The sequence below is a fragment of the Camelus dromedarius genome, chromosome 5 (assembly GCF_036321535.1).
Source record: "Camelus dromedarius isolate mCamDro1 chromosome 5, mCamDro1.pat, whole genome shotgun sequence".
NCBI lineage: Eukaryota > Metazoa > Chordata > Mammalia > Artiodactyla > Camelidae > Camelus > Camelus dromedarius.
In genome coordinates this window covers 37,011,456-37,299,813 of record NC_087440.1, presented here as the reverse complement: position 1 = coordinate 37,299,813, position 288,358 = coordinate 37,011,456, and the positions used below count along the sequence as shown (strand labels likewise).

The 288,358-nt window shown below is 35.6% G+C and overlaps 2 protein-coding genes across 4 annotated transcripts; both read right to left on the bottom strand.

Annotated features, from left to right (window-relative positions):
* Positions 1 to 52,735: 52,735 nt before the first annotated feature.
* Positions 52,736 to 140,786, bottom strand: SCFD1 (sec1 family domain containing 1). Its single transcript, XM_010986175.3, has 25 exons — positions 140,710 to 140,786; positions 136,028 to 136,098; positions 133,462 to 133,550; positions 130,950 to 131,040; positions 126,844 to 126,966; positions 125,346 to 125,433; positions 120,966 to 121,055; positions 119,840 to 119,895; positions 118,804 to 118,889; positions 116,354 to 116,453; positions 109,264 to 109,403; positions 106,502 to 106,592; positions 105,839 to 105,912; positions 105,062 to 105,143; positions 89,237 to 89,333; positions 84,500 to 84,570; positions 81,783 to 81,862; positions 79,344 to 79,406; positions 77,545 to 77,620; positions 70,156 to 70,209; positions 66,640 to 66,692; positions 64,461 to 64,494; positions 63,896 to 63,961; positions 57,088 to 57,156; positions 52,736 to 52,966 (listed from the first exon to the last, which is right to left on the bottom strand). The coding sequence occupies exons 1-25, from the start codon at positions 140,765 to 140,767 to the stop codon at positions 52,943 to 52,945; spliced, it is 1,926 nt and encodes a 641-aa protein (XP_010984477.1). The 5' UTR covers positions 140,768 to 140,786; the 3' UTR covers positions 52,736 to 52,942.
* Positions 140,787 to 142,910: 2,124 nt separating this feature from the next.
* Positions 142,911 to 193,294, bottom strand: G2E3 (G2/M-phase specific E3 ubiquitin protein ligase). 3 transcript variants are annotated; one of them, XM_010986176.3, is made up of 15 exons: positions 192,773 to 193,294; positions 179,695 to 179,735; positions 175,008 to 175,105; positions 172,571 to 172,672; positions 169,812 to 169,936; positions 168,598 to 168,763; positions 165,467 to 165,573; positions 164,657 to 164,773; positions 161,532 to 161,656; positions 161,297 to 161,426; positions 160,099 to 160,406; positions 158,145 to 158,326; positions 154,726 to 154,898; positions 147,386 to 147,576; positions 142,911 to 146,505 (listed from the first exon to the last, which is right to left on the bottom strand). In XM_010986176.3, exons 1-15 carry the CDS (start codon positions 192,841 to 192,843, stop codon positions 146,249 to 146,251), a joined length of 2,193 nt encoding a protein of 730 aa, XP_010984478.1. In that variant the 5' UTR covers positions 192,844 to 193,294; the 3' UTR covers positions 142,911 to 146,248. The 3 variants fall into 3 exon arrangements, with proteins under 3 accessions (XP_010984478.1, XP_064341943.1, XP_031309389.1); XM_064485873.1 differs by lacking the exon at positions 172,571 to 172,672; XM_031453529.2 differs by lacking the exon at positions 179,695 to 179,735 and having other exon boundaries at positions 192,773 to 193,293.
* Positions 193,295 to 288,358: the final 95,064 nt, after the last annotated feature.

Here is a 288,358-nt window from a genome sequence, read left to right as displayed (position 1 = left end):
TTCTATGATTCTGAGAGTTGACTGTCCTTAGCTGGGCTGTTCTGTCTTGGGGATCTCTCACTCAGTTGTAGTCAGATACTGGCTGGGTCTGAGTCATCTGTAGGCTTGACTGGGCAGGATAGTCACTTGCGTGTCTGGTAACCTCAGTGCTCCTCCACACGCCTCTATTTCAGAAGAGTAGCCTGGACGTTTTACATGGTGGTTGAGGGCTCTAAGAGGAACAGACTGAGAGCACATATTCTAAAGCAGAGGCTGAGGCTTTTTATCACTTATCCCTGGATGTCCTGGAACTTCGTTTTCATTGTATTCTGTTAAGGCAAGTCATTAAAGCCAGCCCCTATTCAAAGGGCAGGAAATTGGACTCCACCTTTTGACTTAAACAGCACGCATATGTGAGTAGGGAAGGAATTGATGGTGGCATCTTTGACTCTCTTCATTTTCTCCATTCTTGCCGCAATTCACATCCTACATGCAAAGTTACATTCATTCTCTTCCAAGATCCACAAAGCTTTTTATTTCAGCATTAGGTCAAAGTCCAGGATCTGCTCATCTAATCAGGTACAGATGTAATTCTTTGGGTACCACACCTTGAGTATAGTGTCTGTTAACATGAAGAACTTGAGGTAAAGAGAGAAGTGTGTCTGCCCTCTGCACACCCAAGATACTATGGTGATACAAGATTGTATAACTATACCATAAATTAACACTCCTGGCAAAAGGACATAGTAGTTACTGGTCTAATTCTGAAGTCCAGCTGAAGCACATGTCACCTGTTTCTTTAAGTGGGTCCATCCTGCTCCCTGGGGATAATTTAACATGGCTCTTGGCTCTGAACTCTGTCATCCTTCCTTTTTTATAAGAATGGCTCATGTTTGCAATGAAATAGTTTTCTCAGCCTGCACCCGTAGAGAAGTTTGGGGGTCCAAAGATGATCTTAAGTTACAAAGTGATATTTTATTGTGGTTTTAATTTGCATTTCTCTGACTACCATAAATACTAATGAATTTGAATATCTTTTTATGTTTCTGAGTAATTCATATTTTTTATTCTGTAAAATACCTATTTATGTTGTTTGCTTATTTTCCTTAATTGGATCGATTCCAGTGGATTTGTAGCCATGTATTCTGGATTATAATCCTTTTTAGGTAGTATGTGTTGAAAATACCTTTCCGTAGTTTGTGGCTTATCTTTTCATTTTCTTTATCATGTTGTTTGACCAGATGTTATTAATTTTAATATATTCAAATTTGTCGGTTCCTTTTGTGATTGTGCTTTTTTTGTTTCCTTTTAAAGAAATTCTTCTTTACTCTGAGATCATAAATATATTTATTTTCTCTGAAAGCTCTATAGTTTGATTTTCATATTGAAGCCATTAATCCATAAGCATGGTGTGAGTTAAGGATCAATTATCATTTCCTTAATATGGATAACCTATTTTACCAGCCTCATTCAACACTATGTACAATGTCAGCTCTGCCTTAAATCAGGTTTCCATATATTCATGAGCTCTCTATCCTGTAAGCTGTGACCAATTCTACATTGGTCTCTGTGATCAATACCATATCGCTTTAATTATACATCTTTAACATGAATCCTGTTATCTGCTTTGGCAAGTCCCCCAGCGTGGTTTTCAGGACTACACTAGATCTTCCTGACCCTTTGTGCTTTCATACAAACTTTAGAATCAGCCTGTCAGTTTCCATAAAAATGAAAGAAAACAAACGACTCTGATTTGTGTTTTGACTGCAGTTACAGTCTTTACTACATTTTCACTGTCAATCATTCTCATGTTCTCATTTCCTTCCTCACCCAACTTGGATTTCATGTGCAGTCATCACTCACTTGCAAACACCCTTAACTCCCTTGTCCCTCTCCCCTTCTTTAGGCTTCTACCACATAATTGCTTTCTCTATGCCTGTACCCAATCAGGTATAATTGCTGGAGAAAAACAAATAACTATACTGAGTGGTTTCACTTAAAGTTCATGACCACAAGTTTCAAATAAGCACTCAGTACCATCTAACATTTTTCTGCACTTAACCGTTCTCCAAAGTTACCTCTATCCTACCTCTCCCTGTCTTCTCAAACCTATTCCTTCCTATTGCTGTCTCTCCTTTTTTTGGTCCCAGCTGATAGTCTTGCCTCACTTCATTGAGAAGTCAGAGCAATCAACAGAAACTCTTTGATTATCCTCTCTCCAAATCTACCTACCACGACAGTGCCAGTTGCTACCCCCGCCCTCTGCCTGGCTGTCACAGGCCAACTCCTTCCTTGTGTTCTGGGCTTCATTCCCTCTCATCTTTTCAAGATGTCTCCTACTGCATTCTCTCTCAGCTACATCACTAACTTTTCACTTTCCACTGACTAATTTCCATCAGCATAAACACAGGCTCTATTACAAACTGACAAATAAGCAAAGCCTCTTAGGGTCTCTCCTTCCAGCTAATATCCCAGTAGAGGCAATAGGATGTAGTGGTTAGGAACATAAATTCTGATGCTGGATTCCCTGTGTTCAAATTTTATCTCTACCGCTTAGTAGTATTGTGACCCTCGGCAAGCGACCCTGTCCAGTTCGGTAGCCACTAGCTACATGTGGCTATTTACATTTAAGTGTACGTTAATTAAAATTCAGTATACTTAAAAATTTAGTTCTTCAGAGGAACTAGCCACATTTCAAGTGTGGCTAGTGGCTACCATGTTAGACAGTGCATCTGTAGAACTGTTCCATCATTGCAAAAGTTCTGTTGCACACCACTGGTCTAGAACATTTAGTCTTTAAAAAAATCTTTTTAAAGTTTATTTTTACAAATTGCAAAATTATTTTTTCCAGCTTTATTGGGATATAGTTGACATATAAGATTAAGTTTAAGGTATACAATGTATTGATTCAATACACTTACCTATTGCAAAATGATTACCACCCTAGCATTAGCTAACACCTCTGTCACATCACATAATCACCCTTTGTTTTTTGTGGTGAGAACATTTAAGATCTCCTTTCTAATTATATTCTCTCATATTACAATTTAAATTTTTGTCATAGCACTTGTCCCTGTTGATATAGTTTATGTTCACTTATTTGTTTATTTATTGCCTGTCTTATCCTTTTGGAATTCAAGCTCTGTGGGAGCAGATCCTGTTCCACCACTTGATTCTCAGTACCCAGAACGGTGGCTGACACTGCTGAGTTCAATCAATATTTATTCAATAATGGCTGATCAGACATTAAAAAGCTTTGGTCTGGGAAGAAAAATGTTTACTGAGATATAGTGTGCTCATTTTTACGTTGTTGGTGGATATTAGCTATAGTGTACTGATAATGAGGGATATAGTAATTACTAATATTTAGAGTTTGGTGAACGTCAAAAAAAAGGAATAAGCAGCTATACTGAGACTGGGAAACTGGGTCCTGGTCTTGATGCTATGTCAGCTGTGGAATATTATGAACCAGCCTAAGGGCCTGATTAGAATATTTGCAAGTGTAAGAGTTAGAGAACACGTGTGAACCATTGTTGAGAAATTACAGACTCTGTGTGTGGGCTTATTTGTTTTGGAAGTAGACTGCCTCACACTCTCAAGAATGTTCATTGCAATATTGCCTTTGACAGCAAACAATTGGAAACAACTTAAATGTTCATCAGTATGGGAATAGATAAACACATTATTGTATAGTCATATAGTGGAGCATTGTGGAGCAGTAAAATGACTAAATAGATTCAATTTATCAGTGTGAATAGATCTCAAAATCCAATAATTATCTTCAAAAAACTAAAAATAGACTTACCATATGATCCAGCAATCCCACTCCTGGGCATATATCCAGAGGGAACCTTAATTCAAAAAGACACATGCACCCCAATGTTCATAGTGGCATGATTTACAATAGCTGAGACATGGAAACAACCTAAATGTCCATCGACAGATGACTGGATAAAGAAGAGGTGGTATATTTACACAGTGGAATACTACTCAGCCACAAAAATAATAAAATAATGCCATTTGCAGCAATATGGATGTTCCTGGAGAATGTCATTCTAAGTGAAGCCAGAAAGAGAAAGAAAAATACCATATGATATCACTTATATGTGGAATCTAAAAAAAAAAAAAGACAAACTTATTTACAAAACAGAAACAGACTCACAGATGTAGAAGACAAACTTATGGTTACCAGGGGGGAAGGGAGTGGGAAGGGATAAATTGGGAGTTTGAGATTTCCAGATACTAACTAATATATAAAAAATAGATAAAAGAGTTTATACTGGGAACTATATTCAATATCTTATTGTAAATTATGGTGAAAGAGAATATGAAAAGGAATATATATAGGAATATATATATGTTCCTAGATAACTGAAGCATTGTGCTGTACACCAGAAATGGACACAACATTTTAAACTGACTATATCTCAATAAAAAAAAGTAAAAATAATAATAATAATAATAAAAATCTAATAATGAGTCAAAAAGAGCAATTTGCAGATGGGTAAATGCGGTATAAACATTTATACACATTTTAAGAACACAAGAAGAATCATCTCCAGATACTTGAGTCATTAAAGTATTAAAACATTAATGATAAAGACACATATCTAAATAAATACCTTTAGGAAAAGAGGATGGAAATGGGATTGGGGAGAGGTACAGAAGACTTCAGCAGCATCTGCAAAGTATTATTTCCTTAAAATTTTGGAAGCAAACGTAACAAGTTAATAATCAGGATGTTTGTTGTTATTCTCTAGAGTTTGCTATATGGTTGAAACATTTTGTAACTAAAAACAAAACACTGCAGGGCTTCAACATGAATTGGGGGGGGGGCAAACATTTAGTCCATAACAGTAAGTAGTTTGTCCAATGTTCTCATAGCTATTAACTGCCTTAGCCTGCGATCAAATCTAGATCTTTTTTACTCCAAAGCTTGTGTTGAAATTTTGAAAAATGGACTTGAGGAGTGGTTGGATTTAGAAGGTGAAAGAGAAGGAAGAATAAAAGAACAGTGAGTTTTTGTTTACCAGTAAAGTGCTTGATGGAAACTGGAAATTTGTGAGGTTAAGCTAGTTTGGTGGAGACTAAAATGAGTTCATTGTGGAAGATGGAAATTTGTACATTGTTGGAACTCTCAGATCTAAAGTGTTGAAGGTCATCAGCATAGAGGTAGTGATGAAAATCTGAAGACAGCAGCTCCCAGAAGGAATGAGTAGAAATACAGAGAGGAGCAGACATTGTGCACTTTAAAATGTGTTAAGAGGATAGATTTCGTGGTAAATATTCTGACCACAATTTAATGAGAAGGCGGGGAGGGATGGAGAGATGAGGGAAGGAGGGAGGGTGGGGAAGAGAGACAGAGACAGAGAGACAGAGAAGGATAGAGAGACAGAGAGAGAGAGACAGAGAAAAAGTATCCTTAGAAATGCTCCCACTTAACAATTTTTCATTTGGTGAAATATAACTGCCAACAAGGAAAGTAATAGAGGAGCAATTAGAGGAGAAAAACTGCCTTTTGGGTTCTTGGTTGTTTTGCTTTTTTTGTGCCAATGAAGCCTGTTTATTAAGGGGAGTTTTAGAAAAGAGAGGATGGTTGAATACAGTGAATATAATAGAGTCGGTTAAAGAGAATGACAGCTGGCCCTGGGTGGTTGTAATATTCTGTGATTCAATGAAAAAGCCATAGGATTAAGAAGAAGTCTTGTAGAAAGTGTGGTTCCCAGACTTTTAGATTTCACAAACCAATAATATTTCAAAAACTACTTAAGGGAACTAAGTAAGACCATGAAAAACATCACAATCCCTTATCAACCTCATTTTCATAAAAGGAAAAAGAAACTTCTTAACATAAATTTAGAAGATCATAATCATAGGACAGTGGACGGTTTTGATGTAACTGGCACTAAATCAGTCCCCAGCTGGGGCAGATCTGAGAATCTGCATTTGGGAAACATTGGAACAATATTTGTGGTGTCTCCTCTAACTCTCGCTACTAATAAGTCTGGTGTGTTATTGTTTTTAAGACCAACTTTTGTCTGTAAAACATCTTTCCTCAGAGCACCAAAGAGGACATTCCAGGAAGTTTAGTAGAGTTTAGTATTATACACATAATGAAGGCAGATTAAATTTAACCAAGTGGTGGGGATGCTTGGGGAATATTCTTCCCGGTGAAAGCAACTCTCCTTGTTGAGGAGAGAGTGGGATTGCAGGAGTAATAATAGTTTGCTCCCTCAAATTATAGTTGAATTTTCATACATAGCTAGGAGAAAAAAACACGGATTATTTATTTCTTGACATTTCAATGTATGTTCAGTTCACAGAAGAAATCTAGGTGTTTGATAATTCTCCAGGTCCAATTACTCTTGTGATATAAAGACAACCCTAATAATTCTGTTCAATGGCTCCTGAGGTATCATTTTCTACCTTCTATCTGCCTGCCCCAACCAAAACTGAGTATCAGAAGCTTGACTTCATCACCAAAGCCATAGGAACTGGGCAAACTCGGAACTGGGCAGACCTCAAGGATGGGGGGCTAGCTTGCAACCAGATCCAATTCAGAGATAAAATTCAAAGGCACTAACTAGGGAGGAGGGGATAGCTCAAGTGGTAGAGGGCATGCTTAGCATGAGTAAGGTCCTGGGTTCAATCCCCAGTACCCCCTCTGAAAAATAAATAAACCTAATTACCTCCCCCCACCAAAAAACAAAAAACAAAACCCAACAACAAAAGGCACTAACTATGCTGTGATCCACTGTAGCACCGGCTCAAATAGAATGTTTACATGTAGAACCTGAAGGTTTATTATACAAAAACAGTTTTCTGCTGGTTTGAGAAAGAAAAAATCAGAGACTAATTATGCAGGCTCAAATAACAACAAAAATGTATTATGCATTAAAAATCTGTTTTGATTTAAAAAAATAAATAGCTTTTAGGCAGGCACTGAAATTAACTGATTTCAGTGCCAAAAAAGATAAAAAATTGCCCATCCACTCACCACAAAATATTATCCTTTATCTACAGCATACATTTCTGTTGGTTCTGCAATTATATTTGGTAGTCATTTTTTTCACCAACTGTTGTCTTAATTTTGAAAATACTGTCTTTGGTCAAGTTTCTTCATTGGTGTTGTCTACCAAAAGTAGATATTTCTAAGTTATGGGAAAAAGCTTGTACAGGTCAAAATAACACTGTGATGACGCTAAGAAAGCCACCAACGTGACAAACATTTCCCCAGACAGTACTTTTTGTGATTAGTCTCTAAAGAAAAAAAAACAACTCTTATAAAACATAGTTACAAAAGCATTGCTTAATTTTTTCCCTTTATTGTGCAATATAAAATATATAGAGAAAAGCACACACAATATGTGTATACAGCTTGATGAATAATTATAAGGCAATGACTCAGGTAACCACCATTCTGCTGAAGAAATTGAACACTACCAACGCAAAGAAGTTCCTGTGTCTCTCTCTTCCTGATCACATCCCCTCATCCTCCTCTCTGGAGAGAGCAGATATCTTAAATTTTTAAATAATAATTCCTTGCTTTTTAAAAAGATACACTTCGTAGGTATTCATCCCTAAACAACATAGTTTAGTTTTGCTTCTTTTTGAATTTATATACCTGGCTGTTTTTTTTAAAGAGGATTTTCTGTTTGTCTTTGGTTCTTAGAAGTTTTACTAAGGTGTATTTTGGGGTTGGTCGCGGGTCCTGAATCCTCTGCTGGCTTGGAAAGTTCTCAGCCATTATCTCTTCAAATACTGCTTCTGCCCCATTCTCTCTTTCCCCTCATTCTGAAATATGACTATACTTTCTGTTACTTTCTGCTGGGCTAGTTCTTCTCTGGCCCTTGGATGAAATCACAGTCAATTCTCTGTCTTTGCTAGTTGTCTTCAGGTAATGAAGTCTTCTGGTCACTTTAGTCCCTAAAATAGTTCAGTAATTAAAATGTTCATATAGCAGTAAAAAATTCTAACTTCTTAAAAATTACTTAACAGCTGTATTGAGGTATAACTTATATACTATAAAGTTCAGCCACTGTGACTGTACAAATTGATATTTAGTAAACTTATGCCGTTGTGGAACCATCAACATAATCTAGTTTCAGAACATTTCCATCATCTCAAGAAGTGCCCTTTTGCCCATTGGTAGTCAGTCCCCACTCCTGCCTCCAGCTGCAGGCAACCACTCATCTGATTTCTGATTCTATTTTGGCCTTTTCTACAACTTTCCTATAAATGGATGATAGGAATGAGGTATGTGGTCTCTTGTGTCCAGCTTCTTTCACTCAGTATAATGTTTTTGAGGCTCATTCATGTCATTGCATATGTCTGTATCTGTGTCTATATCTGTGTATCTGTATCAGTAATTTGCTCCATTACGTTGCTGAATAGTATCCTGTTCTATCTCACATTGTGTTCATCCAGTCATCAGTGATGGACATTTGGATCATCTCCAGTTTGGGGCTTTTCTGAATAAGCTGCATTTATGTAAAAGTCTCTGTGTAGACATTTGAATTTGTTTCTCTGGGGGTAGATTTGTAGGAGTGGAATTGCTGGGTGATTATGCTTGAAGTTTATGCTTAACTTTGTAAGAAAATATCACACTGTTTTCCAAAGCAGCTGTACTGATTTACATTCCCACCAGCGATGAAGGAGCATTCTCCACATCCTTGCTGACAATTGTTATTGTCTTTTTAATAGCCATTCTAACACATGAGTAATGTTATTTTACTGTGGTTTTAATTTGCGTTTTACTAATGACAAATAATGTTGAGCATCTTTTTATATACTTATTAGCTATTCATGTGTCATCTCTGGTGAAGTGTCATTTCAAGTCATTTGCCCATTTATTAATTGTTTTTTTTCATCTTCTTATTGAATTACAATATATATATACACACACACATATACTGGTTATATATCCTTTATGAAATACAGGATTTGCAAGCATTTTCTCTACCTTTTCATTTTCTTAATGGTATCTTTTGGAGAACAAATGTCTATAATTTTGATAAAGTCCAATTTATTATTTTTTTCCTTTATGGATCATGCTTTTGGAGTCATATCTAAGAAATTGAAGAACTGTCAGAGGGTAAAAAAAAAACTAAGAAAGCATAATGTCATGAAACCCTAGGGGAAATAAAGTTTTAGGAAGAAGGAGGGTAATCACTAGTACCAAAACCAGAAAAAGGTTCAGAAAGGATGAATGAGGTAAAAAGATCACTAAATTTGGAGAATAATAATGATGATGATGATAACTGATGACTGATTTTTATTGAATGCTTATTTTATGCCAGACCCAGTACTAAGTGTGATCTCATTTCTAGTTTCAGTAAATAGATGGAGATTAGCTTCTTTTTTTTAAATTTTGATATCAGCACTCCCCCACCCCATACCTCTAAAATACCGATTCAGAGAGTGTAGCGTAGGATTTAGAGATGAGAAGTTGTATTAAACTTGGATTCTACAACTTATTAGTTATGGGCAAGCCACTTACCTTGTTTTACCTGTAATCTCACTTGTAAAGTAGGAGTAATCATTACCAATTTGGGGGGCAGGGTGTTGTAAAAAATCATGTGGCAAAGCACCCAGTATACTGTCTGGTCCATTGTATGTGCTCTAAAACAGAACTTGTAGTTATAGTGGTCACAATCAGACAAAGGTCTGAAAATATTTTGTAAACTGTTACGCTCTGTAGAATATATTATTTGTACTACTTAGTATTTTTTGGAACCATAATGTGTATGTAATATATTGTCCTATTTTAATTTTTTAAAATCTTGAAAATCTTGCTCATAAAGTATTGGAATTTTCCTCCTTTTTCATAACCAAAGAATCCAAGAATCCAATGCTTTAAAAAAAAAAACAGATTTATTAAGACATGATTCACATACTTTATAATTCACCCATTTTAAAGTGTACAGTTTAATGGTTTTTAATATATTCTCAGACTTATGCAACCATCATCATAATCAATTGTAGAACATTTTCATCACCCCTAAAAGGAACTCTGCCCATTAGTAGATTCTCCATTACTCCCCAAGTCCCCTATCCCTAGGCAATAACTAATTGACTTTCTGTCTCTATAGATTTGCCTATTTTGGATATTTCATATAAGTGGAATCATACAATATATGATATTTTGTGACTGGTTTCTCTTAAAGAAAACCAGAGACGGTAGTTAAAGCGGTAAAAATAGCTTTGATTCAGGAACTATTGCAATAGAGGGAAAAAGGCCTCAGTATAGATCTGGGCTGAATTCTGAATACAGCAGGGACAAGTGGGGATTTATGGCTGAGGAGAAGGTTGTGGTGGTGGTGGGGAGAATTTGGATGGAAAATTACTAAGAGTAGTCATCAAGGGTAGAGGAGTTTCTTACTAAACCGAACTAACAAGATTGCCTGAAGTCAGGCCGGGGTGACCAAAAACCACATGGAGGAAGGAGAGGAATGAGAAAGTTGATCAGATATTGACGGGGACCAGATATTGAGGGTGGGAATTCTTGCTAAAATGACTTAGCAGGATTCTGTCTAACACTGGGTTATAAGGACAAGGTCCTAAGATGAAGCCTAGTTGAGAAAAGGCTTAGAGGAGCCTGAATAAATTTGGTCAAGGAGAGTGTCTTTTGCTTAGCATGGTGTTTCAAATTTCATCCGTGGTGTAGCATGTATTAGTACTTTGTTCTTTTTTATTGCTGAATAATATCCCATTGCATAGATAAACCAGATTTTATTTTTCCACTGTTTGGGCAGTTGGATTGTTTCTGTTTTTTGACTTTTATAAATGATGCTACTATTAACATTCACGTACAAGTTTTTGTGTGGATGTATGTTTTCACTTCTCCTGGGTATATACCTAACAGTGGAATTGCTGGGTCGTACAGTAACTGTATGTTTAACCTTTTAAGAAACTGCCAAACAGTTTTCCAAAGTAGCTGAACCATTTTACAATTCCACCAGCAGCATACAAGGGTTCCAGGTTCTCCACAACAGTTCCAATATTTGTTATTGTCTGTCTTTTTTTTTTTTTTTATAAGCAGGCTTGTGGGTGTGAAGTGGTATCTCACTGTAGTTTTGATTGCATTTCTTGATGTGATAATGTTGAGCATTAACCAACACTTTTTAAAATCTCAACGAAGTACAGACAGGATCTGGGAGTTTTAAAGATAGAAAACCATCTGAAAATGGCCTATTAGCATGTTGCTGTTGGAGTGCATTTGCCTGAACCTTCAAGGTCTCCCTGAAATGGACACAAACAGTGAAGGCAAATGGACTTACTCATTCCCTTCAGCCTCTGTAATCTCGTCAATTTGTATCCTATGTCATTGTTTCCAATCTAATACACATATTGACCACATGTCACTACATATTACATCACTAACACACTGCCCAAAATTATGAAAATGAAAAAGACAAAAAGGGGGGTTGGTACCTCAGTAAGAGACTCCGTAGAAATTCATGACTTGGTTTGAAAAAATAAATACAATCTTGTATTATTGTAGAAACCTTGAATCATAGATCAAAAGCCTCTCTTCGTGGTCACTAGTAAATAAAGAAATTTCTTCTTCTATTTGTGTAGGCAGGGATCAGCAAGCTTCTTCTACAAAAGCCTGGATAGTAAATATTTATAGCTTTGTGAATCATAGAGTTTCTGTTTTCGTTACCGACCCCTGCAGCTGTAGTGCAAAGGGAGCCATAGACAACACATAAACAAATGGAGGTGGTTGTGGTCTGTCTAATAAAGCTTTATTTATAAAAAGAGACATTGAGCTGAATTTGGTCCATGGGTTCTAGTTTGCAGATCTCTGATGTAGAAGAAAGGAGGGATCCTTGGGAAGATCTGTTTCCATAGTAACTTTGAAAATGAGCGAGAGGATGCTTTTTTATTTTTCCTGCACATGTGTTTTACAGCTGCACTTGGCTTCTTACTAGTCTGGGTGGGCCAATTGATTGATTTTGCAGCAGTTGTTTGTCTCTTTCCCTTTTAAATTTTATTTTTTATTGCTAGAATAGTATCTTTGAGGCATTTAAAACTAGATCAGAGAGAACCTTTAGGAACAACTTATTTTCATTATTGACTACTTTTTTAAAAAAGTCTGAGATCATAGAAATATTTATTTACGCATTCCATTAATTTCATCAGTTATTTTTAGAAACAATTTATTTTCGTTATTGACTACTTTTTTTTTAAGTCAGAGATCACAGAAGCATTTACTTACTTACTCCATTAATTTCATCAGTTATTTTCGATCAGTTTAAACTCTTTCATGTGCTTCTCTTATTTCTCTTAGAGTATCATAAAATGATTCTATTTATTGATATACATAATAGGACATCCAACTAGGGGTGTCCTACACCTCATTCCTACATCTAGATTACTACAACTGTTGTCTATGAAATACTCTTTAAGCTGATTAACTGAATCAAATTTAGAGTAAAGCAGAAGCATGAGGTGAATAACCCTTTGGGTTGAGAGGCTGGGCTGGGGCATGGTTTTAAGAAATTGCTGAACCACATCTGTGATCTTCCCTGGTATCCTTTCTAGCAACATAACCCCAGTAAATTCCTCTTGGGCTTAAGACGCAGTTAAGATGCATTTATTTCAGCTTAAAGAGTCCTAGCTAACACAGAGGATTTCATACTGGCATTGAGATTTGAAGGATAGTAGGCGGGCAAGGGTCCAGGCAGAGGAAAGGGCAGGCACAAGGTACAGAACATGGAAGTAAATGAGAAAATTGTGTGTTATGGGAATGACAAAGACTTTATTATTGCTGAAGATTAAAGTAGAAAGAGACAGATGTAGGAGATGAGGCTGGATATGCAGACCAAGTCATGAAGGACCTTACATGCCCTTCTTTTCTGTGTGTGTATGTATATACACACACACATATATAGATATTTATTGAAGTATAGTCAGTTTTACAATGTTGTGTCAATTTCTGGTGTACAGCACAATGCTTCAGTCATACACAAATATACATATATTCATTTTCATGTTCTTTTTCACCATAAGTTACTACAAGATATTGAATATAGTTCCCTGTGCTATACAGAATGAACTTGTTGTTTATCTATTTTATATATATCAGTTAGTATCTGCAAATCCCTTCCCACCCCCTTCCCTCCTGGTAACCACAAGTTTGTTCTCTATGTCTGAGAGTCTGTTTCTGTTTTGAAAATAAGTTTGTCTTTTTTTTTTTTTTTAGATTCCACATGTAAGTGATATCATATGGTATTTTTCTTTCCCCTTCTGTCTTATTTCACTTAGAATGACAATCTCCCGGTCCATCCATGTTGCTGCAAATGGCATTATTTTATTAAGTTTTTTATGGCTGAGTAGTATTCCATTATATAAATATATGACAACTTCTTTATCCAGTCTTCTGTCGATGGACATTTAGGTTGTTTCCATGTCTTGGCTATTGTAAATAGTGCTGCTATGAACATTGGGGTGCGTGTATCTCTTTGAATTAAGGTTCCCTCTGGATATATGCCCAGCAGTGGGATTGCTGGATCATATTACATGCCCTTCTAAGGTGCTTAGATTTTATTCTGTAGGCAATGAGGAGTCATTAAAAGAACAATATGAACAGATCAGTGGGCTAGGATGCTTGTTCTAATGGTAGCAAAAAGGGACCAGAAATGGAGGTAAGAATGCCAGTTATAGATTAGTTGCTGTTGTCTAGGTGAGAGATGATGAAAGCCTGAGCTAGGACCCTGACAGTGGAAATGAAGAGAAGAGAATATATATGACAAATGTCAGGGAGGAAGAAGTAACAGTGATAAAGAGTGACTAGATGGGAGAATAAGAGAACAGGGAGGAATCTGGATGTCCCTCGGTGTTCTGGCTTGGGCAGCTGTATGGATGAAGGTGCTAATCATCTAGATAGGAAATAAGGTATGTGTGTGGAGGGATATATGTGGAGAGGAAGGACAACGGAAAAAAAGACAATGAGTTTAAGTTTGGATATGTTGAATTAGAGGTGCATGGGGGTTATTTGGTTAGCTTATGCAGGAGGCAGTTGGGTAATTAGATATAAATCATGGTTGTTAAAGAGAATACTCAGAGTTTGTGTGGTGAGAAAAGAAGAGGTCCTGGCCTATGGGGTCACATGGGGTCACAGCCATTTAAAATTGTGGAAAGAAGGAGTGGCCGGAAAGAGGGGAGAAATAACCAGGGGGAGGTAATAACCAAAATCAAGAGATGAAATAATTCTAAGAAGGATGGGGAGATTAAGGGTGTTTGATACTCTAGAGAGGGCAAGCTTTGTAAGCGCTGAAAAGAGTGCACTGAAACTGTTCACTACAACAACTGGTGGTCAGTGCAAAAACATGGTTTCAGGAGGCTACATGAAGGAAAGGCCCAGATTCAGAGCTCCAAAAAAGGACTGGGAGATGAGGCAGCCATTTTTGACCACTTTTTCTCTGATTCACTGTGAAAGACAAGTGAAAAGACAGCCTAGAAATCGGGAGCACACAGGCCTAGGAATGGTAGTTTTCACTTATGGAAGCGATTTAGCATATTCAAGTGCTAGGAAGAGAGTCAGTGGAGAAGAACAGGCTGAAGATGAAGGAAAGAGAAGGAGTATTAGTGGAGCAAGGACCAAAAGGACGGGTTGGAAGTGGGGATTCAGAGAACAGGCAAATGGATGAGTAGTGGATGAGGTTGTTGCCTGGTTTCTTTTTTCTTCCAGTTTAAAAAAAATGTGGTAAAATACACAGGACATAAAATACACCATCACAATCATTTTTAAGGGTACAGTTTACTGTGATTAAATACATTCATAATGTTGTACATCACCACTGTCAATATCCATAACTCTTCATCTTGTGAAACAGAAACACTATAACCGTTAAACAATAACTCCCTATTCCCCACTGCTCCCAGCCCCTGGCAACCAGCATTCTTTTTTCTGTCTATGATTTAGACTACTCTGAGTATCTCATATAAGTGGAATCATTAAATTACTTTTTCTGATTGGCTTATTTCACTTGGCGTAATGTCCTCAAGGTTCATCCATGTTGTAATATATGTTAGAATTTCCCTCCTTTTTAAGGCTGAATAATATTTTAATATATGTATACATCATATTTTGCTTTATGGACACTTGGGTTTCTTTCAAATTTTAGCTACTGTGAATAATGCTGCTGTGGACATGGGTATACAACCATCTCTTCAGGACCCTGATTTCAGTTCTTTTGGGTGCATATCCAGAAGTGGAATTGCTGGGCCATATGTTAATTCTATTTTTAATATTTTGAGGAACTGCCAACTTTTCCAGCAGTTGTACCATTTTACATTCCCATCAGCAGTGCACAAGGGCTCCAGTTTCTCCACATCCTGTCCAGTGCTTGTTATTTTCTGTTGTTCTGATAGTAGCCATCTTAATGGGTATGAGGTATATCTCATTGTAGTTTTGACTTATATTTCCCTAATAATTAGTGATATTTAGCATCTTTTCCTGTGCTTATGTCCATTTGTATATATTCTTTGGAGAAATGTCTATTCAAGTCTTTTGTCCATTTCTGAATCAAGTTTTGCTGTTACTGAGTTTTAGTTCACTCTATATTCAGAATATTAACTCCCTTATGAGATGTTTGCTAATATTTTCTCCCATTCTGAGGGTTGCCTTTTTATTCCGTTGATAGTGTCTTTTGATGCACAACATTTAAAATTTTTCATGAAGTCCAATTTGTCTATTTTTTGTTGTTGTTGCCTGTGCTTTTGGTGTCATATCCAAAAAATTATTGCCAAATCCAATGTTATGAAGTTTTCCCCTGTTTTCTTTTAAGAGTCTTACAATTTTAGTTCTTGCATATAGGTCTTTAACCTATTTTAAGTTAATTTTTGTGTATGGTGTTAGGTTAAGGGTCCAACTTCATTTTCTTGAATGTGGATATCCAGTTTTCCCAGCACAATTTGTTGAAAAGAATGTTCTTTCTCCATTGAATGGTCTTGGCACTCTTGTCTAAAATCATTTGACCATATATGGGAGGATTTGTTTCTGGGCTCTCTGTTCTATTCCATTGGTCTGTATGTTTGTCTTTATGTCAGTACCACACTGTTTTGATTAGTATAGCTTTGTAGTAAGTTTGAAACCAGCAGGTGTGAGTCCCCAGCTTTGTTCTTCTTTTGCAAAAATAATTTTGGTTATTCAGGGTCCCTTGAGATTCCATATGAATTTTAGGATGGTTTTCTCTATTTCTAAAAAAAAACTTCATGGGATTTTGACAGGGATTGCTTTGAGTCTGTAGTTCCCCTCACTTTTGAAGGACAGTTTTGCCAGTCATAGGATTCTTGAATGAGTTTTTTTTTTTCTTTGAGCACTTTAAATATACTGGCCCAGTGTCTTCTGGCCTCCAAAGTTTCTGATGAGAAATCTGCTAATAATCTTACTAATGAGCCGTTGAATGTGATGAGTGCTTCTCTCTTGCTGCTTTCAAGATTCTCTCTTTGTCTCTGTCTTTTAGAAGTTTGATTATAATGCATCTTGGTATAGGTCTTTTTGAGTTCATTTTACTTGGAGTTTGTTAAGATTCTTGGATGTTTATGTCTTGCATCATATTTGTTAAGTTTTCAGCCATTATTTTTTCAAATATTCTCTCAGCCTTTTTCTCTCTCTCTCTCTCAAGGTTTTCAGGTCTTTTCTGAGCCTTTCCCTGGGCATGTGTAGTCACTTTCTAATTTTCTTCATATATGCAGTTGTTCTTGAATATCTTAGTTTGGTAATGCTTGGTTTCCAAAAGAGTTAAAGACAAATGACAGCGGTAAGGGGATGGGCACCAGCATTTAAAATCCCCTGGGAATCACTTCAGCCATAGGGAGTGAGGCTTGCAACAATGAGGGGATGGGCGACAACAGGGGCTGCCCACCTCTCTGCACATCAGCAGTCAGTCAGAGCACCAGTCACTGACATTTGGAGGACAGGATCCTTTTTGCCCACTTAACTCCTGCAAGCCACTCCAGGAACACATGCACAGCTGCCTGACACATGGCTGGGGGTGGGGGATAGGTGGCTACTACTGTGGTGAGAATTGCAGTGGACTGAAATGAATCAAAATTTACCATCCAGGTTTTCCCCTGGAGGTTGTAAACCTTCAGCAGACTCCAGGATTCCAAAATAGTTACATCAGACAGATTCTGCCAGCGTAATTATTGTCTAGGTAGGGAGACAGATTCCTGGTGCCTCCTACTTTGCCCTCTTCCCAGAAGCCTTCTCCCTGGCTACTTCTTGTCACATTATTGTGTGTTCATATAGTTCCTAGTACTGTGCTATTTTGGGGGAAGGCTAAATAAGTAGAAGATACCGTGCTGATGACTTGTGAAGCTCTTTTTAGCTGATGAGACAAACATGAAACAAATATTGATCAGTGCTAAGCAGTGAAGAATGCATAACCCAGTACAAGAGTTTTGACAGGAACAGCCAGAATGTGACACTCTTACCCTTACTTGTCCCTTCTTGACCCTCAGCAAACAACAATAAATAACCACAGTGTCTTTTCTGGGGCCCAGTCTTTGGTACATAATTCATTCCAGGGCGTTCAGCAATCTCTAACGATTTATTAGAGTTGGTGCTTGAGTTGAAAGCTATTGACCATCCCTAGTTTATGGCAAAAATGGTGAGAACCATAAGAAAGTAAAGAAAGTTATCTGGTTTCCTAAATTGTGTGTTTTTCAAGGAAAAGAACATGTTCTATTTCTTTAGTACTTTCCACACCATTACAATCAGAGGCTCCATTAGGGCTTGTTGAATTAATTTAATAATTTTAAGAGATCTTATCATAAGGAAATACGTCAACTTAAAATATGTTAACATATTGTTTAAAGCACTTCTATAAGTGCTAAAGAAATGACACTTCTTTGAATGAGGTTATACTCCAGCATCCGACAGCTTTTTTGATCCTTGCCAATTAAACTCATTTCTCTCGTTTTCTTTGTTCTTCTGGAAGATGGAAAACAGCTGGTCAGTATTCTTAGCTAATACTTGTTAAATGCATTCTTTAAAATCATCCTTTAGCTTGAGGACATCATGCTACATGAAATAAGCCACTCACAGAGGACAAACATTATATGATTCTACTTCAGTGAGGTACCTAGAATAGTCAGACTCAGAAGGCAGAAGGTAGAATGGTGGTTGCCAGGGCCGAGGGGGAGTGGGTGATGGGGAGTCAGTGATGGATACAGAGTTTCAGTTTTGCAAGGTGAAAAGAGTTCTGTGGTTGAATGGTAGTGATTATAGCACAACAGTGTGAATGTACTTAGTGCTACTGGAGAATACATGTAAAACTATTTCAGAGGGTTAAAAACTTCCATGCGTAGAGAGGCATGTCTTTACCCTGTGGGGATATCAGAGAAGCCATTACCCATTACCCAGCAACCTCATCCCCTGCAGCACTCTGCTCTGCTTCCATTTGTTTCTCATCTTTGTTTGTGGCCCCTCTTTCCATTCCTCTGCTCGAAACTATATTCAAGGCTTCCACAAACCAGGTGTATGTAGTTCTGGAAAGATGGCAAAGCTAGTGTAGTGGGGAGGCTGTCCTCAGGTTGTGTGCAGGATTAGGGTTAGCCGTTTGCTTGATAACAGCCTGCATTGCCCGTGGTTTGCACTGATCCACAGATACACGAGGGTGGATGGAGTAGATGAACTCTAATGGAATTTACAGCTCACTCTTTCCTTGAGACTTTTTCACTGCGAACTTAGTAACATCGTTATCATTTTTTGATTTATGTAGTGAATTGTCATACTTCGGTTTTTCAAAATTATGAATTCAATACAAGCTAAAACCACCAAGCTTGTGAACTTGTTTTTCTGTTTTCCCCATCTCTTTTCTGTGCTGAGCTTCACTCTGTTGAACTGACTTTCTGAAAACACATCCCCCTCACTTTTTAATTAAGGACTGTGATTCCTACATAGAGCACCTGAACACAATCGGGCATTACGTCTAATTGGTGTGCTTTCTTTTACCCCCAGATACACTGAGCTGAGAGTCCTTAATTACCTGGTTTGTAAACTACGATTCAATGTTATAGGCTGCAGGCCTTCCTGGAACTCTCATCAGTAAAGCAGTTCAACCTGGCTTAGCTTTAAATCTGTTTCCTTTCCCAGAATCCCCAGAAGCGCCTTTAGGTGAAGACTTGAAAACTTGGAGAGGAGCTCCTGCTCTGTTATGGTAAGTGAGTGACTATTTTCTAGCTTCTTTGAGGAAAAGAGAGATGCTCTTATGCTCGTGTTCACATGATGTGACAGTACTGTTGTTGGTTTGGTCAGAATTTGCTTTCACTTATTTGCTGTTTCCGTGAGGTGTAGAGGAGGAGGACGAGGAGGCGTTTAGTAGAATTATGGTGTTGAGTAAGAGATTAAGATTCATCCACCACCCCTAAAAAAAAAATCTACCAGGAAACCCAACCCAAACTTTCTAGTTCTCTTTCTGAGAAACAACAATTAATGTGAAATTGTTGTTGTGCTGGTGAGAAATCGCATATGTGTGTGTTTGTGTGTGTCACTGCCGTATCCACCATCTGGAAGGCTTGCTCATGCCCTCTCCCAGCTAACAAGTCCCCCAAAGGTGATGCTGGAATGAGTCAATGTTGTAGCTGTCCAGTCTGTGGGCTCACACTGCAGTAAATGTGGCTTTAATTTTGGTAGACCGATCACAGCCCAGTCCTTACGTGACTTTGGATCTGTCCTGGTTCTCACATTCAGGGTGCTGAAAGGTAACACTGGTGGAACTGCTGAAGAAGGCAGATGTGGCATCTGTGGCAGGTCCAAGTTTTGCCCCGTACCAGAAGAGGTTAGATGCTACCACTGATGTGATAGAAGTTGATGTTGGTCTGGCGTGTGATGACGTGCTGGCGCCACGCTGTCTGCTGGCCTTTCAAAGTGAATTCTAGCCTTATTAATTTGGCTTCATATTTTTTAGATGACCCATGTATTTTGGACAGTATACTGCCTGTATGGCAGAGTTTAGTGGTGCTGTTGAGTTCTGTGTTACCAGAAAACACTGCTGACCAGGTCCTTACATGGGCTGGGTGCTGCATGACCACAGTTGGCCTTAGGCTTCAGTCCTTGTTACCAAACTGATGCTCCAAATGGACCTGGATCAATTGTTGGTATTGTCATCCGTATACAGTCAACAAAACAAGGCAGTTTCAGTGTCTTGACAATCTCAGGTTAAGGAGAAAGCTGTTTTCCTAGGGTCTCAATATGTGTGAACTTGTACTCCCAAGGGAGATGGCGTCGCGTTTGTTACATAAAATCTATTACACCGCAGTGTCATTGTGTATGCTGATGAAGCTAGAGAGTTTCACATGTGCAGACAATGCTGGGGAAGATTGTTATGCTGGTAAGTGAATCACAGAAGCTGTTTACCAGTTCCTAGCACAATGTATGACAATGAATGTGCACTCAAAATACGTGTGAATAGATGTATGAACAAATCAACAAACAAATTTAATTAGTAGCTCTCAAAGTCTTGTTCTGCAAATTACTGTATTTGTATTAAAAGCTTCCAGAAAGCCTTGATGTTGTTCCTTGCCATTTTCTTCTACCTGTTATTTAGCAAATATCATATTGCCCCAACTATTTTGTAGTCCGAAGCTACAGAATGTTTCTCAGCCACTGATGTTGAGAAACTAATCCAGGAGACCTTTTCCTGGGGTTTTTAGAGAGGGAAGGTGCATGACTTCCAGTGCCTTCTGAGGATTTACCTGAGGTTGGGAGAGGGCTACTCATATCAAAGCTGCAGAAGAGAACAAAATAGCTCTGAGAACTCAAGAGAGTAAGGTTCAGTAGTAACTCACACATGGGAATCATCAGCACAGAATTCAGTACCATATGCATGTCACTGCTAGACTTTATTGGCATATCAAGGAAAATATTGTTGTTTTCAGAAGATTGCTATAGATATTGAAGCTGTTGGAGAGAAAGGCTGCAGGAAGAGATTTCTCTCAGTGAGAAAGGGCACAGCCACTTAAAAGGTTTCAGAAAAATAACACGTTCAGAAGAGCAGTTTCTAGGGAAAAGCCAGTGCATCAGTAGCAGTGATGGAAGAAATGAGGACCAAAACAAATATGAGGCGACAGGGAAGAGTCTGAACGTGCCTTCTTCCCCAACAAGTTTACTACATATGAAAGGGACACAGGAAGAAATGTTGATCCCGCACACTTGGGAAGAAAGGGAGAGAAGGATGATTTCCGATCAGTGTAAGGGACTTTGAAACACCATGTAAAGATAAAATCCTCTTAGAAGGTGCATCTGCTTTAGACTGGAGGATGATTGTTCTTCTTCTGCTTCTGCTCTTCCCCCTCCTTTGGTTTTTTTTTTGTTTGTTTTTTTTTTTTTAGTTTTAATCAATGTGATCACAAAGGGTTAACACATTTAAAAGAGTGAGAAGTAGTGCAGTCTATTTGTTTTCAGTTATTTCCTCTACAGTGGTAAACAAAACCTTTCCTTATACGTGCTACTCGGGATCTTTTAAAAATCAAAGGGAACAGTGGGAAGTCCAGGTGACATGGAAATAATGGGGGATTGTATCTGAAAAGGCTCCTGCCCCAGCGGGCGCATCCTGGGTTCCATTACCGGCTGTCCCTGCCCCTCCCTGCTTCCCTGTTTGAAGTGGCTGGGCGGACTGCCTACACCTGGAAGCTGATAAGACATACTTACTGCACTCTCTCATAGTTTTCCAAGAAAAATAGCAAAGAATGCACTTGTGTTGAGGTGCAGGAGTTGCTGACTGGCAGAGTCTCTCAAGAATCAACATGCCCACATTGCTGCCTCCTCTCATGTTCCCAAGCTGATTCTCAGCTCGAAATGAGTAAAATCGATGTGTTTTTGTAAATCAACAAGTACAGACCCTCCACTCCTTCTTTAAATGGCAATGTGTCAATTTAAAAACATTCCCCACTGCTCAGAAAATTACTCTGCTGACTGTGTTTGCAGGAAGGGCGTTGTCCAGAAAGTGGAAGTAGATAGTTGTAACTTTGTGTACGTTTATTCATATTAGCGATAATTCAACTACTATTTCTTGAGCACCACTATGAGCCTGGATCTGCGGGTGGTACTGATTAGAGTGGTGAACGAGTCTTTAAGCCAAGAAGCTTCAGTGTTCGGGGAAAGGTTATTTTTGAGGTAGTATTGCATAGAAAAACTGAACATTGACAGTGTGGGTTTAAGAGTGTTGTGTGGCATTATACACTAAAAATTTTCAAAGGCTTTCTTCTCATTGTTTTGTCGGGGAAGAATATTTAATATCAAAATTACTATTCTGAGCAGCCATAATTAAAGAGTAGAAAACTTAAACTGCAGAGGCTTGTGATTGTAGCAAGAGAATCCCCTCCCTCCCCGATTTCTGCTCACAAAGCACATCCGTGGACACATTCTTATTGGAAGGAATTTTAACTTTGGTCCTCTGAGTTAGTCTGTGTTTTTGGATTGAGAAGCAGCCATTTGTAGGGAAAGTTTCTATACTTATATTTCAAGCAGATTTACATACACAAAACGTAAGCTTTATGCACTGTTCAAGTTTCCTTCCCACTAGATTGTACTGAATTATTTTGCAAAAGAGCAACTACATTTTAGAGCAGCATGGATTTTAGAACTGTTTGCTCGGGTTCATCTGAAACATCTCATTTGAGATTAAGTAGGAATTGAACCAGATTTCTGTGGAGTGTACCTTTCTAAAACCGCTGTTCTCTTGGAGCTTTCTTCGTTTCTTTTTTTGGTATGTCCTTTTACCGGAAATACTAGCCTCAAGGCAATTTGATGTGTTTTACCTGGCCGTTGACTATTTCATCTTTTCTTCCCTTTGCCTGATTGCTTTTAATGCTGTCAGGCTGTATGTTCCTTTTCTGAGTATCATTTACTTGGTCAGCTTGCCTGTAAAGTCACCCTCAACCCTGCACTCCCATCTGCCTTTGTGTCCTTAGTAAGAAAGAGCTTTGATTTGAAGAGATCCTAAGTGAATGGATGAGAGCAAGCTGGTGCTCCTTGAGAGCCAGGGCCAACACGTGCCCAGCTCCACGCAGGTGCAGCTCCGTCCAATCCCGAGCGCACGGGGGAGCTGATTTTGATGTCCCCAGTGAATGCGCATAATCTTAGGCAAACAAACAGTCCCGCCAGAAGGGGCATCCAACAGCTTCTCCAGGCAGAACAACAATTCTTGGCTCCCGGATCAGTAAAATTATCTATTTTCAAAACACTCTTAAAAAAAAAAAAAAAAGAAAAGAAACCAACAAAGGGGATAGTGTTGTTTACGTAACTTTTTTGTAAGGTTATAAAAAGTTTTTCTCTCTGGGTACAAAATGGGTACGGTATGTGTTCCCAAGCCTGCGGAGATTGGGAAAGCATGATATCTCTTGGGATTTTCCTTTGCTAATGATTTCAGCCTCTCTCCCCTGTGGGGAAAAAAAAATTTTTTTTAAGGTTCAGCTCTGAAAAGTTCTGAGGAATGGTTGCTGGGAGCTGGGTAGGCTGGATCTCCTCTTTTGCCCCTGTGAGCTGTTCTCGGGCCCCACGAGGTGGACAGGCAGGGGTGATCTTTGTCGAAGGTGGGAAGAGGTGTGGCAGGGAGGTTTCAGCTGTTCCTGGCCTGGTGCCTCCCGCCTCTCTGGAAGCCCAACATGACTCACGTAACCTGGGCTGAACACGTTTCTCTTTCAGGTTTCCCTTTTCTCACTGCTCCTTGGCCATCAGCTTCCACTAGTAGTTGTTGAAATTAGCCTGACCGAAGCTCACCTGGAAAGCGGGCAACACACAATGTGTTGGGGGAGGGAAGGTCTCCATAATAGCTTTCAAGAAGCCTTAAAAATGGAATTGGAAATGTAAAAATGCACAAATAAGAGATTCAAAAGCCTTATGTGCTCAGAAGGCTACTGCAGAGGGAAAAGCAAAGATGAAAGAGAGCAAAGGGCGCACTGCCATCTTAAACAAGGAAGGCAGAATAAATTGCAGTGAAGGGATCTTTGTAGAGGGAAGAAGTCCAAACAGAAAGAGGAATACAAGGCTGACGCGAGGTCCAGGTGAAATGGAGCTGATCGGCCCATGGCTTCCCACGTAGCCCAAGGCCCAGTGGCACAGGCTGGGGCTGTGAAGTCGGGGAGGCCATGGGATCCGGCCCCAAACCAGGCATTCATGGGCTGCCAGTGGGGTCTTCCGTCCCCAGAAGCTGTGCCCTGGGAGTCCCCCCACCCCAACCAGCCCCTTCATGCTAGTTTCCTGGGTCAGTCGGTGGGGGCAGAAATGGCTAAGGCAGCCATTTCCGTTTTAGGTCAGCTGTTACCTATTAGCTACATTTTGTTTGTTTCTTTTGCAAGGAGTAATTTAGGATCTCCAATCAAATTGTTGACTTTGCTAGTTATCAGTGAGAAGGATTTCACAACAATTTTCAACTATATACCATGTTCCCATCTGGGCTTCAGGCTTAGACTGGACCTGGTCTTGGCCCCTCAGGGATCTGAGGGTGTTTCGTTTCTCTGTGTTTCTTGGCTTAGTAAGAGTTTTCAGATATGCCTTAACTTTACTCATTCACTCAGGGAGATTCTTCAGGACAACAGTGAGGAATACGGATATTGGGTCAAAGGTCATCTGTTGGTTCAGAAATTTTGGAAAATATAAAAAAATTTATTACTTTTGACTACATGAGTTTTAAATGTTATTTAATTTTATTTTTAAAGTACATCTTTCTCTTTTTTTGATTTTGGAGGATGGTTCTCATTTGTCAAGCATTTATTAATTTCATACCTACTAAATGCTACTGTAGAGCAGAGTATAGAGAGGGCCTAGTTTGTGTTGACCATAGATTTGGGTAAGGCTTCCCTGAAGTGGGCTTTGAGAAACGAGTAGGAGCTCCTCAGACAGGGATGGGGGAGGAGGATCCTTCAAGCACAGCAGAGTCCATGGTAATGAATGACCTGCAAGGGGCAGTGACCATTCCTGAGCGATTAGAGCCTGTCAGGTGGTAAGGTGACAGGAAGACAGATCAGCGTCAGGCACTGGGCTTTCATCTAAAATCCTTAGAGTCACTATGTGGGAAGTGTGGTGGACATTGTTTTACTCCTCTTGGCTGCCAAGCAGAGAATTACGCTGGAGAGATGGTGGGGAGCCTGCTTCGTGTGTGAGAGGAATCCTCTCCCCGCCCTTAGGACGCAGAGTCAGCCTCACTGTAGAAGCTGAAAATGTTGGGTCCTCTCTTTCTCAGTCTCACTTGCAGTTGAGGAATAATGGACTTATGATCTGGGCTCTGCCAATCAGACACCTCCACTTCAGACCTTAAATAGGGACATGAAGAAGCAGGAACCGCAAGAAAAATCCACTCCTGGAGGTGGAGCCTTCAGTTTACAGAGGCAGCAGGGGGCAAGCACTTGAGGGTCAGGGCCAAGCGTCCCCTGGTTTGGGGCAGTGGTGGGAGCTGTGGTGTCTCTGCTTGGCAGCAGTGATGGTCTTTACCTCACTGTCACTGGCTACATTGCCTCCAGACCTGGTTCTCTGACATTCCAAGAGATACTGTGAACTGTCTAATCCAGTTTTCTTTCTTTCCTTTTCTATTTTCCTTTCCTCTTCTTTCTCTCTTCTTCCTTGGTTCCTTTCTTATTTCTTTCCTTTTTTCCTTCCTTGTCATGCGTTGAGGTATAACTTACTGGCAATAAGATATATACCCTTCTAAAGTGTATAATTCGATGAGTTTTGCCAAGTGTATTCAGGTGTGTAACCAGTCCCATAAGGCATAGACTGTTCCCATCCCCCCAGAAAGTTCCCTTGTGGCCCTTGGTAGTCAGCCCCCTCTCCCTGTTACCAGCCCCTCGTCTGATCTGACTTTTTGTCCTTGGAATTTTGCCTTCTCCAAATTCTCATTTAAATAGATTATGAAGCTTTTGTGTCTGACTTTTTTTCACATAGTATATAATGCTTTTGAGATTCATCTATGTTGTTGTGTGTAACAATCCATTTCTTTTTTACTGTTGAATAATATTTGAATATTTGGTTTTATCACAGTTTATCAGTTCACCAGTTGATAGACATTTGATTTCTTTCCAGTTTTTGCCTCTTACATATAAAGCTGTGAATGATCACGTACAAGTCCTTGTGCAGACATGTTTTTGTTTTTCTTAGTAAATACCTAGGAATAAGATAACTGGGTCATATAGTAAGTACATGTTAAACTTTATAAGAAACTGCCAAATTGCTTTCCAAATTGGTTTTACCATTTTGCATTCCCATCAGCAAAACATGAAATTTCCAGTTGCTCTGCATGTTCGATAGCACTTGATATTGTCAGTCTTATTAATTTTAACCATTTAGTAGGTATGTGATGGTATCTCATGATAGTGTTAATTTTTTATGTTTTATAATGTGCTTGTAAATGATACAGTTTTAAAATTTCAGTTTGCAGTGTCCATGACTCATATATACAATTGATTTTTGTATACTGACCTTTAAAATTTAAAAATTTTATTTATTATTTAATGTTTTCTTTAAAAATTTTTTTTTTTAATTGAAGTATAGTCAGTTACAATGTGTCAGTTTCTGGTGCACAGCACAATGTCCCAGTCACACACTGTATGTTGACTTTGTGTCTTACCTCCTTGCTGCAGTCACCTATCAATTCTTGCAGCTCTTTTCTGTAGTGTCTTTAAGATTATCTGTGCTGATAATCTTGTCAACTGTGAATAAAGATGGTTACACTTGCTCCTTTGTAATCTGTAAGGTTTTTATTTTTTTATTGATCTGGTGACCACCTCTTGAAGGTTGTTGAATGCAATCAGTGAGAGTAGACTTCATTTTTGTTGTTGTTTAATGTTTATTTAGTAGTAAAACTTGAAATTAGTCTTTTTAGTATTTAAACATAATTTACAAACTTAAAAAATCCTTAAAATTTTGAGCTGCAATTAAAGTTTTAGTATGACTGATTCTTACGAATACTTCAGATATCTTAAAGAGCAGATAAAACAGGCAAAAATGAAGGACTGTGAAGCTAATGAAGTTTAAGCTTCAGGACCCCTCACTTGCACAGCTTCATATAAGACCCCTTTTGTCTAGATACACATTTACTTTTATACCTTACTTTGTGTGACCCTGTTTCAGAAAAAGAAGACAAACTGTTGAAGCTTCAAGTCCCCCAAAATCTGGAGCCTCCTGCCCTCTGCTTCCTTGGATCATTGCTTTCTTTATTTTGTTATACTTTTAGGCTTTCTGTAGTGTTCTTTTTTATTCTTTTCTGGGCTTTCAAAAATCTGATCAGACTGAAAAAAAAAAAAAAAGAAATGTCATCTTAGTCCAGTTAAAGTTATTGAACCTGGATGTTCAAGCAATTGATTCTTAGTCAGGACTCAAAACTTGCTTGTGTGGTCCAAGGGGACTGTCACCAGGCCACAGCTCGCCAGCTGAGCTTCCCTTTTGTTCTGTCTATTAGACATTTTAAGTCATACCTTTCTCTGAGGTTTTAATTTTTTGCAACCTGATGTCCTCCCTCAAAATTATGGGCTTTCAGTCTCACTTGGGCAGCATTATATAACCTGTTGTCCTATTTGATACATTGATGGGGTCGTTTGCAATTTTGAGAATTCATGTATTCCTATTGCTATATTATTGTTATATTTATTGGGCCATCTGAAGGCTTTACTTCCTGGAAGAGGAGGAACTGTGCCTGTGGAGTTAGCAGGACTCCAGGACAGTTGGTTAATTTGTTCTCGGAATGTGCTGGTGTCCTCACCTGATACTTGGTTATTGCATGCGAGCAGCTCAGTCCTTGAGTCCTCCTTGTTCTGCTCACAGTTCCCGTTAGGGACTCTGACTTCCAGCAAGTGTGTGAGTTGCTTTCCTTACCCCGGTGAGAGCAACTAAGTACATATACTTTATAAACAGATGTCTACTTAACAAAAGAAGCCAAGTACTCATATGTGTTAACATTATTTGTCAAAATAAAAAAGGTTAAATCTGTCCTGCTGTAGTCATCATTCTTGTGTGTTTCAGCTACCTTTTTGCATTCTTTTTCTATTTGGAACTTTTCTTTTTGGATTGTCATCATTAACTCATGGTCTTTCACAGGTTCAACTTGTTCCAATAACTATGACAATAACGAAAAGAAAACAAGGATCATGTTATTACTGATGCTGTAGTGAGAGGTTGGTTGTTTTGTCCTGTTAGCAAAGCGGATGTTCTTTAAAGCCCTGTGGCTTTCTGACAACAAGAAGATGTTCCAGTGCCATCTAACCTGGTTTATTTTCCCCCAAGATACGGACTTAGTGCCCCTCCTTTGAGTGGAGAGTGGTACCCATGAGACGTATGAGAGCTGCTGACAGGGAGCTGACTTAATTTAAAGGGAAAGCATTTGGCTTCTCACCACTAAGTATGATGTTAATTGTAGGTTTTCATGTGTTCTCTACCAGTTTCAGACATGCCAGTGATACTACTTTGCTGATAGTTTTTATCATGAATGGATGTTGAATGTTGTCAAATGTTTTTCCTGCATTTTATTGAGATCATCCTGGGACTTTTTCTTTCTGTTAATATGGTGAATTACAATGATTGATTTTTTTCAAATGTTGAACCAACTGTGCATTGACCTTACTTGGTCATGATGTATTATCCTTTCTTTATTGGGCTGGATTCAATTTGTTAATATTTTGTGAGTGATACTAATATTTAGTTTTCTTTTCTTGTAGTGTTTTTGTCTGATTTTGGTATCAAGGCAATGCTGGCTTCATAGCATTAATTCATTCTATGGAAGAGACTGTAGAATTGGTATTATTTCTTCCTTTAATGTTTGGTACAATTCATCAATGAACTCATCTGGGCATGAAGTTTTCTTTGTGGGAAGTTTTAAAACTAGGGCTCCAATTTCTTTAATAATATAGAATTATTCATATTATCTTTTTTAAAGTGGACTGTCAAGTAAATTATGTAAATTATCCAATTTATCTGTTATCAAATTTATTTGCCTTAATTGTTCCTAATTTTTTCTTATTATCCTTATAATATTCATAAGATCTGTGGTGATGTTTCTTCTTTCATTCCTAATATTGATAATTTGTATTTTCCTTCTTTTTTCTTGATTAGTCTGGCTGAAGATTTATACATTTTATTGAACCTTTCACGGAAGTATCTTTTGGTTTTATGAATTTTCTGTATTAATTTTCTCTTTTTTATTTCTTCAGTTTCTGTTCTTTATCATTTGCTTCATTCTGCTTATTTTGATATAACATACTCTTCCTAGTTTTAAATATAGAATTTAAGCCTTTTCTTTTTTCCTAATATAAGCATTTAATGCTATAAATTTCTCTCCAAGTGCTGTTTTGCATTCAACAAATTTTGATACATTGTGTTTTCATTTTCATTCTATTAAAAATATTTACTAATTTCTCATATGATTTCTCCTTTGGATCAAGGGTTATCTAGGAGTCAACTGTTTAGTTTTTAAATCTTCAGGGATCATTCTATTATTGATTTCTCATTTAATTCCTATCTGTTCAGAGAACATACTTTCTGTAATTTGAATGCTTTTAAATTTGTTAAAATCTGTTTTATGTCCCCAAATATGGTCCATCCTGATGAATGTTCTATGTTCACTTGAAAAATATTTATTCTGTCTTTGGCCATACCACCCTGAACGAACCCAATCTCGTTTGATCTCGGAAGCTAAGCAGGGTCGGGCCTGGTTAGTACTTGGATGGGAAAAATGTTTATTCTGCTGCTTCTGGGTAGACCACTCTGTTAAGATCAATGAAGTCAAGTTAGTGATGCTGCTGTTCAAGTGTTTATCATTAGTTTTTTTTTTTTTTTGTACTTGCTATCAAATACTAAGAGAAAAGTTTGTTGAAGTCTTTGTATATAATTGAGGATTTGTTTGTCTTCCTTTTAGCTCTGTCAGTTGTCCCTCATGTTATTTTGAAGGCTTTGTTATTAGGTGCAAAATCATTTAGGATTGTTATGTCTTCTTGATTAATTAACTCCATTATCAATAGATAATGCTTCTCTTTACCTCTGGAAATATTGTTTTTTGTGAAGTCTACTTTGTAGGACAATAATATATTCTCTCTAGCTTCCTTTTGAGAAGTACTCACATTATAGTGTATCTTTTCCCATTCTTTTACTTTTAATGTATCTATGTCTTTATATTTAAAGTGGCATACTTTTTGATGGCTTTTTCTTTCAGTGTGACGATCTCTGCCTTTTAAGTATGGTAGACCATGTACATTTTATGTAATAATTGATATGGTTGGATTTACATCTATCATCTTGCTAGTTATTTTCCACTTGTCCAATTTATTCTTTGTTTTTATTCTCTTTTCCTGTGTTCTTCCAAATTTATCAGATATTTTAACACCTTTATTATGATATGATTCCTTACAGTAAACTACACATATTTGAGATGAACAATTTGATGAGTTTTGATAGATGTATATACACCGATGAAACCACCACTACAATCAAGATAGCTAATATTTCCATCATTCCTCAAGAGGTGCAAATTTCGAATTCAAATTTATTGGGTATTTTAAAAAATTCCATTTGTCTCTACTATTGGCTTATTAGTTACTTGTATTTTTAAAAAGATTTACTCTTGGGTTCACAAAATACATCTTTAACTTTTCACAGTTTACCTTCAAATAATGTAACAGTATACTTTCATTTCTTCTCTTCCATCCTTTGTGCTATTGTTTTGCTTTTTGCTTCTACATATGTTATTAACCCCAAAATATATAGTTTCTATTTATACTTTAGACAGCCAATAATCTTTTAAAAAGTTTAAAAGTAAGGAAAAACTTTAAAAAATTTGCCTCCATTTTTTACCATCTTCAGGACTTTTCAGTTCTTTGTATAAATCCAAATTTTCATCTGGTTTCAATCTTTCTGCCTAAAAAACATACTTTAACATTGTAGTACATTGGTGCTAGCAATGAAATCTGTTTCCGTTTGTCTGAAAAAAGTCTTTATTTAATCATGACCTTTGAAAGATTTTTGCCGGATATAAGATTCTCAGTAGACTTTTTTTTGCTTTTGTTTTTCAGTACAAAAAACACATTTTCACTTCTGTTGTCTTCTGGCTTTCATATTTTCTGACGAGAGTTTGCTGTATATTTTGTCTTTCTTTCTTACTATGTAATGTTTCTTATTTCTCTGGCTGCTATCTAGCTTTTCTCTTTGATTTCCAGCAGTTTGATGTGTCTAGATATCAAACTGTGTGTGTGCTTGCATTGTGTACATTTTAAATTTATTCTGTTTGGGGTTTTCTGAGCTCCTTGGTTCTGTGGGTCATTAATTTTGGAAGTCTATGACCATAACCTCTTCAGATATTTCTTCTGCCCCATTCTTTATGCCTTCTCTTTTTGTACATTCAGTTACTCCTATTTGATGTTCTACAATATCTTGAATGCTTTTTTTCCCCTCACCTTTTTTTCTCCTTGTGCTTCAGTTTGCATAATTCCTGTTTACCTATCTTCAAGTTCACAAATTCTTCTCTAGTTGTGTTTAGTAGGCTGATAAACCCATTAAAGGAATATATCATGGGGTTTTTTTTCCCCCAGAATTTCTGTCTTTTAAAAATTAATTTCTATCTCTTGGCTGAAATTCTACATCTGTTTATGCATGTTGTTCACTTTTTCCAGTAGGTGTTTTAACAAATGAATTATAGATGTTTTCAATTTTCTTTCTGATAGTTTCAATATCTGGTGAACTGGATCTGGCTTAAAAGTCTGGTTCTGTTTGTTGCTTTGTATCTTGAAAATGGCTTATGCTTTTTGTAATGCTTTGTAATTTTCACTGGATCCTGGACACTGTGTATAGAACAGTAGAGAGTGAGATAAACTAGAATCAAGTATAGTTTTTGTTCTTTCAGTCCACTGCTGTGGAGGATTGAGTCAGTCTAGTCAGTGGTTTAGATGAATTTGAGTTTTGTTGTTTCTGTGGTTACACTGAATGCGCCACAGTCTTCAAAGTCCTCTAGTGGTGGGCTACCGTTACTTATGCCTTGTTAAATGGCCTAGGATTCTGGAGGACTTTTCTTAGTGTGTGTCCTCTACCTGCAGCTTTTAGCAGGCCCTTTTGATTTGATAGTCTCAACAAAAGTTGGTTTTGTCCATGACACTATTCAGTTTTCTATATTGTTAGTGTCTTGTGATTTTCTACATCTTAAGTGGAAGCAAAACTAAACTTAATATTCTCTTAATAAACCATTTTTCTGTTTAAATCAGTTCTATGCAACTAATAATTTTGGCTAATAGAGGAGGCAATGTATGGTAGTAGTTAAGGTCAAACGAAGCAGTGGGTTCAGACACAGTTGGTTTTGAATCCCGTCTCTACCACTTACCTTATCACTAACTTTACTTGCTAGGTGATCTTAAGCAAATTATTTAACTCTGTCAGTCTCCTCATTTGTAAGGTAAGGATGGCGTGAAGTAGGTATATGAAATGCTTAACACAACTCCTGGCCCATATAAAGTGCTCAGTGAGTGGCCATTATTATCAGATTTGAATTTTTATGAAGAAGTCTGGAGACAGAGTAGAGAGTAGCCTGTAGGAAGGAGAGCCTAAGAGGTTAGAAGTTCAGTTAGCGAATAAATTAGAAGATCAGATGAGAGTCATGAGGGGTTGAAATAGGGCTATGAGAAAGGAAACGGAGGAGATGGACTCAGTAATCCACAGTCCTCTTGTGTGATGTCATGTGTCTTCCATCTTCTCTCTACCTCTCTAACTTCTCCATTAACTTCTGTCCAGTCTGGTATCACATAACGTTATAATTGTTTGGATGTCTTTCTCTGTCTGCTAGATGAGAAATCTTTGCGGGATGAGCCAAGTCTGATTTATTAGTGCTTCATACAGTGTCCAGCATATAATCGCATCAACAAGTTTGTTGTATTAAACTCGAGAAGAAATTTGTATTGTTTTCTTTCTTGCTACCACAACCACTGTTAAGATTGTAGTTGTCTGTACAATTCTTGGAATATTTCCATCCCAATAGCCGTGTCAAACTGAGTAACTCTTCCATTTTAATTCTAGTTAGATTCTAGGCTTTCTGGTGATCTCGTCCCATCTCTGGTGATCTTGTCCCATCTCTGGTGTTCTATAGGAAAAGCAAGGAGGGGATAGAGGCTAATTGTGAAATATGTTGGGGACGTAGGCTCAAACCAAACAGCTAGACTATCCCACTGTTTTGTTTGGGAACCTTATACTCAGGTATGCCAGATTCCCCAAAGAACCTTTTCTTAAGTCCCAATTTCATTGACTCATAGTGCGCAATTAACTAATGGGTGACCTGAGGGACAGAAATTAGTATGGTCTGTGAGTGTTTTTCCTCATCATAGGGAGCCCATGAAGGTTGTGTGATTTCTGGCTTCTTGAGTTTATCAGTCTATTGCCCCACGCCAGTTCTGCAAAGGTTCTTATGTAACAAAAAGAAGTAATTCTATTCAGCAGAATTCCTTTCAGCAAGAGGGATGTTTTGTTTAGAAGAATTTCCTTGACAAACTTTCTTGGTGTTAAAAAAAAAAAAAAAAAAGACCTCAAGGAACCTCATTGGGAAAAGAACAAATCTGAGTGGAAAGATGGGAGATTTGTCTGTGGTCCCTGCAGGAGACCAAGATTCTGGAGCCAGAGAGTTGGTAGGAAGCCGCTTGCTTTTCAGTGTGACTCTTCATGACTCCTCCTCCTGATCTCCCATGTCATCAGCAAAGTTACCAATTTCATATTGTGCTTGGAATGAGAGGCTTTAAACACAAAAACAAGTAGTAAAGGAAAGAACTGAAAACAGGTGTTCAAACAAAAAACTTGTGCATGAATGTTGGAAGTAACCCAGATGTCCATCAATGGATGAATGGACAAATAAATGTGGTATATCCATACAATGGAATATTATTAAGCCATTGAAAATAATGAAGTTCTATTACATGCTACAACATGGAGGAACCATGAAAACACTATGCTAAGTGAAAGAAGCCAGACACAAAAGGCCACATCTGTCATTCCATTTATATGAGATAACCAAAGTAGGCAAATTTGTAGAGATGGAAAGGAGGTTACTGTTGGTTACTAGTGTGTAATGTGGACTGACTGCTTAATGGTTATGGGATTTCTATTTAGAGTGGTGAAAAAATTCTGGAACTAAATAGTGATGATAGTTGCACAACATTGGGAATGTACTTAATACCATGAATTGTACACTTTAAAATGGTAAATTTTGTGTTGTGTATTTTAACACACACACATAAATAATGTAGTGGCTAGGCTCTGAAGGCACATGGGTTGGAGAGGGCAGCCAGGACAGACGAAGTAATGTAGAATCATCGAGAAGAAGTAGACTTCAAGAACACCTAGAAAGAGGTGGAGAACTTTTGACCATTTCAGCCTAAGGCAATGGGGTTTGAGCCAAGGTTAACCAGATCTGTGGCAGCTCTAATGGAGACCCAAAGAGAAAGGAGAACATTACAGAGGGTTTTTTAAATTTGAAAGTGCAAACAACATCTGAATGATATGTAGTATAATGAAATCCAAAGTGTATAGACATTTATAGATTTACTATTAATCTAAGTTTATGATGTTAAAAATAATTTTTGTAGTGTTATGAACTGAATGTGTCTCCTCAAAATTCGTATGTTGAAATCCTAATCCCCTTTGTGGTGTTAGTAAATGGGAGATAATTAGGGAATGAGGGTGGACCCCTCCTGGATGAGATTAGTGCCCTCATAAGAAGAGACTTGAGAGAGCTGGCTTCCTCTCTGCTCTTCACCATCTGAGAATACAATAAAAAGACAGTCATCTGCAAATTAGGAAGCGGACCCCTGTTAGACACCAGATTTGCCAGCACTTTGATCTGGGCTTCCCAACCTCCAGAACTGTGAGAAATCAGTGCTTGTTGTTTAAGCCACCCAGTCTGTGGTAATCTGTTCTAGCAGCCCAACAGACAAGACAGAGTTGAGTGATCACTCAGTCTACTAAGCATTATCAACTATGGGTGTGGTTTAAGTCTCTTCAATGGCAAAATTCTGAGGTCAAAATTCAGTTTTGTGAATCTGTAAATAGGACCTGATTATCCGTTTTCATCATTACTATATTTCAAGTATGGATATACAAGTTTGTTTAATAAGAATGGGCCTAGTATAAAGATCCTCTTACACTTGTCTATGGAGGATGATGCTAGAGACCCAAACGTACTACAGAGGCAGCTGGGAGCAGTGGGCAGAGAGGAGACTTTGTCACTGAACACCTGCTGGCAGCCCAGCTCACTAACAACTCTGACAGGCATGGTTGGAACAGGGCCAGCATCTTACCCTCATGAAGAGCAGAGGAATGCTAGAATTGTTCACCTGTCTTCTTGTCATCACCCCCAGAGTCTCCATTGGAATCCCAAGGGTCAGTTTATCCTGGGTGTCTAGGTCATGGTGGAGACTCATTTCACGAAGAGATCTCACAGCATTTCTTGAAAGCTTCATCTCCTTCAAGTCTTTGTTTGACTGACCATCCCTGACTACTTAATACTACTCTTCCCAATGTGTTTTCCATTCCCAACCCTGCAGCACCTTTTCTTTTTCCAATGGAACTGGTCATCTCTTAACATCATAGATACTTCATCCCATGGTTTATCTTCTACGTCCCCTCTCTGGGATACCGACTCCACGAGGGTGATCCTTCACTTACGAGGGATTGGTATCCTTCTCCGTGTACGTTGCATTGGCCTTCTGCCAACTTAGAGATGACTTTACCTCCTTGATGCCATCTTGCTACGTTAGCCCCAGGAATACCATTCTCACTATTCACCTCACCAAAGTCAGTCCTGCCGAAAACCCAGTTCACAGATATCTGACTTCTGTGGAAATCTCAATAAAAATTAGCTTTTCTTTTCCATGTTAATAATGTTGATTTTGAACTTCAGGGAAATAGTTGAAAGTGCAGTATGTACTAATTTTCAACCGCATTGGAAAAACTAGATTAAAATGTTGCCAATTCTTAAAATAGAGCTTGTTTGGCTAGTAAGAGTCTTTTTTGTTGTTGTTGAAGTTTTAGCTACATAATTTAACATTTAAATTTTAGCTTAAAAGTAATTCATGTGCTTATTATAGCGAGTGTAGCTCAGTTCTAGAGTAACTCTCAGTGGGGGGCATTTAAGAGGACACCCAGTAAGCCCAGTGACATCTCCAAACATTTCCTTCAAAACATGAAGAGAATAGCCCCGTTGTTATAGACACAAACAGCTCAGTTCTGGTCCTGCTTAGACTCTGAGGAGTTTTGATGATTTAGCTTGTTTTTTTATATCACAAAATTTACACATTCAAAGGATAATTTGACCTGAAAGAAGACTACGGGGTGAGGGGAAGGGTCAGGCCTAAGACAGGCATTTTGTACTTTATCAACTTTTCACCTGGTGATGGATGTGTTCAGGAGACTTTATAGTATGAAATTTGCAGTTTTGATGTGTGCTTCTAAAGTTCGTTCATTCATTTGCATTCATTCAGCCCTCTCTCCTCTTCCTTTTCTCTCTCCCTCCATCATTCCATCGCTTCTGAGCCTTTTTTATGTGACAGGCATCATGCTGGTGGGGAGACTGAGACGAATTAAACTTTGACTCTATACTAGAGGGGCTCACAGTGTAGTAACACTTTATGGTTTAAATGGGTAGGTATGTTTGGATATTGCAGACTTTTATTGCTTGCCACTGTAACAGGCATTGTCAAGATCTGGCATGCTGGAAAGAGACTTAGGAATAGTACATTAACAGTTTCACACCTGAAGATACATTATTTTCTTCAAAATAAAATTTTAAATACTTTCAGGCCTTCCTAATAACAGCAACAAATCAGAGTCCAGACTAAGGGGTCACTGAGATTTTCCTAGCTCTCCAAAGTCCCGGGCATGAGTAAAGCACCACATGTTTCTTGGTTGAGGCCAGCAGTGTGCCTTGGAGGTGGGACGGCTGTCATGTTTGTTAAGATTCAGAAGAAAATAAATACTTCAGTGGCAAAACTTGACTAGCATGACATGTTCTGCAGGGCCTGGAAAGGAGGCCAGACCACTGTTGCCTTTGTTTGGTCGTCGATTGGCCCAGGGATGTAGACAAAAGCCAACAAAGACAGGGATATGTTCTTAAGAAGGAGGTGGCTGTGAAAGACTCCAGCTAATGTAATAGTTGTTTTTTTGTTTTGTTTCCCAGTGCTTTTCACTGCCCAGCTCCCAGGAGCGTCAGAATCTCATAGTCAGATAGAAAGCAAGGTTATGAGTGTGGATAAGTTGATGGAGATATGGGGGCTAAAGAGAAGTGCTCATGAGATTTGGGATGCAGACCAGGAAGCTAACAAGGCAGTAACAGCATGGAAAAGCCGAGCCAGACGCGTTGCCCGTAAATCACACCGTCCACAGCTATTGATTGCTTCTGGCTTTGCCACTGCTGAGTCTTAAGGTTGCTTTGGAAGAAAGTGACCGTTCCCCACATATTTTTATTGAATTATAAACTGTCTCTGAAGAATGTTGATTTAACAGTATTGTTCTTTTGATGGTTGCTAGCTGCATGATTGGAGACTCACTCAGACTAACTTACAGAATGGATGGCTTCACCCTGAGGGTTCACACAGACTCAGCAGAGTGTAGTCACAACACCAGGCCCGTGGAGACCCAGGAACTGTCCTGTAGCCAGGCCTCCTGAGTCTGGAAAATAGTTCAGTCCCCGAAAAGTCCGTCAGGATGCCATGTGACTCCAGTGGCAGAGTCTTTCCTTCTCCCTTCACTATCAGGACTTCACTAGATCAACTCCCGTTCTCTGCCATCGCCCACCCGCACTCAGCCCCTCCAGCTCTTTGTTCTGACTGCCTCTGAACGTCACTCTGCTTTTGCACCTGCTACCAACTGCGCCTTCTTTCTACAAAACTCTTAAGAGGGAGGATCGTTTGGTTCACCCACCATCCAATATGGGATTCCCTTCTTGGACTGGGTTGCCCTCTGCCAGCTTATGTGTTGAGGCCACTCCAACCCAATCACTGATGGCCAAGGTGGTAGGTCATGTACTACAGAATGTGTGCAGGGTAGCAGGGCCTGTAAACATGGCAGTCTCCCTCTGAAAGAGCCAAGCAAGAAATCGGTGCTCAAGTTTCTTGATGGAGCCATTTCGTTGTGACTAGAAGGCAACTAGCCATAGTCTTGTGCCCAGGGTTGGAGGGAGGAGCTCACATACCAAGGACCTGGGATGGCCAGGAGTCAGACCCCACCCTGCTGGTCATGAACAAGCTGTGATAGGGTTGAATTCATGCTAACAGACCACTAGTCTCCCTAAACATGTCTGAGCCTTCATCCAGATAGTCCAGATGCTAAGAGGACAAGTGGCAAAGTGAGGTGAAGGGAAGCTTTGGAATCATAGTCTTGTCTCCTAACCCAGCCTTTGGGACTGTGGAAAGGCAACTGTGACTTGTCCTTCTATGCCTGTGATGCTAGAAAACCTCCCTATGCCTCAGTTTTTCTCACTTGTAAAGTGGGTATATGAGTACCTGCCTCATGGAGTTGTAGTGAGGCCAGAGGAGACAAAGAGTGTGTGTGTGTGTGTTTTTTTTAAATGGAGGTAGTGGGGATGGAACCCAGGACCTTGAGCATGCTAAACACATGCTCTACCACTGAGCTATATTCACCCCCAAAAGTATATATTTCGAATGTTCCAGGCTCACCAGCATAGTGCGAAACATAGTTTGCTGTTTAATGCCTCCAATGTCACCTGCTCATCCACCCTGTCTAGATTACTTCCTGTGAATCTGTAATTCTTTTTGATATGACAGTTATTTTAGTGTCTTTTTTGCCAGCCACCTGGCCATTTTCCCCCTGAACTCTCTCTCCAACCAGAAGGAAGATACCGTCCCTCTTTTATGTCCGGTTTTAGTTGGGAGATGCAGGACCTACAGTGGTAGCAGCTTTTCCCACCCACCTCACCTTGAAACGAGGCACTTCCAACAGCAGTGGTAAAGGTTGGCCTTTAGTGGCATAGTTTCCTCTGACCCCAGGATCCTTCCTTTCCAGCACCCCTGGAGAGTCCCCAGAGGGCTGCTTTGCCTGTATCTCTTCCTCATGTATTGGTGATTTCCTTCCTCAAGTAACTTCTCTTGGCTCTCTCCCTTGTTCATTAGCCATTTCAGAATTCAAGTGATGGACAAGGATACGCTTCTCTCTCATGTGGCTCAGAGAAAACCAAGGAGGTGCCCCACATAGGCAAGGAATCTTTGGCTGTGTTGTGCACCCAGGAGAACTCTTGAATAGTGGTGCTTTAACTTCACAGCCAGCGCCTTTAAATCCTCTCCTGCCCAGCTGCAACCTCTGGGTGCGTGTGCAAAATGCATGGCCAGGTCCCAGCCCAAGGGAGATGCTCAGTCAATAGTTGTTACAATCATTATTTTTATTGATGCCCCAGGCCTGCTTTGAAATTATTTCTCTCTGGTCATATCTTTCTGTCTCTCTGTTTGTCTATGTATCCATCCATCAACTATCTGTATTAGGGTTCTCCAGAGAAGCAGGAAACAGAATCGACAATATATATATGTATGTATATCACCTATATATATTTATCTTTATTCATATAAATGTGTGTATGTAAAGGCATACATTGTTTTATTGCACTTTTAAAAATTGTGCTTTGCAGACATTGCATTTTTCAACAGATTGAAGGCTTGTGGCAACCCTGTGTCTAGTAAGTCTCTTGGCACCATTTTTCTAACAGTGTTTGCTCCCTTTGTGTCTCTGGGTCACATTTTGGTAATTGCAATATTTCAAACTTTTAAATTATTATTATATTGTTATGGTGATCTGTGATTAGTGATTTTTGATGTTATTGTAATTTTTTGTTTTATATTTTTAAATTACAATGTGTACTTTTTTTCAGACATAATGCTATTACACACTTAGTAGATCACAGCATAGTGTAAACTTTTATATGCTCTGGGAAACCAAAAGATTCAATCTGACTTGCTCTATTGTGATATTTGCTCTGCTATGGTGTTCTGGAACTGGACAAGCAGTATCTCCAAGGTGTGTGTGTGTATATATATATAGTGTATATTTGTATGTGATATATTCTTCCATATATATTTCCATATACATGTGTATGTATGTGGGTGTATTACTGTTATGAGGAACAGGATCACATGATTACGGGGGCTGAGAAGCCCCGTGATCTGCTGTCCGTAAGCTGGAGACCCTGGCAAGCTGGTGGTGTCGTTCCAGTCTGAGTCTGAAGACAGGGGAGCTGGTGGTGTCAGTCTCAGTCCAAGGACAGGAGAGGACCAATGTCCCTGCTCAAGCAGACAGGGAGAAAAAGGGGCAAATTCTTCTTGCTCTGCCTTTTGTTCTATTCATGCCCTCAAGGGATTAGGTGATGCCCCACCCTCCACACTGGAGAGGGCAATCTGCTTTACTGAACCCACAGATTCAAATGGTCATCTCATCAGGAAACACATTCGGAGATACACCAGAAATAATGTTTAATCTGGACACCCCATGGCAGAGTCAGGCTGACACAAAATTAACCATCATGCTATCTGGTATGTGTGTGTATATCTATATCTGTATCTCCAGAACACACACACAAACACATTTTATATGTATATATAAAATAAATAATATATATATATATGCGGGGAGCTGCCTCAAAGACTGAGGGTCGAGCACTCAGGGGTTAGCAACCCTGTTTGCAAGACATAGCCCTGGGAAACTTGCTCTGCAAGGATTCCCTGTCCCGACACCCCACCTTAAAGATTGTAGATTAACAGGTGTTTGTCCTGGAAGAGGATCTGGACTTTGTTCCTTGCCCAAGGAAGACAAGATAAGGAAAGCTTGACATCTTAACTTTATGACTACAATAAATATGTCCAAAACAGCATTGTAAAAGATTTTGAGGCACACTATGTAATCCTCCTTGGTATGCAATATTTTTTCTTCTTAAGCATTATAAAAAGGATTGCTGAATAAACCACGGCGGCGGTGTCTGGTCTTTACCTCGGCAGGATGCAAGACCCGTCCCTCTCGATCCCATTCTTTGTGTGTGTGTGTCTGTTCTTTTTTCCTAGTTGTGGCGACTGCGTCTTCAGACCTGTTCGTTTTGCCGGCTGGCTCCGGCATATATATATAAAGTTACATGCATACACAGCTGTATGTAATCAGTTCTTCTTTGAAATAACTGCCACTCCTGCTGATTCCTCATACTTGGTATTTTCATGGCTTTCTAGGTGGTCTGTATGAAGCTTTTTTTTTTTTTTTGATTCCACATATGAGCGATCTCATATGGTATTTTTCTTTCTCTTTCTGGCTTACTTCACTTAGAATGACATTTTGCAGGAACATCCATGTTGCTACAAATGGCATTATGTTATCGGTTTTTATGGCTGAATAGTATTCCATTGTATAAATATACCACATCTTCTTTATCCAGTCATCTGTTGATGGACATTTAGGCTGTCTCCATGTCTTGGCTATTGTAAATAGTGCTGCTGTGAACATTGGGGTGCAGGTGTCTTACTGAAGTAGGATTCCTTCTGGATATATGCCCAGGAGCGGGATTCCTGGGTCATATGGTAAGTCTATTCCTAGTCTTTTGAGGAATCTCCATACTGTTTTCCATAGTGGCTGCACCGAACTGCATTCCCACCAGCAGTGTAGGAGGGTTCCCTTTTCTCCACAGCCTCTCTAGCATTTGTCATTTGTGGACGTTTGAATGATGCCATTCTGACTGGTGTGAGGTGATACCTCATTGTAGTTTTGATTTGCATTTCTCTGATAATTAGTGATATTGAGCATTTTTTCATGTGCCTATGGATCATTTGTATTTCTTCCTTGAAGAATTGCTTGTTTAGGTCTTCTGCCCATTTTTGGATTGGGTTGTTTGTTTTTTTCTTATTAAGTCGTATGAGCTGCTTATATATTCTGGAGATCAAGCGTTTGTTGGTTTCATTTGCAAAACTTTTCTCCCATTCCGTAGGTTGTCGCTTTGTTTTACTTCTGGTTTCCTTTGCCATGCAGAAGCTTGTAAGTTTAATTAGGTCCCATTTGTTCATTCTTGCTTTTATTTCTATTGCTTGGGTAGACTGTCCTAGGAGAACATTTTTTGAGATGTGTGTGAGATAATGTTTTGCCTATATTTTCTTCTAGGAGGTTTATTGTATCTTGTCTTATGTTTAAGTCTTTGATCCATTTTGAGTTTATTTTTGTGTATGGTGTAAGGGAGTGTTCTAGCTTCATTGATTTACATGCTGCTGTCCAGTTTTCCCAACACCATTTGCTGAAGAGACTGTCTTTATTCCTTTGTATTTTCTTGCCTCCTCGTATGAAGCTTTTGTTACTTCAGCAGCTCTTATATGAGGCAGAAGTTTTTTAAGGAGGAAATAAGTGAAAGATCTTCATCATTTATTTTGTATGTGTATGTAGTTGGTATAATTTCTACTGACAGAACCTTGTACCTTGGAGTAGAGATGAGGCAGAACTTTCCCAGGGCGTCTGGAATTTCCTCTTTCTGTTCTCCTTTGCACACGACTGAACATCTCCACCGAAACTCACATTGTGTGAAGTGCTGAGCCCATGTGGCCTTTGCCTGCTGATGACCACAAGGCCCATTTCTTTAGGTACTTGGGGCACCAGGGAAAACCCAAGTCAGATCAGAGGAAGGTTGGCTGCAATCTGATGCCTGAGTTTTCCCATGCTGACGAGGCATTCCTCGTGGGGAGTGCCTTTCACCTGGGAGGATGCCAGCAGACCTGTTGACCGTGTGAGTATGCTTGTGGGCGCTGCTCTTCACGCATCCCCATGTTACTCTGCTTTCAGTAAGTGGGGCTGGTAAACACTGCGTCAGGATCCAGGGTGGCTGTGAGCATGAAGACTGTCAGAGGACCAGGCAGGCTTCCCTCTTTAGGAAGACTTGTGCTTACAGTGCGGCAGCAGTTCTAGGATCACCTGCTCTCTGATGGCTGATGGACAAGCATTTCCTTCAAGCCCACTTGGTACCTTTATAGTTAGGTGAGGAAGAGAAGCATGGTGTCAGAAGTCTGACCTGCTCATGCACATGTGAAGGCGGCATTTCCTGAGCTTTCTTATAGTCTGGATCTGTTTGAGGATGTCTCTGGTTGCCTCAGGAAGAAGGTACTGAAGGACTGCTGGCCTGGGTAGGGGTGGGTTGGTGGAGGCTTAATAGCGGGGAGTTGAGCAGTTACACTGGGCCACTTGGGGGTCCCTTCCATCCTGAGCTTCTTCAGTCTTACAGTTTCAAAGTTTTTGTTTGAGAGAATGAACAAGGCCATGGCTCCCAAACCCCGATGCTCTTTATTCACTTATTACCATCCTCTCTTCTTCCCTCTGTCAAAATTAAGTAATTTCACTATAATTTTTGAAAACAGGACATGCAGTCCCACAGGCAGAGATGAGGACACAGCCTGTGGTCAGATGATATGATGCTCTAGCTCCTTGGTGAGTGTGCACGAGGTCCGTCCTAGGTTGGAAGGAAAAGTGAATTGGAGTATTTAAAAGCAGTTGGGAAAAGCTCCTTTAATTTTGCTTATCCTTGGGCATGTGTTTTCTGGATATATTTGGGGGTAAATCTATCAACCGTGGAGTTTCCCTGTTGCTTTGAAAGGTGGAGGATGTGAGGAGGTAGAGGAAGGAAAGAAAACGTCAGTGGAGAAGGGCGTTTGCCTAAAGAGGGCAAAGGACAAAGGTCTCCTTGATGTGGGAAGTTACTTCTATGTTTTGCAAACTATTTTCCTTATTTTTCACCAACTTCAAATTCAAAGTGGTCTCTTTCATTCTCGCCTTTGGATGGCTTTCCTTCTAAACACAAGCAGTTTATTAGAAACCTGAGCACCAAGCGCTTTGGAGCCAAAGGATTGCCTCTGGGGCTGGATCCTGATGTCAGCATCAGGGGCTTGGACCACCACACAGTTCTCTGAATTCAGGGCGCCTGAATGCCGGGGATCGTGAGGCTGAGTCCTGGTCTTTGTTGAGAACCAGGGTTGATGTCCTGTTAGGATTCAGAGTCCATGCCAAGGCAGGTCCATGGGGTGTAGACGCTGGCAGGTTTGGCCACACGAGCAGCCAGGAGAGAGGTGACCTCTGGCACTCATTCTGCACACGAAAACCACACTGGGGGGATCACGTCAAACCCTGTGCCAGGAGGGAGGCAGAGCAAATCAGAGATGACACCTGAGGAACAAGAAAATATGTTGACTTATTTCTTTCCCTTCATGTTACTACATCATGGAGACAACTTGGGGCATTTTGTGGTTCTCCAAGAGGAGATACTTGAACAGCTGCCTACAGAGAGACTAGTGAGGGTCTTACCTTCCTGACTGGAGGAATAGGATCGTGTACACAGAGGAGAGCTGTGCCTTTGACACCAAGTTTTAGTAGCTGGGAGAGGTGCAGAAGAGGGCAGAGAACTTTGCTTTGCTGTCTACAGAATCTTGCGCCTGTGCCTGAGGGCTTGTGTCTTGGCTATAGCAGCCTTCTGGAACAGCAGAGTGACACCAGAGTCTTTAGGAAGGTCTCAGGCAAGTCCAATGTAGCCATTGAAGCCTCAAAGTGTGCAGAGCTGAGGGCCTGGCTCCTGCGTCCTTGTCTGTGAGAACCACTCCCAAGGCACTCAGAGCGCCTTGTGGCGGGAAAGGTCTCTGCTTGGTCAGTTAGCAGCCCTCTGAGTGGACTGCAGTGTCCTGCCCTTGAGAAACTTACAGTGCAGGGCTTAGTCATAGCTGACAGGCGCTGCGGGCTTTGTAACTAGCACCTTCGTGGATTATGTCATTTAATCTGCACAACAATCTCATGAGGTTGTAAATTTATTTCTCCTTTGTAGAGATTAGGAGGTTGAAGCTTACAGAAATCAAGTACCCTGTTTGCAGTCACACCGTTGATAAGAAGAGACTGGGATTGAATTCAGCAGTCTGGCTCCAATGCTCAGTTGTAGATTAATACATTTTTTTCAATGGAGGTATAGGGGATTGAACCCAGGACCTCATGCATGCTAAGCACACACTCTACCAATGAGCTCTTCCCGCCCCCCACCAAATATTTTAAAATACAGACATTAGTATCAATCTGTGTAGTGTAGAATAGCTGTTGTTATTTTTTCACTACTGGCAAGATAGGGTAGAAACCAGCTGTTCCTACACAAAATATTCTGTGGCAAACCCAATGACATTTTCTTACCTTGATTCTTACCCAGAATGTCTGAATCTCAGGAATGACAGAAACAGACTGCAAATCAAATGACTCTTGGTATTTTAAGTCAAAGAGGCTAAAGAAGGAGGATTTCAAGAAGGGAGTAGACAACACTGTTAAATGCTACAGCGAGAGGATGTAAAATGGGAACTTAAAAGATTCCATCAGATTTGCAATTAGATTTTGTGAGTCGAAACAATCTATTGTCTCCTGGAATACCAAAAAAGGTCTTTTTTGAAATAAATAATATACACATGGTACTATATTCAAACATATAGAACATAGACAAGGAAAAGCTCTCCCATCCCTAGATGGGTCTCCCTCCCAAACACCAGGCACCCAGTCTCCTTTCCAGAAAGCAAACGCTGCTACCAGTTTATTGTGGCTCCTTCCTGAGCTACTCTATGCACATACAATAAATAAGTGTATATACTTTTTTTCTTTTTCACAATAGACTATTATACTATATGCAGTGTTCTGCACCTTTTTTTTTTTTAGCTTAACAATGTATCTGTAGTCTTGTAGACTGTCCCATAATAGTACAGCTGGAGTTTCTTTACTACTTTTTGCAGCTGCACAGGGTTCCATGGTATGGATGTATTCTAATGTATTTAATAAAGAAGAGTTTTTATTTGGCCCTAAAAAGAAAAGCACCAATATCTAGGAAAGATACTGGAAAGGGCTTTTTCTTTTGAGAACAGAAAGGTACTATCTGAAGGAAGTAGATAGAGCTGAGGACCGTTCACGTGTTAAGTGGTACCTGTCCTGGGTCCAGTTGAACCCAACAAGGACTAGCTTACTTCTGAGGAGTTTTCTTACAGCCTACCTCCCTGCACCATGATTTAGAAACTTCATTTCTGAAAATGGTGTAACTTCTCCTATGTTGGCTAGAAGAAGTCCAGATACCGTCTCCAATCTTTTGGGAAATGAGGGAAGTAATAATTCTGTCTCTTTGAGTTTGTAACTCTAGTGTCCCCAGAGTATCTTGGACATAAGCAGCTTTTAGCAAGTGTTTGTTTACTTGAATGAATGAATGAGGGCACATGGCCACGTTGGATTTCTGAAGTAGAGTCAGTGAATGAGGGTCTGTGCATTCATCTATAATCTGTCCTTCTATCCAGCAATTACTTTAAGTACCAGAGTCTGCTAATCAGTCCTGGCTATTGAGCAAACAGCTGGCCCTCCATATCCTCAGATTCCACATCTGTGAATTCAGCCAATTGTGGACAAAAAATACATTTTTAAAAAATTCTGGAAAATTTCAAAAAGCAGAACTTGAATTTGCTGCATAACAGCAGCTATTTATATAGCCTTTACATTGTATAATGTGTTGTAAGTAATTTAGAGATGATTTTAAAGTATACAGAAGGACTTGCATAGGGTATATGCAAATATTCACATAAGGGACCTAAGCGTCTGCTGATTTTTGGTGTCTGTGGGGGGTCTTGGAACCAATCCCCCTAGGCAAGTCATCAGGCTGAAATAGCTCTTAGCATCTCTAACCTCTACTTTCTCTAATTTCTAATATCCTAATCAGAATATCCTCTAATTCCTTATGTCAGTTGGGAAAGTTTCTTGTCTCAGATCTGATCAGTACAAGTTCCACCACTTAGTAATTGTGAATGACCTTGGATAGTGGCTGAACTCTGAACTTGCATTTCCTTATTTGCAAAGCAGGAATATCATTACCTATTTTATGAGGGGTTTTATTAGAATTAAATGAGCTAATATTTAAAACAGCTAACAAAGTCCTTGTCAGATAACATAAGTTTAAAGCTGTTAATTTCCTCTTCTTTGCTCTTCTGCCTCTCATAAGGTATGACCCATGCAGTCGACCAATGCTGATTTTTAGTATGTGTTACCTTATAAATAAACTGGACTACAGGTTTATAAATACCTTTTCTGTGAGTTTGGTTGTAATCTTTGAATATTAATGATGTGTAGAGCACTTGAAGATTGTCTAATCCAAGTTTTTGTTTAAGTAGAGAATACATGATCAGAAATTCATTTGTGTATAAACTGCATAATGTAAAAAAATCACTCAGAATTAACCACTAAAAACATTTTAGCAGCACAAAGAGAGAGTAGCCCATAAACGAGTCATTTTTATTCTCACAGAGGTTCATAGTTGTAGGCCTAGTGTAAGTAACTGGTCAAATGAAGAAATCAGTGAGTCTGATGTGTAACAGGTGAGGGGGTTCTTGAACTGTGGCTTGTGTTCTGCATGTCTCAGTTCTGAGTCTGCTCAGACTAGGTGTCAGCAGTGGTTTTAGCAGTTCTGTGAAAGAGAATGTGTTTTTCTCAGAATTGGTTAAACTATATACTTCCCAGCATCTATTTCACAAATATTTTTTGCAAATGACAGGTATCTTTTCATACTGTCTTAAGCCAAAAAGTTAATTTATTGACTCAGGTCATTGGCGGGGGGAAAAAGAGCTTCAAGTATTTCTTGATGCTGTCAGTTAAAGTTTTGGTCACAAAATATTTAGAAGTTATTTTTGTTTAAAAAGTTGATTTTTGGTTCATTAACCCTAAACTGAAGAAACCCAGGTCTTCTTAAGCTTTAAGTTCAACTTATAAATATTATTATTCTATAAATATTTCTAGTGAAGTTTTAATGTTGGACTTTGAATTTTTTTATTTCTAGAATTTAACTTGGGGCCTTTTTATATCTTCTACATCTCTACTTAAAAATGCTTAAACTTTCTTTTACCTTCTTGAGTATATGGAATATAGTTATAATAATTGTTTTAACATCTTAATTCCATCATCAATGGCATTTCTGGATCTGTTTCTATTGAGAATTTTTTGCTTCGTTGTGTTCTTTATTGTCCTATATCTTATCTGGTAAGGTTTTTTCTTTTGTTTGTTTGCTTGGTTTTTTTCAGGGGTGGGTGTGTAATTAGGTTTATTTATTTATTATTTAGTGCAGGTACTGGGGATTGAACCCAGGACCTCATGCATGTTAAGCAAGCACTCTACGACTGAGCTATACCCTCTCCACACCTTATCCAGTAAGTCTTGATTGGATTTTAGACACTGTAACTTTTATGTTCTGGGCTTAGATATTTTTGGATTTCTCTATTTTTTTTTCTATTGAAGTATAGTTGATTTACAATGTTGTGTTTAGTTTCTGGTGTACAGCTTAGTGATTCAGTTATATATATATATATATATATATATATATATATATATATATATATATATATTCTTTCATATTTTTTTCATCATAGATTATTACAAGATATTGAATATTGTCCCCTGTGCTATACAGTAGAACCTGATTTATCTATTTTATATGCAGTAGTTTGTGTCTGCAAATCCCAAACTCCTAATTTACCCTTCCCCGACCAACTTTTCCTTGGTAACCATAAGTTTGTTTTCTACATCTGTGAGTCTGTTTCTGTTTTGTAAATAAGTTCTTTTGTATCATTTTTTTTAGATTCCACACACGTGATATCATATGGTATTTTTCTCTGTCTGACTTCACTTAGTATGATAATCTCTTGGTCCATCCATATTGCTGCAAATGGCTATTTCATTCTTTTTTATGGCTGAGTATGTATTTCTATATTCTTGAGTTTTCTTGTATATGGTTAAGTTACTTAGAAACAATTTAATCCATTCGAGTCTTGCTTGCTTGTTAGGTGAGGCTAAAAAAAAAAAAATAGCATTTAGTCAGGCTAATTTTCCCCATTACTGAGTACTTTTGAGTACTCTGCCAATCTCCCTTGAATTATGAGGTAATTGGTTGATGGGAACAGGCACTCTTCTGGCCCCGCATGAGCAAAGAAAATTATTCTTGCTCCCTGTATAACCCTCTTAGGGAGTTCTTTCCCGGGCCTTGGGTAATTTCCTCACATACACACACTGATTAGCATTCATCTGACCCTCTGCAGATCTCTAGAACTTTCCCTGTGTAGCTCTCTCTTTCCGTTCTCTACCCTGTGACCTTGAGCTGCCTTGACCTTCCCAGATGCCCAGCTCTGTCCCCTCAACTCAGAGAGACCTTTGGACGAGCCCTGCCTGCGCTGCAGCCTGCACAGGCTCTCCTGGAAGTAAGCTGGGCCAGGGGCAGGGCTCACCTCGTTTGTTTCTCTGCTCTTAGGGATCGCTGTCCAGTGCTCTCGACACCCATTGTCTGAAAATCATTATTTCTTATGTTTTGTCTGGTTTACATTTTTTTGGCTCTCATAGAATGTTTAAATCATCCATTGGATTTTACTGTTTTCGCCTCTGGCTCCAATATTCAGATTACACCGAAGACCCGGGGGTTCAGATGATGTCATTAGGATGTTTCTGGGCTCTGCATTGGCTTCATTCTCATGCATCTTGTGGCAATGTCTACAACCTCATGTTGAAGGCCCCCCAGTTTAAGTCCGGCAGAAAAGAGAATGGCCCTGTTGTGACCTCAAGGAATGGCCTCAGCAGGAGTCTAAGTGCCACCTCTTGGCTGGGTTTGTCTACTTACCTATTGCTTAACCATTCACTGTTGTCAGGAATGGTGAAAGAACATAAGGTTGGGGTGACAAAAGTCAGGGGAAATTATGCTGGCAGAAAAACCAGTGTATGTTGTTAGAGTCACATTGACTTCAGGAGAGTCCTAGAGTTGATGGAGCTGTCTCTGGAGTCTTAGGATACCATGTCATCTTGGTACAGAGAGTTTGCTTTAAGCAGAGTCAGGTATTCCTCTTGAAATAGAGCCACGCTGATGGGGTTCATGCTTGATAATTTAGAATCATCCTGAGGTTTCCATTACAAAAGCAGCTACAAACATTTAAAGCCTAGTACACACTCATTAACATCCAGAAATTTCTTTGGATATAAACTTTTGAGATTCACAATTCTGTTGAAACCAGGGCAATTCAACAAAGTGAAGTTGAAAAAGCCCCTAGTTCTCTCTAAGTCTGTGTCTACCGGGATGTGGTCACTACGACAAACAGCAATTCAGTTTCCGGTTTTCTTTAGGAACATGTCACCTCAGTACAGTGTCATCAGCCCCTGGAGTCAGGTTGCTCCGTGCCTCGCAACTTTCAAAAACTGAAAAAATTTCTCCAAACGTCCAGTGTAATGATCTGAGTATATTTAAGTAAATTAAAATCACATAGCTTCAGCGTCCTTTGATTATACCCAAAAAACTCTACATTTTAAGGGCATGAGTTGAACATTCACGATGTTGATCACACTGGGACGGCAGGCTGTCTTGCAGTTTGTTGCTGTACAAAATTACCTGGCGGTGATCAAATGTAAGCTTCGGGTTCAGGGCAAACTTCCGTTTTGACTTGAATTTCCTCTCAGTCCTTTTTTATTTTGCCTTTCCATTGTAGAGCCCCATCTATGCCAAGTGAGCTGAACTTTCCTATGTTTATGCCAAACTACTCAAATTCTTTCAGACAGGTGGCCGAACCTTCCGGTTCCTGTGTGTGAGCTCCTTGGGAAGGTGTTTGTTTTATTGAACATCCTGAGCTGGCTGGTTCAGGTGCGCTGCATTGCCTGGAGGGCCCCACGTTCGATGCCCCTACTCTGTACCACTCGTTACACACACGAGGAAAAAGGTGGGGTCAAGTCACTGATGTAGGTGGACCAGTGAGGAGTGGCTTGGCTTAGACCCCAAGCTTCCGGCTTCCTCAGCCAGGTGATTCTGAGTAGTGGGACTTGGAGCAGACAGATGTGCATTCTGTCTTTGGCCCCACCGTGTACCAGCCATGACTTTGAGCAGGGTACTTAACCTTCTGAGCTTTGTTTGCATCTGTAAAATTGTAGCTGTACCACCCAGCCGACAGTGCTATTGTGAGGGTTAGTTGATGCAATTTTGGTAGATCACCTGGCAGAGCAGTTCCCTTTCCTATGGACCTTTATCTCTCACCTGACTTTTCTAAGGGTAGGAATTCATTCCTCTGAAGAGGATCACCCTTATGGAGACTTAGATAAAACTGGTTTCTGAATCAGCCAAGCTGTGGGCCTGCTGGTCCAGACTTGCTGAGCTGCCCAGCCCGAGGCAGCAGCACCTGTGCCCCTGGCAGTGCTGCGGGTGGCCGTGCCGGGTAACCCACACCAGGGTGGCTGGGCTGGAGCCACGGACGGTGGGAGAAAGGCCAAAGTTTCCCCAGAGACTTTTTTTTTAAGGCCCAAAACCTTCACAGTCTCACAGAAGGGTTTCTGTCTCAGAACCCTGGCAATGACTTTTTATGTGAACTTAAGGCAAGCCTGAAAGAAATTATTGTACATTCATCGATAAGACTTACTTTTCTAACTCATTTTTAAATGCAGAGATAACATGAGAGACCACCTCCTTTTGTCTTTCGTAGTTTTAATCTAGTGACAATTTTCTGAACATTAAGGTCTGCCTTCCCCATTACTGAGGAGACAGGGGTGTCACTTTTTCTTCTCTGGAGCTTATCACCTTGATTAGTCTTGTCTCCACAGACTGTTCTCTCCTGAAGCCGTGAGTGCCAGCCACTTTGATCACTTTGACAGACGTAGTGTAGGGACTGAACGTGTCTCCCACAAGTTCACACACTGAAGCCCTAACCCCCAATGTTATGGTATTTGCAGGTGAGGCTGCTGGGAGGTAACTGGGTTTGGATGAGGCCGTGGGGGTGGAGCCCCCATGATGAGATTAGTGCCCTTAATAGGGGATTAAGGGACCAGAGCTGCTCTCTATCCTGTGCCGTGTGAGGATACAAGAAGGTGGCTGTCTACAAACCAGGAAGATTCTCACCAGACGCTGGATCTGCCGGCACCTTGATCTTAGAATTCCCAGCATCCAGAATTGTGAGAAATACATGTTTAAGCCACCCAGTCTATGATTATTTGTTACAGGAGCCCAAACGTATTTTAAATTATATCCCAGGACTAAATCAGGTTAGCCAGCCACCACCCAAGCAGAGTTATTTTTCTTGACCTGTGACTTGGTGTGAGGGCACTGACCCGTGGCGGGTGGAGGTGCAGAAACAAACAGTGCTGCCAATCCTGCTGTTTTCTCTATCGTCAGTGTGTCTGTTGTCTGTAACGCTACAGATTGCTCTCGATGAGGCTCATTAGGAGGAAAAGTCCCTGGCCTTTACAGGAAAAATTATGTTCTCTCTGGAGCAATGGGTTTGCTTTTATCTTTCTGCTGCCTTGAGGGATATGATTGACTAGCATCTCTTCTTAATGCTGCACGCCAGGCTGATAGGAAGGTTAGAACCAAATTTAACACTTACTCTTTCATATTATTTAGAACTTTACAGGATAAATGTTTTGTATTTGTCTATTCTAGACACTGTTAATGCCTGACTTTTGCTACTATGTCAAGGAGGGATTTTATGTGGGAAAAATGTACATAGGTGTGTCACATGGAGAAGAGACATTCAAGCGGCTTTTTAAAATCTCCACTTAAAATCTAGAGGCAATGTGGGAAAGTATGGGAAGGTAATTTTACAATTAAAATGTATACAAGTAGGAGATTCATGAACCAATCAAATAACACATCTGCTCAAACTTTCACTAGCTTCAATCATAACATTAGTTATTATATTAATATTTTAACATAATATCCATATTCAGACAGAGCTTTCCTTCCTTCCAAAGTACTTTCTCATTCGTCAAACATAACAGGAGAGAGACTGCACAATGTTAAAATTTATTTCTGAAATGCTTTTATTCTTTTAATCAGTACACATTATATTAAGTATAGAATTTCCTTAAAAATTAACAAATAACTAAGTTTTACTGTTAGGACATTGATATGGAGAAGGAAACATCTGGCTCTTTTGACTTTTTACATTTACCCAACTTCTAAGTAGATTTTCATGTTAATGTTCTTCTGTGTTATTTTTGTCCAAGTTGTGACAGCTAAAACAAAACAAAAAATCAAATATTTTTTTTAAATCACAAAATAAACTTATGTATTCAATCATATTTGTAAACAGTTTAAATGCACACTTTTTTCATGGTAAAATTCAGGCTTTCAGTTTCATTCACTGTATTTTTAGAACAATATACTTTCACTCAATTTTCACCATCATCTCAAATGTTTATGATTTGTAAATATTTAAAAACTGTCATGGCACAAAGATGAATAAACATTCTAGTTGCAAATTAATGGAAAACAAAAACCTGAGACGAAAGAAAATTAGTATTAACTCAGTATTAAAATATAAAGAAAAATGTCACGTGTGGCTTCACTGCTGACAGTTCACTTTTATATATATTTTAATATATTTCTAATACAAATTCTAATAGAAATTAGAAATATAATAAGATTTTCAATTCTGGAAGGCTGGATAAACTCCTATTGGACCAAGTCTACCAGAGATAGAAATTATAAACTTTAAACAGAACACGAAAACCAACTACCTGAAGGCAAAGAAGAACAAGTGAGATCACGTGGAAGGAGGGAATAGCGCTGGCTGAGTTCTCTGATTCTACGGCTCTCAGCCTGAAGGCAGGCCACAGTGGGTGCTATACTAGAGCTAAAACTTACAGAGAACCTGCAGTCTTTCTGGCCTGAAGAACCAGAAGAGTGAGTCTGGGGGCAACTAAAGCTACTGAAAGGTGAGGCGGAGATTCTGGAGAGAGCCAGTGCGACAGACCCCAAATTCTGTGTATAGACTTTTCTCTGAATCTCTGGTGAAAGTGGGATTTCAGCTGCTGCCCAAGAGACAGTTTGAACTTTGGGCCTGACCAACAATCTCTGGGGAAAAAAGAACTCAGTTTCCAAAACACAGCATTCACAATGTAAAGGATACAACCTAAAATCAGTCAATATATGAAGAAACAGGAAAATGGGACCCATTCTCTAGGAGGACAGACAATGGAGACCATCAGTGAAATGATCCATGTGTGGTAGTTAATAGTACAAGGTTTTAAAAAGCAGCTAGAACAATGAAATAATGGAAAAGTGAAAAATAAGAAATCTTAACAGAAAAATACAAACTATTTTTTAAAAACCCAAATGAAAATTCTAGAACAACTGGTAAATACACTAATATTCAAATAGCAGCATGGAGATAGCATGAGAAAGACTTAGTGAATCTGAAGACAGTGCAACTTAAGTTATAGACTTTAAGGAACAGAATCCTTAGGGGCTTGGGGGACACTATAAAAAAGTTAAACATTATATATAAAAGGACAGGAGAGAGAAAAGTGGGCATAAAAATATTTGAAGAAGTAACAGCTGAAAATTCTCTGTATTTGGTGAAGGTATAAACTTATAGAGTGAGGAAGCTCAGTGATCCCCAAGCAAGATACACAGAAGTCTTGTATTGATACACTGTAATTAAACTGCTGAAAACCAAAGATAATGAGAAAATCTTGAAAGCCCCAGGGAGAGATTACACATTACATATAAAGTTACTATATCAATCTGAATGACTGCCGACTTCCTACCAAAAACAATGAAGGTCAGAAGACAGTGGACTAACATCTTTAAAGTGCTGAAAACCTGTCAATCCAGAATTCTGTATCCAGCAAAAATATCATTTAAAAATACAGGTGAGATAGACATTTTCATCTAAAAGAAAATTAAGGGAACTCCCCAATAGCATACCTGAGCTACAATGAATGCTGAAAAGAAGTTTTTCAGTCAATAGATGGAAATTAAAATCTGTAAGTAGGGATGAAGAGTACTGGAAATCATATCCATAAAAATGCAAAAGAATTATGTCTTTATTTCACACACAACTGTCTAAAACACAAATAACACTGTCCACTGTCTTGAGGTTAATAATGTATATAGATATAAAATATGACAATCACAGCATAAATGCTGAGGGTCTACATGTTTGCAAGTTTTCTACATTTAATACAAGTGGCATAATATTAATTAGTCTATGAACAGTTAAGATGTATATAATGTGATCTGCAACCCCAAAATAATGCAGAGATATACCTAAAACAAATCTGTGGATAAATCAAAGTGGAATTCTAAAAAGTGTTCAAATACAAAGAAAGGCAGGGAAGGAGGAACAGGAAACAGTAAAATGGTAGACCTCAATCCAATCATGTTAATAATTACATTAGATATTAATAGACCAATAGACTCCAATTAAAAGACAGAGATTGTCAGAATGGTTAAAAAAAAAAAAGATCCAACTATATTCTACCTACCAAATATACACTTTAAATATAAATTCATAGACAAGCTGAAAGTAAACAAATGGAAAAGTTTTAACTTGTAAACTGTAAGTAACTGAAGGCTAGGATGGCTATCTGAATATTAGATAAAATAGACTTCAAGACAAAGAGCATTACCAGAAAGTACAGGAATACTGCATAATGATAAAAAGGTCCATTCATCAGGAAGATACAACAGTCATAGATTTGTATATACCTAAATAATAGAGCTTAAAAATACAAAAAGTAGGAAATGACAGAACTAAAGTAAAAGACAATTCCATAATCACAGTTGGAGATTTTGATACCAGTCTTTCAGTACTTCATTGATTTTTCTTTTGGTCTAGTTCTGTTAAGACATACAGGAGCTAAGTAATGCTATCAACGACTTTGACCAAATTAGTATTTTAGAACCCTTCCCCACAACTTCTGCATAATATACATTCTTTTTTTAACTGCATATGGAGTCCTTAGCAAGACAGATCATATGTTGGGCCAGAAAAGGAATTTAAATAAATTTTGAAACAATAAACCTATGTATAGAATGTCCTATGACAAGAGAATTAAATTAGAAATCAGTTAAGAATAAGGTGTCTAGAAAATCCACAAATACTTGAAACAACAAAAGATCTCCACACATGTGCTAAAGAATAAACCACCAGGTAAATTAAAAATAGTTCAAACAATGATAAGAAATATATCAACATTTGTGGAATGTGGCTAAAGCAGTGAATGGCAAGAGTTTTAATTTTATGGCTTTAAATGCTTATTTTAGAAAAGAAAACTAAAGTTAAGGACTAGTAATTTTCCAATATTAGGAGCTAGGAAAAGAACAAAGTAACCCTAAAGTAATCAAAACAGAGGAATAATCAAGAGTAAAAACCAATGAATAAAAAACAAAAAAAGAGAAAATCAACACAAACACCATCTGGTTCATTAAAAAAGATTAACCTCTAATTAACCTAACCAAGAAAAATTCCATTTATGTGATGTTCTAGAGTAGGCAAGGCTAATCTATGGGGAAAAGCATCAAGACAGTGTCTGGGGGGCAGGCTTTGACTAGGAGCAAGGATTGACTGGCAAAGGCCATAAAGGAGCTTTGTGATGTGATGGTTCTCTGTCTTGATGGGGGTTTGGGTTAATACTCAGGTGAACAAGACATCTGACAAAATTCAGGAATGTACACTTAAGATATATGTATTTCACTGTAAATTTTACGTCCAAAGAGTAATACAACGATGACAAACTAAACCAGTAATGAAATCTAGTTAATAATAATGGCACTGAAGTATTAAGGGGGAAGTGTACTGATAACTACTACTTACTTTGAAATTAATAAAGCAAGCTGGAGCAAAGAATAGAATGAAGAATGGGAAGATGGACAGGCTATTGTATAAAGCAAGTACAATAAAATGTTAGTGGGGAGTGTACATGTGTTCACTGCAAATTCTCTTCAGTTTTCTGTATGTTGAAATTCTTATAATACCACTGGACCACTACACTGAGGTTGAAAGTACAAGAACCGTATTACGTGGGTAAGAAGGTTGTACTGGAAAAAGACACTAGGAAGAGCTGCTAAAAACAAGTACTGGGTACAGTTATGATTTTTATGGGAGCCATGGCAACTACCCCAATTTAAAATTTTCTGAATTTACCTTCTCATAAATTTGGGATAAGGGAAATAATGTTACTTATAAGAGTTTTCTTCATAGTTGTCCATGGGCAAAACCTTACATTCTCATAACTTTATGGCTTTTAGTTGAGCTGGTTCAGATGAATATGATTACCTTACTCCCTTTTGAAAAGTAGCAACAGCAACTTGGGGTATGCTAAGAAACAAACTAAAAGGTGCACTTTACCTGTTTTATGAACTGAGTAGCATTAAAAAGTTCACTGCAGCCATACAAAATGTGCTTGCCTTGTTTCCCCTGTAAAAAATCAGAGACAGAACTCAGATACAAGTAATATTTTCAGTGTTCCCAAGAAGAGGGATTAAACCTAGTAAGACTTTTTGTTAGTTTTTTTTTTTTAGGGGAATACTGGATTTTAGTGTACACATGTCTATCCTAAAATTGCATGGAATAAAGTAGTGAAATGGGCATAGTTTTTTTTTTTACTTCAAAATATGTTAGGTACACTTCTAATGCCATTTACACTGAAAATAGAAGGAATGTCATGACCGATACATTTCATGGGAGCAAAAATTATTTATAAAATCTTAGGTCAATGAGGATCTGTAACTACTTGAAGTATTCCTAGGGTTTGGTCATGCTGAAAGCAGGAGACGGCACAAGCAGCGCAGACTGTCACTTCAGGCTCATTTGTGACAGTACAGTATTTGTGTGTTAATATACCCCATTCCTGTGAATTTCATTCTTAATTTTGAGAATTTCATACTTAATTTTGAGAATGTTGGGACCCAATTACAGCGGTCAAAACTTTTTGACTGGAGAATTTGGTAACTCTTTAATGCTGAAATTTATATATGTATTGTGAACTGGAATACCTTTGTAAGATTTGTAAGATTTCTTTTGTAATGTCAAAAGTTTATTCCATAACAAAGCAAATACGATAATTCATCAAGGAACAAAAAGAATTATGGCTTTGTAATACAAGAGCAGAACATCTCTCTGTGATATATAAGCTGAATAAATATTGCTGGCTGGACGTCCTAGCTGGCCTTCTCTGAGAATAAATAAAACAAAAGTTACACCTCACTCATCTCTTTTTCAAAATGAGACGGTGAGTGTAGCAATTATATAGGGTCATATAACTGGGATTCTTGAGGCTATGATCACGTAATGGTAGAGGTCACAGTACATAGGGAAACAGTAGAGGGATTTGAAACTTCTAGCCACAGCTCCCAGGACCCTATCTTAGTAACACAAGACATTTCATTTTCAGTTGTGAACCACTAAGATACAGTGGAGATAACCTCGGTCTCAGGGGAGCCACAGTCCTGTCCAAGGAGGGGTCTTTTATATCTCACTGACCACACAGCCAGAATCAGGTTGTAGGACCCTGCTTAACAGCAGAAACAAGAAAACATGACATAAACCAGGTACAAGCCATCAATCAATCTGTACATTTTCTGTTAAAAAATGTCAACAAGCAAGTGCAAGTTGCCCCCTTGTCTATCTTGGACCCTAGTACAGGCCTGTATTAATGACTAGTTAGTACATTTCACTCAGGGTTGGCCAAACATCAGCACAGGATATTCACTAGCTGAGATTAATCCTGTACTTATATAATCCACATTTCCTCCACCCCCCACTCCACTCTTCATCAAGCTTTCTTAATTCTAATCATTTGTCATTATTTTTCATCTTTTATAGCATTTATAGAATACAAAAACAAGGATAAACACAAAAATTCTAATCTTTTGTATCATCCAGTGAAGTGTAGGTTTAATTTTTAATACTGCAGTTATGTAAACTTAATTATGCACAAACCTGGTATTTTCTCCTTCCATTAAAAATTGAACTTTATGAAATGTCCCAATATTTGGATTCAGCGTAACAATTATTAACTAAATCTAGTTCATTCTCTAGCCAGTCACCTTCCATCAAAAGAACAACTTGTGGTGGCTTTAAGTCAAATTCCCAAAACATCTGCTCATTGTTATCAGTATTATCAAATGTCTTATTAAAATCAACCAAAGTAATTTTATCAAATATATCAGTGTTATGCCAAATAGCAGTTACATTATGAGTTACATTAACATCATTACTAAATAAATCAGCTGGAATTATTTTAGTATTTTCTTTGCCTTCCCAACAAAGGTGGCACTTGCCCACTGTTTTATGAACTGGTGTCAGTCAAGTGTCGTGTTAGGTAATTCTCGATTACAAGTGTCTTGTAGGCATAGCCATATGTTTTGTTTCATACTACAAGGTTGTACTAACTTGGGTTTCTAACATCATGAGGGAAGCTGTCATAGACCTTCTAGCTCAGTTTCCCCTGAACAGGGCGGAATGATAGGAAAAAGGTGAGGATTATTCAGAAGAAAGGAAACAGTAAGACCAAAAGGGATTAACAAAAAACTTCTTAGGATAATTGAACTGGGTGTCTTACTAGCTACTAAACATTCATAGTTCTAAAGGGAATCTATTAAAAACCCAGAGTTAACATCAAACTTAATGGTGAAAGATTGGATGCTCTGCCCCTAAGATCAGGAAGAAAATTAGGGGGTATGTTCTTGACTCTTACATTAAACACTGTACTGGAGGCTCTAGCCAAAGTGGTTAGTCAAGAAAAAGTAGGAAAAACATTCCAGATACATTAGGAAGTTAAACTAACTCTATTCACAGATAACATACATGATCAGGTATACAGAAAATCCTGAAAATCCATTAAACAATTAGAACTAATAAATGGGTTCAACAGGTTTGCAGGACACAAGATCAAATTTCTATACACTTGGAATAAACAGTCTAAAAATGAAATTAAAACAGTTTCATTCATAATAGCATAAAAATACATAGGAGTAAACCTAATGAAAGAAATACAAGCTTATACTCTGAAAACAACAACAAACTGCAATGCAACAAAATTTAAAGAAATGAAAGATCTACCAAACAAATAGAGACATTCAATGCCATGAATTAGAAGACTTCAGTGTTCAGATGAAAATACTCCCCCAAACTTATCTATAGGTTCAATGCAATCCCCGTCAGAATCCAACTGACACTGACTGCTGATTCTAAAATTCATAAAGAATGGCAAGGGACCCAGAAAATCCAAAACAATCTTGAAAAAGAAGGATGAAGTAGGAGGACTCATAGATCCTGATTACCAAACTTAGTACAAAGCAATGATGATCAACATTGTGATGATCAAGGACAGACCTATGGATCAGTGGGACAGAACTGAGAGTCCAGAAGTAAACCCAAAAATGTATGGTCAACTGATTTCCAGCAAGGCTGCCAAGACCATTCAGTGGGGAAAAATAATCTTTTCAAAAAACAGTAGTGGGACAACCTGGGTAGCCATATGTAAAAGAATGAAGCTGGACCTTACTTCAAACTATTAAAAAAAAAAATTTGCTCAAAATGGATCAAAGACCCAAATGTACCATAGGGGTAAATCTTCATGACCCTGGCTTTGGTAAAGAATTGTTAGATATGACACCAAAAGCACAAGCAACAAAAGACAAAATAGATAAAGGTCTGTAATTTAAAGGACACCAAGTAGAAGGTGAAAAGAATGGGAGAAAATATTTGTAATCATGTATCAAGATAAGGGACTTGTATCTAGATTATATAAAGAATTCTTACAACTTTCTAGTAAAAAGGCAAAATAATTCAATTAATTAAAAAATTGGCAAAGGATCTGAATAGACATTTCTCCAAAGAAGATATACAAATAGCCAATAAGCACATGAAAAGATGGTTGACATCATGTTATCAGGGAAGTGTAATCAGAGCCACAATGACACGACTTCACACCCACTAGGATAGCCAGAATCAGTCAGATAACAAGTGTTGGCAATGATGTGGAGAAATCAGAACCCTCATACACTACTGGTGGGAATGCAAAAAGGTACATTCACTTTAGAAATAATCTGGCAGTTCCTTACATGGTTAAACGGTTAGGATGACCCAGCGATTTCACTCCTAGGTACATACCTAAGAGAAATGAAAATATATGTTCACACAGAATTACAATGGCCTATTATTACCTATGGTTCCAGGTGGACAGCACTAGGTTTTATCCAGAATAGACACTCACTTTGGGTTTGAATTTATACACCTGGTGACTAAAGCAAATACCTTTAACACTGTTAGGAGCCATAGGAGAAACGGTTTCAATTTGGACTCCCTTTATATATGTCACTTGATAAAGAAACCCATTTTGCTGCAGGTGCAGTTCAACAACATGCTAGGCAGCATCCTATACAATAGACTGGCATCGTACACCTTACCAAACACAAAGTAGTGGACTGGCTGAAGATGAAACTGACAGTGGAAACATCTACTTTTTTAATTAGGCACATCTCTTTCTAATAGGAGAGAAAGAGTGGCTTGCATGATATAATGTGTGTTAAAACGTAACATGCGTTTAATTAAAGGAGGAATCAACAGTGGAGAGATTGCTGAGATACTGTAGGAAAAACGGCAGGGAGGAAGTGGGGTAATAACATAGGAACCAATACAAATTTCCTCTGCATTTCTAAAAATTTCTCTTTTTCTCTGCCCGATCCCGTAGCACAGGGATATGAATTACATTTACAAGGTCTGAAGAAGGGATTAACTACAAACAGGACATCAAGACAATACCTTGAAATCTGTCTAAGGAAGGAATGGGCTGTTTCTTCTTTTCACCTGTGTAAACTATCATGAATAGTTTCTGCATCTTTACTAACCAGTGGACAACACAGTCCTATAAACTTGCACTTAACTAACCCTACTTCCTACGACTGGGAGGGGACAAAGGGCAGAGTACCAGCCAGTCTCACGCTGCTGCCAGCTCTATGGTTCAGTTGTCCTTCTGAATCTGATGATCTTCTAAACCAAATTCTGGGTAAAAATTGACACATGGAAAGATGGAGAAGTCTTGATTCTCAGAAAGGGAGCCATTAAGTGAATAATACAAAAATAAATGAAGCAAACATTATTTTGGTGCCTTGTAAGAGGCTGAGAGCAAGAATGATACTCTTAGCTGTATTTATAGATGCCCTTAAGACCTGCAGAAATCACCTCCTTTAGTTGAAGCTGAAGGTCCAAGATGGGTTCCAGGGGGGTTATCTAGGATTTAATCTGTACTTATCCATGTGTTATATCTTGGTGATGCTAATAACATCTAGGGGATAAACACTTAGGAATAATTTTAATGCTTCTTTTTGTTTTACAGATTCTCGTTTAAAGGTTTTACATATTCCAGAGGACTCCTTTTGGGAGGCAAAACCACAATATGGTTGCTGCTCAAATGCAGACAGAATAATTTGCTCAACAAAAGAGTCAAAGACATTATGTAACTATGAACCTAAGTGATGATGTTAAGAAAGCTGCCTGGATACAGGGACATAAAACATCTGCTCCATGCCTGATCAGTCATAGTGTCATGTGCCCTACTGCCTGTATACACCATGTTTTTGTTGGTGGAGGGTAATAATCAAGGTTAAAAAAAAACTTCGTAAATGGAAACCAAGTAAAGGGTAAGTTGGTGGGCTTACATATCTGTCACTGATAACCCTGATGCTCTTCTGATGGAGATGACTGATCAGAGAAAGAACTAGACTTAATAAATGTTAAGTGTTACACTGAATCAATTTATAAACACACTTCACAAAATTAAAATTTCTGTGGTGGAAAGAGGTATAAGTTGTGAGGCTTTTGCATGATTAGAAACAAGTTTTCACTGGAATATTTGGTAAACTGCTTCTTTAAAGTTATACCTGCATTATAGTCATTACAGTACACAAACGATTAGTATTTTGCTTTTTTTTTTTAAATCCTTCTTGTTTTTCTGTTCTATATGTAAAAAAAAAAAAAAAAAACAAACCAGAAAGAATGCTGACAAAGGTAATTAAGGAAGCTCAACCAAGGATGGAGTGTAAGTACAGTCTGCTACAACCCTGTGTTTAGCACTGGCAACACCTGGAACCAGTCATGCTATTAACCCTTGGCCAAATCTGAATGAAAATGATGAACACAGTCCTGCGCAAAGGCCAAAAACAGACTAAGGGACAGCTTGCCCTAGCTTGTCAGCACTGTTTATAGAAACTGTACAGATTGATGGTTTGCACCTGGTTTCTGCTCCTGAGCCTAGTCACGCAGCCCGATGCTGGCTATACGGCCAGAGAGGGGTGTAAAAGACCTCTCCTTGCACAATACAGATGCTCCCCTGAGACAGGGTATCTTACACAGGTCTTAGTAGTGGTTCCCATTCTGAAGATGAAGCATGTTCTGTGCAAGTGAGATAGGATCCCCGGAGCTGTGCCTGCTAATTTTGAAGCTCTGTGACATCTAACTATGTATTTTTTCCTCCTGCTGTATCAAAAACTCTGTCTTTATTGAAGCCTTATGTAATATAAAACATAAGGAATAATCATTATTTAATGTTAAGTGAATAACTAAAGATTACAAAATGTCATTCTAACAATCGCTAATTCTATTGCCCCACTGGTGTTTCTGCTCTTCACGTCACACCCTTCCCTTCATACTCTTGCTGAACTGTCTGTCTTCCCTGCCGCTGTGATCTTTGAATAGCACTCCACTTCTAACAGGCTACCTCTAAAGCTCCTGTTTGCTGAAACACCAGACATTCCAACTTTGTTAGAAGTATGTTGCTGACTTAGGTCAATAAGATGACAGAAAAGTGCTTAGTAAAGGGGGGTTCAGTAATTTCACCAAGGGAGATGTTTTTGGAAGAGGAGCTTATTTGAGGTCTCTAAACATTTAAAGTCAAATTAAGACACATGCAAAAGCACATTGTATCAATAAGATACATTGCTTTCCAGATCAAGTACAATTTTAGGCCAGAAATGTGATAGGAATAGGAAGACAATGAACATACAGGGGCATTTCCCCCTCTCTGCTGGATTTTTAACCTACCTGTAGAAAATGGGTTATGTAAGAATCCGGAGAGCCACCAGAGAATGCTAGTATTTAAAAGACATGGAACAACTGAAACCTCATGATAAAAGAATATAAAGGCCAAATGTACCTTTATGTAGTCAACAAGATTTTGATATTCAATGTAGTTGCCTCCTCCTACCACAAAAACAATTGCCTAAAAATGCAAAGAGAAAAAAATAGGTAAGTTGAAACAAACAGTTAAGCAGTATTTTAGCTTTCAAGCAACACGGTGTTTAGTGCGGAGCCCATACCACAACTTACGATGTGACCTTTTGCTGGCTAGTTTTTTTCTGCCTAAGTCCCTGGTGCTACTTCAATTATAAAGAAATTTATTTCTGAAAAAGTCTATACACTTATAAATTTCTAATGTCTATTGACTAGTAAAATGAATTTAGATTTTTCAGAAACAATTCAGGACAATAAACCTCATCCTTCAATTAAATAATACCAAATAAATCCAGAGGGCCTTCTCCAAAAGTCATTTTTGAATTTGATGTTATTTATAAAGTATTCTGGATACACAGAATTGGATTTATCAAGACTGCCACAGAATAATCACCATAAAACCACATTTAGGACAAAGATATTCTTCAAAACTGCATGGTCTTTTCACCTTTCCATTTTAGGGGCAGAGAATTTTTACATGAACTTACCTCTTGGAATGGATTTTTGTTCCTTGGAACTGAGCTGTAACAACAAAAGAACCATACTGAAAATTTCACCCAAAGCTTTTCTTATGGATAAAAATAGGCATGAGAAACACACACACACACAATTAGCTGTGTGTTTACAATTCTTCCTTCATGTTCTTTGAGCCAGGTAGTGAGTGAGGATGCAGAGCAACACGCTAGACAAGGTACACGTCTCAGTGTCTAAAAGGGAATGGGGCAACCTGCTGACATTAAAATAAAATTCCAGAAGACGGAGAGGGAAAAGGAAAGACTGAGCAGCGGCTCCCATGGGGAGTAGAAATCTGGGTAGAAGTTAAATTTATAAAATATATACTTTAGTGGTAAATTATGTAAAATTTTTACCAAACTGAACATATTATAGCTAGTGGACATTTACATTTGTGAAAAAACTACACAAACACATGCGTGGAGAGAATAACAATTTAGGAAGGAAAGGGGGATGGTAGGAGGGGCCTGTATTTTGCTGTAGTTTCTTTATATTTATATATTATATTAATACTACCTATATTGATTACATACTTATAATTTATAATATATTTCAAAAATACTTTCTTGGTATTGAAGAGATCTTTTAACAAAGAAAAATTTCAAAGCTTTTTTGAGTCAGATATGTATTTGTTTTGAGTGCTAAAATCATCCACACAAACATAACACAGGTTTTCCTCACAAGCCATTTTTGAAAATCTTGGCCAAGAGGAGAGAGAGCTCTTATAACCTCTCAATTATTCTGAGGCTGATTCCACAGTTGTATCTTTTCCTCATTTCTGTGGCCTGTCTGCATATTCCCCAGAAGGGGCCAGTAGCTGCCCTGATTAAAACACCTCATCAGTGTTTAACTTCCTTCTCAAGTGCTTTGGGTTCCGCTAAGAGTAGACATGAGATGAGGAGAGGTGAGACTTAAATAGTACAGCATTACCAGTTATTAAAAACCAAGATCTAATTGTGATGAGACAGCTCAGAAGGCTGAATCTATTACAGATGAAATTCTGTGTTTCTCTGTCTTATCAGTGCTAATATTCCTCCTCATTATCATGCATAAACTACAGGGGGGATTAAAAGAATTCCTCAGATGTTTCTAAGAAGTAAAATGTATCTACCTATGCAAATGCAAGGAAGGAAAAATTGTAAGCTGGAGAACATTAAGATAGGAAAAGAGTTGTAAATCCACAGTTTTAAGTACATTTGCAGAGCTGTACAGCCGTCACCACTAATTTCCGAGCATTTTACTCACCCCAAAAGAAGCCCCATACCCATTAGCTGTCACCCCTTGTTCTCTCCCTTCTATAATTTATTCTCTGTCAAATCCTCTTTCCAGCTGCAGTTGCCATCAGTAGCTCTTGCAAATTTGGCAGTATTTCTCGTAAGTTCAGAAAAGAGAATACCCTTTTAGGTTACCGAAACAATCTAATTATCAACTATCTAATGACAAGATTATCTGTTCTAACTACGAAGATGTGAAAGCTTGCCATAAAGCAAAGACAAAGGTCTAAAGATCCTAAACAAAAGGTATAGGCAGGAAACCAGCTTCACCCGAGTTTTGTTGCTAAAGACTATCCATCCAAAAGGTTTTTTCCCTAATTCTGCCTATTCTTTCTCTGTATCTTGTAGGCTATTTTTTCCATACCACCATGGACTAAATCTTGAAAAATATTATCTATTATAATAAAGGTAACAAATACCTTATCATACCATGTTTATCATAAAATATAGAATTATTTGCAGAATGTTTCTTTGGTATAAAGAACTATTAAAGCAATGACTCTCAAGGGGACGAGATTTTATGGACCAGTTAAAATGTAAAACATAAACAACAAAGCTCCCATCTTTTCATTTGGTCCAATAACAATATTCATTTAAAACACATAGTTTGTAACACCCTCATCATTTCATTAAAAACAACAAACATTTAAATGTATCTTTTTGTGGTATATGCTTGGAAGGAAAAGCATCAAAATGTTAAGCATAATTACTACTGATTATCTCTGGGTCATGAGTTTATACATACTGTTTACTTGCCAGTTTTCTATGTAGTTTGAATTTTTAATAATAAGTAGTTATTGATTTATAACAAAAAATAAAGTTATTTTCATTTTTGGTGGGAGTGGGAAAACCTATTAACAACTTCACAAGAGCTGCTTACCTGTCATTGCCCCGCAGCATTTTGGGATCAAAATATCTATAGTCATCAGTTTCCTATTAAAAAAAATAAAGAACTTTATTTACCATGACTATGGAATTTCTCTTTTGAAAGTTAAAGTTTGGCTTGGAGTATTTTGAGAATACTTGATGAATCCACTGATGAATCTATTAATTTGTCAGAGTGGGTAACCACCACCACCATTTACTGAGCATTTACTATGTGTTAAACATTATGCTACAAGCTTTAGATGAAATTACATAACCCCCTAATATCTATGAGGTAGTTATTATTGTTATCCCTGATTTTCAGATGGATAAGTTGGGGTACAGAGAGGTTATATAACTTTCCTAAAGTAGTATGACAAGTAAGTGTGAGAACTCCAGGATATGAACCTGGGTAGTCTAGTTTCAATACCCAAGCTCTTAACCACTATGCACACTGTTTTCTCAAAAAATACGTGTTTCAAGCCAAAGCTGGAAATGTTCTTAAAAACAATAAACAGTACATATATGTAAATTTTTAAAATATGTGCAGTATATTGTGTATATGTATTTACATGCAACGTACTATACATGTGCAGTCAAACTGTAACAATTCTACCTAATAAAACTGAAAAATGAAAAAAAAATCTGTTTTATAAGCTAATGTACTTAAGTATTTTTGTTTTTAGAATTTTATTATATTATTATTATATGGCCATGATTCTACTGAATGTGCAGAATACCTAGTACAGGTTCATAATCCCTCTTAACTGAAACCCTCTGGAGTTAGATGTATTTTAGAATTTTGAATTTGAAAAACTGTAGATAGATACTATCATGCATAAACTGTAGATAATACAATATTCCCACTGGGCAGCACCACATCATCTAACACATTAATATTTCTGGCGTCAAATATATGATTATCAACATAAAGCAGGGTAAATAAAAACTATAAAGAGCCTCAACTTGAGTGAAGGTTAGGTTTTGCCACCAAATGAGTTATACAAAATCTTCTAGTTTTCAGAACTTCTTGGATTTCCGAAGTTGTGGATAAAGGGTTGCTGACTTCTATATTAAATTGGAAACTAACTTCTTGATATTAAAGGAGTTGGAAAGTATGGCCTTACTGCTTGTAATATAATCACCTCCTACTCTCGGCCTCCCTCTCCTTTCATAGCACAGTCAGCCAAAGGAACTCAATTCTTGTGTGGAATGTTTTCTGGTTCTTTTCCGGTTGAACCTACCCAAACGTGATCAATGACAAACTATGCATTGTTGCCACTACCTAGTCCTGTACTCAGTGGTGGACAGTGCTAATCAATTAGAGAACTTTCACTGAACCCAAATGCAGTGTCATAATCTTTCACCACTTTGCTCCAGGAAACCACTACTAGCCAGATATACAAGGCAAGATGAAACCTGTCTAGTACCTTGCCTAATCCCTTTCTTTCAATTTATTCAATCAAGACAAATCAAAGGAGAACACTTTCAATAAAGTGGTAAGAATGCATCTAGAATTAGGTTATAGCACTTTGAAGTCTTTGAGATAATATATATTCAAGATTACTAGTCAGGTCTAATTTAGTACACTTTGCTAACCTCTTCAATGCCTTCAAATCAATCTGTCAATACGGGAACAAGACAGGGATAACAGGCTGCATGCATCTGCCTCATCTAGCAAGATGGATGAAAAAATGCTTTTAAAGCAGAAAATTTTTACTTTTTCTAATTAACTAAAAAAATTGGTCTGTAGCAATGTGCCTTCAGTTATAGAATGAAAGTCAAGAGAGCTGACAACTTGGAGAAACATCTGAATCAGACCCATAATTTAGTCATCCATGTCTATGACAGAAGTGAGGAGGGCATGTGTATTTTGGAATAAGCAGTAGGCACGAATACAGGAGTAGTGGGTTTTTTGGTTCTAATTCTGCTACTAAATAGTATGCTTTGGGACAAGTCACTCAACTTCTCTTGGTTTCCTCTCCTTCACTGTTAAAATTACTTCTAAAGTTTCCTTAAACCCTCAAGTTCTAAGATTCCATGAAGGGTATGGCTCTTGCCCTAATCAACAGAGTATGATGGTGAAAATGTGGCCTGCCCAGCTCTGCCATTTATTAGCTGTGTGTCCTTGGGCAATTTAACTGACCTCACTGTGCCACAGTTTCCTCATCCATTAAATGAGAATAATAAAAAAAAAAAATTTTTTTTTTAGAAGTTTCCAATGAGGATTAAATAACATGTGAAAAATGTTTTGAATGGTTCCTGGCACAAAGAAGTACACAATAAATGTTAGTTATTATCATTACTGTCACTTCTCATCATCTCAACTTCTAGATTAGGGACAGTAACAAAATACCCTGACCTTCCTTAACACTTGTGGATCTGGGATCCAAAACTTTGCATTTATTTATATTTTTAATCTTTTTTATTGTTTGGGTAGTGTCTTCCAGAATTTACTGCCTACTATGAAGTAGTTTTCTCTAAAATGATTAGTCATAAATGTGTATTTCTCTCAGGCTTTTCACGAAGAGCTCCTTCTTCATACATTCTAGGCTGTAGTAATAACAAAGTCTACTATTACTACATTGTATACCGCTTTTTCTGTACTGATTCACAGATAGAAGAATCCAGTTCTTTTTTAGCTTATCATTATAGACAATTCTCTCATTCCTTTCATAACTGCAATCGCCCCTTTGGGGGCTTTTTCATAAAACCGTATCTTTGTTTTCACACGGGCAGACTTTAAAATTTCTTTTTGCAAATTTCCTTTAGTGTTATCATAATCATGTTTTAACAATGACCAAAAAAAGACACATTAATCTGAAGATTCTGTTCTCATTTTTTCTTAGCGTGGAATTCTAAGTCTGGATGCCAAGTCTGTAGTAATCCAGATCAACCCAAACTAGGGTTCTGATGGAGAAGCATGTGGCCTTTCTCTATTCCAGATAACCACCCTCTCTCTAGTTGCCACAGTAACAGGATGGGCTGTTTCATGAAACAGATTGTGATGATTTTTACATTCTTTTCTTGAATTATAAACAGCTTGAAAGCCCATTCTTTAAGTAAATGCTAACAATATTTACCCATTTGTCTCTTCATCAAACAATTCATCTCTCACTTTTTTAGCCTAAAAGAATTTAGTGCCATCTGAACACATGCACTTAAGAGTTTTTACTGTGTATTCCTCTCCTAATTTAATTTTCACAAAATTAAACTGATCTGGTATTCTTCATAGTACATCAACTGAGGCGCACTAGTTTTTTGTATTTATAGAAACTTGCTCCTTAGGATATACATGGGATATAAGCTACATTTACTTTGGATGGGAGCTGGCCAGAATGGATGTAGCAGCCGAGAAACCAATTCCCATGATCTGTGATAATGGCTAAAAAAGGCTGCTTGAGAAGATGGACTCCTTCCTTTTCTCATGCCATCCGCTGTGATTAAGCCTATGACAAACTGACGTTATTACCTTTCCTATAGTCCTTTTGGCACGTACAAGAATTTACAAGTAAAACATTATATTACTCACAGGGTTTGACTTCATCTCCATCAGATTGTCTAAAATACGAGTAACAGGTAGATTCTGTGGAAGAGATTAGTGATTATTTTGTTAACTATTAGGAGAAATAACAAATAAAAATCCTTCTCTAGTAACAAAACCTAATCATTCTATAGTTAAGTATCCCTACTTTTCAATTAAATACACTCCAGATTAAGTATTCTGTGAAAGGTGTCAGAGATGTAAATACCCCTGGCCTGCTCAAGTTTCCATAGAAAAAAAATATAATTTTAAGAAATGTGCACGTGTATACAGGTTTTAGTACAAATTGGGCTTTTTACTTTGTTGGATGTTTGCTTTTTAATAATAGTAATTGTAAGTTTTTGTTTTGATTGAATAAGAATGCCATTTTTTTCCATTTCCATTCTGCTGATTTAAGAGTTTCTTTAAAAACATAGTACTTAAAAAGTTTGTAAAAATACATGAGATTAAATGATCTAACAGTTTTTTTCATTTCTAATGTATATATTCTTCCAGCCAAAAAGATACTTGTGCTCTTTGAAAAAATGGGGAAGTGGATGCATACACAACTCTTCAGTGACACAGTGACACAGTACATTGTCTTCTTACAGAACAAATTCCACTTTGAATATGAAACCAGTGTTGGCAGAAGATTGGCTCCCGACATGCTTACATGCCTTGGGATAAGAAATGTTATTGTTACATTTCAGTCTGACCATTTAAATCATTATTTTGAATATAATGATAAATGGGGTACAGAAAACTGACTGACTATTATGCCTATTCAAAGTACATTCCTACTGGAATGGTATTCTGTCTGCTCTGAATTCTTATTTCCTTAGTGAACTGTACAGAATATTCTGCAAAGAACAGTTTCGTATCTTAGAGATTTCATACAACAGAGGCAACATTAAATGTGATTATTCAAATAACTGTAGATAGCACATTACTATTTTACAATTTTACTTTCTTTAGGTCATAAAACATTTTATTGTTACTAAAATGAACTACCATTAAGGAAAACACTGCTTTGGCCAGACAGAAAATATGCACTTCTTTTTTTCTTTCTCTTTCTCTAAATTGGCAAGTAAAAATCTTTAAAGATAATCTTAGGTAAGTAAAATTAAAGCTATTTCATTATTCCTGGATATTTGTTGGCCTGGAATTTCTTAATGTAAACACAAGCACCACATGTTCAAGCTGACTGAATGTACTTCCTGAGCTCTACTTAGAATTTTTTAAAAGGTAGCTCAAAATTTTGCCCTTTAAGTTTTGTTTTAAATAAGCTTGAGTTAGTTCATGTAAGAATAAGTCTAAACCATAAGTTTATCTAAATAACTGGATGCAGATTTATATCTGTAAGAATGCTTTATCCAAAAGAAAAAACTAGTTATATATTTGTACCAAGTTACACTAACAAAAGATGAAATACTTTACAACACAATAGGAAGAAATAATAAAAAAAATTCTGGAACAAGGGAACATTATAAATTATAATATTTTACTAAAACTTACTTTATATTCATTTTTCTATTTATATTTAACTCTCTGGCTTGCTACCTAAATTGTACTAGTAGATATGTGCAATGGAGAAAAATTCAGAAAAGATTTTATGTAATGATAAAGCCATAGGAGTCATATTACTTTTATTGTACTTGTGAAAATAACTGGAAATTTGAGTATTTATATCAATATCTCATGATAATTCTTCATTTAGTATAAAAATAAGATTTTTCTGAAATGCACAATTAAATTTTACTTTGTATTATATAGCTCTGCTGTATCTGAAGATAAGCCTGCCAGTGAATAGGTCATTAAGCAACATAAGAAACATTTCTTTCTAGCAGAATAGTTCAAAAACTTAAGAGCCCAGAGACAATTCTTTATGTTTTTGTTTGGTCCTTAAGACCAGTTAACACCAGAAGAATTACCTACCACTGCCACACTACACCATATACACATACCGTCACACGTTAAGGAAAACTTGCACTGTAGAGAATGATAAAAGAAATAGATAATGTCTTTAAAGGCCTAAGAAAGAATACTTCATAAAGCAGCTTTTGAGATCTGTCACCAACTAATGCATCACCTAGCCTAAATGGGGACTTGAAATGAGTTAATCATTTAAAAAACAATTTTATATTAATAACAATTTATATACAAGATAATTAACTTCTACTGATTGAAAAGACAGAACTGTGGCAGCAGAGAAAACATATGAACAAAACCACACAATTTTCTTTGCTCAACAAATGGTCTGTTACTTTGCTCGTCTTTACAAACACACAAAAATTACGCATCTCAGTAAGAGGTATAAAGTTAATCAAATAAAGAAGCCCATTAATTGTTTTCAAAATTCCCAAGCATATTTTTCATTATTTTTGGAAACTTTTAGAAATAAAATAAAAAACATTACTGTATAGGTTAGTAACTAAATTTTTATTAGTAGAAAGTCTATATATAGATTTTAGAGACAGAGTCCCATACACATGAATATCCTAAATTAAGGATCACTATTTCTAAGATCTTCAACATTCAAATATAAGAACTAGAAATATTACTTGGAGGAAAAAATACAGGGAGAAATCCATTTGTAAAAGTCCTAAATGGTTTTATGACCATAGTCATGTTTTATTATTTTAGTCACTGGAAAAGTTTAAATAAGAACAATGTTAATTTTGTCTCTGATGGTATAATTGCTTAAAGACAAAACTGAAATAAAATATGCACAGAAATTAAAAAACAGACAATCTAAAGAAAAGTAATACAGCCCTATATTTAAAACAGTTAAAACCATTTTTCCTCTTTAGTTCTCCTAGAATAAGCCACTTGTTGCCCTATATTGTCATCTGGTCTACAGTGACTATTTCCAACTCCCCTCAACCCATGTGACTGTGGGCTTAAGATGATACTCTGATGCTGAACTAGACAGTGAAGTTAGGACAAGAGTTGCTGCTGTTTTGATTATCAAAGCCCTGAGGAAGGAAAAGCAGTATGTGGATCTCCTTGAAGAGAATACTTACACTGAAGACTGTATTAGCTAAGGGAAGAATAAGATGAAGTATGCAGATACTGGAAAGTTGTCAGTGAAGTAGTTAGGAGGAAGCGGATTAAGATGGATCATCTATTTCCAAAATTTTAAGATTATAAATCAGAAAGGGATCTACAGAGTGCATCCAACATCCACATCTTACAGATGAAGAAAGAATAAAATATATAAAGTAGTATTTTTTCCCCAAATCATACCATATTAATGGCAATAAGATCAAGAAACAGGATTACATGGACCCAATAAAATACATCCAATCTTCTATCATTCAGCTTGAACAATTACCAACTCATGGCAAATTCTTATTTTATCTATACTCTCACCTACTCCCTTCCCCCACTAGGCTGTTTAAAACAAGTTCCTAATAGCAAATCATTTTAGCAATAAATATTTCAGTATATATCCCCAAAATATAAGAATACCTTAAAAAAATTATACTACTATCACACTTAATAAAATCAACAATAATTTCTTAATACAGCTCAATATCCAGTCAGGATCAAAATTTCCTGCTCTCTAATTTTTTAGTTTCCTTGTTCAAATTATAATCCTAGTAAGGGCTATATCACTGTAATTAGGTGATATAGCTTCTAAGTCTTTTTTAATCTACTAAATTCCACTGCTTGCAATTTATTTTTTTAATTCATTTTTAAAAGAGGGATTATTTCAGTGGAGGGACTGGGATTGAACCCAGGACCTTGTGCATGCTAAGCACACACTCCACCACTGAGCTATATACCCTCCCCTAAAAGAGGGATTATTTTAGCAAACAAGTCAAAGAACGTGAAATAGATGACTTCTAAATTATGCAACTTTGCACTACATTATTCATCATCACATTCTTGTACAATTATCCTCACATAAATATATTCTAAATCTGTGAATATCATTCAAATGGTTTTATGTGATAGCTGATACTTGTGATGCAGAAAATTTATGCTTCCCAAAAAACAAAAAAGTATAAGCAGCTCTTATAAGTGACCTACAAAGCTGGACATGACAAGACATCCTATTCTGTCTAAATTATTTATAGCTTAAAATATTTATTCAGATAAGAAAGAGATTTAAGAGGCATAAACTAATCAGAATGTTACGAGCATCACACAGACAGAATTCCTCTCTACCAGTCTCTTTTCCGACATCTTTTTTTCAGTTCCCAACATGCCTCAGATCTCCCCATAGCAGTTTCTCTAAACTTAACAACATTAAGACAATATAACTTTTAAAATGGCCTTCTCTGAGTTTAAATATTTCTAGAAGAACAAGAAACTTTTTGAAAAGTATCAAATTAACAAAGATTACACACATACACATACACACAGGTCCATGTTTGGGAAGGACGTAGATAAACAGGCACTGTAAATCACTGCATATTGATACAACTTTCCTGGACAGCAACTTGGCAATATTTACTAAGAATAATTAGAAATGTTCACCTTTTTGATTCCATAATTCAATTCTAGTAATTTATCATATGGAAGTAATCAGAGATAAATACTCTCATTCAGAAAAAAACGAACACGTCAAACCTAGTTGTATATCCTCTATTTTTTCTTTTTTTTAAACAACAACAAAGAGATCATATTGAATTTACTACTTTATAAAGACTTTTACTTTTACTTCACAATATAAAATGAACCACTTTCCCCCAATCAATAAATATAATTCCTCTAATTTTGAACCTAGAAAGTCTTAATTAACATCCATTAAAAAACAGAAAACAAAACCCCAAAACAGCCTGGCTCTTCTCGTCTAGTAGTGGTGACAAAAGTGTGATACAGAGAGAGGTAACCACCAATCATTTCAAATTTGCCTTCTGTAAGTGAGAAACAGCCTATTGCAAAGCAGTATGTTATTTGCAATGATAATAAAATCAAAGGGATTTGAGGTCACAGAGGATAATCTGTTTTTATATTTTATAAACTTAACCCTAAACCAAACAAACCTTTGTGTTAGCACAATATAATATTTAAGTCAATCAGTTCAGATACTTCTTATAAACATCATTCAGGGACATACATCATGTGACTCTAAGGTAGTAAGTTCAAAAAGTAAGTATGACCATTTCAGATTAAAGCCTGTACTTTCTCAATGCAATCAGTTATTTGTGATAAGGAATCCTTTATTTAGGGAATCTTACTTCTGGGATTTCCTTCTAATAGTGATATATTAAGTAAAATATATAATTCTCCTTAAATATACATTTAATTACATGTAGTTATAAAATAGCCAGTCTGTCTAGCAAAAGGCAGACAAAATCTTAGGAACTGGTGGTCCCCTTTTGTCTCACATAAAACATCATCTTGTCCATAGCTGATAAATAGAGTGGTGTGACAAAGATTCTCTCCCAGACTCTACTCTGCTCAGGCTCTTCTGAGCTCTTTTTCAAGTGGGTCTCGACTTTTGGACTTCCATGTCTGTCTCTGCATTGCCCCATTTTAGAAAGAATCCTGCTAAGTCAGTTTAGCCAGAACCCCTGCCCCGCTCTCTTTGGTATCTCTGGTGTCAGGTTCCTCAGCTTCTACCATCTCATCTTCCAGGTGATGTCCAATCACACTAGCCTGCCTTCAGCAAGACTCCTGTTAGTTGGTTTAGCCAGAATCCTCCCCCTTCATCCCTTATGTTTCCTCTTAGTAATGTTCCATCCACTGATCCCTACACCCTGCTCCTTGGCTATAAACTCCCACTTTTCCCTGACATATTTGGAGTTAAGCCCGAGCTCTCTCCCAGACTGCTAAACCTCACTGTGGTGGTCCCAACACCTTTCACAATGGTCCTCCTGAATAAAGTCTGCCTTACTGTGAGTGTCATGAGTCATTTTTTCTATAACATGTGCTAGGTTAAACTGTAAAGTACAGTATGTGGGTCTCTGCTGTGTCCCCAACCTCCTATTTTTGTGCCTCTTTACCTTTAGCAGTCCAAGAGAGTAAAGATAAACTGCCTCAAGGAAATACTGCGAACCAGCAAAAATGTGGATTAAGTATTTAGTAGTAGCCCTTTACCAGCAGAGAGACAGAATGGGAAGGAGTGAAAATAATTTCTAAGAGGGATAATAAAGCTAAAATGTCTTCCCAAGTACTCAGGAAATGATGCAACCTACAACGTCTGAAGAAAAGCTAGGAAGCAATCAGCCTTTTTAGTTATAGACAGCAAATTAGGATTTTTCACTATCCTTTATACATTACATGATTTTTACAATGAAATTTTATCTACTTATTCAAATAAAAATAGAGTACCTACTTCAAGCAAAGTGCCATGAAAAATTCAAAGATGGGGAAAAAAATTCCTTGCCCTCAAGGAACTTATCATCAAGCAGTAAAACAATATATGTCAATTATATATCAATAAAACTGGAAAACAGAAGTAATACATAAATAAATAATGTCAATACAAAATACCACAGGTAAACATCGTAAGAAAGATAAAAGCTACGGAGGAAACTCAGAGAAAGAAAAGATTTAGTTTTATCCAAAAACAAGTAAGTAAACACTTAATATTCAGTCTAAATAACTAACAATTAACTCCACTTCTTTTCTTAATCTGGCCCTTAAAATCCTCATTACAAACTGAAGTATTTATGTGTGAAATAATATGTCTCAGATTTGCCTTAAAATATCCTAGTAAAACTAAATAAAATAATACAAGTGAGGAAGATGGAACAAAAATGGCAGGATGCTGAGTGCTGAAGCTTGGTGAAGGGTTCAGGGGAGTCTCACATACTAATGTGTATTTAAACTTTCTGTAACAAAAAGTAAAAAACAAGTCCTTTTTGAAAAGAAACCAAATCAAAATTAATGATGACTCTGAAGCAGAAATACCTACAAATTAGAATAACAGAAAACAGCAGAAATACAATAACATTAAAAAAGAAGTCCTATGTTTAAAACTAAGACTGTTATTCCAAAATGAAGTGTGAAATCAAGCTCGTAAATTCTACTTAAAATATTTAATTTACCCAGGCCTTTAGACTACTAAGACATTAGCTTGTTAATATTCTCTTAATATATGTTAAAACTTAAATGATATGCATCTATGTAGCAGTTCATTACTCTAGGGTTAAGGTCACTTTTCTCAATTGTTATACGTTCATAAACCTCATAGTAAAGGAAATCGGAATATAAAGTCCAATGAGCAAATTAAAAAAAACCATAAAATTACAGAGTTCTGAACTACACATGTCAAAATACCCTCATATTCTTAAACCAGTACAGACCCTTTGATTTTACTTTAATTCTTAATATTTACAACTTGAATACATCTAGAAGTTGCTCTAGCTGAGCAATCAACCAACCTGTTAACATTTATGTTCAAAGGACAAAAACAGTGTGTTTCCTAACAAGTGTACTTACTTGCTGTTTCAAAACCAGGTTCTTCACTCCTTCCATCACAAACTGTGATCCTGTATTCATGACTCGTGACAAGAGACTAGGGGCAAAAGAAGAGGATCACACTGTGTACAAATTCTCTCTCCAACTTATTATAGATCAAATACTTGTCTGACTACACCAGGCGTGCTGGTGCTCTCTGTGCCTACCACCTTTGTTTTCACTAAGCAGAAGTAACCTGAAAATTTCTGCTTCCATGGATATCACCACAATTTTATTTAACAATAAAATAGTGATGAGACATTCTGACTAGTCATTAGTCATAAAATGTAAAAATAGAGAGCTGCCCTCAAAATAAATATTTTAATTGCTAAGCCTTAGCTATAGTTTTAAGGGAAATTATTTTTTGAAGAGAATTCCTTGCTTTCCTGATTAATGCTAAAACAATAAAGACAGTAATTCAGATGACTTGCTTTAGGAGTTCAAAACACACTAACATATTGAAAATATATGTGCCTGTAAGTATTACGAGTAGGTCGACAGTCACTACGTTCTCTGTATCACAGCAGCTAGATCCAACCCTGCGCTGTGTGCTCTCTCCTCCCATACACAGTCTATCACGTACAAATGAGAAGCACAGCACACCTACTGAATTTTACCTCAACTCTGGAGAATGTTTATGGTCTGAATTTTTAACAAAAATAACACACACAAATGACTTGCCATATTGGGCTTACATTTGTGGCTCAAACAGTCTCTCACATGGGATCAAAGGATGCTTTGTGGTCTCGCATGTTGATATCAGAAGGCTAGGGAAAGCCTTCAAATCATCCAAGATTGTCTTATAACACATTTTATTAAAATCCTGAACTACAAAATCCATAAGAAATCTAATAGATCTTTAAGATTCAGTAAGATTTTAAGATATAAAACTGAAAAGTCCATTTTATTAAATCACTGAGAAAACTTTCCAAATATATTTTCATTTTTCCTACCTTGTCCTACTCCCCTCTGAAAAGAAGAGATGGACAGGATGAAAATCATTTCCTTAACAGAAAGAAGAGAAAGTAATCTCTGTTGCAGTGGACAGTTCTGAGGCGATCCCCCAGCACCAGGTAACTCCAGGCAGCGAGAGCGCAAACCTGCACAGCACTGTCTGAAGGCGAGCCCAGTGGGATTCATTTTGCCTTGTGCTTACAAGGTCCTGCCTTGGGTCCAGTGCTTTCGTTTTTGGAAACTGTTTCATTACAATCAGCAGCAGGGTAGGGCCAGGATAAACCTATTTTCCTCTGGGCTTCATGCTTTTGGTCTAAATTCTAAAAAAATAAGCTAGGAATTTGACACTAGAATGGTGGGAAAAGAGCAGGTAGAATCACTTTGTTCCGCGACTTTGAAGATCACACACACTCTAGAGGGTTCTCTGGAGTCAGAAGTCATACCCAGCCCCGAGGACCTCCTCTCTACCTATCATTCAGCAGCATGCTTAGTTCCATCCTGAAGCTAGGTCTTGTGTGTCTAGCTTCAAGTCTGTATTATCACCATTGATACAGAGTTTTAAATTTCATGTATATTCTGAGAATGAAAAACATAATGTTTTAAGAACAAGGAAGCACATGAAGCCATACCATGTAAAATACACTAACTGACATTTTTAAATGAGAAATTTAACTATCTCAGGAAGTCAAAGGCATGCTGGCTTGTTCTGTAATACAACGAACACATTCTGCATTCAAAGTGTCACACATTGTGTTTTGAAGGTGTGAAAGCCCAGTTATGGTCTGGAGTACCAGACTTATTCAATCAGAATTATTAAAAATACTCACCCCATTGGTTTAGTGGTAGTGCTGCCATAGCTGGTAGGAGCTGAAGCCATCTTGGCAAAAGCTCTATGAAATAAAAAAGTTATATTTAAAAGCTGACTATTTGAGCCAACATTTGTTATCACGGCATTAAAATATCTATTTGACTAACCATAACTTTTACTATGCAGACAGTTTATGAAAAGAAATACCTTTTCAATTAATATAATTCATTGATATAATCCATATTATGTAATTTGTAACCATGTAAAATAATGTCCAAAGTACAGAGCAATTAGTACTGAAAACACTGAGATTCTTTAAAAAACACAAATGCATTAGTTCCCCAAAGTTTACAATTTTTCTTTTTCCTTTTTTAAAATATCTAATCATTAACATGAAATAGACACTTTCTGTTTTAAAAGAACAATCATGTACTCATTAAGTTTAGTCTCTTCACTGTTTTCCACATTCCTTACTCCCTCATTCCCAGACGCATGCCTCTGCTCATGCTGGCCTCTGGGGGTATAAACTCACTGTCTTCTCCAATAAAAACTGTGCATTTCCTTTTAAGATTCAGCTCAAAATCACTTTCTTCATTAATGCTATCCTAATTCTATTGCTCAATAATTTTTCCTTTTAGTTATATACACACTTTTATACTGAATTGCTTATAGTTATTTACTTTCATATCTTTCTAAACATCCAAAAGGTCTTCAATTAAACCATAGAGATCTTGAAGCCTGAGCAAAAATATGGCACTTAGCTACATTTTAAAAAATATTTTCCTTCTGGGAATACATTCACTGTAAAGAACCCAGAAAACAGAATGCTCCCAGAAGAACTCTACCACTTACAGGTAACCACTGATAGGATTCTGGGGTATATTCTTCTAATCCTTGGATATGTGTATATACAACATGTATAATTTTAAAACAAAATGAGTAACATATTATACACACTGTAATATAACATTTTAATAGTATGCCATCAACATTTTTATGTGAATATTCTTTTATAATGATTCCTAGTTATTTCAAATGCTTTTGTCAATGGAAAAAGAAACTACCTAAATACAAGAAAATCCTACAAGCATAGAAAAAGAATGGGAATCACTAAGACGTGGAAGATGAAATGCTAAAAATATCCTATTTCATTCTGGACAAAATTTGCTGATAATACCATAGAGAAATCTCAAACACAAAAATCAGTTTTGTTCAGAAAGGAAGACGTCAATTGTTTTCAGCAGTAGACTGAAATTTCTGCCTTTAACAAGAATTTACTTTTCATCAGAAAAAAATGTTTAAATAACGTATATCTAAATAATAAAGAAGGGTTAAATAAAGAATATTTATATGGCTGAATATTACACAAACACTAAATACTACCATTGAGGCTACTGTTGATCCTTGAGCAACATGGGTTTGAACTGTGTGGGTTCATTTAAACTCATACTTTAACCAATAAATATGTACTACAGTACTACACGATCTGCAGTTGGTTGAATCCGCAGATACAGAATCAGGAATACAGAAGATCGGACAACTGTAATGTAATATTCAGATTTTTTGACTGGGTGGAGGGTTGGATGTTTAAAGGTCAGCTGTATTTAAGACAATCAAAAACTGGCATGATGAAAGTTTGCTTATTTGTTGATTTACTGTTCCCTCAACACAAATGTAAATTCAATGAGTTTAGGGGCCTTCCATGGCATGTTCACTACTGTATTCTTAATATCTACAAGAGTCCCTCATCACTAAGACAAAGAAAATACTTACCAAACAAATCACTGAAGTAAACTATATTTTCATTTTACAACCTAACATGGCCATTTCCCAATGGTCACTAAATAAGTCTTCCACAACATGATTTTTAACTACTCAGTTGCATTCTTTTATGGAAATGACATAATTTCGATCTTATTGCTGGACATTCAGGTTGATTCTCAAAATTTTATTACAATTGCTTCTAAGATTTTACAACTTCAGTTACTTCTTTGGGATTAATTTTTAACAGAAGTGCTAGGTCAAAGCTAATCTTTAAAAAAACCTTTTATACCATCCAGCAAAATTTTGGTAGAGTATGAATGCATCAGTTAATTTCCTGGATCCTTGACACAATATTGTCTAAATCTTTGCATTATATGAATCTGCATTTCTCTGATTACTAGTAAAATTTTAAAAAATTTTAAATGTTTTTGAAACATTTGACCCAAAACATTTCAATCTTTGGCTTTCTCATCACATCAGTGAAAACATATGAAAAAACATGTCTACGAAAGAAAGGCATCATTATTTTATATAAAGTTGTAGATAAGGTTGGGGAGATAAGGAAATACTTATACCACTGAATAAAAAAATACTAACTGTTCAATTTTCTTAGTAACATTCCCATTTTCTTGGGAAACTGACTTCCACTATATTCTCTTAAATGATAAGACCTGAAAAATAAAATAAAACTTACTTCCACTGTTTGATATATTGTAAGGGATTAAGGTTGCATCCTGCATCAGTTAAAGCTTTTTTGTATTGCTCCAAATCAGCCTGAAATAAGAAAAGAATGATATGACAGAAAATTTTACTTTCATGAAAGAGAAGACCATTTTGTTTGTTGTCATTTGATTAATTAAGAAGTTAGACCAAAGGCATGAGCACCTAAACAGAGTGGCGTGATTATCTTCAGTGAGTACCCAAATGAACACCTAAGATAAAAATCACATATATGAAAATTCCCTTCGATAGGCTCCCAAATCACCTATAAGTTACAGTACTTTGCCATCCCTCAGTAAGGCCAACAGAGGCAGTTTTTCCTCCACTGTTGGCAGAGATTGCCTGTCCTTGGGACAAGCATTAAATGAAAGATTTGGCTTGACCAAGAATATTTCAAAACTGGAAATACAAGGAGAATGACATCAGTTTAGGGGAAGTACACATTCAGGTTATCCCATTTCATATTCACTGTAGAGGTCCAAATTTATTAACTGAATAGCAGGTGTCCTATAATTTTTAGATCATTTTCTTGTTCTTTTTGTTTGTTTGTTTTCTTGTTCTTACTCTTTTTTATTTCTTGATGAGTAAAGTCTAGTTGAATTCATGTATGTTACAGGAGCCTATCATCATAGTGGCTCCATTATAAAAATTTTATAAGAAAGAAACTTTTAAGCTCACCATAATCAGAGATGTTCACTACTTTGCATTTTGGGGGCTATTAATCTGACATCAGTAGTCATAATTTGCTTCAAGCCTCTTAATGATCACTTAAACTTATGAAAAGACATCATTTTTACCAAGAAAAAATAATAAAAGAAAAGAAAAGAAAAGAAAAGAAAAGAAAGTGATTAAGTTAAGGGAAACTCAATTAAGTTTTAAAATCATATATTCCTAAGGAAATATAAATAGGCTTTAAGGATCCCTTAAGATGAAGGTACACCCTCATTAATGAAAGAGATAGTTCTAGAAAGAAGACTCTAGAAACAGCCTCTTCTCATCAGCAGTTTCACTTTTCATGGTTTACCTGTGGTTAACCAAGATCTGAAAATACTAAATGGAAATTCCTAGAAATAAACAATGCATAAGCCTTAAGTTGCATGCCATTTTGAGTAGCATGATGAAATCTTGCCCCTTCCCACTCAGTCCTGCCCCAATCACTGACATCATCTGCTCCTGATGTCTAACCATCGACATCATCATGGCTTAATGATACAGAATCACCTGAAGCAGGTGATCCTTCTTCAAGTCAGAAGATCAACAGTAGCCTAATGCTACATCACAATGCTATGTCACTCGCTTCACTTCATCACAGAGGAATATTATCAGCTCACATCCTCAATCGTCAGAAGAAGGATGAGAGAGCCCACATTCACATAACTTTTATTATAGCATATTGTTATAATTATTCTATTTTATTATTTGTTATTGTTGTTAATCTCTTACTGTGCCTAATCTAGAAATTAAACTTTATCATAGGTATGTATTTATGTACAGAAAACAAACAGGATATATAGGGTCTAGTACTATCCATGGTTTCAGGCATCCGTGGGGGTTTGGGACATATCCCCTTGGATAAGGGGTGACTGCTATACTTTCTTACCGAGTTAAAAGTGAAGAGATGTATTCCCAGGATAAAGCAAAACTGACCTAAGGCAAATACTGGATTTAGTTTGCTGTTTTAACACGCCAAACAAAAAGAAGACTTACAACTTACTGGACATGAGAAAAATAATTGCTACCAGCAAAGGAAAGGTGTTTGCTAACAGCTATATCATTCTAGATGTCATCCCTGAGGTCCTTATGCTTGTTGCTCATCCAGTAAAATTATACTAAGTTAACATTAGAAAGAGTTAAAAGGTCTCTAACCCACCAACAAGACTGATACCAAAATCACTGCTTTCCTTCAAAGTAAGTCAATTACCTATATACACTTAATTTTTTTCCCCCAAAGCAACTGATGGCTCAATACAAAAAAAGAAAACAACCAATATCTACTCTTCCAGTGAGAAAGAAATCTTATAGAAAGGAAAATTTGTCATTTTCCAATAATTCTTAGAAATTTATTCTGATATAAAAGTAGCTATTTTATCATAATACAAAGTATCTCAATTTTATTTTTATATGAATCATGACATTTGTGAATTTGAAGTTTAATTTTATCAAATTAAAATATTTATTTAACTTTTAGAACTTTAGGTATTTTCCTCCAAGTGACTTCTCTATATTCTATAGTGGACATTAGTCTTAAAATTTAACCACAAAATATTACCAAATTTCTATTTCAGGTTAAAGATAAATTCCTTGGAAGGAAAATATGTATTAATGGCTACAGCTTAAAGAAATGGAACTTCTAAGGTTATCAGATGATGAGAAATGATAAAAACCAACCTCTCAAAAAGCAAAGTAAACTTGGTTTACTTAGTTTAGAATAGTTATTTTCCAGAAGAATTTTGGCCACTGAATTCAGTTCATATTCCAAACACTTAAAAGTCATTTCATGAGGAGATAGTTCTCTTGGTGAGAAAAAATAATGTTATAAAAGTTAGCAGTAAATAGAACCAGCCTTAACAAATTGTTTTTCTTTTAAACAAAGGAATGAAGTAGTTATTTGGCCACAGTGAGTTTTACTTCTATTTTCAAAACAAATGAGTACTCCCTCTTCCTCCCAATAACTGAATTCAGAGGACATACCTCAGAAGGTGCTTGCTGTGCACTTATATAATAGATAAGAAACAGCCTCATTTTATCTTCCGGAGTTCCTGCTACAAAGGGGAAAATAAATTAAATTAAAAAAAAGACTTTCATAATTCTGGCTGTTATCTATTATAGTCAACACTGAACAGAAGGCATATATAAATGTGACAAGACAAAATAAGGTTCTTGATTCAACTGATTTAAGGTAATAGGCACTAAATTACAACAGGGAAAAAGAGCACATGCTATGGGACGACAGGGATGAGCTATGGAAGTATCTCCACTCTATCTTCCAAACCGTCTGTAATGTTGAGACTCACCTTTCAGATATAAACACACAAAGAAAAGAAAGGTACAGGTAGGATAATCATACAATTCTAAAATAGCATACTTCTGAGGTAAAAAGGGGATGCTAGTAATAATTACGTTAAAGACAACTGGTATAAAAATGGGACTATCCTGAGAAACCAGCTGTGTGGTCCCCGTAGGTACTGGGTTATGAAACCTTGCTGGCTAAAACCATCTAGCTGAGCCTGAGGTCATATTTCTCATATGGGAGCCACTGAATATACATTTTTCTTCTTTCTGAAGGGTCTATGAAGATTTGGAAAAAACCATGGGTTTACAGTAAAACAAACACTGTTATATTATGCAGACTGTATTTGTTTGAATTTAAGACAATATATAAGATTTCAGAGAGATTTCTTGCTTTCAATGGGTGCTTTGAGCTACTACTCCTATTACTCAAAGCCCAAGACTGTCTGGAGAAACTTATTCTCCCCTCAGTTACTAGGTACACGCTGGTGCAAAGTGATAAAGCACTGGTCAGGAGTAACTCAGTTTCACTATTCAACAAATATCAATATGTACTCTCATTTTAAAGTGCGTCCTAACATGTAAGAACTCAGAATTGTTATACTTTATCATAGAATAAAAACAAGGATAATTTTTAAAAAACATAATGAGTGATGAATCACTGATTTTTTATCTTCAAATTTTCCTTATCTGTTAAATATGACAGACTGGTAGTAAAGATCAGTGACAGGTTCTGCAAAGACCTCATGTTTACAAATAAATATTTTATTTTAGACACTCTGAAATAGGTTATGGGATTCAGGGTCTTGTTACATCCTAGGAGAAAGCTGATTATTTTTGTTTTACTAGGTAATTCACCTGGCTAGGTTCAGGCCAAAGTTCCTACCAGCCTCTGTGAGTTGTGGTTCCATCATGGATTCTATCTTCAAAACGTTTGCAGTGCTACTGGGATCTGTCCCATTGCTCAGTGGCCAATATGGGAAGTGGGAGGTCATCTGGGCCTTCACCTCTCAGTCTTTGGAATGCTGTTAGGATCAGATTCATGCATATACAACTCAGAGGTAAGCCCAGGAATTCATAAACAACTTTATGGAGTTGCTTTCCTAAGCTCCTTCCTTCTGCAATCTCCTGGTACTTTCTGGTTTCCTTGGCCTTCTCTTTTTGGTGCTCCAGCCAGAAAGCTTTGATTTTCGTTACCCCGCTCCGTTGTGCATTTCCTGCAACTATGACCAAGCAGCTAGAGGACAAAGAAAAAGAGGAACGGGGCTTGCTGTTGGCTCTTGGGACAATGGTTTCTAAGATATAAGGGAAAGGGTTCCCCCTCCCTTATTGTTTTAGGGGCCTGTGGGTCTTGCTGTTGTTTTTAATATCCTCAGTATCCAGCATAGCCTTTACTAAGACTAGGAGATTACTCTGCTTAAAGAAGGAACAGTTCCCACTCTCCTTCAAGGAGAAACGTATTTTATAATTGCTACAGTGTTAATAAGTGCCCTAAAACCTCTGCTAAGGTTTTTAAGAGTTATATGATGCTAAGAAGTGAAGGCATTAGATGTTTATAATGACATCAATCACAGGGGAACCTAACGGAAATTGTCAAAATGTATCCATTACAACTGTGAGTACTCTAGAGCCTGCAGCTACAGCCTGGATCCTCTTGTCACACATAACTGTCTACTGCAACTGCTATTTTAAAGTCAGAAGTTACTCACTGAATAATCTCAGAGAAAAGTTGCAAGAATAATTCAGTGAGTTTTTCTCCCCGGATAATTTGAAGGTTGTTGATCTGCTGTCCCATTATTTCCAAACGTCAAATAGTCTCCAATAAAATAATTTCAATATAATAACTATCAAAATCAGAAAATTAGCGTTGATACATTACTACCATCTAATGCTCAGATGCCATTTCAAGTTTCACCTATTATCTCTACAATATCCTCTATGGGAAAAGGATCAATTTCAGAATTGTGTTGCAAAGAGCCGTCGTCCCTTACATCCAGTTGTCTTCTTCTGTATGAAATAGTTCCTCAAGTCTTTCCTTGACTTCACGGCCTTGATAAAGATTACAGGGTTTTTGTTTTTTTTTTTTTGAATACTCCATAATTTAAGTTTTGTCTGATTTTCCTCATAATTAAATTCAGGTTGTACATCGTCGGCAGGAACATAACGAAAAGTGATACTGTATTTCTTTGTATTGCATCCTATTGGGTGGTATATTTCAGTATGTCCACTGTGACTGTCTAATAAGGGATCTATGAGGCTTCTTCACTGTCAAGTTAGTTTTTCTTCCTCTATAATGAATAAGTATTTTGTACGGAGGTATTTTGAAACTGTGTAAGTAACCTGTAAAATTTCTTCATTCATTTATTTTATCCACATGGACTCATGGCTTTCTATTTCATTCAGGATGTTATCATCTGTTATTGTCATTATTTATTTTGATACAGTCCTGATCTGGCCACTGGGGGCCTCTTCAAGCTGACTTCTGGGTCCTTTGACATGTTTCATCATGTTTTTAGTACTTTCCTTACTTTCTGACACAACAAAATGTTCCAGGCTTATTTTGTACTTTCTCTCCCTGGAATCAACTACTTCTCCAATGAGTCCTAGTAGAAAGTGGAATTTATAAGTTAAGATCTTTATCTTGGGGTATGCATGTTGCCCTTAGCTCTGCTCAGTTGGCAGAGCTAGGGAATACATATAGATGTGTATACATACACACACGTGTATCTATATTTGTTTCTCTATTTGACAAATACTTAACAAAAATACCAAGTCCACATCAGTACCTCCAATTCCAATCCAATAATACAGGGGTCATTCTAGTTTTCTCCTTTTTCATATTTGTAACTTCCTTCTCTGATCATAGGCTACCTGGCTCTCTTTATATTATCTGATTTATTTACTTATTTAACCAGTCTCATGTATGTAACCAATATCCTATCTCTACTATGTCCCCTTGCCTGCATGGATGTCATGTCATTCCACTTGGTCTCTGATCCCCCACAATGGACCCACCCACATGCCTGGCTATAATTTTCACCCAACCTGAGTCGATGCTTGATTTGTCCTGTGCAGGGTCACCCTTCTTAATCTGATAAGGCTCTTATACTTTGGGCTGAACTGCTCCCACACGTGGACACTCTGCTCACTCCACCTGGACTCTGATACCTCATGCTAGATTACCAACCCTCCCTCTAACCCAACATATGGATGTCCTTCTCATCCTGCTCAGGTTCTGACTCTTGTTCTGGGCTCAAGTGGTATGACAGTGCCATTCTGCATGAACGCCTACCTTGCTCTTCTCTACTTTACATCTTTAAAAATAAACGGTTTGAGAACGTAAAGGGAAGGAAATGGAAAAGTTCTGATTGCTTTTTTAATCAACATACTTATTTGCTTCAACTTTATTCAAAACTCATTATAAATAACAAGGAATAGCTCTGAAGTGATAGACTCAAATGTATTTTGCATTTTTCTCATTGTGAAGTGCATACGCCTTCAAAATGCTATGTTCTCCCCACAAATCTAGCTTTTAAAAAATGTGAGCAATACTATTGCTTCTCAGATGTTTTTATGAATACAATTCTTTAACTACAAACAATTTGGATTTTCTCTATTACTTTCCAAATTGGAATAAAACCTAAAAGTCATACCAAAAGTATAACTCAAAACCCACCATCATTCAACTGAAGATCTTGTACATAAAATATAAGTTGAATAGCTTATATGTTTTTTATTCATTTTGGAAAAGAGCTGAGATTTGAATTGAAAACTGTTCTGAAATTATCAACAACTCTCTAGGGTTTAGAGAATTTTAGAGCCTAAAACTCTATGTAAATCTTATAATCATAATTGAAAGCAATGATTAGATTATATTTCCAAAGTACAAATAGTTACATCTTGTCTTAAGAAAATCTAACATACATATATTTAGATAACTATAAATATAAAGGGATAACTACAGAGTTTCTTTAAAAGTGAATTCCCTAAATATTTAAAACAATTCAGCTTTAGTACATCTTTTTAGGAAACTATACAGAGGGTTAAACCAAAGTTATTAGAAAGTGTATCAATTAGAGATGCTTGCTTTGAATGTTACACCTTCAAATCTTGCTGGAACCAGCAGAAACTGAGCTTCAATTGTATCACTTTAAATAAATGAATATAAAAAGCACTTAAATACCACCCCCTAAAAAAAGCCCTTGGACCCCAAAGTACAATAAAATAAAATGCAAATAATTTTTCTACATTAGGAACTGCTATGTTACAAACTTCTCAACAGGAATAGCTCATTTAACTATCTCATTAATAGCAAAGATTGTGAGAAAAATAGTAATTCTATTCAGATTTTACTCAAATTGGAAATCCTGGATTCGTCAGATGTAAAACTTACATTAACCTCAAATTTATGGTACGTACCATCAGGGTCTGATATAATATCTAGAAGAGATTTATCCAGAGTAGTTTTGCTCATTATTTTTTCTTCATATTCAAAATATACATCCAATTTTCTTGCCTGTTTCAAAGTAAGTATCTGATTAGAATACATCAAGTAATAAAAACACACTAAAGGTCACTCAGCTTACAAGTTTCTATTTTCTATGATCAATTTTAAAAACAAATGTTCATTTCCTAATAGAATTAAAAGTTTCTTACTTTTGATCATACACTTAATATAAAAACAACAGATTGAGTATTTTACCATATTTGACTTATAAATTCAGAATGAACTCTTCATGTCCTATATATTAGCAAAGATAAAAATCATACAAATCTCAATTATTGTATTATTTAGCAAACAGCATACAAATCACACTGTATTTCATGCAAATTAATGTCAGGTAGTCATGTTATGTTTACTTTTTTAGTGGGTAAATCCACATATTTTCATCCTAACTGGACAGAAAGTTACCCTAATTCAATTATTTTCAATGGTTTTAAAATAAATTATTTTCCTCATTAATTTACCTATTAAATATTTTGAAACTTATATAATGGAAAAGTTGTCAAACTTTGCTTTTCTGTATGGCAGTTTTTCTAATTTAAAATTATCCAAGTGAAATTAATGGGTTAGGACATGCCAAGGTAAATAAAAATTACTATCAAGTATCTATTAAATAATGTTTCAGGATAAGATAAAAGAGAGAAAAGAACATGCTTTATTATTGAAGGTATTAACAACCTAAGCCAAAGTAGAAACAATTCATGAAATAAATAAGAATACTTAGAGATACCAACAAAGAACCAAAATATAAATACAGACTATAGATAAATATATTAAGCTAAGATGATACATTGAAATACATAGTTAACCAATGTGGAGAAGGAAGTGATGAGTTCTGAGTTGTTTTAAAAGTGATTTGGGGACATGGACAGACAAAGTTCATTTCAGTTAAACGGATCAGACCAAGGCATAATCAGAGTGGAGATACCAGAATGGTAGACTAAGGAGTGATTTCACATATGAGGCAACAGGCAACCAATCAGAGTCCCTCAATCCCACTCCCCTGCAGTGGCACACAAGGCCAGAGCTTTAAACAGATGAAACATAGGGTTTAAAAATCAAAACAACATAAAAAGGTATACAGATTGAGACCTGTCCTCACCCCTGTGCTTTCCCACCCCATTTCCACCTGCTTCTTTGGATATTCAGTACTTTATTTCTTCTATGGTTTTTCAGTTTCTTTATGCAAATGTAAGCAAATAGTATCTATATCCTAATATCCCTCTGTTTTCTGACACAAAGGTAATAATACACTATTTCTTCTGTGCACTCAACAATATATTCTATACCAGTACACGGAGAATTTCCTTAACAGTGGGTTCTAGATAAGAGTTAATCAACTCTAAAAAAGTTTTCCTTTTTATAAACTCTTTGGCCTTTCATATTCTTCAGATTCACTGATATAAGAACTATTTTAACTACCCTAGAAAGCTACTTTGAATAACAAAATAGGTAAGAAGTGAAGTCCTAGGAATGGAAAAACAAAAAAGGAACAAAAGAAATAGAAAGGAGATCCTAGGAAAGAGACCATGGCCATAACTGTGGGAATGGAAAGGAAGGGACTTAATAATTAACATGAGAATGTATATGGAAGCAAAATAGTGAAAAGAGTCTAAGATAACTCCTGGGGAACTAGGATGGCACTAGGGACTATGTTAACATAAATATTCATTTACTCTGTAAGCTAGGAATGGAAGGGGGAAGGTGATAAAATAAGGTGTCGCGCTGACTCCCAGGCCCTCACAATCTGTTCCAGCCTACTTTTCTGTTTCACCATTATTCACTAGATTTAGTTCCCTCCAGTCAGGTCAATTTATTTACTGGCTTTTCATTAAACATAGCATATGCCTTTAATCCTCAAGGCTTAGGCTCCCTTAGCTTTTTGAGAAGGTATGTCTCCTTCATCACCTGCCAAAACGAATTCTATTCATTTTTCAAGGTACAGCATCTCTGCAGCTTCTCTGAACTTTTCAATCTCTGTTCTTTCCCCTTCCTGCCCCTCTCTCAATCTTCTTCACTGGGAGAATTTATTACTCCCTTAAGTATGTACTGATAGGAGTTAATATATACACTTCTCCATGATAACAATGATCACACAACATTTCTCTTTGGTTTACATGTACCCTTCTAAAACTAACTCCTTGGAGTGTGTCTAATTAATCGTTTAACCCTAGGAGTCTAACATAGCACCTGGCTCATAACAGGTACTTCACAAAATACCTGTTAAATTTCTAAGCTAAAAGCAGGACATATACAGATGAAGTAGTCATCTTTAAAGATTGTGAATGTAGATAAGTGAACTTCTAGAAGCAAAAAAGGTAAAGAATTAAGTCTTCAGTGATTTAACATATAAAATTAAGTATGCTAAATACCATAATGGGATCTAATGCCTGTACCTACATAAATCAATGAAAAAACATGGTTCACTGATGAACGTAGGTACAGATATTAGATTCATTTTGCTCTTCTTGATGTATTAACTTACCCACAGTTTAACTTCTAATGAACAATGGGAATAGAATTCAAAAGCAAGTTAATCTGATTGCTAACGGAGTTTCTTTTGGAGGTGACGAAAATGTTCTAAAATTGCATTGTGACTGTGGTTGCATAACTCTCTGAATATATTAAAAGCCACTGAATTGTATACTTTAAATAGGTGAATAGTATGGTATGTGAATTGTATCTCAATAAAGGAGTTAAATAGAAGTAACGTAGCATTTCAAAATACTGACTGGGAGGCAGCTCCATGTAGGAGGGAAAGGAGTGAAGTAGAGATTTTCTAACCAGCATAGGAGAACTAGTATCTGTTCAGTGTCTATTATGTGCAAGGCACTTTACTTACAACTATGGCTTTCATATGTTTTTAAACAGAACCTCAGGACCCTCTTTCTCAAACCAAATCTTCTGCAGACCCCTAAACATAAAATAGATACAAGTGACCCATTAAATGTCTCTGTAGAGCTCTAAGGTACCAGAGAACAGTGTTTAACAAATACCAAGTTAGATTATCTCATTTAATTCTCCAGATAACACTCTGAGGTAGGAATTATTAGTCACATTTTAAAGATAAAGAAACAGACACAAAGAAACATAAATTTATTCAAGGTTACCAGAGTAGAAGTAGTAGAGAGTTGAGATTCAAATCCAGGTCAGACTCCAATGTACACCACAGATAAAGAGTAGGGAAAATTACATTTTCCTCAAGAACAATTTATTGCTTCCTTTGTATATGCTTTATGAAAGAAAGTATATTTGTCAATTAGCACATATTTGGTTTTTTTGGTATACACATAATTTATGTATATGTGGTAAATGGTTATTTTACTCAGAGATATAATATCTACAGGTTTTTCTTAATTTATTGAAATAAGGGAAAATACTAAGAGAAACAATTTCCATCCCAAAGACTGATTATTCTTAAAAAAAAAAAAAAAGACTGATTATTCTTGTATAATATGGGTTCAAGGGAGAATACAAATTGGATAACAAGAGTTACATGGAAAACAGACAAATTAAAAATATAAAACAAAATAACAAGGTCAAGATAATAAACAGATTTTTGGTAGCTTCAATAAATATCAAGAATAAATGACTAAGGGAATATTATAGAAACACAAAGGACTATGTATGGAATAAAAATTATATCTAGTGAATATAAACTGAGAGCCATGAATTTCTTAAAAATCCCTTTAGAAGAGCTAAGGGGAAAGAATCTGGTTTTTAAAAATTCTAGTGTTTTTCTCCAAATTTCAGAGCTATCAGTGGACAGTCATGCTGATGTTTTTCTGTTTTCAGTGCACTACCTCAACATTTACATCAAATTTACCATATATATATTTTACAATTACCAAGTAATTGTACTGAATTGTCATTTACCTGTAACTTTATCATTTTGTTAATTTTAAATAAAGTATAAAGTATTATATATGTGCTTGTGTATATATACATGTATGTGTCTATATGTGTATATATACACATTATATATATGGCTTTTTTTTTGACTGGCGACAGCTGACAGCCTACTGGGTTTATAAAGAACAAAAGAAGGGAGCACTTCTAAAAACTCTTAAGAGTCATCTGGGATGTGTAAGTAGTATGCCTATCTTGCCTTCCGAAAACCCATCACTTAGGAAGATTTACTGATGACCCAGACAAGACACAAAAGAAATTTCCTTTTCCTTCCTATACCTGTGGGGGTTTTTCCTTCTCTTTACCACTCCTCCATCTATTCTAGCTACAGACATCGCCATATTGGGGGCCTCCCTATTCACTGCTAGCTACAATTCTCATTTCTCACCTCAGTCTGTGACTGGATGATGACAAAGACTACAGCAGTATTTCTTGACCTTCCCTCTCCTCCAAGCCCCAATTCTATTCCCTTGGCAGCAGCGTAAGTAAAGACAAGAAGGGATTAGACACTTAAACTTCCTTTTACTATTAAGAATCCGAATATTCTTCTCTCTGCACTTCTTACAGGAGGGAAAGGGGATGATAAACCCTTCTCTGCTGCAACACAACATTAAGAATATCTGAGATTATGAATCAAATTAGGGTTTGTAGGACAGGGACCTATCTATCATGTTACTATCTATAGGAAAGTATATCCCTAGGCTAAAACAAACTTAGAACTATACTTTTAAGGATATAATCTGTACCTAAGTTGAAGTTCATTTATACTCTAGCCTTTCTTGCTCGTCTTTTCTTCATTACATGTTTAGTGCCTATCATCATTCAGGGCTGTATCTGGATACCTCTTCCTCCCGTTGGGTAGCATCTGTATGCTGTATTATAACAGTCTGAGGTCTGTATATGTCACTAGAGTATAAAGTTTAGTTTATACTAGGCTACCTGTTCATTACTGTACACCTTGTGTGCTACAAGATGACTGGAGTTCTCCAAAACTCAATTGCTTTTTATAATATAACAAAATAGCATGTTAATATATTTCCAGTTATTTAGGTGAATATTTTGCTGAATTTCATACCAGTGGGTTTGTATGGGCTTACTAACATGAAAAATTATGTTGCACAAAAAAACTGGATGATCCATGAAAATATACCCGGAGTGTTCTATAACACAGGTGGCTGAAAATATTCTGGAGCACTTGCTCATATGCCAGAATGACTTAGAAATCTTGACTAGAATTCATCATTATACCTCTACCTCAGTTCTGTGTAGAAATGGGACAGCATACGGAACCTGATGAGAATCTTCAACTTCTTCAACAGGCTATCAACCTTACTAGCTGGTTATCTCATTTGAAATATGTGCATTTTTCTCTCAACCAAGAACAATGACTTTCTAGCATACCAGGCCCAAATCAGAATGTGTAATCTCAGCTTCTATGCTACGTAACTCCTATCAAAAGCCTAATCTTAAAAAGCCATATTAATATATTATTTAAAGACTATGAAATCTTTCTACTCTAGATACTAAAAATTCTATTTGTAGTTTAAGATAAAACACTGGAACGCTATAAACTTAGAATCTTATTGCTTTGGTTACTCATAAAACTGCCTTCATTGAATTATATTTTAATATTACACCCTTGACCATGACTTGAAACCCATGATAGTAACTGATATTAAAATATTACATCACTCAATTTACTCTATATAATGCCCAATATGAGCAACGTCTGTTGTAATATGACACTAAGGAACATTTTGCTTAGAATAAAGAACAAATTCTCCTTTCTGGTAAGTTTTTTTTTTAAAAATTAAATATATCTTTTTTTTTAACCTTGGTTGCCAGAAAATTCGAAGCCAAATTTGAAAATTACCATTACGACTACACAGCAACTATTCTGAGTTTTTATTTCACGGTTTCTGTTGTATGTGCTATTTGTGGAAGCTGCCTTAAATCTCTTTTAGAATAAGAGAACAACTTCATTTAATCTATAAAGTTATCTGATATATTGACTCCTATTAAGAATATTTAAATTTTGACTAAAATTATCTATGTAGTAAACATTTTTAAATGTATATGAAGTGATCTTTATAGATGACAAATACTAAAAATACTAACATCAGCAACCTTATTATAATGAAATACCTAAAAATGCTTTACCTATAATATTTCTGGAGAAAAGAGAGGTTTATATGGCACTTGTAAACTATTATGTCTTATTTTATCATAACACTCAGACCTATTTAATTTATACCACCAATGTGCTGAACTCTTAAAAGACATACCCAGAAAAAAGAAGAGCAAATTAAATCCAAAGTAAACGGTAGAAAGGAAATGATAAAATAAAAGCAGAAATCAATGAAATTAAAAACAAGAAATCACTAGAGAAAATCACTAGAATCCAAAACTAGTTCTTTGAAACCATCAATAAAATCGATAAACTTCTAGCCAGGTTAACTAAGTAAAAAACAAGGGAAGATACAAATAATTAACTTCAGAAATGAAAAAGGGGCCATCACTCATGACCCCATGATATTAAAGGATGATAAATAAGTATTTTAAACAACTCTGGGCCCACAAACTTGATAACTAGATGAAATGAACCAATTCCCTGAAAGACACAATCTATAAAAACTCTCTTATGGAGAAATAATCTAAAGAGGCCTGTATCTATTAAGAAATTGATTAATAATAGCCTTCCAAAACAGAAAGCATGTCTAGGTGACTTTACTAGTGAATTCTACCAAACATTAAAGAAAGATATCATTTGATTCTCCACAATCTCTTTCAGAACACAAAATGCAAATGAACTAGATGCTTTCCTGCTAAGATCAGGAACAAAGTAAAGATGTTTCCTATCACACTCCTCTTCAAAACTGCCCTAGAAGTCCTAGCTTATGCAATAAACAAGACAAGGAAATAAAAAGCATACAGATTGGGCAGGAAGAATAAAACTGTCTTCATCTGCAAATGACACAATTATCTCTGTAGAGAATTGCAAAGAAACACAAAAAAAACCCCTCCTGGAACTAATAATAAGTGATTAGAGCAAGGCTGTAGGATACTAGGTTAATATACAAAAGTCAACTGCTTTCTAATATACTAGCAATACAACCAAACAACTGAAATTTGAAATTAAAGCACAGTGCCAGTTTTGTTAGTACTCAAAAAATAAATGAACGAAATAGTTATAAATCTAACAAAATATGTACACAATCTACACAAGGGAAACTACAAAACTCTGATGAAAGAAATAAAAAAAGTAAATAAAATGAAGCTATATTTCTTGTTTATGAATAAGTAGACTCAACATTGTCAAGATATTGGTTCTTCCCACTTGATCTACAGATTCAACACAATCCCAATCAAAATCTCAGCAAGTTATTTTGTAGATATTGACAAATTCTTCCTAAGGTTTATATGGAGACATGAAAGACCCAAAATAGCCAACACAATGTTGAAGAAAAAATATGGAGGGCTGACAACACCTGATTTTAATATTTAACTTAAAAGGTACAGTAATTAAGGCAGTGTTGTGTTTATGAAAAAAAAAAAAGACATATATATCAATGAGCCCCACACAAATACAATTGACTAATCTTTGACAGAAGAGCAAATGCAATTCAGTGGCGGGAGGACAGTCTTTTCAACAAATGGTGCTGGAACAACTGGACATTCACGTGCAAAAAAAGTGAATCTAGATGCATACCCTACACCTTTTATAAAAATTAACTCAAAACAGATCACAGACCTAAATGTAAAATGCAAAACTAAAACTCCTAGAAGATACTATGAAAAAATTTAGATGACCTTGAGTATAGTGATGACTTTTTAGAAACAACACCAAAGGCATGATCCATGGAAGAAATAATTAATAAGCTGGACTTGATTAAAATTAGAAGCCTCTTTTCTATGAAAGACACTACCAAGAGAATAAGACAAACCACAGACTGGGATAAGATACTTGCAAAAGACACATCCATTAAAGGATTTTTTTCCCTCAAAAATACAAAGAACTCTTAATAGTCAAAAGACAAAGTTCAATTTCAGGCTCTGGCAGTTGGTCTCAAGTCAAGTATTCAGTACCTCTGAGATCTGTTTTTCTCTACAGAATTAGTGAACATACTATTATGTTAAATTATCTAATATACAAATGCACATAAAAAGTTTTTTCTTTTTAAAAGAAAAAAATACATCGCACATTCATACTTTTCAGCCAAGGATTATGATCTGAGTATGCTATGCTTGATAATAAAATATTTGTGAAGTATAACGCACTCTAGAAGGCAGTGTAGCAAAAAGAAGCTCACTTACATTGCATCTTAAAGTACATGCTATTTTTAAGGTACTCTAACACTCACGTGACAATCAGGGTGTGAATATTTTCACTAAGATTAAAATAAGAACCATTTATGGAATTGTACATTGTAGGTAATCAATAAATATATAGGAAATAAAGCAAAAATTGCACTATCAGAAGGAGTCAGGTAAAAGAACGAAAAATTCTTTAAGGCATTTCTTTAAATGAGATATTCTTGATTTCACCTGATGAATTGGACTGAAACTGAATAAAAATGATAAACGGCATGGCAAAAAGATAGCACAACACAATACAAAAAGTTCCAGGTTTAAGTTTCGACTCTGCCAGTAACTGGGGGACATTTAGCCTTTTTTGATGAGAGGGGTATCTTAGTTCCTTCACTCATTAAATGAAGATTATTTCACAACAGATGTTATGCAGAATGCTAGTTCTCAGAGTTGGTTATAAGAAATAATCCCTAGAAGTATTTCAAAGTCAAAGGGGTTCTGAGAAACACTGGTTAAGTAAGTTTTAAAAATGCATACATTATACTGCATTATGAATCTCCAAGAGGATGATACAGCAAATTTTATTTCTAATCTTATTTGACCAAGGAAGAAACCTCACTTATCTGTGATATCTACTTAGAACTCTGTTCCAAGGTTCCTCCTAGTGTGTAAGTCCTAAGTTTCACAGGAAGTTCACAAAGGACTCTGGAAAGTGGGGGCCACAGCACTGAGGAATTATAAGGGCTATGTTTGATTTTGTTTTAGTTTTTACACTCACTCGTATGTCCCTGGAACTAACTAATTATTCTCTATTCTGCTATTCTGTGTGTTGTCATTGTAAGTGACCTCAAATTCTGTAGAACAAATCAAGGTATAAATAAATAAAATGTGAGAATTTTATTTTAAAAAATAAGGAATGCATGTGTCCTCTCCTTTTATTTTAAACATTTTACTCGCCTCAATTCTGCTTCCATTCTCTGCATTTATCCTACTGATATTCCTAAAAGGGAAAAATCTGTAAAATCTCCCAGGTTTACCCACTCACAAATTATGCACTATAATCTCTGTTTCTTGCTATTCTATGTCACTTAAAAAGTAAAGCCAAAAATTCACATTACCAAAATTAGTCTTTGGCTTTCTCAATGACTTAATAAAAATCTGTTTTCTTATCTATAAAATAAAAGATCTGAATAGATGAACAGTAAGCTTTGTTTGAATTTTTTAGTTTTATTCAAGTACAATGACATATAATTTGCTTAGTTTTAACATGTGTATATGCTCATGAAACTACGAACACAATCCAGATAGTAAATATATCATTCACTCATGAAAACTTCCTTGTAATGTCTTCCTTTTGGCCCTCCAACAGCCTTCTCCATGTCACTAGGCAATCACTGATCTGCTTTCTGTCACTATAGATTAGCTTGCATCTTCATGAATGTTATGTAAATGCAATTATAGATTATTACACTTTTGCTGTGTGTGTGGCTTCTTTCACTCAGTGTAATTACTCTGACATTCATCCATATTGTTGTATGTATTAATAGTACTTCTCTTTTAACTGTAGAATAGTAGTCCATTGTATGGATAGCTCATAATTTGTTCATCAATTCACCTGTTGATAGACATTTTGGTTGTTTCTAGTTTTTGGCTCTTACAAAGAGCTGCTATGAATATTCATGTACAATAAACACATATGCTTTCATTTATCTTGAGTAAATACCTAGGAGTGGAATAACAAGCATATAATGAGCTTGTGTTTAACATTCTAAGGAACAGAGATAGTTTTTCAAAATGAGTGTACCATTTTACATTTTTATCAGCAGTATATGAGAGTTCTAGTTCCTCTGCATCCTTGCCAAAGGTTGGCATAATCAATATTTTAAATTTTACACATATTAATAGATGTGTTGTGGTGTCTCACTACAGTTTCAGTTTGCATTTTTCTAATGACTACTGATGTTGAACTTATCTGTCATCTGTGTATCTTTTTTAGTCAAATCTTTTGCCCTTTTAAAAACTGAGTTGGTCACATTCTTTTTTATTAGGTTTTGAGAAGTCTTTATTTCTTTGAATTTAGCCCTTATGAGCCTATTAAACTGGGTCTCGCTAAATGACAATGCTTCATCTTCATAAAGCAGATGGCAGAAAAGTGAGAGCAAAGAACTAGAGAAAGGTCATTTCACAATTGTTTTTTGAAAATGTGGAAATAGTCTCCAAAAATTCATAGTAAGTGAGAAACTGTAGGGTATTTCACTAATTCAAGAGCTGTCTTTGATCATACTTGAAGTAAAGAAAACTTCTTCAAGTTCTGATAGTGACTAATCTTATTTGGGATGAAAAGATGTAGAAGACAGTGATAGTGTGTCCACTGGGGACTTCCTGCTACAAGATATATTCTCCCCTGCCTTGAAGAAAAGACACCAAGGTCATATGAACATTCACTTGGTATGTGTACTGGATAAGAGGTCATTTTAAACAGATCAGTCAAAATCCAGCCAGAGAAATGTTCTAATTTATAGTGCAGTAAAATTTCTTCCCTACTTGATCAGGGGAGTAGTGATTAGTTAATCAAAGCCAGTTATTGCAAAGAATAAAAAAGGATCTGTGTGGTATATATACATTTTAGTCACTACTTTTTAACTTAAGACCTAAAATGTACAATTTTCTGTCAATCCTGAGGTAGATCCAAGACTTTTCCTTAATTTAGTACTGAGGTTCACTGACTGAAATTTTTTTTTTGTCTTGCATAATGCACACCTATAAGGGAAACCTATAATTTCCAGTTTGTTTCTTCGAAGTGAAATTCAAAATTTTATATACATTTACAAAGCGATTTTAGTATTTTTCAAGGTTTTCCAACATTTTAACAGTTAAGTCTTTTTTTAACCTGCTACTAACTTAAGCAATAATTAAATGACCATCTTCTTTGAGTCTAAGGCGTATCACTTAGTTTTCCAGAAACAATCCTTTCCTACTCATAAAATTGACACAAATAGATTGGAATCAAATACAAATAACTCATTGGTAAGCAAAAAATTCAGCTTGTGAACATTCTAGCTGTCAACTGTCAGCATGTCAATAATGTGACAAGCAACTCGTTTTACTGAGGGAATAAAGGGCTTTGGTTAATCTGATGCGTTGACAGGTGAAGATCAGTTCAGTTTCTACTTTATTCTGAAAGCTCATTTTCCCCTAAGAAAGATAAAGAAGTTGAACCAAAGAAAAATTAGCCCCTTGAAGGAGGGGCTGCAGTCAAAAGCTAGCATTGCTAGCAACGGCTAAGCCTTGTTCAGAATGTAGACCTAAGGCAGGACATGTTTGCTCGATCAGATGATGTCCTTAGATCTAATTTAGTACCTCCACTTTCTTCACAGAAAGCAAAACAAAAATGAAGATTCAGCACCAGTGAAGCCATGATCCCCAACAGCTTATTAACAGCTAGTTCTCTGCCAGCTACCTGGGGATGGAGCTTTCAGATGTGAGAGCTCCTGCTCTCGGATGGGAGCACTGAGGGAAAGTGCACACAAGGCCACTTCTCTCTCTCATCTACTATGACTTACACTTGGTGATTTTTCCTTTTCTTAGGTTTCTGATGTGGAGAACAATTACTTCAGTTTGACTATGCAGGTGGAATAATAATTAAAATAAATTAAAATTTGCCTCCAAATTATTTAAGTAATCTTAGAATCTATACCCCTACAACCAGCAAGTGGGGAAAAGTTTCATTTGTATTAGAAATGAAAAAACTGCTAAAGAAGAGGTTTCAAAAGATACGGATTACTTTAAACAATAAAGGATTCAACTTTGGTCTAATAGATTAAGAGTAAACTGTTAACAACCCAAGCCACTAAAATCCGTAAGTATCAATCAATTTACATGATAATATCTGCCAAAGTTGTTGCAAATTGTGATGCTCCTTCTAACTTTTCAAGGAAACATCAACTGCTGGATAAATGCCAGGACTTCTAAATGATCTAAGGAAATACAAGCAGCATCTATAATCTAAACATCCCAAAAGAAGAAATACGCAAAACAGTAACAAATACCAAGAGAAGAGTTCTAAGAGCTCTGCATAAAAAAGTCATAATATTCTTGCTAAGAATAATAATAATATTTACTGCTTAGGTGAATAAATGTTTACAAAGAAGTAAAGCTTAGATGGTCAGCAAATTCTAGTGAAAAGAGTAACAGATAATGAAGAAAAATGCTTCTTTAATTATTAACATATAGCCAAAGGTAGATGGTGTAACAAATGGCACAAATAAACATGTGACTTAAAAGTAAATATTTTAAAGTTGCAAATGTAATAGTTATTAAAAACTGTAAGAAAAAATTTATAAGTAGGAGTAATGAGAAAAAAACGGAAACAACAGTTTAAGCACTAGTTCTGACAAGGGAAAACAACTTAAAGACAGTCAACCTTAAAAGAGGACTCTTCACAGAAAATATTCCAATTTTTTTATACTAATAGAATTTCTTATATCAGGGTAATTCTTAGAGTATGTGGTTTATTAAATATAACTATAATTTATACATAAATATTTAAAATATGCCTTTTGATTATTAAAAACCCTTATGATATTAACTGAGTTTCCTAGAATGACCCAGTGAGGAATACTGTGTCCTATACATGACATTATTTTACCTCTGCAAGTGAATGACCTTTATGTAAAGCCCTTTATAGTTTTTATTTAATATCAGATCCTATTAGGAAAACATTGTCTTCCTTAAGTTACAGCAAAACAATTATTTCAAAATGTATAGCTTTTACATACAACTACTGAACACCTTGAATGGCAAATTAGTTTCTTAGCATAAGACGCTCTGCCAGACAATAAGCAGCCCTGGAAGAAACAAGATCTGTTATAAAGAGCCAAGGGGCCAGGGCTTAAAGCAGAATTTCCGGGCCAGGCATGATGGTATAACAAACTATCTCAGACAGATGGCATCCATTAGGACAAACTGATTCTCAAAAACTCATATAAAATCATTAATATAAAATTATAAATAAGCATCACAAACAGGTTCATAGGTAAATTTTGCCTTAAAAAACACCATTTTTCACCTCGATGGCTATAACAGCCATCTTCCAGTTGTCCACTAATTTCCAGAGCTTACCTATCCCTCACACTCCTCAGGCAATTCTCCAGTTAAAACAAATCAGACCATGGCATTAACCTCCACCAACCTCCCATCATACTTAAATCCCTGTTTCTCTTGACCTCACAGTCTATCACTCTTTAAGCACATCAGTCTTATTCCAGGTCCTCCAGTACTCAACTTGTTCCTGTTTTAAGGCCTCTGCAGCAGTTACTAGTCCCTCCTGGAATGTCTGGCCCTGAGTTTCATTAATTGGCCTCTTGTGATTCAGGTCTCAACTCAATCATTACCTCATCGAAGGTGATTTCCTCTGATGGTGATTCCACTTACTCTAGAACAGCCCTCTGAGCCACTGTCTATCACTTCGTATCACCTAAATGCCTGAAGTTACGCTGCTTTCTAATTTGCTTACTTTGTTTATTGTCACTACAATATTATCTCCGAAAGAACAAAGAATTTGTCTGCCCTGTTTACTACAGAACCTCTAGGGCCCAGCACAACACCCACAGAGCCACTTGATAAACGTAACTGAATAAATTACTTTAACCAGAATTTTCTCCAGTCATAAACTCTAGTCTCTGGCCTAGAGTATATTCATATAAATTTGTGGCAGGATAATGTTTGTTAAGTTTTATGAACAAGATGAACCTAGGTACTTTCCACAGGTACAATAATTAGTTACTTTGGGTTACACAATTCAGTTTGGAAGGAGGAACTGAGCTTTCTGGTTTCTAGCTATGAGAACTGAAGTCAGAAAGTAAAATCTAAGAATTAATAAACTTTTAATAATGAAAAAAAAACCCCAAAAAACTATGTGTCAAAAAAATCTATGAACATTCAAAATTTGTAGATACTGACAGGCATATGCAGAATAGATAAACAAGATTATACTGTATAGAACAGGGAAATATATACAAGATCTTGTGGTAGCTCACAGCAAAAAAAAATGTGACAATGAATATAGGTATGTTCATGTATAACAGAAAAATTGTGCTCTACACTGGAATTTGACACAACATTGTAAAATGACTATAACTCAATAAAAAAATGTTAAAAAAAATCCACAGAACAGCTTAAATCTCAAAGCACACATAGGACTATTAACAACTGTCATAAACAAAACTTAAAAAACATTTGTTTAATGGATCATAAGATCTTGATTACATAATTATAGTTTGGTAGATGTAAACTTAGAACCTATATTTTATTTTAGGGCAAAAAATTTTTATTTAACCTTTTATATTAGATTCATAGTCTTCATATTTGGCCTTGGAAGCAAAGCCTTTTCCCTCCTTCTGAAGGAAATTCTCAGTATAGCTCTCCGGCATTTCACCTGGTTATGTATATTATCTCCATGGGAGACATCGACCTCCGGTAAACAAATCTGAGCAGTCTTTTTCCACTTCACAGAGATGCTACATATGGAAGTGAAAATATCAGCAGAAATCATCTACAGACTGCACAATTATGTGTCTATTCCTGTCACATGAAAATAACTAGTACCCATATCAAGATGTGCAAACAAAGGAAAAGATCAGGTTGTCAGCCTAATAGAAATTATGTAGTTTAAACTTCATGGTTGTACTCATTAACTATCTATATTATATGAGCTCCTTTTTAATGTTCTATGACTTTCTAAATCATTAAAAAAGAAAAATATTTAGATCCCTTTTCCAGAAATCCAAGTTGTTATCAACATCTTTGACAGCCAGCAAACATATTCAGCTTTTTTACACTGCTTTTTCAAATATGTCATCTCAAATGGAAAGTAGGGGTCAGTAACAACCATATTCTAGCATACTGTCAATCTGTCACCAGAATTCAGTTCCATGTCCAGAGAATAAACGACAGTAAAATACCGAAGAACGGATTAAGAAAAACTGATTCGGAGTAGTCAAGAATAAAGTAATGAGAAAAAAGAATTATGGTAACAACATATAGATCCAACATATTTGTTTCAAAATCACAATATAGTGGAAGACAACAAGAAGCTGTAATACTAACAGACTAAGCTAAAACTAAAAAGTTCAGACCCAAATTACATAATGAAGTAATGTTATTAATAGATATTTCAGATAGTACTACAGTAAAATGGGTATCTAAATCTGTATTACTGATGTTTACAGGTGTACTGTTAACAAAGGAATAAGTGCAGAGGCAGTACTGAGGCAGTAAAACAACGAAAATATCACAGATGTTAACTTCTCTTTACTGAACATGTGATCTTCGGCAAATCACTAATCTTCCTGGATTAGTTTCCTTATTTACAAAAATGCAGGTAATAATGCTGCCTTCAATAATTATACCTCATAACATTACAGTGAGGGCTCAATGAGATAATGACTATGAAAGAATCTTACAAAGTCTGAAACCCTACAAAAATAGTAGTTATATTGCGGGGAGGGAAAAGTTAAACTTACCTTTATGTGTTCTAAAACAGCTGTGGCAACATTTGTATGGAGATCAATAAGTCTTTTTTTTTCAAGGAGTTCTGGCAAAGAACTACAAGCATCAAAAAATTGAAAATTAACCATTAAGTTTTCTAAGGAAATGACATAAATTTTAATAAATCCACATATGGGTGTTTCCTCTGAGGAAACTTGGAACAGTAAAATAGTAACAAAATGACATATTAAACTATCAACTGAATTTAATCTCTAGGCTTGAACACCAACAGTATTTACTACTTTGATACTGTTGAAATGCTTCCAATTTTAAAATAATCTGCCTCCCAAGTATCATTATTCCACCATTTCACTTCCTGATTCTAAAATTTGGAGGTTTAGAATAAAATTAGATTAATGGAAAAATTTTACCTGTATTTCTAAAACATGAAACTCTCTCTCCTTGATGGCAATTAAAGTATTAAAAAAGATACCGCTTAAACTTTACCTAATAAAATAATAGCAGCAAAGATAAAATTACCAGTATCTCACATTACTTTATCACTAATACTATCCTGTTGGTAAAATTACCCCCATTACATAATCCTAACTAGCAAAAGAAACAAATGATCTGCTCTGTAAAGGAGGGAACTTAAATCAGCTTGAATATGCTAACAAAATTTAGTTCTTTAGACTTAAAGGTATATGCTATTACTATTATTTCCTATCATGAAAAATATTAACCAATTTTTTAACCTCCAAAATAAATCTAATCAACAGAATGATTTTGAAGAGGATACACTGCTGACTTACCTAACAGCTGATGTGAGCTTAGCGGTATTGTCAGAAAGCATACTTATGGCTCCTTCATCTTCCCCTTCTAGTCCCTGGGAAGGAAAAGAAGGTCCCAGTAACTACTGAGAAATTCCAAGATCAAGCATAAAAATCAATATATTCCTGAGATCACTGATAAACAGTAAGATTTAGGTCACCCAGAACAGTAATTCTTCCCCTCCAAGGAGCAAGCATCAGCAGTTTTGACAGTTATGGAAAAGTTCTAGCCACCACAAATCTAATGAATGGTTGGATGACTACAAAAATGGATCTTACATTCTCAGATAACGAAATAGGCCCAAAGACTTGCCACAAGCCACACAGTAATAAACAGTAGAACTGAAATTTGAAGTTAGATCACAGTATAGTACAATGAGCAGCACTGGAACATCTATCTCCAAAATAAGTCACATTCTGTATTTTTCTAATCATAAATCCGTATTATTCTTTTAAAAATGTTTTTTCTTCTCAAAACTTAGGTTTCTTTTTTAAAATGATCTTTTATATAAGTTGACAATGTTTTTGCTGTTATTAAAGCAGTGAATGGCCTTGAATTTTTTTTAAGGAAAAAAATGTTAACCTCTCTCCCTCCAGTTGTCCTTCCATTTCCCTGTATTTCCAAGAAAGCAAACAGAATCTTACCATAATGCTTTTAAGTCGTTTAACCTCATCTTCCTGTGCTCTGTAAGATTCTAGTTCTTGCTGAACTGATTCTGCAACTTCTGGGAATGGACTGAAACAGTATTGTACAAGAGGAACTGTTGAGTATGAGATTAAAAGATTGACTTTTGTGTAATTTTTGAAATATATACAATGATAATTTATTATTTTAAATGTACTTATTTGGATTTGAATGTATTTTATATATAATACAGGCAGGAAACATTTAGGCTGAATACATCTATATCCTTGTGATATCTATTTATATTGAAAATACTATTTCTTTAAAATGCATATCATAGTATTTATACATGTAAACACATTTAAATTTTATGTCTATTCTTTCCATTAACTGTATTACATTTTCTCTTCACCTATAAGCTATCAGGAAAAAAAATACTTAAGTGACTGAAAAAAAAGGAACAGAAGCCATGGTATATCAAACATCAATTAAATATTACCACCCAAATAACTAACATATGGTGTCAAAGGGTCCATGTAACTATAAAGATGTATTTTAAAATACTACATGTAAATAACTGTGAAAAAAAATCTTAATTCTGTACACCTGATAGAACACCACTGGTAAAAATAGAACATAGGCCACAGTTTTGTTGGTCCAACCCCTGATCTCTTCCCTGTGAGTGCAGTTTAGCAGTGATTTCCATAGACTTCAGACACAACTGATCTGCAATATCGAGCAGCTTGGTAGAAGAAGTGTCCTGAAACATTAACCTTGAATAATTCTAGATGAATATACGTTGACCATGAAATGGTTCCTAACATGAGTATTTTTCATCTATAACATTTGGGGAGGCCAGAAGCTTTTCTCCTTTAAGAAAGAAATGGTTGCATCTCACCAGCAATGAAAGCTTTCCTCCCTTCCTCCACTCTGAACACTTGATAACACTTCACCATTGATTAGCACAGAAATGACCGAAGTTCCAGAAAGGATTTTGAGGAACATAATCCAGTTTTACATGTCAACTGTAGGCCCTAACCCCAGGTCCAGCAGAGTCTATGCTGGCAAAAGATAGCACTGAGCATGTAAAATGTGCTGGTTGAACTAAATGATCCTTAAAATCTACAGATCTTCAGGTCTCAGAGCTAACAGACAACAGTAACTGCTGACATTTATTGAGAGCTTACTGTATGCCAAACACTATGCTAAGAATCTGTCTCTACCGTCTCATTTAACGCTGACTAGTCTTGGTGAGGGACATACACACCATCAATAGTTAAGATCAGAGACTTTGGAATCTGCCAGAACTGGATTTTGCCAAAGAAAGCTGGATGACTCTGGGCAAGTTACTTTTTTGTATTATCTCAGTCTTCACAATAACCTTCTGAAATAGGACAATAGGTAGAATTATCATCCCACATTTTACTGATGAGGAAAATGAAGCTCAGAGAGACTTAAGTCGCTTCTTTAACTCTATGTCACCTCCCAGTGTCTGTGCCCACTTTACTACTGGAGCATGATACTCAGAGTGAAGACTATTCAGGGCTATTCCTACTTAACAAACAAAAAATTAAAGTTCTTACTATTCAACTGACCTCATGGTTCTCCTGTTCCTAAACACATGGTTTAAAGACAACATTCAAAAATTTCCATATTTGAATAAAAAATTGTTTTCCTAAGCTTTTTTTTTATTAGGGAATGTGAACTTTAAAATATCCTGCATGCTCTATAAATAATGTAAATTCTTGTACTTCACCATTCTAAAGGGAAATGTAGACTATGGAATACTAAGAAGAAGAAAATCATTTAAAATAAGTTATAACAGCACCCAAAATTGCTACAGTAAGAGAAAGGAAGATAGTGACTTTTCACTACAGACAAACTTAAATTCTGTTATAGCCATGTGATTTTCCAGTGTTCAAAAAAAAGTTATAAATAAAAAAAAAAGTGAAACAGACACAAAAACAAGCATGTTGAACCAAGTCTATATCTTACTTCTCTTTAAACATAAATGAAACCAAAAAGAACATCTTTATCAATGACACAGACACATAACAGTTGAAACAGTCAAAATAGTAACATTGTATTCCCATAACTGTTGATGAGAAACATTCTTCTCTCAGAGGAATGATTTTTGGGGGTTTAGAATGATTTCTCTAGCCATAATGACCACTAGCGAACTTTTCTAGCAATTACTGAGCTCACAAAGTACCCTAAATTTTAAGGGGATGTAGCAATACATAGGATTTATATGTCTACCTACAATAAATCACATGGCAAACTATTACAATTTTTTCACCTATTACTTCTAGCATATCTTGAATAAATCTGCTTTTCAGGCTTAGGTATTTTCCCCACAGATATCTAAAACTGAGTTTACATGAAGAAAACATGGAACAAAAAGGGAAAAATCATCTTGATGTTTCCCTGTCACGAAAACTGATTTTAGCGAAATGCAGAAATGGTGCTGCAGAGGGTCAATGGGAATACAAATGAAATTCAGAAAGATTATCTGTAAAATCTACAAAACCATATGGCATGAACTTACTGAAAAGGAAAGTGGTTCCTACAAAACAACTAATAAAAACAGCACAGAAATTAGAAAATCAAGCAATAATGACACAGCCCCATAGACTAATTATAGTTCTTATTCATTGTGTAGATGAACCACCATGATTTGTTTCGATTTTTTAAAAAAAAAATCAAATTCATTAAATCAGATGACATCTTCATTTTTTTTTATGGGGTGAATCTTTTACTTATTAATGTTTTTCATACTTACCTTCCTTTGTGTTTCTGCCAAAACTTATCAACTGGAGTTAAATCATAAGACTTCTTGTTTTTTCTCTTTGGTCTAGCACCAGCGGGAGAATTCTCCACTCCTGAAGACTCTTCCAAATTAACTCTGTTCAAGTGGAAATCCTAGGAAAAGCAATCCTGTTTTAAATAAGAGTTTTTTTAATTTAAGAACCATAACATTTCCTACAAGAAAAATACATGGATTCTTGCTGCCTTTTCCACTATTTTGAAGGACAAAATACAGATCTCAAAGTTAAAAGAACTCTTTCCAACATTTTGTTACATAAAGGTATTTTTAACTACGTATTTTAATTAAAGTAGTAGATGCATATGACTACAGTTTTTAAAAATACATAAAACCATGTTAAGGTTCTTCTGTATTCTTCTAGAAAAATATTTTTGCATATGTCAGCAAACACATCTCCCTTACATTTTAAAATGGGATTACACTACACATACTTTGTACTTCACTTTTCTTATTTAATAATGTATTTAGAGCTCTTCCTCTATCTGTATATGTCTGTCTACTTCATTTTTATCATGGCTACATAGTAATCCAATATCTGGCTATATTTATCTGAGCAAGTTTTTTGATGCTTAGTTGTTTCCAGTAAAAAATATAATCTTAAATGTAATTTTTAAACTTTTAGTCAAACTCTGATCTGTTACTTGGATAGACTGCATTAAATATAGATGCAATAGAAGCTACAATAATAATAGCACTCCCTTTCACATAAATTCTAAGAGCCAATAGTTGGTAAAATTTTCTGCCCTAGTCATAATTTTACTCATGTGAGGCTTGATTTTTTTTTGCCCTTTCTCAAAAAACAAACGTACAATAAACAAAATAAAAGTGAGTTATCTTTTCTATTCTTTTTCCCTCCTTGCATTAGACTCGTGGGTTCCTTCATGTAATAGCAACATTATATGGTTCAGCTCTACTCTGAATAGTGAGGTAGAGATAAAACATTAATGTTAACAAATGAGTTAATGAATGAGCAAGAAAGAAACTGCATGGAGAAATCATCTAGCATGACTGTGATACAATCATCTTCATTTTAAGATAAAAGTTCTTAATGATTAAACTTCTAGGTCTTAGGAAATTAAATGTACTGAATACAATTTAATCTCCTCTTGATAAAAAAGGTCATTAATACTGAGTCTGAATTGTTAGACTATACTGTGTAACTTTCTCAAATAAATCCTTTACAATAGCTTATTTTCTTGCCATTTTTCCCCATGATGTTAAAAACAAGAGAGTAAAATATATAGATGTCTAACAGCTAGTAAAGTAACAAGTCTATTGACAAAGAATAGGATGCTATATTATATTTCAATCTGTTAATATTATGTTTTCCTATACATTCTTCATATTATCATTGGTTAAACATAACATAACCCTATTTAATTCCTTTTCCCCGTATCTTAACCTCACTTCTCCACAAAACTCATCTATACAGGAAGAAAGTAAAATACATAGATATTAATAGCTACATCTGAGAAGAATCTTTGTTTTTAAAAATTATCTAACAAAACAAAGATACTAAAGAAGATTTTAAAATAGCTAATCTTTATTAACTGGAATTTCTAGTGAAGTAATATTTCCATAGTAATGACACAGATCACTGAAAACTAATTTGCTAGCAAAATTACTGCTCTAAAAATAGGAGAGCATATTTTTACGAAAATATTGATGGAATACTTAAAATGATAAAGGAATAAAAGATGTTACAGAGTTTTGAGAAATAACATCATAATAGCAACAAGAACATTCTCATTGTTTGCATAATAGCCAGGCAAATAAAGAAAAGTAATTGCAGTCTTGAATATTGGGAAATCAGAACATTCTGTGCTGTACTGAATCATGTTAAAGAAATCGAACAGTTATACACAAATAAAATACAACAGAATTAGTTTTAACATGGTAGAGTCTAATCTATTTCCACTGACTCAGAAGACTGGACAATGGTGTACCAAATCACCAGGTATAAATAAAACCTATTTCAGCAGTCTTGTTTGCCTTTCATAAGTTAAAGCGGATCAGCAGAGGTAGACAGAGCCAATGTTAACAAAATTACATTTGGGTAATATAGGTGACACCTATTTATGCAGAGCTAAGATTTATATTCACGTGAGAAAAAAGTCATGTAAAGTAAAAGTAACTTTTATTTTGAGAAGGAATTGAGCCAAATCTAATTAAGTCTCTAGATCTATTAGTTAAGAGAAACATGTGAAATTGTACCCCGCAAAGATACAGTCAATCAAACACAGAAATGTCATACGTCTTTAAGGGAACAAGTACTTCTAAAATGTTTTTCTAATAACCTTTAAAAAGCATATATGAACTTGGAAACCACTGTTTTTTCTTGAGTGGTAAGAAAAAAATAAACTTTAAGTTCTTATGCATATTAGTATAAATTCTGATTTCGTGTTTTAAATAATGAGAGTCAGAAGAGGACCAAAGGCACAAAAAGGGCACTAAAGATTAGAAAAAACAAAGGCCAACTGAAGGACAAGATATTGTGATGAAATAATTTCCATCACTTTGCCTATAACTACTCACTGTAGTTGAACAATCAAATCCACCCCTCCTGCAACCAAGACACAGTAAAAAGGAATCATGACTTTCTAGTTACTAATTTTGCTTCTTATATTCTGATTTTAAAAGAGGACACTGCAAAGGTTTTCATCAGAAGAGTATATTTCCCATGTTAAATGACAACAATCACCTTCCTGACACACAGGGAAGCTGTATGAATTTTCATAGTCATTTCCAAGGTCTGATAATATAAATATTACCAACGTTCTGGATTTTCAGGGCAGATATTTAATATAAAAAGCAAGTTCCAATTACAAGTTAACAGCTCCTATCTAGAACTTTTACTCCATCTTGTGGAGATAAAGGGTATAATTATTAAGAATTTTAAAAGCTCGGAACTTATAAGCAGCAGTTTTAATCATCAACAAAAAATAGCTTGGTTACAATTTGTATCTCAGTTGTAGTTTTTTCACATCTAGAAACTGTATTAAAATTAATTAACAGAATAAGTCAATGTAAGTTGTCTAGGTTATTATAACCAATCTTTTTAAAGAGACTATTTTCCTAAGACTTAAATATTCTAATGATAATGTTACTGAGAAAAGACTGCTTAAAGAGTAATAGGGAATCTGAGACATTAACCTAAGTAAGTTAACTAGAGATGTGCATTGATATATTATTTATAAAAATACAAAAAACAGAAACAGTAATAATCTAAATGTCCACAGGAATCCACTACTCTAAACTCTAAGCAAGCAGGGATCACATCTGCTTTGTTTACCTTGTATCCCAGTGACCAGCAGTGTCTGCTAGAGAGAAGGCACTTTGTTTCACTCTGGAACAGTGAAAACTTCAAAAACCTACATTAGCCTTGTCTAGTATGGCGGAGTGTCTGCCCTAGGTTATGTCTCCCAATTTCTCTTCTAACACGGAGATTCAGCATATTCCTTCATCCCACAATGACTTGTACGTATGTCGTATCTCCTGCACTCAAAGCATCATGTACTTTAATTTCCTCTAGCAACTCTTCAAGTTCAGGAATTAGAAAGGATCCCAGTATTTCATGCTCTATATATCCTCCACACACCACTGGTAGGAGTGCAGAGGTGACCCCTGACCTATATGCTCTTACTAAGACCCTTGCCCCTGGCTGCCACCCAACAGTTAGGGCTCTACCAACCAAATCTGAAACTATCAAAACTATCTTATTGTGCCCATTAATCCCTGTTTGGCTCTTTATACCACTACTGCCTCCTCTCCATCCCTCACCCCCTCAGATGCCATCACTCATTCTTACTGGATTCCTGAAACCATTCTGGGTGTCATCTGGAACTCATGCTCAGTCATCAGCAAAATCTCCTGTTCTGAACATCTACTATCAATTTCCACTGTACTTTCTTGCTTCAGTTGAACTCCAACTGCTAGCCCCTATAGCCTTCTCAGATGGTTACTTTTTTTTTTTTTTTAACTTGTCACACATCTCACACTACCGGACCTGGGATTGGGCTAGTATCTTCCTTGCTGTTCCCAGACTCTTTACTTGTCCTCTTTCCTAAAACAACTTCAGCTTTGAAACTCCTGTCTTCAGCCTATAACAGTAGTTCTTAATCAGGGGCAGTTTTGCCCCTCTCCACCCCCTGGGTATATTCGGCAATATGTGAAGACATTTTGGTTGTCAGAATTAAGGGTTGCTACTGGTATCCAGAGGGCAGTGGCCAGGGATGCCGCTAAATATCCTGCAATGCACAGGACACCCTCCTACAACAAAGGATTATCAGGCCCAAAATGTCAATAATGCCAAGGTTGAGAACTCCTTGTCTATTCTGGTCATTAACGACTCCTAAAGGCCTGCAGGACACTCCTATGTCCATAATCAATTTTTCTCTTTCTGTCATTCAGCAATGTGGAACACACAAACTTGCTGTACTGTCTCTCATTTAAGAATTTTTTTGATCCCAAGTCCCCTTCCAGAAGTCACCCCTTTTCTCAGCTCTCCTATATAGCTAAACTCTTTTCAGGTCTGTCTATATTCACTCCCTTCCAATCTCTTAAACCTACTTCAGTGTTCAGTCCCTACTCTATGGAAGCTGCTCTTACTAAATTCACTAATAAACCTCAACACTGCCACACGCAATGATTACTTCTTAGTCCTCAGCATTTGAACAAGTTAATTCCTGCTTTCTCTTTGAAATATTTAATTCACTGGCTTCTAAAACAATACAGACCTAGTTCTCATGCCTCATTGGTTGCTACTTCCTACATTATACCGTTTGTTGCTATGCATCACCTCAACCTCTTACTGCTGAAATGCCTCAGAGTTCAGTTCTTAGACCTCTTCTCTCTTCCATCTATACTCATTCCCTTGGTGACCTTGTCTTATCTCTTGGCTTTAAAATGGCTTTAAATACTTCCTATATATGGGCTATTCTTAACTTTATTTCTCTAGACCAGATGTTTCTCCTTAAATCCAAGCTCATATACCTAACCACCTATTTGATATCTATATTTGAGTATCTTAATAAGCATCTCACAGTTAACATGTCCAAAACTTAATCTCTGGTCTCCCCTCTCCCCTAACTGCTCCTTTCACATCTTTTCCGTCTCAATAAAGAGTAACTGTTCATTTGCAAAGGCCAAAACTTTGGAGTCATCTTTGACTCCCCTCTCTTACATCTTACATCCAATTCATCAGGCAGTCTTACACTCCACATTGAATAGATTATCACAACCATCACCATTTTCACCTTGCTGTAAATCACGATCATCTCTCGCTAAGATAACTGCAACTCCTAATCGGTCTCCTTGACTATTCCACGCCCCCAAGGAGTCTTTTTCAACATAGTAGCTAGAATGATACTCTTAAAATGTATAACAGGCATCACTCCTTTACTCTAAACTGTGTGTGGCTCTCCATGTCTTTTAAATTAAAAATCAGTGTGCTTACAGTGGACACTGCATCCCGTGTCCCATTTAACTTCATCTCCTGCCGCTTTCCCCCGCCTTACTTGCTCTGGCCACCTTGGCTGCCTTGCCATCTTTTAAAAATATCAGGCATCCTTCTGCCTAGAATGCTATTCTCCCATGTAGCTATGTAATTCACTACCTTCTCTCCTTTAGACCTTTCCTCAAATGTCTTTTTCAGGGAGGTCTTCTCTATTTTTAATTCACATGCAATATAATGTATATGTGCAAACTGTAATAATTCTACCTAATAAAACTAAAAAAGAAAAAAAAAAAACCCTGCAATCCTGTTCATCATTACCTACTTTATTTTTCTCGAGTACTTTCTACCTTCTGAAATGTTATATATTGCCTGTCTCTACTACCAAAATGTAAGCTATAGGAAGAAAGGAATATTTTCATTTGCTTTATGTATTGCTAAAACCAGGGTCTAGAACGTTCTGTCAGAAAGCAGGCACTCCAACAGTGGTTCTTCCGCCTCTTACTAACCTCCTAAAACTAGCTTCCATGTTCCATTACTCAGGGTTTAATTCAGTGGTCCCCAATTCTTCTCGCTCTCTCTGCTGAAATCAGAGTTGCCTACTATCATTGACACTTATCCTAGAGTCCAGAATGGCACAGGACTCTAGGATTAAGAAGTGTGCAGAACCGCCAATTTCCATCAGTAATCCTGAAATCTGATTTATTTAACTACTTTACAGCTAGAGTCTGGGTTTTAAAGAAATAAACCATTCAACCAAAACCCTCTACTGTATGTCTTTCATTTTCTTTCTGTACGACAGTTCAGGCAATCTTTGCAATAATGATGCTATTTTACACTATAACCCTTACAGGCCTGGGCTAGGAGTCAGTGAGTGCTAGTCTTGGCAGAGCCAATAATTCGGGTTCAAACCCTTTAACTTCTACGTCTCAATTTTTCTATCTTACAAATGGGGACAATTCTGGCCCTATTACATAAGTCTTGTACAGAAATTATTTGGGTACATCTTTTCTTCCCATTGCCTTTGAAGACTGGGGCTGCTTTTATTTATCTGTGCCTATCACATGCTATTTACAGTATTTGGTAGATGAATATATGCTAGTAGCTGAATATATGCACAGATACAGATTTTAGTTTTAAGCATGAAATTACCTATGTGGAATTACTTCAGCAAACATACTGTGTAATATAAAAAATACTATTTATTTTTACCATAAAATGAGGCTTAACTGATTCCTAGAAAAAAAGGGAGAAATTATAGCTTTTCTCCCAAGGGAAAACAAATTTATTTACTTAGTATGAAAAAAAAAAAAGCCACTCATTTTCTTCCTTTCTTTTTTTCTCATCTTTCCAACAATACCACTGATTTATCCTATAATTTAAAGGCCATAAATTTGGAACTTTAAACTTCAAGGTTTCACTATTCTCCAGCATCTACATCAAGTGGATACTAAAGTCCATCACTACTTTTGTTCCAGTTTCTCAGCTCCATCCTTCTCATCTGTGTTTCTGTAGCCATGTTAATTTTAAATAAAGGTCAGACCTCTGAATGTTACTACATTTTAGTAAAAAGTGGTATGCTTAGCCTCTTACCAGTACATCATGCACCAATGCTTGATACGTCCAAGTATGGTGTAAAGGAGTTGCCAAATCTATGTTTCTGTCAACAAGGACTAATAAAGGCCTTTGGAAGCTGTAAATATATTGAAAAAAAATGTAACTCTTAACGCCAGTGTACACATCTAAATGCATCTAATACTTTCAGTATATGTCATTTTGATATGAACAATAAGTATGCTAATGCTGACATTCCATAATACTTTGCTTTCTAAAAAATTTTCAAGTACAGTCAGTCAAGTAAAGTAATGCTTTGGACTATTTAGAGCCTGTATATGATGCTAGATTATAAGTCTCACCTAGGAAACTTTCTTAAAGGAAAGAAATCTATACAAATACTTTCACAGAATAATTTTTATAGTAAGAATCAGTTGTTTCTACTCAGATTTATATTTTACATTTTTGAATAAAAGGAAAAAAAAAGCCATTGTCAGCTTCAGAGAAAACAATTACAGGGAGTAGAATCTTACAAATTTATACAAATATTTGATAGCTTACATAAATTACAAATTTCAATTCTTTCCTGTAAACACAAATTCAAAGAAGCAGACAAAAGAAGAGCCTCACAACACCCTATCCCATTATAACATATAAAACTAAAACATCATGCCACAATGGTAACTAATTATATAATTATTCACTTACCAGACACTTCATATATTGTTTAACCCCATCATTATCATTTAGACGTGAAATAAAACACATTTAAAGCGAACTGAGGCACAGTCATCTGATTATCATGTCTGCACAAATGTTAGAGGTTTTGCTTTAGTGGCACTACTGTATCAAGAGTACACATCAATTTTCAATAGGCATTGCTACCTGATAATATTAACTATATCTATTTTCTCCTGCAAGAGAACTAAGACCATTTCAGTAATTCATTACATCCTAATGGGTGTAAGACAGTGAACTCCCAACTGCACTGATTATAAGATTTGGTGATAAAAAGTAGGAGTGGCACCCTTACCACCTACTAGCATTTATTACTCCAGAGCTAGGTGGAAGGCAGGGAGGACAGCCTATGACAGGGTTTATTAAGTCAGCACTATCGACATCTGGGGCTGGTTAATTCCTTATTTTGGGGAGTTGTCCTGGGCAGTGTAGGATGTGCAGCAGTATCTTGTAACGCACCCCGCCAGATTCCAGTAGCATCTACCCAATTGTGACAACTGACATGTCTCTAGACATTACCAAATTTTTGTTGAGAATCATTAGCCCACAACTGGATTCAAACATATTTTACAATAGTCAACAATGGTTGCTGGCTCTTAATTAAAATAATTTAGAAATGCATCCAACAAACTAGAAATAAGACAACTATATTATGCTTATGTAAATACATTTAAAAATTATCCAATTAAAATAATGTCTTTGTATTGATTTCTAAGGCCTATATACACCAGAGCACAATAAAGAGGGAACTACTAAGGTATGACATAGTGGTTGCTTCTGTTAAAAAAGCAAAAAGTCAGGTGAGAATTTGATGTTTCTGCTCTACTTAATAAGAAATATTTTGAAAAATATTTAAGACCAGTAATGAAATCATAGAACAATTTAAAGTAACATGGGAGGTGAAATAGTTCGATAATTGAAACACAACTTTAGTGTTAACTCCAAATTATAGAAATTGTATATAAGACTATAGGAGCCATTAAAATTGACTTGAAATGAAGTCGGTGGAAGGTTACCATATAATTATTATTCCCAGAAGGCAGCTACACTCTCTGAGTATCAATTTATTTTCACAGGCTTTATTTATTAATTCACCTAAACTAGGGATAATAATTAATTTTCCAAAATACAGTCTAGTCTCCTTGAAATAATTTTCAGCCACTGGTGTGGGTTTCTTTACTTTTTCATCCCAATATTGTCCCAATATTGTAAAGATTATTATCTTTAATAATCAAAAGTTAAATATACTGTAATAGATCTTTTTTAAGTATTTCTATTCCTTAATAATTGAGCAGTCAGTAACTTTGGAATTACCTACTCGTGCTAGACATGGTAACAAAGACGATAATACTTTGTTGGTATTTTAATGCAAAAATGGAAACCAGTAAATGGATAAGTAGAAACAGATACAGGTATCACAGGTTTTTCACTTACTTTTTTCTCATTACCAAGAGGCTGAATGATAATTAAAAGGAAATGGCTTCTGACTGTTAAAGCCATATATAACAGAAAATTTTCTCCTACAGATGATAAAAATACAAAACAAAATTCTAACAAAAGAAAGTAAATTAAATAAAATATTCCATTTGTATTTTCAAGAACAATTTGAGTCAAAGCCCTGATTCTGATTTTCTCATTAAAAAGAAACAAATTTCAATTACAAGTATAAGGGTTTTCTATCAGAGAAGAAAAACAACCCCCAAAACTCTACAGATGTTTCATTTTGAAGTGTGTATTAACTAACATAATACCTGAATTGGCCAGCTCCAAGTGTGTCACCTGTAAAAAGACTGTTTCTTGCATCTCTTAGATTTTCCCGAAGTTTCTTATCTAATTTCTGAAAAATGAAGTTTTACATTAATTCTTAAAGAACAGTTTCAGAGAACTTGTATACAGGGTAATACACAGTGTGTTATTAATTTCATAACTAAAAACTTGGAATTTCTTTATAAAACAGCAATTCTAATATTTTTGCTTCTCATCCTAACTTGGACTTGAAAAGACCAATGCTTTTTCTATTGTGACTCAGACCTGATTTCACTAACAATCACTTTTGTTGACTACTTTTACTTTAGGTACAGGAAACCTTTTGCAGTAATAACCCACCCTCTCTCCCAAAGCATAACTCTGCTTTACCAAGGAAGTGATCTAAATAGTGCTGGCAGTACGAGGCTCCAGAATACAAACAGAATATGTGAAAGAAACCAGCCCTCTATCAGTCAGATTCATCTGGGCTAATAAAACTCAAAATTGCTAGTGTATCTTCCTCCATATTTCCATACCATTTACCTTCTTTTCAGTGACTATAATTTCTCAAATCTCTTTATTTTTTAATCTTTAAAGCAAAATTTTGAATAGTCATTTTAGACTGAATGCTTTACTCCAGTATTGTGGGATAGCAAAATATACTTCACCATTTTAAAAATGATTATGATTGTTAATAAATGTTTGCTAAATAAAGTTAAATATTAAATGACTTGCGGGATCAAATAAGTGTAAGACAAAGATGAATGAGGAACATACATTTTAGTAAAAAAGAAACAGCCTGGAATAGCACATTCACATTGGAGTATATCATTTTACCCCATCACATGGAAGGATACAATGATTATTTTTTATTTTTGGAATCCCGATGTTATAAAATAAAAATAGTTGCCTTTGGTACTTCAATATAGAACCCATAACAATTGTATACATACTTTCTATTAACAGAAAGTACACTTCATGTACTTAGGGAAAACAATTGACACAGTTATTTATCCCCAATGGATATTTGCATGAACTCACCACTGCTACCATTTCTGCTGCTGTTCCTCTTGAACACCTGATGATAGGAACAGCACCTATTTTAACAATAGATGTCGGCAATGATTTCAGCTCTTAATAATTACAATGGATACTTATATATATCACCGTCAAATAATAACACACATTTTCTTTAAAAAAACAACAAGAATCCCGTTTGAAGGTACTGAGAGCAATCAAAAGCAGGCAGAAAGTGGGGGAGGGTAAAACTCTTGAAAGAAGAGATACACACTTGAAAAGTAAGAGATACTTTTAACCAGTTTTCCTCCTAAGGGTACTTTCCAGTCTGCATGGTACACAGGAGAAAAAGCTCAAGCAGAAAACAGATTTACTGAGCTGGGAAATCAAAGATTTCATTTCTGGGCTCAAAATTAAAGGGAAAAATCCCTGAAAAGGAGGGAGCCCCAAAATCTACACACAAATTCTCCTCAAACTTTTGTCTGTATCCTAAACTACACATGTATCTCCTTTAATTTTCTCATTTGTGAAATGGAGAGAAATTTTACTAATCTAGTGTGAAGTTTGTTTTAACTGAAAGGTGTCTGCAAAATTAAAACTGCAATTAGGTTTTTAAACAGATCTATTATTAATAGTAAAGAATAAAGTCATACATTAAATTACTAAACACAATTTATAAGTAAATTTAGATATTCCAAAGACATGTTTAAAATTTTCAGAGTATGCTGGATTAATATCATATGTAAATTTCATGTTTTCTGGTGCCTTGGGAATTTGCCTTAATAGTACCAGGCATGTATCTCTCTAATTAAACATGTATTTTGAGATTTTTCATAATGAAATATTAAAAGAAAATTAGCAGGCACATAGGCAAAGTCACCAACAAACATACAAACAATATATTAGAAAGTTACAATTGCCAGAGATGACTTGGGTGACAACAGATCTGCTAAATGATAACTACATTAAATTATTAAGAGAATTGTGGTTTTATATAGTACAGAATGTGTATTTTATCACAACTGTGGAAAGAGGGCCTGCAGAGATCCAGATAGATAACTGAGGATCATATTACAGTATAACAGGTTAAATGAGTTGTTAAATAATTAATTTGCCTTGAAGAAATAAATAGAAAGATTTGAAAACTTACCCAGTGTAACAAAAAAGCAGAAGAGGCTATCAACAATAGTGTCCATAACAGTTTCCATTTCCGTGTCTGTGATATCTGGTCTGTTAATGGCTAAAGTGACATGGGGAGCGGGAAAAAAAAGCCATTAAAATTTATGCCTTGTTTTTAATAAACTTAAAATTATTATCAAATACCTATCAATTTGCAGGTTGATAATATTTATAATATTCAAATAAGTAAAAATTTTTATGCTGTAAACCTTAAGTGAACAACTATCCACTTAAAATTGTAATACCTCAGGAAAAAAAAAAAAAAACCACCTCTGTATCAGTAGTAATAATGAGTAGTATCAATATTAGAGTAGTAATAAGAAAACCCACCACAAAAATTATACAGAATTTTTGCTAGAGCAAATAGGAAAATAAATATCATAGTCCATAATTTTATTCACAAACATTAGATGGCCTCAAGAAACTACTGATCTTATTATCCAACTCCTGTCAGAAAAGGATAATATAAATCAGTTATCGCAAGAACAATATCATATACATTTTCTTTGTATTATAACAAATTATTTGAATTTCTTTTTCTGATCTGTGAAACTGCATGGAGTGGTCCTCAAACTTTAGTGAGTATAAGGGTCACTCTAAGAATATGAGAGAAGAGAAAAAAGCTTTTCTGGAAGCTGTTAAAAATGAAAGGTTCTTAGCCCTTTCCCTCAGGGATTCAATTCAATAGATTTGGGACAATTCTAGGAAATCTGCAATTTTGACAAAGACTTCGGGTGATTCTTGGGGCTACATTTTTTTTCTTTTTTGTCCCATTTCTTTCTTGGAACTTTAAGAACCAACATTTCAAATGTTTTAAAAGGTAAGAGTAATAACGGACACTAGTCAGGAAGGAAGAATAAATGGGGAGGTGGCAGGCCGACTTACTAAGCTGATAATCAGTGACTTTGCTATCTTGTCTACTTTACTGTACCCTGGCTTCCACATTTGAAACACAGTTTGTTGGGCTACACTTTTAGAAACATTGCTGTGAAGGCTGTCCTTGACAGTCAAAGACCTTGCCTTATTCATCTTCCTATCTCTCACAGTACCTAGGCCCAGTGTCTGACAAGTAGATGTTCAGTAGCTATTTGTTAAAAGACTGACTGGACTAAAATATTGTCTGTATAATATTTTTAATTTCCCAGAATCCTGAATGCAAAAATAAATATAAAATTCACTACAACTTGTGATTAGCATGAGAGGAAAGCAGAATCCAATTAGATATATCAAAGTATTCAAAGAAAGTATGGCACATGCAGAGAACATAAAAATAACAATGACCTTAACCAGGCAACAGAGAATCTGGACGAGGAAATGTGCCGCTATTCAGCATTGCAGACTGCCATCTATCCAAATCAGATAATAGAAATGGCATAAGAATACAATGTGAATGATATAAATTCAGGGGACACCAAACCAGAGAAATACTCAGCTCATTCTGTCAATCACTGGTTCAGGTAAAATCTATACAAAGCCTGAAGCCTTCAGGTCCTACACCCTAGTCCCACACTGACCTGAACAGTCAAACACTGTCCATCAATAACTTCACCTCACTTTCGATAACCTGGTTTGCCTGAGACATTAGCCTAAGTCTAACTGAGGTGACAAATCTGGTTCTTTTCCTGGATAAATAAATTCCCAATCCATGGAAATAAGGTGATACAAATTGAATCCATGGTATTAATATATTTGATTTATGTTTAGAATTATCTGTTTAAGATTATTAGTTAAAGTACTTGGAATGTTTGAAAGGATGTGGCACATAATTACATAATTGTTAAGAGCACTATCTCTAGAATGAATGCCTGGGTTTTGTAACCTGGTTCTACCATTTCCTTATTAAGTTACTTAACATCTGTGCCTCAGTTTTTTCATCTAGAAAATAGAAATAATATTAAAACCTACTTCATAAAGGTATTCTGAGGAGTAAATGAACTTATATTGTAAAGTATGTACAGGGCAATCTATTATTGTAATTATACTATTGAGAATCTGGGCGATTAATCATGTGATTATACTATAAAATTAATAAATTAAATTTATACTTTAAACTCAATAATTAATAATTTCAGACTTGTGATTTTTAAGTTGAGAGATCAGAAAATACATTTATAAATACTTAAATATTTAATGAATTTAGACTCAATGTAAATTTAATTATTTTAAATAATTATTTGAATATTTGGGTAGATTTTGTTTGTTAGATTTGTAAATTTGCCTGGTCTGGTATTTGAAGTACTTAAAACTATTCAGCCATTAAAGTCATGAAATTCTGCTGTTTGCAGCAACATGGACTTGGAGGGTATTACACTAAGTGAAATAAGTCGAGACAGAAAGACAAATACTGTATGATGTTACTTATATGTGGAATCTAAAAAATACAACAAACTAGTGAATGTAACAAAAAAGAGGCAGACTCACAGCTACAGAGAACAAATGAGTGGTTTCCAGTGGGGGTGGGGGTGGGCACATAGAGGGAGGGATTAAGAGGAACAAACTATTACTTATTAAATAAGCTACAAGGATATATTGTACAATACAGGTAAAACAGTCAATATTTTACAATAAATATAAATGGAATATAACCTTTTAAAAGTATGAATCATTATATTGTATACCTGTAACTTACATTAACTATTCATCAATTTAAACAAATTAAAAAATTAATATACTGAATTTATAAATGCAACTAAACTGTTTAAGGGAATTTAACAAGCTAAGCTTGTTGACTAAGTTTGTTAAATGGGACTGATTAGGATTTAGCTGTTCAATCTGAGTTAATCGATTAAAGAAAAAGTAAAGGTGCTTATCTCTATGTAACTAGATTTAGAAATAAGGTAACAAAATTTATAAATTTAGCTTAAAAGCTTAAGGGAAACTAGGTTTTAAACATGTAACTTAAGTAGCTAATTAATTTAAAAGTCAATTAACTGTAAATAGATGTCTGTTAGTAACTACAGTACTGTCAAAAATCTCTTACATAGTCAATTCAGCAAATACGTACACCCATTTAGAGACGCTGCTTAATTTCAACAAAAGGCATGCTGTGGAGCTCAATGAAATCAAAAGATTCATGTTCTCTTCTCTTAGGGAGTTTACCACCTGGTCCAGTGTTTTATAATAGGATACCACTGGCATTTTTTGCAGAACAATTTTCTGTTTGAGTATGGTTTACACACTGCAAAACATCTAGCATCCCAAGTCCCTGTTCACTAAATGCTAGTGCTAATTGTGACAATAAAAAACTGTCCTCACACATTTCCAAATGCCCCATGGTGGGGACATACCCCCTACTTTAAAACCACTGAAATTTTAGGCATCCCCAAACATCTCAATTCCTAAGTATGAAGTTAATAATTATTTCACTGAATTGGCTGATCACATCTGTGGTCTGTAATTTTCTTTAAAATATTTAAATAACTAATCAATGGGCATAGATTTTCAGTTAAGTAAAATGATTAAGTTCTAGAGATCTGCTATACAAAATTGTACCTAAGTCAATAATACTGTATTGTATACTTAAACATGTTAAGAGGGTAGATCTCAAGTTATGTGTTTTTACAAAAAAAAAAAAAATCAACACAGACAATAAAATGTGGTGTGGGTGTATGCATGTGTGTGCACATGCATGTCTGTAAATTTTAATCTACATTCAAGGATGGTCTGTTTACCAAAACTGGAAACACAAACTTCAGAGGTGGTCCAATAACATTTTATCAAATACCAATACCCAATCATACTACTATAAGAAATCAAGGGAGTCTAACACTTGGGAATGGCACTTATATTTCATTCTATAACAGTGCTTTAGTAGCTGCTGACTCTGTTGTCTGATCTTAACAAAAAGCAACATTAACCAACTTTTCTGAATGCTTATTATATGCCAGTAACTGTTCTAGGCATTTGACACACATTAATCCATTTAATTTCCACAAAAACTCTGAGGTAGGTAGCACTATTATTCTCATTTTACAGATGAGGAAACTAAAGCAGAGTAAACTTGTTCTTACCCAAGAGTCAAAGTATTAAAAGACTGACTACATCCTACCACTAAAATACTGTCTTTCTTGCCATGAGTGAACCATTCACTCAAGTTGCTGTGGGGTACCTAAAAGGCCAGATAATTGGTACTGCATTGAGCTTACAAAACAGATTCAGTGAATGTTATCTATACGTGACAGAATTCAGTCTGAAACTTGTTTTCCTTGTGTGCTTTAAAAAAATCTTTCATAGCTCTACTGCTGTAAACAAAGCTGCTTTTGGAGTACACTAAACATGTTCTTTTTTTTTTTTTTACAGTACACTGTTCATTTTGTTAACAATGAATTACAATATTCCTATTTTTACATACCACGATATGAAACAAGCTCCTTATTTTGATTACATAATACAAACATATCATCTTCCAAAGTAATAAAATTCAGATACTGATCAAAAACCTAGAAACAAAAAGAAAAGGGTTTCAAGTCAGTTTTACAATATTGAATGCACATGTAGTTTGATTTAATCTACAAACGGTAAAATGTAAAAAATTACAATTACATGCAATAACTAAGAATTATACCATGTATCAGATTGCCTATTTGGCAAGAATGAGAAGTTAACATTAAAAAGCAATAAAAAACAAGCCTTTAGGAAATAAATTATCAAGGAGAGTAACATTTTCAGGAAATAAAATTTAGGAATATATAAAAATTTTTTTAAAATTGTGGTTGGGATGGAGAAGGATATCAATTTTGAAGAGAAGCCACTATTTTATTTTTTATATTCATTTTAATCACACTTTCCTAAGTCACAGTAACTATTTTTGCACTGTGAACCATATTTAGAGGAGGGGAAAAGTTTTTTGGTTTTTAAAACAATATTCCTTTTCTAAATTAAAATTAAAAAATTTTTAATGGAGGTACTGGGGATTAAACCCAGAACCTTATGCATGCTAAACATGTGCTCTACCACTGACTATATCCTCCCCACTAGGTGGGGAAGGGTTATACTAGTTCTTTACTAGTGCAAATTAGGAGAAAAATTAAGAAATCTGTTTGAGATATGTTAAATTTAATTAAATTGAAAACTTCTATTATTTCATGTAAAATTAATGATAAATTTTGGAAGAGAAAGAAGATGTAAGCCTCAAGAACTAATCAGAAGTAGTAGTGAACCATGTAAATCTAAGAATAAAAAATCTATTAGTGGTGAAAAATGGAAAGTAAGTGCATGGTTGTTTAGTCTTTTATTTGCTCTATATCATTCTGTAGAATTTTCACTTATAACTTGTCCAAATTTCAAGAAGCACAGGGCAAAACAGGCCTATAACCAAAAATATATTTTACAGATTTATTTATAATTAAGCTAAACCTGACTAAAAGTCACTGTGATATAGAATTGCTGGCCTGCTGTGAATTCCTTCTTTCTTATAATATGCAACATAGCACCTTTGGATACTCTCCTAACTAAAAAAACATGTGAAGATAGTACGGTGACTATAGTGATTATAGACAAAACAAAGTCAAAATATTCTAAGTATAACTTATGATAACACGATTGTCAAACTATTTCTAAGCTGAGCTAAGAAGTTTATACAAATCCCGGCCTAAAACAAAAATTGATTCATCTTTTTATTTTTGTCTTTCAAATTCATTGAATTATAAGTTCCTTTAGTTTGGTTTATTTGGCCTAGTTCAAGTTGAAGATAATTTACATTAACAGAACTCTTTCTAAAAGTACTGAGTCTAAATATTTCTTAGGTTGTTCTGGTCCTCTGTAAATCAGACACCTATGTTGATTAACAGGTTTCAGAATATTGCTAAACTTTACATTGACAAAATTTTGAGTGCAATCAAATCTCTTACCTTGGCTACTTGTGTTACTGCACTAGCTGCTAAGGCTGCATTTGCAATATCTTCCAGTTTACCTCTTGAGATGGCAGAAATAAAATTTAAATAATATGATTCATAGAGTTGGTTTCGAAGATCCTATAAATACAATGAATATTTCATTCTTACAGGATAGCATGAAGGATGATGACAAATAAAAACCTTTTAGATACAATAAGAACAAGGTTTTAAAGGATAATATACATATTTAAAAGACAGGTTTTACAAATGATACAAAAAAAGTATCCCCAGAGAACAAAGTTATGAAGAGGTACTGGTTATTTGGTTACAGAAGTAACTGACATATATTTTAATAATTAAAGTTATGATATTACAATTGTATTATCAATAAAATCTTATTAATTACAATACTGCATAAAACTGCTTTGAAACAGCTTATCTAGGTTTTCTTAAAAGTATCCAGAAGTGGTTCTCTTATATAGTTTAAATGCTAAATATATTTGGCAGATACTACCTTCTACTGCTGCAGTCATGTGACAATACAACAAATACTTCCTTCATTGTATACAGACATGTTATAATTCCAATGACTGATTCTAGAAGTATTCCTTCTCGACCATCCAAAAACAGTCACTTAAAGTTATGTTAACTCTTCAATGAAATTTACTTATCTTCTTTAATTCTATCCAAATAGGTCTCTAAATAAGCATATTTCTTCAAATCTAAGATAATATCAATTGTAACAGGTAGTGTTATTTTAAGTAACGCTAAGAAAGAATTAATGCTGCCAATAAAATTTTATAACACACCATCAATTTTAAGATGCATATGGTTTCAGAGATGTTGAAATGTGAAAACCTGAGGGTCTGGAGCCTGTGTGAGGAAGGTGACTGATCAGGACAGTGGTTCAATAAATCCTGGGAGACTGATTAAAGGAATGAGGATTGAGAGAACTGAGAAAATAAGTAATTATGCTGAGGCTATTGGAAGCCATGGTTTTCGTTGTCAGAGAAAGGAGTTACAGATTTGAAAAAAACAAAAACAAAAACAAAAACAAAAAGCTAGAATGAATCCTGCATTTTTTAACTGAAACAATTTTGGAGGTTATCTGTTTGTCTACATATCTAGTGAGATAAGTTGGAAGATTTATAGCATTAAGTATTGATATAAACATACACATATGTACATATATGTATTTCCTAGCTCTGTTCATTGAGAGGGCCTAAGAACTGTGACCCTCTAGTAGCATTGAGTACCTAATGCTCAGACACTGATTTCTAAATACTATTCTCTACCAAAAAGCAACCAGGGCTCCTTAGACAAATGGCTGAAACTTGAATTGGGACAGAGAAAGTAAAAGATGAGACTAGAATAACTTATCACACCAAAAAGTAAGGAAATGATCAAAGAATGATGGAGACATTTCAAAAGGACACAGAAGTTCAGAAATGTTGCAGGATACAAGATTAATATAAAGGAGTCAACTAGGTATCTACAGACTTGCAATGAGTAATCCTAAAAATGAAATTAAGAAAACAATTCCATTCACAATAGCATTTACAAAAATACAAAGGAATGCATTTAGCAAAGGAAGTGTGTAACTTACATTCTGCACACTACAAAACATTACTGAAAGGAATGTTAAAAGATCTAAATAAATGAAAAGCTATTCCATGCTCATGGATCAGAAAATTTAATATTGTTAAGATGGCAATACTCTCCAAACTGATCTACAGGTTCAGTGCAATTGCTATCGCAACTCCAGGTGTTTCTTTATGGAAACTCACAAGCTAATCTTAAAATTAATATGAAAATCCAAAATATCCAGAAAAGTCAAAACAATCTTGAAAACAAAGTATAAAGTTGGAGAGCTCAAGTTCCCAATTTCAAAACTTGCTACAGAGCAAGAGTAATCAAGACAGTGTCATACTGGCATAAGGACAGACACAGAGATCAATGGAAAAAAAACTGAAAGTCCAGAAATAAAGCAACTTATCTATTGTTAATTAATTTTTGACAAATCTGTCAAGACTGTTCATTGGGGAAAGAATAATCTGTCCAACAAATCATGCTGGGACAACTGGACAGCCCCATGCAAAAGAATGAAGTTGGACATCTACCTTACAGCATATAAAAATTAACTCAAAATGCATCAAAGACCTAAACACAAGAGCCAAAACTATAAAAATCTTCAAAGAAAACAGAGATTTGGCAATAATTTCTTATATATGACACCAAAGGAACAAACAACTACAGAAAAAATAAAGTTTAAAATCAAAATTAAAAATTTTTTGTGTTCCAAAGGATACTATTAAGAAAGTGAAACGCTAACCCACCACAGGAGGGAAGAAAATATTTACAAATAATATACTTGATAAGAGTCTAGTATTAAAAAAATATAAAGCACTTTAACAACTCAAAAATAAAGACAACCCAATTAAAACCTGGACAAGTGTTCTGAATAGACATTTCTCTAAAGATAATTATGGCCAATAAGCACATGAAAAGATGCTTAATATCTTTAGTTATCAGGGAAATGAAATCACAACCAGTGAGATATCATTTTGTACTCACTAGGACGGTGACAAACAAAATGTTGGATAATAAAAAGTATTGGCAAGGACCTGGAGAAACTGGAACCCTCAAACACTGGTAGAGGGAATAGAAAATGATGCAATCACTTTGGAAAATAGTCTGTCAGTTCCTCAAAAGGTTAGCCATGGTGTTATCATCCGACCCAGCAGTTCCACTCCTACGTGTTCATGGACATAGGAAGAATGAAAACATATGTCTATATGGAAACTTGTACACAAATGTTTATAATAGTATTGTTTGTAACAGCCATCAAAAGCAACACAAATGATAAATGAATAAACAAAATTTGGTATATCCCTACAACAGAATATTATTCAGCAATAAAAAGGAAAGAATACTGATACATCTACAATATGGATGAATCCTGAAAATATTATGCTAAGAGAAAGAAGTCAGATATAACAGACCATGTATATAATTCCATTCATATGTAGTATTCTGAACAGGCAAATACATAGAAACAAAAAGTACCTTAGGGGTGAGGGTGCAGGGGTTGAGTATGTAATAGTTACGGTGATGAAAATGTTAGAAGGTTATTACAGTGATGGGTGCGCAACTCTGAGAATTATACTAAAACCACTGAATTGTATACTTTGTACACTTTGGGTGGGTTGTATGGTATGTGAATTACATTTCAATAAAGCAGTTATAAATAAAGGAAAGATGAAGGGATGATAAATTGCACCTCTTTTAAAAAAAATGGCAGTTTTGTTTATGCAGGGTAAAAGAGAAAGATGGGCATCATTAGCTATGCAGGACACAAAATATGTGACCTTCATTAACAAAAAGCAATTTGATTCAACAGTCAATAACAAGTAAAGATGCTTGTGACCTGTGGCAGACACTGTAGCTACCTATCCAATGTCTATTTTCCCCTTCTTCCTTACTAAAATAATACAGATTTTATTTGGGTGGCAAAACACTCTAAATACTAACTTTCGCGATCTCCCTTGAAGCTAATTCTATGCAGTGAGACATTAATGGAAGTCTTCTGGGAGTTTCTGGAAAAGTTTAGCTTTCCTAATAAAAATGAACAGTCAGGGCTGGCACAATCCATTTCCCCCTTCTTCTTGCCTTGAACACAGATGTGATGTCTACAGCTGCAGCTACCATCTTGCATCCATGAAGCAACAAGCAAGACAATAAAAAACAACAAACTAAAGATGACATATCAAAAAGACAGAGGGAGCCTGAGTCTTTGATTACTTTATAGAGCTGTTATACCAACTTGGACTCCTACTCTGACTTCCCATTACCTTAGAATAATACAAAGGTAATATAGTTAGGTTTTCTGTTTTTTTGTTTTTTTTTTTTAAAGCTGGACTCAGTCTTAATCAATATAATGTTTCTCAGCCAAAAAAAATTTAAATCTTTCAATCTATTTAAAATTCAAAGCTAGTCTCAAAAATCAAAGTGGGAAATTGAATAAGCAGATTTCTGATTTTTTTGCCCAGGACATCTAACAATTTTTTTGGAAAAATTCTGTTTCCACCTTCAAGAATCAGGAAAATATGAACTCATATTACCTGGCACATTCTGTCAATATTTTCCTCGGTTGGCATTACAAAGTACACTGCAGGAACATCCGGAATAGGATCTCGATCAGAGTGCAAAAGCCTAGAAGACATAAAGAATATAAAACTCACTTTTTTCTTAGTCACTTATCTAAAATGAAAGTTTAAAACAGTATTTCTCAAACTAGGAGTTGAACAGTTCAAGGACAGTGACCAGTACTCTAAAAGCTCTTGTGACAATCATTTAATACAGCTTTCTCCTTATATCAATGTTAATATTATTTATTAGTAATATCCTAAATCTCAATCTTCTTTTCTTCTACTCCAATCACCTTACTTCTAATACCACTTATGGTCAGACAGTCTCCTTAACCAATATTCTCCTTGGGTGAGAACTAAAGCACATTTAAAGTCAGTTTTATTCCTATGGTAGGGGGTGGTAAGTGGGAGGAAAGTGTAGTTCCCCAAGAGAGGGAAAACAGAAAGCTAGAACTATCTTTAGAAACAATAAAAAAAAATTAACCATAAATAAAATCAAATATAATTTTTAAATGAAAGGTATATGATAGCTTCCTTAAAATTTTAAGAGAATCTGTATTTTTTTATTTATTGCTTCATAAGAGAATGCACAAGAGATCATCTAAGCATTTCATAGATTATATCACTTGACAGTTTCCTCTTTTATAATTCAGGAAGCATTTCACTCAAGTATCCCAGTATCAAATGACAAGATGTCTTTATTCTCCACTGTAAGATTTTACCAAGCTTACATCAGGAAATACAACCAATGTTCAATTTTTACATTATTCCAGTTATCCTCCTATAAGCAATATTCTGTATACAACCTTCTATATTCAACCTCCTATATATACAATATTTCAATCATCCTTCTATAAAAAAGAGAGAGAAAGAGGCACATACTTCCAGTGAGTCTGCATTTAATAACTTCTTTCCATCTGTTTGGCTGCTGCTAACTGACACCAGAAAGATTATAATGTGATGGCAGTCATTGGCTATTGTTTTCTTGCCCTGGCTGTCCAACTACCTAAAGGGCTACAACCACCATTTCATACAAATCAGCCTAAACCAGCCTGCACAATATATATTGATGAAGTATTCTCTAGCAAACAGGGAAGAATATTCAGAGGTAGGGTGTGCAGGAATTTACCAGAGTAGCCATGTAATCTTTTCACGCTCTGGTGGCAACAGCAACAGGCGGGCAGAGAGAACACACAACTCTTAATCTGGCAGACTATCGTGTCGCTCCTTAAGGAAGTAATGAGTTAGGCCTCACTTTTGTTAGTCACTGTTACTGAGCCACTATGGTTCAGAAGACAAACAGCCCAGAATTAGTGGTCAAGCAATCTGGCCACAACTATGCTCTTAATTACCTGTATAATTGTGGGACAATCTCTTAAACTCTATAAACTTTAGTCTTTTCATTAGTAAAACAAAATAAAGGAGTTAATCGGTAAGGTAGCAACAGTAACCAATGCTTATAATAAACCATTATTTTGAAGGATGGCATCAAGCTTAACTTCAGTTTAGATCATAAGCATTAATTAACATGTCACCAACAACAAATTTGTGTTTCAAGACTGACATAAAAATGAAAGGAAAAACATGTTGAATGCCATATTTCATCAAACCTAAGGTGCTATCAATTTTAAAACATACTATTATTTACAACATGCAGAAAAACAGAAGTAATGCAATATTCTACTAATTTAAAACCAATATTCAATATAAAATTGAAGAATTTAACCAGATTCTGGTATGTTACTCACTGGAAATCTAAAACCACATTCCCAATAAAAGAGCACATTATAATTCAGTATGTTATAATATTACAGAATAAAAATTGGTTATAACATCATAAAAAGAACAAAATGCAAATAGGTTAGAACACCATAAAACTGGACTCTTTCAGTACATAAAAGTATTGGCATCTGTTCCTAAATATAGACCCTCTCCAAATGTTCTATTAGGCCAAGTCTACAAAGTAATGCAATTTGTTTTATACATCAGACATATACGCAGTATAATCAAATAAATATAGCAGTTAAGAAGACAACATAGATAGCCTCCTATGGTGATTAACAGTCATTACTTCAGTTACTTAAATTTTTGATATTAATTATAAACTAATTTAGATATTCTCCTTTTTAAAAAGTAAATCTGAATTAAGGGAATAAAAATTTTTCAGAGCAGAAAGAAACCTTGAGACAACCAGTTATTTTCCTTTACATAAGAGGGTAAACTGGTCTGTAGGAAAAGACACAAGGGAGAAAATTTAAATTCTGTAATTTTAAAGCCTCAGACTGAGGATTATTTTTAACTTCAGAAGTAAAGGTTGAATATAAGAAGATAAGGGAAAAAATGTTGTTCTACATATACAAGTAATATATAGCCTAATACTATTTTCTTTATAAAAATCCCTTAATTTGATTTCAGAGGGGCGAAATAAAATTTTAACAATGTATTTGAAAACAAAAGCCATTACTGGAAATACATTAAAACTCACAGATGCAGAGTGATTCCCATGTCTCTTAGCTCCTTCACAGACAGAAGAGGAGAGATGATATCTTGGCCAAATCTGTCATAAATGAGCACCTACGTAAAAAAAAAAATTATGTGTTTCTTAAATATCATTATTAAGAACAGTGAACAGCCAGTACAGAATCCAATATTAAGATAATGTTGAAGTACATTTTATTTTAATATACTAAATTCTTATACTTACTTTTATCTAATATTTTCCATAATTATTTACCAAAATGTCCATTCATTTAGTAATCCTTCTTAAAAGCATTACTCTTAAAAGCATTATTACTTAGGCTAAGATAATTATATAAGCTTCTTACAAAATACTTTTACTAGGTTAAATAACATACTTGAGACTAGAGAATCTTCATCTTAAGCTGTAATAAACGACTTTGAACATACAGCAAAGTCACATACACTCCCCTACCCAGTTCATACATATCCTTTCTAAAAAGAGAGAAGTAAAAATTAGTCACTCTCAAAACTAATGCTTAACAAGTTCCAAGACTGTAAAGAAAATTTAGTAACTTAAGCATCTCAGGTTAGTAAGATACTCATTTTAAAAATTAAGTCCCTAAAAAAGACCTGCTATCCTTGTTCTGTCATGTGCATTTCTTCACATTCTAAAAGTATTAAAATGGACAACTTTGATGAGAAGTAAGAATTCCAACTGGATCTTCTAACTCAAAATTAGTTTTAGAGTTAAGGCAAATAAAATAGACACTTCAACTAACAGGTGTTTTTCACAACTGCGTCAATAATTCTTTATGGAGTAAGAAATTGCTAATGAGAGGATAAAACATGCTGTTACATAAAAACACAGTTTTCTTGAATGCCAGCATTTCCTTTAGAAAAGCTACAAATCTTCCTGCTCTAGTTACAAAAGGTTGGATGCTGCATCCTTTAGAAGTCGTCTTCTTAGACATATGGGTCAGTGGAATAGAATAGAGAGCCCAGAAATAAACCCACACACCTATGGTCAATTAATCTTCAACAAAGGAGGCAAGAATGTTTAATGGATAAAAGACAGTCTCTTTGGCAAGTGGTGTTGGGAAAGCTGGACAGCCACATATAGATCAATGAAATTAGAACACTCCCTCACACTATACACAAAAATAAACTCAAAATGGTTTAAAGACTTAAACATAAGATAGGACATCATAAATCTCTTAGAAGACAACATAGGCAAAACATTCTCTAACATAAATTGTAGAAATGTTTTTATAGATCAGTCCACCAAAGCAATACAAATAAAAGCAAAAAAAACTAAAATGGGATCTAATCAAGCTTATAAGCTTTTGCATAGCAAAGGAAACCATAAGCAAAATGAAAAGGCAACCCACAGACTGGAAGAAAATATCTGCAAGTGATGTGCTGACAAAGGGGCTTAACCTCCAGAATATACAAACAGCTCATACAACTCAATAACAAAAAAACAAACAACTCAATCAAAAAACAAGCAGAAGACCTAAACAGACATTTCTCTAATGAAGACATACAAATGGCCAATAGGCACATGAAAGGATTCTCAGTATCACTAATTATCAGAGAACTGCAAATCAAAACTACAATGAGGTATCACCTCACACCAGTCAGAATGGCCATCATTCAAAAGTCCACAATGATAAATGCTGGAGAGGGTGTGGAGAAAAGGAACACTCCTACACTGTTGGTGGGAATGTAAATTGGGGCAGCCACTATGGAAAACAGTATGGAGATTCCTTGAAAAACTAAAAATAGACTTACCATATGATCCAGCAATTCCATTCCTGGGCACATATCCAGAAAAGCTGAAAATTCTAATTTGAAAAGGTATGTGCATCCTAATTCGAAAAGATATGCTCACAGCAGCACTATTTACAATAGCCAAGACGTGGAAACAGCCTAAGTGTCCATCAACAGAAGACTGGTTTAAGAAGACATGGCATGCATATATATATATATATATAAATGGCCTATTACTCAGCCACAAAAAAGAGTGAAATATTGTTACTTACAGAAATATGGATGAACCTAGATAATATCATACTAAGTGAAGTCAGTCAGACAGAGAAAGACAAACATTATATGATATCACTTATATGTGGACTCTAAAAAATAATATAAATGAATCTATATACAAAACAGAAAAAGACTCACAGGCATAGAAAACAAACTTATGGTTACTTAATGGGAAGGGGAGTACAAACTAGGAGGATGGGATTAACAGATACAAACTACTATACATAAAACAGATATGCAACAAGGATTTACTGTGTAATATTGGGATATTCAATATCTCATAATAACCTATAATGGAAAATAATCTGAAAAAAATACATATACAACTGAATCACATTACTGTATTTGTGAAACTAACAATTTTGTAAATCAACTATACTTCAATTAAAAAAAGATTCATGTTAAAAAGCCATGTTAAATAAAAGTGAAACATTCATACAGTACAACTAAAATGTGTTACTGTTTAATATTAGCAAGAAATTCCCTCCAATCACCACCAATAAGGGCTTAGAAAAAGAAAAGTCCCCATTAATAAACTTTCTTACCTTCCATACTGGTTCTCCAGTGCTGTTTTTAACATGAGGCACATTAAAATTCAACATACGCTTCAAAGCCACTGAAAATGAAAACAGCCTTATTACAAGGTTTTTAGGATTTCATTCCCTCACCCCCTGCCATATTTATTACTTACTACCTCAAAACAAAATGAGTAAGTCACTCTAGTAAAAGTGATTAATCAAATAACTGGGTATGTAAAAGCAGGGTCAGACATTGTAAGACTATTTCATTAACAGCTAATGGGCATGTGTTTGAGAGACTTTCTAACTTACTATTAGCATCTGTCTCCAGATGAAAATATGAAAAATGTTCAGGAAGAAGCCAATTTTCTATAAATCCTGATGATACCAAACTACATTTTATATACATGAAAAAAGAAATTTTGCCAATCATGAACTTGCAGTGGCCTCAATAGATAACTGCTGCTGTTGTCTATTATCTGTGTGGCTGAAAGCATAGATTAAGTTCAGGCTTTCTAAAAACAAGTATCGTCTATGATATATTTAATTGGTTCATATACAAAAACTTAATACAGCACATCTATTTTTCAGTTATCCTGGCATGCATTCTAGGACTGACTTATCCTATCAGATTCACTATGAAGTATAATGCTTAATATTATATGCCCCATGGAAAAAGTGAGACTTCCTTATAGGTAAGGTGGATAAATGATAACTCCTGCTAAAAAAATATACAATTCCATAATCACAGTAGTTATGCTCTATATGTTACAGTATTTTGTGGTTTTCATTGCTCATCTATTTACATGTTACAGCAGACTCAGAAGTATTTCTAAGGAAAATAAAAATCTCATACTTTTATGTGAAAGTGAGATGGCCAAATATTCAAGGGACGGAATTAGCCGATTTAATTTTTAAAAGATTGGCAACCTTAAAACGTACTTGGTTGATTTTTAAAGGCAACTAGATTAGGTTTTATTAAGTAAAACAGAATAATCTGCAAGCTAAACTCCTACCAGAGAACTTTGTAAAATTCAAATCACCTGGGTATCAATTTATAGCATAGTCATTCATTCACTTGAAAAACTTCTATTAAATGCTTGTTTCTTGCGGTGGGTAAAATAATAAGAGATTACACTTCAATGACATATTTGTATATTTATACAATACAAAGATGATTTCTTGGTAAAATGTTAGTACCTAATGTCCAGCCAGTAATACACATTGCCAGTAATTTACACCTACTTTACTCACAGGTGTTATGATATAACAAAAATATTAACAAAAAAAAACTTTGGTAATTAAAACTGAAATAACACAGGAGGCATAGAGGGTCTCCAGAATTAACTCTCCTGCTGTGCTTTAGCAAAGCTCTTCCTCCCACCACAGACACCACCACGCTGACACTCATAGCCCAAAGGAGAGGAAATTTTGTTTCTAGGAACAGCTGTTTGCACTCTTGACAGAGGAGAACTAGGAAGCAGCAGAGCTTGGGCTACATATAAGCCCCAGGTGTACAGTATTCTCTAGAGCTAGGCCTTCACTAACTGAAAGAGGCCAGTATCAGCAAATAATTCCCACAATTACGTTCTCAGCAACATCTAGGTGATCTCCCTCATTCTGAGCCTGGGCTAACTTATGAACGGGAATTCTGACACACTGGGTTTGTTAACAAAGTACATGGCTTATGTTCAAGAATATATAAGAATGTGATTTTACTTTTTTAATCACTGCTTAAATCGCTACTTTTAACTGAAATAAATAAACATACTATCCACAGTCCTTGACCTGGCTAATGCTGTTTCACCCTTACCTGGAATGTTTTCTTTGCTCATTATATATTCACCTATATTTATTATTCACTCAACAAACACTGCCAGACACTGCTCTCGCTGTTGGCACTAAACAAAATAGACAGAATAAAATTACCTATCCTCAAGCAGCTTTCATTCTAGTTGAGGGAGAAAGACAACAAAATAAGTAAAACAGGGATGTGAGATCATGCTAAGCGCTGTGGCGGAAAAACACAGAGAGAATGGGGAAGAGGGAGTTGTGGTGTAATTTTAAACACAATAGTCAGGAAAGCTCTCCTAAGAAGGTAACATTAAAGACTTAAAGGAGGTTAGGGAGTGAGCCATGCAAATATCTTGCAAAGAATATTTCAGAAAGAGGAAATAAAAAGGCTCTGATGTTGAAGAATTCTGGTGTGTTCAAGGGGAGAGTAATAGAGAATGAGGTCAGAAAGTTAAGTAGGAAGCAAATCATAAAGTACCTTGTAGACCACTGTGAGATCACTTTGGTTTTTACCATGATTGAAACAGGAAGCTGCCAGAGGGTTTTGAGCAAATATGTGACACGGTCACTTTGCGTACTGTGCGAAGAAAAAGGAAAGAGAACAGGAAACAAAGGCAAGGAGATCAAATAGGAGGTTACTGCAGAAACTCATGATAGCTTGCACCTGGGTGTTAGCAATGATAATTGTCAGATCCTGGATATATTTTTCAGAGTAGAGCTGGCAAGATTTACTGACAGATCTGATTTGGGACATAAAAGACAGAAGTCAAGGAAATTTCACGGTTTCTGACCTGAGCAACTGCAAGGATGGAGTTGCTATTAACTGATATGGGAAGGCTGAGATGAGGAGAGGTCCAGGCTACAGATACAAACATGGCGATCATCAGCATATAGAAAGTATCTAAAGCCAAGAGGCTACATGAAGATCCCCGTAAGAGAGAAAGTAGTTGTTTTGGGGCTCTCCAATGTTGAGAAGTGGGGGAACTGGCCAACAACCTGCAATGGAGAGGCAAGTATGAAGGTCAATAGTAACACAGGATTCTGCCTATTGAACCAAAGTTCAGTCTAGAGAGAAGAATGATTCAGGAAATCATCACCGAAGAGATGATTTTTGAGGTAACCTTTAAAAGATGAGTAAAGACTGTTCAGGCAAGCAAAGACAAAAACAGGCATGCTAGTTAACCTCTCTATACCTTAGTTACCTATTTTGCGAAATGGAGGTAACAACACATATAAAAGTCACTTAAAACACTCTACGGCAACACTAAATGCTCAATACGTATCAGCTGTTATCTACCCAAATAGATTGCAAACTTCTCTGTATCACAGTATCTTGTACCTAGAATATTTACGAACCAACTGATTTATTTCCCAAAACATTCTCAATAGGCATCAGGGAAATGTCTACTTCTGCTACTATGGCACATACAAAGGTGGTTTACTCTTCTCCCAACATAAGACAGAATTCAACTAGAGTACTAATTTGATAAATGATTAATCTGGCATAACCACTGCAGTAATGATGTGAAATCTTGCTATAATGAAGTTTGTGCAGAAATCAAAATTAAACTATTAGCTTTAATATTCTACAGTTTCTTCATATAAAAGTTACATCATATAAATTTCATTTTTTCAAAAAGCTCCTCTGTATTGGTACAGAGCCTTCCTTGACATGTTATTTTCTTTAATCTGTATTATGACCTAATTCCTTGAGATTCATTAAGCTGTCAGAATCATACTGCAAAGATACGTGGTGCTTCTATTTGCTTACACAGATAAAATGAATGGCAGGTATTCCCCAAATTTTATTTGGACTTTCATATATTTAAGTTATCCTGACTTTATCTGATAGCCTACACTGAATTATTGATTGGGGAAAAGCTGAATACAACTCATTATGCACTGTGTCTTTACTCGACTGAAGTCTCTCATTAACTTTTCCTTTGAATTCCAAAGGAATGAATCAAGCACAGCCAAAATCCTTTATGTAGATCATATTAATTGTAATCAATTATTTTCTGATTCAGATTTATATGCAAAAGAACAAAATTACAAGAGACAGAATTTCCAAATATGCATATTCTAGATGTCTTGTTTCTATTAGCTCCTCAGAATTAATAGCTTGCCAACTTTCAAGACAATTAGCTAACAGGTGTAAACCATTATTTGTAGCTAACAGGTATTAATCACATTGTCATCACAAGTTTCCAAAAAACGCCAAATAAAATGACCTGAGATGGAAAAATATTTCACGGTATAAATGGAAGCTACATAACCATGTTCTATTAAACCTGAAAGTAATAATCCATAGTTTTAAAACACTGATTTGCCAAATAATTAAAAGCTGTTAATTTGTTTGGCCATTCTTATATTCCACACCAGCATGCTGAAAATGAAATCTTCATCACCAGGCATCTTCTCTTTAGGTACCCCCAAAGATCTGTCACAAGGAGAGAAATGGCAGAAGGTAACCTACTCTTTAAAAAATACCTGTATTTTGTAATTGTAGTGGAAGTGCCAGAAGATGAAACTCTCAATATTAAAACTGGGAGAGAACTGAACCACGCACAGAAAGAAACCTGAAAACCTGAGAGGTGGCAACATGGGGAAGAATGCCAATCTTGTAGTAATGGCCTTTTGAGGACCAGTAGGAAAGAGACAAGAACGGGACCGTAGCACCCGTTCTCGCTCACCCCTGAAGACCCTTCGGCACCACATCTTACGGGCCGAGTTCTCAAGCTAATGGCATCTCTACCCTAAAAACTCAAAAGGGGACGGGCTCTCGATGCTCTGAGAACCGGGTTAAACTGCTGGAGGTCCGTCTCCGAGCTGCACGCACCGCGACCGAGTGAGGGCGACAAGCAGATGTCCTCAGGGCAAGCACAAAACCGCAGGGAGAAGGGAAAGATCAGTACCTGTTTGTCTCTCTCGAATGCTAGCTGCTGCGGCCGCCGCCATCTTGACTCCCACCATCCACTGCCCGGCTGGCGAGCAGAGCCCGACGATGACGTGGCGGCCCCGACCGCCCCGGAAGCAAAGATCGGAGGGGCGGGGCCGTAGGAGGCCGGACCCCGCCTTCTCCAGGGTGACCCTCCTTAACCTTTCTACGCGAAACTTGTAGACCCAATGAGGGAATAAAACCTAGTAGTGTTAAGCATTTATGACAGGTTTGGGGCAGTTACTGTCTGCTGCTAAGGTTTCTACTACAGATCCAAGAAAAAAGTGTCTTCGTGGTCACTATTGTTTGGCGGAATAGTAGGAATTTTTATCCTATCTAATCAAGCCACAGCTTTCCAAAACGTAGCGCTTAAATTGAGCTCTTAGGGCAAGGAACGTGGTGTAGTGCTAAGAACCTAATGATCTGAACTGTTAGTTTGGTTGTCTGAAGATGACGTAAGTGGTGTTAATACTCTAGGGGCTTAAAGATCACAGGACTAAAGTAAACGAAGCTCCTGAAACAAAAACGACGCGTAAATGCTTGCTCCCTCTTCTGCTTTCCCAGCGCAGCAAGTCAGGTCTCCCCTTTGTTCTTTTTTTCCTGGGAAACAGGTGGTTCTGGAGCGATACTTTAACCTGGAAGATTTCTCAGTCTCATCTCAGGCAAAATGGTCCGGCTTTACGGTGTTGTTTTGCCTACATGGATACCGGAGCCAGGAAGGTGGAAAATGGCAAACTGGTATTTTCCCCCTTGTAGTAACTGCAAAATTACAAGCATTATTTGTGGGATAGGGGATAAGTGGATAATGCAAATGTCTTAACGTACACTTGAAGCCACGTGATGACAAAAATATATCCGATATTGATGACTTCTAATTTAATCCACAGATATTTATTGGATGTCAAAAATGAATACACAACCCATTTCCCATATGTTCAACAGAATTCACTGATACTGTATTAGCTATTTAATGTTAATTCTGACGCTGTATCAAATTCTGAAATTATACTGTGCCTCAAAATTGGTTTGAAAACTTAGCTTTTCAAATTTATGACGTTATCCTAACAATTACATAAAAAGCAAAATTATGTAACACTGCTCTATTTTACAAAATTTTTTTGAAACATAAGTGATCTTATTCTTAATGTCATCATGAAACACCCCAAACCAAACCTACATTTTCTCCTTGTCTAAACTTTGTCAGCTTTATTGAGGTATAACTGACAAAATTGGGAAGATACTTGAAATGTACATTATGATGATTTTATGTATATGTTGTGAAAGGACTGCCCCCAACTAGTTAATTACCACATCATCACCTCACATACTTATTTTTTGGTGAAAACTTCTGAGTTCTATACTTTTAGCAAATTTCAACTACACAAAAGTTATCACCTGTAGTCACCATGTTATATATTAGACCCTCAGCCCTTACTCATCTTACAGCTGAAAGCTTTTTACTGCATCATATGATGGAATCCAAAAAAAAAAAAAAAAAAAAAAAATCAAACTCATGTAAAGAGAGAGAAGAGGTTACTAGGATTACGAACCTACATTCTTTTAAGATAGGCATTATTTTTATAATTATCATTCTAGTCACTAAGAAACTAACTGTAATATTTACTGTTTTATTCATTGTTATCACTAATATTTTGAAGGAATCATCAATGATCTAGATGTTATAATTTAACAAAAATGACAGTTCCTGTCCTATTGGAAAGTTCTACTTCATTTTTTGTCTTCATGGAAATAAAATAAACAGGCTTTCCCACTTTCAACATCTTAGAGCCCAATCTTGTTAATTTGGGTACTTCCACTCTCAAATGCAAATCTATTAGCTAACCATTTCGACTCCATCACAGACTTCCTAAAACTATGTGAGTCATAATGATATAAAATGCTAAGAAAGACAGGTTTAACATTTATGTGTAGTATATATGTATGAAATGGTAAAACCTGTCCTGACCAAGGAGTGCACAAAGTGTGGGCAAATGTACAGACAAATATACCCCACAGAAGAACAGTGGCTGTAAACAAATAGTCCCTGTAAGGCTGAAACTTGCTATAGGGTATTTGTTACATATTAGAATAAGGAAGAATCAAAATAAACTATGGCTGTCAGAGTGTTAGTTAACCTAGTTTAATGTATAACCTTTTAACTGATTCTACTTAACCAGATTTTTGGTTTAAATAATTTATTCCAGCAAACTATTATTTTACATTAGGGGGTAGATAGTTTTAACACAGAATACCTCAGAACAGCTCATTCAAGAGAAGTTGTTGGCCACCAATTGCTTGCAGGATCTCTCAGATGTGGAGAGGAAAGAATCTTTTAACTACTTAGAATTATCAGAATCGTAACCTTGTTAAATCCTAACAAGTTACTTAATTTAGTTTATGTAAGCACTTCACATTTAGTAGCATCTTTATTTAGAAAACTTCATTGTAAGTGTCATGTTTTTTGGTTATTTCTGAGGTCTTTTAAAAAAAGGGGAACTAGGCTGACAAAGACTATCACTTAATACCTGGCATACAGTAGACATTGGAATACGGCAATTTGAAAAGATAACAGTCAAAATGAGAACCTGAAAATTGGGTTTCTTCAAAGCAATCCAAATTTTTCTAAACTATAGGTAATACACATTTCAAGTAATCCATCAATTTGTTTTTATCCTTTACATTGCATTACTTAGAGCATAAAACCTAGTTTAATAGCTTATTGCAAAAGTAACAAAATGAAGCACGTGATAATCACTATATACAAGAATCACATTTATAAATAGAATCTTGCTCTCATCATTTTCTTATAACCACGGAATGTAAAAGGCAAAGTCACTGAGAAAACTTACCTATTATATACTCTCCTTTCCTACATATTTAGCATTGAGTATAAAAGTTCCAACAGCTTCCATATAGTTAGGGGAACAAATTATAGTAAGTTTGGAATAAAGTAAAAGCCAAAGGGAATTCTCAAGTTAGTAATCAAATGAAGGCTTTTTACTTGACTCAAACCCATATGGAAATTAAATATTACAAAGTATAAAATCATGAGCTAGTTTCTGATATTTGAAGAATCTTTATCTTAAATACTAAGATAGTAAAATGACTAAGTACAAGAATAGTAGAGAATTATATAAAATGCCTTCAGATGAAGTTCCCACACCAAAAAGTTTAAAAATTGTTTAAAAACAATGAATATAAAACTAACATTAAGACCATTAATAGTAGATGTGTAAGAGGCAAGTTTGTACTTTTTCTTGATAGAGCAACAGAAAACATGCTTGAAATATACAGCATTTAGACAATTGAAATATTTAAGAAATACATGTACATATTTATAAAGGTTTATAGCATAATTCCTTTTTTAAATCAATGTCAGTAAGAACTGTGCATTGGCTGTAACAATGAATAGAAAAAGAACAAACATAATACCAATCATTTGACACAGCAACACTGCAAAAGATAACCTATAGGACTCTCTGATATACCTTGATGATACACATTAATCTAAAAATCATACTAATGGAACATTCTTAAAACCAGAAAATATTTTGCAATATGAATATATATGCTTCACTTTAAAACGTGAATATCCTAAGTTATTATTTACACCACCTTATCCCTAAGGCCCTGTTTACACATAAAATAAAAGATTTGAAACACTGCTTTTAACTGTAGCCACTGAAGCACACTGCTTTCCTACCAGCCCTCTCCACTCTCAAATTATGTGTTTAACACCTTTACTTACTACTGTAGGGAAAACTAATTCAAAGAACAAATAACTAGAAAAAAGGTTTAATTAGGGTTTTTTGGTTTGTATTGGCTTAATGGCTTTTTAATTTTACAAAAACTATTTAGATTAAGAAATAAAATACCCAATTTATCAATACATCTGGAAGAAAAGCTATTATGGTGAGGCCGAGGTTTATCTTATATATTAAATCTCTTTTTTACTGATCCTTTAATTACTTTTGATAATTTAACAGAATTCAACACAAGACAAAGAAATGACTTGTTTAATGTTTTAAAATCTTCCAAGTTAAAGTGAAATTTTAATTTGTGGGGTCTGTTAGTAAATGTAACAAAGAAAATTATACTAGGATTATGTTTCATTTTTCCTTTGGTATTCAGAGACATATTACCAGTATCATATCAATCCTGTCTTTTGTCTTTAAAATTATCAGTAATTTAAGGATACTTCTTGGGGACGACGAGAATATGACAATGGCTGATATCTGCTTTGTGTAGCAAGAAAAATGTGCTTAAAACCAAGCAATTTACCTCTCATTTGACTTATTCTGGTGAAAAACCCATTTATATTTGATAATAGATTAGGGACATTAGACTTCTCCAATTTCTTCCTTTGCAAGAGTATAAATTTGGAGATACAACTATGGGATTATGTATCTTCAAATTGTTATTACATAATTTGTTACTTTTAGAGATTTTTTGATTTTTAGACCATTAAAAAGGAAAGGAAACATTGAGAGTTTATAAAAGAATATACAGGGACACATTAGTTAATTCTGCATGGTGAGATTAGAGTGGGTTTTTCATTCTATTTGTAATTCTTACACATTTCTATATTGTTTATATATCTTTCAAAAGCAAATAAGATAACTGTATAATGCAATGGAGCCAACTTAACTATCATACAACCATTCTGATAATAAATGTCAAATAGCCAAACCTACCAAATGTCAATCTACAGAGATCACTCCATTCAGATACCTAAAATGATTCTGAATCAGACATAACATGATTTAATATCACATATGAGATACAGGGGGGGAAAAAATCCCATGATTACAGCCAAGGTTTAAAGAAGACACTTAAGAATCTTCAACTATATTTTATCCACCTCAGAAGTGTTTTAATACTACGGAATGTCCATAGATTCTAGAATATTTGTGCAATTCTGCTTTTTATATAATACTTCCCATTAGGCAAAGTCTAACTGCAGCGTGGGTCTATTTTAATATAAATCAATCATCTAAAAACATTTTAAGCTAATTTAGTGCTATCCTAGAAAAGGATACATAAACAGATACCCCAAAATATATGCCTTTGATTTATATAACAAGATTTATCATTTAGCTTTCCTATTTAATGCTTTAAAATAAGTAATAATTTGAAAATTGCATAAAACAAGGAAAATCACTGTGGCAACCTATAGCTAATGCTAGTTTACAAAAACAGTGAGTTCAAGTTTTCTTCTTATATACCATGCTACTATACTTGAAGAAAGTCTGTACATATATGTTCTAAAAGTATTTATATTGAGATTTATGAAGCATGTATATTAAGAAATAGAAAAATATTAACTCTGACTGGTATACCTTAACAAAAAAACTTTTTAGCTTAAATAGCTAAAACATTCCTTTATGCTTATATCATAAATTTTATTGGGCCAAGAAGCTGACAACTTTGTTTAACAGTAATGATGAACAGACTTCTTAAACAAAAAGTATCAATAGCAAGCAGCTTTTAAAGAAACACCTCTTTGTTCAAAACACTTAATGTCCAATGAAGTGAGAATTTTCTTCCTTTTCTAATCTTAGCGTGTTTTTTATGGCAAAGTCCATATTTTCTTGAAATTCTTTATATGTACTGGTGATTGGAAGAGCTAAAGAGTTATTACACTTGTTTCCAACAGGAAAGTCCATATGAAGGCACTCAATTGAAGGAGTGGGTTTAAATCCAGCAGGTGGAATGGAATTGCAACCAGTTGCAAAAATAAGAATGTCTTCCATTGTTACTGTAGATTTACCATCTGGAAAGTATACCAAAAAAAAAAAAGAGGGGGGAAAAAAGTCATGTTATGTATTGATACCAACGTAGATTCTTCCCCAACTAGACTAAAAATGTCAAAAGAGAGAGCCTCCCATGTTGATCTTCAGCAAACCAAATCACTAAGTCAAGAGTAATTAACAGGAAAACAGTACATTCAATAAACGTTTATTTGTACCTCTAAGTAGGATTTATAAAATCACTTGGTTGACCTACTCACTGTGTATTTGAATGCCTTGCTTAATTTAAAATTATCATATAGTCCAAGGTGTTCAGTGGGTTTTAAAACTCCATCTTTTGATGATATGTAATACAATTTAAAATCACTTCTAGATCATCACTATTTGATAAACTAGCTCAGTAAATGCAGAGTGAAAACTAAATGGTGTAGAACATCCAAACCACCTAGCTAAAATTTTTTTTAACTGAAACTTAATTGTTTTTACACCCTACTATATGGAATGAATTTACATTGCTAATGCTCAGTGATAAATATCATTATCATGCTCTGACCAAGGGAAGAGGAATAATTCAATTTAACTTAAAATTTAAAAAAGACAAAGTAGATGACTAGCTTTAAGACTACTCTATGCTGTTGCAATCACCCAAATATTTAAAGTTTTCTAAGAGAATGCCTTCCACCTCAAATTACCTAGAGGAAAACAACTGAGAATCATAACTACTCTGTAACCTTTCTTCACCACTTTCAACTCAGTCATATAAAGTTGTTTGGAAATAAGTTTTGTAAATATGTAGTTAGCAGACAAAAGTCTTATTATCAAAAAGCAAAACTCAATGAAATTAACTAATAACCCAAAACAAACATTCTAAGACAGTTAAATAAAAATAAAATATCCACATACCCTCCACAGCCTGTAAGTAACTATTCCAAAATCCCAAGGCCTGTACGTCAGATAATGTGCGTACTGTAAAAAGATCACTAAGAATTTTTGCAGAAAGATTCTCAGGTTTATGACAGAAGATGCTACAAAATGCTTCTGGGTAAGTCTGAATTTTCTCCAAAACACCAAGAGTTTTCAGACCCTGTTTAAAACTTAATAGAAGATAAATAATGAGCCAACATTCATACACATCTTGGAGTAACATTTCTAGCTAATTTACTATCACACTTAGATGTGAGGAAAAAGACAGAATATGGATATACTATATGGGGTATGATACTTTCAAATTAATAACGAGCAAATATTAATATAAAATGAGTATTTTACATGCCTACATTGTTTGGCTTTATAGAATAATTTGAAAATTAAGCTAACAATTTTTTATTAAGAGGAAAAAGTAGACATTTAAAATTTTACACTTCAAAGCTAATCCGTATAAAAATGAAGTTTCTTAGAGATTGCAAAGGAGTGATACATTTTAGCAACATAAAATTTTAAAACATATGTACTGCTAAAAAGAAATTAATAAGGACAAAACAGAGGGAAAATATTTTTAGTATACAAGATAGAAAAATAATTTCTCTAATAAACCAAAATACAAATCATTTTTCTAAAAGAACAATCCAATGGGAAATGAACAAAATATGAAAGCATTATCAACAAAATACAAGTAACAGATTAATTTGAAAAACGCACATTCTCACTATGAAGAATGGAGGTACCATTCTTAGGCGCGTAGCAGACTGACTAAATCCTAGCTGTAGCTTTGGATTCCCTACCCACCTCCTCAGGCACCCTGCTACACTGACTCACCTTCCCTTCTATTAGCTCTTCCTCAAGAACACAGAAATGTGCTGTCTTTCCCATTTTAGAGTAAGGAAAACGTTCACTCAATCCTATCTGTTTTCTTTCAAGACAACCTACATGAAAGACTTATCTACAGTAACTGTCTCCTTTTCTTAATTTCCTATTCACTTTCCCTCCACTCTTTTGTCTCAGGTATAACTGCCCTAAGTTCATGAATGACCTATGGCACTAGTCTTCTGGTTTTCCCTTATTTCTCTGGCCAGAATTTGAGTCTCTTACCAAGCTTCCTTCTTTGCTTTGCCTTAAATGTTACTGTCTGTCCCTCATCAATCTGTAACAAGGTCAATTTCTCTTCTCTCTTACCCTATCCCATCTATTATCTGCAGCCCAGAAATATACCCAGCAGACTACTGGGTAAACATATATTCCAAGCACCCAAACTTATTAAGTCCAAAAGAAAGCTAATCACCTAACTACCAAAGTCTGAACCATAAGTGATAATAAATGCCTTCGTTATCCATCCTATTGGTATAGCTAAATCTGAATGTCATTCTTCACTCTTCCCTCTTCCATTCCTAATTACCAAGTCCTATGATTTTCTTCTTCTGAAATCCCTTTTATCTGCCTATTTCTCCATACACATGTTACCATCTTATTACATATCACCTGGAGAGGAACTCTTATACCAGGTGTGTAGGTCTCCAAGTTCGTTTTCCATGCTGTAGCCACAGGGATGTGCCAGAAATAAACCCCAATACTGTCATTCATCCTGAGGTAGGTTGGATGGAGGCCCCCAAAAGATATGTCTACATCCTATTCCCTGGAACCTGTGAATGTGATCTTATTTGGAAAAAGGGTCCAGACACACGTAATTAAGTTAAAGATCTTGAGATCACTCTATTTAGATTACCTGGGCTGGCCCTAAATTCAGTAACAAGTGTCTTTATAAGACACATTCAGAGAGGAAAAACCCATATGATATAAATTCAGGGATTGGAATCATGCAACCATAAGACAAATAATCCCTGGAGTCACCAGAAGCTAAAGGAAGCAAAGAATAATGGATTCTCCTCCTCCATTCCCAGAAAGAGTGAAGCCCTGCCAACACCAGGACTTTGGGCTTGTAGCCTCCAAAACTATGGAAGAATAAATTTCTGTTCTTTTAAGCCACTCAGTTTCTGACAGTTTTTTTTTGTTTTTTTTTTACAGCAGTCCCCAGAAACTAACAATACACACTCCATGGAATAGAGTCCAAACTCCTTAACATGGCTTTTAAGATCCTCCACAGCACTTGCCTATCCTTCTTGCTTTTAACTTTCATGGTCTGCTTACCTTTGAAGCAAATTTCAGCCAAACTTAAGTTCACTTTTAAAATTTTACTTTTAATTACAGTGAAGTATTTCCAGCTTATATAAAAATCCAGGAAATAACAGAAAACCAGAGTCACTTGATTTTAAAAATATATTAATATTTTGATGTTTGCTGAGATTATTTTTAAGAAAAAATATTCTATTCACTCAACTAAATCCACCCAATCATAACTTTCTCTTTTCTTCTTCTACAAAGGAAGCCACTTGAAACTGTTATTTAATCATTCAGAAATTTTTACTATAGCTTGCATTTCATTTGTTTGATTTTATGTGTCTCCCTAAATAATTAGTATTGCTCTGCTTATTTTGAAATTTTCTATAAATGGTGCCATACTGTGTATTTTGCTGCAATTTGCCTTTTGGAGAGTAATTTTCTCTAGTTAAAACTATTATTGTATTAGGAAACTAGTTTCATCACTTTGTTTTGGGCAATTGTACTGAAATACCTTCATGCCAATTTTTCTATTTTCTAAAATTTTAATTTACCTTCTATTCAAAAAGTTATACTAATTCCTGTTTTTTTGATGGTAACCTCAAAATTTTAATTGGCAAATTTGAAATCTCGAGTTCCTCTTCCTGGCCAATATACAGACTCTAGAACACGTAGCTCTCACTCTTCCTATGCTAGTTAAACACTCTTAGTGCCACTTTGTGATGTAAATCTCCAAATTAAACACTAACTTTTTGTACAATCAGTGTTTAGTTACTCTAATACTAACCAATTTCTTTCTTTATCATTTCTTCTCACTTGCAAACCTCCTTGCTAGAATCCTTAACCTCTTGTATACAGTAACCTTGCTATATGCTTTATAGAAGAATTTCTTGCATTATTTGTCGGTCAAGCATATAGACTACCAATGATAATTTTAGTTCTTCCAATCCTTAATGACATTCACTTATTCATTTAGTCCTATTGGTCTGCTAGGACTTCCAGCATATTGTAGAAATGAAGGGGATAATTGTATGTATCCTAGGCTTGTCACAACCCTAAGAGAAATGTCTCTCATACTTCACCATTAAGGATAATGTTTGCTGAATGTACAGAAGATTTTTGTAAGGATATTTCAAATTGTCAGTTTAAAATAATATATAAATGTTTAAATGTATCAAACCTTTTTTTTTCTATACTTGTATCAAGATTGTGATTAGTTTCTCCTGTAATCTATTAGTGGAGTGCACTAAAGCAAGGTTTTTGTGATGTTGTACTTGCCTTGCTTCCTTTTAAAACCCTCCACAGAATTTAAATTTTGAACTCATGTTGTTAGATACAAATAGATTCAAGATTGTTCAATCTTCCTAAAGAATTTGTTCTTTTTAATACTATTAAGGTCTTTAAAGGATAAGACTAAAAAAAAAGATTATTACAATCCCTTTTTTTTGCTTTAAAGTCATTTATTTAAAATGCAATTTAAGATCCTGTCTTTAATACAAGAATTTGAGCTATTTACATGTATTATAATTACCTATATTTAATTATTTTTCTACCTTATATTATGCTTTCTCCAAACATGTTTCCCCTTCCTTGTTTTTAATCCCTTTTTCTGTTCACTATATAATTAAACGTTTTATTTCTACCCCATCGAAATTGGTTTGAAAGTTACATATTTTGTTACTGTTATTTTAGAATTTTCTCTTATAAGATAAATACTTGTTTTAAGACTCTAATTAATGCTTTCCTACTACTATCTGAGTAATACAAGTCCTTTAAAATAATAAATATGATGTCCCTTTTCTCCTTACAGATTAACCTTTCTCTAATATTTTAATTATTTTAATCATTTCCTACCAAAATTTAGTTAATAGCCAATGCTTATTTTTACTTAACCAGGTTTTTTTCATTTCTTTCCTTACTGTTGCTGCTTGTATCTTTCTCCTTCTGGGTTCAGTTTCCGTCTTCCTTAAGTATGTATTTTATTAATCTCCTTAGGAAAGAAGTAAACCTGTCCCAAAATGTCTTTATTTCTTCCTCTCTCTTGAATGATAATGTAAACAGGTCTGTGAAGTTATTATTTTGCCTATCTGTTTTAAACGTTGATGTGACTGGAAAAAAAGGCTTTCAGTATAACTGATGCTCACCTTTACAACATTTTTTTCCTCAGAATGCAGTTTTATCACAAAGTACACTACATTTCAGCAAATTAAGTCCTGGGAACCTGAGGAGCTTCTCAAGCAGTATTTTCCATAATATCAATCTACCTTCATCTTTTTTAGTTAAATATATGTATGCGTGCTCTTATCCTAACTTTCATGACAATTCTTTTCAATTTCTTTCTCTTTTATGAGAAGATCCTCTTACTAAGATCCTCTGGAAGATCACTAGTTTTCTCTTCAACTGCCTAGCATTTAAACAATCACAAAGTTTTCATTTCCATGATCATTTTTGTTTCCTCTTCCTTATCTTCCTGTGGGTTACTTGAATATTTTTTGGACTCCATTTTTATTTATAGTGTTTTGAGTGTATTTCTTTGTACAGATTTTTAAAAAATATGATAGTCCACTGGTGACAACATTTTATCAGTTCAAGTATAAAACATCACTTTCCTTTAAGTCCCTTTGCCTTTATGCTGTTTATAATTCCTAAACATTTCTTTTATATCCATTGTGAACCACATTATAGAATGTTACAATTTCTGTCTCAATCATCAAACACAATTTAGCAAACACAAGAGGGGAAAACATGCTTTTATTCTTTTCATTATCCTTTCTTCCTTCCTCATGTTCCAACATTCCACGTTAATCTTTTTCTGTTTTAAAAAATTCCCATAGCTATCCTTTTAGGGTAGGTCTGCTGGTGACAAATGCTCTTAGTTTTCCTTCATTTAAGACTGTCTAGACATCTTCTCTCTGCTATGTCCTTTCTGAGATCCCCAGCTGGTCTGCCTTCATCCTTCCACTTTTCAAAAGTCTTAAGTCTGTTTTACACATAGTGTCTAGGGTTTTTAACTGTACTTATCAGAAGGAATAGAGAGAAGTGTGTCTATTTCACATCATCCAGAACTGAAGTCTGTGTTCATTTTGCAACTTAGAAGCACTATTTGATTCATTTCACAGTTCACATTTTATGTTTTGTTTTGTTTTTTTCTCTTTTAAGTAACTGTAATAGCACTTTTTTGTCTCATTTAATTTGTTCTGCTATTTAAATTCTTGATGTGCTATTTCCCAATACTTGCTGTTGTGAATGGTTGTATGGTTTGTCTTTTATTGGTAACTCCTCTTCTTTAGCATTGTATCTTCAGTATTTCCATTAGGCTCAGCCTGTAGAATGCAGAAGCTTCCCTAAACACTGTTATGTGTTTGCTTTTGCCTGGTAATCTTTAAGTACTTTGAATCCCAAGACAAATTACTTTGTTAATAACTTTGCTTCACACTGGAGTCTATGTAGGATGCCAAATCCAACTTTGGTGCAAAGATTCTGATTTCATATGATATCTGGGGTACTGTGGCTTCTGATTTCCTTATTTCTGACATCTATAGGACTCTTTTCTTATGAACTCAGATATATTTAACATAGTTTTTGCTGCATGATTTATCTTTTACATAAAAAGAGGTTTCAGTCTTCACTTTCTATTCTCTTGCCCTGTTCATCTTAATCTGCCTAACTCTTATTTATAATACAGGTTGTAATTTAAACACTACTTACATAGATAGGGAAGCCTTTCCTAACATCTAAACTATTCATATCTATAAAGATAAATAAACTAATAAACAAACAGCAATGAATTATGACTTAGCAACAACAAAAAAAATTATCTGTAGATATTTGAGCTATTTTGGGGAAAAATATTGTGTATATCTATGTCATTAAGAGATATATTTCAAATAATTTCTTAGACAATCATACCAAAATACAAAATGTTTGGATTACTTTGTACATTAATCATAACTATAAATGGTAATTCTAACTGTAATAAAATTTTACTGTTGAAGAGTCTTACAGTCAGAAGATACTTTTTAAAGAGTTATATCTAACAGTATTATTTTAAATTTCAGTATTAAAAATATATAGGGAATTGTATCATTTACAGGCATTTAAACTTATGTCATATTTTAATTTGGAAGAGGGCTGGAATTCTGTAGAGCTCTAAAAAAGAATGAGGACCATGTCTATATACTATCATGGAGGGATCTCCAGAATATACTGTCAAGTAAAAACTGAGTAGAAAAAAGGGTGGATAATATGTTACTATTCATCTAATAAAAGAAATGAGTACACATACACACATATACTCAATCTGCTGTCCTTTTAAAAAAAAAGGAAGGATAAACAATAAAAGTCACCAAAATAATTACTTCATAAGGGGATGGAAGGTGGATATAAAGGTGAATAAACTTATTTGAATACAATTTATACAACAGAGCTGAAATGTACTTTCATTATGGAGTTGACTTTGGAATCATGCAAATACTTTACATAATTTTAAAATAAAATGAAATTAATAAAAATCACTAAAAATTAAAAAATAAATAAAATGTATACCCAGTTGTAGTATAATAACAGAGAATAACTATGCCAAACTGACTTTAAAACACAGTACTCTGACCGTATAGCCCTAAAACAAAAATACGAAAGAAATTTTAACCTGTTTTCAATATTATGTTAATGATAATGAGGGTATTGTTAGTCTGTAACTATTATTTATGAAATGTGGAATAAATCAAGTAATTACTTCATACTCTAATTCTCTAGTGTCTTTGAGAACTGAGATTCTCAACATGGGAAGAAGAAAAAGTTAACAATCTTACACTAGTGAGTTTGAAGTATCATTATAAACTCATGATGTATTTTATCTTAAAAAAACAAAATAAACAAAAACAAAAACCTCCCTAAATCTCCTAGTTTTAGTCCACTGGAAAAGCCTAGAAACAATGACCAATCTGGCAAAAGTAAGCATCCCTAGCACCCAGATTGTGATTTTTGAAATACCATTTCCCATTCAAAGAAACAAATCCTTAGGCCACAATGTACAAAAGGAGCCTAAAACACCTTGTCATACCATACAGAACTGAACTTATCAAAGTATTATTTTAAAATAACATCTAAATTTTGTCAAATCTCTCTCACATTATGAGACAACCACTTTTAACATGTAATTTGAGAGAATTTTTCACATATAAACAACTTACCTTTCAAAAGGTGCTTGGACTCTCTTAATTACATGATAAACAAGTATGTCTTTTGCCAACATATATTTATCACTTATTGATGTTATAAGTCTTAGACATCCAATAAGCTCCAGGTAGTTATAACATTCATTTACTAAAGAGTTTAAGTCAGCCACATTTGTTGCAGTATTTATCTGTAATGAAGATAATGAATAACACATTACTTTATAATCAACCCTTCAGTATACTAGGGTAAAGTGAAAGTACACCAAGAATTATTTTTCTACAATAAATGAAAATCCAATTTAATAAATACTGTATACTTCTGCCTTCAAGAAACAGAATATAACACTACTTTAATAGAAAAAGCTATTTACATAAAAGGCAGTAATTGACATAGACAAGTTATCTAGCATTAGAGAGGCAAGAAAGATGACCTGTGGAGATTTCATGAAAGAGAAAGAACAGCTGAGACTTAAAAACCTGGATAGACTCAAGAGTATTTCAGGGAACAGTATAAGCAAAGATACTTGATTTTATTTATGTGCCAGACACTTTCATACAGGTTAGCTCTTGAACAAAGTTACAGATAAAAATGAGATAAAAATAGGAGGCAGTCAAGAGTCCACTTGAATGGAAAATTTCCTTGTTATTTTTTTTTTCAAAAAAACCTCTTCTCCTAGGTATTTACATGATTCCCTCATTTATTTCAAATCTCTACTCAGCTCTCTGAGGTTTCTTCCTTTCTACTCTGTTCAAACTACCTTTACACTCTGTCTGATAGTTGCATATATGTTGTGTCATCCTCCCAAACCTACCACCTTCAGTTTTAGCTGGGCACATAGCCAAACCTTCCTTGCAGCTAGACATGGCCTTATATGACTAAGAGCTATCCAACGGGATGAGTGAAAGTTTGTTAAATTTCCCTGCACTCCACTTCTACCTTCTCCCTTAAGAGTGCTTCAGCTATGAAAACAATATCCTAAGTGATAATACAATGAGAGGAAGGAATCCAATACTCTGGATGACTTGGTGTATCACAATTATACCTCTAAAACAGGAGGAGCCATTTCTGTAGAGGCCAGATAGCATTTTATGCTTTGTGGGCCATATGGCGCTTGTCACAACTAAACTCCACCATTATAGTGTAAAAGCAGTCATAGACACGTAACAAATAGGTGTGGTTGTGTTCCAATAAAACTTGAAAAAGGCAGCAGGCAAGACTTGGCCTTCAGCTATAATTTGCCAACCCTGACTATAAAATCTAGACTTTAGAGAAAAATTAATTTCTTTTTTGAGCCATTGTCTTTTTGGGTCTCTCTGTTATAGAACCTTAGCCTAAGCTCTAACTTACTATACCCTTAGTATTATCTTGAAAGAGATATTCTCCCTCTTATTTTGTTGCATTTTTATAATAAATTTTATTACATAACAGTATATTATATATTTGTTTATCTTACCTTTCCTCTAAAATGTGAATTCCAAGGAATTTGTTTGGTTCAGTTTATCTTCAGTGATAAAACAGTAAGGGGTACCAAAGCATTTGCTAAGTAAATCAATGAAGAAACATTGGACAGGAGTACAGAAACTGGAGAGATAAAGCCATCAGGAGAGCTGAAAGTCTTAAGTGCCCTAATGAAGAGCTCAAACTGATCAACAGGCAATGAGAATCCATTGAGGATTTCTGAGGAAAAAAGCAGTGTGGTTAAAACTACCTGTGAGAGAATCACCCTGAATAAGAAGATTAGAATATCTTAACTGTTTAAACCTAGACATAATCTGAGTTTGCTAAAGTAGGCATACTGAAAATAAGAAGGAAAGGCCACTCTTAGAGACAGATGACTTGAACACATACTGATAAATGGAGTATGGAAGAATAAAAATGACCTTGTCTCTAGAATAACTTGGAAATAAGAAATCTCTTGAAAAGAAAAGGAAAATCAGGCAAAAAAAAAATTCTAGGAAAAAAATTAGTTCTGTATTAAGTATAGTGTAGTAAGAAGATCCAGATTTTACCTAGATATTAAAGTGTAGGGGGTCAAAAATACAGGTCTGTGAATCAGAAAGGTTATGGATGAGAAGAAGCTTTCCAAATAGTACAGAAAAAAGACTGTTAAGACAACACTAAAAATTATCTAAGTTTCACTGGTAAGAAGAAACAGCATTAGAAAAGACAGTAGTTGACACAACACTGCAAACTGACTATACCTCAATAAAAAAAAAAACCCCTAAAAAAGAAAAAGACAGTAGTAGTCAAAAGTAGAAGGAAGGAGAGTATTAAAACAGCAGAGAGGAATTCAAAGACAGTGGTGATTGTGTAAGTCAGAGGAGATGAGGAAGTAGGAAGGAAAGGCCTCTGTCCGTGGAGATTTAGATCCCTGGACATCAGCCATGAACCAGCTAATTTGGATGAGTTGTGGTAGAAACAAAAGCCTGACTATAAGTTAAGAAATGAGTAGGGAAGAGGAAGTAGAGACAATGACGCTAAATTACATTTTTTTGGTAAAGAGGAGAAAAGGAAAAATAAAAGAGTCAAAAGGTCTATTTTAAATACCATTTTAGAATGAGGACTCTTGGGCAAAATAGGTAAAATTGCTGTAACACAATTCCATCTTTCTGACTTGGTGGTTTAGAAACTGAGGCTTAAAAAGATTAACCAACATTCCCAAGGTCACATAGCTTATATCAGTTATTTCAAATTAAAATGTGACTTTGGAGCATTTGTTTTTAACCATTAAACTATACTGCCTATTCATTAAGACAATGGCTAGAGTAGGCTTACCTAGGTGGGAGGTTAAGAGAAGAAAGACTGAATGGATTTCACTGTCTCAGTTTCTAAATCAGTAACATATAGGTAATGATACTTATCTCAGAATATTATAACTAAATTGAGTTTGTACATTAAACATGTGTAGTACAGGGCTCAAAAAATGGTAACTATTTTTAGGCATGAACATTAAGTCTCCCCAGTTGTTTCCATAGAGAAGAAATTCAGCTTGGGCTTTTTCTCCACCTATCAATCGTATCTCCCTGTAGGAGAAAGGATAATATTCTGCTGGTAACCTTCCACTCTTGCGATCCACCTGCATAAAGGAAAGAGTACTTTCATCTGCTCCCTAACATGCAACAAGGAATCTGCCTTATATTGTCTGGCAGGGCAGATAAATTCATCTAGTTTTTAGGAGTGTTAGCAAGCCATTCTGACCACAGATCTAAGTCACATTATCTAATTGGCTTTATCAACATTAAACTGGGCACTTTGATCTCTAGCTGTCTGACCTTTACATTTATCTTTCAAGTGGTTTTTAACATTGCTAGTAAACAAAAATACTGACACCCTTTACTCTCTACAAAGAGTATTATTCTATTGCAGATCCATCATTTATAGTAAATATACCTAGAACATAGTCTACATCTGAACAAACAGGTACATTTCTTACCCTGATTATAATCTGTGCCACATCAAAGTCTGAAACATCGTCTAAAATTGGTTGGGTATTTTCTGGTCCATAAACAAGGCAGTTAAATAAGGTTTTAGAAAAGAAACCAGGTGAAGGACCACCATGAACCAAAGAAATGGCAAGCATTTTGCCAGCCTCATAGTAAAGATTCTCTTTCAGAGCTGTAAATAGATTAAAAAAAAATCAAATACATAAATGCACTGTTTTTTACTATGATAACCACCATATGTAATAAACACATATATAATAAGGTAAAACATATAACAAATTAAAACTTAAAATCTATGCATTAGACAAATGTAAAATAGCCTAACTCATAGAAGCTATAATAATGTAAAAAACAGATTTCAACTAAAATATACAATTTTATGAAAAATATTTTTCTGAATAAAAAGTAACAACCTATTATAGGAAAAAATGTGAATACAGAAGATCGTTTTATAAAATCACCTATAATCCTACCACCATAATAACCAGTGTACACATTTGGGTGTATTTATGTCTCGTGTGTATATAAATATATAAAAGTTTGACTTCTGCTTTTTTCCACTTACAGTATTGTAAACTTTTAAAGTATCACTTGAAAGTATTCAAATCTACAGTTGTTGAATGCATTAAGACTAATTACTAGCTACCCTGGCTGATGACGTTATAATCAATATCTAGTTACATATTCTTATTTATATATCTTTGACTATTAGGATAGACTCCTACATATGGTATTATGGTCCAAAGGTTATGAATAATTTTAAGGTTGTTGATATACAAAATGGCACAAATTTATGGCTCTCAATATATATGCTGTCTTACTACACCATCACAGCTTTCAGAACTTTTCAATTTGTCATTTAAAGGGTTTCAGCTACTTTGGTAAGTCAAAAAGATATATAAATTTTCCTTTATTTTTTTAAAAAATTGTTCAAAGTAACTTATTAATAAATAACATTAACAATACTTGAAATAATAATTAAATCCCCTCAACAATAACCTTATATACTACATATTAGTAGTCACATCTTACAGATTAAGAAACTGAGATCCAGAAAGGCTTTGTCATTCACCTAAGGATATAAAGCTACTGAACTAGATGCATACAAACTGAATTCACATTTTGTGACTTAAATCACGTACTCTCCACTGTAACAAAACTGTCTTGAGTTAACATACTGATTATTTTGAGTTTTTTTTTCCAAAGGGAGTTTAGAATTAAGACTGTATATCCTGTACATAGTACAAATGCTCCTTGGTAGTTTTCTCAATTATTTCAATGATATTTCAGGCAATGGTGAGGAATTCTAAAGAAAATATAAAAGGAAATCAAGTGGAATAAAGTAAGTCTTCTCACTCCATTTCAGATTGCCCACGACAGCAAAAGTGGTATAAACGTGTATAAAAAATAATGCTAGAATTAACCACTGTTTTGAGATGCCTGTTTTAATCACATTAGTTCCTCACCAGAAGTAAAGACAGAGAAGAATCAAGAAAAAAAATTCTGAATGCAAAAGTATGTTAAAACTGTTACATGTGGACCAAAAAATTATGTTATAAAAATCCTAAGTTGTAAAGAAACATGACAATTCCAAATTTCAAATATATGAACAAGCAGTGCTCAAATAATCATCCATCCCATTCGGTCACTCTATTCAAACGAATTAAAATGAATATAAAGCACATTTTAAAGAAGTTCTAATTAATTACAGGAATCGCTTCAAGGAAGATATTGTTATAAATAAATTAAGGATATTCTATAAAATGTTTCACTAAAAAATTCAATTTAAAAAATTACTTCCCCTCTTTTCTATGATTCTATCATTATTTTATTAACAAAGTGATTATCATTTTGACCACAGGTATTGAATATCAATTCTAACCAGCTATCTCTTTCTTTACACATGGCATATTCAGTATGCACAATAATAAAGAAAATAATTACCTTGAGAATTTAGAGATAAGTTCTTTGACAAGGACCCTTCAAACAACGGTGAGTTCTCAAGTTGCTGCATTAAGAGACACAGGAATTCTTGCTTTGATCCAGGATGCTCTCTTCCAAAATGATCATTTTCATTAACATACACTACTTCAATTGAGTACGAAGGATTAAAGTTTTGATTTCTGAATCCATCTAAGGCACTATTCCAAATATTAGCTTTGTTGATATATAATCTTTTAGCTTTTTTTTTAATTTGGAATCCTAACTCTATTATTAGAGTCGAAATATCTCTTTTAAATTTGCTGCCTTGCCTATAAAACATGAATTTAAACATAGAAGTAAGTACTCTAAAGTACTTTATGTCACACAGCAGTTACAAAGCCAATCAAAAAATAGAAAAGAAGATTAGAAGGAAATTCTTCCCCAACACCCACCCAAAGGCAGACAATGGCTGCCACTAGAACCAAAAATAGTTATTTGATAACCTTTGTTCTAAATTGATTCCCCCTTCCTAATCTTCTATCAAATTAAAATCATCTAATATCATAAATTATTTATAAAAATGGTGACAGATGATTATCTCAAATTTGATCAATTCAGCAGATTCAAAAGCTCAAACTCTCATCTCCCTGGCCATACTTGCTTAACTGTATTTTATTTCATGTTCACTAAATCCTTTAAAAATAAAGCAAATGTAATGTCTGCTTTCTATACGAGAGAAATATAGTTTTAAGAGATGACATGATATAAACAGAACTCACAGTCCTTTAAATAGTACTTTTTAGTCTATACCAGTCACCCTTAAACTGTGGTCCCAGATCAGCAGCAGCAGCAGCATCTGGAAACTTGTCAGAAATGCAAATTCTTGAGCCCCACAGCAGATAAACAGAATCAGAACCTCTGAGCAGGAGGCCAAGCAATCTGTGTCTTAACAGGATTTCCACACCATTTTATGGACTAACTCAATTGTTCTATGCCTCAGTTTCTCCATCTGTAATTGGAATTAATGAACTCAAAATAATCCTGTTGGGGCAAGGTTCATGGGATCATCTTTCTATATCAAGTTGGAAACTGCAGTTTGAAAAACCCTCTTCCAAAACTACTGTAAGATGAGCTAATACTCTAAATGTACATAGCCACTTTCTGTTGTAATTTTCTCAAAGCATGAGTTTTATATTTTTCTCCAATTCAAAATACAAACCTCAGCAGATCTTTACGCTGGGCTCCAGGTGACTGTCTGGGTAATTTAGGTGAGGATTCCTCTAACAAACAATCAGTTATTCCCACATTAGTGTTGGGTAATGTGTGTTTTTTGGGTTTTTGGAAATCACCTGCAGAAATTTAAAACCCAATGTTAGCATAATAGAAATATAGATAGAAACTTTTTAATAATATGCATTTGAATAAAAACTTTATTCAAAATTACGAAGTATTACCTGAATTGTAGAGAATACTTCTACATTCCAAACACTCCCAATTCTGTTCCCAGGATTGTAGTGAGGAACAGGCTAAATGTGTTCCGCTAGAACCACAACACTGACAGCGCTTTATTTCCCATTTGCTGAGGACATAAAAAGAAGCAGATGTTTACATCTGGTATTAACTTAGTCTAAGTCCAATCACCAGCACTGCCACAGGCCTCACTGTCCACCTCACACACACACAACCAACCCTTTTACCAAAGGAGAGAAAATAAATTAACTGCTTTAATATTGCATTGCATTTTCCTAAACTAGTTTTTTTTCCTACTTCATTTATTATGTTTGCAACCACCTCCTTTAAATATTCTCTATCTTAAAATAATTCAACTAAATATCAAAATGTAATTGCACATACACCCAAAGAATATAAATACCAGAAAGAACATGGTTAAGAAAAAAAAATTTCTTTTATATTTGGAGATGACCACGCTCAAAGGAAGATTGCTGTGTCAGTGTGTCTGATATGAAAGCAGCATTCAGTAAATACATTTTTACCTAAAACACTCTTTCCCATTCAAGGTGAGGAATCATTTCCTATAATGAGCTCGCTCACATACCTCAGTTACTGTGCATCTCAGCAGGATCTAGACCTACTACCTGACTCATATTCATATTCTCTGCCATCTGTTCCCCTCAGAATCCTATTTCCAATGTTTCCCCACTGCAGTGTGTGACATGTGCCAGTCCGCATTCACATCTTCTGTAAGGGTGTGGGTGACACGGGTGTGGGTTATGATGTGTGGCCTTCTCTTTGTTTCGTTATGAGTGCACCCTCTGTATAGAAATGGATATACTCCCTGAGTGTATGGATATGTGGGTGATGAGAGGTAGCTGGATAACCTCCCTTCTGGTAGGTGTGGGAGAATCTCTCTATGTGGATAAAGGCATGTAGGTAGGTGCTCTCTCTGTGTTTCCCTCTCTGCACCAGATAGTTCTGCCAACTGATGATGAGAAAGAAAGATAACAGCTAACATGAGTGCTTATACACCAGGCCCAGTTCCCACTCCTTAGGTGTAAAGTTTAATCCTCACAATTTTGGAAGGCTGGAAAACCAGTTTCCCCCATTTTAAAGAAGAGGAAACCAAGGCAGAGAGGGGCAGAACTTGTCCAATCAAGTTCAAAGAGTGAGTCTTCCAACCCACTTTACCTGGCTTCAGACTCATCCTCCTAACCACTACACCATGCTGCCTTTCAGCAAAATTACCTTCCTATCACTAGGATGAGAGGCAGTGAGATTACAGAAAAAGCATTCAGATATCAGGTATCTGTGTCCCAAGAGAAAAGGCAAAGTAACTGCCAGAAAGAAAAGGGAGTTTAGTAGCAAATGATTAGGTGACCAGTGGTACACAAGAAATATATATTGATTAATCAAAATAGCCTAAAATGAATTTAGAAAATATCAGCATTAATGAATACACTGTTTCTTAGAACTCTAAAGTGGTTTACTGTTTACAAAACACATTTATATATATTATCTCATCTGTTCCTCAGCACAACCCTTGAGCAGGGTATTTATTAGTCTTTACAAATGAATACTCAGGGTCACCAGATCAAGTAACACAGGCAAGGATACACATTACTTTACGTCTTTAATGAGATCTCTACCCTTAAAAGATCATATACTCTAATGGCAAAGACAAATTTAAATAATGTCAATTATATTGTAATAAGCACAATGAAGGGAAAACCCAGCCCAGAATGGGGAATCAGTAGTAGTTAAGAGTTGCTTAGGGGACACTTTCCAAAGCTGGCAAGACTTTAGCTAAGTCGCTGAAAATTAGCAGTAGCTCACCTAGCCAAATCACACTTTCCATGAGAAATAAGGCTCCCAATACTCTGCTCTGCACTTTAAGTTTCAGTTTACCATGTTAATTAATACTCCACAACAGGGATAAAACTTTATCAAGATTTCCTATATAAGTTTCCTATATATAGATTTGTTACTTTTTATTCTGCATCTTAAAAAATGAAAATACTCTCAATTTCTAATATTCCACACATTACAGTGTACATAGAAGGCACAAAATGATCATTAAGATTACAGCCAATGTCTACTGATACTAGAAGAGTAATCAATAAATTTCAGATGCCAAACCCTTTTTATGGTGATCCAAAAGAAACACTGATAGATTAATCCAGTTTCTTAATTTCTAGAAGAGTGTCATCCAACACAAATATAATGCAAATCATACATGTAATTTAAACTTTTCTAGTAACCAGATTTTAAAAGGTAAAAGAAACAAGTGAAATAAATTTAAATATTTCCAAAATAGTCATTTTGTTTGACATGTAATCAATATAAAAAAATATTAACAAGACATTTTAAAGTTTTTTCTTAATGTTGTGGGCTAAACTGTGTCACCCCCAAAATTCGTATGATGAAGGCCTAATACGCAGTACTTCACAATGTAAACTGTATTTGGAGATAAGCCCTTTAAAGAGATAATTAAGATAAAATGAGGTCACATATGGGGAGGGCCGTAATCCAATATGACTAGTGTCCTAATAAGAAAAAAAGACAAGGACACAGACAAAGGAATAGTCAAGTGAGCATACAGCTAGAAGGGAGCCATGTGTGAGCCACACAGAGGCTTCAGAAAAAAAAAACAAAAAAACAATACTTTCCTCTTAGATTTCTAGCCTCCAGGATTGCGAAAAGACAAATTTCCATTGCTTAAGCCACCCACTTTGTGATATTTTGTTATGGCAGTCCTAGCAAACTAAGACACATATAAGTCTTTGGTGTGTATTTTACACTTACAATATCTCTCAACTTGGAATAGCCACATTTCAAGTGCTCAATATTCACCTGTGGCTAGTGGTTACCATACAGAACAGCAGAGCTCTAGAAAACAAAGCCTCATGAAAATACACCACAAAAGTCACAATTATGCAAACTGCAATAATTTCTCTGTAAACAGATGTAAATATACATTTAATAAACATACCTTTATCTCAAGTTACAACTTCAAACACCCCAAGAGCAAAACTATATTTCACTAACTAGAACACCTACTTTCTCAGCTGAAGGTCTAAAAAAGGACATTAACCACACTAAGCATATGAACTTCTCCATATACCTATCAGGCACATTATAGTCTCGCCCTTCTTTGCAACGGCATCTTCGGACATCACAATGCTCATAGTGCTGCAGAAGGTCTTGATAAGCATTTTCCTCTAATTCCCAAGACGCATCTCTGTAAATGAAGCAAAATATAAAATATACTTTGGTTTAAAATGTTACATAAAAGGATTGGTAATCAATCTAAAAATAAAAACTTCACAAACTTAGGAACAAGGATAAAACTTGTTCTTCTTTAGGATTAATCATTCACTTCAAGATATAAATCCATTAGTGTCATTTTACCCTACAGTTAATCAGTCTCACAGTGAATTTCAAATGCTAAATGAAAAATCAAGCAGAAATTTTCTAAAATTTACATTTTTCCTAATATTTCATTTCCTATTTTTAAAATTTTGATGTTAATACCATTACTTCTGGATTCCTCATCTTTAAGTATTAAGAAAATCCTTATATATTTTTAACCACATCTTGATTCTCTTAAGACAATTTACACATACCACTTTGAAACCTATTATACTTGTGTATGAATCAACCAATTAATATTGTACATAAGTGAGGTGTACAATTATTAAGAGACTATAAACCACTAATGAGACATTTAAGTCACAGTGCCTGGTCTTAACAACTAGCAATCTGAGGAGGAGGAGAAAGGGGTGGGGAGGGAGGCTTCACATTTTCCTATTTGAAATGGCTGCTTGTCTGTGAGTACTTAATCAGACATACATGCTTATTTCCAGAAGTAGGGGTTTGCTATTAAATCCTACATTTAAAATATCTTTTTGTCAAATGGCTAAATGCTACTCACTTTTCAGGAATATGAATTCCCATTCTCAACATCTCTTTCTGAAATATATCACTATTATTGCATACTGTGCACCTAAAGAAAAACACTCCTGCATTTATTGCTTGAACCTACAGTGGAAAATAGAAAATCTATTGTTAATAATTTAATAGGTTATCAAGTTATGAATTATATAGCTAATAGAACATGTGTTATTTTTCACATATTACGGAAAGTTATTTTTCTATGCTAGTGGTTCACAAACTTTGATAAACTAAGTTATCCCACTGCTAAAATTTGGAGATATTTTTCCCAAAGGAAAAAAAATTAAGTCAATGAACTGACTGTTCTTTACATCACTCATATATATTTCTCAACCTTTTGTATCTAATGTCATTTCTGTTCCCAAATACTGTGTTGTTCATTACTCTCTGTGAATAGAACAGTAAAAATCTTCAGTTACTTCATCTAGGAAGGATGTTTAAATAAATGTTACATAAAAAGTATCCTTGGTTCTGTTTTTAATTCAATGTCTAAGTCAGTTTTCATCCTAAGAGAGAACCTTAAAAAGTATTCTCATTGCCTCAGCAAATAGAAATACAGAAGCAGCAGGCAGAGAGTATCCAGAAAGAGAGGGAAAGGGTAGCTAATCTCTAATTTAAAAAGCTAGTAGCACACAGTCATTTAATAAATATGTATCTTTACTATACAGGTGCCAAACACTATGCTAGTACCAAAACAGAAACATTAAGTGACTTAGATCCTATTTCAAGAAATTCTTGTGAGTAGGCATATGTATATACAATTATAAAAGTGTTTTTACTGTACTTCTTTTAAGAAAAGGATATACATCGAGAGAGGAAGTAGCACTGAAGTTTATTTAAGAGCCTGACAAAAATGTCACAGGGATGATAAGGTTAAAGCCAAAGTTGGAAGAAGTAGGGGTTTGTCAGGAAAATAGGACAAAAGACACTACAAGGACAGGGAACAGCACATATATCAAGTCTCAGTGGCAAGAGAGAGTACATATGATTAGGAAACTAATTAATAATATACTTAGGGATTACAAGCTGAACATAATGCACTAAGTAATGAGAATAGAGCAAAGCTATTAGTGTGAAGAATTGATGGGGAATAAGGCATGCAAAAGAAAGACTAGTTAGTAAGCTCCAGCAAAAATCTATTTAAAAGGTAGAGGGTAGCTACAAAAAAGGATATACACAAAATATCTATTAAGCAGACCTCACAGACTTGGGGAATGATTTGTGAACGGTGAAGAAAGAAGTGAACTAAGAGGAACCCAGGTTCAATGAACTAGCAGGTTGCACACACACAGCATGTGAGAGGGAAGCAACAAGTTATTGAAATCTCTGAACTTAAAGGATCTTTGAGCAATTGTAAAGTGATACCAAGATCTTACTAAATACAGCATATGATACAAGGAAGTATCTAGTATGGAGGAAGAAAGAAAACCAGCATAGGTCATATGAAAGATATCAACAAGACCACAGTAATGACAGATAAATCCAAACTGAACAAGAATAGTGATAATCCTCTGCATACACAGAATGAAAGTTTCCATCAACTTCTATGATATTAATTTGTAGTCTCTCCTCACAAAAATCCCAATGTATTTAGCATTTGTAGTGGTCACAAAGAGTCTACGGCCATACCACCCTGAACGCGCCTGATCTCGTCCGTAGTGGTCACAAAGACAATTTGCTTAACCACATACAATTCTCATTCTACTGCATGGATTTGTTCTTCCTTCAACTCTTTTTATATTAATGGAGTTCAGAGATTAAAATATATGTATTTTTCAGGTATTACTGTAGCTACCTAAACAGGGTAGACTCCATTTACTATTTCAGTTAAGAATTTTACCAGAGTGGAAAAGTCACTGGAGCTCCTTTAAGGAACATGCCTCAGAATGAGCTGCCTTGGTGTGGTAATTGGTTGTTTAATATTTATATCATAGGCACAGCAATAACTGCTCATCTATGTTTATATCATAGACAGGTATCCAAGCGGCCATGATCTTTAATTATATTTGCATAAAGTAGACCTATATTTTTGTTAGTAGTACTATTTCTCATTTTTAATGACAGAATTAGAAACCTAGTATTTTCAGTATTCACAAAAAATCCTATAAATCCTAGGTCTAGTTTGAGAACCTCTGTTTCATTATTAATGCATAATGAAGCAAATCTTATTTGTCTTGAAAAATAACATACTGTTAAACAAAGTTTGTAAAATGATACAGTTGCCTGCAATTACATTCATTCAAATATAAACCCTTAATTAAGATAAATTACTTAAAGATTCTCATATACTGTGAACTTCTTCCTCAATAGGTAAAGATGGCACTTCATGTTTATGAACTGCACTCTGGATCCTTTTATAAACACTTCTTTGTAAGAATTAACAGGATTTCTAACATTTACCCAACAAAATAGACTATCCTGCCACTTTTAACTGAATAATCCTAAAAATAAGAGTTCAAGGTTCATACAAAAAATTAGAAAGTATTTAATAATAAAGCTTTACTACTTTGACAATTGTTAGTACTTTCAAGACTATTGAAATATAAGAGGATTTACAGTATCTCCTAGTTTAAAAAAAACTTTTGCAGATAATCTGTAATCAATAATAACATTTCATTTTACTAACCAATAATTAAAGCCAAGCTTTTAAGGAAACAGTATAAATTTAACTGAAACCTTTGTTATTTGGCATTCTATTAATTCTAATTGTCTATCAATTGGTACTTTCACACATGTATACTACATATTGGATGTTATAAATAACTGGGATCTTTAAAAAATTTTTAAATTATCTTATGAATTGAAAAAACAGTAAATTGTTTAACATATGTTTTATGATGTTTCATTTACTAGAAAACTTGTCATCAGGTTTAACATACAAGGTAGCTTCTCAAACAGCTAATATTAATTTCAATTCATTAGACAACAATCAGTTCACTGTCAAAAAGTTACGATAAAGTGTTTACTGTAGTAAAATTTTGATTCAATAAAGCTGTTTTAAAAAGTTGCAAGTATTAAGAGCTAAAATATACATGTCAATTCTTTCTAATTTAACATTCAAATTAGCAAGCAACAAATTTTTTATCAGGAGAAGCTTACAAAACATCTTACCTGTAAACAGTCTCTATGAAACCAAGCATTCTTACAACAAGGACTTCGTAATACACTGTAAGTTGGAGTAGGTGCAATAAATTCCAAGCAAATGGTGCACGGTAAGGAGTCTCTATAATTATTAGATGTAATTATTTGAACAGGTCGATGGTTCCAACAAAATGACCTAAAAATATAAATTATTTTAAAAACAACATCTAATAAAGTATAAAGCACAGCTAGGTTAGCCTTGCAAGTCACATTTATAAGAGAAAATTCATTCATCTTTCTTTCATAATTAACCTACAGTAGACTGGAACAACGGCACTATAAATCAGTTTTAAAACCTATGACCAAGGAGAGCTGGACTTCCAAATTGTGAACCTTTTGGTAGTGAGACCTACCTCACAGAATTTCAGTAACATTACGTTGAGAATCCTACGTAATATTATTTGCAACAGAGTATATACACCATTGTACTCAACCTTGCACAAAACTAAAGGAACAAACTTACACTTAAAAATAATAAATATTTTAATCATATAATGAAATGCAAATAACTTATTCCTAACCCACTAAATTCATTTCCATTTGTATTTTCTAAACTGCAGTTTCATACATCATAGCAATCCATTAAATACGTCAAGAACACAAAGACTAAAAGAAATAAAACACTCATGATATCAAATACTAAAATTCATAAAATTTTGGTATTTAAAGCTGAACTTAAGAAGCAAGTATTTTTAGGGGCATCTCAGGAAATGCTATTAATTTTTTGGACTCCACCAAATTTATATGACTCCTTCAGTTTACTCAATGAGAAACATATATGGCCCTGTGAAAGAAAAGTGGATTATTAAATCTAAAGAGCGACATAAAATCTAGAACTGTGTAAGGTGGAAATTTTCACTGACTATGAACAAATTAACAGTTCCATATTACATTCTAGAGCTGAAAGCTAGAGGTGAATACTAATCATTAAGCCCATTATAGACACTGCAATTCTCAAGACTTTGAAGATAGATATGACCATAAAGAAGGGGGGAGAAATCATAAACACACACACACACACACACACACACACACACACACACACACACACACACACAATGTATATGCATAAACTCAGTGTAGCTTTGAAAGGAAATTTTACAAAGGAACTGTATCATTGGGAGACCCATATCCATTTCCCACTTTAACATTTATCTTTCATATTCAATAGTTAATTAACTCACGCAAAATTGCCAGTGAACTGGAAAATACATTCTTTCTGAAGTCCACATGGGAAATGATAACTTCGTTTACATCGGGGTGCAACACATCCAATTGAAGCACCAGTTTTCTTGCAAACACTGCATTTCTAGAAGAAAATATAAAAATAGGAGTTACAACATATACAAAATTTGAGTACTATATATATATAAGACCAAGGTATAGATGAATGTTCATTGTGGGGAGTCTGAAGAATATTTTTATCATACAATAGCTGTGATGATGGTATATTAAAGAAATTTCCTAAAAAAAATGATTCTACTCAGAAATGATCTAAAGACCACTAAGGATTCACTTCTATAACAATTTCTGAGAAAGGAAACATCTATAACCTAACATGTGGGTGAGACAATGAAGTTTCCTTTCCTTCCTCCCTGCTAAAATATTTTAAACTGCAGGGTTTGTACACATAGTGGTTGTACATGAAAGTCTCATTCAAATTTCAATAGAAAACACATAATTAGGAAACATTTATTAAGGAGAACAGCAACAATATTGAAAACCAACCTGTAAAAAACTGGCTAGGATCACTATCCTAACCAAATGAAAAAGTGTTAGATACTCAGAGAAGGTTAAGTAGTGATTCCCCAAAAGACATGCTCAAGTCCTAATTCCTGCTACCTATGAATGTGAACTTATTTGGAAAGAAGGTCTTTGTAGATGTAAGTAAGTTAAAGATCTCAAGATGAGTTCATCCTGGATTTAGGGTAGTCCCATCCTTACATCAAAAGACAGGTGTCCTTATAAGTGAAAGGGGAGGAAAACTTAAGACACACAGGGGAAAACCACATGAAGATGGAAACAGATACTGAAGTTATGCTGCCACAAACCAAAGAATGCCAAAGGTTTCCAGCAGCCATCAGAAGTTCAAAGAGAAGCATCGAACAGATTCTTCCTCAGAGCTTCCAGAAGGAATCAATCCTGACAGCTTGATTCGGAACTTCTATTCTCCAGAATTGCGAAAGAATAAATTTCTGTTTTAAGTGACTCAGTCTGTGGTAATCTATTAAAGCAGTCCTTGAAATGAATTCAGTGGCAATGCCACTGCCACTAACTTAACAGTGGTATATAAACAAAGACTATTAGATGCACCAATCATTACTAAAATACAAAACAGTACCTAAAGCATCTTGGAACCCCCTTGAGATGACCATTACAATGGACACAGATGAAAAGATTATTCAGTCTTACTGCTGCCTCCTCAATTATCATCAGGCTGTAGGAGGATATCTTGCCAACCTGAGGCTGTCCCAGTAAACTGACATTTGGAATTCCAGTTTTAAGGTCACAAATAGAGCACCTCTTCAGGATTAAGATACTCTCAAACGTTCACAATATATTCAGAGAGGATACAGATATTTTAAGATAACATTTCCAAATCTGACAGGGACATCTGGAGGCCATCTATCTTTCATTATTATCAGGAGGTTAAGGGATTTTGATACTAATACTCTCACATGGTCCTTAGATAAAATGCCACTGCTAAACTTTTCCCCAAGGTTTTCCCTTCTGCCTTAGAGCCTCTATTTTACCATTAACTCCCCTGCATCTTCAACAACTTTAAAAATAATTGCCTCCATCACTTTGCCTCAACTAAAATAAAGTTCTCTGAATGCTTTCCTTACAGAATTTCTTGACTGACGCTGCTTATTTCTCCATCCTCCTTAAATTCCAGACTTAGCAAGGAGTAGGAGTGGGATATGGACAGAAGCAGGAAAGGGGAAAAACAGAACATTATTTTAGTTCCATATTACAGACTGTAGGCCACCACTCTATATTCATACTTAAAAAGATCTAGTCCTTTGAGCCTAATGACGTCTACCCTCTGTCACCTACTACTTTCCTGGTCATTCTACCTCCAGATTTTGGCATCCTTCTCTGTATTTTAATTCTTGCTATCATTCTAAACAACTTTAGCATCAATAGGACAATCCTTTCACTTCCTCAACTAAAATGTGTCAAGGCACTTCATCCATGCCAGTGTACCAAAGAATCCTCTCATCACCCAAAACTGCTCCTCCACGGAACTCAATTCCAGTATCACATTCTCTGGACCAAACCCCCTAGACTTCCAATCTTCTCGTTCTCTAACTCTCATTATTTATACTCACACCACACAGAGACCTACAACAGTCCATTCCTTGCATGTGATATAATAACTATCACACAGAAGATCCACAAATTATAACTGAATGAACAGGGAGTTAAGGTTTAGAATACTTATTCTGGAGAACATGAGAAGGCACTCAACATAATCACACCATGCCACAGAAGAGCCACAAGAGACATGGAGTTCATAAATTACTGGTCTTCACAGTAATTGTGTAATTTCCACCTCAATCCATCATTCCAACCCAGCAACTGAGGTATAAGAATAAAAAGTGAACAGTTGGGTTGACTGAGGATCGAAGGTTTGAAGAAAAGCACAGTGGAAATACGGTCATAATTCTGATGGTAAGAGTGGCTGGAATGATGGTTAGGTTGGAATAAGATAAGGAATTGAAATCACTATTGTCACATATCTTATCCAGGATCAGTTGAGCTCTTTCACCTGGAAAAATACGAAGTATTCTTTCTAAAATGTACTGGATGTGACAAAGTAAGCATTGGAACATAAAATCAATGTCTTATAAATTTCTAGTAGAAAAAGTGATGGAAAAGACTTCCCTAGTATTGACAATATTTGTGGTATTTAGCATAATGAGTAAAATAATTTACTTACCAGTTTAGAAGCCCTAGTCACTTCTTTCCTGATATCTTCTATTAGAAAACCATAAACTCCTTCTTCTTCTTTACCCCTCTGCCAAATTCCACTTGACATCAACTATGAATATATTCTCAATTAGAAAATAAACTCTAAGAAACTAGTATGGAATAAAAAATATATATCTATAATATTCCAATAAAAAATGGGACATAAAACAACTCAAATTTCAAGTATCTCTTATCTATAATAGCTATTTTTCATGGTCCAAGTAAGACACTACTCACATTCTTTGATTGGGAAGACACTGGATAGTAACAGTTCATACAACCAAACTGGCTTCTAAAAGCATTCCAGAAAATAACAACAACAAAAAAAGGAAGTAAAGCATAAAACACTTATAATCAAGCTTAAAAAAAAAGTGGTAAATACTGAAATGTGAATGTAACAATAATAAATACTACAGGGACAATTCAGATTATCAGTGATATTTCACACTAACTTTAAATTTAGCTGGATTCTGAATCATAAAAGGCATATTTACAGGGAAATCTACTAAATTTTACTTAAGGAAAATGTTTGAATTTTTAAAAATCTGTTTTAACCTCAGTTTAAATATGTTAAGGAAGCATGAATCAAGAAAAAGCATGAGACTATGAATACGAAATTCTGGATTGCAAACTCAGCTCTGTGTCCAACTTTCTGGAACCCTAGGCAAGTAATTTCGTATTTCTGATATTAAACGCAAAAAATAAAAACACTGGGCTAGACTGTCTCCAAATTTTTCAGTTCTAACATTCCATTATCATTTACAACATTACTATACTTCCCTATTCACAAGAAAATAGAACCTTATAAATGCTGAGCCTAGGTAGGATCAGTATGTTTTTAGGTTATTACTCAGTAATGAAATAAGGCAAAATATAAGGGAAATTCTGATATGACCAACTGAAATATATTAAATAATTCAAAAATACTTCCAATTTGTGATAGAAACTTATTTTAATCAGTATAATATACCCTAAAGAAAACCCAAAGTGGTATCTATTACTTAAGAAATATGAAAAAATAACCCACTAATAAAACAGCCCTCCTAACTCTACTGCATGGAAAGTAAAATAAACTCTTTAGAAAAATAAAAAGGTTTTCTTTTGTGATACAAACTGTAAGACTCCACCTTACAAATAAATCTGGAATGCCAATTTCATGTTCCCTTAAATCTTAGTACAAAATAGTTAGGTTCCTAGACCAATCTACAAATCTTAGCGAACCACCAAGAAATATGTTAGATGATTTCTCAAGGAAGCATCTAAAGAGTTTTAACATGAATGCTGCTGTGGGCATAAAAATACGTCCACAAAGAGGTGGGGCCTAATTCCCTTCCCCTTGAGTGCAGGCTAGAATTAATGATTCACTTCTAACAGAATAAAGCAAAGGTGACAATGTTATATGACTATGAAAACTAGATCATAAGGTTCTGTCTAGGTGCATATTTATTTCTCTCTCTCCTTTATCATTTGCTCTGGGAGAAGCCAGATGTCACGCTGTCAGCAGTCCTACAGAGGTGCCCAAGAAGTAAGCAACTGAGGCCTCCAGCCAAAAGTAGGAGTAAATGAGGCCAAAAGCTACGTGAGTCACTGGAGGTAGATCCTCCAGTCCATCAAACCTTCAGATGGCTGAACCATGGCTGACATATCAATTGCAACCTCTTGAAAGACATTGAGACAGAACCACCCAGCTTAGCCAATACCAGATTCCTGTCCCTCAGAAACTATGAGATAATAAATGTGTACGCTTCTGTATTCCAGGATAATTAGTTAAGCAGCAATATAAAACTAAGACAAGTGCCAAGAAATATTGCGTGTACTCATGCAACCCTGGCATGCTAAGGCAGTGATGGTGCCACTAATATCTTAAGGTGGATTCAGTGAGGTAAGAAGTCTGTGGAGGGAATGGGTAATAAATGAGAACTAATTCTCAAAGTGACACCACTTTTTCTTCCTTCTGAGTGACCCAAAAATTAACTTTTCTTTTCCCCAAGTATGTATTACCTTTAGATAGAACTTTCTAGGTTCTCTGTGAAATAAAATACTTTTCTTTTAGTTCCTGAACTTTCAAGCAAGTCTTTTCTAAGATTTATCACCAGCAACAATGGAAACAACAAAATGATAAAAAGAACAATTCCATTAGAAACCTAACCATTTTTTCCTTTTTCCACTAAGGCTCTAAAGGGTTAGGCAAAAATAAACAGGTAATGATGACAGGTATTTCTACATACCAAGTAATTTCAGACTCTTAGAATTTGATAAATGAAAAATCTTATTTTTACATTGGCAAAATGAGATCCAGAGAAGTTAAATGACTTATCCATTTCTCAGAAACCAGTCATCAGGATCTAATTCTCTTCTTTAGAAGAAAATCAAATTTCTAGGATTTAATTAAAATTTATACTCACCAAACAATAGTAATGTACAGTGAGATCCCATTTCTCATTAGTTTTCTTTTCTCCATATTTAATAGGACAGTCATCATTTTTTCGACAGAAAACACAAGCTAACAGTAAAAAAAAAGTAAATAGTAAATATTTTTAAATTTAAAAATAACTATGGAATTAGTGCTCCTCTCATCTGATGTGTTCAATTCCTTCTGAGAAAGCAAATCACATTATACTGTTATCAGTAAATTATATCTTCCAATACCTACTTCTAAACAATGTGACTTTACATTTTTTCCATGAATCCTCAATGATGAATTCTAGCATGTAGTTAAAATAGCAACGTGTAGGATAACACACTGAAAATAACAGATTGGGAAACTCCATCTCTCCACTACAGCAATGTTTAAGCTGCCAAAATCATCAGAATTAACTTTTCAGAAACTCAGAAATCTGATTTAAAAGCTTAAAACAACGAGAAGAATGCTTAATAAAGAAACAAGTTGCCAAATTTTGATGAGAGATTTGTGGCATTTTAATTTCCTACCATCCCCCATTCTCTAGTTAGGCAAAGGCCTTAGGCCATGTTCAATGTGTGATGTTCCTAAGGCCCACGTTCCTGGTGTGAATTGTCTAAGAAGAGGTAATACGGACCTTGTTGAAAGAAGTCTGATTGAGTGTTTTGACCTACGGGGTGACTCTCCAAGGGTTGGGCTCAGATGCTTGCCCTGTTTCACCTGCCTCAGAACTTTCTCAGGGCTGGAGCTTGACTGTCAAAAGCGTTTAAGACAACTACTCTGGCTGCAGCAGCTTGGAACAAAGGATAACAAACAGGGCAAGCAGGTAACAGATCTAAGAGTCTAGGAAAGAAGAGGCTGGGAAAGGGGGATACAGAGATAAAGGCTTTGAAAAGCTCCCATATATACCAGAGAATATAGAAGGACAATACATGCCCAGGGCTGGATGCATGCTCAGAAGCAACCTTAGAAACCCTAAGCTTTCGCCTCTGGCTCATCTTTAGGCTTGTATGCTCATATAGCAAGGCTATATGAAAAAGGAAAGATCCTAAATCAGTCATTTTTAACCTTAAAGAACTAGAAAAAGAAGAGCAAACAAACCCCAAAATTAACAGAGGAAAGGAAATAAAGACTAGAGCAGAAATAAGTGAAATAGAGAATGGAAAAATAGAATGAAAACAAAGTTATTTCTTTGAAAAAGTCAACAAAGCTGACAAACCTTTAGCTAGAAAAGAGAGAGAAAAGAGAGAAGACTCAAAACTTCTGACAAAGCTATAGAAATCAGAACAGTGTGGTACTGGTATAAGGATAGGCATATAGATCAATAGACGAATTTTCATTGATCTATATGTCTATCCTTATGTCAGTAAAAGAGTCCAGAAATAAAACTAGTACATCTATGGTCAATTAATTTTGAACAAGGACGCCAAGATCACTAAATGGGGAAAGAACAATCTCTTTAACAAACAGGGCTGGGATGACTGGATAACCACATGCAAGACAACAAAATTCTACAGAATGGGAAAATTTATTTGGAAATCACATACCTTCTAAGGGTCTAGTGTCCAAAATGTGTAAGTTTTACAACTCAACAATAAAAACATAAGTCAATTTTAAAATGGGACAAAGGATCTGAATAGAGACTTCTCCAAAGATCTATAAATAGCCAATAAACACATTCAAAGATGCTTAATATTATTAGTTATCAAGGAAATGCAAATCCCACAATGAGATACCACTTCACAGCCACTAAGATGGCTATAATCAAAATGTCAGATAATACCAAATGTTGGCAAGGATGTGGTGAAATGAGAACCCTTATATACTGCTGGTTGAAATGTAAAATGTAAAATGGTACAGCCACTTTGGAAAATAGCAGTTCCTCAAAAAGTTAAACAGTTACTGTATGATGCAACAATTCCACTCTTGGAATGAAAACAAATGTTCAAATAAATACTTGTGCACTAATATTCACAGCAGCACTGTTCACAATAGCCAAAAAGGGAAAACAAATTAAATGGCCATCAATGGATGGATAAATGGATAAACAAATATAGTATATCCATACAACAAAATGTCATTCAGCTCTAAAAAAGAATGAAATACTAATACATGCTACAACATGGATGAGCCTAGAAACATTATGCTAAGTCAAAGAATCAAAGACAAAGGGTCACATATTATACAATTCCATTTATACAACAGATTACATTATGAAAAATAGGTAAATCCACAGAGACAGACAAAAAGTAGATTGGTAGTTTCCAGGGGCTGAGGACAGGAGCAATGAGAAGTGACTGCCTAATGGATATAGTTTCCTTTGGAGGTGATGAAAATGTTTTGGAACTAGATAGCAGTAATGGCTGAACAAAATTGTGATGTACTAACTGCCACCAAATTATACACTCAAATTAGTTAAAATGATGAAATTCCATGTTATATGTATTTTATCACAATTATAATAATTTTAAAAAGGCAAATTGTGGAGTCAGGGAAATCTGAGTTAAGACTCAGCACCACACTTTTGCTCTGTAACCTTGGACAGGTCTTATAAACACATTATGGCTCTGTTTCCTCATCTTAAAAAAGAGGACAACATTACTTACCTCAAACTATGCTAATGAGGATTAAATGAGATAGTATACAGTAATATAATTAAATGGGTATGGCACACAGGTAGAACTGAATGTTAGTACTATAATCACCTATCCATTCTATCTTACGATACTTACTTGTACAGCAAAATTCCAATTCTAATAAAATAAGAAAATCATTAGCTGAAGAGAAAAGACTGAGCATCTCAAGGTGGTAGATCAACATAACATGGAATGAACCTGAATCTCTAAATGAATTCATGGAGCAGAAACTCTTTGTCCAATTGCCCCTAACCAATCCACACTGGACTGTAACATGAGCAAGTAATAAACTTTTATTATGTTAAACCATTAAGACTTCAGGGTTTACCTATTACAGAAGCTAGTCTTATTTACGTTAACTAGTACATGTACTCAAGAATGGATGTTGGAGAAGGATATAGTTCAGTGGTAGAGTGCCGTGCTTAGCATGTACAAGGTCCTGGGTTCAATCCCCAGTACCTCCTATGAAAGATCAATCAATTAATGTAAAACGATAATATAAAACCTGATTATCTCCCCCCACAAAAAAGAAAAAAAAAAAAAAAAGAATGGATGCTATCTGTTGGAAAAGGTACTATATTGTCACCAAATAGATTCCAGGACTGGAAAGAAACAGTATGAGTTAATATTTAATGTTGTGAAATATGCCCCCTATATTTGCCCTCCCTCACTTGTTTAATGAAATAAACAATAACTGAAAGTCCCTTTCCCCGATCTTTTAAAAACTTTCAGCTCCCCTTCTGTCCTCATACAAATTAACTGACCACATAAATTCTAGCAAATTGCTGTTGTTTACTGGACATACTACACCAGGAGCTCCTGCATTAACTTGTTCACCCCTAATGCCTATACTTTAAGCCATTAAGTGCATGCAGCTATCAAGAGGAAGAGGAAAACAAGAAATTAGCCAAGACAACAGAAGAGGAGTCCTCAAGGTGAATGCTGGATGCAGCTGCATAGGCTATATGTTGTATGCTGTGGACCTGTGCTTTCCATTTGTTCCCCTCCCCCCTTTGCCCAGTATGGAGACCTTGGACACATGACAGACAGGTTTCAGGCATGCATTTTTATAAGCAGGTTACTTTTTTTATTTGTACTTTACTGTTTTTTAATTTTAATGTTTAAAATTCAATAAAGTTGTTCTGACTGTATCGTATTTATTAAGACCACCTTCTATTACACTATAGCAAATGATACTATTATGTTATGAAAATGAACACATTCATGTAAGTAAAAAACAGAGTCAATCTTAAGACAAATACTAATAACAGTACAGGTAGTATCTGCATTTGGCAAATACATGAATGTAGTCTGCAAATTACTACGTTTCACAACTAATAACACAGCTGATACAAGTCTGTAGGTAAAAGCAGGAAAGCAAAGGAGAGAGAGATTTAAGAGCACAAATTTCCTTATCCAACATGACTGTGGAGTTATCAGATACTCTCCGCAGTGCGAGTTAAGATATAGGGTTTTAAGTGTAATATTTTGAGAATCAAAAAATAAATCTTACAAAGGATAGATGAAGAAGTAGTAACAAAAGAGTATACAGTAACAATTTAAAATTTTTATCTTCCATAATAGCAAGTCAATATATACTGTTTATAACCAATCAATGAACAAAAGCAAAGGTCTATATCTCTGAGACTGCTGTGAGCGCTTACAAGCAAGTTTTCCTTTTCATGTTAAACTTCTGTGTATTGTTTAAATTATTCTCATCTGCATTTTATCTTTTGTAAAAAAAAAAAAACACACATACAAAAAGATGGAAAAAACCATATTTATTAAATAATACTGTTATTCAGATACAAACAATACCTAATAAATACACAGAGAATACAAATAAAATTTGGCATATTATCCTCTTCTAGAAGACTTTCATTAATATGAATACATACAATACTATAGTGCATAGAAACATGAACTAAGGATCAGGGAATTCATTCCTAATGTTTGAGTAACAGTCTAAAAAGATTAATAGTAATGAAAAAGCAAGAGTAAAATATCTTAATATTTTAAATTGTATTTGAAAATATTTTAAATACGGTTACTTACCAAGATTCTGTGACCCACCAGGTTTATTTTCATTCATTGTACTAGGAAAAATAAGAATAAATAATACAGCCATCTTAACTTTAAAATTTTCAAGTTATCCATTTTAATTAAATTCAGTCCATACATGATTACAAATAAGCTGCATGATCATTTCTCACTCTAGTACTTAATTTCCTCACCTCTCACACATTTAAGACCAGTAGTTCTCATCAAGGGTGGTCAAGTCTGGGGACAGTGTCGAAATTGAAGGTAATGTTTTTTAGTTATCAAAAAGATTAAGATGACTACTGGCATTTAGTAGGAAGAAGCCAGGGGGGATATACCAAGAAAAAAACAGACCTAGACTTTCAAATTTCTAGCTGGTCATTCAAGTAGGTTAAAAAAAAACCTACCTACAAATACATTAACCTAGAACTTAAGCCCATTTTACATATAAAGATCAAGTCTTTTTTTTCCCCCTGCTATTTTAGGACAAAATGAATTCTTTCTAAACGACAGTTCCTATGTAAGTCAAGGAAATTTGTCTATTTTTTTCATAACTTACCAAGAATTGTTCATTGTTCAGGAAAAATTAACAACAAAACATCATCAATAGCAATGTCATTCATATTTAAGCAGCTTACAAAACAATCCTTTATCAGGCTATATTTGCCACTGTTGCATCTGCAGGGATTCTATATAAAGCTGCAAACATCTGACTGCTACATTGTATCTTCTAGCACAGTGCTCAAAACTATTTACAGATTGAAAGACATGAGCTGCCTCTGTTTCCTCACTCCCTACTAGCTAACAAATAAAATTATTTGTATTCATTACTGAAATACAACTTTTATTCTAACTGTTCTCCAGAGCCAAAAGATCAACTGGAGGAAGAATAGTATCTTAATAACATTAAAGTTTCACTTTACCAAGGATATGTGAACAGCCTGCTTAAATGTTCGTTATGAGATCCAAGTATGATAACATGTGTAAGCTCTTGGAATTTAAGTGGAAATGGGTAAACATAATAATTAATGCTGCTAGATAAATGTAGCCTCATTTTATAGTTGCAAAACCTATGCTCAGAGAATTTAAATACTTGTACAAGGTCACAGAGCTCATGGGTGGGAATCAACTAACTCATAACTGAGTGACTATGCCACTTCACACGAAAATAATTAAAACACAATAAATAAATATATTAAATATCAAAGAAAGGACAAAGGTACCCTATAAGATTACTATCAAACTGTATCAATGCTTTCTTACAATTTAGAATTCATATTTCATTCTAATTTTAAGAACTGTTTTGGGTTTAACCATTGGTCTTCTCATATTATCATTTTTGTGCTTTCATAAAAAGTCACAGTCCAAGTCTTTTGAATCACTTTTACTCCAAGCCTTCAGTATTTTCTGCTTCTTTCTTACAAAATCATCTGTGCCATAAAGATAGGTATTTCTTAAAAGAATCTGTAAAACAACTGAAGAGCCCCACTTTAAGCAGGCTCTGCAATTAAGTGATTTGGCTTACCTTTCCCATTCCCTCCCCACAACCATTAATGTACAGTTAAAGGAGTCCTCCTTTAGTGTTTCCTGGATTTTTTGTTTGTTTTTTAGAGGTACTGATTATACTCCATAGGCACATATAACAACACTTTTGATGTTTATACATGTTCATGAAATGATTGTGGACTGCCCTACTTGGTCAAAATTGATTGAGGATCACAACTGACTTTAAACATGCTAAGGTATATCAGGGCGTTGGGGCAGGGCCCATCTTAAAACTGATGAAATACAATAAATAGAAAGATAAAATGCCTCTTTTATTAGGACTTCTTTATAATTCAACTTCTGATGATGAATTCAGCATATCACAAACTATACATAGGTAAGAATTCACTGCAGAAAATTCTATAAACTCAGGATAAGAGTACTTAACCTAAACATAAAAGTTTTAACTTACATAGTCAGCATCCCAACAATACAGATTTATATTTGAAATCCAATCTCTCCAGTTTATAATTCCTTAAGCTTTCTCCTCTGTAGGTGAATTGCAACTACTACTTACTTTTAGACTCACTGTAATTCAGAATAATGACAGCTCCACAGAGGTAACTTGGTTCTAGACTAATTTTTCTTTATAAAGAAATCACAATTTCTATGCAGCTATGTCTTCCCCTCTTCCCCTTCCCACTACAAGGACCCAAGGCTATCTCTCTTGGTTGGACAACATAATGAAGTTCTGTCTAAATCTTTATAATACATGTACAAGTATGCTATTTAAAGAAGGTACCTGAAGTTTCTTAATTACCAGGCTCAGAATTCTGTATTACACAGTGTTTTCTTATCTTTAAAAATAAATAGAAAATAATACAAATGAACATCAATCTCACATGTCACAAAAAAAGTGGCACAGGAATATGGAGAAGACAATACTAAAAACCCTCCAAGTATCAATGACTACAAGCTGATCGTTAAGAAAGATCTCCAGTGCTATCAGAACATGTACAGGAAAGGTTTTTCCTGTTTACCAATCTAATAAGTACTTCACTCAGTTTTTCAAAGTGTATTAATACACAATATTCCAGATAGACCAATGGAACAAGAATAAAAAACCCAGAAACAGTTCCACACTTTTCCAGTTACTTGCTTTACAAAAAAGGCACCTAAGCAATTCAATGAGAAAAAGAGAAATCATTCCAAAGAACGGTGCTGAAAAAAATGGATATCCATACAGAAAACAAATAAACCTTGACTCATACTTTACACCATAAACAAAAATTAATTTGAAGTGGATTATAGATCTTACTATAAAAGCTAAAACTGTAAAAGTTTTAAAAGAAAAATAATGCATTATACTTCATCGAAATTGAAACTTCTACTCAGCAAAAAATACCATTAAGAAAGTGAATTATGCATGTCACACACTGGGAGAAAATATTTGCAAATGATGTGCCTGACAAGACTTGGATCCACAGTACATAGAGAACTCCTAGAATAATATAAAGCAAACAATTCAATAATGAGATGGGCAAAAGACATAAACAGATACTTCATGAAGGAAGATACATGAATAGCCAATAAACACATGAAAAGATGTTCAATATCACTGGTAACTAAGATAATGAACGTTAAAAGGACTATGAAAAACAACTTTACTTTAAACCTGTAATAATGGCTAAGATTAAAAAGACTATCAACACCAAACATTGCAAAGGACATGAAGCAACCAGGGAACTCTCATAAATTGTTGATTAGAATGCAAAATGAAATAATCACTTAGAAAAGTTTTCAAGTTTCTTAAAAGTTAAATATATATACTCATGCATGTAGCCTTTGATGCAGGAATTTCACACCCAGATATTCATCCAAGGGAAGTTAAAACATATACAGATAAAAAATTTTATACAAAAATGTTCATAGCAGCCTTTTTCATGATATTCTAAAACTGGAAGCCTACAAGTCCATCACCAAGGAAGTGCATAAACAAATCGCAGTATATTAATAAAATGCAATACTATTCAGCAATGAAAAGACAGTAAGTGCTGCAAGATGCAACAAAACAGATTAATCTCACAAATATTATGCTGAGTGAAAGAAACTACATCCTATTCTCATCCACATTATTCCATTCATACGAAGTTCTATGACAGATAAAACTAATCCATCATGAAAATTATCAAAACAGTGCTTGTCTCTCAGGTGGGGAGATGACTCGAAGGGACTTAAGTAAACTTTCTGAAATATCCTACTTTTGCTAGGATTATCTAAGTAAGCAACGTTGATACAGAGAAGAAATCTCAATTTCCAACTGAGGTACAGAGCTATAGATACTGACTTCCTAACACAGCATTCCTCCTCTTAATTTTGTAATTTTCAAAGAAATACCACTCTAGGCCCACTTTGTAGCTCAGACTTGATGTTGACTCTTACACACAGCCTTAGCTTTGCTTTGACTCTATCAAAACACTATTTCATTTAAATTTCACCTCAATGCCACCCTTATCCAAAATGCTATAAAAAAAATCTATTTTATCCTTTGCCTGGTGAAAAGCCCACTGTGGTTCTTCTGGTCTGCAATTTCTCTCATTGCAATGAATCAATAAACCTAACTTTATCACACTGCAGGTTCCTTATCCCTGGTGGTTTTAGGCTGACTGGAGTAGGATTGTTAAAAGAAAGCAAATGTCACAAAACATTAATAATTGGTGAATATGGATGGATAAAGTGTATACAGGAGTTCCCTTTACTATTCTTATAACCTTCCTCTAAGTTTAAAATTATATCAAAATTAAAAGTTAACCCCCAAATCAGATAATGTTCTAAAGATGTAATAAAAATCATATTTTTGACCGGTTCACATCAGGTTTCTTCCTAATCCACAACACCTGAAAGAAAACTTTTGTTTCTAAATCCTCACTGATGATTGCTTTATTTCAAACAACAGTCTACAAAACACAACTACAGAAAAAAATTCACATATTTTCAGTTGGATTTTTATCATTTGTTTTCTTTCTATTATATGAATTTTAAGACTTCCTAACAGGAAGGAGGAAAATAATGCTACGTAAGTATATATCTCAGTAACAGCCTAAATCTTAACAATACTCTTGGTCTTAGAAATAATATCCAAGTATTCCCCCTTTCCTTGAGAAATCATTAACAACTTGATGAAGAGCTCCAGTATGGCACTGTCAAGAGCTATTCTGAGTCTTCTGCACTACTTACCTCCACTTGCTCAGTCAGTGACACTCAGTTTGATATGCCTTCCTTCAAAAAGTGGAGCCTGATTTCCTTCTCCCTGATTGTGGCCCTGCTTAGTAACATCCACCAAAAAGCCTGGCAGAAATGACAATGTGTAACTAGGTCATAAAAGGCATTATGACGTCCTCCTTGCTCTCTGTCATGGATCACCTGCACTGCAGGAAGCTGGCTGCTGTGCCATAAGGACTTTAAAGATGCTCCCTGGACAGGTCCACTTCGCAAAGAACTGAGGCATTTACCCACAGCCATGTGAATGAGCCATTTTAGAAGTAAATCATTCAGCACCACTCAGGCCTTCACATGACTGCAGCCTCTCTGACAGTCTGAGAGCAACTTCATGGGAGACCCTAAGTCAGAACCACCCAGCTATGCTGCTTCTGAATTTCTTATCCACAGAAACTGTCAGATAATAAATGTTTGTTGTTTAAAGAATCAAGTTTTGGAGTGATTTGTTATACAGCAACAGATAACTAATACAATAAAGTTAAGCCAGAACTCCCTCTCATTCTAACTGGGTGGCTGGTCTAACAGTTTTTGGTGGGATCTTTAGGATTTTTAGTATGTAAGATCATGTCACATGCAAACAGACAATTTTACTTACTCCTTTCTGATATGGATGCCTTTTATTTCTTTCTCTTGCCTGATTGCTCTGGTTAGGACTTCTAGTACTATGCTGAATAGGAGTGGTGAGAGTAGGCACCCTTGTCTTGATCCCAACCTTTCACCATTGAGTATGTTAGCTGTGGGCTTGTCATGGTACAACCTTTATGATATTGAGATATATTCTTTCTATACACAATTTGTTGAGAATTTTTACCGTGAAAGGATTTTGTTAAACACTTTTGAGTATGCAACTTTTGAGATGATTAATTTTTTTCTCCTTCTATTAGGGTGATGTGTCACATTTGCTGATTTGCATATATTGATCCATCTGTGCATACAGGGATGAATCCCACATGATGATAATATATGATCCTTTTCATGGGCTGAATTCAGTTTGCTAGTGATTTGCTGAGAATTTTTGCATCTACATTCATCAGGGATATTGGCCTATAGTTTTCTTTTCCTGTAGTGTCCTTATCTGGCTTTGATATCAGGGTAATGCTGGCCTCAAAAAATGAGCTTGGGAGTTGAACACTTTTTAGAAAAGAAATACAATATGGCCAACAAGCAAATGAAAGAAGGAATGGTGGAAAATTCACAAAAACGTAGAGATTAAATAGCACAATATTTAATAAGCAAAAGAGTGAAGAAACCACAAGGGAAATTAGAAAATACTCAGAGATGAATGAAAATAAAAATACAACATGCTAAACTATGGTATACAGCAAAAAGTGATCAGAGGGAAATTTATAGCTGTAAATGCAGACATTAAAAAAGAAGATCCCAAAACAATAACCTAACTTTATACCTGAAGGAACTAGAAAAAAAGCAAACTGAAACCAAACCTAGTAAAAGGAAAGAATTCATAAAGACTAGAGAAGAGAAAATGTGAACAGGAAAACAATGGGGAATAAAATCAAAAGTTGGTTCTTCAAAAAGATCAACAAAATTGACTAACCCTTAGACAAGCCATTTGACAAAATCCAACACTTGTTCATGATAAAAACACTAATCAATCTAGGAATAGAGAGGAACTTCCTCAGCATGATAAAGAGCATCTGTGAAAAACCCATGGTTAACATCAAACTCAATGGTGAAAAAACGAAAGCCTCCCACATAAGATCTGGAGCAAAACAATGTGCACTCTTACCACATCTCTCAACATTGTATGAGAAGTTCTAGCCAGAATAATCAGGCAAGAAAATAAATAAAAGGCTTCGAAATTGAAAGCAAGAAGTAGCTTTATTTGCAGAAGACATAATCTTACGTATAGGAAATCCTAATGAATTCATAAAATACTGTTAGAGCTAATAAATTCAGCAAAGGCATAGAACATAAGGTCAAGACAAAAAAAATCAGCAAAATACCTATATAATAGCAAAGAACAATCCATAAATGAAATCAAGAAATCAATTCCATTTACAATACCATCAAAAAGAATGAACTACTTAGGAAGAGATGTAACAAAGAGGTGCAAGATTTGTACACTGAAAGCCACTAAAAACTGCAAAAAGAAATTAAAAACCAAAATACATGGAAGGAACTCTCTGTTCATAGTTGGAAGACTTAATATTGTAAAGATGGCAATACTCCCCAAAGCTATCTACAGATTCGATTCAATCCCTATCAAAACCCAAGGGCCATTTTTGTAAAAATGGAAAGCCTGATCCTAAAATTCAGTCAAAATTACAAGGGACCTCGAATAGTCAAAACAATGCAGAAAAGAAAAAGCTGAAAGAGTCACACTTCCCAGTTTGAAAACTTACTACAAAACTAGAGTAATCAAAGAAAGCTCCTAATGGTATAAAGATAAACACAGAAATAGAAAAGAAGTTATGAGTCAAGAAATAAACCCATGTATCTATGATCAATTAATTTTTAACAAGAATGTAAAAACTGTTCAATGTGGAAAGAACAGTCACCTCAACAAAAGGTGCTGGGACAACCAGGCAGCCACATGCAAAGGAATGGAGTTGGGCGTCTACCTTGCACTATATACAAAAATTAATTAAAAAAGGATCCAGGACTGAGTATGCAAGAGCCAAAACTATAAAAATCTTATAAGAAAACATAGGATTAAATAAATCTTCATGACCTTGGATAAATTCATAGAGACAGAAAGCAGATTTGCGGTTTCCAGGGATGTGGAAATAGGAAGTGCAAAGTGACTGCCTAATAGGTATGAGTTTTCCTTTTGGGGTGATGAAAATGTTTTGGAACTAGATAGAAATGATGGCTGCACAACACTGTGCATGTACTAAATGTCACTGAATTGTACACTTTAAAATGGTTAATTTCATGAACGTGAACTTTTTTTCCACAAAAAAGTTAAATGTACACCTTCCATATGATGCAACCAAGAAAAAGAAAGGCATATGTCCATTGTACACAAATGTGCATGGCTGCTTTATCTATAATAGCAAAAAACTAAAAACAACCTAAATGTCCATCAAGAACTGACAAAACAAACTATGGAATATTCATATAGTGAAATACATTTACTAAAACTCATTGAACTGTACTTCTAAAATGGGTGCATTTTATTCTATATAATTATATCACTAGACAGATATTCAAAAGTTAATAACCTTCATTAAAAAATAAAAATATCTATTTAAATTGAAAAGAAAACCAGCATTTGAGAAACTTGTAAGTTGCCCCTCCAACCTAAGAAAAAAAGCTGGAAAGACTGAAAAATCAATGCTTCTTGGATCTGTAATATGAAATTAACACACACTGTAAGTCAACTATACTTAAAAAAACAAAAACAAACAACAAAAACAACTAATAGAACTGCAAAGAGAAACGGATGAATCCACTCCCACAGTTGGAGATTTCAACAACTCTCTATCAGAAATGGGCAGATCCAGAAGATAGAAAATCAGCAAGGACACAGTTGAATTCAACAACATCATCAATCAACTGGATGTAATAATCTACTTCATCCAACAACAGCAGAATACATTCCTCTCAAGTTTACCAGGCAACATTCACCAAGATAGACCACATTCTGGGCCATAAAACAGATCTTAACAAATTTAAAGGAATAACAATCATACACCGTCTGCTCCTAGACTAGAATTAAACTAAAAACCACTAACAGAAAGATAACTGGAAAATCCCAAAATACATACAGATTAAACACGCTTTTAAGTAACACAAATGTCAAAGAATCAACCTCAAGAGAAAATACAAAATATTTTGAACTAAAAAAAAATGAAAAAAACAAGTTATCAAAATTTGAGGGATGCTGTGGAAGTAATGCTTAGGGGCAAATTTATAGCATTAAATGCATAAGAAAAGATCTGAAATCAATTATCTAAGTTTCTATTTTAGGAAACTAGAAAAAGAGCAAATTAAATCCAACAAGGATTAGAGCAGAAATCAATGAAAATTAAAATAAGAAATCGATAGAGAAAATCAACAAAACCAAAAGCTGGTTCCTTGGAAAGACCAAAAAGATCAGGAAGCCTCCAGGCAGGCTAAGAAAAAATGAGAAAGGACATGAATTATTAATACCAGAAATGAAAAAAGTGGTATCACAACATATCCTACAGACATTAAAAGTATACTAAAGCAATACTATGAACAACTCTGCCCACAAATTTGATAATCAAGATAAAAAGGACCAGTTTCCTGAAGGATACAATTTTTTGCCAAAACTAACACAATAAAAAACAATCTGAATTGACCAGTATCAAAGATATGGAATCAATAATTAACAGCCTTTTAAAACAGAAATCACCAGACCAAGATGGGTTCACTGGTAAATCCTAACAAACATTTAAGGAAGAAATTATACCGATTCTCTACAATCTCTTGAGAAGACAGATGCAGAGGGAATACTTCCTAACTCATTCCATTAGGCCAGCATTCCTCTAATACTGAAACCAAAGACATCACAGGAAAATTACAGACCAGTATCTTTCATGAACATAAATGCCACAACAAAATAATAGCAAATCAAATTCAATATTTTATAAAAAGAATTATACACAACCAAGCACGATTTATTATGCAATCATGAATTATCTGTTATGCATACCTAAGTAACATTATGCAAACCTGTTATGAAAATTATGCATACCTGTTATGAAATCATGTTGGTATTTACCCAAAGGTGGTAAAAACTTAAGTCTACCTCAAAACCTTCTCATGGATATTTACAGCATTTTTATTCACAATTGCCAAAACTTGGAAGCAATTATGATGTCCTTCATAGATGAACACATAAATAAACTATACATCCAGACAATGGAATATTATCCAATGCTAATGCTAAGAGGGAAAAAAAAAAAGCTATCAAGCCACGAAAAAACATGGAAGAAACTTAAATGCATATTACTAAGTTAAAGAAGCCAAATAGGCTACATACTATACAATTCCAACTATATAATACTCTGGAAAAGGCAAAACTATGGAGACAATAAAAAGATCACCAGTTACAAAGGGAAGAGGAGGGATGAATAGGTGGAGCAGAGGAATTTTAAAACAGTGAAAACACTGTTAGGACATCACACCCATAGAATGTACACCAAGAGTGAACCATAATTTAAATTTAGACTTTGAGTGATTATCATGTGTCAATGTAAGTTCATCAATTGTAACAAATGTATCACTCTAGTGGGGGATGTTGATAATGGGAGAGGCTACGCATGTGTTGGGGTAGCAGTACGTTGGAAATCTCTTATTATGTTCTCCTCAATTTTGCTGTAAACCTAAAACTGCTCTAAAAAATAGTTTTTAAAAAAGGAAAAGCAATAAAATTATAAGTTTACACTGACTTATTTTATAACTAGTCCTCTGGCAATAGGTTTTTCCCTCCCTCTCTAGGTTTTGGCTCCCTATGTCCATTGTTCACATTTCTTCATCATTCTATTGTCATCTCAGCACCTTACCAGCTTGGTTCCCAATAGTCTCTTGGTATTCCAACTCCAAAACTCAGAAAGAAATACTGTGAATACTCTAGCCTGCATCAGATACTCAGCTCTGATTCAAATACCTGGTACAACTTTGGCTGGAGAAGGTATGAAGGATGAGAACATATCAGGATCACATGCTCCTTGGTCCAAACCCTTACTCACTGGTCCTTAGAATGATATGCTTACAACACTGACAGGTTTCTAAAAAGGTTGTGGGCAAGGAAATCAGGTAACAGTCTTAACTGTTCTAATTGAAAAGGCAAACTTCTGTTTTTAATTTCCCGATATTTTCTTAATTTAGAATTGAATTAATGTAGAAGTCAACATTCATGTAAAAATAAGGTTAATTTTGTTACAACATTATTTTTAACTTACACTTAACATATATTATTTAATAGTAAAAATAAATACTGCACAGGAGGAAATTAAATGCAAAAAAAAGCCACGAACTTTTTTTTTAAGTAATAAATCTTTCAGTGCCTCAGTTTCTTCACCTTAATATAGGGGTAATAATAAAATGGCTATAAAGGTTAAGTAAAGATTTTATGTGTAAAGCATTTGAAGTTCTGTGAATATCAGCAAATACTAATCTTTTTTTCTCATATGAAATGTCTTCTGAGCCTCACAATTCCAATACTTATTTTTCCATATTCTGTGAAATTTACAAACTATGTATCACTAAAATCTCTCTACTAAGCTGCATAGAAGTATATTCTATCATCTTTTAATTTTTAACTTTTTCAGCTTAATAAGATATAATGTGTTAAACTGTTAAAATAACAAGCACTTGAACATACACAGTTTCAGATACTCACTGTTCTGCACCTAGATTTGCAAATACAAAGACAAAGAGGACAAGAGCTCTCAGTCTAGTGCTAGTTTGTTTACAATTAAACTGCACTGAGGAAGAAGCAGTCGGCTTGGGGAAGTCTTGGAAGGTATCTGAAACCCACTTGGTAAAGATTTAAGGAGAAATAAAAAAGGTCAATGGCTAAGCATGCATAAATATAATAGAGAATAGATCTGGAGAATTGTAGTAGTATGACAAACATTACAGGCTGGAAAATGGTGGAATATTATGAAGATGATTCTTGAACACAAGTTGGAACCAGACTGAGAAGGGCTTTGTGAAAAAGAGAAAGAAAGAAAGAAGGAAAGAAAGAGCAAAGAAATTTGAATTATACACGGTAGACAATGGGAAGTCATCAGAGATTTTTATGGAGCAATATTTGGAGAGACTGCAGAGAGGCAGGAAGCATTATAATCAGTCAGTTAACCAATAAGAGGTATAAACTTTCTAACTAAACCTAGTTTCTGACCCTAGCTGAAACATTAGCGTGTGAAAACATGACTGAACCCCCCTCAGCCTCCATTTTCTTACCTGAAATTACCAGTATGTATCACAGTGTTGTGACAATTAATGAAATAATGTACATAATACAGTTTGCACAATGCTTAATAACTCAAGAGGAGATATATGTATCATTTACCATGTGCCACATACTAGTCTAACGTTTTTGTATGTACTGATTCATTTTATTCTCACAATCCTACAAGATAGGTATAGTTCAGGGAATTAAAACACTGAAAGGTTAAGCAACTTGCTTAGAGTCACACAGCCACCAAGTGTGGCTAATGAAGCAGAAGTTCGTTAGCAGGGATGGGAGAGTAGGAGTGGCCAGCACTGGATGAAGGAATGTCTATTTTGAATATTATTAACTTCTACTTTAAAAAAAAAAATTCATACAGTTATATGGTATGATGACCTGGTGTTAAAATCTTAAGAGAAACATAAAATATCTTATCCTATAAAGCAGCACAAAATTAGTCCGACAGTTTTCAATAAGGCAAGATATAAAACTTCTACACATTTGAATGCTCACTTATATTTTACAGGTAGGGTACGCATTTAATTTATTCCAGAAGGCATGACTTTGTTAGGAGGTTAGATAGAGCTTGATATTTAAGGTAGTTAGTCATTATTAGTAAATATAACAAAAACCAAACAAAACAAAGGCATCAAAAAATCAAAACAAAGAAAACCCGACGCTGGAAACATTAGTAGAGTACTTTCAAAATGACTCCACAATAACCTAGCTGGCCAATGAATGAAGGGGGTGAAAAGGCAGGTCTGTGGAACTAAACCCTACCCTATTGTTAGCAAACTAAGACCCTTGTGAAAACCGCTGTTACTATAGCCAGTTTAAATAAGCAAGAGTCTCGGATTTTTGCGGCACAGGAAAAATGTCAACCGTGAAAGAAAAATATCCGGGTTTTGAATACAAAGGATACTCAGATTTCAGTTTAAATCCCCACCAGGCATTTCAAGGACTGTTAATTCCCTGCGGTCCAGAGTAATAAAATCTACTCCGGGTAGGAACTCGGAGCCACGAAGAGCATCTCTTCATTCTAAACCTGCTCCCAACCTTCCACCTTTAATAAAGAAAGATTCTTTTGCTTATGGTAACGCTTTCGCAGTAACTGTTGAAGCGTCAGCATTCCAACCGAACTGGCGGAAATACTCAACTACGATTACCAGAAAGTTTAACAACGTTTAACCTTGGGGGCGGTCGGGCCTCCAAACCCCCAATACTCAAGAGTTAGCTTCTGAGCGCCTACCGTCGGGAGCGCTGGCCCGGGAGAGGCTCCCCCTGCCCAGACTTCCCAAAGTCCCCACGTCCGGCCCCTCCACCCGACCCCCGCAAAGGCACACCGAGGCCCAGGTATCCTGTCCCGCCTCCCAGTCTCATCCAACGATCCTGCTTCTTTCCCTGTAACACTCCGTTTCTTCTCGTTACCCATCCACTCACCGAGGCGCGCTGGGTAGAAGTTCCAGGGCGGCCGCGTCACTTTTCCCTTCCCGCGCTGCGCCACACGCCATCCGCGAGCTGCCCCATGCAACGGCCCACACGATTCAAACTCGCCCACTTCCGCCCGCAACCCGGAAGGGGCGCTCAGCCCCGCCCGCTGGACGCGGCGACGCGGGAGGTGGGGGAGAGCGAGGTGCGCTGCTGCTCTTTACACGCCTCTGGGTTCTCTCTCTGCTGTATGCTCTTCGCTTTAGTTTCTTTTGTCCCTCTCCTCACATAGGTCCACAGAGAAGTGCGGGCGCGGGTTTGGTTTCTGCCCGGTGGCTCATGAGAGGATCCTCTTGTTTGTGAGATGGATTGAGACTTACTGAATTTTCATCCCTTCAAGGAAAGGAGAGAATAAAAGCACGAACCGAGCCCGGACGTTCTTACCCCTCCCCTGGTCCTCGCGTAAACACCAGACACTGCCAGGAGCAAAGAACAAGCCGTCCACAGACTTAGTACGGGGTTCCCTGGGCCTCCTTGGACCTGTCCTGGCACAGTCAGGACTTTTAACCTCTTTCTCTCCCCTGTTTGAGAAAGACAAAATGCCAAGTGCAGCCATCACACTTTTTCCAGCCACAAACTGAAAATAAGTGGTTGTAAAAGTTCCTGCTGCCAAGTAATATTTCTGAGGTTAAGTGTTAGAAAGTGACTTTTTTTCTCCTCTGATAGACAATTTTACAAGATTACTACGTAGTTGTCCTGTGAGATTCTTGGGACAACAGTGTAATTTTCCTTTACTAAGGACCAATATATACTCAATACCAAAAGTCTCAAACTTCTTAAGGTATACATCTGGAAACTTTAAGAAAGGAAGGACTGAACATGTTCTTAGGCAAAAAAGGAAAAAAAAAAAAGGAAACTATACAACTCTGATCTTGAGGTTGCCACCAGATCATCCTCACATCTAATAGCATTGATTTGATTTATCTAAACTTATCAGTAAGCCCCGATAGAACACCTTCAGTCTCCATCAAAACTGCGATTTGAAAGGCTTCTAGATTCCTAGGAATTTATAGTATAGATAATCTGACATAAAGGGATGTAAAGCTTTTGACTGGTGAGCTGTTTTGAACTGTAAAATAGGATAACTTATGACAGTATCTGATATACTTAGTATCTGATATACTGACGCTGTGCAGGCACGAAAAATAATGATGTAAAGCAGTGGGTACTCACATGAAATAATGAAAAAAATCAGCTTCAAAGGACTATATATAATATCATTTCAAAGTGTGTGTCCTTGAATGGCACACAAAGTTTCTGTATGAATGCAAAGACTAAAAAGTTATCTGTGGGAGTCATACTGGTGAATGGGGATGGGAAGAAACTTTTTAATCTTTTGCTTTATAACCAGTTGAATTTCTAAAATAATAAGCATGTTTATTCTTGCAATTTTAATTGTTTTTAAAAGAAAATTGTTAAAAATTAAGTGTATTCTAGATACAAAATCAGGTTTAATAAATGTATAAATGTATAATGTTTGAATAGTCTGTATCCATTCATTCATTCATCGATTCATTCAGCAGTTATATAGTAATGGTTTGACCACACATTTTGTCATTCATGATATGCTGTATTATTTAATGTCCCACATTTCTAATATTGCCCCATTAAATATATTGCTCCTTCAAGTTCCTTGAAGGCAGAAACTATGTCATTTATTTTCCTGTGTCTTTCATAATTCTTGGCACCTTCCCACCATTAAGTTTTATCCTTCACAGGAATTAAATTCTCAAAAAGTTAAATATACTCAAATTGCCCTTGAAAAGCTCCTAAAACAATAATAAAATATATATGTGATTTTTTAAACATGACTTATAGGCAAGTTTTTGTTTTGTTTTGTTTTGTTTTTTTAATGTTTGTCCTCTGAGTTTTTTTTTAGTTAGTTCTTCTTTAGGACCTTTAATGAATTCTTCAATTTCTTCCACCAAAGTGCTGACAAAATTATCACCCAGCAGCTCTGCCATCAGTCAGTCCAATGAGATTAATTTCTTATTAACAGTGGAGAGCTACTTAAAGTCACTGACATTTTTCTCATAAGACTCGTCAGGCTTAAAGTATAAGTTGCCTACGGATAGTGTTTATTGAATGGAAAATCAGCTTATTTGCATATTTAAACAGTTATTCTTTTCCCCCACCCCAGGGTGAGTACAGGTGAATTTGAATACAATCAGTATTCAAGTAATGCTACAGCATTGCAAGAACAAAGAAGATCTGCAATAAATACCACTGACTATATTGAGGAGCCAGAGTAAACCTGGACTTTTTAAAGAAACATTCACTACAGGACATATTTAAATCTAACAAATCCAGCCACCAGACTGGACATTCCTGACAGCCTAGTAAGATTTTAAATTAACTGAAATACATCAATGTGAGTGTTTTACTTAATAAAAACTACAAAGACTGAAGAAAAAAAAAGGACAAAGAATTTTAGTTTCTGATACCCTCTCAGTAATCTGAACTAGCTGAAAACTGAATTTATAGAAAATCTGAGTCATAGCTAATGTAACTTTCTCTCTTCCCTGCTTTCCTCCTCCCATTCACTCCTTAAACAGCAGAAAATGAAACAGAAATACTCTTGGGACCAGTGGTCATCAGCTCACACACAAGAGTCAATACAAAGTGCTTTGGCAGAAGAGCTCCTAGACCCTACTTCGAAAGGTTCTTACCGCAACCAACACGAATTACAATAACAATAAAATGCCTAGAAATAAATTTTAAAGAAAAGTATATGACCTGATACTTTTTAAAAAGTAAGTAGAGAACACAAGTAATTTCAGTATTTGTAAATGGAGAATGAGTATTTAAGAACTGTTAAGACGTTTGGAAAAAAAAGACAATTAGCAGAGGCTGGGAGTAAACTAGATACTACTAGATAGTAAAACTTACCACAAAGCTACTATGATCAAAGAGTGATAATGAAAAAAATTCAAATACAGACAGAATCCAGAAAAATTCAATTATACATGAAATATTGATATAAAGGTGGCATTTCTGTTTAGTGGGAGAAGGATGTTTTCGCTCATAAATCAATGACAAATGGTAATAACTAGCTATCTATATGGAAGACACAAAGTTAGGCCTCTCCCTTGCACCATATGCAAAAATAAATTCTAGAAGGATTACAGATTGAAACATAAAAAATATAATAAACATGTAATAGGAGAAATATTAGAAGAATAATTGTGACTTTAGGTGAGAGGAGACGTCTTACAGAAGGAAGGAAACTGAAGCAATAAAATAAGAGATGTATATGCCACTCCAAAATATGCTACTTTGGCATAAGGATTATTTTAAGTTGAAGACAATTGAGAAAAAGCAGACACAGAAAGAACTCTCTGCCCCGTCTCTAACTAAGAGCAGGGCATAAATTTCCTTCACTGAAAGTGTCCCCTCTTCTCTCTTTTATACCATGAAGAGAAAAACACACCTTATCATCAGAGATGATGATGGCACCGAGATAAGTCTGCATAAAAAAGCCTTACTAAAAAACACTTATTTACCATTAGTTTCCCTCATATATTTACTTTCCTACAATTTACTGCTCCTAGAAACCCAAACCCTTCTTTTTTGTCTAGTCACTTCACAAGTACTGCCCTATGTTAAAATGGTATATAAGCTTTCAAGCACAACCACTTCTTTGGGTTTTCACTTCTTTTTTGTGAATGTAAAATTACCACACACACACAAAAAAGTATACATCTTTTCTCCTGTTAATTTGTCTTTTGTCCGTTTAATTTGCAGAACTCCCAAGTACTACACAAAAGCAGGCAGAGGAAATATTTTTCCTCCCCTATAAAGACACATGACTATGTTAAAGTTTGAAGTATTAAAGTATTTCTTTGGCAAGATTTACCATGAAACATCAAAAAAGAAATGAGAGACTGTGAAAAACAATTATAGTACATATGATACAAAGTTAACAACTCAAATGTAAATGCTTTTTTACAATTTGATTTCTTCAAAAAGTAATAAAAATGGTCAAAAGAAACAAGTAATTCATTGCAGAGGAAATGAGAATGGACAATAAACAAAAAAATACTCAACCTCACTACTACACAACGAAAAAACTAATTTTCCTTTCTTGGATTGGCCAAAATTAAAACAAGTTACAACATCCAATACTGGGAGGGTGTGGTAGTAAAACGTACATACTCATGTACTAATGGGAGCATGTACTGCTACAGCTCTTCCGGAAAACAATTCTTTGACCAAATCTTCTCAACTTTGAGGCCCTCCTATAGAAATAAACATGCGAGTGCTTTTGAAGCACTTCTAATTAGCAACAACTGTCTATCAGGAGAGGTTTTTGAATAAGTTAGGGTATATCCATACTATTTAAGGAGACTTCACAAAGCTGTGTTGCTTTGCCCCCTAAACTGGTGCCCCCAAAGTTAGGGCTGTTGAATCCCCAAAGACATACAAATGAAAATGAAGAATGGTATTATTTTATCAGAAAAGTAACAATATTCTGCCAGACAGTAATGCTGATACACCTGGCCCTGCAGCATGGCACTAATTCTTACATTACCACTCACCTAGAATCAATACACATTGTAGACTATAAATTGCCCTTTATAGCAACTCATCCTCCCACTGGGTTAGCCATACTGAACTTCTGCTAACCCTTTCTGTCTTTCATTTGACTCAGATTTTCTTGATCCTCATCTCCTACACATACTTGAAACAAATATTTGACCCATATTTTTGGCAAATCTTGGTCTCCCCTTTTTAAGCCCAGATAGGTTCCTGAATGTCTGTCCACCTTGACGATAAATTTCTAGCTTTTTGCCCTTAAAGCACTCCTTATCAATTCCTATCAATATTCTGTCTAGTTCCCAAGGTCACCTCACCTATCTCCTCCCCTAATTAGTGACCACCCCTAAGATCTTGGAACAAAACTTTTTATTATATTAAGTTTCCTGCTACTCAGAACCCTAGCAGAGCCATACAAAGAAAAAAACACTTTTAAAAGGGACTATTCAAAAAGTCTAATCAGAGGCCTATTCAGGGTCCAATAATAAGACAGTTGACCTAGAAGTGGGGCATGGGTATGTGTTGGAAGGGGGAGGGGGACAGGGAGAGGGTTGTTGGTAGACATCTGGGAAGTGAGCAAACATGTAAAAACACTTCTGTATCTCCCACTTTTGCTTTCACACTTCTTTCTTCAACATCGTTTATTGTTATCATTTTAGACAACTCTGATGTCAACAAACTGCCTTTATAAAATATGTACTTTTTTGGAGGTTATACTACTGAGGCAACAAATAGATCCTCTATTCCCCTCTACTCCTATCCCTATATGCCACTTTTTCTCTCTTCCAGTTACTAGTTTACTATGTACAATGGTGCTAAAATAACTAAAAGGAGGAAAAAAAAAATGTAGGCAAGGTGTCTGTTTCTCCTTTCAGGAACTCTAGAATAGAGTCCATTTAGTCTCTCTTTAGCAATTTTTTAGACCATCACTGCCCAATACAAATGTTAGCCACATAAATAGTTTTCAATTATCTAGTAATCATATTAAATTTTTTTAAAGGTAAAGTTAATTGAAGTAATATATTTTATTTAACCCAATGTATCTAAAGTACTATGATTTTAACATATAATCAATGAAATAGATTGAGATACTTGATATTTTATTTTGTACTGAGTCTTTGAAATTAGTATATATTTTACATTTACAGCACATCTCAATTTGTACTAGCCACATTTCAAGTGTTCATTAGCCACATACATTTAATGGCTATCATACTGGTCAGCACAGTTTAAAATATGTCTCAATTATTCTCTCCTAAGAATATAGGCTACCATGGGATTCTATTCCCAAAATTCTATTTCACCAACTTCTAACAAACATTTGAAAGCATGAAGGAGAAATAATTTTTTTCCCGAACTAACTTTATATCTTAACTATTCCTACTCTATCCATGATCATGTCACTGCTTCCATATTTACCTCAGATTTGGTTTTTTTCACTTCCTCCTTTAATGAAATTTTTTCTTACACTCTCTATTCTTACTTTCCTTGTCTATTCCTTAGGCTTTCTTCTATACTTCGCAGCAATATTTGAATGCTTTGGAATATACTTAATATCTGTAATTATGGCATTAATGCTACATATAATGCTTTTATCCCATGGTTGTAAAACAAATTAGTCCATTTAATTGATCATCTCGTCTACAAATTATAATGAGAATATTGTACAAAATAAGCATGTGACCATTATTAGTGTCTGTCTACATGATTGATAGGAATTTGTCAAGTATCTACTATGCTATGAGTAGTGCTAATGAATTTCTGAATGGAGTTTTCACTGTGTACACTAAAATGTTCTTTATATTAGTTTGCCTGACCAGTCTTTTTCCCAGAAAAATATCCAAATATTTTTATTCATAAATAGCCTGACCCACTTCTACAATCTTTTTTCTTCTTTTTTTAAATACACTTTATTTTTGGAGTAGCTTTAGGTTCACAGCAATATTAAGCAGAAGGTACAGAGATTTCCCGTAAAACTCTTGCCCCCATTCTTTTTTTTTTTTTTTTTTTTTTGGATGGATAGTTTGCCTGACCAATCTTTTTTTTTCTTTCTTACTTTTTATAGTATAGTCAGTTTACAATGTTGTGTCAATTTTTTACGTGAATTTTGAACTTGAATCAAAACAGATTTTAGGAAAAGCAGGCTGTTGTTTGCTACCAAACAGTATTCCTCTTCTCAAAGTCTCAGTCACATGAATGTTTTGATCTAAACTTTTAATCTAGCTCTGGTTCAGCATCTTTTAAGTCAAACACACCACCCCAAAACAACAATTTCAGGTCTTTTGTTTCAGGGTCGTTTGAATAATAAGTAGGTTTATTAACAGTAGTTATTTGGAATGATACCGTTCTTGCTGGGTAACTGCACGATTTTAGCAAGAAGGGCTCAAAGGCTGCTTGTAGCCAGTATGAAAACACGGTGCTCTATTATAGGTCAAAGGTATGATATGTTTACATTAACTTTCCTCCTCTCCAGCTTGATGTTTCAAACAAAAGCCTGTCTGGATTGCTCTTCTTAATTGCTGTCTTTTGGCCTGAAGTGTTTATGTAGAAATCAGAACCTCTTTCCAGTTAAGAGCAACTCTAAATGCAGGCATACACACTGGTAATACCACCCAGAATAAATCAAGTCAGGAACAACATGTTTGAACTGAATCTTAAAATTCTTGGATACAATTGCTGGCAATCAAAACTATTTTCTGTTTATATTGTGTACTTTGATTTTTTAATCCCTCCCAGAATACTCCAGGAAAATGACTTCTCAAGTGAAATGATAAAGTGATTCAGTTATAATGAGCCCGATTCTCACCTACGTATCTTGATAGTGGTGGAAGAAAAGCAAATTCTCACAAAGTGTCAGGGCACAGAATTGCCATTTAGGAAGTAGGCACTTAAATCTTGGCTTCGACTTTTATGGCTGTTCTTTAGGGAAAATTCTTCAAGGACACCAAATAGTACAAAGTTAAGAGCCTGGACTTTAGATCTAGAAAGGCTGAAATTTAAATATTAGTACTATTACCTACAAGCTATGTATGAAGATGCCAACCCTCTGAGTGTCACTATTAGTTTAAAAAAATGTAAATTCTACCTCATAGGTTTGTTGTGAACTTTAAATGAGAGAATGCTTTTAATGGTAATTATGATTAGGCAAAACATGCAGCCAATATCCCCTTCCTTCTCGTCTCCGTGGCGTGTAGCATTTCATGTCCAGTTCCTTTCGGCTGGTGCTCCACTTTAGAGTCGCACAGGACTTTGTTCTCAAGTGGATCTTAGCCTCTTGCTCCCTTCTTCTCTTCAGTGCCTACAGTATATTCCTCAGTGAATCGCCCTCCACTTTCCACTTTAGCAGCTAACCTGAAAAGTTTAACAATGTTAATATACAGAGCTAATAATAGATTAGCGTTAACAAGCTATATCTGCAGCTCCAACAGATAGTGAGAATTTGGGGGGAATCAGATGTTATGTTTGCTATCCAAACCTTCCTACTCCTTTTTCCACTAATTTCAGTTTGCAATTTCAGTATGTCAGAAGTGGCTTATGTCTTCTTTGGTTATTTGTACAGTAAAAGATACTAAATTTTATTATGTGGACAGTGATCATAAATGGCAATCAGATTTCCCATTAATGAGATTAACTAATGAAAAGAAATTGGAAAAGAGAAAGGGAACTAACATTTATTCAATACTTTCTATATTCCAAACATTGTGCTAAAACTATCCAAAGCTGATTTACTTAATACTGAATAATATGCTAGGTGATGAAACTAGCATTTCATTTGAGTAAGTAATATGCACAAGGTCACAGTAGGCAGAACTGATATTTTTTTTTATCCTTCCCCCCAAAACTGGTATTTTAACTCTAGCTCGTTTGCATACAAAGCCTATTTTTTTTTCCACCACAGTATTTTAATTCATACAGCCCAAGAGAGAGATGAACAACTATAAGAAACCTAACATTAGCCTCAAACTATAGTATAGTTTGGATTTTATAGGAAGTCTGTTTACTCATCTATAGAATTGTAGAGTGTTAATTTAGTAAAGGATCTTAGATATAATCTATTCTTTAATTAATTAATTAATTATATATTTTTTAAATTGAGGTGTAGTTGATTTACAATATTATATTATTTTCAGGAGTACAACATTGTGGTTCATAATTTTTATAGGTTATACTCCATTTTAAGTTATTATAAGATATTCACTATATTCCATGTGCTGTACAATATATCCTTGTAGCTTATTTATTTTATATATGGTAGTTTGTACCTCATAATCCCCAAGCCCTATCTTGTCTCGTCTCCTTCCCTCTCCCCATCAGTAACTACTAGTTTTATAATAGAGGAGAACAGATCTGACTCTATATTGGATCTGTTCCTTTGGTTTTAACCACTGTGCCCTTTTTTCTGGGTTCATTCTTGCTAGCTCTGCAACATTTGTATATGAATGTTGCCTTTAGTCTGTCTGATAAACAGGAGAGCCTTTTCTCAAGGCTCTGACCTTTAAGGATATTAACACTTCTGCACTTATACAAAGATAACAAGTTGCAGAATAGAGGGTAGCCTTTGTTTTGTTGGGGGTTTTACAGGAGCACTGGACCTGGCCAAGTGGGCAGCTGCAGGAACAAAGACTTCCTACACCAAGAATTTTACAACAACCAGTCTCACCCAGTCCCCTGTTTTTTTCTGTATAAAAGGAGCCTGTATTCTCACTGGAGCAGGATGGTTCTCCAAGACATTAGTCTGCCATCCTCTTGGTCGGCTGTCTTTCCAAATAAAGTCACTATTCCTTGCCCCAACACCTGGTCTCCTGATTTATTGGCCTGTCCTGTGGCAAGCAGAATGAATTTGGACTCGGTAACAGTTTGCTCTCTATATCTGTTAGTCTGCTTCTGTTTTGTTATATTTATTTGTTTTATTTTTTAGATTCCATATATATGTGATAACATATATTATTTATCTTTCTTGTCCAACTTATTTCACTTAGCATAATATCCTCCAAGTTCATCCATGCTGTTGGAAATGGCAAATTTTCATTATTTTTAATGGCTGAGTAGTATACCATTACCACATCATCTATATCATCTGTTGATGGACACTTAGGTTGCTTCCATACCTTGGATATTGTAAATAATGCTACTATGAACACTGGAGTGCATGTATATTTTCAAATTAGTGTTTTCATTTTCTCTGGTAGAAGTGGAACTGCTAGATCAATGTGGTGGTTCTACTTTTAGTTTTTTGAGGAAATTTCACACTGTTTTCCACAGTGGCTGCACCAATTTACATTCCCATCAAAAGTGTATGAGGGTTCCCTTTTCTCTACATCCTCATCAACATTTGTTATTTATGGTCTTTTTGATGATAGCCATTCTGACAGATGGGAGGTGGTATTTCTTTGTGGTTTTAATTTGTATTTCTCTGGTGATTGGTGATTAGTGATTTTGTGCATCTTTTCCTGTGCCTGTTAGCCATCTGTATGTCTATTCTGTCTATTCAGGTCTTCTGCCCATTTTTAAACTTGGGTTGTTTGATTTTTTGATATTGAGTTGTATGAGATTTTTGGTTTGTGATACCACAAGGTTTACATATAGCAATCTATAGATAGGTAAAATCGTTCTTAATATTAGTTCAGAGAATATTTCAGTACTAGGTTAGAGTTTGAATTATATTGGCAATTTTTAAAATGTGGTCCATGAGATCAAATCACCTACATAATGATTCTAAGTTTATTTCCTTTTTTCACTTGAATTCTTTCATAGGTGTACAGTGGAGTTTTCTGGAGGCTACATGAGGCGTAATATTGTGACATACTAAATGCAAAAATGGATATGAGAAGCTAGTTGTTTTTACTAAGTTATACATTAATGCATAAATATACAACATATACCATGACTGGCACTAAATTATTTTTGTTTTGGAAAGTAAAAATATTTATGTTAACACGTAGTGGGTTTTTTATTATTATTATTAAATGAATTAAATATCCATTTAAAAAACTTTGAAAAACTTCTCAGTTTTAATTTCTAATATGATAAATGTCAATAGATGTAAACTACATAAATAAAAACTTTTAGGGGCCCCAGTTTTTAAAAGCATAAATAAATCCAAAAAGTTTGAGAGCTTCAGAATTAGATAATATCTAAAGCTTAATTTCTAGGTTTTTAATTTTTAAGGGCCAATAAACACAAGAAAAAGAAGGCAAAAAATATTCCCCAAATTTTGAGGGCCGACACTATTTTTCCAAGTGTTATGAGATTCCTTGGGCTATGGTTCAAAAGTACTATAAACTGAGAGGCTTAGACAACAGACACTATTTCACCATTCTGGTAGCTGGAAATCTGAGATCAAGGTGTTGGCAGAGTTGGTTTCTCCTAAGGGCTGTGAGGAAGAATCTATCCTATGACTATACCCCAGTTTCTGGCGATTTACTGGCAATCTTTTGCATTCCTAGGTTTGTGGAAGTATCTCTGCTTTCATCTTCAGATGGCATTCTCCCTTTGTTCATGTCTGTAAACAAAATTTCCCTTTTTATAAGGACACCTGGTATGTTGGATTTGGCCCCACCCTTAATGATCTCATTTTTACTTGATTACAGATTTATTGGTCTGTAAAGATCCTAGATACAAATAAGGTAACATTCTGTGATGTAGGGAGTTAAGACTCCAACATATTGTTTTTGAGGGCATACGATTCACCCCAAAACACTAAGTGAGAATATTAAAAAGAAAAGAAACTTCTTCCATCATTATCAGGAGCATACTTTCACAAAATACAGGGTATTTTACCATCAAAAAAGTTGGAGAGAACTGTTTAAGAAGACCATATTTTGTTATGCTTACTTTTTAGGAAAAATTCAATATGGTGAAATCACATTTTGCACGAGAATTAGGCTCTAAATTTACCACAGAATGTTAACATTAAGCATTCTAAAAAAAATTACCATTAATTCCCATGTACAGCAATATGACTATATAAATGAATAATGTATACAGTAGTGAGTGCCTCAATTTGCTGGGCCTATTTAGGCATTGTAGATCTAAAGCCAAAGAGAGGTGATGTATCTTATCTGTAGAATCTGTGGCAGTGAGACAGCCTCCAAATATACACTATTTGCTCCTTAGAGTTCTTTGAAGTTTTTTTTCTGTAATTAATTGATTACAAAAGCTAACTCCTATGAAAGTACCCTAATTATTATTTCAGCAAAGATACAGCACCCCATTCTTTTCATAGGAATGACATGATGGGAGATTTTAGATTTATGGCTGTCTGGCCTATTATATTGCTTACCATGTAAATATTCACATAATGATTGAGTCCGGTTGCCCAGGAAACCATCTGATTCATTGCAATAAACTAGTGCCAAGGAAAGCTGAGTGTCTTGCAATGGAAAATGTATACAAACCCGAGTCAGTAAGATTGTATGCTTTAGTCAACGCCTAAGTAAATTGCAGCCAGATGTTAGATTCACACCAAGCAAGTGACTAAAAGTACAAAAACTAATAGTAAGAAAAAGGGCTTTAAAGAAAAATAAAAGGCATTAAAATAGAAAAGAAAGATAAAATTTCATTTGCAGATGACATGACTGTCTCTGTAAAATTTTGCAGGCATCTACAAACAAGCAACTGGAGGTAATACATGAATTTAAGAAGATCTTTGGCTATAAAATCAATACACAAAAATTAGCTGTATTTTTATATTTTAGCAATGAATAATTAGAAATCAAAATTTATAAAATTACCAAGGTAAGTAGTAATTTCTTAGATTCAACACTGAAGTATAAATGATAAAAGGAAAATTTTATAAACTGAACTTTATCATTAAAAACATTTGCACTTCAAAGAATACCACAAGAAAGGCAAAAGACAAACCCACAAACTAGAAGAAAGTATTTACAAATCATATCATTTGATATGGGACTTGTATCTAGAATATATGAAGAACCTATAACTCAAAAATAAGAAGGCATAATCCAATTAAAAGATGAATAAAAGATTTGAAAGAACAATTCTCTAAAGAAGATACACAGTCAACATGCACATGAAGGAATGCTCAGTATCATTAGGCAGTAGGGAAATGCTGATTAAAACCACAAAAGCTACTGAAGGAGGATTAATACAATGGCCGCACTTAGGCTAACAGATTGCTTATTCTTACGCTTGCCCTTAAAACGGTCAACTGACGTGACTGACTGGTTGCTACTCACAGTTTCAGGCCGATTGTTAAAACTAAAGCTATTGATCTTACTATTTCTACTTTATTCCAGTAATTGAAAGTAATAATCATGCTTGGTCTCTGAGTCATTCTCCAAGGAGAAGGTCACAGGACTATAACCTTACAAAATAGTCTGAATTACCAAGAAGACCACACCTTGAGTGCTTATGAGATAAAGAGATCTAACAGCTAGCCTCTATAGAACCCAAGGCGGGTTCACAGTTTTGAAGGCACTAGCCTGCTGTGAGTCCCCTTTGCCCGGCAAAGCAATAAAATTGCCTCTTTTCTTCTAAGCTCCAAGACTTTGTCTCTGGGTTATTTGGCTCATCAGGGACAGGGGCCGATCTTTTGGCAACACTACCACAAGAAATAGAGCCGCTAGAATAGTGATAATCAAAAAACAAACAGAAAAGAACAAGTGTTGGCAAAGACATGGAGAAATCAGAACCCCTATGCATTGCTGGTAGGAATGTAAAATGGTGCAGCCTTCTTGGAAGAGTTTGGCAGTTTCCTAAAGTGTTAAACATAGAGTTACCAACAATTCTACTCCTAGGAATTTCCATAAGAAAAATGAGATTACATGCTCACAGAGAGGCTTACACACAAATGTTAACAGCAATGTTATTCATAATAACCAAAAAGTAGAAACAATCTAAATGCTCATCAACTGGTGAATGGATAAAGAAAATTTAGTATATCCAAACAAAGAATAGTATTTAGCAATTAAAAGGAATGAAGCGCTCATACATTTTATACCACGAGATGGGACTCAAAAAACATTATCTTTAATGAAAGAAAAAAGACACAAAAGATCACATAGGTATGATTCTATTTATATGAAATGTACAGAATAGGCCAATCTATAGAGACCTAAAGCAATTAGTGGTTACTTAAGACTGTCAGGAGGAGATGGGGATTGACTACTAATGGGTACAAGGTTTCTTTTGGGAGTAATCAAAATAACCTAAAATTAGATTGTGGTGATTTTTGTACAAGTCTATAAATATAACAGCCATTGCATTGTAGATCTAGCATGGGTGAATTTCATGGTACATAAATTATACCTCAATAAAACTACTTTACAAATATTGTTTGTAACTTTAACTTTTTGGATAAGCATTTCCTGGAAGAATAGACCGTGTCAATAAAGATGGAGGAATAAAGTTTTGTTAGTGAAGACAGCAGAATAGTAAAATCATATTATTTAGACAGTAACTTATGGGTGTATATGGTTTCAGTTTCTAAAACCAACAGAATTTTTAACATCATAAACATACCAGAAAGTTAAAACAGCAGTGAAAGAATTAAAATATAGTATGCGGCAGAGAATGAATGGGTAGGTAGTCTGGATTAGCATTCAGAGAAGACTTTTATGAAAAGGTGATATTAAACCAGAGATACAAATGATAAAGAGGAGCCAGCCTTGTGACTGTGGAGGTGGGGGTGGGTGGAGGAATGGGAAGAGCACTCCAGCAAAGGAAATAGCTAGTGCAAGTGGGGAGCTTTTTGTTAGTTAATACATTTTTAAGACCCTAAATTAACTCTTTAATATCCACCCATCTCTCCAAACAGCAGAACAATTCATTTCACTACTTTGTCAGAGCTCAGCAAACTCTTTGAATTTTTCAGTCTGTCTTTGTTTATTTTTTAACTTTAAAAAAAATTTTTTGATTGAGCTGTAATTTACATAACTGTAAAATTCACTCATGTTAGGTATACAATGTAATGATAGTGTACTTACAGATTTGCTCAAAAATCACCACAATCCACTACAAAAAAAAAAAAAAAATCACCAAAATCCAATTTTAGGACATTTTGATTACCTCAAAAAGAAACCCTGTAAATAACATGACTCCTCTTGACACTCTCCTCCTATTTCTTTCCTTCTCTCTCTCATTAACCAAAGGTTGGTGAAAACTTTCTCATTCTTCTGCATTGGCCCGCTGACCAGCAGTTAGGAACCACTATTTTACAGCATCTTCCGACACAAAGATTTTATGATTCTCTGACTTATGGATTACTTCCTTGTGTTCTTCTTTTTTTCTTGAACTTCCTAACTTGTTCTCTAGTTGAGAGTGTTATCTTTATTACTTGGGGAAAATCTAAATTGTTATAGCAGAAATCAACGCAAGTTTCATTATATTCAGACTTCAGCTAAGTCTCTTGAGAATAAAATATCAGGGTCCTAAAATAATAGAAACACATAATTAGTGCCAAAACAAAGATAAAAGATTAAAACAGGCGATGTAGATATACTTAATCTCTTCTGAGTCCCCTTGCCACCTCCTCAGGACACCTACTTCTGCTCTGAGACTTTGTTGAAGATCCAGTCTAATACACTATATAAACATTTTCCTCATATTAACAAAACACCAGTAAGCTCCTTCCTCTACTGGAAGATGGGATTCTTTACCTCCTAAAGTTTCTCTGGGTGTGATGGGTATAGAAGCAGAAGCCCTGGTGGTATCAGAGGGAGTCAGAATAGTGGGGAAACCTCCCCAGTTTCTAACTCATTTAGTAAATATTTACACCAGGCATTCCAGACTCTGACTGTGCTAGGACTCGATGACAGTGAAATTTTAGGTGAACAATGCACTGTAAAGAATTATAATTTGGTAGATTTTGCAATAAATATTCATGAAATTTATTGTTTATTACATTCTGGAATAAAAGTTTCACTACGTTTCCACCTATTCAAGTAAATTAATGTCAATAGCCCTTGTCAATGTTTTTACACTGAAAGTAAGCTCTTTAAAAACTGTTTAACATTCCACGAAATAAATTCCATACTTCCTTATTTGCCTTTTGAAAACAGTCAAACCAGCAGGAGGGAAGTCCTTGCCAGCATTTATTCAGGTTCCCTCCTGCTATCCTTCGCTTGCCTCCAATCAACCCTTGCTAACTCTTGGTAGCATTCTGTTTGCAGAAAGAAGATGTAAACAAAAATTTTCATTGTAGAAGAAATAATAGGCTTATTCCAATAAAAATTCTGATTAGAGGCCAAATACTACACATGGTATTTTTCAAGGCTCCTAATTTTAAGTGAAAATTTAAAGCAGATTTCTCTAGACAGCTAATGCATTAGATCTTCCATAGGAATTTAGTCAAATACATGCCAGAAAAATATTCCTTTATTTTCCCTGTACTGTACTACACATGCTCATCTTTTTCATCACATAGTTATTAAACAGCTACACCCAGCCGACTATTAGAGAAATGTGAAGATGTATAAAATTTGGGCATAGCCTAGAGGGAATGCCAGACTCCTCTCCTCTTCCTCATCTTCATGCCTTACCCCACTTCAGTTTCTCCTGAGTTTTAGTTTCTCTGAGCTTTTTCTCTCCACCATGTGGCAGGTGAGACAAGAACTGTGTAGAATGTGCCTTAGAATTACCTGCTGGAGAGACAGAAGAGAAGGGTATTTACCCTCAAACTCCTGTCCTCCCATTTATCAAGGGTTCTTTTACGTACACCAGAATGGCTAAGAGGGCTCCCAAAGGCATCCCACTTGGTGACAGAAGAAAGTCTGGCAGAAAGCATCAGAGCTTGGTTGCAGCCCAGACAAGGTGCTGACAGGCTACACCTTACAGCTTGCTGTGGCAACAGTTCTGGAACCCAAGTGAGCCGAGAGGACTTAAGATGAGACATACAGGATATCCAACGTGGCCCAAAGTTTCTGGACCCAACTCCAATGTGCGTGTGTACATGGGGGTGGTTTCCCACACAATCAAACAACTTTCAGAAGCAGCTCGGTGCCCTGCAATTCAACTCAATACTGACACTACCTATGTGGAGAGAGCATCAGCTCCCACAAGTTAAGGGCTCTGTGTCACGAGATCCAATGCTGGATAACAGTTGCAAGCCCAGGTTACCATCTGTGCTTCCGATCAATTGGCTATAAGACAGAGGTTCCTACAGCTCACAGAACTCAGGACATCTGTTTACTCACTAGATAATTATTTTACTATAAAAGGTTATAACTCAGGAACAGCCAGACGGAAGAGACGCATAGGGCAAGCTATGAGGAAACGGCCTGGAACTTCCATGCCTCTCCAGGCACCACTCCAGGAACCTCTACGTGTTCACCAACCAGGAAGCTCTCCAAACCCCATTGTTTTGGGTTTTTATGGACGTTTTCATTACTTAGGCATCAATCATTCAAACTCCACGCTCTCTCCCCTTCCCTCAAATCACATGATTGATTGGATCTCCTGGTAACCAGCCCTCCTTAGGTGGGAGTCCAAAAGTCACCCCATTAAAATAACAGATGCCTTTAAGCTCTCATCACTTAGAAAACGCCAGGGATTTAGGAGCTTTGTGCAAGAAACGAGAGGAACACCAAATATATATTTCTGATTATAAATCATAATTATTATAAGTTTGCTTCTAGCCTAAGCAAAAGATGACATTAGGGGTCATGCCCATCTCAACTGAGGTCTTTTGAGTTTGGAGCAAAAGCCTCATGGGAGCAAGAGTGTATGTTTGTCTGATATCATCCTCTCTGCATATACATCCCTAGGGACTTTGGCAAGGAAGTGTAGCTGTGACAATAGGAGTAGGTGTTTGGGGGCCATTTCTCAATCTCATTCTACCTAATAGGTGTGACTGAAAGAGGCCATGGCCCTGGACCTCACACAGCACAAGTGTTTCTGGTATATTGTCAACAGAAATGTGTTAAGGAAAGTATGTTATAACCTCCTTGAAAAATACACCTCCATTACAACAAACATTTTTAAATGTGTAAAGTTATTATTTTGGTATGACTAAGAGGAAAACGTCAAAGATAAAATTAAAGTGAATTATTAATGTTCATGATTTTCTCTTGAGGGGCTGGCAATATAATAAAAATAAATAAATAAAATTTTATAGTGAATAATAAACATTTATATCTGTATCTATTTTTTGTCAAACACACATTAATTACCTTAATTTTAGAAATTCCATCTTCAATCACTTTACAAGCTTTCAAAATAATATTTCTTTAGATAATATCCAAGCATTATATGTCAATTATATTTCAATAAATCTGGAAAAAATTGTTTTAAATAGCCAAGCTATTATTTGTCTTGATAAATCCATTTTAATAGCTTATTGAGATATAATTGACATACAATAAATTGTACATATGATGTATACACTTGTGAAACCATCATCACAATCAGGTATTAACATAGCATGAAAATAAGCACCATCTAAGTTTCCTCTTACACCCTTTGTAATCCTTCACCTCTGTTTCACCCTGTTCTACTGCCCTACCCTGTCTCAAGGCACCACTGATCTGCTTCCTATCACTGTTCATGTTTTCCAGAATTTTATAAGAATGGAATCATAGAGTATACTCTTTTTTGTTTTGTTTCTTTCACTTAGCATAATTATTTGGAGATGCATGCATTTTTTTGTGTGTGTATTTTTGCTGTATGGATATACAATTTACCCTACTAATAGGCGTTTACATTTTCCAATTTTTGGCTATTACAAATAAAGCTGCTATAACATTTATGTGCAACTCACAAGTATGGACATGAGGTTTCATTCCTCTACAGTAAAAACCTAGGATATTGTAGGTGTATGTTTAACTTTTTAAGTTTTTCAAAATGGTTGTACTTTTTTACATTCCATCAGCAGTGTATGACAGTTCCAGTTCTTCTATATTCTTGCCAACACTTGGTATGACTAGGCTTTTAAATATTACCTATTATAGTAGGTGTGTAGAAGTTAAAGTTCCAGTTACTCCAGTCTTTTAAAATTATAGTCATTCTAGTAGGTATGTAGTGACATCTCACTGTGGTTTTAAATTTCACTTCTCTGACAACTAATAATGTTGAGAATCTTTACATGTATGTACTTACTTTGACTGTATGTACATGTTTAAATCTTTCATCTATTTTTATCAAATTGTTTATTTTCTTATTTCTGAGTTTTGAGAAGTTTTTATATATTCTGGGCTTAAGATTTTATCAGACATAAAATTTTCTCAGACAAATTTTATCAGACAAATATTTTCTCCCAGGCCATAGCTTGCCTTTTAATTCTAGCAGTGTCTTTTGAAAAACAGAATTTTAAATTTTGACCATGTCCAATTCATCAATTTTTTTTTTTTTTTTTTGCAGGGGGAGAGGTAATTAAGTTTATTTATTTATTTGATTTTTCAGTGGCGGTACTGGGGATTGAACCCAGGACCTCAGGCATACTAGACATGCACTCTACCACTTGAACTATACCCTCCCCACCAATTCATCAATTTGTTTTAATAGACTGTGCTTTTGGTGCTGTATCAAAGTAATCTTTGTCTAACCCAACATCACTAATATTTTTTTCTATATTTTCTTCTAGAAATTTTATACTTTTAGGTTTTGCATTTTTTTCTATAATTTACTTTTTAGCTAGTTTTTATACATGGTGAGAAATATGGACTGAATTTCATTTTTTTTTTGCATATGGATATTTAATTGTTCTAGTACAATTTGTTGAAAAGATTATCCATTCTCCACAGAACTGCCTTTGCGCCTTTGTCAGAAATCAGTTTTCAGAGTTATTAAGAGCTTAGGAAGATGGCAGAATAGAAGAAGCTGGAGCTCACCTCCTCTCATGAACACACCAAAATCACCACTAACTACAGAACTACAGAATAAAAAAGACCAGAGCCTACCAGAAAAGATCTTCCAATGACTGAAGACATAAAGAAGAAAGCATAACAAAATGGGTAGGAGGGGCTGACTTGTGGTATAATCAAATCCTACGCCCCTGGGTGGGTGCCCCACAAACTGGAGAATAATTATATTGCAGAGGTTCTCCCACAGGAGTGAGAGTTCTGAGCCCCAAATCAGGCTCCCTAGCCCAGGGGTGTGGCACTGGGAAGAGGAGCCCCTAGAGTATTTGGCTTTGAAGGGCAGCAGGGCTTAATTGCAGGAATTCCACAAGACTAAGGGAAATAAAAGACTTTACTCTTAAGGGACGCATGCAAAATACCACACTCACTAGGATCAATGGCAAAAGTAGTAATTTCATAGAAGCCTGGGCCAGGCCTACCTGCTATTCTTGGAGGGTCTCTTGGGAAGGCTGAGGTACAGCTATGGTTCACCCTGGGGAGATGACATAGTGGTAGACAGATCAGGGGGCATTCATCTGCATGAACACTCCTTCCTGAAGGCAGATATCTTGCTTGAGTCATTAGCACCAAGACCTGGCCCCACTCAACAGCCTGTAGGATCCAGTACTGTGGCGCCCCAGGCCAAACAATTAATGGGTAGGAACACCTCCCCACCTATCAGTAGGCAGGTTGCCTAAAGACTTCCTGAGCCCACAGCCACCTCCAGATACACCTAGACACAGTCCTGTCCACCAGAGGGCTAAGACCGAACTCCACCCACCAGTGGGAAGGCATCAGCTCCTCCCACCAGGAAACCTACACAAGCCTCTAGACCAGCCTTACCCACCAGAGGGAAGATATCAGAAGTAGGAAAACTATGATCCCTTAGCCTGTGGAATGAGTCCACAAATGCAGGTCAGACTCTACCCTGGGACCAGATGGCTCCTGGCCCTTGGATGACAAGACAGGAGTGCACTGCTGGGATGCACAGGACTTCTCCTCAGAGAGTCACATCTCCAAGGTCAAGAAACGTAACTAACCTACCACATATATAAAAATACAAATAGAAATTTAGACAAAATGAGGTGGCAGAGGAATATATTTCAGACAAAGGAACATGATAAAATCCCAGAAGAACCAAGTGATGTGGAGATAGGCAATCTACCTGAGAAAGAGTTCAGAATAATGATCATAAAGATGATCAGAGAACTCGGGAGGAAAAGTTAGTGAGAAATTAGAAGTTTTCAGCAAAGAGTGATAAAATATAAATAACAGAGTTGAAAAATACAGTAACCTGAATGAATAATACACTAGAAGGGAGCAATAGTAGACTAAATGAAGCAGAAGAATAGATCAGTGAGCTAGAAGACAGAGTAGTGGAAATCACTATGGCAGAACAGAAAAAAAAAAAAAAAAAGGAAAAGAAAGGACAATAGTTTAAGAGACCACTGGGACAACATTAAGTGCACTAATATTCACATTATAGGGGTCCCAGAAGAAGAAGAAAGAGAGAAAAGTTCTGAGAAAATATTTGAAGAGATAATAGCCAAAAACTTCCCTAACTTGGGAAGGGAAACAATCACCCAAGTCCAGGAAGCACAGAGAGTCCCACACAGGATTAACTCTAAGAGAAACACACCCAGACATATCATAATTAAAATGACAAAAGTTAAAGATGAAGAGAGAATATTAAAAGCAACATTGGAAAAGCAACAAATAACATAAAAGGGAATTTCTCTAAGGTTATCAGCTGATTTTTCAGGAGAAAGTCTGCAGGCCAGAAGGGAGTGGTACAATATATTGAACGTGATGAAGGGGAAAACCCTACACCCAAGAATACTCTACCCAGAAAAGCTCTCACTCAAATTTGATGGAGAAATCAAAACCTTTACAGAAAAGCAAAAGCTAAAAGAATTCAGCACCACCAAGTCAACTTTACAACAAATGCTAAAGGAACTTCTCTAGATGGAAAAGAAAAGGCCACAACTAGAAACAAGAAAACTGCAAAATGGCAAAGCTCACTGGTAAAGGCAAACATATATTAGGAAGGAAACTGCCCACACACAAACTAGGAGGAAGTTCTTTTAACAAAGGCAAAATAGTAAAATCATCTGTATCTACAATAAGCAGTTAAAGGATATACAAAACAATTAAACGTAAAATATGACATCAAAAATAGTAATCATGAGGGAAGGAGAGTACAAATGCACTGCATTTAAAACGCATTTGAAATTAAAAAATTAAGAGATCAGCAACCTAAAGCAATCACACACACACATATACAGACTGCTATACCAAAACCTCATGGTAACTGCAAACCAAAAATCTATAACACATAATCACAAAAAAGAAAAAGGAAGCCAAACATAACACTGAAGATAGCCACCAAATTGTAAGAGAAGAGAACAAAAGAGGAAAAGAAAAAAAAAAAAAAAAAAAAAAAGACCTACAAAAACAAATCCAAAACAATTAACAAAATGGCAATAAGAACATACATATCAATAATTACTGAAAGTGGGGGGATGGAAAAAGACATTTCACGAAAATGGAAATCAAAAGAAAGCTGGAGCAGCAATACTTACACCAGACAAAATAGACTTTAAAACAAAGACTGTTATAAGAGACAAAGAAGGACACTATATAATGATCAAGGGATCAATCCAGGAAGGAGATATAGCAATTCTAAGTATATATGCACCCAACATAGGAGCACCTCAATATATAAGGCAAATGTTAACAGACACAAAGGGGAGATTATCAGTAACACAATAATAGTGGGGGACTTTAATACTCCACTTACATCAATGTACAGATCTTCCAGACAAAAAAATCAATAAAGAAACACAGGCCTTAAATGACACATTAGGCCATATGGATTTAATTGATATTCATAGAGCATGAGAACATTTTCTCACACCATATACAAAAAGTAAACTCAAAACGGATTAAAGACCTAAATGCAAAGACCAGATACTCTAAAACTCCTAGAGGAAAACACATAGGCAGAACACTCTGACATAAATTTCAGCAATATTTTTTTTGATCCATCTCCTAGAGTAATGGAAATAAAAGCAAAAGTAAGCAAATGGGACCTAATTAAACTTCAAAGCATTTGCACAGCAAAGGAAACCATAAACAAAATGAAAAGACAATGTATAGAATGAGAGAAAATATTTGCAAATGATGAGACCAACAAGAGATTAATTTCCAAAATATACAAACAGCTCCTATAGCTCAATATCAAAGAAACAAACGACCAATCAAAAAATGGGCAGAAGACCTAAACAGACATTTCTCCAAAGAAGGCATGTAGATGGCCAACAGGCACATGAAAAGATGCTAAACATTACTAATTATTAGAGAAATGCAAATCAAAACTACCATGAGGTATCACCTTACACCTGTCAGAATGGCCATTATTAAAAAGTCTACAAATAATAAATGGTGGAGAGGGTGTGAAGAAAAAGCAACCCTCCTACACTGTTGGTGAGAATATAAATTTGTGCAGCCCTTATGGAAAACAGTATGGAGGTTCCTTTAAAAACTAAAAATAAAGTTACCATATGATCCAGCAATCCCACTTCTTGGTATATATACAGATAAAACTCTAACTCAAAAATGTACATGCACCCCAATGTTCATAGCAGCACTATTTACAATAGCCAAGACATGGAAGCAACCTAACTCTCCATCAACAGATGAATGGATAAATATGTGGGGGAGATATATGTATACACACACACATACACATACACACACACACACACACACACACACACACACACACACACACACACACACACACACAATGAAATATTACTCAGCCATAAAAAAGAATTAAATAATGCCATTTAAAGCAACATGGATGGACCTAGAAATTATCATATTAAGTCAAGTAAGTCAGACAGCGAAAGACAAATTTTTATCATATGATATCACTTATATGGGGAATCTAAAAAACTGATACAAATGGACTTATTTACAAACTAGAAATAGACTCACAGACATAGAAAACAAGCTATGGTTACCAAAGAGGAAAGGGGTAGGGGGGTGGAGGGGTAAATTAGAAGTTTGGGGCTAACAGATACACACTACTATATATAAAATAAACAACAAGGACTTACTGTATAGCACAGGGAACTTTATTCAATATCTGTAATAACATAATGGAAATGAATCTGAAAAAGATGTATATGCATAGACTCACTTTGCTGTACACTGGAAACTAACACAACATTGTAAATCAACTATACTTCAATAAAAAATCAGTTTTCAATACAGATATGGTTCTAATCTAGACTCTTTATTCCACTGATCTATTGGTCTAACTTGATGGCAGTACCACATTGTCTTGATTACTGCAGCTTTATAGCAACTTGTGAAATAATGTAATTTTTGTCTGCCAACTTTGTTCTTTTTCACAAAGTAGTTTTGGCTATTTTTGCTTGATCTTTTCATTTCCATATGAATTTCAGAATAAGCTTGCTAATAGCTGCAAAAAAGCCTTTTGGGATTTTGGTTGAGATTGCATTGAATCTATAAATCAAACTGGGGAGAGTGGTCATAATAACAATACTGAGTCTTCTGACTACGAAGACAGAACACAATATATATCTCTACATATTTGGGTTTTAGTTACTATATCTCGGGATGTTTTATAGTTTTCAGTGTACAAGTTTTGCACATTTTTTTTTCAGATTTTCCCTTAGTATTTCATACTTTTTGTTACTTTAATGGTATTATTTTTATTCTAATTTCCAATTTTTTATTTCCAGTGTATAGAGATATAATTTTTGTGTGTGTATCAATTTTGTATCCTGCAAAAAGCATTCAGTCCTTCACCATCAAATATGATGTCAGATGACTTTTTTTTGGTAAATGCTTTTTATCAGACTAAAGAAGTTCTCCTTTATTCCTAATTTGCTGAGAGTTTTGATCAGGAATGGATGTTTGATCTTGTCAAACGCCTTTTCATGATCTGTTTAGATGATGGGATGGTTTTCTTTTTAAATTTATTAATATACTGGATTAGACTGATTGATTTTTAATGTTAAAACTTTACATTCCTAGGAAAACCTTACTTTCTAATTCTTTTTATATATTGTTTAATTTGATTTGCTAAAATTTTATTTAAAATTTTTACATCTATGTTCATGAGACCTATTGGTCTATAGTTTTATTTTCTTGTAATGTGTGGGTTCGTCACCAGTTGTGGGTTCTGGCCAGCAGAAGTCCCACTGAGACGGAATGAATTACTCAAGACTCTGTGGAAAAGTCAAGAGAGGGAGTCGGGAGCCAACTCCAGGAGCCTCTCAAATGCTCCCATATTTATTGAGTACAGTCAAAGGAGGAATGCAGGAATTTAGGGAAGGACAGGGTGGGATCACAATGAGTACAAAGGCTTTGTTTATTGTTGGTGTTCAGCTCAAGGTGAGAAGACCCTTTTTGGTGAATCATGTTTGTGTTGAGCCTTTCAGCTTATCAGGGAGGAACGTATGAGAATCAGCTGCTTAACAACTTGGACTCAGTCGGCTGTGCCTGTCATAAGTTGCCTCCCTCAGGGGATCTTACCCGTCATTGGCTAACCAGCCTTCTCACCTCTGAGTCTGCAGCTTTTTATAAGTTGTTTACCATTCCAGCCCAAGGCTGTTTTGGGGATAGAAGACTAACAGCAGGCACGCCCAGCGTTTATAGCCAGGGGCCTGGGTCATTGCTAAACCCTCAAGGCAGTTACTAAGCACATATTTAAGGAGATAAGTGGCTGGGATCTGTTACAATTTGTTAACCCAATCATGGGCTCCCACAGTAATGTCTTTGTTAGATTTTGGTTTCAGGGTAATGTTGGTCTCTGATAGACCTCCATTTTGGAATATTCCCCCTTTCAATTTTATAAAAGTTTTTATAGAATTGATATTAAGTCTATAAATGTCGGATAGAATTCACTAGTGATGCTAACTGGGCTTTGAGTTTCATTTCTGGGAAATTCTCAACCTCAATTTCAATTTCTTTAATAAACATGAGACTATTGGGGCTATTTATCTCTTACTGAATGAGTTTTTGTCATTTGTATTTTTCAAGGAATTTGTCTATTCTGTATAAATTGTAAAATTTATTTCATAGTGGTGTTCATAGTATTTCTTTATGTACCTCTAGTACCTTTAGTGATGTAACCTAAAGATATTCTGATATTGGTAATATGTATCTTCTTTCTTTATTCCTTGTCAGTCTTGCTAGAGGTTTGTCAGTTTTATTGATCTTAAATAATCATTTTTTTGTTTCATTAATTTTTTCTCTACTGTTTTTCTGTTATTATTTCATTAATTTCAGCTCTTTTCTTGATTATTTCCTTTCTTCTGATTCCTTTGTGTTTCTTTGATCTCTTTTTTTAATTTCTTAAGGTAGAAATTGAGGCCATTTGAGACATTTCTTCTTTTTTAATATAGTTGTTTAGTTTTATAAATTTCTCCCTATGTACTGCTTTAATGGCTTCCCACAAAATTTAATACATACAATTTCATTTTCATTCAATTAAAATATTTTCTAATTTTTTTTATGACTTATTCTTTGACCATGGGTTATTTAGAATTTTTCCATTTAATTTTCAACTACTTGGGGGAGTTTCCAGAAATCTTTCTGTTAATTAATTTCTAATTAAGTTCCACTGTGGTCAGAGAATACGTTTTACATAACATGAACCATTTAGAATTCACTGAGACTTTTATCATGCCCCAGAATGTGGTCTATCATGGTAAATGTTTCATGCGTACTTGTAAAGAATATGTATTCTACTCTTCTTTGGTAGTGTGTTTTTATAAAATCAATCAGGTCAAGTCAACTGATTATATTGTTCAAGTCTTCCATATCCTTACTAATTTTTTGCGTACATTCTCTATTGAAACTAGGGTACTGAATCCTCAATTATTATCAGTTTGTCTATTTCTCCTTTTTGTTCTATCAGTTTTTCCTTCATTTATTTTGAGACTCTTTTATTAGGTACAAACATGTTTAGCATTGTTATGTCACATTTATCATTGATCCCTTTATCTTTAAGAAATTGTTACGGAAATGACAGGCCAGCCAAGAAACAAGCACCACTCAGAGAGTTGGAGTACTCAGATTTATTACGCCGGTGGGCTCAGAGGGGCTTCTGCTCCGAAGCTCTGAGCACCTCCAAGATGTGCGCATGAGGTTTTATAGGGTTAATTACAAGTATGGGGCTATTAGTCAATAAGGTTCAAACAACAAAAAGCAAGGAATCAGTACACTGAAGCTTATCAATTCGGAACAGATCACGTTACTGACACTTGTTGAGCTTGGATTTACGAGTTAGCTTGTTAGCCCAGTAAACTGACACTAAACTTCAGATTTACGAGTTAGCCCGGCAGAACTTATATCAGTAAACTGACACTTATCACACTTAGATTTGTGACTTAGCTCATTAGCCCATGTGGGCTTTTCCTTCACATTCCCCCCTCTTGATGCTTTCACAACCCTTGTTGGAGTAAGCATCATCATTTACCTGTTGCAGGGGCTCATAATTGGAGGCTAACATCTGAAGTTTTATAGCCTCTATTTGCTCACTGACAAAGCGGGTCAGGAAGTTTAGGACACAGAGCCCAATTAGCAGAACTGCAAAAATCAGGAGTAAGGGACCTATGAATGGTGCCAGCCAGGAGATCCAGCCCCAGGGGCCTGTCCATGGGCTCTTATCTAAAATATGTTTTTTCTTTTTCACACGGTCTGGTAACTCCTGAACCATTTCTCTGACAACTCCTGATTAATTGGCATAAAAACAACACTCTTTGTTTAGGAAGAGGCATAGTCCCCCCTCTTTGGCCGTGAGTAAGTCCAGACCCCTTCTGTTTTGTAAGACCACCTTGGCCAGAGAATCAATCTGATTTTGCAGAGTTTCCAGGGTTTTTGTTATTTGTTGGAGATCGTGGCTGAATTCACCTGTAAGCTGAAAATACAGGTTGGTACATGGACCACTTGTCACCCGGTTCCATGCAGGTGCATTGTAAAGCCAAGGGGAGTGAGGGCATTAGCATCAGTAGCATCAGCCTTATGATTATCTTAGACATGATGCTGCGGTGATGGCACTAATTATAACAAGGTATAAAATAGCTATCAGGATTCTATGGCCTATGTTCCAGTCAGGTGGGGCGGCGCTAGCTAGCCCCACTGCTAGTATGCAGACTGGTATAGAAAACAAGGAAAGAGGCAAGGGAGCACAAAAGAAATACATTTAACAGCTGCGTTGAGCTTTCCTCAAGCTTCGGCCATGCGTTGACTAGCCAGCTTCCGGGTGTGGCTAGAGCAGGGCTCGTTGATCCTTTTCTGGTTCCTCTTGATCTTGATCTTGAGCGGGTCTCCTGGGACACTCTCAATTTTCCAGGGACCCTCCGTCTGAGGTGCAGTCGCTCTCTTGACCCGGGAGTTGTGGATCCAAGGGATGATTTTTGCAACTTTAACAGCTGTAGGGGTAGTTAATACCACTAAATATGGTCCCTTTCATGTTGGTTTGAGAGGTTTTTTTTTTCAATCTTTTACCCATACCTGGTTACCTGGTTTATGGGGATGTACTTGGACCCCTAATGAAATGGGGTTTTTTCTATTACCCAACCCCAAACTTCTCGTAGTACTTTTCCTAGTCCCAACAGTTGTTGGTGGAGACCTAAATTTTCTATTTCTGGGGTGGGATTTTTTATACTGACTAAAGGTGGCAGTTGCCCATAGAGGATTTCAAAGGAAGAGTACCCAATATTAAATCTTGGGGTGCATCTAATTTGCAACAGAGCCAGGGGTAGAATGTCCACCCAGGGGAGCTGGGTTTCTTGGCTGATTTTAGCTATCATTTGTTTTAGAGTTCTGTTCATTCGTTCTACCTTCCCTGAGCTTTGAGGCTGGTATGCTGTGTGCAGGTTCCAGCGGATGCTCAGTGCCTTTGCCACTTGCTGTACAATTTCTGCCACAAAGGCGGGTCCATTGTCAGACCCGATGGAGGTAGGCATTCCAAATCGAGGGATAACATCCCTGAGGAGAGCCTTTGTCATTTTTCTTTGTTTTCTCTGTCCTGGTGGGGTAGGCCTTTACCCACTCTGTGAAGGTGCAGATGAAAACCAGCAGGTACTTATATCCCTTTCTGGGCCCAAGTTCAGTAATGTCCACTTCTAAATCTTCAAAGGGAGCCAATCCGCATCGCTGTATTCCCATTGGCCCAGTTAGCCCTTGTTTTGGATTGTTTTGTGCACAGAGCAAGCAGCGTTGCGAAACTGATGCACACAGAGTAGGGAGACGAGAAATTAGGAAATATTGCTTTAAGAGGGCCTCCAAAGCCATTTTTCCCATATGTGTGGCTTCGTGTTGTTGTTGGACTAGACAATAAGCTAGTCGTTCTGGGATGAAAACCCTTCCATCCGTCATGATCCACCATCCGTCCTTTCCTTTCTTTCCTCGTTCAGCCTGTGCCCACTTGTTTTCGTCGTGGCTATATTCTGGGGCAGTGGGTGGCTCTGATGCTGCCATAACTTTAATTACTGAGTGTTCCCAGGCGGCTGCTTCTCTTGCCTTTTGATCAGCTAGCCTGTTCCACTGGGTCACAGGGTCATTTCCTCTTTGGTGTCCCTTACAGTGAATAACGGCCACTTCCTTTGGATCCCATATTGCCTCCAGTAACTGTAAAATTTCTTCTTTGTTTTTGATTTCTTTTCCCCCAGCAGTCAAAAGTCCTCTCTCCTTATAGATGGCTCCATGTACATGCAAGGTTGCAAATGCATATTTGGAATCGGTGTATATATATTGACTCGTTTTCCTCTCCCTTCCCTTAGTGCCTGGAACAGTGCCCAGATCTCTGCTCACTGAGCAGACCATCCTGGGGGAAGGGACTCTGTCTTTATTACCTCTCGGGTTGTTGTTACAGCGTAACCTGCTCGCCGTTGTCCATCTTGCATGTACCTGCTGCCGTCTGTGAAAAGTTCCAGGTCTGGGTTTTGCAGGGGCTTGTCAGTTAGATCAGGCCTGCTTGCATACACCTCTTTGATGATTTTTTCGCAGTCATGGTCAGGCTGCCCTTCCCCCTCAGGCAAATATGTGGCTGGGTTTAAGGTTCGCACAGTCTCTAGACGGACTCTTGGATTTTCACATAGAAGCCCCTGGTAGTGGGTCATCCTTGTGTTAGTTATCCATTTGTAACCTGGGCCGTTTATCAGGGCCACCACAGAATGGGGCACTTTTACATTTAAAGTCTGTCCCAGTGTGAGTTTGTCTGCCTCGCTGACCAGGAGGGCTGTGGCAGCGAGGGCCCGTAAACAGGGTGGCCATCCTGATGCTACAGGGCCCAGTTTTTTAGACAAATAGGCCACAGGTCACTGCCATGGCCCCACATTCTGAGTCAGGACTCCAAGAGCGGTTTGGTCTCTTTTATGTACAAACAGATTAATCTCTCGTGTTACATCTGGTAAGCCTAGTGCTGGGGCTTGGGTTAGCAGTTCCTTCAATTTCCTAAAGGCATTTTCTTGTTTAGTTTCCCACTTGAGGGTTTCTTTTCCTGATCCAGCAGTTGCTTCGTACGGGGGCTTGGCTATTTTTGAAAACCCGGGGATCCAGATACGGCAAAACCCAGCTGCACCCAGGAACTCTCACAGTTTTCTTTTTGTTTCTGGTCTGGGTATGGCGCAAATAACTTGTTTTCGTTCTGGTCCTAGGGCTCGGTGTCCCTCTGAGATAATAAATTCCAAGTATTTGACTGTCTTTTTGGCCTGGACCAGCTGAGCTGCTAATATCTTGTATTGTCCAGGTCCATTTGAGCAAAACCAAATCCATGGGGGTAGAGTCTGGGCGATATTTAGCCAGGAGTCAATGTAAGGGAATTGATCTGGGTGGCCTGGGGTTCCAGTGATTATTTGATAGACTGCTCGCACTGTTGCTAGGTCCAGAGTTTCTCCTGAGGGCCATCCGACTCCAAAGGCTGGCCATTCAAGCTCACAAAAAGTGCGGAGCCTGCCGGGGATCATTTGAATTTCATAGTCTCCTGAGAACCCCTTTTTGAAATTCTTAATCATGCAGTCTAGAGTGGTGGGTTTTGACTTAGAGCCTCCCATTTTTTTAGATGTTTAAGGATAACAGATCTGTTGCTTTAGATGTTTAGGAAGGTAGCCTTTATATCTTTTTTCTTTACTCTTCAAAACACCGGAGTTCCCAGAGAGACTGCTCTCTTGCTGGGTCTATGAGTTGTTTTAAGGCTAACTTGGTCAGGGACTCTGGGTTCCAGTCACAGCTGATGTCTCTGGAGCTCAAGGCCTCAAGCAGTTCCAGGGACTTTCTTTATTAAATTTTCTCTATATCCAGAACTAACGTATCAGGGGCGTGGGACTGACGACAGATGGTAAAACAAATGGACTAGAAAAGGGACCTCCGAGGCCGGGTGAGCCTGGTCCTGAAGGAATTCGTCTTCTAAATTTGAGTCCTGGGGGTCTGGGGCTAGGCAAAAGGGGCACTACGTGGGTCTGTTCAGTAGGGGAACAATAAGTCTCGGGTGTTCTGTGACAGAATCAGGTAGGAGACTTTCTCACAGAAATAGCATCCTAGCCTCTGAGGGCACAGGGGCGATGACTCATTGGCTGTCTATGTCCTTTTCCCTCCCAGTGTAGCTACCCTGTACTGGTGTCGCAGACAAGACAAGGGAGGGTTTTCGTTGCGTCCGCCTGGACGCTCCCCTTACGGGGACGAAGGTGCCTCTTAGCTTTGGCGGGTCAGTATAAGCAGCTGACTCTGATCGGGACCCTGAGGGACTGATACCGCCCTGAGCCGTATGAGGTCACCACGGAACCGCAGGTTGGGACTCACTCGAACTCCGTAGCAGAATGCCGTGGAGCTACAAACTCAAGCCTGATCGCATGCTTCACAGGCCGCTCATTCATTCACACACACACACACAGAGGTTAACAACATTCCTCCCACCAATACCAATATCCTATTTCCTGTAGGAGGGGATCCGCCTCCTCTTCTGTCCACTGGGACAGGACCTGATACCTGACCTGATTTCCCCATCTGAAATACCATCAGACGGAGAGCCTGTAGGAGGGGATCAGCCTCCTCTTCTGTCCAATGGGACAGGACCTGATACCTCCCGGGGGTTCCTACCTTGTCTGGACGGCCACCTGGTGAGTCTGTCCGTCCCTCCACGGAGTCTGGCTCTGGTTGTAGCCCAGCCACCCGGGGGCCGAGTTGCCGTCACGAAGAGAACCCGGAATACCGTCGGGCGGCGCCACCTCGTTCGCTGCCGGAGTCCCGTCCCCCGGTTGGCTGGAGCCACCAGTCCAGCGGCTCAAGGGGCCGGCGTGGTTGTATCTCGCTGGGGCCTCCAGAAATGTTACGGAAATGACAGGCCAGCCAAGAAACAAGCACCACTCAGAGAGTTGGAGTACTCAGATTTATTACGCCGGCGGGCTCAGAGGGGCTTCTGCTCCGAAGCTCTGAGCACCTCCAAGACGTGCGCATGAGGTTTTATAGGGTTAATTACAAGTATGGGGCTATTAGCCAATAAGGTTCAAACAACAAAAAGCAAGGAATCAGTACACTGAAGCTTATCAATTCAGAACAGATCACGTTACTGACACTTGTTGAGCTTGGATTTACGAGTTAGCTTGTTAGCCCAGTAAACTGACACTAAACTTCAGATTTACGAGTTAGCCCAGCAGAACTTATATCAGTAAACTGACACTCATCACACTTAGATTTGTGACTTAGCTCATTAGCCCATCTGGGCTTTTCCTTCACAAAATGGTCTTCTATATCTCTAGTAATCTTTGTTCTGAAATATACTCTAGATGCTATTAATATGTTAGTCTAGCTACTATAGCTTTTTTGTTTGTTTGTTTGCTCATTGTAAACATGATACAGCTATTTCTATCTTTTTACTTTTCCGCAGAAATTACACATGCCAGAAGTCAATGGAGCAACATCTTTTACATACTGAATGAAAAAACAACTATCAACCTAGAGTTCTATACTCCATGAAAATCTTTTTCAAAAATGAAAGAGAAATAAAAATACTTCTAAGCTTTTCAGACTTTAACTATAAGAAATGTTAAAGGAACTCTTTTAGACAGAAAGAACATGAACATGATACCAGATGGAAATTTGGATCTATGCAAAGAGGTGAAAAGCTCTGAAAATGGGTAAAACAGTGTCAAGAATGAACACAGCATTATGAGTGTTTTCAGGAACTGTCCATTACTTGTGCCTCTTCAGGCTTTAACCATAGTATAAAATTTTAATTATCTTTGAACAAATTTATGATAGATAAAATAAATGAAAAAACATTTCCTATGATATCCTCTGAAATATTGCCAATTAATTTTTCTACACCTCAGCTTTTTCAAGCTGTATCTTTTAAGTATGTGATATTTTTCATCTCATATATGTAATTCATAGTCAATGTTTCCTATTAAAATCACTTTATAAGTCCCTGTGTTTCAGAAAACAGAAATATAAGTCTTATGACTAACATCATTTACTAATAACCTGGTGAAAATCAGAGTAAGTATACATGGAACAAAATCTAATAATTCATGGTTTAAAGCTATTTATGTCTTGGCTCTCCTCTTTATAAATATGCATTCATTCATATAGTCAGCAGTGATTACTAAGTGCCAGGTATTGTTCTAAACTCTGAGGACAGAGTAGTAAACAAAGCCCCTATTCTCATGAAGCTTCACATTCTAGTGGAAGGAGACATAAAATAAACAAGTAAACAAATACATGTGTAATATGTCAGATGATGGTAAGTGCAGTGAAGAAAAATATAACAGAGCAAATTAATAGAGAGGAGGGAGTTTTATTTTACATTGAGAGATCATTGAAGTCCTCTCTGATAAAGCGATCAGATATGAATAACGTAAGGGGATGAGATTCTGAGACAGAAATGTGTTGGCAAGTTGCAGGAGTAGGAAGGGTGTCAACTGGCTGAAATAGAGCGAATGAGACAGAGTTGGAGGAGACAAAGTAGTTGGGAGGTCGATTACATAGACCTTTTGGTCATAATAATGATTTGAGTTTTATTTTGTGTGAGATGGAAAGCTGCTGAAGGGTTTGGGGCTAGAAAGGGACATTGTATCTGACTAATGTTTTAAATATATAACTATGGCTGCTGCATTGAGAATAGAGTGCATGGGCGTCAAGAGAAGAAGCAGGAAGACCTGTTACAAAGATAAATAACATAACTCAGAAAAGCTTTAGATCAACTCTATGTATCTTGTGTTCTGCTGATAATATAATTCAAGCGTAAATTTAAGGAGTAACTGAACCCATGCTACTTTGGAGCTTTCTGGGTTTGCAGCTCTGCAAAATGGCCTTTGTGTCCATTTGGCAGCTTTTCTGAGGCGCTTCTCTTAGCATTTGGGTTGCAATTAATTTCACTGTTGTTACAGTTATTTTTTGCTACCTAGTAAACATCTCTCAAATTTAGTGGCTTAAAATAATGACATTTGTTTTGCTCATGAATCTGCCATTTTGGCAGAGCTAACCAGTTCAGATCTCTTCTGCTTCACTTGGCATCAGCTAAGAGGGCTAGAATCATCTGAAGATGGAGTTCACTCACATCTGGCATTTGAGGCTGTCTGTTAGCTGGGTCCTTGGCTGTGGCTGTAGTCAGAATGCTTACATGTGATCTTTCTATGTTGCTCCTTGGCTTCCTCACAGCATGGTGGCTTAGTTCTAAGAGCCAGTATCCCAGTGGTGGCTGGGTTCCAAGAGTGAGCCAGGTAGAAGCAATATCACCTTTTCTAACCTTATCTTGGAAGTCATACAGCATCCCTTCTGCTACTTTCTATTCATTAGAAGCAGGTTTGTAATGGTGGCCTATATTCAAGAGGCAGAGAATTGGCCGCAACTTTTTGATAGGAAGAAAGTCAAACCTCACTCTGAGGCAAAATGAGCTGGCAGACTGGATGGCCTCAGTAATATCTCTCAGCCTTGAAAGGACAAACTTTCTTTGCCTGGCTTCAAGAGAACACAGAGTTTTCAAAGAAAAGCACGTGAAATACAAGATTAAAAAAAAAAGTGTCAGAACCAAACCTGATCATTTGTTTCCCCAACAAATTTTGGCTGAATCCTTGTCATATTTCAGGAACCAGTAAATGCAAGTCCTTGTGGAGCTCATGGTCAAACGATGGAAAAACACACAAACAGATCCTGAGGTCTTCAATAGAAGGGCCCATGTCTCACTCATGTATTCTCAGTGCCTAGCAGCGTTCCTGCAACATAGATGACACTTAATGAACACTGGGCAGTTGAATATTCTATTGCAATGTATTACATTAAGTTATGTACAAATATTTAAGGGGGTACAAAGGAGTCATGGAAGGTTTTGCAGAGATTGTGTTAAGTCAGGAGCATCAGAAATATCATGTGCACAGACACAGAAGCATGAAAGATTATGACTGATTAAGAGAATGGCCAGTTCAGACAACTCTGGCTAAAACATATCCTTGACACAGACTAGGTACTCAAAAAGTATTTGCTAATGAATGAAGGAAGAGTGTTGGATGGTTAGCCTAGAGAAATGAGGTTTATGTTGAGTTTATGCCATGTAAAGAATGCTGAAGTGGGTTCTGCATGTGTTTTTGAGCTATATGACATTTTACAAAGGAAAATGTTGTAACTGGAGGTGTGCTTAAGAGAGAAAACTCTTGCAGTAACAACAAGAAGGGATTGAGGTGGGGAAGACTGAACCCTGGTAGGCTAGACCAGTTTGGAAGCTACTTCAAGAGTAAAGTAAGACAGTAAAGTAGAGGAAGAGAGAGCAGACAAAAAAGATAGTTTTGATGGCAGAACTAAGAAGATTTGATAATTTGATTAAATTATGGGCAGTAAAAGCGAAGGAGAGAAAAAGACTTCTTAGTTTTCTAGCTGGGCAACTAGATGATGATTATGATAATTATGCCATCAAATGAAATAGAAAATATACGGGTCAGGATACATTTTGCATGTTTTGTTTTGTGTGGGTGTGAAATATAATCTCTTCAGTTCTATACTTCATTATATACTAGGTCCTTGAGTGGGAGATGACTGGTTTACATTTAGAGCTTTGTGTCGCCCAAGTTTTCCTAGCCCACACCCTGGCTCATAAAATAACATTCAAACAAGAGACTTAAAATTGGATCTTACCTAACTAGCTGGATAATCTAGCCCCATATTGTTCCTTCCTGATTCAATGATATTTCTGAGCTGTTTCATGTGTCCTAGCACATGGTGGTAATCACCTACTTCTGTCCTACAGCATTTTTCCTTTCTTCCCTGCTTCCACCAGTATCATGAACTGGCCTCCTGGTAGAGCACTGACTCTTGAAGACAGCTCCTATTTTGGTACTATTTCTTGATTTTTCACATCTCTTATGGGGACCTCACTGGGCTCCCATGACAATGCTGAGATGACAATTCTAAAATTTCTGAAGATAGCATAGCTGTTCTTCCATTCTAATTCTGGAGACACCATCATAAAAAAAAAAAAAAAATAAGAAAAACACTGTCGCTAGCACTTGTGAGGTGGCCAAGGAGGTACACTTCTCAGATATCCCTTAAAGAGAAGCTGCTGTTGGGTGCTTAGTTGACTGACAGCCTCTATTTGCTGCACTTTTGGATCCACTGTGGCATTTATGATGAGGTCATGTTCCCTAAGGGCTGCTTTTAGTCAAAGGCTGTGCATAGCAGAGGTACCTACCAGAGCTGAGCTACTTATGCCCAACACGGGACTCCTCTAATGGCAACTGTTGCTCAGGGACACTCCATTGGCTTACCCAAGGCTTTCTCAGAATGACACTGTAATCTGAAATCTTCTGGCATTGTGTTCTGAAGGCTCTCCTCATTTACCCCCCATTCTTGTTCCCACAGGTCTTTTTGTTTGTTTTTTGTTTCGGTTTCTAACAAATTTCTTGTGTGTCTAATTCTGTTTGGGCATTTGACTTTTGGAAGACCTGAACTGATACAAGTGATACTGAGAGTGGAGTTAAAGAGTAGGAATTCCAACTATGTCCCCCCTCCCCTAAAATCCAAGGTGAGAATTTTTAAAAAGTGCTTCTAGGTTGATAGTTCCTGAAGATACTTTTTAGATGCAAATCCAAATCTTTTGGAAGAAATTTATCTTAAATTCAGTCCTCAAATAAATATCACATATAAGGTTCAATAACATGGATTTGCAATTTAAAAAAATCAGAAAACACGTGAAGTATTTGCCTTTCAAGAATGAAAGTCATACTCTTAAATGGGAACAAATGGAAGTCATATTGTCCTATACAAAGATTCATCTCAATCAGTAGTTTGACAATATATATGAATGGGAGAGAAGAAAGAATTGCAGATAATTTTATCAGAAAATAAAGTAAAATTCTTGAATATTTTAGTTTATAACAACTGAACACAAAAATAAGATCCCTGTTTCTGGATTTTGTCAAAAAGAAATTACATGGGATGATAATGAGAAGCAATAAATAATAAAAACAGCAAATTATTCAATGCCTAGAAATATTTGGAAAATATACCCCTAGGAGTACTTACATTCTCCAAATGAATTTTTTAAATCACTTAACAAAGAAACTTCACTTCTGAAAATGAGTTATTATTCTATATTTGCAGAAGTTTTGACACTGATGTCTTCAGAAAAATCTAATACCCTTGAGACTGGTGTAACTAATTAATAAATGCTCTTAACAAACAAAATAAATTCAGAAGAATTCATGCCACAATTATAATATTGAGATAAACATTTGCATCAAAGCAATCTGATTTCAGATGTTGCATCAAATAACAAGCTGAACACTTCACACTGTATTTATAGACCTTCCAAGAGAGTAAATCATGCAGAATTTGTTGTAACTTTGAGCTTGCCACTCATTATGGAGTGTTAGCAGCAAATATTGTAGGACTCATGTAAGTATCAAAATAAATTACAGAAGGTGGGAGACCATGTCTTTTAAAGCTGAGAACCTCATCAGCTCTTTTTGTGTTCTCTACAAAACAAGAAATCAAAGCATTGTCCATCAAGTTACCAAATAATGGTTTAAATAAAAATACTTTCATGGTAAATTCCTTCGAGAGTTTCTCACCACAAAGATGTTTGTTTCTCCAGGCTAACTTGACAAATAGTTTGGTAAGCTTGAAAGTGTGAAGTTTTTTGTTATGTTTCTCTTTCATTTTTCTGGATCTACCTGCTTTCTCCAGATGATTTCTGTTATGGACTTAAGGTGGAAATAGCAATTCAGGTCTAGGTAGTATTATAAGCACACGGATATTATATGTCATTAGACCCCTTAAGCTGCATCACCACAAGCAGGTCCAGTTCAGAAAACTGCTAAGTGATTCTTCACAGCTGGAGCAAACATGGGGGAAAAAGAGCTTCCTCTGCTAGAATGATGGAAGGACTGGCCTGAGGAATTTTTAAGGAGAAGGCAGGGAGAGCAGCCTCTTGGCAGCCCTAGGCTATTAACATTGTGCAATCTCATTGGGAATGAAGAAACACAGGAGGAAGTATAGGCGATTAGGACCATTTGGATTGCATGCTATAAACATAAGAAGGCTCGGAACCTGTTGTCCAGAGGGAGACCGCTGTCAATTCAGATTTGGTTGCCAGGAATAAGGGGACCAAAGAAAGAGAGGTAGAAAGTGAAAATTTGGGATTTTAGATACACAGAATAGATGATAGGTGGAGAATGGGGCTTCAGAGAAGACTTTATGAGTGGCGGTGCCCAAAATGCAATTCTAAAATGTGAAAGAAAACAGGAGTGTTTCAACTACTCTCTGAGAGACGCAGTGTGGAAGCATGCATGAATGATGGATTTCCCATTTGCTGCTCCTTCCCCTCAGGAAATGGAATTCTAGGGTCATAGTTAACCCCACGGGCTCTTTCTCCCAAGTGAAATTTAAGTTCACAGATGGGAAACTTGAGACAACTGACATGGATTGACTAGCATCTCAGTGAAGCTGAAACCAAGAAGCATTTTTTCTTTTCCTCTCTGCTGTTTTCTTTGTTATAGTTTGTGGCTGGTAAGAATCATATAGGTCTAGATTTTAGTATTTCCTGATTTGATTGCGTTGGTTTTGTTTGGGAAATGCTATTTAAAAGTAATTGATGCTTATATTGTAAGTTGCTGAAGGAGTGGTCACATTAATTCTGGAATTTAATTGTGTTTTGTAATTTTTTGTGAGTGTGAGGCTTGCAATCATATTCTTTATGCACCATGCGGCACCACTGGTATTTAGGAAAAGTCAGCACATGAAATGTTTGGGGTCAAAGACAATTTTGTACGTGCTAAAGGAGCTACGTTAATTCCAATGGAAGATTGGAGGGGACCTATTTTTAGCATTGTAGCTTGCTTAAGCCTGTCACTGTGATAGCTAGTGTTTGCCAAACATGGGACACTGTTCCACACTGCATTAGTAGCTTTCTAAGAGTGTTCTTGGGCAAATAAGTTTGAGAAAAACTGTCTTGGGCAGACTTATCCAATCTTTTCTTTCCTACGAGACTTCTCAGTTTTTAATCTGTTAATGTGCAATTTTAAATGCCAAGAGGAAAATATACAATGCAGTATTTCTGTGATATTTTTGGTCACAGGATACTTTAATATGGCATACCAATTAACATCCTTTAAACAGTTTCTTAGGAAAAGAGTTTGAGAAACATGAAGCTATGCGAAGGGACTTGGCTACTGTTTCCTGTTTAGCTCATATTCTGGGGCTTTGGACAAAAGCTTCTTAGTAATAAAAAAGGCACATTTATCTGGCTTTGAGCTCTGTGTCTATATCCCTTGGGCATCTTGCAAGGGGGCTAGGGTAGTTTGCAGTCAAATGCTCTACCACTGAGCTATACTCCCATGCCAGGGCTAGGGTAGTTTGGATGGAGGGAATGGAAGGGAAAGGTATGGTATGGCTATGGAAGGATACAGGCATTCAGAAATCTTGCATCCTGGCCAAATACTTTTTCAGTTCCACCTTTGATACAACTTACTGAATCAGAGAGATCTGGGTTGAAATTAGAGTTGTACTAGTTAACAAGGTGACTATGGGGAATGTCACTTAACCTTTAATCTTCAGTTTCTTCATCTATAAAATTGGAGAAATATAACTAACTCATTATATTATCATTTTAAGGACTACTAACAACCTACCTGGCACAAAATAAGCACTCAGTAAGTATTCACTGAACAAATGCACCTAGTTTAGTGCCTGGTATATAATCCTCAACAAATGGAAAATTTTATAATTACTACTATCATTATGAGGTCTGAATCCCAAATATAAATGTGGTCAGAACAGGGATCAGTGTTGAGGAAGATACACTTACTAACCCTAAATTTTAGACATGCTTATGGGTATTTTTTGAAGAGATCACTTACGAGTCTAAATTATCATAGAGCTAATTCTAGACTTATAACATCTCATAAGGAAGGATTATGTGCCCAGAGAGGGGAGGAACAAACTACCATGGAACCAGGACAGTAGATGTCTTAGTATTGCTTGTGCTGGGGGAATTTATGGGCTCAAATATGAATAAAAAGTTCTCTGCCTACATCAAACTATCCTACACACCAATGCCAGAGGATCTTCCCAAAGCTCAATATGCCAGTGTGCTGTCCAAAACCTTTAATATTTGCCTATTAACTGGTTATGTAACTCCTACTATCTCTTTAAAGACCATTTCAATCCCATATATTCCATCATTCCATGATGAAAAGACTTATTCAATCTATGGTGACCATCAAAAACCACACCTTTCTCAGTGTTCTTGTAGTATTCTACATTAATCACTCATTTGATAATTAATACTTACTCTCTTCCTCCCCTCCCCAACCCTCCATTAATACATTTATGTCAGGTCTCTCTGACTAGACTGTAAACAGGTCTATGTTTATTCCTTTTGGCTCAAGGGTGAAATATTGCAGACAGTAAAGCCACATTTCTTCAGACTGTAGTAAAGTTTTTCAGAAAACTGGCAAAATTTAGCTTATTTTTCTGCAAAAATACAATTATCTGACACAGGCGTGGATATAAAAACAAAAGGACATTAAAAAATTTTTTTGAAATGTATTTTAGAATTTGGGAGAAGTTACAATCAGTTACCACTAGATGGAGGAAGTGATTTTCTTAGTCTGAGTGAATTTAAAGTTTTTCATTTGAAGAATTATGAATGTTTGTTCAGACCTCAGGTGGTTATCACTGGCAATTTATCAGATTATCAATAGAAGACTAGCCTTCATAATTTAATGAAAAGTATTTTTTATCTTCCTTTCTCAAACCCCACTCCTAACAAAGGCAAACTAAAAATAAAGCAAACAAATATAAGTACTAGGGTGAAATAAGATTGCCTATAATAAGTGATTTAAAATATACTTTTGGCGGGGAGGGTATAGCTCAGTGGTAGAGCGCATGCTTAGCATGCCCGAGGTCTTGGATTCAATCCCCAGTACCTCCATTAAAATAAATAAACCTAATCACCTCCCCCCTCAAAAAAAATTAAAAAATATATATATTTACCTGTAGACTCCAGGAGAAATTTCAGATGATTTCATTGCACATTAGCATAATTAACATTTTTTTACAACAAGATAAGACAAATGTGCTGACATTTCTAGACCTTTGTAGACTTCAAGTCTTTCAGGGCAACATGCTGTTTGACTGTATTTATTGCTATTGTTGCGTGTTTATAATATGACAGCATTTTAGACATCAAACACGACAACTTTTGCTTCAATTGACTTTTGTTTTGAAAAGCCCTTTGTATTCCTTCAGGAGGGTAAACTTGCAACTTAGAAAAAAATGAAATCTATATAACTGAAAATCACTTTTCACTAAGGGCAAAATTGATATCATTGCAACTGGTTAGAAAGTGAAACCCTTCACCTTTCTCTCTTTCCTCCTTTTTTCTTTTGGTAAATGTTGTTACTTTTATATAACTCTAGCAGAATTGTTAGAATTATCATAAATGAGCTTTTGCGCATGCTGTTATTTCATCTTCTGTAAAAAATTTCAATCATATTCTTAATGTTTCTGTTTCCAAGCCAACTGTTTAATGCGCAAGGCTTTATTTCAGACTGCAGCTCAGACTATTCATTTATGCTAACAGTAGAGCTTGAACAATACTGTAAATTAAAGAAAATGTAATTTTGGGATTTGTCTTATAATTTACCATTTTCAAAAAGCACTCTCTTGAGAAATTAATAGCTTAAATATTACTGGAATAATGAGGATCAAGTTTGAGGGAAATATAGCTTGAAAGTCTATTACTGAAAATGATGGAAATAGGCATTTTTGTGTTGCTATCTGAGCAAATATAATACCATACCATTTATCTCTAATTATCCCTAAGAAAAAGAACAAGAAGCACGGAAAAAACAAAGAGTAAAGATTTAAATGGATCTGTATTCTCCTGCTTTCCCTTACCTACTATTTCTGTGATGATAAATATTAACAAAAATCAGCAAAGAGAACTAGAGAGTAAAAACAGAAGGCTGATATAGTCTTTGGGTCAACAAAGAGGTTCTACTTAGCACATCGAAAAATCTTGGGCCTATTATTCAGGGAAAATATCCTCACATATAATCCAAATGTTCATTTTCAAATCCATTCATGTTCAATGAAGTGTGTGATTTTTCTATTCAAGTTAAAGAAAGCCAGATTGAGAATTTATCTAAATTCAGCTAATTACATTTGGTCAAGCATTGTCCTTGGCACAATTATTCTCCAGATCTACATTTTTGTACTTTTAATCAGCTGTGGCTGCAGGGGCCATTGGCTGCAAAAATAGAAATTTTAATTACCTCAGAACACAGTGCTACCACTAGACCTTTATATTTTTGTGTCTCCTTTTCCTGTCCAAATAAATGGTTTGGTTTATGCAACAAATGTGTCCTAAAGAGGTAAAACAGGGACAAACAACATGGAACAGTTCAGTGAGACTAATCTGTATCTTAATTCAGCTCTGTAAAGTTTAGCACTTCATTTCTGAATGGTAGGTAGCTTTTGACAGCCATTTGCATTGTGTCTCTTATGGCAGAGTCATCATTTGGGCTGGGTACTTTCACCACCACCCAAGTACTTTTTAAATTATACCACAAGAAATTGACACATTGTCTTGATGCATTTATAGCTGTGATCTTGGAGCTCTGATGCCTCACTTACCACCACCCTCCCTCACTTGTGAGAAAGACTTCTCTCCTTTGTAAAGACAGGGATGTGAAACAGAAAAGAAGCAGGCAGAAGTTTTACACCTCCTCTTGTCACTTTGGATGACTCACTAAGCTTGGGAGGCTGTATGCCCTGTATCAATACAATTACATAATCATTACCTGTAAGTTAAATCACTTCACACACCCACTGGCAAAAATATAACAATAAAGCTATTCTTATGATTTTTTCCTCTTCAAAGTAATTATATACAGTTAAGAAACTAAACTACATTCAAACTAATGTAACTTCAAACATTACCTTTCCCCTTATAAAACTTTTTGCTCCTCTTATCCTGCACTACACTGAATTAAAAAAAAAAACTAATTACAGTGAAGAGATAAAATGAATTTCGCAGCTGTTCAGCAGATATGTTCAGGAAAAAAAAAAAGGGGAAACTGGTAGCATTTTCATATTGCCTACCAGGTAGTAGGTGCTCAAAAAGCACTCATTGAAACAATGTTAAATATACACATTTCTTTCTAAATGAATTGAAAAATACCAAGATTTTCAAGAATAAAAATTTACTTAGGGGATCATTTTTTTTTTTTTTACAATAAATGCAAGTATTGGTTGAAAATTAGTGTGCCTAAGTTCTGGTCATTTAAAGAATTTAGTGATAGCAAAGGAAGCCATGTAACCTCCAAGGACATGGGTTTCAATCCAACACAGGTTGCCATAGAAAGTTGATAACATCTGACAACTGCTTTGTGAAATGAGCTGGTCTTGGTCCAGGGGACAGATGTTCATATCACAAAATGCTCTAATTGGCAGTCTTAGCAGAGGAGCCAAAAATTGAAAGGGCCTGGAATCTGAACCCGTTTCTCACTCTCTAGAGGGGTAGACAGAGGTTCACTCATAAAGGAAGCTTAGAATTGCTGGTGGGAATCGTATACATATATATATGTTTTATGGATAAACAGAGGACTTTGTGTTTCAAAGCTGTCAGTCTAATTTTTCAATATACTCAAGTAGTTTTAATAAGGCCTTCCCAAGTTGATGCAAATGTTCCTTACCTTTTGCTTAAAATTAATGATTCTAATCTCACATACTGTTAAGGAAAAACTAGAGATGGAGACTATTTAAAGCAGTAGAAACAGATTTTATTCAGGAACTACTGCAATATGGGAAATGAGACCTCAATATAGAACTGGGCTCAAGTCTAACTACAGCATGGGGAAGTAAGAATTTACAGCCAAGGAGAAGAGTGGAGGGTCAGTAGATGGAAAATTACTTAAAGGAAACATTGAGGGTAAGGGACAATTTTGGCTAAACCGACTTGGTAGTATTCTTAAGACAGGCCAGGGTGGTCAGATATCACCTGGGGAAAGTTGGGGGAATAGGAATTTGATCAAATATTGAGGGTGGAGATTCTTACAAAACTGACTGAATAGAGTTTTTGCTAAAGTTGGGAGACATAAAGATAGACAGGGAAGGCAAAGGTTGAGGCCCTACTTGAGAAGAGAGTTCAGGGGAGCCTGACTAAGGTTTGGTCAAGGAGAGAGTCTTTGTCAATGTACTAGTGCATTTCTCATTTCAAATGTATACTATTGTGGGACTGAATGACTGTCACTAGTCAACTAAAAATATCACACATGCCATGAAAACTGGCAAGTAAAATTCAATAAATGCTTGAATTTAGAATATTTTGCCTGTAGCTCAAAATATGCCTAATTTGCTACAGCTTTTCTGTGTACTACATTGGAGCAGATACTCCCAAGGCCTGGGAAATCAGATGGACTGAATTACTGTACATACCTTTTCACAGTTAATGACAAAGCAACAGGCTTGATCAGGGTCTTCATACTGAATAATGACAAATGACTGCCTACTGGTATGATTTTAGGAGTGATGAAAATGCCTACTGTCTCTATGTGCTTAAAATTCTAGGCCTGAAGTGTTGTTCTTTTAGCTTTGGTTTTGATTTCTTTGGGAGAGGTCACTTTCTAAACCATGTTCCATAGAACATTGCTTTAGCTATCTCCTAAAAACCACCCCCTAAATATGCACGCACACACACACACACACACACACACAAACATATACATGTATGTGATTCCACAGTCATATAAATTTGGGAAACACTTCATCAAGTAATGTTAAATAAGTTTGTTTATGCAAAATTCACAGTCTTTCACATACAAATATGTCTTTTGACTCTTGAAGAAGAGAGAGTATGCAGCATTTCATATAACACAGCTAAAGACTAGAAACTAGTGTTCCAAGGAACTCAGAGTGAGAAATGCTCTTCTCAGTCATTTAGAATTTGGTGTGTACTAATTGATAATTGTTATCTGTCAACAGGATTTTCAAAGGAAAGGGGGAAAATAGGCAAAGTTTGTTACCTGGAATTACTGGAGACTGTTTCCCTACAATTTTGCTGACATCAAAACACCATTAAAAAAATAAAACCTTCCTCAGGATGAAAATGATTTGCCTTTTGAGAAGTTTAGTTTAGTAGATTCTCAGTAGTACATTGCTCCTGGCAAACTATTTTCAGTAAATCATCAGGACAGTATGATTTCCTGCTATCAATTTTCTTTGAAATATTAATTAGATGAGTAAGCACTAGTCAGAGTCCTCAGTGCCCTTTCTCTTTCAGCCTGCAGTGTTTCCGCTCTGCTTGGGATAATCATGGAAAGCTTCTACCAGTAATATGTGGGGAGTGGAGGAGAAACATACTGGAAATGTATCGACTAGAACTTATCTGTGGAAAATTCTTCCAATCATCATATGTGGAAAATGGTAGGATTTGGTTCTCACTGACTCCAATCAAAACGAAATTTTTCACTTGTCAGGAATATATTTGAAAATGGAGCAGAGACAATTGCAAATGTACCACTCATTTTGTTCTTTACTAATAGAAATTGCATGAGATAGGACTCGTTTCATATTCTTGTTTGTAGGGCACAACCTTGTATCAGTACTGTTATTCTTTTTACAGAGAATATTGTAAAATAATTGCCATATGAAGAAGGATTCAAAGAATATGAAGCCAAAAGATGTGGGGGAAAATTATCATAGAGATATGTCAGCTAGTTAATTTAAAAAATACTATTTTTCTGGTATTTGATATATATATATTTATAGCATTTGTGAGCTTTAAATTTTTTTCAACCTGTTTGATTGTTTTTGTTAAAAATAAATATTGACTTCATATTTAATTTTGTACTGTTTAGCTTTAGGCACCTCAAAACCTGGATTTATCCCTTATATACTGCTTATAAAATGAATTAAAATGGCATTCTTTTGTATATTCCATTATATTGATCTAACAAGCTTTAGGTTAAAAAATCAGAAAACAATTCCATTTGTCTGTCTTTGTCTCCCTCCATTTAAAAGGAACATTTAGTTGATAATAGTTAACTTTAAAAAAAGTTGTCATAGTCCCTCACAAAGACGTGTGTTTGACTGGGTGAAGAAGGGGAGCTAAAAATACAACTAGAAATGAGGAAGATGATGGGAAGATAAAAAGAGAGAGTGTGAAATTTGAAAAGGAGAAGAATATAAGGCAGAAGAGAAATAAGAAAATTAAGGAATTAGCAGAGAACAGAAAAAAGAAAGGCAAGAGAAGAAGTGAGGATGGATAAAATATCAACTGGCTTCATAAATAATTACGGACAACTGACTTCCATCACTTACAATCTACTATATAAGTAGGATACATAGTGCAATGATTTATTTTAGGGGGCTTTATTCCTTTGTGAGTTTTATCCTCTCTGTTTTACACCATACACACTACCCTCTCATGTGATCTGATACTCGTTCATACTAAAGCAATAGAGATCAAGTGTGCTATACAGATGGTACACGAAAAGATGCTCAATATTGCTAATTATCAAAGAAATGCAAATCGAAACTACAATGAGGAGGAAGGGTATAGCTCAAGTGGTAGAGCACATGCTCAGCACCCAAGAGGTCAGGGGTTCAATCCCCAGTAACGCCTCCAAGCGGAAATCAATGAAGAAATCTAATTACCTCCCTCTCATAAAACAAACAATACAAGCCAAAACTACAATGAGGTATCATCTCACGCTGGTCAGAATGGCCATCATTAAGAAGCATGCAAATAATAAATGCTGGAGAGGGTGTGGAGAAAAGGGAACCCTCTTACACTGTTGGTGGGATCATAAACTGGGGCAGCCACTATAGAGAACAGTATAAGTTTCCTTAAAAAACTAAAAATAGAGTTACCATATGATCCAGCAATCCCACTCCTGGGCAAATATCCAAAGAAAACTCTGATTTGAAAAGATACATGCATCCCAATGTTCATAGCAGCACTATTTACAATAGCCAAGACATCAAAGCAACTTCAATGTTCATTGACAAAAGACTGGATAAAGAAGCTGTAGTATATTTATACAATGGAATACATACTCAGCCGTAAAAAAAGAATGAAATAATGCCTTCTGCAGCAACATGGATGGACCTGGAGATCATCATTCTAAGTGAAGTAATTCATACAGAGAAAGACAAATATATGATATCACTTATATGTGGAATCTAAAAAAGAAATATACAACTGAACCACTATGCTATACACTAGAAAGTAACACAAAATTGTAAATCAACTAAATTTTAATTTAAAAAAAAAGAAAAAAAACTGTGCTATATAGGAACTTAGGAATTACCACACTAGGTGAGATTTATGGTCCATCAACTCAGTGTTTTGTTTAAATGGTGCCTCCAAGGTATAGGAGAAAGTGTTTTCACACTGTGTTTAGTAGATTTGAAACTGCTAGAAGTATTCGTTATCTCAAATACTTTGCAAGGAGAAAGCTAAACCAAGAGAGTCTGAAGTTTTCTGTTTATCAAGGGAAACTAAGTAATACAGGACTGGTAAATTAGTTCACTTACAGCTTAAGCGAGCAAACTTAATTTCCCAGAACAAACATAGTCTACAGATTATGTGGAAAAGTACAATTTATCTTAAAAATGTTTATTGCATATTTTGTGATTAAAAACACTTAATGTTTTACAACAATTGGGAAAAAAGGTGTAATTCATGACCTGGTGAAATCTTTGCATCATTGAATCTTCTGACCCTTCGTTTTTTCCATTTTTATTGGTGGCAACATGATCTTGCCAATTACTAAAACCATAAACTTAGGAGTCCTCCCAAATTTCTGCCCCCTCAGTCACAACATCCAACTGGTCACTAAGTCCTGATATTTCTACCTTCTTAATGTTTCTGAAATTGTGTCTTTCTCTTTAATTTCATATCCACTGCTCCAGTTCAAGCTCTTATTATCACTTGCTTAGGCTATTGCAGTCGCATCCTAACTGATCTTATTTCTTTGGGACAATCATCTAATGCAGGGATTGGAAAACTATATATCTCATGGGCCAAATACAGCTTGTTGTCTTTTTTTTTTTAAATAAAGCTTTATTGGAATATAGCCATGACTATTCATTTACCTGTTGTCTATTGCTGCTTTCAAGCTACAATGGCACAGTTGAGTAGCTAAGAGAAAGACTGCAAGGCCCATAAAACCCAAAATATTTACCATCTGGTCCTTTATAAAGTTTGCTAATCTCTGATTAATCCTTCTCCACTCTGCAGCCAGAGTGATATTTCAAAAACTCAAATATGATCATTGCTCCTGCTTAAAATCTTGCCACTAACTTCCCATAATCCACGGAATATAATTTAGATACTTGTATATCAAGTATAATTCACAAGAACATTATTTTTTGGCCCCTGTCTACTTTTCTAGTCTCATTTTCTGTCATTTCTCTACTTCCTTACTGTATTCTGTTATAATAAAGTACTTGCAATGCCCTGGACTTGAGATGTTTTTCCTCAAGTTCTTACTTCTGGCAAAGACAGCCATCTTTCAAACTCATGCATAACTGTTGATCCTTAAGTAGACTTCTCGATTACTCAAAGGAGAAATAAATCCTTTCTATGAATTTATCATTTGTTTTAATACTTATCACCAGTAGCACTTATTTTAATTTGTTGTTTTTAATTACTTCTTTGTCTTCCCTAATAGACTCTGAGCCTTTGGAGGATCAGGATGGTTTATTCTAGTACCCCTTGTGCCTCATACAGTGCCTTAAATATAATAAAGTTATGAAACACTTGCTGAATAAATGAATGTAGAAACTTTAGTTGAATCTTCCTTGAATAAACTTTAGTGTAATCTGTGGAAAAGAGAACTTTTCCCCACAAAAACCTGAAAACACTACTGAATGTTTTTATGCCAAAATTTGCTGATGATTGTAAAAGTAAAATGAAAACACCACACTTTTTCATAAATTTATGTAGCAGAAATAAAAATCAATTTTTTAAAATCAGAAGAATGAAAAAAAATTTTAATGATAAAAGCAAGGAAATGGTTTTGTTATTGATTGTGACTATAAACATACTATTATTTAATTAATTAAATAAAGCTGGAAGTGTCTCACTACCTGACTTCAGACTATACCACAAAGCTACTGTCATCAAACAGCATGGTACTGACACAAAAAACAGACACATAGATCAACGGAACAGGATAGAAAGTCCAGAAATAAACCCATGCACTTATGGTCAATTAATACATAACAAGGGAGGCAAGAATATACAACTGGAGAAAAGACAGTCTCTTCAATAAGTGGTGCTGGGAAAACTGGACAGCTACATGTAAAACAACGAGATTAGAACATTATCTCACACCATATACAAAAATAAACTTAAAATAGATAAAGATCTCAATGTAAGACCTGAAACCATAAAAGAAAACATAGGCAGAACACTCTATTACATAAATTAAAGCAATTTTTTTGGATCCATCTCCTAAGGTAAAGGAAACAGAAGCAAAAATAAACAAATGGGACCTAATTTAACCCAAAAGTTTTGCATAGCAAAGGAAACCATCAACAAAATGAAAAGACAATGTACTGAATGGGAGAAAACATTAGCAAATAGTATGATTGATAAAGGGGTTAATATTCAAAATATATAAACAGCTCATACAAGTCTATATAAACAGCTGATACAAGTCAATATAAAAAAAAAACCCAACAAAAAAAACCTGATTAAAAATGGACGGAAGACTGACTGGAATAGAGAAGACACAAAAATGGCCAACAGGCACATGAAAAGATGCAAACATTGCTAATTATCAGAGAGATGGAAATCAAATCCATAAACAGTTATCACCTCGTATCTGTCAAAATGGCTACCATCAAAAAGAATGCCATAACAAATGTTGGTAAGGGTGTAGAGAAAAGAGAACCCTCACACATTTTTGGTGGAAATGTATATTGGTGCAGCAACTGTGGAAAACAGTATGGAGTTTCCGCAAAAAACTAAAAACAGAACTACCATATGACTAAGCAATTCCACTCCTGGGTGTATATCTGACAAAACACCCCCCAATAATTTGAAAAAATACATGGATCCCAATGTTCATAGCAGTATTATTTACAATAGCCAATATATGGAAGCAACCCAAGTGCCCATCAACACATGAATAGATAAAGAAGGTGTGAGATATATATATATAAAGGAATATTACTTAGCCATAAAAAGAATGAAATTTTGCCATTTGCACAAACAGATGAATCTAAAGGGTATTATGCTTAGTGAAGTAAGTCTGACAGAGAAGGACAAATACTGTATGGTATCACTTATGTAGGGAATCTAAAAAATAAACAAATGAATGAATATAACAAAACAGAAACAGACTCATAGATCTAGAGAACAAACTGTTGGGGGGAGAGAGGGGCAAGATAGGGTAGAGGATTAAGAGGTACAAACTACTGTTTATAAAATAAATGAGCAACAGGGATATATTGTACAGCACATGGAATGTAGCCAATATTTTATAAGAACTTTAAATGGAGTATAACCTATAAAAATTTTGAATCACTATGTTATACATCTGAAACTAATATGCTATTATAAATCAACTATACCTTAATAAATTTTTTTAAATAAAAAAATTACATTGCTAAAGTTGAATTCATTAAAAGACTCAATTTGACCTTATAAAATAAATGATTTTTTACCTTCTAATAATGCTTTACCAGGTTTTACAGACGGAGCTAACAGCACAAAATAATGTTACAATTTGAGAGACTCTCTTAAATTGTAGGCTAAATTAAATTAAAGGCTCTGAGTCCAGATAACCTACAGGTAATGAATATACCTATCAGAGCACATAAAACACATCACACAGTAACTAGCCATGCAAAAACAATGATATAATACTAACTGGAAAAAAGGAAAATGTAAGAATATATATTAGATTTAGGCTTCTAGAAATGGCAGAGTAACTTTGCCAGCATAATCTCTTGCAGATAACAACTATAATATGTATGAACAAATATACTTAACCTCCCTAACTATTTGAAAGTACTGGAGAACAACAAAGCTCTCAGATACTGGAAGGCATCTACTCTTGAAAGATAAAACTGCCATCAGTGATATTTGTGAGTATGTACCTTTTTGTCTTAGAGTACATCCCAATCTGCACCAGGCTGTGGGTAACAGAAATTTGCAATTTTACTGGCTTGGGATAAAAGAGGACAGAGTTCTAAGCTAGCAGACAAGATGGAAAATTCAGGGCAGGGGAATCCTGGAAGAGACAGAGGTACAGAGAAAGTGAATCTCAGAATCTGTGTACAAACTCCACCTGTTTGACCACTAAACTGCACCTCCCCTGCTGAGCCTAATGAAAAAGCAGCAGCTGGAAGAGGAAAGACATGGGAAGAGGTTCTAGCTGCTGCCCATTATAAGGGAGCTACAGTTTGAATTTTAAGTCCAGCCAAGTTAACTACCTGCTAGAACAAAATTAATACTCCCCAGAGGAATATAGCTGAGTACAGTCCCTACAATATAGTTTTCCATAATGTCCAGTATACAATAAAAACACCATATTTGCAGAAATATAGGGAAATGTAATCCACAGTCAAAAGAAAAAGCAGTTATTAAAATCTAGTCCCATAATGATTCAGATGCTGCACTTAAAAAAAAAGATTTTACAGCTGCGGTTACAAATACATTAAATTTAGAGGAAAATATAATTGGTTAACAAATGAGAAATTTTAGCAGAGAACTAGAAACCAAAAAAAACCAAAAAAACAAAAAAAGAACCAAATAAAAATGATAGAACTGGAAAATACATTAACTAAAATTAAAAATTCGCTGGATAAGGTTAAAAGCAGATTAGAAGTGTCATAAAAAAAGTACTTGAGGACATAGTAATAGAAGTTATTAATTTGAAGGGCAGGGAAAAGCAGATTAAAGGAAAATGAACAAGAGCAAGTAAAACAATATAAAAGGTCTAACATACATGCAACTAAAGTTCCAGAAGGTGAGAATGAAACTGAAGCAGAAAACAAGAACAAAAACAAAAAACCACTTTGAAGATTAATGGTTAAAATTTACAAAATTTTAAAAAACATGAACTTGTAGCTAGATCCAAGAAAAAAGAAACCCCATAAAACACTGTTAAAAAGAAAACTACATCAAGGGACATCATAGTCAAACTGATGAACTACAAAGATAAACAGAAAATCTTGAAAGTAGCCAGAGAAGAATAATATATTCAGGGAAACAATGATAAACACTTCTTTTTTTTTTTTTTTTACAACAATAAGCATTCTCATTTTACTACCTTCTCATCTATAACAACTGAGATCATCTGACAATGGAACAATATCTTAAAAGCACTGAAAGAAGAAAAAGAAATACTCAGCCAGGAATTGTAAAGCTAGAGAAACTACCCATCAGAAATAAAGGTGAAATAAAGACATTTGAGGATAAAAACAGAGAATTTGCTACCACAAGACTGCACTATAGAACTGCTAAAGAAAGTTCTTTATGTTGAAGGGAAATGACAGCATCGTAACATGCATTTATAGGAACAGATGAAGAGCATTCGAAATGAGAAATATTTGAGTATATATAAAAGGCTATATGTATTTTTTTTCAGACATTATTAAAAGCAAAAATTATTGTACCTCTTTCTGTGTTATTGTCTTTTATAACAACTATAGCAAAAGGATAAGGGGGTAAATAAAACTATATTTTTGCAAGATCTCCATTTTTTACATGAAATATGATACTGACTCAAAATAGAATGTGATAAATTAAAGATGTATATTCCTAGATCAACCACTAGAAATAGAGTTATAGCTGGAAAACAAATATCAGAATGGTAGCTGTAAGTCCAAGCATGTGAATAATTATACTAAGTATGGTTGGATTTAGGTCTAGCATTAAATATCCTTATTGGGCTAAATACTCCCGTTAAAAAACTAAGCTTGTCAGACTGGTTAAAAAAATGAAGATCCTATTATATGCTATCCATAAGAGATACGCTTTAAAAAAGAAAAACAAATAATTTGCAAAGAAAGGATGGGGAAAGTATATATCAGGCAAACAATAAGCATAAAATGTATGTTGGGTAAAAACAGTGATAGAAATAGTGTCTAATGGAATATTACATAGCAATGAAAACAAAATTACTATGTGTAACAATATGGATGTCTCTCACAAAAAATGTTGAATGAAAAGCCAGTCACATGAAAAAAATGATGTTTGTTTTCAGCACAGTGATTATCTTTGGGGAGGAGGGTGGGAATAGAGCTGGATGAGGGCATAAGGGAACCTTTGCAATGCTGAATAAAATTCTCCTTTCTTGACCTGGGTGCTCTTTTTATGGATGATTTTTTTCATGATCTTTGTGATAATTTATGAAACACTTAAGATTTGTATACTCTTCTCCTTTCATATTATACTTCAATAATAATGTTTATTTATAAAAATAGGCCAGGATCAAGCTATGTAATCTAGAAAGATACTATACAATTAATGATTCATTTCACTAAGAAAAGCATATCAGTGCAAAGAAAGGGTATACTTTAAGGCAAATAATTAAAAGCAATGTACAACTAAAAAAATCAAGTTTTTGAAAATCTCCATAGTTTGAAGCTATGGATAGTGAAACTCAATTATGGGTTATGCTATAGAATCCTTTGTAAATGTTTCTGAAGTTCATTACAAAAAAAATAGTACCATAAATAAGAAGATCAATTTAATTTTATATATCTTGAATTTGTAATAATATTTTTATTACCATCCTTGCTCTTCAAGATTGCCTTCTTTCTACATTCTTTTGCAAACCACTTGTAAATTTGCACTGCTGCAGATAATATGCATAATAAGAAGCATTACATTTTTCTGTGCCTAATGTCTTTGTGATATTATGACTCAGAACTGTCAACTCCCATTTCTAAGTTCATGTTTTTGGTGTCAGAGATCTATAATTATTTGCATGTTTGAGACAGAAAAATTTTTGGGTGATCATTATTTAATTAACTCAGTTTAGCTGGCTATTTTTCAAGCCTCCTCCTCAATACACAAGGTTATCTGATGTTTCGCTTAATGATATTTTGCCAAAGCACAAGCCTTCAGCTCCTCTTTCATCCTTAGTTCCCCTGAGCCAATAGCTGCAGGGCTACAGCTCTACTTTCTGAATTTATTTTCTTCCAGCTTTAGCTGTCTAAGAATTAATTGCTAAATTCTCTACTGATTCTTAGCAAATTATTTACTTTTCCTTTTGAGTTCCAAATCCTTCTTTTTCTGATATTCCCATTCAGAGTGACTCCAGTTCGAATATGTATTGAAATTTCTACGGTTTTCAGAAAGGTATGTTAAAATAAACCCAGATATTCTAGAATTACACATAAGGGTTACTTGTAGTAGGCAATAGTACCATATACCATATTAACAATGACCATTTCTGGCTCTTAGAATTCTAGGCTATTTTCTCTCCTCCTTTTTACTATTAACCATTTCCAATTTTGCATGCCAATTATCTTTATAATCAGACAAAAAAGTTGCTAAAACATAGTCAGCCAGCAGTTGTGATGTGTTGGAACTGCTCTTACTAGATGGGGGAGCAGATTATGTGCCCTTCTCGATTTCTGAGAGTGATCTTACGTTGGTAGCCTGAAATCAGCCTTGGGAGCGTTAACCCCATGGAAATTGGCCACATTAAAAATCAGGGCTTTAGTTATAGAGATTCTGCTTACCAGTACACCATATGCAACCAGCATCTCTATATGAACTGAAATGGTGGTCAGTTGGCTCTTTAAACAACTAGAAAGTTCATAGAAACTCAAGAGTTGGAGCAGGGTTGCCATTATATATCACTCATTTTGGCAAAAATCAACCACAAGTGACCTTGGTGTATGGCTCACTGGAAATGAAAACATGAATATGTTGGCTGACTGGGTGGCAAATTCTGGGATGAGAAGAGCAATTGCAGCTCTCCACTCATTGGCTCACTGTAAACGAAGCTACCAAAAGACCTGAGAATTATTTTGTTCCTTCCCTAAGAAATCTTACCATCTTTATTGAAGTATAACCAGAAAACATAAGTTTATATTTTAGCTTTATTTGTGATTTAGATTATATATTAGTGTTGTGAATCACTAGAATGTGACAAAATTTATCACCTAAAGTCTCCTTCTTTGGCAGCTTTTTAGATAACAGAATGCTGGATTTTTGGTTTGGCTTTATTCTTCCTGAAGGCAGAAGGTAAATTACATGGTATTTTCATGATTTCCTTCAGGCTTTTGTGCCTATAAAAACTGTTTTTGGTAGACATATTTTTGTAAGAATTATATTTACTTAAAAATAGTGAGAGAAATGTTTTCTGCTTAATCAGAGTTACTGGGTCTTATTCTGGTGCTTTTCTCACCATCGTAGTATCAGGGAAAAAGATTACTGCTGAGGATGCATTATTATTATTCATAGCAATATTTAATGACACAAAAATAGAAATGTCGATACTCAGTTTTAACGTACTAATCAAAACGATTGGAAATTGCTTAAGTGGACCAATTTTGATTCTAAATGCAGAAGACTTCTAACTCAATACTAAGCAAGAAATGTGCTAGAGCCTAATGATCAGAATGTTGTGCTTGGAAGTGATCAAACTTGGAATTTAATTTGGTTAGATAAACAGACATTGTAAGTTTTTTGTTTGTTTGTTTTGTAAATGTGGTGTCCACTCTTTTGAAACTAGAGAATACTGGGGAGACATACAGCACTGACTCTCAAGGAGGTCGAAGACTAGTTGAAGGTGCTGTCATGTAAACAAAAAAGGCACCATTGTTAGAGACTTACCCAGATCCCCAAAGCACTAGATTCATTTCTGTAAAGTGTGTCTATTTGCCTAAGCTCTCAGAACCCTGAAAAAACAGATTTCCTGGTTGTCTACCATTATCATTTAATAACTACTACACTTGAAAGTATTTTTTATGCCAAAGTAATTGGTCAACTCAGGAGAAACAATCCAGTTATATGGTACAATAAAAAATATTACTGACATTGGTTGTTTTGTAAAATTCAAAGAAAACAATGAATTGATTTATTTAAATGATCATTAGAGTTTGTTAGAGTATTTGCATAACTGTTTTTCTGATTCTGTACTGGCTATTTGACATAATGAGTAGAGTGAACCTTCAGGATCCTGAAAATACAGCCATTGTGGTAGAGAAGACAGGAAAATAGACATGCCATCCCGTGCAGGTAAAGGCAAAATGAGTGGCCTGTGGACATGATGAGCACAACCTATTTGAAATTATCTAGACAGGAGGAGTCATGGCTAGACTTTGCTTCCATAATATTTTAGCTTAAGAGCTGAGATTATGGTGTCTTTTTAAAAGTTGTTTTGTTTAGATAGGGGTTATTATATTGAAAATATTTTTTCCAGGCATGGGGGTATAGCTCAGTGGTAGAGCATTTGACCGCAAAGTATTTTTTCCAAATATACTAAGAGTTTTATGTGATCTGTACAGTAATTAACACCACCTTAGTCTGCTAAGTAAGAGAGTAAAGAAATCATTTAAAAAAGGAAAGAGAGACAAGAAAGGAGAAATAATTTTCATAAGAAAGTAAAGCATCATCTAAAAAGAAAATTATAATGTATCTTGGTCAGAACTTTCAATGGCCTGCATGTTGTGAACAAGAAGTTCTCTGATTTCAAAGATCTTTCCCTTCTGATGATCCTCTGATCTTTACAGAAGCCACCCCAGACTGCTAGCTTAAAAAGAAAGTAAGGTTTTATGCAATAAGCCAGCTCTGTTCCTTTTGAAAAATGAAATGTGGATAAACCAAACCAATAGAGACTCTCAAATCTCACTTTAGATACTACTTTTATCCTCTACCCTGGCACGTTTAAGTGAAGTGGGCAGGGAAAATCACCCCCTGAAAGTTTCAGGTTTTCTCTTCCAGTTCTTCCTGATCTATTCCTAATTGTAAAAAAACTAATAAAGAGCAAAATGAACAAAAGCTGTGTCCTAAGATAGGCGTCAAGAACAGTCAACAAACCTGTCAGTTTCACCCTAAAAATTAGAGCGTTATCTTTAACAATTGAGATAATAAAACAGGAAATCATAAACTGATAGCAGCATATTTTCCCCAACAGCAGAGCATCAGCAGTGACTAGGTCTGAAGTGAAATTACCTGCTCACCACAAGAAAGTATTACTGATACAACACCCAAGAGGGTTTTGGGGGTAGTGTCTCTGCAGCATTTCACGTTGAAGAAGGTATCAGTTTCAACACCTATTTCAGAAAATCTTTAGTGGCTTATTGTGTGGGTGTGCTATGGATGTAAAGATATAAATTAAGTTCTTTCTCAGTTCAATTAATTAGTTTTAAAGGGAGAACTCAGAGTTATTTAAAAGGAAGGGTTTATTTATTTATTTTTTTTGGTATTTAGTCCAGGTGATATTTATTAACAAGCAGACTGTGTGCATAAAGAATATGTTTGTATGCATGCAAAGTGGTATTTTATTGAAGAATGCAAGGTAGGTTGTCATGGAGATTAAAAGCCTTGAAGTGCTATTTACTGGTGCTAGTTATGGTTGCTGGGCACTAGGATATTAGGTTCTGGCACCCTGAATCTTTCATTGTTGTAAAAATAATTACACTTTTATCTTCACTGTAAGGGCTATTCAAGTAGGATAAATAAATACAGACACAGGAACAAATCTGACTTAAAGGTAAATATAGCAACCCTATAACCCATCCCAGTGTAAAATTATGTAGCTGTGGTTACCATACCATCAAAATGCTTGATTTTCATTGCAAGGTCATTGAAGCTGTTTATAAGATGAAATTACAAAATGCACAAAATCTGCACTTACATTAAAAGGCAAAAGAAGAATGAAAGCTATTGACCGTTAGTATGGTCACTGGTAAATATAAAGGTTTCCCTTAGAAGCAGAGGAAACAAATGAAAAGCTTGTAATATGTTTTGCTGGCATTTTCTTGAAATACTGTATTTATATGAGATTTCCAACCTCACTTTGAGCACTATGTAAAGCACAAAGTGATTTTTCTGGTGTTCTTTTCCCTTCAACAATTAGATGAAATGATCTTGACAAGTTTACCTCAGTAAGAAACTATGTATTTTCTGTATAAAGAGAATGCTTATGCCTGGCAGAGTCAGTATGGACATTTTCTTAACCAATAAATCAATAGAGAGAGTTGCAATATGGCAAACCACACAACATATACAATATAACATTGAAATTTGCAGCACTAAGTAATGTGGTTTTCAAAACTGCCTTAAGTGATGATTAACTGGAATTATATATATTTATATTTAAACTGACACCACAGAATTCTTTTAAGCCTTGACAGATATGTGGAATATTTAAATGTAGTAATTGCAGTTGCTAAACCTCCTGGGATTAACCTGCTGGAGAGATAGTAACATCTTAGGCAGAGAAAAATGATTTATACTGTGGGGGAAAAACTAAAAATGAAGTAATTCTATGTGTGTTTTATATAACACTTTGGAAAATAAGTTTATTGTAGCTAATGAATTGGTAATCTGTAATAATCTACTATATGAACAATTATACAATTTGTATAAATGTAGGCATATAATTTAGTTTTTCAATATTGATTTGTAAGTTTCACAATATAGCACAGTTCACAAGAAGTAAAACAGAAAGAGAAGTAGATCAGCACTGCATTAATGTTAATGGTAGAAATCTTGGATTTTTGTTTAAAGTTGGGTTCCAGACTACTTTATCTCCCATTAGCAGGGAATGCTGTAACACCGTACTTCTCAGTTCATTTTAGAAAGTATTTGTTCAGCACCTGTATGCTTCAAGTACATGTTTCAGTGAATTTAATTGAGGTCAAGAAGCAGAATCATTAATAAAGGGAAATAATGTTGATGTTTTCATCAAATTAAATAATTTAAAAATAAGGTCACAGTGTTCGCATATCTATACACAGCAGATGTATTATTCATAAAGACTGCCTATTGCCCCTGCCGTTTAGAACTTCTGGGGAAGTTCTTTGAGCTACATACATATAACACGATCAGATAGTTTCCAGCTTGAACTTCAGAACCAATTTTAATGACCTTGACAAGATATAAATCTTTCTGCGCAAGAATGGTGGGAGAAGATCTCAGCAGACCTCTGTTGGGCGGATGCTTTCAAAGTCTAAGCCTCTCTGGGATTCTGCGCATCATGTTGTATCTCAAAGCTCTGAAGCACTTTCAAAATTAGCAAATTTATAGCCATAATATACCTGAGATAATCTGTTTCATATTAGGGCAAGTTGAGGTAGATATTTAGTAGAAGTGTATACTGCAGTTGTACGACAGAGAAAGAAGCCATTGTACTGAGAACCACAAATTTGGATTACAACTGTGCTAGAAGCCAACTGAATGATTCAAAACAATTTGTTCATTGTTCTGGTGGAACAATGCTGGGCCACCGCGCAACAGAAATTGCTCTGGTGTGATTGCCATCACTGTGGCTGGAGAAAAAGGACATTTCTCTATTCAACGACTTGAGGTCTGGCCTTCCTGATTACTTTCTTCCCAGAGTCCCTACACTGTAGGAAGTCTGCTGGGCCTTTCCTAAGAACAGAGCAATACTGTCTTCATGGAACTTATAGTTAAGTAGGGGAAGGCCAGCACTGAACAAGCTATTGTAAGTGTGAGAAGATACACAACAGTTAAGCCCAGGATGCACTGAGAGTATGCATCTGCTTGGAAGAGTTGTAGATGGAGCATCTGACACCATTAAAAGGACTCCAAAGTGGATCTGTCTCTAATCTCAAACTCCTTCCAGTGTTACAGACCTATATTCAATTACATGCTTGTAGTTTCAAACTAGACAAAATTGGCTCCTCTAACCCAACATGTCTAAATCCAAATTCAGCATGTCCGTAGCCAAGCAATACTTCTTTCCAACTTTCCCACTTCTTTTAGTGTCTCTGTCCTTCTCCCAGCCACTTACATCTGAGTCATCATCAGACATAAAATCCATCTTTCATTCCTTCATTTTTTTTCACATCCATTCTGCTGCCATGTATAAGAGATTCTATTCTGATAATGTCTCTCCTGTCTGATGATTTTTTTTCCCATTTCTGTACTCACCAGGCACTAGGCTTTCAAGTAAATTAAAAATCATCATCAGTTTATTCAATGAGTAGTTACTTGTTTACTCAACAAATACTTGAGTGCCTATTACAGACTATGCTCTGTGCTGGGAATACAATAACAAGGAAAACATCTATCGTCCTGCTTTCATGGAGTTTACAGAGACATAGATGAGGCAGAAAATAAACAAATAATCTTATAGTACACATATTATCTACAAAATATAAATGCTATGAAGGAAAAGTATGGGGTGCAATGCAAAAGATAATAGGTGTACCTGATATACTTCGGTGAGACCAAAGGGAGGAGTAGTAGTCAGGCAGAGGAGGAGTGGAAGGGAAAGCATTTTGGGTAGAGGGAAGAAGTCTTGCCAAGTTTCCATTTCTTGACAGGGTGTGGGGTCTCTGAAATTGAAAAGGAAGGCAGAAATCAGATTGTGCAGGGTATCATCAGCCTTTTAAAGAAATTCAGATTTTAATCTAAGTGAGATGGGGAGCCACTGAAGTACTTTCAGTAAGGGAGTGGAGATAGAAATGTGTATGAGACACACATAGAAAGTAGAATGAGTGGAATTTTTGGAAAGATTTTGTATATGAACAAGTAGAGGAGAGGCTAGATTTCTGACAAGGGTAATTGGGTAGATGAAAGTGTTACTTGGTGAGAGAGGGAACACAGGTTTGAAAGCCAGGATGATGAGTTCAGTTTTGAACATTTTAAGTTTGAGGAAAATAGGGATATCTAAGTTACTGGGTAGGAGGTAACTGGATATACGTACAGGTAGCTGCTGTCAAGGAGAGCACGCATCCAACAAGTGTTAAAACACAGAATCACTACACAACAAGGTAGATTATAGTTATTGCCACTTTAAACTGATGGCTCAGGGAAAACCTCATGGACAAAGTGACACTTGAGAGGTCCTTAAAAGAGTGACACAATTTTGACGAATGCTGCTTGGTTGTCCACATTTGAGAATGATACACTCTAATGTTGATAGGATGTTTTCAATTTTGAGGTTGGTGTTTACTGACTAAAGTAAGAAAGTAGAGTGTGCTTGACCCTTTCTTTGAGGGCTTCTCAAGTGACAGTTTCTATAGATTTTTTTCTTTTGGGCTGGTCACTTTTTTCCAATTTCCTGCCTTGAGGTTTCAAAGTTGGCCACCCATGTTCTGGGAATCTAATGGGGAAGGGGAGTTATGGGTTTTACAGTTCTGTACATGGACTTGCAGTTGATTTCTCTGTTTTAATTATAGTGCCTCTGTCCTTAGCAGTATCTGATGACCCAAGACTGGAGTTCTTTACCTTTAACTTTCCCAGAGAGTAATTTCTGCCAAGCTAGGAGAGAAGAACTCACCTTTTCCTTGGGGAAGGGATCTGGGAGTCTTATTCCTATTTATTCTTCAACAAATTCCCCAATTCTCAGCCTTATACTGTACCACTTGCCACTTGCAAAGTTCCAGGTGCTTCTAATTTCCAAGCCTATCAAGGGTTCTGAGGGGAGTTCAGAACCAGATTGCTGCTTATGGGCTTCCTCCTCCAAGCTTAATTTAGACTTTCCCTGGCCTGCTAGATCAGTATCATCATCCACTTTCTTTTCAGCTTTCAAATTCTCTTCTGCTTCTTCTGTACTCTTCATCTTTGCATGCTATCTTCCTTCACTGTCTGCTATGTTCTCAGTGTTTGGGCCCCTTCCCTCCAATTCATAAGTTGAAATCTTAATGCCCAATGTGATGGTATTAGGAGGTGGGAACTTTGGGAGGTGATTAGATCATGAAGCCCTCATGAATGGGATTACTGCTCTTATAAAAGAGACCTCATAGAGCTCCCTAGCCCATTCAGTCACCCAAGGACACAAGAAGTCTGCAACCCAGAAGAGGGCACTCACCTGACCATGCTGGCAACCTGTTCTCAGACTTCTATTCTCCAGAACTGAGAAATAAATTTCTGTTGTTTAGAAACTACCTAGTGTGGCATTTTGTTATGGCAGCCCAAATGGACTAAGACACTGTCACTCAGGAGGGAGTGGGAATAAACTTGAATTTAATTTGTCATGTGTAACAGTAATGCAATTTCTAAAATGTGCCTAACTAAAACAATAGTAAGTACTGGAAGATAGTTTAACAAAGTATATACTCTAATCCCTCCTATAATGTAATTGTTATTATAAAGAACTACTCCACAAACCCAGACAGTATTTTGAGTTTCAGTTATTTTACAGTTGTTTTAGTGCCATTAGTGCCTTATAAACTTTTAGGCATCCTTCTTCTCTCTTAAGACCATTTGCATCAGATAATCACTAAATTAATGAAAGCACATTTACATAAAACTGTTTTTACAAACAGGACTACTTTAGTTAAAAAAGAAGCTAAAGCTTTTAGAGACCAAGGATCCAAGGACAAAAATAGCTACATTTAATTAACATTAAATTTGTGAAGTCAACTGATGAAAAATAATGAAATTGGGAATTTAGGCTGGTACCATGGACTTAAGTATAACTACCCTATGCTTGAGGACATGACTTGGAATGATGGTATCAGGTAATGTTGGTGGTGGGATAGGCTAAGAATGACTTCTCAAGATCTCAAGTTAATGGCAGCTTTAAGAAAATAATTGAAGGGGTGTGGCCAAGATGGCAGAGTAGGAAGATCTGAGCTTACCTTCTCCCTTAGGCACACTAACATTACAACTATATACAGAGCAACTAATTGAGGAGAAAGACGAATCTAGCAGAAAAAATCTTCTACAACTAAAGATATAAAGAAGGAAGCACAATGAGATAGGTAGGAGGGGCAGATACAAGGTATAGTCAAGACCCACAACCCTGAGTGGGCAATCCATACTCAGGAGGATAATCACAACTGCAGATATTCTCCCCCAAGGATCTAAAGATCCAAACACCACATAGGGCTCCCCAGCCCAGGGGTCCTGCACTGGGAAGATGACTCCCAGAATATTTGGCTTTTAAGAACAGTGGCTTACTTTCAAGAGAGCCAAAGGGCTGTGGGAAATAGAGACTTCACCTTACAAAGCACACACAAAATCTCCCACACTCCAAGACCCAGGGTGGAAGTACTAATTTGAAAGGGGCCTGGATCAGACCCATCTGCTAATCATGGAGAGCGGCCCAGAGAGCCAGGAGGCAACTGGAACTCCCCCTGGGGTCAGAGACACTGGTGGCAGTCATTTTGGGGGGCTTCTTCTATCATGAAGACACTGGTGCTGGCAAGCACCATTTTGGAATCCTCCCTCTAACTTATCAGCACCAGGAGCTGGCCCTGCTCACCAGCCTGCTGCACCAGTATGGGACACCACAGGCCAGCCCAGGCAACTAGCTGGGCAAGGACACAGCCTCATCCACCGACTGGCTGGCCACCTTAATACCCCACAAGCCCCCCAGCCCCACCCACCAGCCAGCTGACACCAGCTCTGAGATGCCTACACTTATGGGCAATTGATCTATGACAAAGGAGGCAAGAATATACAATAGGAAAAAGATAGCTTCTTCAATAAATGATAATGGGAAAACTGGAAAGTTACATGCAAAAGAAACAAACTGAACTACTTTCTCATATCATGCATAAAAATAAATTCAAAATAGATTAAAGACTTAACCATGAAAGACCTGAAACCATAAAACTCCTAGAAGAAAATATAGGCAATGTGCCATTTGACATTGGTCTTAATAATATTTTTTTGGATCTCTCCTCAGGCAAAAAAAACAAACAGAAAAAATAAACAAATGGGACTAAATCAAACTAAAAAGCTTTTGCATAGCAAAGGAAACTATCAACAAAACAAAAAGGCCACCTACTGAATGGGAGAATACATTTGCAAATAATATATCCAATAAGGTGTTAACATCCAAAATATAAAGAACTCATACAACTTAATATTCAAAAAAAACAGCCCAATTAAAAAATGGGCAGAGGATCTGAATAGACATTTTCCCAAAGGAGATATACAGATAGCCGGCAGGCATATGAAAAGGTGCTCAACATCACTAATCATCAGGGAAATGGAAATCAAAACCACAATGAGCTATAACCTCACACCTGTCAGGATGGCTATTATCAAAAAGACAACAACTAACCAGTGTGGGCAAGGAAACGGAACCCTCCTGCACAATTGGTGGGAATGTAAATTGGTACAGCCACTATGGAAAACAGTATGGAAATTCCTAAAAAAAAATGCATATAGAACTACCATATGACCCAGCAATTCCACTCCTGGGTATTTACCTGAAGAAAATTAAAACATTAACTTGAAAAGCTATATGCACCCCTATGTTCACTGCAGCATTATTTGCAATAGCCAAGATATGGAAGCAGCTTAAATGCCCATCAATAGATGAATGGATTAAGAAGATGTGATGCACAGACAAAGAAAACAAACTTGTGGTTACCAGGGGGGAAAGGGAGGGGCTGGAGGGATAAATTGGGAATTTGGGATTTGCAGATACTAACTACTACATATAAAATAGATAAACAGCAAGGTCCTACTGTATGGCACAGGAAACTATATTCGACTATAATGAAAAAGAATATGAAAAATATATACATGTATAACTGAATCACTCTGCCGCACATCAGAAATTAACACACTGTAAATCGACTCTACTTCAATTTAAAAAAAGGGTATGGTACATATATACACAATGGAATATTATTCAGTATTCTTTTTTCATAAAAAAAGAATGAAATCTTGTCATTTGTGACAATGTGGATGGACCTAGAGGGTACTATGCTAAGTGAAATAAGTCAGACAGATAAATACTATATGATTTCATTTATATGTGGACTCTAAAAAAACAAAACAAATGAACAAACATAACAAAAGAGAAATAGTAATATAGTGAGGAAAAAAAGGGGGGGGGGTTGCCAGAGGGGAGGAGGTTAGGAGAAGGAAATATATGGGTGAAGGAGATTAAGAGGTACAAACTTCCTTTTAAAAATAAGTGAATCGGGTATTAAATGTACAGTGTGGGGAATATAGTCAATAACTATGTAACTGTGTTGTAGATCAATTATACTTCAAAACAAACAAACTCAGAAAAAGAGATCAGATTTATGATTACCAAAAGTTAAGGAGCAGGGGAAGCGGATGAAGGCAGTCAAAAGGTACAAACTCCCAGTTTAACATAAATTACTAGTAAGGATGTAATGTACAACATGATAAATATAATTAACAGTACTGTATGCTATATGGGAAAGTTGTTAAGAAAATAAATCCTAAGAGTTCTCATCACAAGGACAAAATTATTTTTTCTATTTCTTTGATTTTTGTATCTATATGGGATGATGAATGTTCACTAAACTTACTGTGATAATCATTTCATGTATGTAAGTCAAATCATTACACTGTACACCTTAAACTTATACAGTGCATATCTCAATAAAACTGGGAGAGAAAAAAAAGAAAATAATTGAAGATTCTATGTCTTTTTTTCCTCCCCCTTTCCTCTCCCATTTTACCAAATGCTTTCTTTGAGGTACAGATTGTATTTCTTCATATATTCATAGTTAAACTTTATGAAAAAGAGAACAAAATAAGACTTTCATAAAAGTTTCCTTACTTCTGTTAGTTTGTAGTCCTGAATCCAACTAGTAAAGATAGTTTATTTAGTCCTCCATCAATTCACTCATTCATTTATTCATTCAAGAAACAATAAGCACTAATTTTTTGAGCACCAATTCTGTTTGGCATATTTGAAGATATTGGTAGATACAATAATGAGCAAAAGAAAACAATGTTGTCAGGTAGCTTTTAGCCAAGGAGAGGAGACAGACACTAATTAACTAAACCTATGAGACAAATGTCCTGAAGAAAAAAAACTAAGTTTTGTTGGCAGGTGTGTAATAAGTCTTACCTGCACTGGGGAACCAGGGAAAACTTCTGGAGGGAAATGACAGTTCAGCTGAGATCTTAAGGTCCCAAGATGCCAATTAATTAAGCTAAAGGGGTACTGGGATGATGATAACAGTTCTTACCAGCACAGTAAGAAGATCACAATTTATTCAAGGAACAGTGTGGGCAGGGCTTAAAGAGGACCATGATTAGACTGAAGAAGAAAGAAGAATCAGATTGTAGAATAATGAGAAGACTGCAATACTGGGAGTGGGAATGGAGGAGTAATATAAAAGGAAATTTTTCCTCAAGTAGCAATACTGGCACGGCTGTTCTAACTGGGTGAAGCTGATAGAGGACCATGAACTTGAGAGGCCTCCCCTAGGATATCAGCTCCTTCCTGGATCTAACTGGAGACTCTTTCCTGATTAGTAAACAATGAATGGAACTCACTTGTTTTAACCAACTATCTAAACATTTACAGACTCATTTTATACAATTAACAGTGCTAGTTTTCAAACCTTAATTAGTATAAACACTATGAGTTCTTTCTGCTGCTTCTGATTCCAACCCCTCCCCCCATCCTTTCCCAGTGGATTTCTTTACTGGGAGGTGTTTCCTTGCCTGGAAAGGAAAGACTTAGCTTTTCTTAGCTTAAATGCCTTTTTTTTTTTTAAAACACAGTTTTTGACAGCAAGATATGGGGAGATGGATCATATCAGATTTGAATCAGGAAAAAATCCTCTCTGGTTGCAGTTTAGAGAAATGGGTTGAAGAATGAATCAGTGATTTCCAGGAGACAATTTAGATTACTGCAGTAGTCCAGGCCAGAAATGGTTACAGCTTGATCTAGAATGGTGGCAGTGGAGAGAGACAGCAAATGAACATTTGCAAGATCCAGGGGGCAAACCAACAGGGCTTGAGGATGGATTGGATATGGGGGTAAAGGGGAGAATCACAGATGACTTTGAGCCTTGAGGGGACGGTTATGTCAGTCACTAAGGTGGGGAACCCTGAAAGAGGCCCAGATTGGAGTTCAGTGTTGCTTTATCATCATCCAAATAATTTGTATGGGAATCGGAAGCTTTTTAAAGAAAAATTCCTGAACAGAACGAGGTTTTTATTTCTATCATATTTCAGAGTCATCAGATGAACAGTTTTTCCTACCTAACACTCTTGATTTATTTATTACATATCTCCCTAGATTCTCCTTGGGTAATCCTGTTGGCATTTTCCACTGATAACAATTACAGTCATTTCAAATCACATTTTAAAGAATTTATGTATAATGGTTTTGTGTGGTTTTGCAGGATCATTTACACAAAGTGGAGCACATACTGAGAGTTCAATTCAAAAAACAAAACAAAAAGCAAAGGCTTCCTTACATTGGTGCATTGCAATGTATGAATATTGGTTTACATGAATGTAATTGTAGAAATCAAATATGGGCATGGGGAAACATTACCTATTGCTCATTTAGCATTGATTTATAGTAGCAGCAGGTTTAGATAAAATCTGTGATCAATGGACTGTTACAACTAAATGGTCTATCTCCTTTCCAAGGGAGGAGGAGAAATCCTGATTCTTTTCTAAAAATAAAATTTTCTTTTCTTATAAAAGCAATATGCTTTCAATACAGAAGATATGGAAAACAAAAGTTTTTTGATTCCTCTTTCTTTCAGATACATGTCAGCAAGGCTTTTCTTTCTTTTCCTCCCTCCCTCCCTTCCTTTCTTTGACTAAAAAAATGTACAACCTGTTGAGGATAATGTTTCATTCGGCAAACTTACTGAGGACTTGAGCCTGTGATACATCATCCTCTCAGATGGCTCTGAGGGACTGTTCCAAAATGGTAAGGGAGGAGCCAGGATATACAGGAGCCTGTGTAAAAAAACCCAAAAAACAAAACCCCCCAAAACCCAGGCAGTCAAACATCGAAAGATTATTGCTAATCAAAGAAAACTAGACATCTCAAGTTAGTGAATTTAGTGCTTTTCTCAGTATAGGAAGATGCAAGAGTCGAGGCTTATTGAAATTATTCCTTTGATATAGATCTTAACTATCTAGGACCAGTATCCTGTTTTTCCTCCATCCTGAGTTTCCCTCAGGCTGCGGTGACTGATGGCTTTATGGGCAAAAAACCCTTTGTTTACTCAAAAGGCAGACACTGTTCTTTGCCCAACTTTCCTTCCTTCCCTTCTTCCTTCTTTCTTCCTCTCCTCTCCTCCCCTCCTTTCCTTTTTAAAGATATACAGGGAGTGGGAAACAAAAAGAATCTAAACAGCATCTCAGTCCTGTCTGACCCACAATTCTAGTTGTTTTAAAACTTTATCTCCCAACCAAATTATCCATAACACCACAATGTGACTAGATAAAAAGTAAAAAACTGTGCTTCTGTCCGCATTCCCCCTAATATGGAATTGATCTTTAAGGAGCTAATGTTGGTCATATTTTCAGCAAACCTCTAATGTTCATTTTTAAGGCACTGGTGCAGCTCTTTTTAAAAAGTAACTTCTTGTTCCTGTTTTATATTATTTATCACTTTATCTTATAAAGTATATTTATTATATTTATTTTACCTTCTTGATATGTCTCTTCCAATAGTTTCACTTTGTTGACCTTTATTGTAGTGATTGATCTCCTCAGGTGGCTAGGTTTCTGGCCTCCGAGCTGAAGGGGAGTAGAGTATGACACTCCAAAATATGCCTCTTTGACGTAAAAATTATTTTGAGCTGATTATTTTGAGAAACTGCAGACGTGGGAGAAGCCCTGGAAACAGTGTAAGTTACTCTTTAGTAAGAGAAATTTACATTTGAAAGGGGCCTGTACCAGGAGGAGAGCAGAGATCACCTTTCATACCTGTATCATACACTTCTATTTTGCTAAAACAAACTAGCAAGCTTCAAGATACTTGAATGTTGGTTCCCCCCAAATACAACCAAAACAGACTATTAATAAAACACAGCTGAGTTTATTATAGGAAGAATGATCACTACCTTAACAGAGTCTTGATAGTGTCTGGAAGGTGGAGTGAAAGGGTGAGATGTTCCCAGCCACACTTCTAATAAGTGCAAGCATAGAGGTCAAACCTCCATCTGGCTGACTCTCAGCCCCCACCATTAACCGCTGTATTACACAGTAAATTTTATCCTAACCATGGTGGGTAATTTCACATGAAAATGTTGTAAGGTTCAAGTTGAGAACCTCTGGTGCCACCAAGAGATCTTCCTCAGACTTATATGTACACTCTTCAATTTACTCATCTTTACTTTGCTTACAGGATTGAATTAGAGTCCACTCTGTTTTCACATGAAATGTTTTTAAGTCTCCAAAAAATCTTCTCCAACACCTACAGATTTTCTAAACTTCTTGGGTTACCTATGAAGTTAAAAGTCCTTAAGTTACCCTCAGGGTCTTCTCATTGTACTTTTCCATCTTTTTTTTTTTTTTTTTGCATATGAAGTTTTCACAAATACCTAAACCAATTGTTATAGATCTGGAAGCTATGAAGTTTATATTTCCAAAACTATCTTAAACTCCTCTTTATATTTCTTTCCATCTTAACTAGGCTTTGGGAAACCTTTGACAATGGTTCTTCTTCATTTAAAATATTATCAGAATATATAATCAACCATGAAGGGTTTTCCTGTTCTGAGGGAGGTTTAGTGTTAAGAGGTAATTGAGATTTAGATGTTATTGGCTGACCAGAAAGGAAGGGAAGTAGGTCAGAAAGAGAGACAGGGACAGAATGATAATGTAGGAGCATAGGATAGAGGAAGAACATTAGGATAAAAGTCATCACTTCAAGTTGAGATTTGGGATATCTTGAAGAGAGCTAGTTGTAAGTTTTTCAAATTTTTCTTCCACCCTGGCCAAGAAATCTCTTAATGAAGCAATTCTGGAATCTGAGTTCCTCTGGCATGCTTCTTGATGCCAATACATACATGCAGAGCTTTGGCACTTTGGCATTCTGTTCCCTTTTGGCTCTATGAGGCCCTTCAAATGAACAATTTTATTTGTACCTAAAGGTCAGCAAAGTGGCCACTCTAAATTCTATATTGGTGAAATTATATTACTTAGAAACATAAGCTGAAGAATTTGAAATGTAGCATAAATACATGTGAGAAGGGGGAGTCCAGCCCAGAGTAGGTGAGAACATAGAGTAAGACTGCAACTAATCCACGAGAGTCTGGGACAGTCAAAATTGTGGCTCATGCACTTTGTGAATTAGATCCCCAGCCTCATGGCCATGCCATGTCCAACTGTGAGATAATAGAAAACATATATTAGTCTCTGCCCCCAGTTCCTGGCACAGAGCTCTTGAAACTCTTGTAATTTCCTGGGTGATAGCAATGTCTTTTGTTCTAATGAGGCAACTCTGGATTGACTCCTGGATGGCTCCTGGATAAGGTATGGTCATTGGAAAGACTAAGTCATGATTAGAAGCTTGGAATTTTCAGCCCTGCTCCCTGTTCTCTTGAGAAGGGATAAGAACTGAAAATGGAGTTAGTGATATATCATGTCTATGTGATGAAGCTTCCATAAATCCCAAAAGTATGGGGTTTGGAGAGCTTCCAGGTTGGTGAACACATCCACATTGAAGGGTGATGCACCCCAACTCCACAGGGACGTAGCTCTTGTACTCAGACCCTCCCAGACCCTGCCCTATGTATCTCTTCATCTGGCTGTTCACTTGTATCCTTTATCAAATCCTCTAATAAACTGGTAAACATAAATGATATATCCCTGAGTTCTGTGAGCCATTCTTGCAAATTAATCAAACCCAAGGAGGGGGTTCTTTGGAACCTTTGATCTATAGCCAGTTGGTCAGAACCTGGGCTTGTGACTGGTGTCTAAAGCGTGTGTGTGTGTACATTGGAGGGGAGGCAGGGTGAGGGGCAGGCAGTCTTAGGGGGCTGAGTCCTTAACCTGTGGGATCTGACACCATCCAGGTAGTGTCAGAATTGAGTTAAACTGTAGGATACCCAGCTGGTGTCACAGAGAATTGCTTGGTGTGGGGAAAAACCTTCACACATTTGGTGACCAGAAGTGTCAGAAGTGAAGTGTTTTCTATGAGTAGTAAATACACAGGAAAGAAACACTCAGTAGGGAAGAACTGGGTTTTTCCCTACACAAGAAGGTGGAAAAAGCTGAATTTTTCCTTTACACCAACTGAAAACTCAACTTATATATAGTTCCTGGTTGATGGAAAGCTTTAGAGAGGAAAAGTCTTCCAGAACCAGAATCTCAGAGACATCTCAAGCCCGAGGAAAGTTTTCATGATGTTTTGATAATTGAACAAGGGCAGAATTTGTCCAAAAGACACTAATCTGAGAAGAAACTGTAAATTCTCCATTCATTCCCAGGGTAGTTTAATAAATGATCTTACATGGACCCATGCCCTTCTACTTCTCTATAAACTTTCACTTAAAGATATACAAGATAAAAATGATAAAGACAGATAAAGATAAATAATAACAATTATTAGTAATTAGGTTTCCACTTAGGAAAAAATTTGCAAATGTTATCGATAATCAAAGAACTCTGAAAAAGAGTTTTATATTCCAAAGAGTCAAAATAAACTCATCATTTTGGGAAATTAAAAAAAAAAAAAAGGAAAGAAAGAAACTGAAGCTTAAACCCGATGTGGACTTACCTCAGCACTATCGTCATGGAGACTTCTGAGGAAGAGACTCAAGGGGACTTTGAAGAGCACTCTGTTTCCTTGTGGAGGGTTAAGCCACTGTGCTGAGCAGATCTTTATTGTATCTTGATGAAACCTCCAACATTGTTGAATGCTGGCTCCCTGAAATACCATCAAAATAAGTCTGTTAATAAAGCAAAGCCAGGTTTATTGTTTACCACAGTAAAGGAGATCACTACCTTGACAGAGTCATAGTAACATCTCTAAGGGGAAAATAACAATGGCTTATTTGTGAAGTTTTATGTGTGGGATTTAAGATAGATTTTTAATGCTTGATAAGGGCTGGCCAAAATTCATGATACAACAGTTTCAAATTAGTAAGGAAGGGATTTCAAAACAAATGTTGAAAAGTTCATTGTCTTGAGAAGGGGGTATTTATTCTAATGACAGTAAGTTGGGCAGTCTAGTGGTCAGATAAATGGAATTTTGGTAAGTTTCTAAAACAAACTATAGTTGTTGCAATTTTCATCTTTTTGTGCAAAAACTTCTTATGATAGTAAATTTATGTAAATGCACACAGTTAAACATTAATGTCATGTTGTAGACAGTAAGTTGTAGAGATGGTTTCATTTGTTAATACTTACCCCCCTTAACATACACATAGGCATTTTTTTTTCCTGTTGAAACTTTGGAAATTTAGGTTCAGGAGCCATATGAAATGTTGCTTCAGTTTGCAAAGTTCTTTCTGTTTGCAGTGACACTTTTTTGCTTAGTTGACTTAGAATTTGCTTTATTCTGTTGTCAGTTGGGATTTATTTTGTAAAATGAAATTAAAATGCCAACAGAGAATTTAAAGTGCATAATGGTCTATAAAAACGAGAACATTTAGCCACAATCAACATAACTTTTTCCATTTTAAATCATGGTCAAAATTGGAAAGGAAATTTAAAAGTATGATTTCTTTTTTTCTCCCAGCAGGCATTATTAAATATAGAAAGCTTAAAATTTCAGAAACAGTCTATGTTAACATGATTTAAATAAAATATTCTGTTAAGATCATTTAAAAAATAGAAATCTGGGGTAATCTTGGTGCTATATTTTCATTGTACACTTTAAAAAATGTACTTTTGCCAAATTCAAAATCAGTTAAAAAATTGCAGAGCATACTTATTTTTTGCTTCCAGATGATTTGTTGAAAATAACATCTTTTGATTTTAAAAGCAATGAAATTCTTATTATAACATTTTAGAAAATTTAGCAAAGTACAAATAAGAAAGGCAAATTTATAAAAAAAAAAAAAAGAAAAAGAAAAAGCTACTTTCTAGACACAGCCACTGTATTAGTTTTCTATGCTGCATAATAAATTACCACAAACACAGCAGTTTAAAACAACACATTTACCATTTCACCCTTCCTGTAGGTCAGAAGTCCTTGCACAGCACAGCTGGATTCTCTGCTTTAGGGTCTCACCAGGCTGCAAAGCATTGGCTGGGTTGTGCTCTCATCTGAAGGCTCATCTAGGGGAAAAATCTGGTTCCAGGTTTATTTAGGTTGTTAGCAGGATTTGCTTCTTTGCAGCTGTATGACCCAGGGTCCTGGCTTCTTACTAACTGTTGGGTAGAGTCTTCCTTCAGGCCCCAGAGACTGCCTGTAGCTCCTAAAGTCTGCCCACAGTTCTTTACTACATGGCAACTTGAATCGTCAAAGCCAGCAGGATAATCTTTCTCTTTCCAGTTTACTAAAATGGAACCATCTATGATACAACAAAATCATGAGAATGACATCACATCCATCGCCTTTGCCATATTCTATTGGTTAGAAGCAAGTCATCAGCTCTGTCTGCACTCAAGGATATGGCGTTATACAAGGGCATGACTTACTGGGGGTCAGTTTATGGTGTCCACCACAGCCACTTTATTTTAGGGGGAGATACATCCTTCTGTACGTTTTCCCTATGATTGCATATATACAGTACATTACAAAAACAGTGCAAACTGATTTTTTCATTTTGCCAACATTCTTTAAAAACCTGTTTTTTATTTACTATATGTATATACAACACATATATATTCATACGCATTGTAATTTATAATATCACCATAATTTATAATAAAAATATATCATAACTTATAGTAATATCATTTATAATAGAAAAATATTACATCAAAACAATAAGAGAATGCTTACATAATTTAAAGTTTCAAATCTCCTTATTGTATATTAAGAGTATTTCTAATTTTTAACTATTATAAGTAATTTTTCTATAGAAATTTTTGCATATTTAAAAAAAACCCCAGCTCTTTAGGATAGATTTATAGCAGTGAAATTCCTAGGTTGAATAGCAAGAACATCTTAAAGCCTTTGAATTTATAATCCCAAATTACCCACCAGAATGGCAGCACCAATTTAAACTTCTCCCATTCCCCTAATCTGACAAGTGGAAAAATAGTATCTAATTCTGATTTCCCTTCCTTTCCCTATAAGTGAGCCGAACATTTGCCATACGACTTATTCTCCATTTACACTTATTCTTTTATGATTACCTGCTAATTTGTTTGTTTTTCTACTAGTTTGTAGTTATTACTATTTTTTATGGCGGAAAAGCTATTAAGGGATATGGGAAGCATTAAAAAAATTTTTTTTTTGCAAATGAAAAATGCTTTAAAATAGGCTTCAAATTATATAGATAACACTAAAGAATGCTAGTACCTTATAACACTGGCCACTGAAACACTAAAAAGAACAAAAGTTCACAACATATTGTAAGGAAAATCCATCAAGAATCTGCTCTGTTATCTTGGAGGTACCAGACATACCATATGCTGTGTCTAGGCGTTCCTATGGCAACTCCTTCTAAAATTTAAGAACAGAGTAAATTGTTGCCTAAAATCTTCATAACTTAGTGAGTCAATTAAGATCTTGTCAGAGCATTGCATTCCTTTTACTACCTGGTTATGCTTTATTTCTTGTAGCTCTCTAGCATGTAAAATCTCTGTGTCAGAGAAGAATGTGTTTATTTCTGGCTATCTAAAATCCTGGAAAAGAAGCTGTTCATTTGAGATTTTTTTATGATTAGCCAATGAATGATTGTAAGGAAGACACTAGAAATAGCCTCACTAAAGAAGGGCAGTTTTGACCAAGTAAATGTAAAATTGAAAGAAGATTTTGAAGTCCTGGCCTGGAAATCGAAGTGAAGAGACTTGGTCATGGTCTTTTGGAGTGGGCAGGGCTAGGATTAGACCTAGGTTTCTTGCCTTGCGTTGTACCACCACACTATATAGAGTTTTCCCACAGATTAGTCACTTTTTAGAAAATTAAATTATGTTTGGTTTAATACATTAACTCACCCACCAACGCCCCTAAAGTGAACTCAAAATTTTATAATAAAATGATCAGTTCCTGACCCTTCCCCAATTTCTGCCAATGTCAATTTTTCAAAATTTGGTATTATCTACTGATTTCTTATAATGGTAATGGAAATTCTAACTCTTTAATACTCCCTTCTTCCCCTTTTCTTTTCCCTCATACTTTCCAACTAATTGTATAATGCTAAAGTTTAGTTACCTCAATAATCAAATTTATGAAATCATGATCTTACAAAATTATTATTGACAGAAACAGGTAGATTCCTTTTTATTCTTCCTAAAGTTAATAATTGCCTCCTTTAAAATTTTTTAATTTTCTATATATTTATCACTATCTTTTTTTGGTCATACATTTATCAATTAAAAAACAATATATGAAACACAATTATAAACCCTAGGGCAGTTAAAGCTCCTGACCTGAGACATCCCCCCTTTCCTCTTGTTTCCACCTGGACTAGCTGCTTTCTAGGCTTTTGCATAGCTGTCCACCTGGTCCACCTGGACTTCCTTTCACTGTTCTCCTGGGTTGGAGTCTTTGCTTTCTGAAATCCATATCTTCCTCTTTCTCATGTTGCTGAACGATATCCTCCAGTGGCTCCCTAGAAAACAGTGCATAGGAGGCAAACATTTTAAATTCTTCTATGTTTGAATTGGCTTTAATTTCATCTCACATTTAATTAAGAGACTGGGTATACAATTTTTAGTTGAAAATAATTTTCTTTCAGAGTTTTGAAGGCATTGCTACACTATTGTCTAGCATTCATATTGCTACTGAACAACCTTTTCTTTATACTGGTGTTTTGAAATTTTACAATAGTGAATTGGTGAGAAACTTACTTCATTCCTTATGTGAGCCATTTTTCTCTATAGAGATTCATGTTCTTCAATTCCGAGAAAGTTTCTTGTTACATCTTTGGGAATTTACTCCCCTTGGTTTTCTCTGTTCCCTCTGAAATAACCTCTGGGAGATTTATCCAATTTTATCTTTCTTACTACTAAATATTAAAAATCTGGTTTAATTCCTAAGAAATTCTCTAATTATTTTCTGCTTCCCCCCTTTTTATGGACTCCTATTCCTATTTCTTAGATGTACAATCTTTTTTTGTTTCCTTAAATATGTTGATTATAATTTCTAAAGCTTTTTTTCATTTGTGTGCATTGTCCCCATTTGCTTCAAATTCTTATGTTATCAGTGAGAAACTCCAAGTGCTTTTGAAAATAAAAAATATAGAATTATGAGATTTGAGTTCATATATTCTTATTTAACATTATGACAGAAAAATGCTTCACTATTGAAATATGTTCAAGAAACTTCTTCATAAAGTTAGCAGTGTTAAGCATTTTATTTCCTACAATCCATGTATGCAAATAAACCTTTAAATATGCTTATAAGGTTCTATACACTTTGACAGAAGTCTTATTGAAGTAGAAAAGCTATTGCATCAGAAATTGGTTAGCCAGTTTTCCAGTAACTTTCAAATAGTACTCTCTGCCCACTACTTAATTTTTTAAAAAAGTCTTCATTTCCTAGGTCTCATTCCAAAGCTTCCTGTTCAAAGTCTGTGCTGAGAATTTTTACTGGTTCTTCCTCTACCTTCTCATTTCCAAAGGTATTTCCCTGGCCAACCTCTTTCTAACATATTATGTAATATCCAAGAAAAAGGTCAGGGCAAACCAGTTATAAATCTTCATATAACTGAATATGAAAAGAAATATTTCCTATAGGAGTCATTATAATAAAACATTATTAAGGTACTCTTAAATGTAAAAATACCTGTCTTCAGTAAGTCTGCAGAATGAACAGATTAATTGTGGCTTTTATTACACAGAACAGGGGGAAAATACACTCTAATCTAACTTACAAATTTTATTCTTTGTGGCTTAATGAAATTCTGGGGGGAAAAGTATTTTAAAATAGTATGTGCTATAATAGTAATCAAAGAAAGAATAGATTCAGAGTAGTGGCAATCACTTGCAATTTTTTTTCTAGTACTTGGACTTAACAGTTTGAGCCCCATCTTTAAAAGGATTAAATTTAACAACAAATATTTTGAAACTGACTATTTAGCCCTTTGATATTCATTTTTAAACTTTCAAGAAAGTAGAGACCAATTTCCCTTTTCTTTCATTAGTTGTTTTGATAGGGCTACAAGTGACTCCTTTGTAAATGTGTGACATTAAGGTATGTGATTATTGTGATACAATAAGAAATATACACATTGGTCTTCATCCCTAGACTCTGGCCAGAGCTTCTAAAGCCTTTGTAATTTCCTAAGCAATAAAGGTGCCAGGAGAAATTTTTGTTCTAATATTTGGTTTTTGACAGGGGTTCCTGAAATAGAGCTCCTAAATCCCTTGGAATTTCCTGGATGACAGAAACAATTTTTGTTCTAAAGGGGTAATCCTTGGTGGGCTCCTGAATAGTCCCTGGGTGGGGGCTGGTCACCAAAAAGACCAAGTCATGATTGGAAGTTCCACCTCCCATTCTCAAGGGAGGGAAAGGGGCTAGAGATTGAGTTAATAATTGATCATGCTTATGTGATGAAGCCTCCATAAAAGTCCCTAAAGCATGCATTGGGTTTGGAGAACTTCTGGGTTGGTGCTCGAGGTGCTGGGTGTGGTGTTCCTGAAAATGGCATGGAAGCTCTGTGTTCCTTTCCACAAACCTTGTCCCATGCATCACTTCCATCTAGCTATCCTGAGTTGTATTTTTATAACAAACTGGTAATATAGTAAGTAGAATGTCTTCCTGAGTTCTGTGAGCCATTCTGGCAAATTATCAAACCCAAGGATAGTGCTGTAGAAATACAATTTATAACCAGTCAGTCAGAAGTACCGGTGACAACCTAAGACTTGCAATTGGCATCTGAAGTAGGAGCAGTCCTGTGGGACTGAGCCCTTAACCTATGGGATCCTATGCTAATTCCAGGTTGACTGTGTCAGTAACTGAACTGAATTGCAGGTCATTCAGTTGGTATCTGCAGAGAAATGGAGAATTGCTTGGCATGGAAAACCAAACTTATTGTCACATACATGTGTAGAGGAGTAGAGGAAAACTGTGAATTTTCCTTTCATAAGGGCTTTATTTAAAAAAAAAAATTCAACTGAGTTTTAAAGACCTTATTGGCTTTATTTAATTATTCATCAACCAGGCAGCATCCAATCTTGCAGACAGAAATGAGCTCTGAGGAACTATAGAAAATGAAAGACTTTTTATAGGCAGAAGGGAGCAGGAATGAGGAAGTTACACTAGGCAAATAAGCGGGTTGGTTTTTGCAAGGTTACTTTCTTTTGGGGGCTGGCAGGAGTCTATCAGGCAGTTGACCTAACTGGTGCTGTATCAGGCAATTCTTGATTGACCAGTCTAAGATTCCATTTCTGGGAGAGCTAAAACTGTTATTAAATTAAATCTTAGCATAAATGATTCCATTTTGGGCCTGTTGTCTTGCTTTTGACAGTTTGCTCTTATTTTGAACTCTAAAAATTGAATCAAGTTAGTCATTACTGCTTTCCTTTGGTTAGAATAATACATAAGATGCATCTTCTCCAATTGTAGCTTATCTCTGTGGTCCATTTTTTTCTCCTCACTTTTCCCAGGAGGTCTTTTTCTGGCTTATATGTTAAACATTTCCCAAATAGAGTTTTTGCATTATTAATCATGGTGAGTGGGTGAAAAGCAATAGGGGAAAAAAAAAAAACCACCACCAGAAAGTGATAAGGCCGAAAGAGAAACTGGATGCAGCAGAGGCTAAACATAGGTAAGTATTATTCAGTGTATACTCAGTACACTCGGACACTATGGCCCTTCTGGCCCTTGGGAAATCTTGAGCAGAACCTATTTATAACAAGGCCAGAGAATATATGCTTTCTGAGCAAGCACTCTCAGACTGTGGGCTATTCATGTAAAGTTAGTTGAGTTATTTTAAGCAAATGTTTTCACCTTCTCCATGCACTCTGCACTTGTCATTCATCAAATGGGGGTAATGTCTACCTTAGTGAACTGTTTTGAAGATTGCAATTAGCTAATGGATTTGAAAGTACTGCAGCAAGTTAAAAATGTCCTACAAAGGCAAAGCATTTAACATTATTCTTCAAGGGCTCTGTGCTATTCTCATGGGTGGGAGGGGAGTCTTTTGGGCACCCTGCTGGGCCACGATCAGTGGCAATTTCCCACAGAGATCCCTGGGTGTGGTTAGCCAGGTAAAGTGAAATTACATGTGCTTCATCCTGGCACCTGGGACCTCTATGGCTATAGGCAAGTTTATTACTTCATTGTTTTGTTTTTTCTTGATTTCAGAACATCTGTTAATGCAGTTCTTACTCTTGAAAAAAAGTAGGGGGAAAGGATAACATATGATTAAGCAGAAAGTCATCCTTCATCCTGAACCACCTCTTCCTAGTCTTCTTCCCCTTTACCACCTTCTTCTGAAATGATACTGCTTCCATATAATCAAGCGTATAAAAATGCCTGTAGTCTAGGATGGAATGAGCAGCTTCAACAATCACAGAAAAGCACTGTAAGATACTTTTAACAGGAAATTAGAAAACTAAATCAAACCAAACCCAAACCAAAACAACAACAACATAAACCCAAACAAATAAAAACAAAAAACTCTGACTAAAACAGGTTATTATATGATTAGCAGCTCGCAAAGGTCATTCATGACCCAAATCCCTTTTATTTCCCTGTTCTGCTATCCTCACCACTGGCTTCCTGAGGAGGCTGGGGTCAAAAGAAAACTAGAGCTGGACAAGCAGTTAAAGTGGTAAAAGCAAATTTTAATCAGAAACTAATGAAATAGGGAAAAGAGACTTCAATAAAGACTCGGGGTCAGTTTTGAATACAACAAGGAAGAGTGGGGATTTATAGCCAAGAAGCAGGGTTGTGGGGGAGGGGTTAGTGGAACATTACTAAGAGAATAGGCTAATTCTTGGCTAAACTGACCTAACAGGATTCTTGCTGAAGGCAGGCTAAGGTGATCAGGTATTACTTGGGAGATGAAGAATTTGGTTAGATATTGATATAAGATATCAATGATGAGAAGGTATAAGGGGTAGGGGATTCTGACTAAACTAAGTAGGATTCTTACTGAGACTGGTCTCTACAAGGATGGATATGGAAGGCCAAGTTTGGGCCTAGTCCAGCAGAGGACTCAGAAGGTCAAAGAATCTTTCTTACTGTTTCTCTTTATATTCACAAGATGGCTTCAAGAATTCCAAGCTTTCTATCCAGACCTAGTAACCTCCAGGGGAAAGTGAGAAACTGTTTCTTTCTTGAGACTCCTTCTTAGATACGAGGAATGCTTTTCCAGAAACTTTCAACCCACTTCTCTCATGTCTCAATAGCTAAATTGGATCATGTGCCCACTTCCAATCAATAACTGAAATGAGAAATGGGTTAGCATAACTGACAGACGCATCATCTTGCTAAGTCAACCACAATGACCACCACTAGAAGCATGCTTTCTGTCTCAATCTGAATTAGAAATTCTGCAACTTTCTGTACAGAATTCAAAACTCTCTTTTGATTGTTAGACCTAGTAAAATCCTGCAATTATATACTTGATAATAATGTGAATTTAGATATAGAACAATTGGCAATTGGCTCCTGTCCTTAGCCCCCGTTCTCAACTTGAGTGGGTTACATTCTTATCTCTGAGGAGGGAAGAAGGATGTAAGGTACGTGGAAGGGCCAGATTGGATGGAGATATTCAGGCAGTACTTCTTGGGAAGTGGAGACAAAAGGTAAACCACTGCATGTTCGTTATTCCTTCTACCTCCTCTCTTTAGGTCAGGCTGATGATATGGGTACTAAACAATCAGGATATTCCTGGAATCACTGCCACTCTAACTGTAAACTCCAGCTAGCCACAGAGCCTGGAATTGTTTCCACTAAAATCTAAAGTGAAGCAGATTGGAGGAGGGTATAGCTCAGTGGTAGAGCACATACTTAGCATGTACAAGGTCCTGGGTTCAATTCCCAGTGCCTCCTTAATAAAGAAATAAACCTAATTACCCCCCCCAAACCACCAAAAAAGTAATAACAAATTTAAAAAAAAAGTGAGGTAGAAAACTACAACCACCTGGTGACAGAATACAGCTAGGACTAGGGTGGATTTGGAATACACAGTCAGATTTCTAGGAACCTCTCATTTCATTTATCTCACAATGCAAGATACATTTTACGTGATTAAATTTTTAGATCTCACTTATTACTAATTTTACTACAATTGGCCTCTAGTCTTCATATTGGTAGTGTGGTGTAGTGGAAAGAAAACTGCTAAAGCATAGCTGTTTCCTCTAACTTGAGGACATTATTGGTTCTTTCTTTACACCTCAGGAAATTCTGAACTGGGTGAAAAGGGAGGCAGTAGGACAGAAGAAAGGGAACAAAGAGCAAGGCACAGAGGCACAGAGAGTATGGGACATTGTTCCAGGGAGATTATCACAGAGAAAAGAGACTTGTTTTAGGCTTTTTCCCCCAAAGAATTGTAATTATTAAGAAAGAAAGCTTAATTGACTATGGCTAAAATATTTATGGCAAGAACATTTTCTACCAAGTGATGAAAAGCTGCTTAGGTATGGGCATGATATATTAGCTTGTATAAGCAGTTAAACAGAAAAATAACTGGATAACGATTGCATCAACTGAAGTGTCATCATTGGTTGATTTATAACCAAATGTTTTTAATTTTCTCCATATTTATTTAATCTTGATAAAATGTGTGATTTTTATACTGTTGCAGAATTAAATAGAACCAAACTTATGATGCATAATTTTGTAGCTGGTTTCACATGTATGTGTTCTAGGGTTTTAAAAATAAGTCTTTTAAAAATAGCTCCATTGAGATATAATTTATATGCCATAAAATTTACCCATTGTAAGTTTACAATTCTATTTTTTAGCAAATTTATAGAATGTGGAGTAAGTTTTATTGTGACTCAGTTAATAGAACACTTTTCTTACCCCCTAAAAGTTTCCTCAATGTAATTTGCAGTCAGTCCTTCCCAGCCTTAGGCAGCTGTTCATCTGCTCTCTATAAATTTGCCTTTTCTGGAAATTTCATATGAGTGAAACAATATAATTATTGTTTTAATTGTAGTCTTTTGTTGTTTGGCTTATTTCACTTAGCATACTGTTTTGGGGGTTCATCCAAGTTGTAGAATGTATCAGAAGTTCATTCCTTTTAATGCTCAGCAGTATTTCATCATATGAATATAACACATTTGATTTTACCATTTACCAGCCAACGGACATTTGTATTGCTTCCAGTTTTTGGTTATTATGAATAACGCTGCTGTGAACATATGTGTAAAAGTTTTTGTGTAGACATATGCTTTCATTTCTTCTAGTATCTATCTAGGAGTGGCATTGCTAGATCATTTGGTAACTCTAGGCTTGATCTTTTAATAAACTCCCAACCTGTTTTCCAAATGGCTATACCATTTTACACTCTTACCAGCAATGCATGAGGGTTCCAATTTTTCAATATCCTTTCCAACATCTAGTTTAGTCACTCTTTGATTAAAATCATTTTAATGTGTGGATATGGTATTTCACTGTGGTTTTAATTTGTATTTCCTTAGTGGTTTATTTGAGAATGTTTTTATTTGCTTAGTAGTCATTTGCACATATTCTTTGGTAAGATGTTTATTAAAATCTTTCGATTATTTTTAATTGGGTTAATTTACTTCTTATTATTGGATGGTAAAAGTTCTTTATATATCCTGGATACAAGTCCTTTTTCAGGCATATGATCTGCATATACTTTCTCCAGTCGGTAATTTATCTTTTCATTTTCTTATTGGTGACTTTTGAAACCATAGTTTTCCATTTTGGTGAAGTCCAATTTATCATTTTTATCTTTTATGTATCATGCTTTTGGTATATCTAAGGAATCCTTCCCTAATCCAAGGTTTTCTTCTGTGGTTTCTTCTAGTAGTTTTATAACTTTAGCTCTTACAATTATGTATATGATCTGTTTTAAGTTAATTTTTGTGTATAGCATAAAGTAAGGGTCTAAATTCATTTTGTTACAGATGTGTATCCAATTGCCCCAGCAACATGTGTTGAGAAAAATCATAGTGTTCCCACTGAATCAAGTGACCATAAATATACAGGTTTATTTCTGGATTTTGAATTCTTTTCCATTGATTTACATGTCTGTCTTTACACTTACCACAGTGTCTTTATTATTCTAGTGTTATGGTAAGTTTGGAAATCGGCTAGCATAAATCCTCTAAATTTGTTCTTTTTAAAAATTATTTTAACTGTTCTAGGTCCTTTACATTTCCATATAAATTTTAGGATCAGCTTAGCTCTACAAAAGTGACTCCTGTGATCTTGCCTGGAATTGCATTGAATCTATAGATCAACTCGGGAAAAACTACCATCTGAATAATATTGAGGCTTCTAGTCCATGAACATGGAATATGATTCCTTTATTTAGAATTTTAATTTCTCTTAGTAATGTTTTGTAGTTTTCAGAGTATAGGCCTCCCAGCTCTCTTGTTAAATGTATTCCTAACTATTTTATTTTTTGTTGATTTTATTGAGAATGGAATTGTTTCTTAACTTTTCTTTTTGGATTTTTATTTTGCTAAGAAAACAATCACCAATAAAACAATTTTTGTACATTAATCTTATATCTTGTAAACTTGTTAAATTTATTAGCACTAATAGTTTTTTTTTTTTTAGTAGATTCCTTAGGATCCTGTCATTTGTGAATAAAAACAGCTTTACTTCTTTCTTTTCCATCTATATTCCTTTAATTGCTTTTTCTTGCCTGACTGTACTAGATAGAACCTACTGTATGATGTTGAATAGGAGTAGTGAGAGGGAATATCTTACCTAGATCTTGATTTTGTGGAAAAGCATTCAATCTTTTACCACTGAATATAATGTTAGCTTTAAGTTTCTCCTGATGCTCTTTGTCAAGATGAGGAAGTTCCTTTCTTTTCCTAACTTGCTGAGAGTTTTTATTGTAAATGGGTGTTGGGTTGTCAATACTCTTCTGGCATCTGTTGAGATAATCATGTGTTTTTGTCCTTTTAAAAATTAATATTATTTATCAATCAACTGATCTTTAGATATTAAACCAGCTTAGCATTCCTGGGATAAATTCCACTTGGTCACAGGGTATAATCCTTTTTATCTGTTCTTAGATTTGATTTTCTAATAAATTGGTAAGAATTTTTCTATCAGTATTCATGAGAGGTATTAGCCTGTAGTTTTCTTTTCTTGGATGTCATTGTTTGTCTTTAGTATGCTTGATGTTGTCTACAGGTCTCTAGTGCTTCGACCATTTTTCTTTAATAATTTTTCTCTGTTCTTCAGAATGGATCTAATAGATTGATCTATCTTCAAGTTCACTGATCATTACTTCTGTTATAACTGTTGTTGGGTCAACCTAGGAATTTTTCATTTTGTTTATTGTACTTTTTTAACTCTAGAATTTGTTTGGTTCTTTTTAATAGATTCTGTTTCTCTATTGATAACCTCTTTTTGTTGAATAATTGTTATAATTCTTTCCTTGAGATCTTTAAAAATAGTGTGCTTCATTTTTTTGAAATTTAAAATAGTTTCATTAAAGTTTTTATCTGCTAACTCTAACAACTGAGTCCAATCAAGAATAGTTTCCATTAGCTGCCCCCTACCTCCTTAAACCTCAAATATAGGTCAGATTTTCTGGTTTTTTGATGGATTATATTTTTTTCAAAGTGGATATTTTAAATTACATTTTGTAGCAATTCTAAAATTTGATTTTCTTTATCTTTTTCTCTGAGAGTTTTGTTATTGTTGATTTTATTTTGTTTTTATAAATAACTTGCCTGGACTTTATCTGTGGAATTTGCCATTCCTGTGGTATGTGGCTGCTGATACTCAGTTTTTTTTTTTAAAAAAAAAAAGCCTTATTTTTATTTTTTTAGCCTCTGTGTCTGCATAACTTATTTTCAGCTAATGTTTGGTCAGAAGGTGTGCTCAAATAGCTTGAGCCCTTATGGCTTCCATCCTCTGCTTGTGGATTTGTGTTTGGTTTGGGTTGACAACCAGTCCAAGCAGTGAAGTCTGCTCCAGATTTTACTTTTTAATGAGCCCTCACAGGTTTCCACTGACCTTACAAGCAGTCTTCCAGACAGCAACCTGGGGCTAAGAGAGCTGAGGGCTTTTGTCATTGCCACAGGACATGGATTTTCCATTCTCAGGTCCAAATTAAATCAGCCTTATCACCTCCCCTCCCCCATACCAGCAGTGAAACTGCTTTTTCACCACCAGCCATGCCCAGGAAGAACTACCTCATTAGCAGAGATGGGGATGGTGGAAGAGATACAAGAAGCCCTAGGCAAGAACACCACTGTCTCCCATGGTTCTTACAATGTTTAGCATTTCTTTTTTCCTGAGTATATACTTCCGTTTAATTTGTCTTTGGTGAATTTCTAGAGCCCTGAAATGTCTGTTTCTGACAATGTTGTCCAGTTTAACAGTTGCTCTGGGGGAGAGGATTTGTTGACTTCTTCACTCCTCTGTAGCTGGAGGTTCCATTATATGTTCTTGATAGGTTTGGCATGAACATTTGTATACAAGAGTGGAATGAGGATTCAATAAGGCATATATGCCTCTGACTCTCTGACTTGTGTTACTGAGGGATGCACAGTCAGAGCTACCACTCTTCTCCAAGTCTCTATTATATCGGATAAGAGACTTTTTATATATCATTCTTTTTTGAAATTGTTTGCTTCAGTTTTTAAAACATTCTTTGAACATATTCCTGGTAACTTAAGACAGATATAGACATGCCCTTTTCATGAGCACTAAATTTTTTTTCACAAGTGAAAAATCACTTTCAAAATTTTGGCTCTAAGATTAGCTAGCCTTAGAGTTCATTAGAATCCTCCCCTCATGACCAAAACCAATGGATGAAATGAATATTCTTTTGGGTGGAAAACTTTCCCTCTATCAACTTAGGTCCCGGTGCTTGGGGCCTATGAATTAACTGACAACAGACAGAATAAATGAAGAAAAGTTTATTATGTATGCAGGATTATGCTATAGAGAGATAGCTCCCTGAATAGTTAGGATTAAAGGTTTATATACCAGCTTAAAAAAGTGGGGAGTGGAGAGAGGCACTAGGGCTTCAAATGATAGAAGTTTTTGATTATGCTTGTTTATACAATTTTGTTTGGAATGTCCTGCTGCCCAAGGTCAGCTGCCTTCCTGACTGCAGACCTCTAGGTTGGGGAGGCAGTTTGTGGTAGCTGACTCTTAGAAAGTTCTGCAGAGCTTTTTACTGTTAGTCAGATAAGAGAGGTTCAGATAAGATTTCCTTTTGCATCTTGTAGCTCAAATGTTTTCACTTCAATATCATTGTTGTGGGCTTTTGGTCCTTTTAATCCATTTACTGGTTTTACTCTGTTCTTTTTTAACAAATAAGAGTGGTAGGAGGAATCTAATAGTGGCTAATGTGGAGAAAAGAGTAGAGAAACAGATTTAACTTTAGAATCAACTTAAGATGGGTAACTTGATATAGTTTACTTCATTTCTGTTTGATTATAACTCCTTTATATTCTCTGGAAATCTACATATGTCATGATGAGTTTGACTTTTATTCGATGACACTACAGAATCAAATGTTTTTATCAAGAAAGCAGTATAAACAGAGTTATTCTTTATAAAGATATTCTTAGAGTAATAATATGTGGGAAGGCATGAAAAAGAAAGACTGGAGATTAGGAAGATCAAAAAAGTCATTTGCAATAATCCAGACCAGATACTTCTCAAATTTTAGCACACATCAAAATCACATGGAGGTCTTGTTAAAATAGACTGCTGGCCTCACTATCAGAGATTTGGATTAAATAGGTCTGCTGTGGTGTTTGAGAATTTTTATTTTTAACATATTTCCAGGTGATTCTGAAGCTGTTGGTTCACTTTGAGGGCCACCTATCCAAGAAAAGGAAATAAAGACTTGAACTAGAATGTTGGCGTCAGGATGGAAGGATATCAGAGTGAAAAAGTCCACATGCCCCAGTAATCTATGGGATATGGAGGATGAAGTTTCAAGATGACGGAATTCAGACTTGGCTGTTTGGTAGTCTTATTAATAGAGACAGTTGTACAAGGTATTCTGGAGAGGCAGGTTGATGATGAGTTTATTTTGGACATAAGTGAAGATTATCAGCAAACATTTGAAAATGTGGCTTCTTATCTATGAGAAGCTGGGGTCAGAAATGGAAGTTTTGAAGCTATCATGATAGAAGTGAACTTGAGGCTGTGGGAATGGTTGAAGCTGCAGTGGGACTCTAAGGCCCAAGAAAAGAACAGAACTGTGGAGATTTTTACCTTCTGGACTTGGGAGAAATAGGAAACAGAAGAGGCCAGTAGAGTGCAGTGTTACAGTGTGGAAAGGAAGAGAAGGGGTCAACAAAGAGCCAAGAGGGTCCAAGCCTGCAGAAAAAGATGAGAACCTTCCACTGTCATTAGATTCTGTGATGAGGATTCTCGTGACTTTTAAAAGAGAAATTTTAGCCAAGTTGGCAGGCAGAAGCAAGATTATAAGTTTAAAGAGCGAGTAAATGGTTTCCAAATAGGAAATAAATGGGAGTTCAGAAAAAAAAAAAAAAGGCTATCCTGAAAAACCAATGGGAGTTTAAACATGTCACCCCTGAACAGAGAGAACTAACTCCATATTTTTCTGGAGTTTGAAAAGCTAGTATCTGGGAGTTAGGTGAAGCCAGAGAAGATGTGATTAGCTGCAAGGCAAGGACCAATGAATAGCAAGCAAGAAATGGAGCAGTAGTTTAGTAAATAAAAATCCCACTGAGTACACAGAAAGAAAAAAAATGTGAGTAAAAAGATAGAAAAAGGAGAAAGAAAAGGGACCAAAATGTGCCTTTGAGGGATATATTTAGGGATGTTCTACCAGGGACCTTATTGTCCTATCTGGTTGGTTACTTAATCACCTAGTGATTCTAAGATGGAATTTTCATATTGCCAGGATTTACTTTTATATACAGTTGATTCTTTCTTACGAATACCACAAATTAATAGCACTTTCTCTCATTTTCAAATGCAGTTCATAGGAATCTAAAGTGTGCAACAAGACATTTATTGCTGAGATACTCTATTTTCTCAGCACCATAAGTTTAGTAATATCATCTGGCTTTGCAAATGCTGCTATTATTTGGAAGGGCTGTGGGCTTGGGACCAATGAGAACAGTGGGGATCACCCATATAAACTAATGAAAGAGGAGTGCAAACACAGTTCTTACAAAAAGAAAACACAGAAAGGTACTTTTGTCATCATTTGTACTCCCTTCTTCTCTTTTAGGTCATCTGAAGCAGTATTTAGAAACATATGTGATTTCACATGAGATTTTGTGATTTTTTTTTTCCCAGCACAGAGGAGAAATTTCTTTAGCTGAATTGCTTGCTCAGTGTACATTAAAGAACTGATGTTCACAGTATAGCTAGTGGAAATGATATAATCTGTATTGACACATTTGGAAGTTTCACATCTTTTTCCACTTAACATGCTAACGTGATAATTGCCAGACTGATGATTTTACCAGTGACACATCTCCCTTTGTCAATATTTAGACCTGTGTATAGAAAGCTTATCTAACACACCTGGCTAATTTTCACTTCATTTAAAAATAAATGAAACATGTTTAACTTGCTGGGTTAGAACAACAACAAAAAAGTTTTATAAACAATTTTCTCAAAACACCTTTATGATGACAAGAAAATAAAAATAAAAAGTAATTATTTTCATTAACTATATTTGATCAGATTTTAAATCTTAGCTGAAGTATGTGTTAAGATCATCTTATGGACTTTGAGGCTTTTTGTCCTCCTTCAGGAAAATTGTTTGGGATCTCAAAAAAATCAATTGGAATATTCAGAGTGGCCTCTGATTTGGGTTTTGCAGCTCTGAAAGGCCATCCCAGAGTTTGGTTTATTTGTTTTTCATTTTGAAATGCTCCACATGTAGTCACGCACCAGCACATCATGACATCCTTAACTCGCAAGAGACTTGGTTCTTAATTTAGTGACTTGGAAGATTAAAACTTATTGGAGGGAAGCTCTGCTATGGCAAACTCTAGGTGACCCACCCTCTCCAAGATTCCCAGTGAGTCACCTAGGAAGAGAAGGGCATAAAAGAAATGTAATTCAAACTACATTGTTTCCTGACTGGGTGGGTGGTCCTTGTTTTACTTCGTTTTCCTTTGGTTTGGAAAACAAGGAGTTTCAGTTTAGCATATGAATCCCTTTGGCAGCAAATGCTGATATCCCTAAGTTCTTGGTCAGTCTGATGAAGTGGAGGTTGCTATGGGTAGGAAATGCTTATTTCAAAAATCTAAGGTGAATGGAGATAAACTGTTTTTGGATTGGTTTGTCATAGGCATGCTTTGGTGAGGGGTAGTGTTTAATGTTCCTCTCATTCCCTCTTCTTTCCTTTTCATAAAATATAATTGTTGTTTAAAAATGTTAGCCTGGCTTTCTTTTGAAAGTAGAATTGCACTGACAGTAACTGGGTTAACTGTATTGCTGGATTTTTCTGGTTTCCAAAGAATGCTTCAAAAGTGTGGAGATAAAGCTCTTTTTCTTTTTCTTTTTTATGGCTAACAACTTCCCAGCCTTCTAATTTGCTGTCCTGTTGCACTGGAGTTCATTATCTTTGAATTACAGTTTAGTCATTCTGTTTGAGTTTCCATCCTTTCATTCTCTCCTGAATTCTTGCTGAAAACGGCAATAAAAGTAACACAGCTGAGGCTTGCATACAAACTGAAGACATAATGAGAACAGTACTTTCATAGGAATTCTATCCCATATCATGGGTTTCATTTTAAATATTCAGAATAAAAAGCATACTTAAAGTATATTGAAATCTTCCCCCTCTTCTCTCCTTTCAAATTCAATTATACAATGAAGTACATCATTTTTATGTTCACTTGTCTATAGAGGAAACAAAGTCATGTAAATCCTCTGAAGATTTGGAGTAATGGCCCAAGAAATCATTAAATGTAATATTTTTTGTTGCACCAGAGAGCAATATTTTGCAACACCAATGTTTTAAGCAATAGAATAAAGTTGGAATTGATTAAAGCTTAGTGGCTAGACTTTACTCATTATTCTGCAAAGTCAACTAGAAAAATGACCATTGATTGTATATTTGCTATTACAAGGCATGTGCAATAGCTAACTAAAGGCAATCCATAGAATGAAGACTATATAGTAAAATATAACTAGCCGTTTGATTTAAAATATCCCATGAGAAGAGATCCTCTAAAATAGTGCCTACTGTTCTTTCTGTGACCTCATGGCAATGATACCAGATAATTAAAAGTAATGTGCACTTTAAAATAGTTCTAGTACCCAGTCAACTACATGGGGCTTATATTCTTTAATAGAATTAGAAATCCGTGGCACTTCTACTTAATTAAATCTGGTTTTCTATTGACTGTTTTGGCAAAATAAGGTTGGCAGCAAAGCTATAAGTGAAAATAGCTCTTTTGCCTCTTTCCTGTTTGCCCATTTCTGTTCCCCTCTAACCTTAAAAGAACCTAATTATAGGAATGAGATCACTAGGCAATTTAACCTAATTCCTGACTTAGGATCTCCTGAATGCACACCATGACTTGCCTAACCTGTTGATTCTTTTCCTATATTGAAAGAAGTAAGAATGAAGAATTAAGCAGTTAAATAATGACTAGCTTTCTACACCCAGCTGCCCCCTTAGCAATGCTATTGGCAGATCACATGGACAATATAACGTCTGACGAAAGAGTCGGCCAGCCTGCACACAATGCAGAATCCAACTTCTTACCTTGCTGATTCACTGAGATCCTTTCCCCTTATTTCCCTTTAGAAACTGTCATAACTGAGCAGACTTTTTGGAGTTGATCCTGGGACATGAGTGCACCTTCTCCCCAGATTGCCAGCTTTTCTGATTAAAGCAACTTTCCCTTCTATCAACACTTGCCCCACGTCTATTGGCTTTTGAGTGGCTAGAAGCTGAACCTGAATTTGGTAACATAAGCAGGGACCTCTACAGTTAATTTTTGATTGGAACATCACAGGTCAGACAGCTAGAGAATGAAAATGAAGTAAATACAAGCATTTCTAGAAATGGGTAGTGAGTAAAAAGAATGGCACAATTTAAATAAACTAAAGAGTGTTAAATACAGTGTTTTTCATACTCTTGTAAAATACAATACAGTTTTTTTTTTCTTTAGAAATTATCAGCTTCTTCCTATTGGCAGAACTATGTGGGAACCCAATTTATCATTACAAGGTTGCTTGGTGGGTAGAGTATCAACTAAATGGAATGAAGTTATTTAATGTTTAATGGCAGCAGGAAGATATCCTGAGCCATCCTTCTTATGGGAGGGTTGGTTTCACCAGTGGGACCAGACTACCTAAAGTCCTTTGAGTACTGTTTCCTCTGTCTTGGAAAAAAGCTTGGAAAAAAAAAGCTTGGAAAAAAAAGCTTGTTTGTTTGATCTTTCTTTCTACCCCATATATTGCTGAAAGTTTGTTGTGTCATTGGGAGGAGGTGAGTTCAGGATCTTCCTATGTGATCTTCTTACTCTTTTCCTAAAGACAGATTATTTGTAATTTATTTTATGTGATCTGGCTGTTCTTATAATTTGCCTGTTTTTCTGTTGGATTGTTTGCCTTTTTCTTATTGATTTATGTGAGCTTAAAAAATACATATATGCATTTGATTAGCCCTTTATCTATGATATAAGTTGTGAATACTTTTCCAAGTTCCATTGTTGTCTTTCTACTTTGTGTATACACATGGGAGGAATATATACACATAGTATATACATACTTTTAAGACTTTTAAATTTATCATTTATTTTAGGGAGGAGCTTCTGGATTTTGCGTCATAGTTAGAAAGGCCCTCCGCCTTCAGGGATATGAAAGAACTCTTCTAGATTTTCTTCTAGTATATATGATTTCCACTCTTGCAGTGAAATCTTAAAGCTATTTGGTTTAAAGTCTGAGGTATGAATCCAGCATAATACCTCCCCCAGGTTTATCACAGCTCCATTTATTTAATGAGCCACAGATTTGAGGTGTTACTTTTGCTATATTTTAAATTGTTTAATTCCCTTATGTATGTGGGTCTATTTCTATTCATCTCATTGTTAAATCTATTTATTTGTGACCAGTATCAAATATTTTAAATTATTGAGGGTTTATAATATGATTTAATATTCACAGTTTAATACTCATAGTTCTTCCCTTTCATTGGTTTCCTGACTATTCTTGTTTATTTTTTCCAAATGAACTTAGAGGTATTTCAGAAATGAAATAAAAACAAATAAAAACAAGAAAAACTTGATGGTGCTTTGTTAGGATCCTGATAAATTTATAAATTAACTTATGAAAAATGATAATTTTATCACATTGAATCTTTTTGTCAATGAAGAGGCTATTGTCTTATTTTATGTTCTACCTGATTATCTTATTTCTCTCTTTTCCAGGCTCTAGAGATATTTCACTCTAGTTGTCAAAATACTGAAAAAGATAACTGACCAGTGAACATGTTAAAATATAATTTTCAAAAAGGCTAAATCATAACTTTCCATGGATAGGTAGAATGAAAACGTGTCAAAGACATTATTCATCACATAATTTGAGGGAACCAGTAAGATGTACATTAGTCCACAAGCTTTGAGAAGCTAGGAACCTCTTGGAAATTTTGCTGGGATAGATAAGAAATTAATGTCCAATAGGATCATAAGCCTTTGTGGTCATCTGTTCTACTGGAAGAACTTATTTGCATATTTACTAGATAAAATACCTACATGTTAATTTCTACCCTACAGAGTTGGAAAATAACCCATGCAATATAAAGCCAAGCCCAGTCTTGCACCAAAAGAACACTCATCTCTTTAGCCTATTTCCAAGTTTTAGAAAATCTCTTTTTCTGACAAATATATTGTTAAATGAAATTGTTGGATTTTAATATTAAAAATTCATTTGGCTGACTTTACTATTATTATTATTATTATTGTTGTTGTTGTTGTTGTTATTGTTTTACAGTCAGCATAGGTGGTCCTTTCTCTTTGATGATTCATTTTTTCTTATGATGAAACCCTAGTGATACTTCCTGGATGGACAAAGAAATTAAGAAAGACACTGCATCCTTTCAACAACTATTTATTATCTTGAGCACCGTTCTAGGTTTCCGGATACAGCAGTGAACAAAACAGAGAAAGATCTCTGTCTTCATGGGCCTTACAGTCTGTCTGGATAAGATCAATATAACAATAAACATAATAAATAAAGTTTACGGTATCTAGGAGGTGATAAAAGACAAAACAGATCAGGGTGTGAGGGGCAGTATTGAGAGTTGCAATTTTACATAGGTTGGTGAGGGGAAGCTTCATTGAGAAGGTGACATTTCAGCAAAGGGTTGAAGGAGATGAAGTCAGCCATATAGGTGTCTGGGGCAAGAGCACTTTTGGCAGAACACATAGCAGTACCAAAGCCTGAATGAGAGAATTTGCCAAGGCTGTTTGAAGACCATCAGGTAGACCAATGTGGTTGGAATGAAGTTAGTTAGAGAGGAGGTTACAGGCCTTACCACGTAGAGACTTGCAGCCTATGTTAGAACTTTGTGTTTTACTTAGAGTAAGATGGGGAGATGAGTGACATGATCTGACATATTTGAAAGGATCTCTTTGGTTGTGATGGTGAAAACAGGGAGGGGGTTCAAAAGTAGAAACAGGGAAACTAGTTGAAAGGCTATTGAAATAATCCAGGAAAGAGATTTTAGTGGCTTGGTCTACAGTGGTAATAGCAGAGAAAGTAAGAAAACATTGGATTGGTGATATATTTTTGAATGTAGAATCGTTTGGTTTTCTCAAAGATTAGATATGGTGGGTAAAGAGAGGAGCAAAATAAGACTGATGGAGTTTTGGTTCTGGCCACTGGAAGGATGAAGTCACCATCAAGTGGGATGTGGAAGACTGTGGGTAGAACAGGTTTGGTGGGATAAAATCAAGAGTTCAGTCTTGGGAGCTGTTCTCCTTGAGGTGGTTAATAGACTTCCAAGTGGAAATTTCAAGTAGGCAATTGGATATGTGAGTCCCAAGTTCAGGAGTAAGGGCTGTGTTGAAGATGCAGACTTGAGAGTCACTGGACTACCGATGGGATTTAAAGCCAAGAGACTGGATGAAAAATTGCAGGTAGAGAATGAAGGATTGAGCCCTGTGGCCCTCCAACATTAAAAAGTCATTTCTTGGTATGAACAAGCACCCTGTGTCTGATAGTATCAACTGAAGTTTGATCTCAGTATCAGTAGCAAAAACATAGAGATTTTTGAACCACTTATTATTGACTAAAAAAGTTAAACCAAGCATATGTTGAATCAAATCCTTTTGTAATTTCAATAATTAAAATTGTAAATAAGCAATTAATACAAGATTCTTTCAAAATAAACAATATTTTGGCATTTGGTAATAGCTAAAGAAGTTAATGTCTCTTACAGAGAAACATATGTTCTTTTCTTAGTTTTATTTTACATCATATTAAACTTCTTGGGCTCATCAGAGAAATATACTGGATATGTATTATGTACCTTGACCTTTGGAACTCATTGTCTAAGTGTTACACAGGTTCATAGATGCAATTACAGCATTATACCGTCTCTGATATTTGATAGGCTTTGCAAAAAGACCTGGTAGTTAACAAAAACTCTATTATTTGTACCATATAATTATACTGAAGGCATGGACTGTCTTTTTTTTTTTTTTTTTTTTTTAATGTCTGGTTTATACACAGCTCCCTGATTTGGTCAGGTTGAAAAATGTTTGAAGGAAAGCCAAACATGTTCCGGAGAAAGCAGGCAGCTCTTGAAAACAGCTTAGCAATTAACATGGAAACTTTCCTTCTTCTAAAAGATCAGTGTTCTCTGAAGCCCATCAGGATACGGTATGGCAGCTCTGAAGGCCTCCTACTCTCCTCAGGTGGCTTAGGGTTTCCACACCATGGCTTCATTTACTCCTTCTATTTAGGAACATGTCTTTAAAGACAACATTGACTTCTTTTGCCATCACCTGGAAACTCTGTACATGATAACTTCAGTTTTTAGAGGCCATAGCTACATGATATAGATAAATCATAGAGATAAAAATGAAGGAGAAAGCATTGTACTCTATATGAGTAAAATATATACTCTATATTACTTTGGAGTCTTGATCATAAATTCATCATATTAAAATCTACAGTAATGATAATAGCTACTACATAGCCACACCTGTTCCAAGAAGATACTGAATACATTTTAGGGCTAAATTCCTCACTGATCTGAACAGTATAAGCTGAGTTTCTATGGTTACTACCCATTCCTTTACCCTGTGTTATGGACTGAACTGTACAGCCACCAAATTTATACATTGATGCTTTAAGCCCCAATATGACTGTATTTGGAGATAGGGACTATATGGAGGCAATAAAGGTTAAATGAGGTCATAAGAGTAGGGCTTTAATCCTATAGGACTGGTGTCCTTACAAGAAGAGGAAGAGACATCAGAGCTCTTCTTCTCCATGTTCACAGAGATGAGGCCATGCGAGGTCAAGCCAGGAAGAGAAATCTAACCAGGAATTAGTAATGATAGCACCTTGATCTTGGACTTCTAGCCTCCAGAACTATAAGAAAATAGATTTCTGTTATTTAAGCCACCCAGTCTTTGGTATCTTAT

Bases quoted from the DNA above. Each gene is read 5' to 3' on its own strand.
- G2E3 (XM_010986176.3), bottom strand. From the start codon at position 192,843: ATGGCGTGTGGCGCAGCGCGGGAAGGGAAAAGTGACGCGGCCGCCCTG. The intron at 164,774-165,466 runs GTGAGTAGCATT...CTTCATTTACAG, and splicing joins GGAATTCATATTCCTGAAAA to AGATGCGTCTTGGGAATTAG. The intron at 161,427-161,531 runs GTAATACTTCGT...AAATTTCTGCAG, and splicing joins AAGTATTCTCTACAATTCAG to GTGATTTCCAAAAACCCAAA.
- SCFD1 (XM_010986175.3), bottom strand. From the start codon at position 140,767: ATGGTGGGAGTCAAGATGGCGGCGGCCGCAGCAGCTAGCATTCGAGAG. The intron at 109,404-116,353 runs GTAAGAGGCTAA...TGCTTTTCCTAG, and splicing joins CATTGGTGCATGATGTACTG to GATTTCCACTTGAACAGAGT. The intron at 57,157-63,895 runs GTACATTTGGCC...GATTTTTTACAG, and splicing joins ATCTTGTTGACTACATAAAG to GGGAAACAAGGCAAGCACAT.